The sequence below is a fragment of the Bufo bufo genome, chromosome 3, assembly GCF_905171765.1.
Source record: "Bufo bufo chromosome 3, aBufBuf1.1, whole genome shotgun sequence".
NCBI lineage: Eukaryota > Metazoa > Chordata > Amphibia > Anura > Bufonidae > Bufo > Bufo bufo.
Window position 1 is genome coordinate 174,228,589 of NC_053391.1, and position 288,358 is coordinate 174,516,946.

Here is a 288,358-nt window from a genome sequence, read left to right on the forward strand (position 1 = left end):
CTTGGTACCCGAATTTCACCCTGAGTTGGATGGAGTCTTCAAAGCCCTACAGAACCCAGCGTCCCAACTCCGTGCTGTGTGCATAGTGGCATCTAGGATCCATGAAAAAAATCATTAAAGAAAATTACATATGACATAAAAAAAAGACATAGAAAATGATGCCACCAAACAGCGGTCTAAGGAATGTAATACTGCACTGTATACTGTTAACCATTGAATGTCCAGGTGAAGAGCAGCAGGCTCTCCCAGGGATAATCGGTGAGTGATTGCTGGCCAGGAGGGGGAAGGGAGGCAGCTCCTGCAGGCCGTGCATTGTGGTGTCCAATCCCAGACCTGTGCCAGCACAACAGGAAAGAGCTGATCGCTCCCGCAAGTTCCTGCTGCTCTGAGTCACCTCTCCGGTGATCGCTGGGAGGGGACACAATGAGGAAATTGTCATCGGTGGGGACCTGGGGAAGGTGAGCGAGCACCGATCTCTGCAACAGGTGGACGCCGGCTGGAGAGTGATCCCGGATCTGGAGATCTGGCCTGAGACTGATACTGGAGGAGGAGGAGAAGGAGGAGGAGGAGGACATGTGTTACCTGCTCACCATGTTTGATCCTGAGGAGGGAGGGGAATGGCCATTGTGCTGGGAGCACTAGCAGGGCCCGCTCCAGGCATTACTACCATATACTTCTCTGCTGGAGGGCTGACTCTGATATGTAGCTGAGGACACCCTGCAGGAGCTGCCACTTGTGAGGACTACAGAACATGGAGAACCTGGAGAGCAGAGCTGGGCATGAGAGGTTCCTGCCCGATGACATGAGAGCTCACCCTGGCATGGTGGACCATGGGCAGACCATGATGATGGAGAGGAAACTGGTGGAAGGTTACAGGCTTGTGGATGTGTTTCTTACTGGAGGAGCTCCTTGGGGATTTACCTTGAAAGGTGGTAAAGAACATGGAGAACTTCTTATCATTACTAAGGTAAGGGAACTTTTGTGGTAACTTTATGTAGAGTTATGGCGTGGAGAAGAAGTTTTACAGTCTGCATCCTGTAGTCTGCTGTGTCGTTCTATACTATAAAAGTACCGAAACATAATGGGTCCGTCAAATGGACCATAAGGCTAGGTCTACACGACGACGTGTCACGCGACACACAGGGCACAACTACAGTGCAACATGTGTCGCGCGGCATTTTGTCGCACGACAATTTTTATAATGACAGTCTATGGTGTCGCACTGCGACATGCTGCGACGCGACAGTCGCAGAAAAATCCATCTTGAATGGGGTTTTTGCGACACCATAGAGTATCATTATAAAAATTGTCTCGCGACAAATGTCGTTGTGTAGACCTAGCCTAATAGTCCATCACATTGTAGTAGATCCTGGAAGGGCTCATTCACGTGACAGTATTTTCGGTCCATGTCCATTTTTGCGGGGCCGCAGAGCGGACATACAGATGCAGGCAGCACACGGTGGGCTGTATGTATCTTTTGCGTGAATTGGAGTGAATGGGTGCGCATCCAACCCGCAAAAAATGCGGATCGGATGCAGACACAAAATACGCTTGTGTTCATGAGCTCTAAGGCTTTCACTTCACAATATTTGCATATGTTGGAGGTGTATATCAGGAGAAGTTGCTGGAGTATACCTCCGAGGTATGTCGCTGTATAGCCGTGAAGTGTTGTCAAAACATCTGCTATTGGTCAGAACATCAATGAAGGTATTTTTTTGCGCTGTCCACTGTATTGCGGAGCGCGATCTGCTGCACTTTCCTAGACAGTAAAAAACGTATGTCAGCAAGTCTTTTGACCTCTGTCGGGTCAATAGAGGCCAGTTGCTAATTTGACATATTCACCAGGAGCTTTCCTGGTGTGTAGGCCAAACATGGCCTAAGATTGAAGCATGACAATAGTGTGAATAGAGCCTTGTCCATCACACAGGAGGCCATGTATCTATGAAATGTTAAACGTATGATCGCCCTGTTTATTACTGAACAGCGCGATACCAAACTTCAGAAAGTTACATAGATGTTACATAGATGTTACTTGTATATCAGGTAGACCTGAGGTAGTCACCTCTCATCCTAGCGATTTCATACCACATGATGGATTCCTCAAGTGTTAAAGTGAAGGTGTTAGGCTGGGTCTACACTACGACATTTGTCGCGTGACAATTTTTATTGTCGTCATGTAGACCTAGCCTAATCATGCCGAGAGTCTCTGTGGCAGTGTCCTGCACCTTGTATATCCTCAGTAGTGTATAGCACATGGAGGACAGGGTTACACAGGACACATATGTATAACCACACATACACCAAGGAGAGCTGTTATGTCAGGCATACCACAGGCTCCTGAGTCCTGACCACCTCATATCTCCAGAAGAGTGGACTCAAGTACTGACAATTTGTTGCTTCCAAGTTTTAATGTGCTATAACTTTATATCCTCTATAATATGTAAGAATGCACCTCGACGAAATTGAAAATGTTGACTTTTTTAGCTGTAAGTTCTTGATATGTTGTGAGTGTGGCGGCAGTTGCGCTTTGTGCATTAGGGCACATGCACACGACCATTGCGTTCCGCATTTTACAGAATGTCTGGACCATAGTAAAACAGTCCTATCCTTGTCTGTAATGCGGGCAAGAATAGGACTTGTTCTATGTGTTTGAGGATGCCACGGAACGGACATACTGATGTGGACAGCACACGGTGTGCTCTCCCCGTAGAACTGAATTGGTCCGCTTCCAACCCGCAAAAAATGCGAATTGGATGCAGTCAAAAAATACGTTAGTGTGCATGAGCCCTTAACCAGAATATAGACAAGTTTTGACAGGAGAACATCTAGTGCAGATGAGAACGATGACAGCGCGGCTTCCTGTGTGATACACCGCACATCTGAGACACACCTGGCCCATATCTGTACCGTATTTGTATAGAGTGGTATACATACTGTATATTACATGTAGCTGGGGCTGACTTGCTGTTGTGCGATTATTTTACAGCTGTGATTTGGCGGTAAAAACACAGAAAAGTGGCAAGAGAGTCACTGGAGTGAGACTGGGGCTACATGGTCATCTTGGCCATGGGGGGAGATTTATGAAAATGGGTGTAAAGGTAAGCTGGCCATAGCAACCAATCAGATTCCACTTTTCATTTTTGACAGCTCCTTTGGAAAATGAAAGATGGAATCTGATTGGTTGCTATGGGCAACTAAGCCAGTTTTCCTTTAAACCAGTTTTGATAAATCTCTCCCAAGAACGCTGTGTAGAAGCGGAGCCGTAGAAATGAATGTGGTCGCAACATGACTCTCAAGCTACTGTGACCCCAGAATCTCAAAAGCATTCAACCCTGCTTGATTTTTTTCATGGTTGTAGCAAGTTGCGAGCTTCCCCATTTTATTTCTGTGGCTGCACTGCCATACAGCGATCCTGGGTCCCACAATGGGTGTCAGACCTACGATCACTGTGCAGCCCCACCTGTGACTTCCAACCGGCGACACGAAAGCCATCAAGTCTAGATTTTTTGTTAGATCACAGTTGCATCGCATGATGATACCATTGACATTCATTAGATCCAATGTCGTACAACTTTCATGTCACCATGTAGCCACAGCAAATATTTGTGCCACTTGCTGTTGTTCGGCAGGGGAACAGCCTGCCGTATGCGTACTAACGCTAGCCAATGTGTGCCGCCGGACGACTATTTCAGAGCTGTGATTGGCCTGTAAAGACACAGAAATGTCGCAGAGAAGTCACAGGCAAGTTCCATGTGGCACGCGACTTTCATTGTGGTCTGTTATGGCAAAGTCATGTGCTACTTGAGACAGAAAATCTAACGGCGTTGGATTTCTTGTCATCGTTGTGTCGTAGTCGCACGGTGACACCACAAACAACCATTAGACACAACGTTGTGTGAGTTTCGTGTTGTGAAGCCCCAGCCTGAAAGCCTGTTTTCTCTTAAATAGTTTAATGATGTCTTCCAGTGTCTGATCTGAGGTATTCCCAGACATAATTGTCACTTTCCACCGTTTCCCATCTTTGTCGCTATCTTCCCAGGCTTGTAGAGTCAGAGAGGACTCTCTTCAGGTTTATATTACTTCAAAAGCTTAGTGTAGTCTAACAAGTGACATGTATGACAGGAAATAATTAGAGGGGTGGATAAAACTATCCAGGTGTAATGATACGTTAGTGAGGCCGCCAGCCCTACACCCTTCCTCAGCTCAGTGTCCATGAACAGACATTGCGTGTTGGTATTATTTTCTTTTTAGGAGGTTCTGTGGCTGATAGGAACTATTGCTGTCTCTTCTGTCAGAGGACATGCCTTCTATAGCCCTAGCTGTCAAGGGCCTGTTATGATAGTGGTTATGTCATGGTCACTGCTGCACATCCATTTGTCTGACAGGGTAGACTTCTGATGAGTCACACACCACCTAAGCTCATCTTATACAACATGGACATCAGACAGCTATTCCCCATCCCCCAACTCCACCATAAAGATGCCTCTGGTGCCGCATGTCTCAAGACAACAATAGGATTCAGTGGGCTGAAATCTGTCCATTCAGGGCTGGACTGGCCATAGATCCTACAGTGAAATTTCCTGGTTGGCCGATGCCCAGAAGACCACCTGAGCCCTCCTCATGGCCACTTTCCAGGTACATAACATTCTGATGCCCTCAGCATTAAATAATGCCAGTCTGAGCATCAGGTACTTATACACGTGGTTGGCATTCAGGTACCCTGCTGCATTCAACTGTATTACTGTCCTCACTATGGTGATAGGGCAGTATTATATGGTGATAGGGCAGTATTATACTATGGTATTTTGTGCGGCACTACGATATTGCTGGTCCCACCTACTTCTGTTGTCCAGCTTTATGTCGATTTGGACTCGCCTACAACATTGGGCCACTTTTAGTTTTTTTTCCAAGGCCACTTTAAGTTCTCAGTCCGCCCCTGTGTCCAATACCTGAATTTGGCCCTAATTATCCCTAACAATGGCCTGCATCTTACCGTAGGCATACGATTGGCAACGGGATCCCTTTGACCCAGGTTCAGATACTTTGTTTTACAAAAAATTATTCTCGGGAATGATAAGTCATCGATATCTGATAGGTGGGCGTTCAGGGTATTGATAGACTATTCAAAGAATAGGCCTTCAAAATCAGATTGTTAGGGTCTGACTCCCAGCACCCCTGGCGATCAACTGTTTGAAGGGGCTGCGCATCTGCTGCATCCTGTTCATTGTTTACATTGGACTGTCTACAGGCACATTGTCTACTTTGTAGCAGTAGTGCTGGATATTGCAGCTTTGTCCCACTCCAGTGAACAGGACGAAGCTGTAATACCCTGTACTCTGGTAGATGGGCTGAGGTAAACAACGAACAGACCGCTGAGCTTGCCCAAGGGCCATGGCCTTATTGAACAGCTGATAGATGGTTGTGCCAAGGGTCAGATCACCACCAATGTGATATTGAAGGCCTATCCTGAGCCTGGAAAACCCCATGAACATAATCTTGTAAAACAACTGTCATTGTAAATTTGTGACATAGTGGTCATCTTCTGCTACATCATGGCATGCAGCACTGACAATATAGCTTTTTATTTTTTTCCCAGTTTTTAGGGTCCATTCACACGTCCGTAGAATGGGTCCACGTCCGTAGAATGGGTCCGCACCCGTTCCGCAAATTACGGAACGGGTGCGGACCCATTCATTCTCTATGGGGCAGGAATGGATGCGGACAGCACATGTCCTATTCTTGTCCGTTCTATGGGGGTGCCGGCCGGGTGTATTGCGGATCCGCAATACACTACGGACGTGTGAATGGACCCTTAGGCCCCTTTCACACGGGCGAGTATTCCACGCGGATGCGATGCGTGAGGTGAACGCATTGCACCCGCACTGAATACCGACCCATTCATTTCTATGGGGCTGTGCACATGAGCGGTGATTTTCACGCATCACTTGTGCGTTGCGTGAAAATCGCAGCATGCTCTATATTCTGCGTTTTTCACGCAACGCAGGCCCCATAGAAGTGAATGGGGTTGCGTGAAAATCGCAAGCGTCCGCAAGAAGGTGTGGATGCAGTGCGATTTTCACGCACGGTTGCTAGGAGACGATCGGGATGGAGACCCGATCATTATAATTTTCCCTTATAACATGGTTATAAGGGAAAATAATAGCATTCTAAATACAGAATGCATAGTAAAACAGCGCTGGAGGGGATAAAAAAAATAATAATAATAATTTAACTCACCTTTAGTCCACTTGATCGCGTAGCCCGTCATCTCCTTCTGTCTCCTTTGTTGAATAGGACCTGTGGTGAGCATTAATTACAGGAACAGATCCTTTGATGACGTCACTCCTGTCATCACATGGTACGTCACATGATCTTTTACCATGGTGATGGATCATGTGATGACCGGAGTGACGTCATCAAAGGTCCTGTTCCTGTAATTAATGCTCACCACAGGTCCTGTTCAGCAAAGGAGACAGACGAGAAGCCGGGCTACGCGATCAAGTGGACTAAGGTGAGTTAAATTATTTTTAATTTTTTTTTAACCCCTCCAGCGCTGTTTTACTATGCATTTTGTATATTTAGAATGCTATTATTTTCCCTTATAACCATGTTATAAGGGAAAATAATACAATCTACAGAACACCGATCCCAAGCCCGAACTTCTGTGAAGAAGTTCGGGTTTGGGTACCAAACATGCGCGATTTTTCTCATGCGAGTGCAAAACGCATTACAATGTTTTGCACTCGCGCGGAAAAATCACGGGTGTTCCCGCAACGCACCCGCACATTTTCCCGCAACGCCCGTGTGAACCCAGCCTAAAGGTAGTGATTTGTAAAGTGGCAGGACTATGTTCTCATCACGAGCATCTAAGCCCCTTTTGATGCACCCCGTAATATTATTGGGCTTGGCAGCAGCTGCCTGACACTGGTTGCTACAGTAAAGTTTGCTGTCCACAAAAATTCCTAAGGTCCTTTCTATGTCTTTTTGACAGCATCTGCAACAGAGGCCACAAACGAAGCCTCCAACGCAGATGTGAACAAGTGTGGGCCTACGTTAATGTATTTGAAATACTGTGACTTTTGTACTCCTCCTGGGGTAAAAATACTCCTTAAAAATGGTAAGAGGAGTATTTTTACTCTTCTGGAAAAAAGATAGTGTGACCTCTGATTGGGAGTCTTATGTTTATGGCGAGCCCACACATACTTTGGCCTACAGCTATTCCTTCTGACCTCCTTCCCAATAAACATGCTTGTTTATCTCAGTAGGGTTTGTTCCAGTGATTTGCATTATGGGAAGTGTCGTTTTTGTAGTAGGCTCTGTGTTTTATTCTAATCCGATCACATTATAGGAACTCGGCTATTAGCGGATTGTTCCAATACAATACCATATCTCCTATCCACAGGATAGGGGATAAATGTCTAATAGTTTGGGGGGGTTCTGACTACTGAGACAACGTGCCAATTACTAGAATGGGGGCCTGTGTTCCCCTTTTGAATTGAGTGACAGACACACAAGTGTGCTCCTGCTCTATTCACCTGTATGGGACTGGCAGAGATAGCGGACTACAACACTCGGCTATCTCTGGCACACCCATAGGAGTTGAATGGAGCAGCAGCGAGCATGTGTGTCCACTGCTTCATTCAAATGGGGAAAAGCAGGCCCCCATTCTAGTGATCGGCAGGTGGCCCCAGTGGTCAAACCCCCCCAACAGTCAGATAAATTGTTGTAATGGGAGAACCCATTTAAGAATATGTCTGTCTACAAGTTTGTTGACTGTTTCCGTTAGCAACCTGCAAGCTTGTGTAAATCTATATATAAACTATTTTTGTAGCAGCTTTAATACTTTTTCCCTGCATTTTGTGTGAAGAAGCATGTTTTCATTAGTTTGATCCCACAGAGTTTTGCCATTTTTAGCATTTTTGGCGAGCTCTGTCTGCAGTGAAAACCTCAAACTAGTGTATTTTAGAGTTGTGCCCATATTACTGGGTCATGCGTATATTGCTAACTAAACTTTGTGGGTCTGCGGTTTACATGTAGAAATAGGGAAGGCATGTTTATTTTACAACCACGAGACAAGCCGATAAAGCAATGCGACGGTCTATTCACTGTGCTTAGGTATGTGAGGGTTTGTCTTTGGCTCCTCAGCCTTGAATTCTGAAAAGGATCCTTTCACGTACGTTGTTGTCAATGCTGCCGTAACGGAGAATCTGTGGAAAACTACCAGGCACTTTGCTTTATTGTTCTTGTGTTGTTGCTGGGAAACTCTAGGATAAAGTACTGGAGCGCGCCTGACGTGAATCCTAATTGTGCTAGTAAGATCACTGATTCTCTCATTGAAACTTTTATGTTTCATTTATGGTAACCTATAGCATGTACATTTCATCACTTCAATCAATATCCTATATTAGCATGTGATATTCTGCATAATCAATTTATGAAATGAATAATGGATAATAAAGTAAGCAATAATGCTGATCAGAATGCATCCAGGACAACAAGGGCAGTGGGCACCTTGCAGATGACACTAAGGCCTTGCGCCAGTTTTCCACCAGCATGTTCAGTCCAGGAAACATGGTCTATGTGATGGCTTTGTTCCCCAGACCGAACACTGCTCTTCTGGCTGGACCTCTTAAAAGAAGACGATGCTGAGAGTTCCTGCCTGGCTGAGGCTCTACTGTACTGACCAAAAACCATGAGTACAGAAGAGTCCTGGTCAAACAGGAACTCACAGCATCATAAATCATTATGATGCTGTGAGTGCAGGTAGAGGAGCCTTGTTTGGTCCGGGAAATGTAGCCATCACATGGAGAGTGCTTCTCGGGCTGAACGCACATGTGTGAAATTGGCCTTGTTCACATTTTAGTGGATTTTGTACATGTGCTGCCCATGTTCTCTGTGGACAGTACAGACATCCATTGAATTCCAGTGGTTTATTGAGACGTCTGTTTTTTTTGTTGTAGACAGAAGGATGCACTTCTTTGGTCAATTTACTGGACCTAACATGGGCACTAAAATCGGTATGTCCACAAAAAACCATGGACAGCACACTGATGCCATATCTGCTTGGTCTGTTTTTCACGGGCCACTACTAGGAAATGCATAGGAAATGCTCTTTTTGGCTTAGAAGTTCACGTGAAAAATGGACAACACCCTGCTTATCACCGTTTTTATAGTATAAGTAAAGCCTCATGCAGACGTCCGTGGAACACGGTCCGTGAGATACCGGACTGGCATTGCAGGAGCGCACGGCGTCATAGCAACCAATGACGCCGTGCGCTCCTGCAATACCAGTCTGGTATCTCACGGACCGTGTTCCATGGACGTCTGCATGAGGCTTAACAGGGGAGAACATAGATAATCTCTCCTATCACATCTAGAACACACTGCCTATCACTGCTCTTAGTATAAGGACAGGAGAAGTGAGAACTGATTATCTGTCACCAATAGAGCATTCTGCTTCTCACTGTTTATAGTATAAGGACAGGAGAGAACACAGGAGAGGTGGGGACTGATTATCTATCATCAGTAGCACACCCTGCTTATCACTGTTTATAGTATAAGGACAGGAGAGGACATAGGAGAAGTGAGAACTGATTATCTGTCCCCTCTAGAACCCCCTGCTTATCACTGTTTATAGTATAAGGACAGGAGAGGACATAGGAGAAGTTAGAACTGATTATCTGTCCCCTCTAGAACCCCCTGCTTATCACTGTTTATAGTATAAGGACAGGAGAGGACATAGGAGAAGTGAGAACTGATTATCTGTCCCCTCTAGAACCCCCTGCTTATCACTGTTTATAGTATAAGGACAGGAGAGGACATAGGAGAAGTGAGAACTGATTATCTGTCCCCTCTAGAACCCCCTGCTTATCACTGTTTATAGTATAAGGACAGGAGAGGACATAGGAGAAGTGAGAACTGATTATCTGTCCCCTCTAGAACCCCCTGCTTATCACTGTTTATAGTATAAGGACAGGAGAGGACATAGGAGAAGTGAGAACTGATTATCTGTCCCCTCTAGAACCCCCTGCTTATCACTGTTTATAGTATAAGGACAGGAGAGAACACAGGAGAGGTAAGAACTGATTTTCAGCACTAGAACACTCTACTTAAGGGCTCATGCACACGGCCGTTGCCCGGCCGTATTGCGGCCCGCATGCAGCGGGTCTGCAATACACGGGCACTGGCCGAGTGCACCCCGCATCACGGATGCAAATCCATTCACTTGAGAAAAATGTTGCTTGCAGTGGTTTTTGTCTGGCTGACTTATGGCCAAAGGGGTCCGGCAGGCAGCAGTGTCCAGCAATGACTGATCTGGAGAACTCCAGAAGACTGTTCTCTGGCGAAACAGCCTTCCAGAGAACTCTGCCGCAAATGTGAAACTAGCCTGTATTAGACCAGCAGATGAGACTGTCAATTGTCGGGAAGGAAGGGGTCCTTTCCGACAATCGCCTGCTCGTCAGTGGAGGAGGCCACTGTTATTACATGCAGCAATCTCCTCCACAGTATTTGGAGGAGCGATCGGTAATGCCATCGCTTGTCCCCATACAGAATCATTATTCGCCAGCAGTAGACCATGATTAGACGGCACAATCTATCACCGGCGAACGATTATTTTGTAGTCCGCTTAAAAATTGCGATTGCCTGTTCTTTGGGTAATCGGCGGTACTTTTACACAGCATGATCATGGCCAACGTGTGTTCCTATGAACCTAGCATTCATATCTGCAGGTCTTCGTCAGGGAGCTGGAAAGGTTGCCTTTCCCCTTCAGATGACATGAGCACTTAGCTGAGCGGGCCTGTGTATATTTTATGTTTGCCCTTTGTGGAGGGTTTTGTGTGTCAGGCTGCAGATAAAGCACACACTTGTGTTTGAACGTTCAGATACTCGATACTTTCTTCAGCCGAGTCCTCAAAGCTTTTCTTTATACATAAGATATATTTACTTGTTTTTCTTTAAGAAATGTGAGATTTAGTACAGGAATGTTAAATAGCTGCTTCAATTTCCCATGGGCTCTGCTGTACCAGTAGGCACTGGGTTTGGGATCTTTAGTATTCCATTTTTTTCCCTGAAGGTTAAAAGGTTTTCTCTGCACGTACAACACGTTGTTGGAGTCTGTTCCTCGGTGAATTTATTTACACAGCTTAGATGACAACCTCTGCTAACAATGGACTGTTTCATGCCTATTAAAAGGGATGTCTCACCAAGACAGTTCCTTTAAAAATATGTTCTGTATTGTGAGTACTATTTTTGATCTGTTTATAAAATATTATAGAAATTAAGTGTTACAAAAAATAAAAAATTTGTCGGCCCAGTGATTGGCTATTTGCTGTGGATTTGGGTGCAGCCACACTGTTTAGGGTAGGCTCTCGCACAGTTTTTTTTAGAGGAGGTTTTGAGGCAGCTTTTCCTTACAGGTTTTTCAGCCAGAGACAGAAATGGGTCCAACAAGAATCTTTCGTCCTATAAGACCCACTTTTTTCCCCCCAAGAGTGGAGGAAAAGTGTCAGTGCAGCTTATAGAACGAATACTAATGGAAGCGCTCATTAGTACAGTAGGACCAGGGAGTGGTGAATACATCACTTCTTGTGCTGGCTCTCTACTCACTGATCCTTGGTCTTCATCTGCCGTAACAGCACGCTGTGACCTGTGCACAGTGCGAGGACGTAGGCACGCTCTGTGACCTCACGGTGTGTGACGTTGGGTCACGGCACAGCAGGAAGAGCGTTGCATCTTAGGAGCGGCGGTGGCGGCAGCAGTGTCTGGACCAGGAGAGGTGAGTTGATTTATTTTTTATTTGTCTGATCTGAGGTTTTATTAACATTGAGGGTCTGAGCTGAGGTCTGATTAATATTGGGGGGCTGATCTAAGGTCTGATGAATAATTTTTTTTTTCTTAAGTGTGTCTTATAGGGCAAAATACGGTCTGTACTTCCTTTATATTTCTGATTCCTCCCAAAACTAGTGATGGCTTTGGCTGAAAAACCTGAAGGAAAATCTGACTCAAAACCTCCTCCAGAACACTCAGTGTGAACCTACTCTAAGTCAGTCTGCATTAACTGCAGTGCAGCTATTAACAATGCAAACCAACTTAATAGTTTGATCTTCATTAGTTCAAATAGAGCACACTGTGCCTGTACAGCCACGCGGTGCAGTCGCGTCACAGCCGTGTCATGACCGCGTTATGTGGTCGTGGCCTCCTTCTCCATGAAACCTTCAATCATAACTCCTGAACCTGCTGTTTGGCCAAACATTTCACCTGAATGTGCTACAACAAAGCCACTTCTGGTGATCCAAGCGGTCATATGGAAAGGGTTTAGGTAAAGTGGTTGTTCTAGTGAGACAACGCTTTTAGGTAGCACAACATTGGAAAACAACCTTGTCAGAGTCCAGTTGCTGTGGATTGCCACTGTGTTTGATTGAGGCATTACCTGGAATTTCCTAATAAAATCCTCGCAAATTAAATAATACCAGCCAAACCAAGGAAACCCATCTGTACATAGCAGTTTAAGGGTTCTTTCCACTCATCAGTATAGAGCAGGGTACTTGTTGGCTGAATAAAATGCCTAAGACTCATCTAAGTTCAGAGTGTGCCCATCATAGGTGCACATGGTCAAGATGGGCACCTTGGCATCATAAAGATGTCTTTCAGTCAAATAAGACATTGGGGGTCATTTACTAAAGACTGGTGCTTCCCATATGGGTCTTAGTCCCTACAAATAAACAGATTTCCAGCACGAAGGAAATACAATCTTGCACACGGTGCAGTGAAAAAGGTCCCTCCATGTCCCTGGTCAGACCGACATGTTTCGAGCCAGCCGCCGCTTAGTCATGATCTGTATGGGTCTGGACACACATATGGGATCCCACCTCCAATCAGGGGGAAGAAGGGGAAGAGGGAAGGGGGGGGGGTGGGAAACGGTGTGCAGGTGACCGGAGGCGGGGTCGCAGATGGAAATCAAGCCCGGGCAGCAGCCTGCTCTCAACATAGTCAAATATACAAAGTGAAAAAACCCAACATAAATGAATGCAAAAAAAGATTTTTTAAATTATAAGTTTTTTCATATATAATAGTTGTTCCAGGGTGTCATGCAGAAGATATCTGCACGTTCATATAGATGACGGTCATAAATGAGACCTAAACATAAGAGAAAAATAAATAAAAACGCGCAATCTGCATGAGACCCTAGATAGTACCAGTTATAAAAACGCAGCAAGGGGAATAACATACACTGCTCAAAAAAATAAAGGGAACACAAAAATAACACATCCTAGATCTGAGTTAATTAAATATTCTTCTGAAATACTTTGTTCTTTACATAGTTGAATGTGCTGACAACAAAATCACACAAAAATAAAAAAATGGAAATCAAATTTTTCAACCCATGGAGGTCTGGATTTGGAGTCACACTCAAAATTAAAGTGGAAAACCACACTACAGGCTGATCCAACTTTGATGTAATGTCCTTAAAACAAGTCAAAATGAGGCTCAGTAGTGTGTGTGGCCTCCACGTGCCTGTATGACCTCCCTACAACGCCTGTGCATGCTCCTGATGAGGTGGCGGACAGTCTCCTGAGGGATCTCCTCCCAGACCTGGACTAAAGCATCTGCCTATCCTGGACAGTCTGTTGGTGGATAGAGCGAGACATGATGTCCCAGATGTGCTCAATTGGATTCAGGTCTAGGGAACGGTCGAGCCAGTCCATAGCATCAATGCCTTCGTCTTGCAGGAACTGCTGACACACTCCAGCCACATGAGGTCTAGCATTGTCTTGCATTAGGAGGAACCCAGGGCCAACCGCACCAGCATATGGTCTCACAAGGGGTCTGAGGATCTCATCTCGGTACCTAATGGCAGTGAGGCTACCTCTGGCGAGCACATGGAGGGCTGTGCGGCCCTCCAAAGAAATGCCACCCCACACCATTACTGACCCAATGCCAAACCGGTCATGCTGGAGGATGTTGCAGGCAGCAGAACGTCTGTCACATGTGCTCAGTGTGAACCTGCTTTCATCTGTGAAGAGCACAGGGTGCCAGTGGCGAATTTGCCAATCTTGGTGTTCTCTGGCAAATGCCAAACGTCCTGCACGGTGTTGGGCTGTAAGCACAACCCCCACCTGTGGATGTCGGGCCCTCATATCACCCTCATGGAGTCTGTTTCTGACCGTTTGAGCAGACACATGCACATTTGTGGCCTGCTGGAGGTCATTTTGCAGGGCTCTGGCAGTGCTCCTCCTGTTCCTCCTTGCACAAAGGCGGAGGTAGCGGTCCTGCTGCTGGGTTGTTGCCCTCCTACGGCCGCCTCCACGTCTCCTGATGTACTGGCCTGTCTCCTGGTAGCGCCTCCATGCTCTGGACACTACGCTGACAGACACAGCAAACCTTCTTGCCACAGCTCGCATTGATGTGCCATCCTGGATAAGCTGCACTACCTGAGCCACTTATGTGGGTTGTAGACTCCGTCTCATGCTACCACTAGAGTGAAAGCACCGCCAGCATTCAAAAGTGACTAAAACATCAGCCAGGAAGCATAGGAACTGAGAAGTGGTCTGTGGTCATCACCTGCAGAACCACTCCTTTATTGGGGGTGTCTTGCTAATTGACTATAATTTCCACCTGTTGTCTATCCCATTTGCACAACAGCATGTGAAATTGATTGTCACTCAGTGTTGCTTCCTAAGTGGACAGTTTGATTTCACAGAAGTGTGATTGACTTGGAGTTACATTGTGTTGTTTAAGTGTTCCCTTTATTTTTTTGAGCAGTGTACATAACATTATCCATTGTTTAGTAGAAAAAACCCCTTTGTATACAAATCGGCAAGATGTTAAAAGAGAAAAGTTGTCTTCTTTCTTTCTTTCTTTCTTTCTTTCTTTCTTTCTTTCTTTCTTTCTTTCTTTCTTTCTTTCTTTCTTTCTTTCTTTCTTTCTTTCTTTCTTTCTTTCTTTCCTTCTTTCTTTCTTTCTTTCTTTCTTTCTTTCTTTCTTTCTTTCTTTTTCTTTCTTTCATTCTTTTTCTCTTTCTCTTTCTCTCTCTTTTATATATGGCATATAGGAAATGTAAATAAACAATTAAATCAGAATAAGCCTAGTAAAAATGCATTAACTCTTCTTTTTTTTAAATTTTTTTTATTGAGCCCATTGGGACTTCTGGTATTCAAACGAAAAATCCAATAGGCCTCTCTCAGGAGTATTTTCTTTTTTATATTGCCTCCTCTGATGGGTATAGCAACCTTCTCAAAGGCAAATGCGTTCAGATAGTCAGTCTTAGGGCTCTTTCACACTTGCGTTCTTGTCTTCCGGCATAGAGTTCCGTCGTCGGGGCTCTATGCCGGAAGAATCCTGATCAGTTTTATCCTAATGCATTCTGAATAGAGAGAAATCCGTTCAGGATGCATCAGGATGTCTTCAGTTCCGGAACGGAACGTTTTTTGGCCGGAGAAAATACCGCAGCATGCTGCGCTTTTTGCTCCGGCCAAAAATCCAGAAGACTTGCCGCAAGGCCGGATCCGGAATTAATGCCCATTGAAAGGCATTGATCCGGATCCGGCCTTAAGCTAAACGTCGTTTCGGCGCATTGCCGGATCCGACGTTTAGCTTTTTCAGAGTGGTTACCATGGCTGCCGGGACGCTAAAGTCCTGGCAGCCATGGTAAAGTGTAGCGGGGGAGCAGCATACTTACCGTCCGTGCGGCTCCCGGGGCGCTCCAGAGTGACGTCAGGGCGCCCCAAGCGCATGGATCACGTGATCACATGGATCACGTCATCCATGCGCATGGGGCGCTCTGATGTCATTCTGGAGCGCCCCGGGAGCCGCACAGACTGTAAGTATACTGCTCCCCCGCTCCCCGCTCCTACTATGGCAACCAGGACTTTATAGCGTCCTGGCTGCCATAGTAACACTGAACGCATTTTGAAGACGGCTCCGTCTTCAAATGCTTTCAGTACACTTGCGATTTTCCGGATCCGGCGTGTAATTCCGGCAAGTGGAGTACACGCCGGATCCGGACAATGCAAGTGTGAAAGAGGCCTCAGGCTACTTTCACACTGGCGTTTCTGGGTCCGCTTGTGAGATCTGTTTCTAGGCTCTCACAAGTGGCCCAAAACGGATCAGTTTAGCCCCAATGCATTCTGAATGGATGCGGCTCCGTTGCGCCTCCATTCCGCTCTGGAGGCGGACACCAAAACGCTGCTAACAGTGTTTTGATGTCCGCCTGACGATGCGGAGCCAAACAGATCCGTCCTGACTTACAATGTAAGTCAATGGGGACGGATCCGTTTTCACTGGCACAATATGGTGCAATTGAAAACGGATCCGCCTCCCATTGACTTACAGTGTAAGTCAAAATGGATCCGTTTGCATGATCATGAACAAAAAAAAGATTTTTTTTTTAATTTTTAATTTATTTTTTGTTCATGGTAATGTAAACGGATCCGTTCTGAACGGATACAAGCGTTTGCATTATAGGTGCGGATCGTCTGTGCAGATACCAGACGGATCCGCACCTAACGCAGGTGTAAAAGTAGCCTTACGGTCATGGCACTGCCTGCGTCCTCCGAATCTTCTCCTTGCTCACAGTTAGATTGCCGTAATCTCGCGATGCAAGAGCTCGCGCATTCGCAATGCCGGTATAGTGTTCCTTCCCTGTGCTGGCATCAGCCTCAGGGAAGGAACTGCGCATCGCGAGATTACGGCGATCTAACTGTGAGCCAGGAGGAGATTGGGAGGACATAGGCGGTGCTGGGTTCCTTCACAGGGGGGCGTGGCTGGGCTCCAAGAAAGTTAGTACAGCCATTTGGGCACCTTACAAGACTCATTTACATATCTATAAAATCATTTTTTTAAACACCATGAAAGCACACAGCCCTATAGGACAGGTATATTGCGGACATGCTAGCGGCGATCTAGCCGTGCATGTCCGCAGCTCTATAAGCTAAAATGAGGTGACAGAATCCCTTTAATATAGTTCTGAATTGCAAACTTCTCAGTATGTAGAGAATTTTCAAAAGATATAGGGCCAGATTTATCATTACTCTGACAGCTCACTCCACTTTCACATATGGCTAAAGTCAGATTTATGATCGGCCCTTTAAGACTGTGATAAATGTGGTTTGACGATAGCAGTTTATCCGTCAGCAAGCGGCTTTAAAAAAAGTTGCAAGTTCTTTTAAAAAGTCGCATAAGATAAACCTGGTCCACACTGGAGTGATTTTGTGAATTTTTTTGCGACTTTTTAAATAGTCCCAATAGTAAATCTGTCTAGAGATTCATTTACTTAAGAAAACACGCCCACTTTCAGAAAACTGGCGAGCGTAGTGCAGAGCCAATAAAAGGCGCACATTTTTGCGCAGTTTAAGCAATTGCGCAAAGATTTACGACTTTTTCACTCCATTATTCTAACTTGAGCTAATGATAAATCTGGCCCATTGTTTTAGTAACAAATCTACAGGTCCGACATGGGTGACTTCCACATCTAAAAAAAAACCCACTAGCCAGGTGCTACTTGTAGGTGGCCGTGCACTGTTAAAAAACGAAGGAGACAATATATCGCCCAGTGTCTGGGATCTTCTGGGCACTATACGACTGCCTTTCTTGAGGATATCAAACAGAATATGGTCCTCATAAAGTATGGGAAGACATTTTTGGATTGTCCGTTTGATCTCCGCAAATTGACGACTGTAGGTGAGAACTAATATGGGTGCATCATTTGCAAAAAGGGAACTCTGGTCCCGTTTGTCATTTGAACCTACAGTTACGTCCGCGGTTTGTAAATTGGACACATGATAACTCCCAGGGATCAATTTGATGATGTTTGTTTTTTTGACGGAAAAGTAAATCTACCCTGCTTTTGTTTTTAGCGATATTAAATGCTCGGTTAAGCATCCAGTGAGAAAATCCTGTCAAATAGGCAATCCCAAAAAAGTAAGCATTCAGATTCGAACGCAGCATCAAGTGCTGCTATTGCGTCTTGCTCGAATAAATTCTCCGAAAGGGAATCGCCTTAATGGTGTGCATAGGATGATGACTGGAGGCTTGCAGGATTTCCTGACATTGGTTTACGGAATGTAGTAGTTTGAATAACCAAATTATGCACCCCCGTAAGTGTAAGGTCCAAAAAGGAAATGGTGTTTTTGTCAAAATGACAGGTAAAACAAATATTGTAAGGATTGTCATTGACGTACCCAACGAGGTCTAGTATGGCAGACACACCACCGCTCCAAATAAGGAGCAGTCATCGATGTATCTTCCATACCAGACCACGTCAGGCACGAATGGATTGTTGCAAGAGAAAATATAGCGCTCCTCACAATATGCCATCGCCAGGTTGGCTAGGGAAGGGGGAGTACTTAGCCCCCATGGACACACCTTTGATCTGTAAATGTGTTGTCAAATAAGAAATAATTATGTGTCATGAGGAAATGAGTTACCTCCGACACACAATCCACAAATTCGGTAGTATAATTTGTGTGTCCATGGAGGTAGTACTCCAAAGCCCATATTGCCACCCGGTGTGGAATAGAGGGATAGAGCGCAATGACATCCAGCGCAATCCAAGTAAAATCTGAATTCCATTTTTTATAGAAAAAAAACTCAATACAACCATATTACCGCAGCCCCCAGGGTGCAGCGACTGTTCTCAGCCCCGGCCTCTCTGTGCAGCAGCCCCCAGGGTGCAGCGACTGTTCTCAGCCCCGGCCTGTCTGTGCAGCAGCCCCCAGGGTGCAGCGACTGTTCTCAGCCCCGGCCTCTCTGTGCAGCAGCCCCCAGGGTGCAGCGACTGTTCTCAGCCCCGGCCTCTCTGTGCAGCAGCCCCCAGGGTGCAGCGACTGTTCTCAGCCCGGCCTGTCTGTGCAGCAGCCCCCAGGGTGCAGCGACTGTTCTCAGCCCGGCCTCTCTGTGCAGCAGCCCCCAGGGTGCAGCAACTGTTCTCAGCCCCGGCCTCTCTGTGCAGCAGCCCCCAGAGTGCAGCAACTGTTCTCAGCCCCGGCCTCTCTGTGCAGCAGCCCCCAGAGTGCAGCGACTGTTCTCAGCCCCGGCCTGTCTGTGCATCAGCCCCCAGAGCGCAGTGACTGTTCTCAGCCCCGGCCTCTCTGCAGGAGCCCCCAGAGTGCAGCGACTGTTATCCAGTGCCGGTCTCCTGGCTCTGGGTGTTTACAGCCACTAGATGCCATTTCTTTGTGACCTAAAGGACTTATACCCCCGTGACTAGGGTTGTCACAATCCCAAAATTTTGATTCAATGTCGGTCCCATAAAAAAGTAATGCAATACTCGATACCACGCAAAAGAAAAATTAAATGCCCAAAAAAAGTGTGCATTCCGCAATTTATGGAACGTGCGGCCCATAATAGAACAGTTCTATCCAATTTTTTTTTAGGGGAGAAGGAGACAAAAAAATAGAGAATCGTGTGTTTTTTTTTAAAAAATTCTGTTACGACGTTCACCACATAAGAGATATTTTTCAGTAGTTTAATAGTTTGGACTTTTTCGGACGCGGCGATACCTCATTTTTTTTATTGTTTATATATTTTTTTATGTAAATTGGGAAAGCGGGTGATTTAAAATTTGAATGTTTTGGTGTTTTTTTTTAGAGGCATTCAGCACTGTGGCGTGTGTCTGCCCCTATGACGTCACTAAAATACAGCGGTAATTAAGAAATGGCGATATCGCTGTTTCTTAATACCGCGGTATATCGTTAATACCGGTTTATTGCCCAACCCTAGCTGTGCCTGGTATTGCATCTTCACTTGAATGGGACTGAGCTGCAACTAGGCCACGCGATTGATGTACAGTGACTGCACTGGCCTAGAGAGAGGTCTAAGCGTTCACGGATTACCGCAACCTTTTCGAACAGCTGATCGGCGGGGGTTGGACTCTGCTGATCTGATATTGATGACTTATGTTGATTAGTCATCAATATAAAATTCCTGGATAACCCCTTTAAGTCAGGTTATGTGATGACCTAAAAGTAATCTCTGAAATTCCATATTAGTGTGACATAATTGGACTCTTTTAAAGGGCGTCTGTCACCAGATTTGTACCTATGAAAATGGCTGACCTGGTGCATGTGCGCTTGGCAGCTGAAGGCATCTGTGTTGGTCCCATGTTCATATGTGCCGAATTTCTGAGAAAAGTGATGTTTTAATACATGCAAATGAGTCTCTCGGAGCAACTGGAGTGTTACCGTTACTTCTAGAGGCTCTGTTCTCTCTGCAACTGCCGTGCCCCCTGAACTTTGCTTGACAGGGCCAAGCATTGAAAACATTGTCAAGTGAAGGAGGGCATGGCATTGGCAGAGGGGGCTAAGATTCTAGAAATTCTTGCTCCTAGAGGCTCATTTGCATATATTAAAGGGGTTGTCTACTTTTTTATATTGATGACCTATCTTCCTGATAGGTCATCAGTATCATATCGACGAGGGTCCGACACCTGGCACCCCCGATGATCAGTAAGGTGTAAGGTGTCAGACCCCTCTGATCAGATATTGATGACCTATCCTGAGGATAGGTAATATAAAACCCATGCACAAACCCATTTGTAAACTTTTCTAAATGTGTATGGAAGTTAATTAATTACACAATATTAATACCATTATATTTTTCCTAAACTGGAGTTGGTACATTTCTTCCGACCCCACCCATAACCAGCACCTCCCCCGATCAGCTGTTCGAAGAGAAGGCAGTGCTTGTATCAGCGCTGCCTTCTCTTCATTGTTTACCTACTCACCGTCGCACTGCAGCTTTCAGTGGGACTGCTCTGTAGTATTCAGTTGAATAGGAAGGACCTGTCCCATTGAAGTGAATGGGATGGGGTTATTGGAATTACACTGCTAACCGCTGCAGTTGCAACGGCGAGCCGGTAAACAGTGAAGAGAAGGCAGTGCTGCCTTCTCTTCAAATAGCTGATAGGCAGCCTTGCTGGGAGTTGGACTCCCACCGATCTGATATTGATCAGGAAGAAAAAAAAAGTGGTGAACCTCTTTAAATCATCATTTTTTTCTCAGCAATGTGGGCACATATGAACACGGGACCAACACAGATGCCTTCAGCTGCCAAGCGCATGAACAGGTCAGCCAGTTTCATAGGTAAAAACCTGCTGACAGATGACTTTTAAGTAGATACTTTTAGCATGATGTCCCCGTCAAAGATAACCTATTATTACTTCACACAGAGTGACCTTTGGCAGGCAACACAAAGTAGGCTCAGTTTTCTTCAGAATTCTTCTTTTTACTTTTTTTTATGGCATTACATGGAAAGTCTCTGACTTACTATTGAACCCCGCTGGGATCATTTATTTTTTTTAAATTTTTTTGACCAAGTGCTTCCATTTTTAATTTTAATTATTGTAAAGTTTTTTATTGATTTATATACAAATTTTCATTTTACTTCATAAACAATTGATTTACAGACTGGAATAATTGAACTGTAATATACACAAATTAAGGGTGCATTCACGAATACAAATACGTATAACTTCCGTGTTGCATCCCATTTTATGCGGAATGACGAAAATCTTTTTTGCCGGGCTGTGGAATCGACATACAGATGCCAACAGCACACAGTGTGCTATTTACATGTTTTCGGCCCCATTTAAACGATTAGGTCCGCATATCCGCAAAGAATGCGGATCTGATGCGAACCGGAAATACAGTTGTGTGAATGGGGCCTAAGGATAAAATAGTTTGTTTGAAATGCATAGGCCCTTGTCTGCTGTACTGTGGTATATGTTTTAACAAGATGAAATAAAGGAATATTTTTCATTGATTAATGCCAAGGTTTTTCCCTTTTCTTTGTGTGTGGGGTTGTTTCACCTTTCTGTTCTCAAATTATTACGGGTGATCAAACATGGACAAGAGTCCATGCAATGGAAGCACAAAGGGTCACCAACTCCAAAGAAATTTCTTGTGCAGCAGTCAGCTGGAAAGATCATGGCAGCAGTTTTTTTGGGGATATAGAAGGTGTTTTATTACAGAAATGTATGCCACACAAGACCAGACAATGGAGGCATATCGCTAGGATATGCCCCCATTGTCTGATAGGTGCGGGTCCCAGCGGTGGGCTACAACGAGAACGAAGCGGGGATCCCTGTGGCTGGAGGACCCCAGATTTCTCGGAGTCTGTCCACCACCAAGCACTGCTCCCATAGAAGTGAATGGGAGCGCACAGTGCATGCGCGGCCCATGCTTCCATTCATTTCTATAGAGCAGATGGCAATTTTCGGCGGCCCCATAGAAATGAATGGAGAGCAGCTGCGCATGCGCAGTGCGCCCTCCGTTCATTTTCCGGCTCCGTTCTCATTGTAGGTGCGGGTCCCACCGCTGGGACCCACACCTATCGGACAATGGGGGCATATCCTAGCGATATGCCCCCATTGTCTGAGAAGGGAAAACCCCTTTAACCATCCATGGTACAGTCCAGACCTAGCTCCCAGTGATTACTTTCTCTTTCTGAACCCGAAAAAATTTCTGCGTGGGCAACGATTTCCTGATGATAAAGTGCAATAAAGAGGTGGTAACAGGGTTCCTGCGGCAATAAGAAGTCTCCTATTCTGTGGGCATCTGATCACTGGAGACAAAGTGGAATAAGTCTGTTGAAGTCAAGCGGGATTACCGTACATTGGAAAGTTGGAAGTTCAGTTTTCTCCGAAAATGTTCTTTTCATATTCAAGTAGATATCTTATTGAACACCCCTCATATACATTACATGGTTGGCTGATACATATCTAATGTGTAGAGCCAGCTTTAGTCGAGCAGCTACCTAATTTGTGAAATGTTCCTGTCCCACTGCCAAGTAGCCACTGTAGTGCCCAGGCAACAAAAATTAGGACGGTAACTTGTAGATCTCTCCGTTTTCTGACCAGTGAACATACACAATGGTTTAGCCTTAGTATCAAGTATATGTAGCAGGTTATAGAGTAATGTTGGTGGTATGTGGTAACGAGAGGAACTATTATGTAAGCTATGGGATTTTCCTGTGCTTTGTATAGTGGTTGTGTATTCAGATGGACAATTGACTCCAGTATTTTTAGCACAGTATATTGTCCTAATGAGTAAGCTTGGTACCCATTCTCTCTGTTGTGAGCCCATGAACCGTTTGTATGTCAACATTTTACTGCCTTTCTCTATTGAATGAGACTCTTCTGGTTTCACAGCACTCATGAGAGGTGGAGGAGAGTCGGAGCACAATGTCTCCCAGATTACTACTTCTCCTCTTCCCAACACTCCATTCAGCAGACGTCAACCTTGCAGACAGACGGGGTGATGTCCACCGCTGCAGCCAATGACTGGCCTCAGTGGTGACATGTACCCAAGCAGTACATGACCCAGAAGTGGCATCTGGCAGTAACCTGCGGCACTTCAGCTGTTGTGAAACACAACTCCCAGCATGCTCCATTCACTTCTTGTGGGGTTCCAAGGACAGCCAAGCAAGTGTGCATGTTGGGAGGATAAATGAGGCCTAGTTTTTCTTTCTCTTTGGACCTTGCTCGACAGTGTCCATCCCACAGTGGGTGCTCAGTATGGTTTGCTCCTTCAGAGGAAATGATTGGTCACTGAATGGTTCCGCTCAATAATAGCTGATCATGAGAGATCCCAGCAGTAGGATCTCCATGATTAACTGTATTCTAGGGAAACCTCCTAAACTGGCCATACACATTAGTCTTTTGTCGACCTAACCCGTTGAGAACCGCGGGTTCTGCTGACACATCGACACTCATATATATGGGAAGCTCCCGACTCTGATGATTGGGGAGACAAAGATTAAGGGAAATTTATATTTTCGCTTAATCCATTTGTTCTCCCAGGAGATAAGCCTCCGCCTGAAGTGTCTGACAGCGACTCTCTCCCCTCTCCACATAGAATACACTTAAATGTTTGGCCGAGTAGAACGTGAATGTGTATGGGGAGGCTGGGAGAGCTGTCGGTCAGATGATCGTTCGGCTAACAGCTATTGAATGTGTATAGGAAGGCTTTACACAAAATGGTTGTTTAAAGGGGTTATCCCATCTTAGACAATGGGGGCATATCTCTAGGATATGCCCCCATTGTCTGATAGGTGCGGGTCCCACCTCTGGGACCCGCACCTACAAGGAGAACGGAGCCGAGGAGAGTTGTGGCTGGAGGACCCCAAGTTTCCCGGGGTCCGTCCACCACCAGGCACAGCTCCCCGCCTCCCCCACTGAAGTGAATGGGAGCGCACCGCGCATGCACGGCCACCACTCCCATTCATTTCTATGGGTCCGACGGAAATAGCCGAGCCAGCGCTCAGCTATTTTCGGCGGCTCCATAGAAATGAAAGGAGGGAGGCTGCGCATGCGCAGTGCGCCCTCCTCAACTTTCTCCGCTCCGTTCTCCTTGTAGGTGCGGGTCCCACCTCTGGAGCCTATTGATGACCTATCCTCAAGATTGGTCATCAATATCAGATCTGCAGGAGGGCTAGTGCAGGCACCCCCGCCAATCAGCTGCGAGGTGGATTCACATCTGCGTTGTGAACTCTAGCACGCTGTTCCGGTCATTGTATCCCGCATTCATGTCGGCTTTCGGCCAGACAAAAATGACTACATGCAGCATTTTTTTGTCCGGCTGAAATCCGGCTTATATGTTGGAAAGCGGACGGATCCCATTATAGTGAATGGGAATTCGGCGGTGCACAGTGGTATCCGGCTACACCAGAAGCCGTGAACTCCAGCAGTCTCTTCCTCCACTGGCCTAACTAAGTGCTCTTTTACTTGTCCATTGAGCTTCCGGTTTTTCTGATCTGTCAGAAGAACAGAAAAATGAAAAAACTAAATGGATCCACTTTATTTTGAGCATCAGTTTGCATCAGTTGTTGTCCGTTCCATCAGTTTGTTATTTTTGAAGGGAGAAAAAAAATCTTGTTTTACTTTTTCTCCTGTAAAAAATAGCTAAAACTTGACGGAACTGATGGAAACTGATGCTCAAAAATAACCCATTTAAATAAATGGGGACTAAAACGGATCAGATTTTTATATTTTTCTGTTCTGATGGATCAGAAGAACTGAAAGCTCAAGGCAGATGTGAACTCAGCCTAAGTTCTAAGAAAAGGAGCTAGTTGCTACTTACAGATGGATCTGCAAGGGGAAGTTGGGTTTTCCTGACTAATTTCTCAAGGGAGAACATTTTTAGATATAGAAAGCAATGAATGGGAAAAGATTTGACTCCATAGAGCAACAGATTGCAGTGCTAGTGAAAAGACAGGATGTACTTGGCTGAAAGTGATAAATGATGCCATTGTTTTCTTCTGTTTTGATTATTGTGATTAAGAGCATTCCTAGTTTAATTCCTCTTAAAGGTAAAACACATCCATTATGCCGGACTGTAACCATGTAGGATTCTGGCCGAGAAAATGTCATATTTCACTAGGGACCAGTTTATGGGACAGGGCTTAGCTTATTTTGGCAGGATTCAGAGGAGAGTCACGCTCTGTTGGTGCCTAGGCCTTGATTTCAGAATGCACCTGTCACAAACTCACCTGTCTGGGCTCCAGTGGCGCTATCACCAGCTTCAGCGCAGCCGTGCTGGGAGAGGTGCACTGCTAAGCCACGCCCCCTTGTGACAAGACAACCTCCTTAGCAATAGGATGCAATGCTGTTTTTTCCCCTGCAGTGGGCGTGTGCTGGAGGAGATTAGCAGTGGGCTGATTGCTCAGCTGCTCTATTCCTATGTGCTAGTGTCTCTGACTAATGGAGCGCCAAGTCATGGACCTATCCGGTTCTGATCCTGGAAGTCGCTGCTCTGTTTATACCCCTTTCTGGGCATTCACCAGTGCTGACTCACTGGCTCTGTTCCTGGTTCCTGTGCTTATTGGATTGCTTGTAACTTTGACCCTGAATTGTCTTCTGACCACTCTCTGTGTCTCGCTTGGTACTGCATAGCCTGTCTGGTTCTAACCCATTTATATACAACCCTGTTTTAGTGTAGTTTTGTCTCTTGGTGTATGTCTGTCTCTGCACCTAAGTAGTGCAGGGGCTGTCGGCTAGTTGCGGTCTTGCTACCTAGGGCTTGTACTGCAAGTAGGTAGGGAAAACGGACTGGTTTGTAGGTCAGGGCTCACTGTCCGTGTCTGTCCCTATCTACAAGTGTTACAGCACCCCACCACCCTCAGCCCCTAAAGGTTTAGCATGATAGTTGATGGATGAACAAGAATTAGTTTCACTTGGGCCAATTCCTTTAGAGACAGATGCTATATCGCTAGGATATGCCATCAATTTCAGATAGGTGCAGGTCTCAACTATGGGGCCCCAAAGTGAATACCATCAGTGTCCCAGATGGGCAAACCCCTTTAACTATCCCCTGATGTACCTTTCCCCATCAACCCCTTATGTTCCTTTTTATGCAATGCAGCTCTGATTGGTAACAACTGACAAAACATATTTTTTTATTTATACATTGTGTCCCTTCAATGATGCCCTAAGCAGCCACCAATACTGCCTACCCCTTATCCTAATTCTAGACCTCGCAGTGGGTAAAAGGTTTATCAGAGCTGATTAACTCTTTATTTTCTTTTTCAGAATTAAAGGAGACATTGATCTTGATAGAAATTTTTGTCAAATTTATGATATTAAAATAAATAACGCTTTTGCCTCCCACTGGAGTGAGGTTGCACCATGTTTTTGTGACATTTTAAAAAGTCTATCTAACCAAGGTCAATTTCCCAACCACTTTTCAACAGTTGCGAGACAGCATAATACCACCAAGGTCCCACAAATTTTTGTAAAAAAAAAAAAAAAGCATGCTTCAAAACTTGTCACTTTTGTACCCCACATAACCTGTATGCATGGCTGTCAGCGTCTGATTAGGCTAAAAACTCCAAATAATTGTGAATTTTTGTTCATATTGATAGGGAAATCAAATAATAAACAAAGAAATCACCAAAACTTTTTAATTTAAGCTTGAATTAAAAAATACCCCTCAAATTCTGATATGGAACACAACACATTCATGAGTGGAGGCTATCCTGACCCACATGTGTTGGTGGTGACATCGGTGACCTACTGTTTCCAGTGATTTGCATGGGCAGCCTAGATTCAATTTCAGATCAAATTCTTTGTGTTACGCCACTTTCACACTAGCGTTTTTTGCTGGATCCGAAAATACAACCATCTGCATTCGTTATGAACGGATCCGGTTGTATTATCTGTAATATACCCAAGATGGATCCGTCATGAACTCCATTGAAAGTCAATGGGGGACAGATGCGTTTTCTATTGTGTCACACTGTGTCAGAGAAAACTGATCCGTCCCCATTGACTGCGGTTTGCTCTCCGGTATGAGAACGGAATAGAATGTATTTTGGAGCACTCCGTTCTGTTCAGTTACGTTTTGTCCATTGACAATGAATGGGGACAAAATGGAAGCGTTTATTTCCGGTTTTTAGACCCTATGACAGCTCTCAATACCGGAAAATATTACCGCTAGTCTGAAAGTAGCCTAAGAGCAGCTCTGTAACTGGGAGTGATAGGGAGTGGAAGAAATGTTTGTGTTGGAGTTTTCGAGGTGCTGGATCACTTGGAAATACCATGTAAGCCTCTTTGGACGCCACTATTTTGGTCAGAGGTTCAGCTACTGTTAGGAATACGTATATTGTTGGAAACTGCAGATATTTTGGCTTCTCCTATCAAGAATTTGCCAGACCTAGCCTGATGATCTACAGAATAAACGTATTCCATATGCTTTTCACATCTGGATAACTGGCCAAAGACGTGAGAGTAAAGTTGGCAGAAATGTCTGATTAAGATTATTTTTCCAAATTGTTAATCATTCATTGATTATCTTTTGTGCAAATGACTCTCCAAAAATCTGTCCACATTTGGAACACTAAACCTAGAACTGAGTGATAAACATGATATATACAGTAGTCGTCCTCACAGTCCTATGAGCCTGAAACTTTTTTTTTTTTACTACTGCAGGCTGGGCAAAGGGAGGAGGATCCTGCTGCAGCCAGTTATCTTACAGCCAGACACAAGACAGGGAGGAGGAGGGAGAACATCTGATCTCCTGGGACACAAAGAGAACATTTCTTTATATATTCTGTAATATCAGAGGAGACAAGGAGAGAAAGAATATAATTTTTTTTTTGTACATTTTCTATTTTTAGCGTTTTTTTTAATGGACTCCCTTTAAAGAGGACCTGTCACCACAAAATGCAGTGCAATCTGCAGGCAGCCTGTTACAGAGCAGGAGGAGCTGAGCAGTTGTTATAAAATTTTGTGTCAAATAATTAACCAAAACTTGTAATTTCTGTGTTTAAATCTCAGATCTGTCTGAACTCAGTTGTCCATGTAGGCATATTAGGCATTCCCTGTGTATGGTGTATACAGAGATGGCTGCCAGTTACTGATGGCATGTCATCTGTTAAATAAAAACAAATAATAATGCACTAACACAATAGATGCAGGCATTATATATGGACTAAGCCCTCATTCTGATATAATAAAATCTGATACTCTTAGCCAACATATTTTGATCAAAACACCTATGTGCCCACCTATGGTGGTCTCAGTCAGGCCAGTCCTACTCTAAACGTACCTATGCCGTTGGGCATCTATATTCAGGAGAGCAGACCCTGCACATATAGTGTGCTGCTCCTAGTCACCTCCATGTGCATCCAGCAACCGATGAAAGGAGGAGCAAGCACAGCTATATGTACCACTTAATCAAGGTGGTCTGATTTTTGCTTAGTTTGTAGCATACACTTGAGGGAGTGGCACCTTCAAGTGTAAATGCGCTCCTATTATGTGGGGAGTAGCATTCTTGTGCACTTTTGCCCTTCCTATCAAACAGGCCACCTTGATTAAGTGGTGTACATATAGCTGTGCTTGCTCCTCCTCTCATCGGTTGCTGGATGCACATGGAGGTGACTAGGAGCAGCACACTATATGTGCAGGGTCTGCTCTCCTGAGCATAGATGCTCAACGGCATGGGTAGGTTTAGAGTAGGACCTGCCTGACTGAGACCACCGTGGCGCGGGTAGGTGGGCACAGATGTGTTTTGATCAAAATATATTGGCTAAGAGTCTCAGATTTTATTATATCAGAGTGAGGGCTTAGTCCATATATAATGCTTGCATCTAGTATGTTGGTGCATTATTATTTGTTTTCTGTGATTTTATTATTTTTTTCCCCCATAAATGTAGCCATGGACATCCGCATATTTATTTATCATATCGTGCAGGATGTTTATCTTTTTTCTGTGATTTTTGCTCATGTCATCTGTTACCACATAATAATGCTTTAATCTGTTCCCAGTGCCACGTAGTTGACATACAACGCATCCCAAACATACCTTTTTGTTAATATTTATTGCCTCCCAACACGACTTTTGACTCATATGAAAGTTAGTAGAAAAGAGCCCTATGGGCAGTCGCCATCGCCAACAGAGCCCAGCCAGTCCCACTGAAATTGAGCCCTACTTCTCCCCTCTGCGCCTTTTTTCCACCTCTTGACATGATCAATCCGGTGCTTGAAATCTTGCTGCGCAGGTGCACAGCTATGCTCTGTTCTCGCCTGTGCCGACTGTGCCCTCCTGCGGGTTAATCTACCCAGAAGGGCACAGAGGTGAACAGAGCATAGGTGTGCGCCTGCGATGTTGGAAGCAGAGGGAGATGTAGAAAAAGTGCAGAGGGCAGTGGGTGGGCTCTGACGGCATTTGGAAGAATATGTCTCATACATTGCACAATGCTTTCATACTTTCTCATAGCCTCATCCAAGCATCATTATTCTCACTTGAGCCCTAATTTGTTTACCTGCTGTCGGTGCAGGAGAAGGGGAAGTAGCTGAGTAAACTCGACTACACCTTTGAGTAACTTCTTCACTTTCTTGTTTATCTAACTATTGACTTTCTTAATCCGGGGATGACACAGATGTTTGAGCTCACCTGCCCTGTGTATCATTACAGACATGAATCATGTCTGTGTTTGGTGCTCTGTGTCATTTATTTCAGACAAAGATATGATGTTTTGTTATTATATATGTTATTTATGTGATTTTTGTCCATACAGCGCCACTCCTACCCATGAGGCGTGTCTGGTACTGCAGCTCAGCCTCTTTCCACATTTTAATATTTGTGTTTATAGATGGTCACAGATGTTTTCACTTTATAAATGAAGTGATAGAAATATCGTAGCAGAAAAATCCTTGGAATAAGTTATTCAGCCGACAGCTATCTCAACCCCGCTGGCAGTGGAGTATCTTCATCGAATATAAAAAGATTGGGCATGTTGAAATCTAACTGCCTGATCCTTCTTTCTACCAGCCTCGGCCTTTGGAGGAAAGTCAGGGCGCCCTCATACATTAGATGGTCGGCCAAGTCTCACCGAAGGCAGGTTTGGCCAATATAATCTAATGTGTATGCCCACATTTTATTAAAGACCATGGACACCTTTGGGGGCATTCGATAAATTATTGCATGCTACGCATTTTGGGCTAAAAATAATTTTTCAACTGATTTTTATTAGAAATTTGCCTAAAAAAAAAGCTTAATAAGGGGACAGGAAACAGCTATACTGGAGCCCTGCCGGCCTTCTACCTCTGGGCACTTTAAATAGCACAAATAGATAAAAATGGCTGGCTCACAGTAGAATCAATACATTTAATCACCATTCATAAATACACATAATTAATAAAATACGTAAAAAGATAAAAACCGTATCGAATACAATCACAGTCCCTTCAGTAATTTTTACATGCTGAGCTCACACATGTAGTAATTGATAATGACGGAGAGCTTATTATTTGCTCTATCAGAGATATTTAATATGTGCCAAAGTCTGTTTGCGCTTCCACGCTCCTCGTCCTCCTTACAGCGTACCGGTACACGCTGAGATCTCTCAAATGTTTTAGGGGTTCGCTGCAGGTAACGCGCTAAAAGGCCTCATGCACACAAACGTATTTTGTTTCCGTGTCCGTTTCGTTTTTTTTGCCGATAGGATGCGGACTCATTCATTTCAATAGGTCCGCAAAAAATGCGGACAGCGCACTGTGTGCTGTCCGCATCTGTATGTCCGTTCTGTGTCCCCGCAAAAAAAAAATAGAAAATGTCCTATTCTTGTCCGTTTTGCAGACAAGGATAGGCATTGTTACAATGGATCCGCAAAAAAACGGATGCCATACGGACGTCATCCGTTTTTTTGCGGATCCGCAATTTGTGGACCGCAAAACATATACGGTCGTGTGCATGTAGCCTAAGTGACCAATGTAGCGCTACAGACTGTATCCAGTATTGCGCAATAATATGCCAATGTCCTCCTATATTGCGGACTTAGATATGGCTCAAGTGCTTCAGATAATGGTTGGGCATCTCTTACCAGTCTGTCGATCTTCCTGCACTTGTTAGAATACGCCGTCTTCACGCATGCACTCTTGGATCTTACCAACGTCGGACTTTTGGAAATGTCAGATTTGCTAGCACTGCATTCACAGGGTATTCAAAGTGTTTTTTTTTTTTTTTTTTTTGTATATTCAGTCAATGTCACCGTCCGCACCAGACACGTTTCGGAATCTCTATTCCTTCCTCAGTGGAAAGATAGTCATCAATTGAATGTATTGATGCTACTGCAAGCCAGCCATATTTATCTATCTCTTTATTAAAATTTGTCAAGTATTTTTCTCCTTTACATCTTTCACTTTCAGTGCATCTGCAGACTGTTGCTTTCTGCTTCTCAGTGAATCGGTCAGAGAGCTGCTCTGTCGGCTTGATCTTTAGCCCTTCTCTGTGCTTTCCTAACAGCTCATAAATGCTCATTATTGCTAAATTCTTACCAGTTTGATAAAACTTTAGCTATAACAAGTGTGTATGAACTGTCAGGAGTTCAGAGATCGAGCTGCCACAGCAAGCTCTCTGACTGAACCACTGAGGAGAGGGAACAACCGTCTGCAGATACACTGAAAGCGAAAGCTGTAGAAGAAAAACCGTTGGAAATGTTTAAATTGTTGAAAAAAAAATTATTTTTAGCTCAAAATGAGAAGAATGCAAGAGGTCCATGTAGTCCTTAAAAATTTCCTGTTGCTTTGTATCTACAACTCATATGGAAGCTTATGTGTATCCATGGTAACAGACTACGAGCAAACTCTGTGTAGTCTGGTTGTGAAAGAAATACCGTCTAACCTACCAAATGTACGGTATGTTATTTCCGATGCTCCTACTTTGCTTCCTACTATTCCCTTATCTAATTCTTTCTTCTGTTTCTCCAGGAACACTCCTGACATGTGTAAAGGCTCATGTAAGACAAGTAGATAATTGTTACGATTCAAACACTAGCGATTCATGGTGGATGATAATTGTGTAATGCGAATGTATGTAGTGACTGAACGATATTACTAAAGACACTCGTTCAATGCTTGTAAAATTGTTAATGTGAGCAAGTAAATTTGCCACCTTTTACCGATAGGCAGGATGACTAGACCTGTCTGAACAGAGTCAAAGATCATTGTTTAAGCGAGTATTCAATCAAATATGAATGAATTTGTACACGATCCTCCCTCCATCCCAACCTCTAGGACATATGACTCTTTGGACAGTGATGTTAAATATATAATGATCTTGCCCAACACTTCACCATCATCTAATTTCCCAATAATAATTCAGACAGGTTAAGAGAGTGCTTAAAGGGGTTGTGCAGCGATTTATATTGATGACATTCCTGTTCATTACACTGCCCGCCGTCTCAGAAGTGCAGTGTAATGACGAGTACTACTCGCTCCATTCACTTGAATGGAGCAAGTACTTGTAATTACACTGTGCCGACGCTCCACAGGAGACCATGTCATGTGTAAAGACCACATGGAACACCGCCTCCTTGTCAACAGCTGATCGGGGGGGTTGCAGGTATCGGACCCCACCAATCAAATATTGATGACTTCTTTAAGGTGGTATAACCTGAAAATTCTTGGCAAAGGCATAAAGAGGCTGTGAACAGAACACTCACAGGGCCAGATTTATCATTAGCTCAGGTCAGAATAATGGAGTGAAAAAGTCCCAAAAAAAGTCCCAAACGCTAAAACTGTGCACAAATTTGCGACTTTTTTCTGCTCTGCACTATGCTCGCCAGTTTTCTGAAAGTGGGCGTGTTTTCTTATGTAAATGAATCTCTAGACAGATTTACTATTGGGACTATTTAAAAAGTCACAAAAAAGTGTGCAATTTCACTCCAGTGAGGACCATGCTTATCTTATGAGACTTTTTAATAGAACATGCGACTTTTTCATAAAAACGTGCAACTTTTTCGTAAAGATGTGCGACTTTTGTAAAGCTGCTTACTGACGGATAAACTGCTACCGTCAAACCACATTTATTACAGTCTTAAAGGGCCGATCATAAATCTGACTTGGCTAAAACTGACTTTAGCCATATGTTAAAGTGGACTGAGCTGTCAGGGTCATGATAAATCTGGCCCATAGTGTTTGGGAACTATTGCCAGTTTCATGTAGGTAGATCAGCGGAGGAGGGCTGCTGCTTACTCCAGTTGTCTTACAGTCATAGATTGAGTCTCAGCTTTGTGAAAAAGGGAGAGTGGATGGCACGGGGTAAGGGCCATTGAGAAAGACCTCCCAGTCACTTTTAACCAGTCCTTAATCAGGAATGAAGGTTGTATCATAGGCATCTCGCAGAATAGAGCGGTTTGTATCGTAAATTGTCATACATCTTAGCTAGTTTTAGGTATGTATTATCCGGTAAAGTTACTCCTATGGGAAATGGCTATGATTCATCACTTTTCATGGTTACTCTTGTACAGAGCTGTATGTCTAGTCTCTCATGTCTATGTAAATGAACCGGTCTCGATCATGTCTGGATAGACAGGCATTGGCGAGCATGCCGGGCCTTTTACTGTTTTTTTTTTTTTCTACCACATTCCTATGACAAAGCAGATGAGCCGGCGTGTCACGCTGTGCAGATGGCTTGGTCACATTGTCTACCATCACAATTAAATAGTCTGTCAGAAGCACAGGCCTCACAAACCTACAGAGTATTTTGGTAGCAGATGGCAATTAAGAACACTTCTATTCTCCCTCTCGTTTGGACTCAACACTACAATAATTATCATCATGTGCTACCAACATCTGAGTAAGTAACAACCTTAAAAATTGTAGAGTAGTTGTTGCGACCTGTTTGTATATATTATTTTTAGTAAGATATATCATTCTGTAGAGGGGCTATACATGCCTGACTTCTTGTTACAACTGCTTTGCATGGTAGACCTTCATTTAAAGGGACACCGTCACCTGGATTTCACTTACTGAGCTAATAACATCACCACATCTGTCTCCACGATTTACATTAAAATATACTAGTTTTACTGCCCTGTGTCTTTTATTTGGTCTATAAAATCGGTTTTATTAATATGCAAAGTACCTCAATAAGGAGCCCAAGGAGACGTCCCTCCGGCATTTGGAGCCCAGCCGCTCCCATCACTTCGGAGCCCAGCACTGCCCCACTGCTAATTTATTCACTGCTCATCGCCGACGTAATGTTTGTGCAGCGCCCGTAAACCCATGGGGCGCTGACATGTGTATCCAGGGCGCATGCGTGGGATTACGGGTGCTGCACAAACATTACGTCGGCAGTGAATAAATTAGGAGCATCATGCTTTGGGGATGGGACTGGGAAACTAGTGAGAGTTGAGGGAAAGATGGATGGTGCTAAATACAGGGCAAAACCTGTACCATTCTGTGCATGATTTGAGGCTAGGACGTAGGTTCACCTTCCAGCAGGACAATGACCCCAAACACACCGATAGAGCCACACTTGAGTGGTTTAAGGGGAAACATGTAAATGTGTTGGAATGGCCTAGTCAAAGCCCAGATCTCAATAAAATAGAAAATCTGTGGTCAGACTTAAAGATTGCTGTTCACAAGTGCAAACCATCCAACTTGAAGGAGCTGGAGCAGTTTTGCAAGGAGGAATGGGCAAAAATCCCAGATGTAAGATGTGGCACGCTCATAGAGACTTATCCGAAGCGACTTGGAGCTGTGATTGCCGCAAAAGCTGGCTCTACAAAGTATTGACTTTAGGGGGGTGAATAGTTATGCACATTGACTTTTTCAGGTATTTTGTCCTATTTGTTGTTTGCGTTACAATAAAAAAAAATAAAAAAGTTGTGGGCATGTTCTGTAAACTAAATGATGCAAATCCTCAAACAATCCATGTTCATTCCAGGTTGTGAGGCACCAAAATACAAAAAAAGTCAAGGGGGTGAATCCTTTGGCAAGGCACTGTATGTATCTGTCTGGACCATATGGTGCCCTCAGCTTATCATTGGCCTTCAGTTCACCTTTGCAAATGACTAACGTCTGATAACCTAGCAAGCTTCTACACTCATCTCTTATTTTAGGGTGTCATATTCTAATTACAACCCAGTCCCGAATTTTATTTACCTGGTAAGTTGCCTTCAGGGTGACTAATTGTTCTAAAAGTCATCAGTTGCCCCACTCGTTGGATGACTTTCTTCTTATGCTAATGCGGAGTTGGTTGGAAGTAGTGGTCTACTGTATAGAGGACAAGAGATCACTTAGGGTTTTAGGTTAGGTATGTTATGTAACCAGATTCTTTATGGGGGTTTTTACCCTTACTTTTGGCAGGTATGTTAAAGAAAAAGTGACTCTGAATGTATGCCTAAAATATAGGTGTGAAGCTGTGTAAGCTTTGTTTTCGTGTTGCTGATATGTTTGTGTTTTGAGCTCTTATGTGATATTTCTGTATATTTCGGTGATTCTGTATTACCATAATCTTTCATTAAAGATGGAATCTCATTGGTTGCTATGGGCAATTAAGCCAGTTTTCCATGGACGGACTGGGAACTTAAATTGGCCCTGTAAAGAACAATAAAATAAGTAGCCCCATATTGTAGGCGAGTCCACCTTGACAGAAGGCGGGGCCAACACAAGTAGGCGGGGCTAGAAATAACATATTGTGGCACAACATACCACCACAGCAGGGTCAAATACTACAGTGCATCACAAAATATCTCCCCAGTATCTGCCCCTCTGTGGTGACGCATTCTGTCCTCCAACTCCTGTGGCCTCTGGATGGCACCTGTGGCCACCGGCCAGATATACAAGTACTTGATGGAGCATTAAGCGTCGAGGGCCCTTTATATGGGTCGACAATATGCCAGATTATTGCTAGCGAGCATTCATAGGAATGCTTCATAGGAACACTCTATAGCGACTGTGGTGGTGGAAAGGTGCCGCAGATTACCCGATGAACAAATGAAACGCAGGTAATTGAATCATTCGTGCGGTCACCTAAATCATTGTTTGCCATCATCAGATTGTGCCGTCTTAGGGTCCATTCACACATCCGTATGTGTTTTGCGGATCCGCCAAACATGCACACCAGCAATGTGCGTTCCGCATTTTGCAGACTGCACATCGCCGGCACTATAATAGAAAATGCCTAATCTTGTCCGCAAATGCGGAGAAGAATAGGATATGTTCTATTTTTTTGGGAGCTGCGGACCGGAAGATCGGCAGCGTGCTCCGGAAATGCGGATGCGGAAAGCACATAGTGTGCTCTCTGCATCCATTCCGTCCCCATAGAGAATGAATGGACCCATTATTACGCATGTGTGAATGGAGCCTAAGGGTCCTTTTACACGTCAGTATTTTGTAATCCGCATCCCTTCCGCAAATTTGTGGAACGGGATCTGGACCCATTCATTTCAATGGCCCCGCAAAAAATGGAAATCTGGAAAAGAACAATACTGATGTGTGAATGGACCCTAATGATGCTCTACTGCTGGCAAACAACAAGTCTGCATGGGGACGTGAGATGGCATTAGCGATCACTCCATGTAAATGCAGCCGCCTCCTCCACTGATGAGCAGGCCGTTGTTGGGAAGGAACGGTTCCTGGCAATCTCCTGCTGAATTGTCCCATCTAAAGGGACCTTTGATTAACTCTGGGAGCGTCATATCATTACATATCTGGCTAGTGACCATAAGAAGTGACCAGGCACCCCCCTGGGCATTGGCCCACTGGGAAGTTTCACTGTAGGGTCTATGGCCAGTCCACCACTGCAATTTTCCTTTACACCAGCGTTGATACATCTTCACCATTATGCCTCATTCATTACATTCGTCTGAAATTAAAACTTTGTTGCCCATAGCAACCAACCAGAGCTCAGCTTTCATTTCTTAAACTGCTCTGGGAAAATGATAGCTGGGCCCTGCCGGTTGCTATGGGCAACAGAGGCAAATTTACTCTGGACAGTTTTGGTAAATCTGACCAAATGTCTTCACTTGAATTCAATGATACTTAGGCGTCTTGCACACGGCCGTTGTTCGGCCAGTCCATGCATTGGGGACCGAAATTTGCTGCGACGGATCAGTGATCAGTCCACACTGCAAAAAAAAAAATAGAACACGGACTGAAACCCCACGGAAGCGCTCTGTAGTGCTTCCGTGCCTCTGTTCCGCACCGCAGCTCCAGATTGCTTCACTTGAATGGGTCCGCATCCGTGATGCGGGGATCACATGACCCGTGCCCTCATATTATGGACCCGCTGTTTGCGGGCCGCAATACGGGCCATGGCTGGGCAACGGCTGTGTGCATGAGGCCTTATTGATATGTTGCTTCATTCTGGAGAAAAGTACTGTTAATCCATATGCAGATGAGCAGTTAAGTGCACTGAGGGCGGGCCCAAGTCACTTAGTGCACCCCTTCTACTCCCGCTTCCTCTGCCAGTCCCTCCCTTTCCTTGATTGAAAGAGCTAAGTTAGTCATAATGCCTAGCCCTGTCAATTAAGTTGGTCAATATCGGGTAAACGGGAATATGACACCCAGCTGATGAGTTCATTGCAGAGCATGCGCCGCACTGGAAGCAAACTCTACTCCATATACGCCATCTAGTGGTCATGCCTAGTCACTGCAGCTCACTCCCCTTTTACTGTGCCTGGCTCCGGTGCCCTGTGTGGTCTGCAATCAGATGATTGTTGGAGGTGTGGGTAGTTGGACCCCCTCTGATCTGTTATTGATGACCTATTCTAGTGATAGGCCATCAGTACTGCAGTACAAGAAAACCCCTTTTAAAGAGGGCCTACCACCAGAGATTATCACATTAGTTTTGTAGATCATAAAAATGAGCAATTCTGTTTACATACCAAGAATTATGACTGTTTCTTGCATAGTATGGGGACACCTGGTGTGTAGCAATATGGGCGTTCACCTAAATAGCTCAATGGTGGCGGACATTCATGCATAGCCCCTCTTCCCACAGCCAGTTTAGAAATAGGTTTCTGTCCTGCTTGTCAGTAATGCCTCTAGTATAGCTGAGAAGACTTTGGGCCAGATTTATCATGACTCTGACAGCTCACTCCACTTTCACATATGGCTAAAGTCAGTTTTGCCAAGTCAGATTTATGATCAACCCTTTAAGACTGTAATAAATGTGGTTTGACGGTAGCAGTTTATCCGTCAGTAAGCAGCTTTACAAAAGTCGCACGTCTTTATGAAAAAGTCGCATGTTCTATTAAAAAGTCTCATAAAATAAGCATGGTCCTCACTGGAGTGAAATTGCACACTTTTTTGCGACTTTTTAAATAGTCGCAATAGTAAATCTGTCTAGAGATTAATTTACATAAGAAAACACGCCCACTTTCAGAAAACTGGCGAGCATAGTGCAGAGCAGAAAAAAGTCGCACATTTTTGCGCAGTTTTAGTGATTGCGGAAAAATTTGCAACTTTTTCACTCCATTATTCTGACTTGAGCTAATGATAAATCTGGCCCTTTGTCTTAATGTGTACTGGGAAAAAAAAAACTATAATTGTCTGCTGCCAGAGGGGGAAGGAGACTGATTCTGTCTAGATCCCACTCCCAGCATCACAGAAGGGAAACACGTGTTCTAACTGGCCTAGTAAAATCAATGAATTTACTGCCTTTTATCAGCACTTTTAAACTTGGCATGAGCATTCTAACTGTTGTTGCCCATGCGTGAGTTTGTATAGCGCCACCCTTTGAGGGGTAAAGGTTCTGCACTCTGATTGTGTTCCTATTACAGTACAGGGAGGCAGGCAGGTCTTAGATGGACTCTGTGGGACTATACGCGCTAATATAAAATAAAGAAAGGCTATTAATAAAGGCGCACTAGTCCCACATGTTTACTTTAGTGAATAGCGTGCGGCCTCCTCTACATTCTTAAGCAGGCTCACGCTAGAAAACGGCTTCATTAACAATTTAAAACATGTAATCCTGTCGGTGATTTTAAACCAGTTTTACAAGTCAGTAAAATGAAAACGTGTGTAGAATTAAATAAGCGATGTGAGCGTGGAGGGGCCATAAAGCATTGCATGGCGGAGGGCAGCGTCAGTCTGCAGGGGGCTCGTGGAGACCTAGCAGGGGCCATCTGGTTTAGATAGCGGCTTGATTAAATGCACAGAGTCTGGTTTAACTGCTCAGCTGCTATGGCAATAGTGAAGAGATAAAAATGTAATACAGTATAAGACGCTGAAATCGGTTAAGCTGCGTGGCTCCTAGTCATCTGCTATGCAGTAGGTCCTGTATTTATCATGTATTGGCTTTGGTAACACTGTTTAACTAGATATGCTAGACACGTGTGATCCGCATACATTCTGTATGATATCAGCATAGTAAAAGCATAGCTGTGTGGTATGTCCATGTGCATTTCTGCTTCATGCGCGTGCTTACTGTTGACCTGGTGTTTACTATATTGTTCTTAAAGGCACACCACCATCAAATTTTAAAGAGGACCTTTCATGGGTCAAGACATTATCAAATAAGTATGGGGTTGTGTAGGGTCACTTACTAGTTTACCTGTGCAGCGCTCCGTTCCCCCCCCCTTTTACTTTTCCCACCTGGTATGTAAATTAATATCATCGGTACAGGGAGGAGGAGACGGCCCCGGTGAAGGTTCGTTTTTTGTTTTTTTTTTCTCCCTGGCTGTGACGCTCTCCGCTGGAGAAGGCCAGGGCGGGGGTCCCTGGTGTCGGCCCACACGGATTAGTTACCGATGACTAGTGTTGAGTGAACTTGTGTACAAGGTTCGGGTTATCTAAGAATTCCATTATGAATTCCGTTACCACGGACCATAAGTTATGGTTTGTGGTAGCGGAATCCATAACTGAATTCTTAGATAACCCGAACCTTGTACGCTGAACTTGAAAACACAAGCTCGCTCATCCCTACCGATGACCTATCCAGATGACTTATCCAGAGGATAAGTAATAAGTTAAAAAATCTCAGAAAACTCCTTTAAAACCAGCGGCACAATAATGTAACCTTTCTATTAAAAATCCTCAGAATTGTTTTATGTGTACGGCCAAAGATTGATATATTTTTACCAGTTGTTGGAGTCTTCGCCATATTCCATGCTCAAAAAAACCTATGAACATTCCCTAAATTGATCCCAATAGACATACGATTGATGCCAAGTAAAAACAGGACTGGGGCAGATTTCTGATCATTAGCTGAAAGTGAAACTGTCTTTGTTGCCAGTAGCAACCAATCACAGCATAGCTTTCATTTTTCACGAGCCCAAAAGCAGTGAAAGCTTTTTTTGTGATTGGTTGCTACGGACAACAAAATGCAGTTTTCCCTTTTGACTGTTTGTTAGATCTACCTCAATGTGTGTGAAACCACGCATCTTGGAAAAAAAATTCCAGTTGTTTCCGGACGCCGACTATAAGCTTATACATTTTTCATACTGCCGTTTCCTGGTCAAGTTGTCAAATCTAGAAAAAAATAATCTTTTTATATTAGGTAAAGCCTATAGGCATGCACAAAGCCTGTACCACTGCCATCTGTTCATCGTACAGATGGTAGCGTGCATGATAATGCTATAAACATGGCTGCTCGCCAGTGATGTATGTTTAGGTTGTCTCTCTTTCCGAGAATGCGTATTTATTTGCCAAAATGGGTTTATTCAGTTTGGGAAAATGACGTCTTGGAATCCTGTTTTAATTTTAAGCATATCTCGCAAAGTTCACCAGGAGTTGAGCATGTTCCTTATGTCATCCTGTGGCCTCCTCCATTACCCAACTTATCAATTAGGCTCTTACCTCTATGGGTGGTGTCTAAAGTAGTGGAGCTGAGCACCAATTGTTTGCTGGTGCAGATTGTTATTGGACGCATAGGGGGTCATTTATTAAACTGGTGTAAAGTAGAACTGGCTTAGTTGCCCATAGCAACCAATCAGATTCCACCTTTCATTTTGGACAGCTCCTTTGGAAAACGAAAAGTGGAGTCTGGTTGTTATGGGCAACTAAGCCAGTTCCATTTTACACCAATTTGACAATTGACCCCCATAGTTTTAGGCAAACCACGCAGTCATTAACAATTAGCTACCACTTAATTCATTTGCAGATGGCAGGAACCTCAGTCTTTTGGATGCATTTCCCCCATGCGGTAGCGGCTATGCAATACACCACCCTATAATTGATGATCACAGATTGTTTTAAAGGGGTTGTTCCATAAAAAATATTCTACCCCTTTGGCGCTGCTCACTCACATCGTCAAAGGGGTTAATAGTGCGGAGGATTGAATTGCCCATGCGCAGGATCGGGACTGGGGAGAGTTCTAGCCGCCGCCCAGCGAAGTGAATAATGATGAGCTGGGCGGGGCTTAAGAACGGCAGTTGGGAGCGGCTAGCTGGGCGCATTTTCACTTGAAACGCCGCCCCTTGGGCAGATTGGTGACTGGACAAGCAGGTTATAAAACTTTATATTTCGCTCTTTATAAGGTGGACAGGGGGGATACTTAGATGCTTTTAAAAGACTCTATAAGACCTGTAATGTCATATATCTAACTATATATGCTGATTTGGCCTGTCAGTGTCCCTTTAATGTACACGACCATATGGCTTTTTCAGTGTTTTGCAGTCCGTTTTTTGTTTCCGTTGTGTTTCCGTTTATCCGTTACATTTTTCCGTATGCCATATACAGTATACAGTAATTATATATATATTGGGCTGGGCATAACATTTTCAATAGATGATTCCGCAAAAAACGGCCCGTAAGGCCTCATGCACACGACCGTTGTTCGGGTCCGCATCCGAGCCGCAGTTTTTGCGGCTCGGATGCGGACCCATTCACTTCAATGGGGCCGCCGCAAAAGATGCAGACAGCACTGCTGTTCGCATCCGTTGCACCGTTCCGTGGCCCCGCAAAAAAATATAGCATGTCCTATTCTTGTCCGTTTTGCGGTCAAGAATAGGCATTTCTACAATGGACCTTCCGTTCTGCAAATTGCAGAAGGCACACGGGCGGCTTCTGTTTTTTACGGACCGCAAAAATCGGAACGGTCGTGTGCATGAGGCCTAAACGGAAGAAAAACTTTTGTGTGCATGAGGCCATAGGGTGAGTTCACATATTGTGGTCAGAATGTGAACACCTGCCTACTTGAACATCAAACGGACTTCCTAGTTCTACAGCAGCTTGTCCGTCCCTGTGTGTCATGCAATACCTTCATCTACAACCGGTGGTTCGCGATATTTGAAAGCAGCTGATTAATATATTAGGGCATTGGTGCAGAATGTGGTAACGTGTGTGGTATACAGTATTTATTGCCTGAAAACTGAATTACTGTACACCTGTCTCTTGTAGATTGAGGGCCGACTGTAATACGGATGCTTTACAGGAACGTATTACACTTTATTCACTTTTTGTTTCTTAGATCTTATGGCATTCATGGACCACATTGTATGAAACAATCCACTCTGTGTGGTCCCCATAATGGATTTTAATTGAAGTGTAATCAATCCCCTTGTGTTAGTTTTGAAAAAGTTCACTTTGAAAAAGCTAACCTTTCCAAGCTTGGTGTAGTGCCAAGTGATATAGCAGTATTTTACAGTGGATTGGCAGATGTGGTGGACGGTGGACAGTCGAGACATGGCTGCGATGACCTTGCAATCCCCAGCTGGTTTCTATTAGATCTCTAAACATTGATTGGCAATCACTTGCTTGTTACTAAATGTCATCTATTGTTTCAGATGACTTCTCATGTGAGAGAAGTATATCTGACCTGTATGACCTGGGTCTAGCTTTTGTTAGCAGTTTCTTCTCTGCAGGCTCCAATTCTCAGTTGTCTCTGAGCTGGTAAGTGGACACCAGCTGTAATGATGTCTGTCCATAGAATACACATGGAGACAGCAGATTGTGCTCCCTAAAGGTGACCATACACATTAGATAGAAGTTGGTGGATGGTTGAAGAGCAGTTGAACAAACAAACTTCTGAGTTGGTGGATAGTTGAAGAGCAGTTGAACAAACAAACTTCTGATGAACGTTCATTTCACATACACGATCATCCAAATTTTAGTCCATATTGGCCGTTACGGTTATACAAACTGCCCATACATATCCAATGAAACCGGGCAATGGATGAAAGATCATTTTGCCAATGTTCGGCTAAAATAATCCTTGATAAATTTCAACTGAAGAACATTTGTTTTGGTTGACCTCAACCATTGTGATCAACTTTAGACTAATGTGGATGTTAGTTTAGGAAAAGGGGAGGAAGAAGAGAGCTGATACCTGGAGAACAAGACATTATATTCACTTGTACTATTCATTTATGAACGTTGTATGGAAGGACGAGGGCCATTGTATGGGTGTTTTTTTTAGGTTTACCCGCCATTTAACAATGTATAACAGAGTGCATACAAAACCGGTAAGCCAAACAATATGGATCTGTGTCCTATTTTCATACAGTTGTACGCGGTCGAATTGTTAAGATGTCCTTTCTGAAAATGAAAGCAGGAACCCATTACAGACATTCTCTCCACTTTTACTTTGCATTGGTATAGATAAATATTCCTGTATGTGCTAATCTGCCCGCCTCAGTTATTTTGCCATAAAGTGAGGCTGAACTCACTCGCATCCGTCATATTTGTGGCAGAAAGTTTTACAACCGTCCCATTGCTCCGAAAGAGATTTGCAGAAAACCACGTTGTTGCGGCCAAAAGATCCCCATTTAAATGAATGGAACAGATTTTCAGTAGCAGCAATTCCAACAAATCTGTCGCATGTGAATTAACCCTAAGGGCAAATGGCGATCTGCACTGCACAGGTCTGGGTCCGTGATCTGCAAGATTCAGTCCACACCGCAAAAAGATAGGACATGTTCTATTTTTTTGCAGTGCGGAGGCAGAGACCGAAATCCCACGGAAGAGCTCCGTAGTGCTTCCGTCTGCTTCTGCTCCGTGACTCCTCTCCACACCACTCCGTCTTGCGGATTGCGGGCCTATTCAAGTGAATGGGTCCGCATCCGTGATACGGAGCGCACATGGCCGGTGCCCGTATATTGCGGAACCCGCTGTTTGCATGCCAATACGTTAGTGTGCATGTTGCTCTGCTCCCTGTGTAGCCCTTACTGAACCTCGGTATAGCAGCGTAGGTGATGTAGTGCAGTGCACTTAATTAAAGTTTCAAGTGACATGGCTGCTAAGCAACCGGTCATTTATTAGGTTTGTTGCATACACAACCCTTATTAAAATCTCATTATAACAAGGCTTGGAAGCGACTGCTGCAAAATAATAAACACATGATGCAATCTGATAGTTTACATGGAATGTATGCCCTTGTGAAGTGAATAAGGCTTCGTTCACATCAGCGTTCAGTCTTTCCGTTCTCCTGCTTCGTTTAGGAGCAGGAGAACAGAAAGGACGGAGAAGGCACATAACTGACGCCAAACTGAGCTCTTAGTACCCCATAGACTATAATGGGGTCCGTTAGGTTTCCGCTCAGAAGATGATTTTGAAGCGGAGACAAAAGTCCTGCATGCACAACTTTTGTCTCCGCTTCAAAATCATCTTCTGAGCGGAAACATAAAGGACCCCATTATAGTCTATGGGGTCCTAAACGGAGCAGGAGAACGGAAAGGCTGAGCGGTGATGTGAACGAAGCCTAAACCATATGTGCTTCTTATATTCTTCCTAAAACATCTCTGAAAAGTAAGGTAAAAGGGTCCTAAAAATGTATGTCAACGTAAAGGGCAACTCTGCTCAAAAAGGTTCTGTATTTCCATCTCAAATATTGGTGGCATGTCACCAACGTCAGATAGGTGTGGGTCCCTTTTATTTATTTTATGCACTTATATAGCGCTGACATATTCCACTTTACAGACATTAGCATCAAGCTGTCCCCAATGGGGCTCCCAATCTGAGCTCCTTATCAGTATGTCATGGTGGAAACCCCCACAAACATGGGGAGAACATACAAACTCCATGCAGATGTTGTCCTTGGTCAGATTCAAATCAGTATTGCTAGTGTCAGACTGCAGGGGCACACCCCCAGTTGGTAACACCCAGGTGAACATTTATTGCAGACTACCGGCAATTAATTTATAAACTTATTAAATGAAAGAGAAATGTTACAAAATAAAGTTAAGAGTAGATGTTCCAGACGTGGTTACTAGACATGTGGCAGTAGATTATGATTTATCACCTTTAGGCCTCCTGCACACAACCTTATCCGTTTTGGGTTCTGGAAGTCACTGATCTGCAAAATATGGATGTGGTCCATGTGCATCCCGCAAATTTAATGGGAAAAAGCCTATTCTTGATTGCAAAACGGACAAGAATATGACAGGTCCTATCATTTGTGGCTGGCCGCACAGATCCAGATGACATCCATTTGATGTCCTTTTTTGAGGACCCAGAGAAATGAATGGTTCCGTTTGTGATCCTCAAAAAATGCAGATCCGATTAGGGTTGTTGCTGGTATTGAAATTTCGATACCCAATCGATACTTTTGTCCCGGATTTCCATTTTTTCGATACTGGGCTGCGCTGCTGCGCAGTCTAGTATCGCTGAATGTGAGTGCGCTCATGTTCCCTCAGCAGCACAGGGGAGAAGGAAGCAGTCTCTCCCTCTCCCCTGTGCTGCTGCTGCCACCAATGGGGAGAGAAGGGCAGAGGAGGGGAGGGCGCACTGCGGTACCAATGATAGGACGACCTTTTTTATGGGTTCCTCACTTAGTTAAGTTACCAGGCTACATAGAGCGGCGCCCAGGGATCTCCCTGCACCTACTATTATTCCTACGTTTGCCCGCTGTGCCCCAGTTACAGTCTCCTGCTCCGTATGCTAATTACTACTATCGGAGCGATGGGGAGGAGACATCAGCTTCTCTCCTGGGCGTTCCGAGTCGGATGTCTCCTGCCCATTGCTCCGATAGTAGTAATTAGCATACGGAGCAGGAGACTGTATGCCCTAAACATGAAGCCTGCTCAGAGTAGTTGTCACTTCTCCAACACAACCTGCTAACCTTAACCCTTCAGTAATTTATACTATGATATATAAGGCTCCATTAGTCAGACTCTGGTATACGTCAGTATATTGCAAAAACCAGTGTGGAATAGCGTAGTAGACTGCGCTGTTCCACCCTGCAGCCTACTGTGAAGACAATGATCCGGAGGCCGTACCAGCCTGTGGGTGGCGGATGTTTCTTTATGGCATCTGTCATTAGCTTCCATTAGGGTACCTGGACACGTTGCCGAATACACACAATTTTTCTTTGCGAATTGCCATGCGAAAAAAAACTGTAGCCTAGTACAGTACCAGCAAAGTGTATGAGATTACATGTACACATTGTGGATGTCTTCTGTGCGGAAATTGACCTGCTGTTCGGATTTAGAAATCTGCAGCGTGTCGGTTATATCTGTGGTTTTAGCTGCGGATTTCACGTTTTTCTTATGAAGGATGAGATCTGCGGCAAAACCGCATCAAATACACACAAAAAACTGCTGTTAGAAATTGCGGATTTTGGTGCGGTTTGGGCGCAGTTACCTTTTAAACTGATGCCTCAGAGATCTTCTGTGACCGTTTAACCCCTTCCACCATAAGCAGTACAGCTGGAGTCTCTGCCGCTTATGGTGGAAGGGGTTAAATTCTGCAAAATAATTCAGTGGCAAGGGAAGGTAGTGAATGGCTACAGTGCGGACGTAGGCCTATGCAGTGGGATGTGAACCCAGCCTTACGGGCGTTTATTCTACTACGTATCAGGTAGAATAGATGCCGGTAGAAAAACAGTATACAGCCAACTTGTAAGGACATATTTTAGAAATATTCAGAGTATGTAAAGTATTTTAGGGAGTATGGCTTTACCTTGATCCACAGAACCCTAGTTTACTGGGAATGCGAGCACATTAACTTTGTGGTCTCTTTCCAGGGATTGGGTACGTAATTAAATAGCTCAGTATGGGGCTGTTGATCCTGTAACCTCATGTGTCATGGGGGATTTTTCTACCAGCGGCTGAGGAATGGAATTCTAGGGCTTTGCAATTTGCTCAGTGGAGCAGAACACGGCGAATACGATATGTTAGTCACTGCAGACTTTTCTCATTAACGTAGAGTGGACAAATGGTAAGAAAGACACATTAAGAAACTCAGTTTACTTGTTGTCCCACTATAGATATCTACATCTATAGATAGATAGTGATAGATGGATATTACATAGATATAAGGCCTCATGCACACGACCGTTGTTTTGGTCCGTATCCGAGCCACAGTTTTTGCGGCTCGGATGCAGACCCATTCACTTCAATGGGGCCGCAAAAGATGCGGACAGCACTCAGTGTGCCGTCCGCATCCGTTGCTCCATTCCAATGTCTGCAAAAAAAAAATGTAACCCGTCCTATTCTTGTCCGTTTTGCGGACAAGAATAGGCAGTTATATCAATGGCTGTCTGTGCCGTTCCCCAAATGGCGGATCGCACACGGACGCCATCCGTGTTTTGCGGATCTGCAATTTGCGGACCGCAAAACACACAACGGTCGTGTGCATGAGGCCTTAGATAGATAGATATTAGATAGATAGAGATAGATAGATGATAGATGCTCCGATGCTGACCACCTATTTGAGGAAGCCTTGGTGCTCACCAGAGCTGCGATGAGCGCCTTGGCCTCCTTGCGGCTTACCAGGCACAGTGCCAGCCGTTTGATAGTGGCTGTTCTTGGTATTGCAGCTCAGCGCCATTCATAGAATGTGACCGAGCTGCGCCTAGCCGCAATGTGTCCAATGAACTCAAACTCATGGAGCACTTAGGCTAGATCGGTTGATAGGCCATCAATATGACAATTACAGAGAAACCCTATAAGTACATCTGTTGTATTTTATTGTATGATCAGATGCCGGCACCATCAACAGAGGGTCTCTGGAAGACCAGTACATGAATTCAAAAGCCTAATTTTATGCCACATATGAAATGTCCACTCCTGAAATGACTTGAAACTAGTTGTGATGTCACAGCTGATTACTTGACAGGAACACTCTCATAATATCATTGTAGTTTACCTAATCATGATGTCACAGCAGCTTACCTAATGACTCATGTTTGGGATGTCACAGCAGATTATCTGTTTGGAACCTATTTGTGATGTCACAGTAACTTACCAAAGACTCATGTTTGTGAAGTCACAGGAGATGATCTAAATCTGCTTAGTGGCTTACCCGATGGACACACTTGTGATGTCACAGCAGTTAAGCTGAATGACTCGTATTTGTGATGTCACCCAGATTATTTATCTGAAACCTACTTGTGATGTCACAGTGCCTTACCTGACTGAAATCCACTTGTGATATCACAGTACATTCCCTGATGCAAACAAATTTGTGATATGCGGTACAGTACTTCTGTGGGACTGGGAGAAATAGCAGAGTACAGTGATTGGCTATTTCTGGGAGGTCCTGTATAGACGAATGGAGCGGCACAGTGTACATTTCCAACCTCCTTTCATTTTGGGGGGACCCGGAGTTGTAATAGTTCTTGTGATCAGTGGGGATCCCAGCGGTAGGTCCCCCATTGATCGAATAGTTATGTGCTGTGGATAACTTGAAATTACCAGACTACCCCTTCAAATGAGGTCTACCATAACATGTATATTAATGTCTTTTTAGGCTATTACAACACATGTAGGTTTTTATTTATGCATTTTTTTTAAGCAAAACCAGAGAAGTAACTGTCCATTATTCTGGCTCCATTTATGATCCACACCTACTTTTGGCTTTCATTCAAATGTGCTTGATGGAAGACAAGTCCTGAGACACCACACAGACTGCTCACAAGCAACAAGCGGCCTCTCCGTTGTCCTGCTGAAAAACGGAGAGATAAACCAAGTCTATCCACTCAAGGATTCTGTTCCTATTAGTTTGGGACAAGTGGCGATAACTGGCAGGTCGATGAACAGGAGGCATTGCATAATCATCCCACAGTACTTGATCTGATGTTTGAGTATTCATGTGGCTAAAAAAAACTTTGCTTTCAATCTGGCTTTTATGCCCCTCCCACTTGTCACAGATTGGAGCTAGGTGCTTGAAAATTTGATCAGTTTTTGCAGATCTTTGTGACACCTTCTACTTCCTCAATTTGCATAATTTTAAGGCTTGTCCTTTTTGGTGTTGCATTTTTAATGTTGGGACTGTATTTCCGCAGTGTGTGGAGTGGATGGAATTTGCTACTTTAATAAGGCAGAGGATGCCTGTTAAAGAAAACCCACAAGGTATCCTCCACTTGTGGACGTACCCTTACAGAGGCCACCAGCTACACAAGTAGCCCAGGAATCCTAGTTGTTTTTTACATTTTACCTGCGCCAAAATAAAGAGAGGTGGGACCTATTCCAGCTTGTAGGTTACTACTCCTAGAACATTTCCATTAACCCTCAGTACAGTTTTTACAAATCTGTTTCCCATTGTTTTTTAACCTGCATTTTTTGGACCTTTTGTTAATAGCACGTTTTAGCAAATATACTGGGGCTTGATCCTATCTTCCTTGGGGCTGACAGGATGGTCTACATATATATATATACAAATTCCGGATATCTTGATTGCACATTTTTATGTGCTGTATCATCTTACAAACATGTGTTAACCATTGAACCTTCATGCGTTTACATTTTTCATGTGACATTACTTATGTTCAGTGGTAACTTTGCTCATTGCATGGCTTATAGGGATAAGCGAATCGTTCCAAGGGGTACCTTGGAACCGAAGCAGAGTTCGGAAAAAGTTTTTTTTAACGTACAAATTAATTTATGAAGTTATTACCCGAAGTCTCGCGAGACTTCGCGAAGCAATAACTTTGGCTCATCTAAGCCAATACATTCTAATACTGTATGCAGCTCCTGCTCTGTACAGGATTGGAACAAAGTTTTATGCGAATCAACTTCGAAGTCGATGCGCTCATCCCTAATGGCTTACTCTTGGTTACGCTGAGGTTCTTGTTATATCAGGGTTCAAGGACCTCTGGTGTTTTCTCATCCCCAATGTCTTTACCTTCCTCTGCCACAGCTTTTTTTAAATTTACTAAAGTATGTTTATACGACAGACATTTTTTTTATCCGTTCAGTTACGTTTTGTCCCCATTGACAATGAATGGGGACAAAACGGAAGCATTTTTTTCCGGTATTGAGACCCTATGACAGATCTCAATACTGGAAAATATTATTGCTAGTGTGAAAGTAGCCTAAGTGGTATCAATGTTTTTACCTGTGGTCTGGAATCCGTGCCTCCTGGTACAGATGGCGCATTTTTCTCAGCGTGTGTGAGAAAAAGCGCGCTCAGAAAAAAGGCCAGGAGGGGAAGGTGACTGAGATTGACAGCCTGAAGGAGCTGCAGTATGTTCAGCGAAGGGGAGCGGACGCTGTTGATGCAGGCAGAGGGGATTCTGAGCGCTTGAGGTGGAAGTGTCAGATCACTGATAGTATGATGATGATATTGGTGGAAGGGAAGAATTAGGGTCAATTCACACATGCGCAAAATGGGTCCGCATCCATTCCGCAATTTTGCGGAACAGGTGCGGACCCACTCATTTTTAATGGGGCCAGGATGTGCCGTCCGCACCTGCGGATCCGCACCTGCGGATCCGCACTTCTGTTTCGCAAAAAAATAGGACATGTCCTATTCTTGTCCTCAATTGCGGACAAGAAAAGGCATTTGCTATGAGAGTGTCGGCGATGTGCGGTCCGCAAAATGCGGAACGCACATTGCCGATGTCCGTGTTTTTGCGGATCTGCAATTTGCAGATCCACAAAACACATACGGACATGTGGGGTCATTTATCAAACTAGTGTAAAGTAGAACTGGATTTCCAAAAGAGCTGTCAAAAATCCCACACCCTGCCCCCCACTACTCCCATATAGTAATTTGCCCCACACAGTAGTTTCCCCTACATTGCCCCATATAGTAATTAGCCCCCCACATAGTAATCCCTCCCATGATAATTTGCCCCCACACAGTATCCCACCATAATATTTTTACCCCACATGTCCTCATGTGTCCCCCAAAGTTGGCACATAAAAATAAAAAAAATTAAAATAAAAGCTCAATACTCACCTATGTCCAGGCGCTTGCTCGCAGAGGAAGGCACGCACACTTCACTGTGCTGCTGCGTCCCGGCACAGGCGCGTGCTATGATGTCATCGCGCACGTCTGCGCCGGGATTTCACTACCGCATAGGCCTCAGGCCTACCAGGCCTGAAGCCTATGGCGGTGATCTGCGGCGGGGTAGGCAGGAAACTATGTGCTTCCGTGCCCCGCCGCAGTATGTGGGCATCAGCGCTCCAGAAATGAGCACTTCCATCTGTATTGATGGAAGCGCTCATTGCTTCTGGGCCTGGCACCCCCGTGAGAGACGGCACCCGGGGCGGACCGCCTCCCCCTGGGCACGTCACTGCTGGTGTAAAACTTTGTGTATGGCCTCATGCACACGACAGTGTTTTTTTTTCTGTCAGTGATTTGGCTTCAGTGGTCCGTGTCTGATTTTGCTTCAGTTGTGTTTCCTTGTGCCTTCCTTTTTTTTTGTCTGACAGGGGGGGAAAAAGGAAGGTTAATGAAAAGTGTAATTTTCTTGTAGAAAAAAACGGACGCGGACACGGATGACATACCAGTTGTGCATCCGTTTTTTTTGACTGACCCATTAACTTGAATGGGTCCGTCCTCCGTTTTCCACTGACAAGAATAGGACAGGTTATATTTTTTTGACGGACTGGAATCACGGACGCGGAGAAAAAACGGAGGACTATCAGTTTTTTTTCGTTTCCTATGAGGCACATTTTCTTGGTTCCCTGCATTGTGTTGTACCTGTGTCATTCCTTCTGAATATTTCTGAATACATTAACAACTGGGTGTTACCCTTCCCTTTGTCAGATGGATTTTTCCTCATACCATTTGGCACTGATTGGACATTGTCAGTCCGTGTAATGTTACATTTCCCACAATACGACCTTATGGAGGGTACAATGTGTAATAAAATATAGGTACTTATAAAAGAAAGTGAAAACACAATAAAAACAAAGTAAAAAATACATAAAAAAGCAACCACAGACCACAACGCAGCTTCTGGCTCTGCCCCCAGCAACCATAACTCATACATCCCATGTATGAAAGTGACCGTCGCAGAAAGGGGATTTAATTTAAAAAAAATAGTTCCAAGTTGTGCTGTTAACAAATAAAAAAATTTGAAAACAGACTTTTTTTTTTCCTATACTGACACTGAGATTGGGGAGAGAGCAGGAAAGCTACTGAGCATGTCAGGCCACCACTCAATGTAGGAGAAAGTGGTCCATAATTTTGGCTACAGAAGAAACCGCAGGAGGCTCTACCAGAGAGGAAAAACCTTTTAATTTATTATTTTTGTTCTTTTTAGGCTTGCGCTGTTTTGTCTGGATTTTTTTATACATTTTTAGAATCCTATATAAATTCCATCTCTACATGTTTATGGATGCGAAAACATTTTTTTAGTCCTAGCCTGATGATTTATTGCATCCATTGTTTTTATTTGGAGCAGGGAGCAGACCAGTGACATGTCCTCCTCATCCCCCACATGTGGTCTATACATCATTGGGTCTGTAGAACTGCATAGTTTGCCTTTTTGACAGTGTTAAAATAAACAGGATGACAGATCTTAACATTCCACAGCGAGAACAACCCTTGTATCCATCCCAGAAGAAATGATCCAGTCCTGATTGCAATCATGTTGGCATTGTGGAACCAATCTGAGCAGTGGACTGCAGCGTTGCGGAATATCTTACGGTGTCCACCTACAGAGTGTGATTGCTCTACTTGTTTGATGTTTGGGTTCACCTTTGATGAACTTAGACAGAAATGTTGAGCCTTTTACCACAGGGTGATGATCTATCGAATGGTCATTTCTACCCGATCTTTGCCCATTGTAAACATGCCCGGCGAACAGCTGGCAAATGATAAAATGCTCACATGTTGTTGATCTGAGGACATAATGGTATATGTGCCGCATCAATAATGGATACTGTAAGAGATGAAGCGGAAAATTAAAGGAGTATTCCGGTTATAATAAGTAGTCCTCTATTATTATTATTATTTATTTATTATTATTAAAGCGCCATTCATTCCATAGCGCTGTACATGTGATAAGGGGTATACATACATAATACAGACAATTGCACTAAGCATGAACAAGGCGAGTTACAAACTGGTGCAGAAGGAGAGAGGGCCCTGCCCGTGAGGCTTACAATCTACATGGTATGGGAGAAGGACACAGTAGGAGAGGGTGAAGCTGGTCATGGCGGTATAGAGGCAGCAGGGTCACTGGTCGTAGGCTTGTCTGAAGAGGTTGGTTTTCAGGTTTCTTTTGAAGGATTCCACTGTAGGGGAGAGTCTGATATGTTGGGGTAGCGAGTTCCAGAGTGTGGGGGATGCACGGGAGAAATCTTGGAGGCGATTGTGGGAAGAGGTGATAAGAGGAGAGGAGAGAAGGAGGTCTTGTGAGGATCGGAGATTGCGTGTGGGGGTGTATCGAGAAAGTAGCTCAGAGATGTAGGGGGGGGGACAGGTTATGGACGGCCTTGTATGTATTTGTTAGTACTTTGAAGTGAATTCGCTGGGCAATGGGGTGCCAGTGAAGGGATTGGCAGAGGGGAGAGGCAGAGGAGTAAAAGGGTGAGAGGTGGATTAGTCGGGCAGCAGAGTTGAGGATAGATTGGAGGGGAGCGAGAGTGCTAGATGGAAGGCCACAGAGGAGGATGTTGCAGTAGTCTAGGCGGGAGATGATGAGGATAATGGATTACTTTCAGATAGGTGAGGGTCCTACTGAGTACCGCACTTGGCTATCTCCAGTGCTACCATAGATATGAATGGTGTGGCGGCGTGCATTTTCAACCAGCCACTCCTTCATGGGGCTCCACAGGGTGCGGGCTTATTCGCCACCTGAGCTGTTTTACACCTGCTCCATCCATATACACCTACTTATCCTGTAACCAGTTTACCGGCTTTTGGCGCCTCACTACACCGTTGTCTGGTTCTTGTGATCTGTGGGGGTCCCAGAGTTAGGGCCCTCACCGATCTGATAGTTATGCCCTATCCTTGTTATAACCGGAATACCGAATCATTTGTACCCCACACAGTAATTGCAACATGAAAATGAAAGTAAAAAGTGGCAATTGACTTGTTATAATGTCACTTACTGTTTGACTGGGACTGAGCTGCATTTTGCAGAACGCACTGGGCCAGCCCTATATAGAACGGAACTGCGTGTGCTGTCCGCATCTATTGTGGCCCCATTGTAAAGAGGATGCGGAACGGATGCAGACCCAAAAATACGGTTGTCTGAATGCACCCTTAAATTAAAATGTATATATTATAATCTATTACTTTATCCCAATTGCTGCCTTTGGGGAGCTTTATGAGTAAACCAGACAACCGCTTTTAAATAGCCATTCCCCAATATCCTTTGCTGATATTTCTCCCTATATAAGCAGATGCTCATGGATTTATATGAACTACAGGGGCATTCTGGTTATGTAAAGTTATCGCCTATTCTGTGAATAGGGGATAACTATTAGATCAGTTAGGGTCCAACCGCCGGGACCCCCACCAATCACTAGAATGGGGACCCCATACCCCATGGAGGCCCCCAGAAATAAATGCATTGGCGAGTCGGGCATGTACATGGCTTCATTCATTTTTATGGAAGTTCCGTTGATAGCCAAGTAGAGTGCTCGGTGACATTTCCTAATTTCTCTCGAAGTAGCCATGGCATACAACAAAAACGAAAACCTTGTGGGACCCGCACCTATATCTGGAATGGATCCCCGCACGGTGGTGGCTGGAGGACTCTGGTCCGGCCACCACCAAGTGCTCTCCCCATAAAAGTGAATGGGAGCGCACCGCGCATGACCGGCCACCGTTCCTTTTCACTTCCGTGGGCCAGATGGAAATAGCCAAGCCAGTGCTTAACTATTTTCAGTGGCTCCATAGAAAATGAATGGAGGGCGAATGCACAGTACACCCTCCAACACTATAGGTAGCACCCGCACCTATCAGACAATAGGGGTATATCCTAGCGATATGCAACCATTGCCTGTGATGAGACAACCTCTTAAAGGCTACAGTTAAAGTCAGTTAAAACAGCAAAAAGGATTGTTTTTAATGGCCATTTTTTATACTGATGCCTTTCCGAGAAACTGACATTAAAGACAGTCCCCTTCAATTGTATAGGGGCTGTTGGCCTATAAAAACGGACAAAATAGAACATGTTCTATTTTTTGACGGCCATTAAAAAAACGGCCGTGTAACTAACCCCATAGACTACCATTGTTCTTAAAACAGACATGTGACGGCTGTTAAAAAAAATAAAAAATCGCCGTTACACATCTGTTTTTCCTCGCTGTGTGAATGTAGTCTAAAGGGACACTAACATCAGAAAGCAATATATACATTTTTCTTTACCTCGGCCCTTCAGAAAGCCGGGTAAAGGGAGTCCAGGGTGAAATCCCCCGTACAGAGACACTACTTCTTCGTAGTGACTCTGTATAGTGCACGTAGGTGTAATGCGTTCCAGCAGTAAAACCCTGCTTCATTCCGTTCTTGCACGTGACATGCATGACATTCTCGACTGTATTGGTAATGGGTTTATAGCTCTAACATTTTGCGCATTCTTTCCTATAAATGACATTCTCCATGAGAAGTGCACAGCAGGCTTAGATTTAGGCCTCTTGCACACGACCGTATGTATTTTGCGGTCCGCAAAAAATACGGATGACGTCCGTGTGCATTCCATATTTTGCGGAACGGAACAGCGGGCCCCTAATAGAACAGTGCTATACTTGTCCGTAATGCGGACAATAATAGGACATGTTCTAATTTTTTGCAGAAAGGAAATACAGAAACGGAATGCACACGTTTTTTTTGTGGACCCCTTGAAATCAATGGTTCCGTATACGGTCTGCAAAAAAAAAAAAACGGAACGGAAACGGAATGAAAATACGTTTGTGTGCAAGAGGCCTTACAGTATTGGTCCTGTTTTTAGTAAACCTGTACAATCCTCACAACCATTTAAAGGGGTTGTCCAGGCATAGCAACTCAGGCAACCCCTGTAAATGTTTGGCTGCCTGCAGCAGTGAAGTACTATGCACACAGGTCACTGCTGCAGCCAATTACTGGTCTCAGCAGAGACGTCCTGTGCACGGCTGAGGCCAGCGATTGGTTGTGCATGGAGCATCACCGCTGCAGTCAAGAAAATGTCAGAAGTGGGAGGATCGGAGTGCAGCGCTGGAAGACTCAGTAGAGAAAACAAGCGAGTATTCATTCACTTTTTATTTTAGGCCATTTACGTAGGCCCTTTAAATGCTGCTATAGAAACAGAACCATGAAAATGAACCCTCCAGGATGGTATCAGTCTCCGAATACAACTAGTTGAAAACCTGTAAAAAATCAAATGGCGTCCAGAGGATAAAGAGGTTGTCCCGGATAAAAAAAAACATGTCCGCTTTCCTTCAAAAACACCACCACAGGTTCCACAGGTTGTGTCTGGTGTTGTTGCTCCGCTCTATTAAAGCGAATAGGGCTAAACTGCAATACCACACACAAGCTGTGGACCAGTGTGGCACTGTTTTTTTTTTTTTTAGAAGAAAGCAGCCATGTTTTTCTAATCCTGGATAACTCATTTAAGCTTGTCCTGAAGGCTTTGGCTGTGTTAGCAGCTTGTAACGCTGTCTTGAGACTCTTGGGGTATTTATCAAACTGGTGTAAAGTAGAACTGGCTTAGTTGCCCATAGCAACCAATCAGAGTCCACCTTTCATTTTCCAAAGGAGCTGTCAAAAATGAAAGGTGGAATCTGATTGGTTGCTATGGGCAACTAAGCCAGTTCTACTTTACACCAGTTTGATAAATGACCCCATCTGTGTGTGAATATACAACATACCCCACAAAAAAGCTGCCTATACCTTGACACAATTTCATTTTGGTTTTAAAGTGATATTGTTTGCCCATCCACCCATCCACGCAGTTACTCAATCTATGAAGAAGTTACGCTGACCCACCTGTGACCTATATAGGTGGGACTACAGTGTCCCGACATGCCAAAAAGTTTTGTCAGAGCAAGTATGAATGATTGGATTCCTGGAAGCAACTACTGGTATGTGATTAAGAAAATACCCAGTATAAGGCTACTTTCACACTAGCGGCAAGGAACTCCACTACATGTCGTAGTTTTATTCTGGCCGCCTCTCGGCATGTTTGCGGTGCTGCCGCTGGAACTCCGGCCCACCCCTATTATAGTCAAAGGAGCGGTAGTCCGGGGGCACGTGCGCACTTGCCTGAACAGCCTGCTGGAGTTCCTTGCCGCTAGTGTGAAGTCTAGTTATAAGCTGACAAACTCATCATCCACATACATTAGCAATGATTTACGAGCAAGTGCTCTTATTAGCCTGCTGTGTGCACTCATGCCAGACGACGCATTTCAGTCACTGGAACTGTGAACTGGAAGAGCCGAGCAGATGTTGTGGCTCAGCCTTTCACATTTATTGTATTTTTTTGATCCAGAAATATTGGTTGACGTAGGCTTTCTTGGAAAGAGTATGAAATATGTTTTCTAGTAAGGGACCTTTACAGTTTATGGAATTATTTTATGTAAAAAGTATAATAGCTTTGTGAATATATTGCTTTACTTATAGGACGATACTCAGTGCTAGATATCAGGATGCATTTTTCAGGTGTTTTTACTGGTGTTTTTTTTAAAACAAAAATACAGTGCGGATAGATGTGGAATGTGGGCTGAAAGTTAAAGGAGTTCTGCAGTTCGTTTAAACTGATGATCTATCCTCTGGATAGATCATCAGCGTCTGATCGGTGGGGGTCCCGAGTGTCGTCTAAGCTCTGTTAACTTGAATGGAGCTTAGCCCCGCCCAGGCCAGTTGATACTAGTCGTGATGTCACTGGGCCTGCAGTAAACAGTGAGAAGGCTGCTGCGCTCCTGCAGCGCCACTGCCTTCTCAAACAGCTGATCGGTGGGGGTCCTGGGTGTCAAACCCCCGCCGATCAGATGCTGATGATCTATCCAGAGGATAGATCATCAGTTTAAACAAACTGCAGAACCCCTTTTAAATGTAAAATGCTCCAGAAACAACAGCATGGTCTGAGTATGGAGGTTTCCCTTCCCCCCTCTATAGGAATTAAGCTTAGGCCTCATGCACACGACTCTTGTTGTGGTCCGCATCCAAGCCGCAGTTTTTGCGGCTCGGGTGCGGAACCCATTCACTTCAATGGGGCCGCAAAAGATGCGGACAGCACTCTGTGTGCTGTCCGCATCCGTTGCTCCGTTCCGTGGCCCCACAAAAAAAATATAGCATGTCCTATTCTTGTCCGTTTTGCGGACAAGAATAGGCATTTCTAAAATGGGCTTCTGTTTTTTGCAGATCCGCGGTTTGCGGACCGCAAAAAATGGAACGGTCGTGTGCATGAGGCCTTAAGGGGTGGATCCTGCATGTGTGCTTGGCATCTGTGTTGGTCCCATGTTCATATGTCCTTGCATTGCTGAGAAAAATGTTTTAATATATGCAAATGAGCCTTTAGGAACAATGGGGGCATTGCCGTTACACCTAGAGGCTCAGCTCTCTCTGCAAGTGCCGCACCCTCTGCACTTTGACAGGGACAGGCAGTGAAAAACGTTATCACACCTGGCCCTGTCAATCAAAGTGGTGAGGGTGCAGCAGTTGCAGAGAGAGCTGAGCCTCTAGGTGTAACGGCAACGCCCCCATTGCTTATTTGCATATATTAAAACATAATTATTCTCAGCAATGCGGGCAAATTTTGAACATGGGACCAACACAGGTGCCTACAGCTGCCAAGTGCACATGCAACAGGTCAGCCAGTTTCAGAGGTCTGGAGACCAGCTGTGCATAGTGCCACCTTCTGGAAATGACTTTCCTTTGAGTAGGGGCTATCAGCTTGGCTATTTTTCCTTGTCATGTTCTAAGGGTTGTTAAAAAAGTCGGACATTGACTTATAGGGAGCCACTTCCAGAAGGTGGCGCTAGAGAGACGGTTATCTTTCTCTGGGAGATACCTATTCGTGTAATTATGGTACTTAAAAATACATTTGTAAATAAATGCAATGAAAACTGCACAAAATTCATGAGGTTTTTTCCAAGCCAAAAAGTGACGTCCAGAGCTGTAATCACAATTCTCATTCCATTCACCTTCATAATTTCTGCAGCGTTTGCCCTGATGATTTCTGTTTGTGGATGTGTAGCCATTATACCAGGCATTAGACAGAGTGTGTGATGGTACAAAGGTATGGGCAGTTCTGGGTTGATATTATTGTTGTGCTGTCAGTTTATACCTGGCACTGTACAGTGTGGAGTCATAATGGTATGGGCAATTCTGGGTTGAGACTATTGCTGTGTTGTCAGTTTGTCTCCATTTCTTTGTGGGCACAACTTTTTAAAATGGCTGCAACGTGACATTATTGTGCAGGTACCATGTCTACTGCTGGCAGTACTTTATTTCTAGGCGTAACATCATTTAATAGCTCTGGGCACTCACAACTTTCTTTTTTTGGAGTTGTGTCCAGGATAATAAGAGGCTGGATTGAAGAAAAATTTACCTCCATGGTACCTGAAGGGGAGGAGCCAGTTACCCATCATTTTTGCTCCCAAAAAACAGCTGGCCACCGGGTGGGTCTGATGTTGACGACCTATCCTAAACACAGGTCATTAATATCTCCAGATGTAGAGGTCTCGTTTTAAAGCTTAAATTGTCAGCTTTCAAACAAGACTCCTATCTCTAGCTGCTACCCAGCCTGAAATATGAAGAGTTCAAACAGCCCTCTCCCCTTCAACTGGCTGTGATCTCAACCAGCCTGGAGGAAGAGGGGGAAGGCAGTGGGGTAGTTGACAGGTTGCAGGATGTTGAGAAAAAATATAAAAAAAATATATAAATTTGGCAACATCATAATTGCACTGACCCTTAGAATGAAGTTATCACATTATTTATACCACACAGTGAATACCAATACAAATCCCAAAAAATAATGTTTAAATTGCAGTTTTTTTTTATCCCCCCCAAAATAAAATTGATTTAATATTTACACTATATGTATGTATATGGTTCCTGAAAAAAAACTACAACTTGTCTCACAAAATGTAAGGTCTCGTGTATCTAAATTGAAGAAAAAATTGAAAAAAGGTTTTGACATCTGTAACACAGAAGGGAAAAATTGTATTAGTTGTTACCACCTTCGTGACTTCCGGATGTCAGCACTTTAAGGCTACGTCTACACGACGACATTTGTCGCGCGACAGATAAAGCACAACTACACTGCAACATTTGTAGCACCAATGTTGCGCGACAATTTTTATAATGGCGGTCTATAGTGTCGCACTGCAACATGCAACATGCTGCGACTGCGACGAAACAGTCGCAGAAAAATCCATCTCAAATGGATTTTCTGCGACCGTTACGTCGCAGTCGCAGTATGTTGCATGTTGCAGTGCGACACCATAGACCGCCATTATAAAAATTGTCGCGAGACATTAGTGCAACATCGTCGTGTAGACGTAGCCCTAAAGGTGGAGCCCGCTCCAAAGACGAGCGGTCAGCAAAGCCTCCGCTAGACATTTAACCCCTTAGATGCTTTCCTCAGGAGGGCTGTGGTAGCTGCTCTGTGTCCCAAAAACTTAGAGGTTGTCTAATCTCAATCGTGAGATGGGACTAAGGACTCTCCCTAGCTGGTCAGTCTTACTGAAACACCCAAGCAGGCCGAGGCTCCAGTGTTTCAGTAATGCCAGTTTCACACTAGCACTAAAATGAATCGGCAGAGGAACAGCCGGCCAGAGTTCATCATGTCCGGCATAGCTGGATACTGCCTTGCCCCGCCGGAGCCTATTGACTATAATGGGACTCGGAGCTCACGCATAAAATTTAAAAATAAATTAAGAAGTGCTGATGTTCACTTATGTTTGGGCGTGTGGTTTAAGATTTGATTTACTTTCAAATAGTTCAGTCAACTAATGTAGACAGGCAACGCAACATCCATATATCTTATTGCGGTCTATTCACATCAATGCGATTTATCGCTGTTGGTGCACATTGATATGTTAAGATTGTGCTGGAGTTTGTATGTTCTCCCCGTGTTTGCCTGGGTTTCCTCCGGGTTCTCCGGTTTCCTCCCACACTCCAAAGACATACTGATAGGGACCTTAGATTGTGAGCCCCATTGAGGACAGTTGGATCATAATGTCTGTAAAGCGCTGCGGAATATAGTAGCGCCATATAAGTGCATAAAATAAATTAATTGTGCTGTTGGTCACAATCTGCTTTTCAGATAAATGAAATAATCCAATTTTGCAGATTATAGTATATGGCCGTTGATGTTCACGTTCATATTTAACAATGTTGTGTGTTACTCACGACCTCCTGCAGCTTATGAGCCGACTTTCGCTCCGGTCCTCTCAGCGCAAGTGTCCGCTGTATCGCTCACAGCCTCCTACGGATTACTCACCGCTTTGGTTCTTCTCTCAGCGCGAGTCTCCGCTGTATCTCTCTCGGCTGTGTCTTTCCCAGTGCATGCGCTCTGAGGTTCCCGGGACGCCGACTTCAATTTGGTAATGATGTTCGTGTTCGCCTTGTTTACAATATGTTCTCATACACACTGCCCCTTCACAGCCGCTCCCAGACGCGTTTCGGTACACGTGTGTACCTTCCTCAGTGGTATAAAATTCCAAATAAGAAAAAATTACAAAACGGGGACCATTTTAAACCAGCTCATGTAATATATAAAACATGGACCAGATTTTTCCCATCATCAGGACCTACATATATGGCAGCTGCATTGCATGAACCTTGATTAAGTTCACGCGAATGACTCATAATTTACACAGTGCGTTTTTAGGTCTCTGATCAAATAGAATATAATGAAATTTGACACAGCATCTTTCTTGTGGGGTGAGATTTGATAATTGGCAAGATAATACAACCTTGCCTGATATTTAATAGCTTATATGACTTATATGGCACTCCTTACAAATTGGGCAATATCAAATAATGATTTATATACTTTTAACCTTCACATCATAGATCCCTCAGGTTTTGTGTATCACTACCCTTTACACATAGCCTCATAGACATTAATTTCTTGAATCTGTTTTTGTATCATATATTTAAGTTTTATGTGGCACCTTTCACATGGTGCGTTTTTATTATTGGATAGCTTCCTATATCTCAATCTGCCAATTAACAAAAATGAAAATAAAAAAATGTTCTATATGTTACCTTCACCCTCACTTCATACTCCAATGGAGGATCCATATAGAACATTTTATTTACCAGTATTTATTTATTTTTTCCCATTTTTTTTATTTTCATTTTTTTTAATTGGCAGATTGAGATATAGGAAGCTATCCAATAATAAAAACGCACCATGTGAAAGAAAACTTCGGCTACTTTCACACTAACGTTTTTCTTTTCCGGCATAGAGTTCCGTCCTAGGGGCTCTATACCGGAAAAGAACTGATCAGTTTTATCCTAATGCATTCTGAATGGAGAGCAATCCGTTCAGGATGCATCAGGATGTCTTCAGTTCAGTATTTTTGACTTTTCAGGACGGAGATAATACCGTAGCATGCTGCGGTTTTATCTCAGGCCAAAAAAACTGAACACTTGCCTGAATGCTGATCCAGCATTTTTTTTCCATATGTATTAGTGCCGGGTCCGGCATTCAAATTGCTGCATTAACGGATCCAGTATTCCGGTCTGCGCATGCGCAGACCTTTTAAAAATGTGAAAAAAATAAATACCGGATTCGTTTTGCCGGATGACACCAGAAAAACGGATCTGGTATTGCAATGCATTTTTCCGACTGATCAGGCATTTTTCAGACTGATAATTAGGATCCTGATCAGTCTGAAAAAAGGCCTGATCAGTCAGAAAAAATTACATGCGTTTGCATACAGTTTGCCTGATCAGGCAGGCAGTTCAGGCAACGGACATATGATACAAAAACACATTCAATAAATTAATGTCTATGAGGCTATGTGTAAAGGGTAGTGATACACAAAACCTGAGGGATCTATAATGTGAAGGTTAAAAGTATATAATTTATTATTTGATATTGCCCAATTTGTAAGGAGTGCCATATAAGTTATATAAGCTATTAAATATCAGGCAAGGTTGTATTATCTTGCCAATTATCAAATCTCACACAGCACAAGAAAGATGCTGTATCAAATTTCATTATATTCTATTTTATCAGAGACCTAAAAACGCACTTTGTAAATTATTAGTCATTCGCGTGAACTTAATCAAGGTTCATGCAATGCAGTTGCCGTATATGTACAGTGGATATAAAAAGTCTACACACCCCTGTTAAAATGTCAGGTTTCTGTTCTGTAAAAAAAAAAGAGACAAACATGAGTCATTTCAGAACATTTTCCACCAGGGTTATCCGACTTAAAAAAATATGTGTTAGGGCTGCTTTATACATCATTAAAGATACATTTCTAATGTACTCACTTTATTGATTTTGCGCTTTATTGATTTTGCGCTGTTTCCACACTGCTGATTTGGGTCATGTGACCCCCGACGTCATCAACCCTTCTCTGGTGCTGACGTCTCGTTTGCAAGCTTCTCCCTGCTTGAGGGAGTGGCCCAGCTCTGTAAACGAGACGTCAGAGCCTTTGGTGCCCGCCCCCTCTCTGCCTGTATCTGGCTGCCGCGATCTCATTAGCATATCAATAGAGCAGCAGGGCTGTCATTACTGTGCAAAACAGAAGCTCCTGTGTTGCACTGAAAGAGTGTACAGGAGAGCTCTGATAAGGAAAGGGTTACTCAGGCGCTGCCAGTCGCTGTATTGCTATGATCCAGGAGCAGGAATAAAGGACAAGCAGCTCAGCCAATAAAAGGGAGAAGGCAATTCAGGACAGCCAATCAGATGAAAGACCCGCCCTCCCTGCTGTTTACACTGGAGAGTAAAGACATGTGCTTCTGCCAGGGCTCTTAGGTTTCCCGGGGAGAGGAAGGTGGGGGACACTGCATTGTGTGTATGGAGGGGTGGGGGACACTGCATTGTGTGTATGGAGGGGTGGGGGACACTGCATTGTGTGTATGGAGGGGTGGGGGACACTGCATTGTGTGTATGGAGGGGTGGGGGACACTGCATTGTGTGTATGGAGGGGTGGGGGACACTGCATTGTGTGTATGGACGGGTGGGGGACACTGCATTGTGTGTATGGACGGGTGGGGGACACTGCATTGTGTGTATGGACGGGTGGGGGACACTGCATTGTGTATATTGTGTGTATGGAGGGGTGGGGGACACTGCATTGTGTATGGGGGGAGGGGGGACAGTGACTACATAGTATATAGTCAACATAGATATGGCTGTAATATAGCTTAGATAGATATGTGTCATATATGACCCCTATATCTATCTAAGCTATATTAGATACATACACAGAGCTGCCTCAGAGCTTAGATACACAGAGCTGCCATAGAGCTTAGATACACAGAGCTGCCATAGAGCTTAGATACACAGAGCTGCCATAGAGCTTAGATACACAGAGCTGCCATATAGATTAGATACATAGAGCTTAGATACACAGAGCTGCCATAGAGCTTAGATACACAGAGCTGCCATAGAGCTTAGATACACAGAGCTGCCATAGAGCTTAGATACAGAGCTGCCATAGAGCTTAGATACAGAGCTGCCATAGAGCTTAGATACAGAGCTGCCATAGAGCTTAGATACACAGAGCTGCCATAGAGCTTAGATACACAGAGCTGCCATAGAGCTTAGATACACAGAGCTGCCATATAGCTTAGATACAGAGCTGCCATATAGATTAGATACATAGAGCTTAGATACACATAGCTGCCATAGAGCTTAGATACACAGAGCTGCCATAGAGCTTAGATACACAGAGCTGCCATAGAGCTTAGATACACAGAGCTGCCATAGAGCTTAGATACACAGAGCTGCCATAGAGCTTAGATACACAGAGCTGCCATAGAGCTTAGATACATAGAGCCTGTGTTTCTGCAATGTGACAGGATGATCTATCTGTGTGAGCTAGGAGATGATCATGTGACTGGTTTATGCAAAGTTAGGATGTGCATCAGAGGGATCTCATTGTTAAAAGGTATCAGTCAGGAGAAGGGTACAAAAGAATTTCCAAGGCATTAGATATACCATGGAACACAGTGACGACAGTCATCATAAGTGGAGAAAATAGGGCACAACAGTGACATTACCAAGAACTGGACGTCCCTCCAAAATTGATGAAAAGACGAGAAGAAAACTGGTCTGGAAGGCTACCAAGAGGCCTACAGCAACATTAAAGGAGCTGCAGGAATATCTGGCAAGTACTGGCTGTGTGGTACGTGTGACAACAATCTCCCGTATCCTTCATATGTCTGGACTATGGGGTAGAGTGGCAAGACGAAAGCCTTTTCTTACGAAGAAAAACATCCAAGCCAGGCTACATTTTTCAAAAACACATCTGAAGTCTCCCAAAACTATGTGGGAAAAGGTGTTCTGGTCTGATGAAACTAAGGTTGAACAAAAGATATGTTTGGCCCAAAAACAACACTGCACATCACCAAAAGAACACCATACCCACAGTGAAGCATGATGGTGGCAGCATCATGCTTTGGGGCTGTTTTTCTTCAGCTGGACCTGGGGCCTTAGTTAAGGTAGAGGGAATTATGAACAGTTCCAAATAGCAGTCAATATTGGCACAAAACCTTCAGGCGTCTGCTAGAAATCTGAACATGAAGAGGAACTTCATCTTTCAGCATGACAACGACCCAAAGCATACATCCAAATCAACAAAGGAATGGCTTCACCAGAAAAGGTGAAAGTTTTGAAATGGCCCAGCCAGAGCCCAGACCTGAATCGGATTGAAAATCTGTGGGGGTGATCTGAAGAGGGCTGTGCACAGGAGATGCCCTCATCTGACAGATTTGGAGTGTTTTTGCAAAGAAGAGTGGGCAAATCTTGCCAAGTCAAAATGTGCCATGCTGATAAACTCATACCCAAAAAGACTGAGTGCTGTAATAAAAAAAGGTGCTTCAACAAAGTATTAGTTTAAGGGTGTGCACACTTATGCAAACGTATTTTATTTTTATATTTTTTCTTCCCTCTACCTAAATGATTTCTGTTTGTTTATCAATTGAGTGGTACAGTTTATAGGTCAGATTAAAGGTGGAAAAAGTTCTGAAATGATTTATCTTTGTCTAAAAAAAATTTACATCACAGAAACCTGACATTTTAACAGGGGTGTGTAGACTTTTTATATCCACTGTAGGTCCTGATGATGAGAAAAATCTGGTCCATGTTTTATACACTGCTCAAAAAAATAAAGGGAACACAAAAATAACACATCCTAGATCTGAATTAATTAAATATTTTTCTGAAATACTTTGTTCTTTACATAGTTAAATGTGCTGACAACAAAATCACACAAAAATAAAAAAATGGAAATCAAATTTTTCAACCCATGGAGGTCTGGATTTGGAATCACACTCAAAATTAAAGTGGAAAAACACACTACAGGCTTATCCAACTTTGATGTAATGTCCTTAAAACAAGTCAAAATGAGGCTCAGGAGTGTGTGTGGCCTCCACGTGCCTGTATGGCCTCCCTACAACGCCTGTGCATGCTCCTGATGAGGTGGCGGACGGTCTCCTGAGGGATCTCCTCCCAGACCTGGACTAAAGCATCTGCCAACTCCTGGACAGTCTGTGGTGCAACGTGACGTTGGTGGATAGAGCGAAACATGATGTCCCAGATGTGCTCAATTGGATTCAGGTCTGGGGAACGGGCGGGCCAGTCCATAGCATCAATGCCTTCGTCTTGCAGGAACTGCTGACACACTCCAGCCACATGAGGTCTAGCATTGTCTTGCATTAGGAGGAACCCAGGGCCAACCGCACCAGCATATGGTCTCACAAGGGGTCTGAGGATCTCCTCTCGGTACCTAATGGCAGTCAGGCTATCTCTGGCGAGCACATGGAGGGCTGTGCGGCCCTCCAAAGAAATGCCACCCCACACCATTACTGACCCAATGCCAAACCGGTCATGCTGGAGGATGTTGCAGGCAGCAGAACGTTCTCCACGGCGTCTCCAGACTCTGTCACGGCTGTCACATGTGCTCAGTGTGAACCTGCTTTCATCTGTGAAGAGCTCAGGGCGCCAGTGGCGAATTTGCCAACTTGGTGTTCTCTGGCAAATGCCAAACGTCCTGCACGGTGTTGGGCTGTAAGCACAACCCCCACCTGTGGACGTCGGGTCCTCATATCACCCTCATGGAGTCTGTTTCTGACCGTTTGAGCAGACACATGCACATTTGTGGCCTGCTGGAGGTCATTTTGCAGGGCTCTGGCAGTGCTCCTCCTGTTCCTCCTTGCACAAAGGCGGAGGTAGCGGTCCTGCTGCTGGGTTGTTGCCCTCCTACGGCCTCCTCCACGTCTCCTGATGTACTGGCCTTTCTCCTGGTAGCGCCTCCATGCTCTGGACACTACGCTGACAGACACAGCAAACCTTCTTGCCACAGCTTGCATTGATGTGCCATCCTGGATAAGCTGCACTACCTGAGCCACTTGTGTAGGTTGTAGACTCCGTCTCATGCTACCACTAGAGTGAAAGCACCGCCAGCATTCAAAAGTGACCAAAACATCAGCCAGGAAGCATAGGAACTGAGAGGTGGTCTGTGGTTACCACCTGCAGAACCACTCCTTTATTGGGGGTGTCTTGCTAATTGCCTATAATTTCCACCTGTTGTCTATCCCATTTGCACAACAGCATGTGAAATTGATTGTCACTCAATGTTGCTTCCTAAGTGGACAGTTTGATTTCACAGAAGTGTGATTGACTTGGAGTTACATTGTGTTGTTTAAGTGTTCCCTTTATTCTTTGAGTTGGTTTAAAATGGTCCCCGTTTTGTAATTTTTTCTTATTTGGAATTTTATACCACTGAGGAAGGTACACACGTGCCGAAACGCCTCTGGTAGCGGGTGTGACGGGGCAGTGTGTATGAGAACATATTGTAAACAAGGAGAACAAAAACATCATTACCAAATTGAAGTCGGTGTCCGGGAACCTCAGAGCGCATGCACTGGGAAAGACACAGCCGAGAGAGATACAGCGGAGACTCGCGATGAGAGAAGAACCAAAGGGGTGAGTAATCCGTAGGAGGCTGTGAGCGATACAGCGGACACTTGCGCTGAGAGGACCGGAGCGAAAGTCGGCTGATAAGCTGCAGGAGGTCGTGAGTAACACACAACATTGTTAAATATGAATGTGAACATCAACGGCCATATACTATAATCTGCAAAATTGGATTATTTCAATTATCTGAAAAGAAGATTGTGACCAACAGCACAATCTTAACATATGAATGTGCACCAACAGCGATAAATCGCATTGACGTGAATAGACCACAATAAAGTGGTCATCCGCACTTCTTGATTTATTTAAAAAATTTTATGTGTGAGCTCCGCATTATAAAGGTACCAGTTGTATTAATTTATTGCTAATACAGTTCTATTAATTTATTGTGAATATATTTTAAATGGGGATTTATGAATTATTGGTATATTGTGTGATTAAATGTTTTTAATTATATGGATGAGTAAAAATACTTGCAGAATATTGTGAGCCAGCCATTTTGTTGACATTTGGAAATTTTTGAGAACTGGGGGGTGGCCAGTGGGCCAGGCTCCAATAAGACGGTGATCATCTTCAATATATACATATTATTATGGGACTCGGCGGGGATCCAACCTGCCAAATCTTGGCAGTAATGTCTGAAACAGGCCAGATTATAGTCAATGGGGCTTGGCTTTGCTCCGGCCCCTTCCAGCTATGTCGGATGCGATGAACGCTCCTCTGCTGGAACATGTTGCCGGATCATTTTAAAGCTAGTGTACAACTAGCCCTTACTCCCATAGTAGTGAATGGGAGCTGTGCCAAGAGCATTGCAGAACAAGCTACTCCTGTAGCTTCTGTTCACCTGAGTGAGAGTTACAGAAACAGCTGAGTTTTCTGTAAGAACGGCCACCTAGGGAAAAGGCAAGATGCTACAACCCCTTTAAGAAGGAAGACGATACACAAACAGCCTTAAAGGTGTGTTCCAAACTAGAAAACGCATAGTTTATGCACGGCATAGGTGCAACATGTTACATTTATTTTACTCAGGTGTTTCCGTACCTTGCGTAGACTTGTATGAAGCTGCGGTGCACATGATAGACCACTTCTCCATACACCATCCCACCTCCTTGTAGTCAGACCCCCACTGATCTAACATTCATTACCTATCCTGTAGGTTAGATGGCAATGGCTGCATGCCCCTTCAAAAGAAAGACTTTGCTACACATGAAGGTTCAGGGATGCAGTTATGTTTTTGCCTACAGCATTTATTAATATATGGCAATAAGCGAGCAGAACACATGCTTTGTAGATGGCGCAAGCTTCCTTGTTGATGGGAGTTGCCTTGATTTGCGCAATTCTGTTTACATTGTATATAAAACAGGCTGCCATCTAAATAATAGAGAAACCCAGGCCAGAAAATAGTCTTACATTATTTGTAGACTTTTCTAAGAAAATGACCAATAGTTAACTTCTGATTAATGTTTGGAAAGACTAGGCGGCTGCCCTAAACCCCCATTATGCAGCAAATTTTATAGTTAATAAGTCACTGGCCTACAGGAGCGATTTCTGCTGATACACATGTGGGTCAGGGCTGCTGCTGACAAGCTTTCTCATGTTGATTTGTAATCACGAGTTCAGAATGGAATTCGCCTTGGCCGCTAGAACATAATACAACTCGTTCTTATATGAAATGCCTGATTTTATTTTACATTGTTAGCCAGAGGCAGTTTTTGCAACAATTGCAGTTGCACAATGTTAAGTTGGTTTCGATGACTTACATAGATCATTACCTGATTGTTTTGTAAGTGATGCCCTTGAGTTATTTGAAGACATTTAGCATTTTTTAATTTTTTCTTTTTTAAACCATTTCCTGGTTAATGACAAATAGTGAATCTGATAGTATTGAATGAATAATGAGTAGCAATTAATCATATAATAGTGAAGTCTTTTCAATTGTAAAGACTTGCGTACATTGCAACTTCTGTAAGTGAGCGCAGTCACTATACTTTAGATAGCTGATGGTTATTCCTGTAGGCGCTTGGCCGGTATGCATGTGTTCTCAATAGGTGGTCGTGGTGGTGTTGGTGGGGGGGGGGGTTGGAAGCTGGCCTTACTCATTCAGTAGCTGTCTGTTGTTTGGCCGACAGCTATCTCTTCTGTCTCCCTCACGGCATCCCCATATACATACATACACGTTTGGCTCGGCTGAACCTGTCTGTGTATGCTATGGAGAGGGCATAGAAAGCTTTTTTTCCCCGGAGAACAAATGGTAGGCTGGGTTCACATATGCTCTTTGAACTCAGGAAGTCTGTTCCGGCAGAGGAACCCACTTCTGGAGTTCATTGTATCCGGCATAGCTGGATACCACTGTGCACTGCCGGATCCCCATTTACTGTAAAGGAATCCGGCCGCTTTCTTGCATACATGCTAGCTTTTGGCTGGACAAAAAATGCTGCATGTAGTAATTTTTGTCCAAATGAAAGCCAGCATGCGGTGACGTAACTAGAAATGACTGGTCCCCATAGCTAATTTTTGATTCCCCCCTTCCTCCAAAAATTTTGTCGCAACCTCCTCCTCCTGTGACTAGTCAAGAACACCGTCTCAGACTAGGCCCGGCAGCCGCTCCGTCTGTTTCCTACACATATATACTGTATGTCATGTCACTGTATATACTGACAATGGGGGCCCTGACAATAAAATCTTTTAGTCTTCCTCCTGGGTGGGCCCCTTCTGAGGTCGGGTCCCATAGAAGCCGCCTCCCCTACTTCCCCTATAGCTATGCTCCTGCCGGCATATATGCAGAGATGAGCAGCAGTCGGGCCAGGAAATGCGGACATGCATACCTCCTGGGTTGAACACCCTAGTTTGAAACTGATGGGTGTCGCTTTCTAAACGAACAAAGAGGGACACATCGTGCGTCGCAGCAATTTTTTTTAGCACTGTGCCACGACTCTAACTCCACCCAAAACATAACTATGCACCTAATCCCAACCAGTCCTCTTAATGCCCCCACATAGTAATTATTCCCCCTTCATGCCACCGAACAGTATTTATGCCCACATTGTGCCCCCTCACAGAATTATGCCCAGCTGTGCCCCCAGTAATATGCCCTGTTACATGTGCACCCTGTAATATGCCCTGTTATGTGCCCCCAGTAATATGCCCTGTTATGTGCCCCCAGTAATATGCCCTGTTATGTGCCCCCAGTAATATGCCCTGTTATGTGCCCCCAGTAATATGCCCTGTTATGTGCCCCCAGTAATATGCCCTGTTATGTGCCCCCAGTAATATGCCCTGTTATGTGCCCCCCAGTAATATGCCCTGTTATGTGCCCCCAGTAATATGCCCTGTTATATGTGCCCCCTGTAATATGCCCTGTTATATATGCCTCCAGTAATATGCCCTGTTATATGTGCACCCAATAATATGCCCTGTTATATGTGCCCCCAGTAATATGCCCTGTTATATGTGCCCCCAGTAATATGCCCTGTTATATGTGCCCCCAGTAATATGCCCTGTTATATGTGCCCCTCACATAAAGTAAAAAAAAAAAATACCAGATACTTACCTTGTTCCTAGCAGCAGCAGGACATCGGCTGCTCTGGTCTGTGGAGGAGGCGGAGCCAAGGCTGACTGTCGGCCGGCCCTGCCCACCGCACAGACAAGAGGTGTTGAGAAACGGCAGGGGGGAGAAATGATGAAGCAGGGAGCCGATGCCAACTCTGTTTCATCGTAATACAGGCAACTGCCAGAAAACGGGACATACCTCCCCTGTACCGGGACTGTCCCATCTGATCCGGGACGGTTGGGAGGTAAGCTTTACCTTCTGTGATAATATGGATGAATCTTCTGAACATCATAGCTTATAAACATTTCCGTCACACTGGTTCAGATCTTCTGTGTTAGAAATTTTGATTGCACCAATGTAGGGTCTACAATTTGCCGGCCCTGATAAAAGAAATTCCTCATGACCATGTGACCACGGTGTAGTAAAGTATTCACCCCACTTGACTTTTTTTGTATTTTGGTGCCTCACAACCCGGAATTAACATGGATTGTTTGAGGATTTGCATAATTTAATTTACAGAACATGCCCACAACTATGAAGATTTTTTATTATTATTTTTTATTGTAAAGCAAACAAAAAAATACCAGAAAAAGTCAATGTGCATAACTATTCACCCCCCTAAAGTCAATACTTTGTAGAGCCCCCTTTTGCGGCAATCACAGCTCCAAGTCGCTTTGGATAAGTCTCTATGAGCTTGCCACATCTTACCATTGGGATTTTTGCCCATTCCTCCTTGCAAAACTGCTCCAGCTCCTTCAAGTTGGATGGGTTGAGCTTGTGAACAGCAATCTTTAAGTCTGACCACAGATTTTTTATTGGATTGAGATCTGGGCTTTGACTAGGCCATTCCAACACATTTACATGTTTCCTCTTAAACCACTCAAGTGTAGCTCTAGCAGTGTGTTTGGGGTCATTGTCCTGCTGGAAGGTGAACCTCTGTCATAGCCACACAGAGTGGTACAGGTTTTGCTCAAGAATATCCCTGTATTTAGCACCATCCATCTTTGCCCTAACTCTGACCAGTTTCCCAGTCCCGGCTGCTGAAAAACATCCCCACAGCAAGATGCTGCCACCACCATGTTTCACTGTGGGGATGGTGTTCTTTGGGTGATGTGATGTGTTGGTTTTAGAGGAGGACAATAAGAAAAAAAATATTTTTCATTACACCTCAGGTCAGACCACCAATTAGACCCCCAATGTTAATCAGACCTCAGCTGACAGACCCAATCATATCCACAATGTTAATAAGACCCCAATAAAACCTCAGCTCAGACCCCAATGTAAATGACCCCCAATCAGACCTCAGATAAGAGCCCCCATATCAGCCCTTATGCCTCTCGTCAGCCCCTCATTGTCAGCCATTATGCCTCCATCACCCCCATTGCCTCAGATCAGCCCCCAGCAGCCTCATGTTTTATAAAAATAAAAAAACATTTACCTCTTCCTGCTCCTGGACGCCGCCGCTCCTCTCTGCCCGCGATCTTCTTCCTCCTGATGTCGGCTGTGCTGTAAACTGGCACGCGCAGCGTGAGGTCACAGTGCGCCCTCACGCTTTGCGCAGCCACTGCACAGCCGACAGCTGAGGAACAGGAAACGTTGAGTACAGAGCCTTCACCGCTTCCTGGTCTTCCAGTACTAACGAGCGCTTCCATAATGGAAGCACTCATTAGTATTCGCCCCATATGACGCATGTGGTATTAGAAGCAGAGCTTGTTAAGAGCTCATTTGAATTCCTTTATGCTCTCCCCCACCCCAGTGCCATCAGCTCTCCCCCACCCCAGTGCCATCAGCTCTCCCCCACCCCAGTGCCATCAGCTCCGTTCCCCCTTGCCTTCAGCTCTCCCCCACCCCGGTGCCATCGTCTCTCCCCCACCCCGGTGCCATAGTCTCTCCCCCACCCCGGTGCCATAGTCTCTCCCCCACCCCGGTGCCATAGTCTCTCCCCCACCCCGGTGCCATAGTCTCTCCCCCACCCCGGTGCCATAGTCTCTCCCCCACCCCGGTGCCATAGTCTCTCCCCCACCCCGGTGCCATAGTCTCTCCCCCACCCCGGTGCCATAGTCTCTCCCCCACCCCGGTGCCATAGTCTCTCCCCCACCCCGGTGCCATAGTCTCTCCCCCACCCCGGTGCCATAGTCTCTCCCCCACCCCGGTGCCATAGTCTCTCCCCCACCCCGGTGCCATAGTCTCTCCCCCACCCCGGTGCCATAGTCTCTCCCCCACCCCGGTGCCATAGTCTCTCCCCCACCCCGGTGCCATAGTCTCTCCCCCACCCCGGTGCCATAGTCTCTCCCCCACCCCGGTGCCATAGTCTCTCCCCCACCCCGGTGCCATAGTCTCTCCCCCACCCCGGTGCCATAGTCTCTCCCCCACCCCGGTGCCATAGTCTCTCCCCCACCCCGGTGCCATAGTCTCTCCCCCACCCCGGTGCCATAGTCTCTCCCCCACCCCGGTGCCATCGTCTCTCCCCCACCCAAGGCCGGGCCACACTTCAGTTAAACCACGGACACACGGTCTGTGAAAGCCCAGCCTGCCCTCCTCCTGACACCCGGAGTGCACAGCGTCATTGGTTGCTTTGACACTGTGCACTCCGGGCGCCCGGCCTTAGTCGCACCCCCACCACCTGGGTTTCACCAACTTACATTGACGTGCTGTCAAGTGTCCGGAGGCCCCCTGCTGAAAGGTGAGTATTCCGAGTGCATTGCGGGCCAGCAGGAGACCACGGAGCAGGAGTAATAGCAAGCGCTTCACTTCTGCTACGTTGTCACGTGACACAAATAAATCCTCGATGCAAAAAATTAGCATCGAGGATTTTTTTGCGTCGAATTACGTGATTTAATAGAGTACTCGTTGCAGCCCTAGTCCCATGTTCATATGTGCCCGCATTGCTGAGAAAAATTATATTTTAATATATGCAAATGAGTCTCTAGGAGCAACGGGGGCTCGTTACACCTAGAGGCTCCACATTCTCTACAACAGTAATTGACCTGGCCAGGCAGTGTAAACATCACCGCCTGGCCCTGTCAATCAAAGTGGAGAGGGCGCAGCAGTTGCACAAAGAGCAGAGCCTCTAGGTGTAACGGTAACTCCCCCATTGGTCCTAAAGGCTGATTTGCATACAGTATATTAAAATTTCATTTTTTTTCAGCAGTGCGGGCACATATGAACATAGGACTAACACAAATGCCTTCAGCTGCCAAGCACACATATAACAGGTCAGCCAGTGTCATAGGTACAAATCTGCTGATAGATTACTTTTTAGGGTCAGTTCACACCAACGCTATTGATTTCCACTGTTCTTCTGTGTAATAGGAGCAGAACAACAAAAATTACAGAAGTGCCAAACTGACCCGAACAGAGCCAAACAGATCCCATTGACTGTAACTGCGTCCGTTTGGTTTCCATTCAGAGGTCCACTTCTTTAGCGGACAGAAAGGTCCTGCTGCCCACAGGACTTATCTCTCTGCTGTTTTTGATGAATCCCCCAACGTAGATGATGACTTTACTATACAAAAAATCGACTGGATAATCAGATGCTGCATGCAAAATGTGCTCAAAACTGTCATTAGTCCTTCTACATGTCACGTCAAAGAAGCAGAACCTTTCCAGCACAAGCTGTTGACCAATGTGTATGTAAGATGACTATATGGCACTTACTAATGTAGCCAAAGTGGAGAGGGCGCGGCAGAGCCTCTAGGTGTAATGGTAACGCCCCCGTTGCTCCTAGAGGCTCATTTGCATATATTAGAACATCACTTTTCTCAGCTACTATGAACATGGGACCAACACAGATGCCTTTAGCTGCCAAGTGCACATGCAATAGGTCAGCCAGTTTCACAGGTACTAATCTGCTGACAGATGCCTTTTAAAGGGTTAGTCCATGTTCTAATGTTAAGGACTGTGGCTAGGATATGGCATCACCATGGTCAAGAATAGGACATGTTCTAGATTATTTGCAGGGCCGCATAGAGGTCTGTCCATAAGAGTGCATTCACACAACTGTATATATTTTGCTATCTGCAAAGTGCGGATCCGCAAAAAATTCGGATGGTGTCGGTGTTGCATCCCTTTATACCTTTATTTTATTTAGTTTTTTTTATATAGATAGTGACATGGAAAATTAAAAGTTATGTCTCCAAAACTTATTTAAAAATAAGTTTAATATAAAAACATGCTTTGTACAATAGGTCCACTGAGTTTTTTTTTTTTTTTTTTTAAACTTGATGAGTTAAATAACCAGATTTTTTTATTAGTATTTTTTTCGTTCATGTGTGGCCTATGTGACGGTACTGACCTGTATGTAACATCCATATAACGTGGGTCCATTCATTCTTTGTTGCAGGTTGAAGAAGGGAGCAAAGCTGCGGAGACATTAATGGCGGGAGATGAAATGGTGAATATAAATGATATACCGCTCTCCGGTTACCGCCAGGAAGCAATCTGTCTGGTGAAAGGATCTCACAAAACATTGAAGATGGTTGTAAAAAGGTACGAACCTCTCAGCGGTATTATAGGAACTGGTTTTCTTATTTACTGTGAAACCGCCGAAATAACTCTAGAAGAAGAAAAACAATTCATATTGTGTGTGGTCCGGACCTTATGAAGCCCTGCCCCTGAGGAGTAATCGTCTACGTGCCCATGTCTAAGCTCACCACTCTAAGAGCAGTTACTTATATTACAAGGTATAGGCCACAGATAACCCCTTAGTAGTGGAGAAATCCTTTAAAGGGGTGTGTCAATTTGTAAAAAAAAACACCTGCAAGTAATCTAATTCTTATGCAACGTACATCTGTAAGTCACATCATAACAGGTACGAACCTCTCAGCGGTATTATAGGAACAGGTTTTCTTATTTACTGTGAAACCGCCGAAATAACTCTAGAAGAAGAAAAACAATTCATATTGTGTGTGGTCCGGACCTTATGAAGCCCTGCCCCTGAGGAGTAATCGTCTACGTGCCCATGTCTAAGCTCACCACTCTAAGAGCAGTTACTTATATTACAAGGTATAGGCCACAGATAACCCCTTAGTAGTGGAGAAATCCTTTAAAGGGGTGTGTCAATTTGTAAAAAAAAACACCTGCAAGTAATCTAATTCTTATGCAACGTACATCTGTAAGTCACATCATAACTTACCCCCCTCCATGCAGGATACGTCCCCATCTGTGGGCTATGCGTTTCTAAGCCTCTCTGTCCATGGGGCACAGAATGACAGTGACGTGATTCACCCACATTACCACTTTCTGTGTTGTCCCCCGGGGTTCTTCTGCGCGTGCGCTGAACAGTAAATGAACTGGATCCATCTAGAAAGCGGTGATGGGGGGTGAATGACATCACCGCTACAATCTTGCACCCTATGTATGCAGTAGCCAATGAGGGCTGATATTTACATGGCCCACAGATGGGGACCCCGGGGGCCTTCTCCTGTGTAGTGGAGATAAGTTATGATGTGACATACAGATGTACGTCACACAAGAAATAGATAAGGAGCTATTTCTTCAACCCCATTAAACAAATGCCATCATTTTCAACCCAAATGGTGCCCTCTTTCACCTCCAAAATTGTGCATTTTGTTCATGGTTTTGTACCTTAAAGGGGATTCCCACTTTCTGGCTGCTGCTGACCAGTGTGTATGTACGATGGCTCTTACTAATCTAGCCTCTGTGCCATTTGCTATATTTCAGAAAGTATGTCACCTCCTGCACTCGGATGTAGCCGTTTTTGCGGTCCGCAAAACACAGCTGCCGGTCGCTTGCTTTCAGCATTTTGTGGATCGCTACGTCCTGCCCTCTGTTAGAGCTACCTATTCTTCTCCGCAAAAGGGACAAGAATAGGATATGTTCTATGTTTTTTGCAGGGGCATGGACTTGCGGATGTGGACAGCACATTGTGTGCGGTCCGCATCTTTTGTGGCCCCATTAAAATGAATGGGTCCGCCACTGACCCGCCAAAAATGCAGTTCGGATGCAGAGCAAAATCACGGTCGTGTGTATGTTAAATCTTCTGTGCTGTCTGCGAAGAGGTCTGTCCATAAGGGTGGATTCACACAACCGTATGTATTTTGCTGTCTGCAAAATGCAGATCCACAAAAAATACGGAGCACGTCGGTGTTGCATCCGTTTTTTGTGAAACCATTGTAACAATGCCCATACTTGTCCACAAAACAGACAAGAATAGGACATTTTCTATCTTTTTTTGCCGCACTGCGGAATGGCCATACGGATGTGGACATCACATGGTGTGTTGTTCCCATTTTTTGCAGTCCTATTGAAATGCGGATCGGATGCGGACCAAAAATATGGTCGTGTGAATTGAGCCTAAGATGGCTGCTGATGAAGGGTCATGTGACGAAATGGAAACCGTATGGACCCTGTTATAGTCAGTGGGATCTGTTTGGCTCTGTTCAGATCAGTTATGTGCCAAATTTGGCACTTCTGTCATTTTTGTTGTTCTGCTCCTGTTCGCAGAAGAACAGTGGAAATCGATAGCAGTAGTGTGAACTGACCCTTAACGTGTTCTTGATTCTGTATATCACTGAGCCAAGACAGCTATGCCAGATCTGTCTTCAGGCTGATACCAGTAAACCCCAACAGATCCCATTGATGGTACTAGGCTCCGTTTCAGCTCCAGTATTTTTGATGGCGCTGCAGGCTGCGCTCTAATCACATCAGCAATAACGGAAAGGATGACCATGCTTACAGAACAAAAAGGGGGAGGGGTTAGCACATCCCAATGCGCAGGTGCAAGTCGCTAGTGTGGCTGCAAATATACATTTGACAAACACATAGGGCAACAGCACTCTACAAACCAAAAGTATATTACATTGTAAATGCTATGCTAATAACTTAGAGATGCTTAGCAAATACATTTTGTACAAAATCATTTGAGCCCGTCTGCCGCACGCCAAGGCGATCTCTAATAAGATGGGTCCTAACACTAAAGCTCACCTGTTGGGTGCCATAACAGCGACCATGAATTCAGGAAGTGCAGGTCCCACATGCATGCTGGGCCCCCTTTGATTTATAACTGTGTGGAGCCAAAATGGCCTTGAATCCAGGGACTACAAATACCAGTATGCATGCTGAGCAGACTATATACTCATGCTAATTAAAATCAGCCTGTGAGGCAGAAGAGGCTAAGGGAGTGCACGACCCTGTCTACAGGAGTCAGCCACCACTCCCATATATAATACTACAAACCAAAAAGGGGGAGGGCTCAGCACATCCCAATACGTAGGTGCACATCGCTAGTGTGGCTGCAAATATACATTTGACAAACACATGGGGCAACAGCACTCTATAAACCAAAAGTAGGAGTACAAAAGTATATTACTTAGTAAATGCTATGCTAATAACATGCTTACAGAACAAGTTTTGTTAAAATTTTCATTCTAGGGGCTGACTGTAAATTTGAGTGACATCTTGTGTTTAGGTTTAGATACTTTTCCATCAAGTGCATTAGATAATGGTTGTCCGCAAGTCATTATCTCCCTTGACCACTGCTTCCGGATATAACTATTGTGTCCGGATGGTGAAATTTTTTTAAAAAGAAGAAAAAGTAAACAAATTATACTCTCCTCACCGATCCCCCGCCATTCTTATTATGATGCTTCAGGGGTCCCTGTCCATTTCCTAGTTCCCGCTGACACACAGGAAATAATCACGCTGCCAATCACTGGCTGAGCCAGGTCACCGCTATGGCCAGTGATTGGCTGAGCAGTCATTTCCTGTGAATCGGGAGGGACCAGGAAGCATACGGATTGGTGAGGTAAATATTACTACTTTTAATTATTTTTATTTTTTTTACGGCATTCTGGCCGTTTTTTTCCTGCCAGAAAACTCCTTTAACTATGTAAGTTCATAAACCCTGTGATGTCATCCCATGATTAATGTAAAAAATGTCAACACCTCTGACCCTATATGTTTTAGTAACTAATTGCATTCCTCATGATATAACAATTCTGCACCATCTTTTCTCAGAACGGTGTTGTACCATTAGGCCGCTTTCAGACGAATGAGTGTCACGCTTCAGACTCGCAGCACAGCACACGTCCTGAACTTCCAGCAATGCCGGGCTCTCATAGCTGTCGGGCGGTAATAATTCAATTAAGAATTATTAATTATGGTCATAAAAATAATTAACCATGGAAAAAATAAGATGTATAAAATTTGTCATAAATTCTTAAAATCATGACCTGGTGAATTATGGACAACCTAATCCCCTAGCATTATATTGATTTATGATGCTATGTAACCCTTACAGTACTGGAATGTATTGCATTCCACTGACATAATCCTGTCAGTGTTATCAGTGTTATCCAATACATTCCAGACCTCTAAGGGTTACATAGCATCATAAATTAATATAATGTTATCCGACCCCGGCAGTGCTGGGAGGTCAGGACGGGTGCTGCGCTGAGTCCAGAGCTTGACACTCGCTCGTCTGAAAGCGGCCTTACTCCTAGAGATTTATGAATAAATTAAGGTTTAGGTGTTACCATTTAGGGGTGCAGTCACCAGTGCACTTTGCAGTCATCAGTGCTCTTTTGTTAATTTATTCACAAATTTGTAGGAGTAACAACAGAGGAACAGCTCAATACAGTTATGAGTAAAGAAGCTTCAGAACATGTATCTCTCAACCTTTCTATGATGGTTTTAGTCATTCTTTGCATGAAAAAACACACCTTTCCTTAGTTTTTGGGTACCCAACCCCACCCCAGTGTACGGTTATGCCTATACTAGTACTCTGTTCTAATTCTGCATATTCCGCCATAACTTGTGCTTTTTCATTATGAGCAGAGGTCGCACTAAGTTTTTTGCAGAAGAGAAAAAATATTCCTCTGATCATTTTTGATGAGTATTTTTACCCGAGGAGAAGTACGACAGTTGCAGTAATTTAAATACATAGGCCTACACTTGTTCAAATCTGCGTTTGGAGCCTCTGCTGCAGATTCTGTCGAAAGACCAGACAAAAAAGCCTTATGTGCAGCACTTTTATGTCCGGTAAAAAGACAGGACCCCGAACAGAAACTGAACGGATTCCATCATAGTCAGTGGAGTCTGTTCAGCTTCTTCCCTGTGGGGTGACAGGAGGAGGAGGGAGCAGGGTCACCAGTGGCGTGACAGGAGGAGGGGGGGAGCAGGGTCACTAGTGGGGTGACAGGAGGAGGAGGGAGCAGGGTCACCAGTGGCGTGACAGGAGGAGGGGGGGGAGCAGGGTCACCAGTGGCGTGACAGGAGGAGGGGGGGAGCAGGGTCACTAGTGGGGTGACAGGAGGAGGTGGGTGCAGGGTCACTAGTGGGGTGACAGGAAGAGGGGGGGAGCAGGGTCACTAGTGGGGGTGACAGGAGGAGGAGGGAGCAGGGTCACCAGTGGCGTGACAGGAGGAGGGGGGGAGCAGGGTCACTAGTGGGGTGACAGGAGGAGGTGGGAGCAGGGTCACTAGTGGGGTGACAGGAGGAGGTGGGAGCAGGGTCACTAGTGGGGTGACAGGAAGAGGGGGGGAGCAGGGTCACTAGTGGGGGTGACAGGAGGAGGGAGAGCAGGGTCACCAGTGGCGTGACAGGAGGAGGGGGGGAGCAGGGTCACTAGTGGGGGTGACAGGAGGAGGGGGAAGCAGGGTCACCAGTGGCGTGACAGGAGGAGGGGGGGAGCAGGGTCACTAGTGGGGTGACAGGAGGAAGGGGAGCAGGGTCACCAGTGGCGTGACAGGAGGAGGGGGGGAGCAGGGTCACTAGTGGGGTGACAGGAGGAGGTGGGAGCAGGGTCACTAGTGGGGTGACAGGAAGAGGGGGGGAGCAGGGTCACTAGTGGGGGTGACAGGAGGAGGGGGAAGCAGTGTCACCAGTGGCGTGACAGGAGGAGGAGGGAGCAGGGTCACTAGTGGGATGACAGGAGGAGGGAGCAGGGTCACTAGTGGGGTGAAAGGGGGATGTGGGTGCAGGGTCACCAGTGGCATGACAGGAGGAGGGGGGGAGCAGGGTCACTAGTGGGGTGACAGGAGGAGGTGGGAGCAGGGTCACTAGTGGGGGGGGGGGGGATCCGATTAGATTTTGTGTCTCCCCCTTCTTGTATTTCTGTAGGTCATGTCCTCATAATAACTATTCTGCACACCTAGAGAATGTGGGGGAAAAGGTGTATTGGTGCACCTTAGACTTTTTTCAGGAAGTAAAAATGGCCTGAACAGGCATCTGTGACGCTTGTACAGGCGTTATTGCGACCTCTGATTATGTCTTTAGTATTGTGTTTTTTTTTTTTTTTTTTTTACTAATAATGAAGTATCATAACTCTTAAGTAAGGCCAGCCCTAGATTCCGAGTACTTGCACATATGTATGTAATGTGAAGCGATGCCCAGACTCGCAGGTTTCCTGTGAGAAATAATAGAATTCTTTTTCGGGAAGCCTGAGCGTAGCTTCCTTCTGATAAGATAACCGCACAGAGAAAAACAGGAATTCTTTCTAATACTTGTCAGGTCTGTGGTCTGGAATATCTCTCCATTGTATTGCTATTATTATTACCACCACCATGATTCATCCCTGGTGCATCAGAGGCCCACAGGATGCTTCTGTAGGCCCATCGTCTGGACATATAAATGTAGAGTCCAGGACATCTACCCTGTCATGTCGTGGGGGTATTTACATTTATTTTCGCTTTCCACTTGGAAATCTCAAAATGATCCTTCCGTATGTATTGCTCCAGTCATGTCCACAACAAAATCCACAATGAATCGGTGGCAGAAGGCGCATTTGTTACGTGAAAATTTTGTTGGCGGTTTTCTGCCAGAGATTTCATCTTCTGCATTGCAAGGGAGAAGTCTGCAGCTTGAATTAAAATCCACACCATGGATCAATTTATGCAGATTTTTTATTTTATTTTTGCAATATGAGGATAAGATTTTTTTTAAATCGCATCCACTTTGCTGCTATTGTAAATTGCTGCGGACTTGCCGCATGCGCGTTGGAGAATCCGCAGCGTATCTGTCCCATGTGGATGTACCTTAAAGGTGTTGTACCACAAACCAGTATCTGGATCTCAATACTTTTGTAGTTACATGTAATTAAACATTTAGGGGGAGATTTATCAAACTGGTGTAAAGTAGAACTGGCTTAGTTGCCCATAGCAACCAATCAGATTCCACCTTTCATTTTTCTCGGAAATGAAAGGTGGAATCTGATCTGGTGCATTTCTGCAGAATGTACAGCTCCTTTTAGCCCTGTTTTGAAGCAAAAGAGAAAATAAAAAGGATAATCCATTGGGCCTAGCAGAATGTTCTGGTGGGTTAAGAGGGTTGTCCAGAATTTTGATGTTGATAGTCTGTTCCCAGGATAGGCCATCAATATCATAAAGGCAGGGTTCAGACACCCCACACCCCTGCTGATCAGCTGTTACCAGGGCTGGGAGGTCGGGTAGCCGCCCGCCTAGGGTGCCATGTCGCTACCCATGAGGGTGTGCATTCATGGCCGCATCAGCAGCCGTTCAATCTACTGGCACTGTGGGGAGCGTTAGATACTGGCACTGGGGGTAGCATTATATACTGGCACTGGGGGGAGCATTATATACTGGCACTGGTGGGAGCGTTATATACTGGCACTGGGGGGAGCGTTATATACTGGCACTGGGCGGAGCAATTTGCCTGCTCTGCCTTGGGCGGCCAAATACCACCTTCCAGCCCTCAGGATTAGAGATGAGCGAACTTCTGTTTTAAGTTCGGCGTCTAAAGTTCGGCTTCCGGTTAGCGGAGGATCCCGATATGGATTCCGAATTCCGTTGTGGTCCGTGGTAGCGGAATCAATAATGGTCATTATTGATTCCGCTACCACGGACCACAACGGAATTCGGAATCCATATCGGGATCCTCCGCTAACCGGAAGCCGAACTTTAGACGCCGAACTTAAAACAGAAGTTCGCTCATCTCTACTCAGGATAGACCATCAATATCAAAATCCTGGCCAACCCCTTTAAGATGCAACAACATACACCAACATGTTGGCACCGAGTAAGCCAACCAATAGTTGGTGTAACTTTAGAGACGGGCTAGTCGTGCACCAAATTTATCATATAGCGTGAGTCAGTGTGATACATTTGGCACATCATTAGGGTTAATAAATCTGACCCCCTGAGTCACCCTTTCCATACCTGAAATAAATGTGATATTGCCTATTCATGGCTTCTTCGTTATCTTTCTATCAGGACCTGTTGTATGGCTGCATTCCATCACCTGCCTGCTAACGGGGGCCAAAAGCCCAAGTCAGTTCTTCAGTGGGAGCCTGACACCAAGGCATAGGACTGTGGATGTCTGCATTCCTGCGCCCGCCGCCTCCTGATAACCTTGGCACAGCAGAGCTGCCAGCTCCGCACCTTTATCCTCCTGCTTATTTTCACTATGTCTTGGCGGATTAGACTCTTTCCAGACGTTCCACTCCCAGAACATGTGCACACAAAGCATGATGGATCATGGAATACTTGTGTGTACGTTCTAGTTACATGCCTGCGTTATCTCCTCCATACATTTCTGGGCGTTACTTGATAGTATGCGTTATAAAAGACCCCCTTCTCTTAAGAGGACCTGTCCTAACATGTCTGTTTTAGTAACTACTTGCATTCTCCATGAAATAACACTTCTGGAGTATCTTTGGTGTTCCATTCCTCTATTATTCCCACCAGAGGTTTTTGAAGCTAGCAATTCATTCATAAACTTCTAGTGGGAATAATTCAGGAATATCACTATATATAGATTCATAATGATAGATGCTCTGGGATTGTTATAACGGAGAATGCAAAGAATGAATAAGAGTCATGTCAGGAGAGGCGACTGATGCTTCCCAAGATATCCGGTATATAGCCGCCATGTTCCTCTGTGTCAGGCACTGAAGCCGAATTGGTTGTCGCATCGGTTTGGCCTCATGCACACGAGTAAACGAAAAATATCATATGGCACTTGATCTGGGAGCGGTATCAGGATGGGCACCAAGTTTCCGCCCGAGAACAGATCTACTAGGTTATTCGCCGGTCCTGCCGAGATGTGGACGTTGTATTCAGCAGTAATTATAGGGAAGCAGACACCATGTTATAGAGCAGGAGGCACCGAGCGGATTATAATGAGACATCTATGGCTACTTTCACACTGGCGTTTTGGCTTTCTGTCTGTGAGATCCGTCATGGGCTCTCACAAGCGGCCCAAAACGGATCAGTTTTTCCCTAATGCATTCTGAATGGATGCGGATCCGCTCAGAACGCATCAGTTTGCCTCCGTTCAGTCTCCATTCCGCTCTGGAGGCGGACACCAAAACGCTGCTTGCAGTGTCGAAATGCGCTGTGTGAACATAACCCAGTAAGATCTCGGAGGAGTATGAGATAATCCAAGAAAGTAGGCACCTATGGTATATTACAATCTCCTATATACACAGGGGGGCGGCGTTTTCCCCTTGAGCTGCCCCAGGCTGGCGTAGGTTGCAGCCATTATGTCCACCCCTTTCCAGGTGTATCTGCCAGGACTAGTGTTGAGCGAAGTTCTGTTTTTGAGTTCGGACTACAAGGTTCGGGATATCTAAGAATTCCGTTATGGATTCTGCTACCTCGGACCATTACCCGAACCTTGTACGTCGAACTTGAAAACACTAACCAGGACCAGAGTCTCGGCGCCGCCATGGCCTCTGAAACGCCCCCATCCTGCCCAGCTGTATGAAACTTTTCGACACCAGCCATGTTACTTAATATTGTCGCGCAGCACGTCAAAAAGTGGAGTTACGGCTATTTTTTAAATCTAAAATACTGGTAGTTTCAAGTCCCTTGGATAATGGCTCATCCTGCACCTCTGTTATCTCCGAAAGGATGACATCCGGCCTGGAAGATTTGACCAGCATCGGCCTCTATGTGCTGAATACGGACTATACGGCAACACCTTGGTGTATGGCGCCAATTATGTGTGAGGGATCACTAATAGACTGACCCTTTCATTAGGAATTGGCACGTTGGTAACCATTCACAGGATGTCGTGATTTTCTTACAGTGCTGCAAATCCTACTTTCATTGCCTTACCTTTCCTACACGTTTGTTGTACTCCCCCTTGTGGCGTGACAGGCTTATTGCGTGTGTTCAGTATATTCTGACAGCATTCAGATAAAGCACTAATTCTGCATTTATTTTATTTTTTTTGTCGCTTGTATACGGGAGAGTGCAGCGTAAATTAATGGAGGCTGTTGAATTTGTCGGTAAGCGTCCAACACAACGGTAGGTCAATTCTAATACCTCACAGAATTCTGCGACTGAAAATCAGTTCCATTCATTTGAATGGGGCAACAAGCACATGGATTTCTGCCAGCTCCATCAAGGTGAATGGAACTGATTTTCATTGGCAGAATTTTCTTCCACGTGTGAAGGGACCCTTAACCCTGCAGCAAAGGGGAGAGGATTTTTCTTGGCACGCTTTACTACACTCCTAATGGACTGCCCAAGCATTCATTGGGGCACATTAATTAAGCTTGTCTCTTTTCAGACGTACAACTAGACAGGCGTATTCGCTTAATCTTTCGGTCTTTCCCGAGTTTTTATATAAAGTCCCACAGCACTTCATGAATTAGACGAGGCGTATTGGCACTAGTCTGACCTCTGGTGGTTCTTTATCGGTATGACAGGTTCATATGCACTAAAGCTTATATTAGACGTACAGATAAGGCCTCACGAACGATACAGATTAGGTCCGGATGCGTTCAGCAAAACGAACACCATTTCGCAAACAAGTTCAGTCAGTTTTGTCTGCGATTGCGTTCAGTTGTTCAGGTTTTTTTTTCCGCGAGTAGAATGGGCATTGAGGCGTTTTTCACGCGCGTGATGATAAACTGAATGTTTACAAACAACGTCTCTTAGCAACCATCAGTGAAAAAACGCATTGCATACGCACTTGCTTGTGGATGCAATGCGTTTTTCACTAAAGTCCCATTCACTTCTATGGGGCCAGGGCTGTGTGAAAAAGGCAGAATATAGAACATGCTGCGATTTTCACGCAACGCAGAAGTGATGCGTGAAAAACAACGCTCATGTACACAGCCCCATTGAAATGAATGGGTCCGGATTCAGTACGGGGGCGCAATGCGTTCGCATCACGCATTGCACCCGCGTGGAAAACTCGCTCGTCTGAAAGGGGCCATACTAGTCCAGATCATCGCTAACAAACATTCATATGAACTCTCGTTAGCGATGATCTGGCAGTGTAATACTGCCATCCTCTGCAAATGCTTGTTCATCAGGTAATTGGAATCTTTCAACAGGTTTCAAAATCATCATTTGACGGCTGCAGATTGTGCTGTGTAATCGCGCTCTGCTGCCGGCAGATAATGATTCTGTATAGGGATGAGCGATGGCATTAGTGATCACTCCTTCCCATACAGTGGAGGAGACTGCTGTATGTAACAGCAGTGGTCTCCTCCGCTGATGAACAGGCGATTGCCGGGAAGGAACGCTTCCCTCCTGACAATCACCTTGATGATCTACTCATCTTATATGAGCTTTAGACTGGTCTGATTAGTATGCGCTTGAAAATGTTGCTGAAGATAGGCGCACGTCTCCATGAAAGTATGACTTTTTAGGCAAAATGTGGCGCAGATGAAGAAAAGTACGCCAGCCCTGGAGTGGAGTAGGAATTAGACTGTTTTTGAGACTAAATCAGGCACAAAAAAAAAAGTTTAGCCTAAATAAATAGGTTGGAAAGGAGGCGCAAAAGTTACAAAACTTCTGAAATAGTCCAAAAAATTGCGAATTGTGAACGAGGCGCAAATTCCTCCAGAACGGCGCATTTTCACTAGTAAATGCGAATAAAAAAAATACAAGAGTCTTAAACAGCATTTTTATTATACCTAAGAACAGGCGCAGACACTATAGTAAATGTGCCCCACTGTCTGTATAAGGGCTCATGCCCATGAGAGTACTTGCTCAGTGCCGTGTGCACTCCGTATTACGGATGCGGAGCCATTGACTTTAAGGGGTCCGCATCCACCAGATACAACTGAACATGGGGCTTCACCTATCTTTTCTGATCCGTGCCTCTGCACCGCAAAAAAGATAGAACACGTTCAGTCTTTAGCCTTATGTTGCGGATCGTGGACCCATTCAAGTCAAGGGATCTGTGTCCGCAAGCTGAGTGCACATGGCCAGTGCCCGTGCATTGCGGACTGCAATTTGTGGTCCGCAGCACGGGCACTGAGCAAGTACGCTCGTGGGCATGAGCCCTATTCAAGTAGTCGGTGAACGACTGATGAACGGTGATCAGGATGAAAGATGGCCGATTATTGATAGCACGTCCCTTACTCTTGTCCACAAAACGGACAAGAATAGGACATGTTGTGTCTGTTTTGCGGGGCTGCGGAACGGACATACGGATGAGGACAGCGGTGCACTGTCCGCATATTTTGCTGCCCCATTGAAAGGAATGGATACACATCTGATCTGCAAAAAAAAAATTTATTGGATGCAGGACAAAAATACGATTGTGTGAATGGGGCCTAAGGGTACAATTACACGTGCAGGTTTTGATGATATTTGTTGAGGTTTTTTGATGCAGTTTTTGAAGCCAAAAACAAGTTTGAATCACAAAAAGAGAAAAAGTATCAGAGGGGCTGCACACGGTGCAGAGTTGTGTACAGAAAATCCACATGTACCAAAAACTGCACCAAAACCACACAAAAAAGTGCATAAATCTGCCCTATTTATCTTGTTTTTACGGTTTTATGTTTTGGTGCCGATTTGATGCATTTTTGCCGCAGGTCTCACCCTTCAGAGAACATGCTACGATTTTGTGAAAAAAATGATGCTCATGTACACAGACCCATTGAAATGAATGGGTCTGGATTAAGTCCGGATGCTATGCGTTCACGTCACGCATCGCACCAGGATGGAAAACTCGCTTGTGTGAAGGAGCACTTAGACCACTTTCACACGAGCGAGTTTTCTGCGCGGGTCCAATGCGTGTAGTGAACCCATAGCACCCACACTGAATCCTGACCCATTCTTTTCAATGGGGCTGTGCACATGAGCGTTGTTTTTCACGCAGCCCTGGCCCCATAGAAGTGAATGGGGCTTCAGTAAAAAATGCATTGTATCCGGAAGCAAGTGCGGGTGCGATGCGTTTTTCACGGATGGTTGTTAAGAGATGATGTTTGTAAACCTTCAGTTTTTTATCACGCGTGTGAAAAACGCCTCAATGCGCATTGCACTCGCGCGGAAAAAACTGAACGGAATCGCATACAAAACTGACTGAACCTGCCTGCAAAATGGTGCGAGCTTCACTGAACGCATCCGGAGCCAATCCGTCACGCTCGTGTCAAAGAGGCCTTAGGCCCCTTGCAGACGAGTGTGTTCGGATGCGTTGCGAATGCGTTCAGTGAAAAATGTGCGATTTTGTCAGGCAAAGTCATTAAGTTTTGTCTGGGATCGCGTTTAGTTGTTCATTTTTTCCCGCGCGGGTGCAATGCGTTTTAAAGTGTTTTTCACGCTCGTGATAAAAAACGGAAGGTTTACAAACAACATCTCTTAGCAACCATCAGTGAAAAACGCTTCGCATCCGCACTTGCTTGATTTTCACTTCTACGGGGCCAGCGTTGCGTTAAAATTGCAGGATATAAAACGCTAAAGTGATGCCTGAAAACCAACGCACATGTACACAGCCCCATTGAAATGAATGGGTCCGGATTCCGTGCGGGCGCAATGCATTCACATCACGCATTGCACCCGCGCAGAATACTTGCTCGTGTGAAAGGGGCCTTGGGGTCCTTACACATGTGAATTTTGCCTGACGTTTTTTTTACAAAAAAAAAACCACGAAAATGACTCATGTGCATTCCGCATCCGTATGTCAGCAAGTCCGTTCCGCCAAAAAATAGAACATGTCCTATTCTTGTCTGTTTTGTGGACAAGGACAGACATTGTTAACAATGGATCCGCAAAAAACGGATATACAATGGACGTCATCTGTTTTTAATTTTTTTTTAATTTTGCGAATACGTGTTTTGTGGACCTCCCAAAATACATACAGTCACGTGCATGAGCCCTAAAGAGGACGTAAACTTTGGTCAGAAAATCTGTTGGTGTAATACAGACCAGTCATTGGTCAGATGGCCGATTACACGCCAACTATTGGCCTGATAGGACAGAAATTGGTCAGGTGATCTGTCCAGAATTTTGGAACTATGGCGCATCTTTGGCCGCCTCCTTTTCCATTCCGCTTTGCCACTTTCCTCTAAATCCCCCCCCCCCCCCCCCTTTGTTAGGGAGAACATGTAGAAACTCTAGAGGCGCCAATTTGCGTCACTTTTTGGCGCAGATACATTAGTAAATCTGGGCCGCAGGGTCTTTCTAATTTTATAAAGCAAAAGCAACAAAAAAAAAAAACCTGTTTGGAAAAGAATGTATTTTGGCGTTTCCAGCCTCCTCTCAGGTACAGTCGCGCTGCGAGTTAGATCCAGTAAGCTTAGTGGCCCGGATTAGCCGGGAGGAGGGGGCTGCTGCCAGTTCACGAGCCAGCGGGGGGTGTGCTTTGTCAGCCTTCGCTTTCAGCAGCTTCATTAAGGCAAACAATGACGGGTGACTTTTTGGGAGTGACAGTTGTCTCAGGGCCACAAATGAAGCCACATTGCTATGCACTAAAGTAGTTTCAGTGCTCTTAAAATGCATTGTTCATGTGAGAAACTCACAGGTCCTTGTCCCCTGCCCCCCCTCTCTGGAGTAGGTAATGGAATGCTCCATTGTCAAGGTAGGACCAAAGCTGAGGAGTTTCATAACAAGTCCCATGTGAGCAGCAGCGTGTGTGCGTCCGTCCGCGGGGCTGCTACAGTAAGTATAGATGTCTTCTCTGCGCTACAGTCCTACCAGCTCTCGCTTCCTTAGTCCTTACAGACACACGTTTTGCACTGGTGTTTTCTTGTTTTTTCCCCCAGTACAAAAATCGCCTAAATCAGGGATGCTCAACCTGCGGCCCTCCAGCTGTTGCAAAACTACAACTCCCAGCATGCCCTAATAGCTGTAGGCTCTCTGGGCATGCTGGGGGTTGTAGTTTTGCAACAGCCGGAGGGCCGCAGGTTGGGCATCCCTGGCCTAAATATAACTTTTTTTAGGGCACTTGCATTTCTTAAGACTGTTTTATTGTGGCTTTTTTAGAGGTTTTATTTTCGAAATGTCTGAGTGACCTGCTTCATTTTCTGGCTTTTTTCCCCCCCTATCATGAAAGAGATCTAAAAACTCCTGAAAAAAAAAAATCCAGAATGCAGTACTTATATATGCTTACAAACCATTATTGGAGCTTTCCATTTCTTATAACCATGGACAGCACACGTATCCATTGATTTTAATGTGTTTGTTGATCAGTAATTTTTTCCTGACCGTGCATCAGTGAACAAAATCACAGAGAAGTGCACTACTTTGGCCTATGATGCCAACCATACATGCCCATTGAAGTCTGTGGATCTGTGAAACACCACTTATACCTGTAAGTGTGGCAGCGCAAGCGCAGTTGCTGCTCCGGTAGAGCCTCTGCCCTTGCACTGCTATTCCGATCAGTGTTGCAGGCGCAAGATTGTCAGGGCCGTCCCTGTCAGTCAAGAGGCAGGCGGAACGCCTTGGCTTCGGTGACCCCTCATTGCGTGTGTAGAAGGCTGCTTGATCAGAGGAATCGATCCGCTCATCTCTGGTCTCTGCGTTTCTTAAGGCTTTTTTAGAGGCATTATTTTCTGTCCGCTTGAATTTTTAATATTTTTTTCATTGTGAAAGAGATGTAAAAATGCCTGGAAAAAAAACCCATCAAGATGTACAGCTGTGTTTTTGAAAAGAATATAGTGCCTGTATGTGCTTACCAACCAGCCACAGTTCTTATCACGCTCTGACTCCTTCATAAATGGGCAGTAATAACAAATTTACTGTAGTAAAATGGTGAGGTCGGGCTCTTTCTGACATTATGTAAGTCAGGGATGCCCAACCTGCGGCCCTCCATCTCTTTCAAAACTACAACTCCCAGCATTCCTGGACAGCCTACAGCTATCAGGGCATGTTGGGAGTTGTAGTTTTACAACGGCTGGAGGGCCGCAGGTTGGGCCTCCTGATGTAAGTAATTTAGGCTACCTAGACAGAACTTAAACCATACAGTTGGAATACAGTTTCTGAAATCCCTGACATATGCAATTCACTATACACTTATAATAATAACTGGAATACACTGTTCTACACTTAGGGTACTTTCACACTAGCGTTTTTCTTTTCCGGTATTGAGTTCTGTCATAGGAGCTCAATACCGGAAAAGAACTGATCAGTTTTATCCTAATGCATTCTGAATTGCGGATAAGAATAGGCATATTCTATTAGTGCCGGCGATGTGCGGTCCGCAAAATGCGGAACGCACATTGCCAGTTTCCGTGTTTTGCAGATTCGTGGATCCGTTACGGACGTGTGAATGGAGCCTTATCCTAATGCTGTCACGGCCAGGCCCATGACCGTGACTTCTTACCGCATGCAGTTGCCGGCGGTTTTGCATGGGTCTTCAACCACGGGTGAGGGCCCCTTGTCTGTGGCCTCACTTGTGGTTGCCGCGGGCAACCAGTGTTGGGGTTTAGCAGCAGAGTAGCCTGAGCGTTGCTAGGCAGCTTGCTGCCCTGGCATGCGGTCACACCTAGCAACCTTTTTGTTAGGTGTGTGCACTGTGTTGTAGGTTATTGTGTGCACTTTCCTTTATGTATGTGTGTTTCCCTTCTGTGGTGCTGGAAGGGTTAACTCCCTTCCCAGTGTGTGTGATGTCACTGGGTGGGTCTGACTGTTGGGTGTGGCCTCTTAGGCCTATATAGCCTTGGTGTTTGGCAGGGCTCAGTAGGTTGCTTCAGCATGCTTGCTGATAGCAACCTCCTGTGTATACCAACTGCCTGTGAGAGCCACCCTTGTGGTTCATAAACCATATGTCACATTTTAGTTTTGTTAAGTTTATGTGTGATGTCTATTTGATGTTTTCCTGTTCTATCTTGTGTTAGTGCAGCTTATGGATCTGGATTCCTGTTTGCACAGGGATCCAGTCAGCAGGGCTGTGGCAGGTAGGTGGAACTCGGATAGTTCACCTGCCATATCCGTAAGTTTGTTTGTGTTCCCCTTTTTCCTGCAGCTTGGCCAGTGAGACCCCTGTTCCTCCGTGTACAGTAGGAACAGGCCGTCTTACCTTGACTCCTAGTCCAGGGACCGGTCGGAGGGTGAGTTAGGGATCCGAGGTTCCGGAGCATGGGTCCTCCTACCTTAAAGGTCGGCCCATGCAGCTAGGAGTTAGGGTCAGGTTAGGGACGCTTTAGGAGGTGACCTGCTCCCTAATCCTGTTGTCCTGGCCGAGCAGCCAAAACATCAACTGGCATCGCACGGCTGAGGATTTCCCCCATCCTCAGCCGTGACAGTATGAACCACAAAGGCTCCTCACATGGTCTTCCCTCGAAAGAGGGGGCAGCATGTACCGCCATCTACGGATGGGGTGCCTGCGCGTTCTCCGGAGGGAGAGCGTTATAGGGGTAGCACCGGTTACGGCGCGGTGAGTGGCTTTCCCCGCCATTTCTTTCTCACCGTGTCCGTGTTGGTGTCTCCTTATTTGTCATTCCCCTCCCCCCCTCCCATTGTTTTTTGTGCCTCACCAACCTTCCCCTTTTGTTGTTGGGAGGGGCTTTGAGGGGTGGGAGTATGCATTCCCTCGAAAGAGGGTGAAGCATGTACCGCCGTCTGCGGAAGGGGTACATGCGCGCTCTTCGGAGGGAGAGCGTTCTGGGGGTTTCGCCTCTGAGGGCGCGGTGAGTGGCTTTCCCCGCCATCATCGTTGCCTCGTTTGGCGTTCCCCCTGATTTTAGTTACACGTGGTGTGTGTTTGGTATGCGGTATGCATACCTTCGGAAGAGGGTGCAGCATGCAGTGCCATCTTCTTGTGGCCTGCATGCGCGTTCTCCGGAGGGAGAGCGTCCCGGGGGGATCACCGTTAACGGCACGGTAGGTGGCTTTTCCCCGCCACCTTTCCTTCCGTGTCCGTATTGGTGATCCCTCGTCCCTCTCCATGTTCCCATCTCTGGTCGTTTGCTGGCAGCTCTCCGTAAGTGGTCCAGCTGCCTGCTGGTTAGGAGGGTCTGCTGGCAACGACTAGAGTGGGGACGTTAGTGGAGAGTCCCCTCGTCCACTCTCTGTGGTTCCATTCCCTTGTCGCTGGTGCGGGCTGCAGGCCTCGTCGGACTGGCTAGTGTGAGCTGGGAGAGGATGCAGCTGACAGTGACCCCCCTGGGAACCATGTCCTGAGAGTGGACGTCTCCTTCTCCCATCCCCTTGTGTGAGTCCCTCACCAGTTTCCTTTTTTGGTGGGGGGGCTTTGAGGGGTGGGAGTGTCACGGCCAGGCCCATGACCGTGACTTCTTACCGCATGCAGTTGCCGGCGGTTTTGCATGGGTCTTCAACCACGGGTGAGGGCCCATTGTCTGTGGCCTCACTTGTGGTTGCCGCGGGCAACCAGTGTTGGGGTTTAGCAGCAGAGTAGCCTGAGCGTTGCTAGGCAGCTTGCTGCCCTGGCATGCGGTCACACCTAGCAACCTTTTTGTTAGGTGTGTGCACTGTGTTGTAGGTTATTGTGTGCACTTTCCTTTATGTATGTGTGTTTCCCTTCTGTGGTGCTGGAAGGGTTAACTCCCTTCCCAGTGTGTGTGATGTCACTGGGTGGGTCTGACTGTTGGGTGTGGCCTCTTAGGCCTATATAGCCTTGGTGTTTGGCAGGGCTCAGTAGGTTGCTTCAGCATGCTTGCTGATAGCAACCTCCTGTGTATACCAACTGCCTGTGAGAGCCACCCTTGTGGTTCATAAACCATATGTCACATTTTAGTTTTGTTAAGTTTATGTGTGATGTCTATTTGATGTTTTCCTGTTCTATCTTGTGTTAGTGCAGCTTATGGATCTGGATTCCTGTTTGCACAGGGATCCAGTCAGCAGGGCTGTGGCAGGTAGGTGGAACTCGGATAGTTCACCTGCCATATCCGTAAGTTTGTTTGTGTTCCCCTTTTTCCTGCAGCTTGGCCAGTGAGACCCCTGTTCCTCCGTGTACAGTAGGAACAGGCCGTCTTACCTTGACTCCTAGTCCAGGGACCGGTCGGAGGGTGAGTTAGGGATCCGAGGTTCCGGAGCATGGGTCCTCCTACCTTAAAGGTCGGCCCATGCAGCTAGGAGTTAGGGTCAGGTTAGGGACGCTTTAGGAGGTGACCTGCTCCCTAATCCTGTTGTCCTGGCCGAGCAGCCAAAACATCAACTGGCATCGCACGGCTGAGGATTTCCCCCATCCTCAGCCGTGACAAATGCATTCTGACTGGAGAGCATTCCGTTCAGGATGCATCAGTTCAGTCCCTTTTACGTTTTTTGGACGGAGAAAATACTGCAGCATGCTGCAGTTTTATTTTCGGCCAAAAATACTGAACACTTGCCGGATCCCGCATTAATTTACATTGAAGTGTATTAGTGCCGGATCCGTCATAAAGTGTTCCGGCAAAACGGATCTGGCTTTTCGGTCTGTGCATGTGCAGACCTTTAAAAAAAATTGCAAAAAAAATATTATACCGGATCCGTTTTTCCGGATGACACCAGAGAGACAGATCCGGTATTGGAATGTATTTGTCAGACTGATCTGCATCTGGATCCGTCTGACAAATGCCATCAGACAAAAGCCACCAGGATTGCCAGTTCCGGCGACGGAACTGCCTGCCGGGATCCTCTGCCGCAAGTGTGAAAGTACCCTAACAAAGCTAGAACCGGCCCTGTACCTCACATGGATCCAGAGGTCTCCACATTCACTTCTCCAATTAGTCTGCTAGATTATCTAAAGCCTGGCAGCTCAGGGGGCATGTACTTTTTCTGGTGCTGCTCTCTCCCTGTAACTGCCACAGCATCTAACAGAACATATGGCTGATGGCAGTTGAAGATCTAAACTTGGCACATTCGACCAATTTCGTAAGGAAAAGAACAAACAGCAGGTGGCGCTATACAGATACATTTGATTAAATAACTCACTGGCTATACTAAATTTTTAATTACATGTAATTAGAAAAATATTCAGATCGAAGTACTGGTTTGAAATTTGTAGAATGTGTTTTGTGACACAACCCCTTTAAGGCCTCGTACACATTAGCATATTGTCAATCGCAGGTTTCTGTGGGAACAGCCAACAATCTAAAGTGTATGAGGAGATCCTGACTCTGACAGATGATGTTGAGGGAGAGAATGATTGAGCGATTTGCAATGATCTTTTTGTTCTCCCAAGAGATAAGTCATCACCAGAGGCATCTGGCAGTGGCCTTCTCCTCTGTCCTCACATGGCCGTTCGTCCAACAGCTATTGAAGGTGCATGGCCACCTATAGACTCTTTTTCCCCTAAGCTGCCCTTATTTGGACCATATATCATTTCATGTTGTTAGGGTATACGTTTATCCCCTATTCTGTTTAACTGTCCTATACTGAGTGGCCACATAAAACACGTACTGCACAGTATGGGGGAAATTTATCATGGGGTTACTGTTTGAAGTTTTTCAGGAGTCTGTGATGGAGTATTCCCCACCAAATTTATCAAATGTCGCATGGTGTTTGTTAAATCTGGTGCATCTTGTCTAGAAAAGCTTCTCCAGTTTTCCTACTCCACCCTCCTAATGAATGAAACTCATTAACATAGCTAACCACACTTATTTTCCCCACCTATGGTTTTTTTTCTCTTCAAAACTGGAGTGGAAGTGACCTCAAAAAGTCACAAAGTCCCTAGTATGTGGCTTTTTGAAGCCAAAGTTCTGGAGTGCAGGGCGTGATACATTTCCCCTATGTGTTTTGTTGGGACATATAGATGACGTACATTATGCCAGTGCCCATTCTTAGCTGCTGACTTTACCATTATAGAGGCTGGAAAATGTCCATTAAGTAGCCGATTGTATCACATTTCTAGAAAGCTGCTGATTCTAATGAAAAGTTGCTTCTGTAGTGTTATCACTCTGGAGACAAAGCAGGACTTAAATCTATTGTCCACCAAATACCCAATCCCGAACGTCGCCATGGGAACTCTGAAAACACACCATGATCATGCAGATCGAAGCTCTACAACAATGCTTACTAGGAACTGATTTCTCGATTATTATTATTTTTTTTTTCCCCTCCCCACACCCCACAGAAGCTTAAACTTGTCACCAACTACCTCAATATCGAACTGTTTGCAAGGACACGTAACTGCTGATCACCTGATTAAAACGCTGTTTTTCTTTAGTTGATCTGAGGCTCCGTTCCAGCATTATGATTCTTTTTATTAAAATACAAATTAGGCCTTTGGTGTAGTGAGGGTGTCACTGTTGCTCTTTGTGCACCCAAGCTCCACTCGTTTCTGTGGCAAGCCCCTCCCTGGCTGCTTTGATTATTTTCATCAGATGAACCACATCTATGTGTCTAAGCAAACAGTTGGATATGGAGGTCGCTGTTGACAGATTCCTTTTAACGCCCCTTTATCTGGGCTGACTGAGAAGGCAACTATCAGGAACAAAACTTTTGTTCCCAATAATTGCCTGCTCATCATCAGAGGTAAGAGCTTCATTGCCATGCAGCAGTCACCTCCACTATAGAAATCGATGTTTACATAGAACAATCTGGTGCCCAGAAAAATAGGTGATGTCACGGCTTATCTACCCCCTCCTAACCTCTGCATAGGTCACAGAGCATGCCTAGAAAACTCTCCCATAGAAGTCAATGAGGTCCCCTCCTGACCATTGTGTCTATGGCCCTCAAAAAACAGGAAGTCTTGATGAATATTAGGCCTAGTGGCCAGTGTGAAAGTTGCATGATTTTAGGATTATTTTTTAACTATAGCTAGGGATATGGAAAATAAATAAAAATTCAAAATATATATATATGCTTAACCTTTTCATGATCAGGCCTGAAAAGCCCTTAATAACCAGACACGTGATGGTTTATCAATTCTAACTTTTTTATTTTTGGACTGACAAAATAATTTGAGACATTTTTATGCATTTTTTAAAATAAATTTTCTTTTTTAGGTTTAATTTGGGGAAAACAAAAAAAAAAAAATGTAAGTAGTTTTTTTCAAAATAGAGCTTTTTAATTTTTAAATATACAAAGTGACCCCAAAATAAATTATTTAAATGGATTCCCTATATTATTTTGGTCATTGTGATGTTTGATTTGTATATTTTTGCGTACACGAGACGGCTATGGCGATATAGTTTCTGTTGGCTTGGACTTTTTTTTTTTTTTTTTTTACATTTTTCCTTTTATTTGTATTTTAGATGATATTTTTTATATATATTTTGGCACATAATTTGGCCCCCAAGAGGTTATAAAAACACCTTTGGGGGATACTGAAACTTTTTTATTTTTGCAATTTTCCACTGTAACGTGGGCATCCAAAGCAACCCAAGTTACAGGGGAAAACAGCCCCCTGTGGGAGCATTGCTCTTTACTGAGACCTTGTAGCTCGGCTATGCCTAAGACACGTGATAGCCGGGTCTAATAGTCAGTAACACAGCCGCTTCCTCTGTTCACTGCATGGCGCTCATTGAGCCCTATAGAAGAGGGGAGAAGCGGTAACAAACTGCTTCTGTCTGCCCTTTTGGGTCTTCCTAACTGTCACGGACACTGCTGGAATGCAGGAGCTTTAATATGGCGCCATTCATGCATGACACTGCGGATTAAAGTCGTGCAGCCAACATTTAAATATGTGCTAACCGCATACGCCATAGACAGCACATAAATATCCGTATAGAAGTTGTGAAAGGGTTAACATAAAAACGTGATGTTGGCAATAGGTTATTTCCTAAGGACACATTCCCTTTAAGCTTAGTAGTGTATTAGTTTTGCCCAGAGTGCTCCTTTGAGTTGACCAACATGTGACAACCACTGTGTCCCCAGTAAGTCACAGTTATACATTGTCCCTTAGCAGTGACCTGCTGCTAAAAGCAGTGCCATCTATAATGCCCTCATGAACAGTGGCAGCCATAGTGCTTCATTTAGTATCAGCAACAGTGCCTCTACCACCACCACTCTACCACCATCCCAAAGCCAAACTATCAACTGTAACCACTCTGTCACTACATTCTGACGCCAATCACCCAAAACTGACTCTGGCACTCCTGCTAGCAATCAATTTTTTTAAAGATCGATAAGACCTTAACTATATTTACATGTATGGCACTAACCTACAATATTTCTTCTAATTACATACATTGGATTTACTAATCCTGTAGATGGAAACTTTTATTGGCTGTCTAGACCTGCACTAGATTTATCACAGTGGCTCAGACTGGATGATAAGTCCGGTGTATGGCTCGACAGTTTTGTCTAAATCTATACTACTGGTTGGTGTAAGGTCCCTTTAGGCTAGGTCTACACAATGACATTTGTCGCACGAGATTTTGTTGCACTAATGTTGCTCGACAATGTTTATAATGGTAGTCTATGGTGTCGTACTGCAACATGCGACTGCGACGCGACAGTCGCAGAAAAATCCATCTCGAATAGATTTTTTGCGACTGTCGCTTCGCAGTCGCAGCATGTCGCATGTTACATTGCAACACCATAGACTATCATTATAAAAAAATGTCTTTCGACAAATGTCGTCGTGTAGACCTAGCCTTACACTGGCCAATGCAGCAGGCGATTGTCAGGAAGGAAGCGTTCCTTCCCGGCAAGCACCTGGTCGTCATTGAATTGGTCTCCTCCACAGTATGGGGAGGAGCAATCATTAATGCCATAGCAAATCATCCCACTCATTGTTTTCTGGCAGCAGAGGATGTTTACACAGCACAATCTGCTGCCGGCAAACCACTGTGTCAACCAAACAGATTTGGCTTGGGGCTACTCCTAAGGGCATTATCCTGGTAGTCCCTGGTCTTCCGACTTTTTTAAAGCTTATACAGGGATCTGGACTCTGCTGCAGGGAACCACCAGGTCACTTCCTCCTGGAATAGTCTTTTATTTTATTTTTTTGACCCCTGGGGGTCAAGAGACATTGGTGTGAATCAGGCAACACTGTCAGTAATGGACCTGTTGACTTCAGGGCAAGCAGAGTACTTGTTATCCGATAAACAGTGCAAGGTTAGAGCCAGCAGCTTAGGGTCAGAATGGATATCGTGCAGAGGTCATTTCAGGCAGTAAAGGGTCAAATCCAGGAAACAGGCTGAATTCGGCAGACGAACCTAGAAACAGCACACCTTTGCAAGACACTAGCGAACTAGAACCTATTGCTCAGGCACTTTACCACAGCGAAAGGTGTCTTAAATACTGGCAAAGATTAGGGTGCCCTTTAAGAGCTTGAGCGAGAACACACGCACCCCACGGGCAGCAAGAGGCCTTTCCGGCATGGCAGGAAGCAGCCTTCAAGAAGAGCCAGCCAGTTACTCCAGCGGCTGGACTCTTCAGGAAGAAGGGGTAAAGCGACGGGCCTGAGCCGCCGGCACACAAGAGTGGGGGAGCTAGTGAGCAGAGCGGAGGCCGTGACTGTCAGGGAGACGGAGCGGTGATGGGCACAGGCTGCCACCATAATAACCACAATTTACACCAGGATCTCAGTGCACTGACATTAATATGGTACATGTGGGCCATTGAATACTCGCTGTCGGCACATACTGGAAATTGTAGTTTTGCAGCAGCTGACGAGCCACAGGTTGGAGATTAGTCCCTTTAATGCAATAATTGACACAGCCTCTAAGCCATCTGCTGGCGTTTAGATCATATTATGAAAAGCTCTCAAATATTTAAGGCTGTGTTGTCCTTGGCAGGATTCAAGAACCTCTTAGTTTCTCTCGTTTTCGGCAGGAATGTTCTCTACTTTACATTCCTCAGTCTTTGATTGTACAGTTATCAATTCGTTCTCTTTCTACTTGGCTGCCAGTGTGTAACCGACAATATCATTAAATTAAAGGAGGCCAGAAAGGGCCGGATTAGCACTTAGTCCTGGGGAGAATTTACACAAGATAAAGTCCCTGTAGAGCACATCATCTGACCAGGTACAATAGCATTTTTTGAATAGTTTCTTGAGAGGAGTAGATTCTTGAAACGCGTTGTGATCATATATTTTCTACGCTTGATTTGCTTTATGTTGTAAAACGGAGAGGTGGCTATATATTTCCGTAAGTCACCTTGTCTCTGGTTAGCTAGGACTGTACATGATAACGGCCCCAGGGCTAGGTATGGGCAGAGGGGCATTATCTGTTTTTACTTTTATTTTCCCCAGCTTCATAGTATGGGGTTGTCAACATTTGTAAAATCTAGTATATTTGTAATATAAGGCATTCAGAAAGGATTCGGACCGCTGCTTTTTTTCCACATTTACATGACAGCCACGCTCTTTAGTGAATAATATCCTTTTTTCATCCATCTACACCAGGGCTGTGGAGTCTTAATACAAAGGAGGTCATTTATAAAGATCAGCGCTTTAGATGCCGTTTCTTAATAACCCCTACACCTGGCGGTGGATCCGCTGAAGTTATGAAGAGGCGCCGGTCTCTACATAACTTTGACGAATCCAGCGCCAGTCTAAGGCTACATGCACACGACCGTATGTGTTTTGCGGTCCGCAAATTGGCATCGATTTTTTTTTGGCGGATCCATTGTAACAATGCCTAAAACACAAGAATAGGACATGTTCTATTTTTTTAAGGGGCTACGGAATGGACATACTGATGCAGACAGCACCCGGTGCACGGTACACATTTTTTGCGGACCCATTGAAATGAATGGGTCCGCCTCCTATCCGGAAAAAAAATGGAACGGAAGCGGAAACAAACAACGTTCGTGTGCATGTAACCTAAATGTAAGACAGCTTCCTAGCTGGCTTACATTTAGACCATTTTCTACGCCTAAGGCCTCATGCACACGACCATTGTGTGTTTTGCGGTCCGCAAAACACGGTTGGCATCCGTACGCGTTCCGCAATTTGTGGAGCCTCACGGACAGCCATTAATATAACTGCCTAGTCTTGTCCACATAACGTGGACAAGAATAGGACAGGTTATATTTTTTTTGCGGGACCTCAGAACGGAGCAACGGATGTGGACAGCACACGGAGTGCTGTCCGCATCTTTTGCGGCCCCATTGAAGTGAATGGGTCCGCAACCGAGCCGCCAAAACTGCGGCTCGGATGCAGAACAAAACAACGGCCGTGTGCATGAGGCCTAAAACAGGTGTAAAAGGAGGGTGAATGAGACGTTAGGTAGAGTAGGTAGATCTCCAGCATGTCTTCATTTAAAACCAAGTCTTACGTATTAAACACACATTAAAGCCATGATGCGCACACCAGAACCATACCGCAAAACAGACAAGTACAGGACATGTTCTATTCTATTTTTTATTTTTTTTTGCGGTATGCACAGCGCACAAGGTGCCGTCCTTATTTTTTACGTCTCTATTCAGATGAATGGGTCTGCATCCGATTCGCAAAATGGATCAGAAACAAATATGCGGTTGTGCACAGGCCCAGAGAGCCCCAGAATTATAGTAATAAAATTGTCTGACCTGAGACATGTGCGGCGGTCAGCTGAACGTTTCTGTGTTGGTCCCATCTTCATATGTGATCACGTTGCCGAGATAGTTGATGTTTGATTATATGCAAATGAGCTGTTGCACCCAGAGGCGCCATTTTCTCTGCTATGTATGTGTCCCTCTATAAAAACCCAGCTCTGCCATCTTCTGGGTGAATTGTGATATCATTGGCGCTGTACAGTACAGCTCCACCGACAAGCCTCTGAACTGTACTAAGCCTGTGCCATATACTAAAACGCATGGTGCAGGCGGGAAACTTTAGGAGAAGTCTGGCGTGATGTCAAAGTGGCGAGGGTGCGCCATTCGCAGAGTAAGAGGACCCTCTGGGTGCAATGGCAGCACCTTAGTTGCACCTAGAGGCTCATTTGCTTATATATTAAAACATCAAATATCTCGGCAATGTGGGCATATATCAAGATGGGACCAGCACAGTAATGTTCAGCTGACCAGTCCACATCCCAGGTCAGCCACTTTTATTACTACATCAACTGATACACCAATTATTTGCTGATGAAAGAACATCCTTTGCCAGTGTCATTGAATATGTATGGCCAGTATGGACTAAAATGGGTATGGCATTGACATATTGATTTCTTGTTGAAGAATTGTTCAACCATGAACCTTCTTTCTAATGTGTGGTCTCTACTTGGTGTATGGACATGGGTTGTCCTCTATGTCCTATTCGTTTATATCAATCAGTTCAGAAAATCAATTCAGGGGCAGAGAAGGAGCTTTACATTAAAAACAGGGTCTGTTCTTCAAAAAAGGAAACTTGAGATACCTATGTGTGAACCTTGTCAAGTCACCACAGGAGATGTTATATCCTAAAATATAAAAGCTGTTGTCGAATATCAACCCAAGAAGTGCCGGGGTACACAGCACCAGTTCTTTCTATTTATAGTTAAAATATATAAAGCTACAATTTTTAAAAAAAAAATAATGTGTAATTATACATTTTCTTCAGAGTGCTTTGAAGTACTTTGCTGCTCAGTCACTTCTCCCTACGAGCCACCAGGTGGCAGGATTTCATTGGGGAACAGTCGAGAAATCTGAGTTTGGACCTTTCCCACTACCCCCGAGGCACATGAAGAGGAAGCAGTTTTGAAGGGCTGCTTCACAACAGTCCGACCACAACTCCCAGTAATTAGTGGAGGACCTCAGGACAATAGTTCTTTTGTGGGTTTTTTTCTTTGTGACACGTGAAGCGCCTTCATTTTTCTTCAGCAGTAGATTTAGTCACTGGTTTTTAAAATGTGTGTGAAAGGTGTTACTCTCGTTATCTGGCAGCTTACGATTCTCCAGGCATAGAACCACAATTACCAGCATGCTTTATTAGTCCTAGGCGTGGAATAAGATGCAAATACTTATTTCATAATCCTGATATGAATGTACCATGTATCTACCAGATACTGATGCAGATCTTCCAGGCATTACAACATCTGAGTCACATGGAGACTTATGGCACAGGCACGTGTATTTGCGGTTCTACTCTTAGTATCGAACATGCAGTTTTCCTACAGAACCTTCAATCTGCTGACCGGAGGGTATTCTGCGATTTGAACCCACATCAGTGACACATTGATGGCCTATCCTTAGGAAACCTCCTCAACACCTTTTAACGTTTGTCTCTTTTTTTATGCCTTAACACGAAACCACTAATGTTCTACCAAGGCTCAAGTCATAAATGGTAGGGTTATGTTGTATTTGGTGACAACAATTGCATTGTATAAACTAATTGTTTCTATTAAAAAGAGTTTTTTTGGGAATTGTTAAAGGGGTTGGCCACTTTCTGGTTACCGTTGACCAATGCGTATGTAACATGATTATATAGCACTTACTAATATAGCCTTTGTTGGAATTCTGTGCCATTTTCTGTATTTCATAAGCCATGTCCCCTTGTTTTCCAAGTCTTTTGTTCTGTCTGCACATAAGTCTTGTCCATAAAATGGCTGCTGATGGAGGGTCATGTGACCAGGCAGATCACCTCCATGTGATGTCTCCTCCATCTAAATACACTGCCATCTGCATGTACTGTTGGGAGTTTAGTGCAGGTGTAGTGTGTTTGAATGGAGCAGACATCACATGGAAATGATTTTCCTGGTCAAATGACCCTCCATCAGCAGCCATCTTGTGGACAGAACTAAAGATGTGATAAACAAGGGAGCATACCTTATGAAATATAGAAAATGGCACAGAATTTCAACAAAGGCTATATTAGTAAGTGCTTTCTAATCATCTTACCTACATATTGGTAACAAATAGCCTGAAAGTGACCAACCCCTTTAATTTACTTAGGCCCCCTAGTGCGTAAGAACTGATGAAAAACTTCTGCTAAGCGCCTTTCCAGTCCTGAACCCTGGCTCTGTTCAGCCATCTTCTGATCCCTGTTTTGTTTAGTTCCAGAAGAAGTATGGACATGGTCACCTGCCTGCTGCAGCCATTGACTGGCCTTAGTGGTGGCGTGTCCCTGCCGGTCATGTGCTGCTTGGGGACATGTCAGTGCTGAAACCAGTTGTTGGCTTCAATGGGCAGGTAACCATGTCCATATCCCAGCTGGAAACAAATAAGCTGGGGACCAGAATGTGACCCAACAGGAGCCAGAGCAGCAGGAACGGAGTGGGGGAGAGCATGTAATTATGACTCTTTTATTCGGTAATACATGCTACCCGCCATAAGTAAATAGGTAATTTTACTGCTGGTTTGTGGGAGCACAGTGTCGCAATGCAACACTGTATTAAGATACAAATTACATAACTGGACTTGGCACCACAATACACCTCTTACTCTAGTTTGGATGATGTATCGAGCTACCAGAGGACAGCTGTGTTCCCTCACCCCCCCAATCCTTAAACATGCCCACTTTTAAAACCACAAGATCCACCAAGAAAAATGTAAGGTGTAAGAACAGCTCCAGGGATCCTTTTGCACAAGCGGATAATCCGCTCCAAAATTAGCGCCCATTGACAATATAGCAAGTCAATAATCACACATTTAGTACATCGATGGAGAAATCTGTACATCGATGGAGAAATCTGTGTATTGTTTACAGAGGGACACTGGCGCCTGATTGCATACTAATACACTTAGTGCTTCTGGCGCCGAGCATGTGTATATATACCTATATTATACACTGGCATGTACAAATGTGAATGGCGACTCTTGGTGTCTTGACGTCACATATTGATTCTGGTGTGTGGGGTCTACACAGTGATATCGTCCATTTGATGATGCACATTCATAGATAACCATACCTGTGGTTGTCTGTGTTTTCCTTTATGACAAATTGTTGTGGGCAACTTTCCACCCACACCACTGATTATCCATAGGTGTGGTTGGCTTGTTGCTCCTTATACTGGTCATCTATACGTGGTTTTTTGTTTTGTGTACCTAGAGCAGGCTCCGAAGCAGGGATCCACCAGGAGTATAGGGTCTATTCAGGTTTCACAAGGAGGTTCCAGCACACGGGATCGTCCTTATCAGGGCGGCTATTCCGTTTTTAGGCAGGGCTACCTAGCCCAGGGCCAGGAATAGGGACAGACCAGATTCCAGTTTCTGTCCACTCCGTCCATCTCTGACCCGTATTGTTGGACGATCACAGTATTATCTTCCATGTCATCAAGGATATATTCTTTTTGTTCTTTTCTATGTATGTCTGTGGGAGTTTTGTTATTTTATGTTTAAATTAGATTAAAGGCTACGTTTTAAACAGGTTGTTCCCTGTGATTATATTGTTTACAGAGAACAATCTTTAGTGTGATCATTCATCCTCATGCATTTTGAATAGTGTTGGCAACAGATGCCCTTTTTACATGGGGAGATGTGCTGCCAGTAAATGGTGATTTTTATGCCTGCATAAAAGATGCGATCAACATCAAAGGAGTGTTTGCTCATCTGTCCGCTGATCTTTGGACTTACATGGGGAAATGATCAAGATTCACACAGCCAATCATCAACCCATGTCAGAGGGCCGTAAAGGGAGTCTGTCAGCAGTTTTATTGATGCAAAACTGCTGACAGACATTGGTAGGGGCAAGGGACAGGAGGTAATACATACCTCTCTCCCTGCTTTTAATCAATGTAGCGCTAAAAAAAATGCTACAGGTCCCACTACAGTAAGTACATTGGGAACAGTCCCACAGGTTACAGTGCTTCAGGCTCATTTTAAGCTCCTCCCCCCACTCCTCTGCTGTGAGTGACGGCTATAGTGCTCTCCTGGTTGGACACTACTACACTTCTCCTTAGCAGAGGGGAGGGGGCCATGGAGAAGCTCTTACACTTACATGCATCGTCTTATTTTTTCAGTCTAAAATAACGGATCTCGGACAGAAATAGCTGAAACGGATGCCAAATGTCCATAACTGAGAATGGCAGATGCTTAAAATACAGGATCCGTTTTTTCTTTATTTTTATGTTCTTCTGATGGATCAGAAGAACGGAAAACTAAACAGTGATGTGAAGCCAGGCTTATTATGCTGTTATCTGTGAACCCGTGATCATGGTGCAAGTGGTGCCATGAAGCCCCAGCCTAATGTGTTCAGCAAAGTGGAAACTAACCCAGTAGAAAACATCTGGTATATTGAGCAGGTATGGAGCTGAAAGAATCACTTACAGAAGTGAGTTCTGTGCACGATTATATCAACTCAGGACTAGGCTGTTACCAGAACAAATTATATTTCAGTGGTTTGGTTCTACATCTCAAACTGGTTTGTCCCCTTTATTGCTTGGCTGCTCAGGAAGAGGCACGTAATGGTGAATATTATAACAAAGAACATGCCATCAGATAAAGATCTTCTTGTGGCCAGGAGTTTTCTCATGAACATCTTGAGAAGTTCCATGAGGTACAGTATGGATATCTAGTGTAGTGTTTCTTCTATGTGACTGTGGTTCATGTGCTCATAGTGGTACCCCATAGACCTCTGTGCCCCCCCTCCTTCTGTGTTCCTCATTTGTCATAATGCATTTTAGATTTATCTTATGTCCTTTTTGATAAATCTAAATAGTGATGTGTACATTATGCCTATTGCCATCTGTAGTTCCAGTTTTCTGTACAATATGCAGTAGTATATCCTTTTGGTATTCCATTGAATGATGGTTCTTGTGTTTCCAAGTAGGTACTTCTAAAATTTGATTATTTCAGTGGATGTCAAACTCTTTGTTAGAGACCTAATACAGATTTAGATAATACAATGTCACCTAAACAGTAAAACTGGTTGCTTAAAGTCATTGCATCATCAGGCCATGGGACTAAAATCATCCTTTAGTACAGTAAATACATTAAAAAGGTTTATGAGATTGAAGAAACATGGCTGCTTTTTTTTTTAAACGGCACAACTAGGCTCTCATATATTACAACCCTGTCCCATTTTAGTGAATGGACTTCAACTTCAATATCAAACACAGCCCATGTGGTGCTGTGTTTAAAAATGAAGGTAGCACCCATGTTTTTCAATGTCATAGAACCCCTCCATCCCACACTGATCACCCAAACAATGTTCGTTCAGGCAGGTGGCCTCAGAAGGTGTGTGTGTGTGTGTGTGGTGGTGGTGGGGGGGGGTCATTTCTGAGGACTATTTCTTAGGCTGTGATTGGGCTACAGCCACAATTGTCTTGTTTTAAAGCTGATAATCTAAGCTTTAAAACAAGGCGACCCTTAGAAATAGGTCCCATATACCTGCAGCTTTCACTACTGACCCATTTTCTTAAAGCTGTATCTCTTGCTCTTCTTTAAAAGCGTAGTCAACTTTCGAAAACAAGACCAGGATACACAGCCTGAGATATGAAGAGTTAAAGTAGCCCGCGCTTTTCAGCTGGCGAGTGCTGACAGGCTGCTGGACGTGAGACACAGATTTTATCTCTGTATAACTGTACATGATTCCAGGGGAGGCTAAGATGGAATTCTGTGCATGTTATCTATCCCCCTCTCCCGTATCGATCATTAAGCATACTTGCTCCCTGATTGTCACATATGCAGCAATTCTTTATTTTTTTCTCTAAGAAAGGAGTGAGAAGATGAGCACTTGTTTATGTAATCACCCCTTTGCACCTAAATAGGTTATTTATTGACACCAAGACCTTGGAGTTTAACAGTGTCCAGATAACGGCATCAAATAAGTCGCACCACACATTTGTACCCCCCACACCTACAAACATCAATAAAGTTTCCATTTTACCCTATATCCAATCTTTAGCATAAATCGTGTGGAGCGCTTCTCTTTCAATAGATGCTGCAGTAATAGCAACAATTACTAGAGACACACTAGCATTAAAATCTTCTGGCAGACGAACAGCCTGCTGGACTTCATCGTATCTGAAAGGGCTGGAGCGCCTCCAGGCCCCATTGACTATAATAGGATCCAGCGGAGATCTAGCCTGTTTCCGACTTTAGTACCGGGATTTGGCCAGACAAAAACTGGTACAAGCGGTTTCTTTTGTCCGGCCGAATCCTGGAAACGGAAACAAGCCTGATCCCCACAGGATTCCATTTAGTCAGTGGGCTCTGGTGGGGAAAAGCAGTATCTCGCTATCCTGCATATAATTTGTGTGACTATTTTTATGTTATCCACTTGTGTGTATGTTTTTAATCTATATATATATATATATATATATATATATATATATATATATATATATATGATATAGAAGGATGTATGTATGTTCCGCAATCACTCAAAAAGCAACCATCGATTTCAACGAAACTTGGTATACACATTCCTTTCTACCTGGAAAGAAATCTTGTGGGGGGTCTCGGCTCTCTAGGACGTATCGTTCCTGAGATATTCCCAAAAAATGACCTGCATTATCCAATACAAGCCCGCAAGTCTTTCTCTTCATATCCCAACTGACATACACACGGTCACATGTCTCTTATCAGCCAATAGAAGCTAGCAGGCCCTTAGTCTCCACATACACACAGTTTTACTCCAGGTTTCCATAACAACCCAGCCATTTTTCTTCACTGCTGTAGGTCAGCTTTAGGCTAGGGCTACACGACATGTGTCACACGACAATAAGACACATAGGGCACAACTATACTGCTACATGTGTTGCGCGACATTGATGTCGCACTAATGTTGTGCGACAATTTTTATAATGATAGTCTATGGTGTTGCACTGCGACATGTCACATGCTGCGACGCGACAGTCCCAGAAAAATCCATCTTGGATGGATTTTTTGCAACTGCCGTGTTGCAGTGCGACACCATAGCCTATCATTATAAAAATTGTTGAGACCAAATGTCGACACATGTCATTGTGTAGCCATAGCATTAAAGGGGCGGGCACTGTGGAGGTTACTGTTAAGGGGGCAGGCCGCTGTGGTGATCACTGTTATAGGGGCGGACACTGTAGAGGTCACTGTTAAGGGGGCAGGGGCCACTATTAAAGGGGCAACTGCTGTGGAGGTCACTGTTAAGGCAGCGGGATACTGTGGAGGTCACTGTTAAGGGGGCAGGCCCCTGAGGAGGTCACTGTCAAGGGAGTGGGGTGCTGTGAAACTCACTGTTAAAGGGGCGGGCTGCTGTGAAGGTCAAAGTTAAGGGGATGGGATTCTGTGGAGGTCCCATTTTAAAGTGGCGGGGCACTGGGGGGGGGGGGGGGATCAGTGTAAGGCTCCATTCACACGTCCGCAAAATGTGTCCGCATCCGTTCCGCAATTTTGCGGAACGGGTGCGTACCCATTCATTCTCTATGGGGACGGAATGGATGCGGACAGCACACAGTGTGCTGTCTGCAGCCGCAATTGCGGAGCGCGGCCCCGATTTTGGGTCCGCAGCTCCACAACAAGATAGAGCATGTCCTATTCTTGTCCGCAGCTTGCGGACAAGAATAGGCATTTCTATGGGGGTGACGGGCTGGTGTGTTGCAGACCCGCAATTTGTGGGTCCGCAACACACCACGGACGTGTGAATGTAGCCTTAAGGGGAGGGGGACTGTGGAGTTCACTGTTATGGGGGATACTGTTGATATCTTTTAACGTCACACAGAAACATTAAATGAAATAGATGAAGTATACCCGTGCGAAGCCGGATCCTTCTGCTAGTTGGCTATATGTAGATCTATATGTAATGGATTATACCATAATAATTATCTTTATTTATGTAGTGCCAACATATTCTGCAGCGCTTTACAACCAAAACCTCTGTATTGCTAGTTTTATTACAGTAATAAAATGTCTATGTATTTAATTTATATCGATAATTTTTTATTTAATACATTTTCTTCTTGCATTTTTTTTGTTAGGAAAAATGACATTGCTTATAGGCCTCATTCTTGGCACTCGACAAAATTTATTGAAAACCCAATGGAGACTTTGACTGCACAGCTTGCAAACTCAAATTTGAACCCTACGTGGGGCAATGCATATCATTCCAGGTAACTGTTCTTTAATGATATATAGTACGTGTATTATTTTAAATGCAATATTGTCATAAAATAGTTATTGATTAACAAAAACAGCCATTTAACATGGAGACCTTTCAGGAGTTCAAATCATCCATGTAAATATCATAAGGATTCATGTATGCATGAACAGTGAAAAATATGTTTGCATGTATATGTGCACATTGTGATTTGGATCCACACCGTTTCTCCTTGACAGCTTATAAGGCTGACAAAAATCATATCCGAAAATGAACTTCAGTTTTGCCTGTCAGATCCACATTCAGCCTACTACTGGCTGCCAGGCTGCACAACAGCAAGGGCAGGAGCTGCCTGGCAATTAGCAGTAATCAATACATGAATCCCACGGCCAGACCACAACATGTACAGGCACCCTTTAAATCTCTGTTTAGTGGCGCCCCATCCTATGGGCCTGTAAAGCTAACCAGACAGACAGGAACATCAGACAGTTTTATGGGGGTGTCCCAGTGTGCAATGGCAGATGCCAAGGCAAGGAAGCTTAGGACTGTTGGATTTCGACATGCCAACCCTTTATTTTTGTGCAAATTAGCTGCCTCTAGAGGAGTCTGGCAGAGTCTTAGGCTACTTTCACACTAGCGTTTTAGTTTTCCAGTATTGAGATCCATCATAGGATCTCAATACCGGAAAAAAGAGCTTCGGTTTCGTCCCCATTCATTGTCAAAACTGAACTCAACAGAACGAATGCTCCAAAATGCATTTCATTCTGTTTAGTTTCATTCCCATACTGGAGAGAAAACCACAAAATGTTGTAGTTTGCTTTCCGTCCTGGGATGCGGAGCAAAACGGATCCGGCATGACCCGTGCAAGTCAATGGGGACAGATCCATTTTCTCTGCCACAATAGAAAACTGATCCGTCCTCCATTGACTTTCAGTGGAGTTCATGACTGATCCGTCTTGGCTATGTTAAATATAATACAACTTGGCTATGTTAAATATAATACAACTTGATACGTTCATAACTGATGCAGATGGTTATATTATCAGTAACTGCCGGATCCAGAAAAAACACTAGTCTGGAAGTAGCCTTACTCCCTTCTCCTCATTTAGAACTAATGCATGGTTAGTGGAGCCGAGCTTGTTGTGTAGGAAAGGGTTGGGGACAATTAGGTGTTTCTATCTAAAGTATAGGGCTAGCTTTACTTCAAGAAGTCATTTTTTAACATAGAAGTGACATTAAAAAAAACTTTCAATTCATAAATACAATATATATTGGTCACTGTATTTTGAACAAACTTTGCAAATATCAATGGTACAGGTGAATATAAGAAACTTTGTAATATATTTTGTCAGTTTCTCTCTTTCCCAGTCCTAAACTAGCATTCTCTGCTGAATCTGTCTTGAGAGATAAGATGGGCTTGCCCACTCACTGACGGATCAGATTTGATGCTGTCCATACCAGTTTATGGAGAGGGAAGGGGTGAGAAAGAGGAAGAATGTCCGGAGACACACAAAGACATGCTGCCCATAGAAGCCTATGTAGAAGGGAGGGGTGAGGAGGAGTGAGCTGCCAGAAGGAGAAAAAAAAACATCTTTCTCTGATAAGATACCATATATTAAAAATGTTCCTACAATCATTTATACTATTTATTTCTTCAAAGTTTGTTGAAAGTTCAGTCACCACTTAAATATACACCAAAGGTCATTTTACACATTTCTTATGGTGAAGTGTTAGGCTGGGGTCACCTCACGTTTTTCTCATCCGTTTAATGTAGAGAAAAAAACGTATACGCTAAACGGATGCATTAGACTGCCATACAGTGGCATCCGTTCACCATAGAGTTCCATTGAAGTAAGTTTTACCCGACTCTGCAGGATACAAGAACGTGGTGTACAGCGTTTTTGTATCCTTTTTTTTCTAACATATACGTTAAACGGAGGCATAAAAGGTGATGTGAACCAACCCTTATGGAGTCATGTCAAGTACAATGGCACAACTCTGTAACCTTTATAATTTTTACATCTGATAACTCTGCTACTGGAAATGTTGACTGCCCATCCATAGGAGGCAATAAGATTAAATTGGCTATATTATGTAAAATGTAACGAAATGACATATTTTTATTATGAACTACGATTCTACCCCTATAAATGTTTATTAGTCGCTATAGCCTCCTGCCTTATCATAAATTCATTTACCTCCCATTCATTTGTTAACGATCACATTTAGCCTTCAGAAGCTGCCAGTAGGTTAGGTTTGATAAGGTCTAACTAGCTACTTATTAAAGGTTTTATCACAGAAATATTACATTTCTCCGTTAGATCATGCAAAACATGAATCATTTTCAATTGCAATAATTTAAAATAATGCTTCTGTATTTAATGGCACAGATTTACTAATGATTAGAGTGTAAACTTAGGGCAGTGCGAGTGCCGATGGATGCTAACACTTCTATCAGCGCTCGTTTGCATTGGCCGGATTACACAGGCTGGCGTAAGCAGTCATCCCTCCCTTATTCAGTTTTATTGATTACACAGGGAGATGTGCTTCCAATAATCGGGCATCTTTCATCCAGCTTGTTCCTGATAATTAAACTTAGTCGTGGTCTAACAGGTCCCTTAGATAGTAGTGCCAGTGGTTGAGGCTCTATGATAAATTTGATGAATCTTTAGATTCTTTTGTCTAAGTTTACACCATCTATTGGTTGGCTTAATTTGCACCAAAATGTTGTGCCAATTTGCACCCCTTTTTCAAAAAATTCCACACCCTTCTCCCACTAAACCACGCATCTTATTTGAGCAAGGCGTAAAAGTGTCTAAAATACATAATACATGTGATGTCTTTACGCCGTTTTTTTTATGTTGGTAGCACCACATGCCCAGTAGCTCAGTCCCACTACCCAGATCCTCTTGTACACAAACAGAGATGATTTCTGCTATTGTGAAGGCCAACCAATAAGAATCAGTGCACTAGGTGTGACTTCTGACAGGTACTGGATACATTAATTGGATGAAGAAATTAAAGTACACCACAAAGGTCTATAAAAGTTATGTAAAAGCAGTACCTTGATACAGGAGCATTTTTAAAACTGGTTCAGATTGAAAAATTGTGCTGTTTTTCAAGATAGAATAAAGGAATATAATATTTAAACACAGGAATAATGAACATAGCCCAGGACATTAGCTATCCCCACCATTTTGATATGGGACGCCCACAACTCATATCCTTATATTGAACTTGGTTCAAATCCATTAGTTGATCAGTCACAAGTCACTCTCATCTCTGCCCTTTAAAATTGAGTCTGTGGCTAACTTTGCATGTACTGGTAGTAGTTTAACAGACCTTAGCAGTGCCTCTGAATATTTGGCAGCTCATTCTTTGGGGATCCAAAAAGATTGCGGTTCCAGAAAATGGGGGGAAATGGAGGCTACAAGGCTTCTGCAGTTAGAAGGATTTTCATGGATTTTAGTATTGTTGGACGATGTGTTTATTCATAAGGGCTATTAGTAGATACTTAATTTATCTGTTTTTGTTTTCTCTTATAGCTCATCATCTCATGACTTAACAAACTCTTGGGACCAAACCAACTTGCATAGGACCTCTGGACATTTTAGTTCAGTGGGTAGTATGGACAGTATTGACCAGACCTACCATTTTGGCAGACTATCTTCTGCCAAGTCTAATAACAGCATAGATAACATAGGTAATCACAGTAAGAGGGATTCGGCATATGGCTCTTTCTCTACCAGCTTTATCACCCCAGAGCATGCACTGCCCAAAAGTGGATCTGTTTCAACAGAAAATATATTGTATAAAATTAATGAGTGGGACAGTACAATACAAGGACATGGGAAGAGTGGTCAATATCTACATGAAACCAAGGGAGCAGAAGATAAACACGTATACCCTTCTTCCTCTACATTTTCTGAGACTAACAAGTCTCAAAGAGTAGATGATAATGGAGATGCAAAACATTCTGGTCGATCAAGTTTTGGACCAGTTTGGCATGTTCCCGATAAGAAAAAAAACTCATCTTCACCTCCTCCGCCACCACCTCCACTTCGCAGTGATAGTTATGCCGTTGCTAAAACCCATGAGAAACCTCCTCATGCACACTCAGAATTACCAGGCACACAGCACTTTAATGTTGCAAGCAAGTCTCATTCAAGGCTTGAATGGAATTCAGATCCTCCTGACTATCCGCAAAGATATTTTAGAGGACCTGATAGGAACATATCAGATGTGAGGCGAATTAGTAATTCTTCTTATCAATCAGAAATCAATTTGGATCAGATAGTGTCCTATCAAGAAAAATATCAAAACATTGCACCTCATTCCAATAGATTACAGCTCTCTCAGTCCACCATGGATATAAGGTTTGCACAACCAACTTACAATTACCATCACCAGCGTCAGTACAGTGATGAAAGCACTTTTTTTCCAAATTCAAAAGCTCCAGCCTCCATCAAAGCACAACCTCAACAAGTGACCTTTCATTCTGGATCTCATGAGTTGATGGCAGACCCAACTCATGTTTACAGTACTCATCAGTCAAGAATCCCTAGTTCTTCTGAAGTCAATATTGGGTTAAAGGTAAAAGGAGACAATACTGGACATAGTCGCGTTAGCAATACAGGTATCAAACTACCACCTCAGGGAAGCATCACACATCAGTATAGAGAAGACTATGGTAAAGTAGATGCCTCTGATAGAAAATCCACCTCTCAAGAAAGTACTGCCCTTAAGACCAATTACTGCCTACCTCAGCAGAACAATCCGCCTTCACCAGAAAACTGTGAGAAATATAGTCCTAAAACAACAGGGAAAAAGGACAGTCATGTAAGTAGTAATGAAAGGATGAAACCGAGAAAATGCAGTGATTACTATGAAGGACAATATGATAATAGCCATAATGTTGCACAACATGACCTAACAAATAGGGCCATCTCAAACAGTAAGTACAGATCACATCAGAAAGATTATTCTTGGAGTGAAGAAGAAGACAGCAAGATCACACCTCAGGTTACACCTATGTTACATTCTTTGGCTCAGGAAGGAAGAAATCGATCAGTAAGCTCTCCTGACACAGAAGCAAGCAAACAATCACGAAGAAGTGACCGCTTTGCAACAACTTTGAGAAATGAAATTCAACAGAGACGGGCCCGTTTGCAGAAGAGCAAAAGTACAGCAACCCTGACTGAATCAAATGATGGAGAAATTTTCGAAAACTGGAACCAGGATTCTCTTGAAAGCATAAATCCTCCGTCCAATGGTTCTTCTTCAAACACATACAAGAACCATTTGAAGGAGGCCCAGGCCAGAGTTTTAAGGGCTACTTCCTTCAAACGCCGAGATTTAGAACCCAGTCTTGCAGATCCTTCACTCTCTCCAGAACGAAGAAACCAAGGTTATATAATTTCCAAGCCTATGTTACCTCCTGATGGTTCGTCTTACCAATTTGACAATATTCAACCAAAGCAGAGTACAGCAGTGAGCAACACTCAAAACATATCTCGTATTGGTGGTCGAAAAAGGTTTACGACACAACAAAAACTTAAATCCTACTCTGAACCTGAGAAGATAAATGAAGTTGGGATTTATGAGGATCATCCTCCGCTTCAAAACCAAGATGCCACACAAGGAACTGCTGGTTCATTTGCAGATCGATGGAAATTTTTTGAAGAGACGAGCAAAAGTACGCAACCTCCATCTTCTCCAAAACCACCACCTTTTTATGTGTCAGGAGAAAATCTCCATGTCAAGTATGATATGTATATTGTCAAGGATTATGAAAAATTACCCGTTGAATCATGGAATGAAAAGAGGTCTCGGGCTGCATCTCTAGGATTTGAACATCTATCTGAAATGGATAGAAATCATAAAGATGAATATTATGGGGTTAGTTCAAAATCAACTGATGATATTGCACCACAAGCTTCAAGGTTGGGCACTTTTGCAGAATACCAAGCATCTTGGAAAGAGCAAAAGAAACCTCTAGAAAGAAAAAATTCTGGCAGATGCCATTCAGCTGATAACATTCTAGATGCGGATTTTGATCAGTCTCAGAAATCGCAATACATGCATGAGAGGTCAAGATCATCTCCTACAGCAGACTTCTACACACAGGTAAATGTGTTCCTCCTACATGTGAACTTGTACTGATTGTGCTTGGTCTTTCACTTTCACATATTTGCATCCAAAGCAAAGCTACCAAATGCTGTATATAAGGCTACATGTCTGTTTTAGATAATAATAATTGTGTTCCTCATAATATAACAATTCTGTAGTGTTGTACTGTTACTCTATTATTTTTACTAGAAATATATAAATAAATTGACAACAGGGTGTTACCAGTTGTGGTGTGCCCAACCCACTCATTTAGACCAACAATATTTCCTCCGAGTGATGTCTGCGTTTAGAACAGACAGCAACTGGAGTGAAAACTGACCCCTTAAGGTGAATGAGTCAATTTATTGGTTCGTGCTGAGAAAATCCCATCATATACTATCCTTCCCAGGAGACGCCGCCCATGTGTGGTCCGCTTAACAACACATCAGTGTTTACCATCTGGAAGACATGTTTCCTGTCTGTCTGAATGTACCCGTACACTGGCCAGTCGATGCTGACAGTATCAGACTTGGTGGGAAGACACGTCTTTGATGAGAGGAGTGTCAATACCCTATTGTCAGTTTATTCATAAAATCTAAGAGGTGTTACAGAGGAACAGCTCAGCATAGAGTTATGACAAAAGATGAGAGAAGAATGGTAATATATGTAATATGTTTTACATGATGTCAATTTCCACCTACCTAATCATAGTACATCTCTGGGTGCAGTTTCTCCTTCTGTAGACCACCAGAACGGACATAGGGAGTCTTAGAGCAGTGCTCCATGGGAAAAAGGATAGCAAGAAAGCTGTCTCTGTACTGTCACCTAGTGGAGGTAGCTACCCTTTAGTCATTGTCAGACCCTTTAAAGGTGTATTCCGGTTTTGCAACTTTAAGCATCAATTACCTGGAAACAACACTTACTTGATAGTTTATCTGTAATGCTCCGTTTTCCTCCACTCCATCATAGTCACATGACATTTCAATTCCCTACCCCTATGACATCACCTCAGCATCTGAGGTGTAGCCTCTCAGGGCTGTGTTCTGCTCATTCTCCTTGACCCTGCCCTTTAGGCCCCATTCACACTTCCGCAATTCCGGCTCCGCGTTTTTGTTCCCGAAAAAAATAGAACATGTCCTATTCTTGTCCGCAATTGCGGACAAGAATAGGCATATTCTATTAGTGCCGGCGAAGTGCGGTCCACAAAATGCGGAACACACATTGCTGTGTCCGTGTTTTGCGGATCCGTGGATCCACAAAACAAGTTACGGACGTGTGAATGGACCCTTAGACGTGATATCAGCAATGTTGCTGACTATTAGGGCGGGGTTTATCGAGCCAGACTTCAAGCAGGCTCCATACAGGCAAAAGGCTCATACAAACGAATGTATTTTTTGTCTGTTCAGTTTTTTTGCCGAACAATCGGAAATGACTCTGTGTGCATTCCGTATGTCCATTCTGCCAAAAAATAAAACTTGTCCTATTATGTTCCGCATTATAAACAAGGATAAGACTGTTGTATTATGGGCCGGTTGTTCTGTTCTGTTCTGCAAAATGCGGAATGCACACAGCTGGTATCAGTGTTTTGCGGTCACAACGGTCATGTGCATCAGTCCAAACTGTGTGCCCCCACCCCCCTTATTTTTAATTATGCTGTTTACCAATCGCCATAAGTAATATGTTCATTATATTGTATGTGTCTGTGAAGGTTCTCATTTATCCAGGTCATGGTGTAAAGAATAAATCAAGGCAACTGGACTTACTGTAGATTTCTTGAAAATGTTTCACTCGTTCTTCCAACGAGCTTTCTCAATTTCTTATATTGTATAGGCTATTATGATTACAGTCATAGCAAATACTGTTTTGTGATAGTTAATAAAAAAAAAACCTGTACTGTATTATAAGGCATAAAAATCCCATCTGTACAGCAGAGCTTTTCTATAGAGTTGTGGGTAAGGCAGCTGTGTACTGTACAGAAGGTCTGGGATTAAAGTTGTGGTAGAGCTGTGTTTTTACTTTCCAGCTTTTTTATGGTAAAATGTTCTGCAAAAGTTAGTTACTAAATAAATAAGAAGGGAGAACCATTAAAGTTTATATAACATACTTAGTATGAAATATCACAAAACTGTATTCGGTATTTCTGTAATCACAATATTCTGTAAAATATAGTAAATAAATTATTTATGGTGATTGGTAAATGGCATAGTTTTTCCCCCCTCGTTTCAGTAATAAACTATTTATTTAGTGCTATGCCTAAATATCTGTGAAAGAAATAGCTAAACTATTATAAACAGTAATAAACTATTTATTTAGTGCTATGCCTAAATATGCCTGTGAAACAAAATAGCTTTTAAAGCAGAGAAAATTCAGCGCTTCCAACAGAGCAGGTCTGTAGTGTAATGGTAACTCTTCTGCCTGCCATGCAAAAGATCTGGAGTTCAAATCCTGATGAAGACCTGTTAAATACGTTATTACTAAAAGTCTATGTGCTGGAAGAAGGTCCCTGCCCCAACCAATATCGAGCACAGCTTCATTAGTATCCACTGCAATGTTCCCGTTTGGAGGGGAAGAAGAGGCAGAGACCTGATGCTACGGACACTTCCCATGAGTTTTGCACTGGGATGTAAACGCAGGGTGCGGATTACAGATCGAAGTTATGCTGGTGGAGTCAAATGCATTCTGAACTTCATCATCTGATTTATATAATGCTGGTGTTCATTTTTTGTGTAACTGGAAAACCCCTTTAACAGGGCTTGTAACATGACTTAGGATATTAGTTCCCGTTTCCTTTAGGACAAGGTGTGGAATCAGCCACTACTTTATAGATATTCCAATGTAGATTGATAATGAGGTGATGCACAATTTGACAGTACTTGGGACACCTAGCAGTAAGATAATTGACAGTCCATACAGTTCATGAGAATTAAAACCACAACTTATGTACAAAGGCAACACCTAAACCACAATTACCCACATCTATTAGGTTGTTTAGTCCTAGAGGGCACACCCCTGAGCCACAGAAACTGAGCTCCCAAGGAACCCTTGTCAAAGATCGATTCATGGTTTTATTTCTTGTGAGGGTTTTTTTTGGTCTTTATTTTTCTGTTCGTGAATTGACATTGAAAATCAATATGACATTTCTGTAAGCATGAGTAACATTGAGTATTACAGGGGACCTGTCAGCAGTTTCATGCCGCTAAACAAAGGGCACCATGAAATACCAACAGGTTCCTTTATTACAAAGAATGGTGGGGGAGATTCATCAACACTGGTGTAAAGGCAAACTGGCTTAGTTGCCCATCTCAACCAATCAGATTCAGCCTTTCATTTTTCACATTGCCAGATTAGGACCACAATAAAACATACAGGGGTTTTTACCTTCTGAGACATTTATGGTATATTGAGAGTAAATGCCCAAAATGTCTGATGTCCCCACAGATCAGTAGAATTGAATAAAATGGGTTATCTCCCTTCAGCAAGTAGCATTTATTATGTAGAAGAAGTTAATACAAGCCACTTACTAATGTATTGTGATTATTCATATTGCTTCCTTTGCTAACTGGAATTATTTGTTCATCACATTCTACATTGCTCGTTTCCATGGTTACAACCACCCAGCAATCCAGCAGCGGTGGTCGTGCTTGCACACGATAGGAAAAAGCACCAGCCTATGTGAGCTCCGATGATCCCGATCAAAAGAGAGGCCAGCATTTTTTCCTATAGTGTGCAAGTACGACCACCACTGATGGATTGCAGAGTGGTCGTAACCATTGAAACGCTTAATGTATAATGTGATGAACAAATAAATCCAGCCAGCAAAGGAATTAATATGGATGATAACAATACATTAGAAACTTCTTCTACACAATAAATGCTGTTTGCTGAGATGAGACAACCCCTTTAAGGATGGTGTGAGCTCAGCTCAGTGAAAACCTCAGTTGGTCCAGGTCACACGTCCAAAATACAAAAGCAAAATGTGGCCCTATTATACTTGTGTGAACATGGTGGTAGATGAAAAATGTTTTGTCTGGATAGTTCTGTTTAGTCTCATATAGCACTGATATGCCAGCCTCCCAGTGCCCCACATAACAGTACCACCTTACCGGTGCCATCAATAAAATGCAGCTGTCAGCAGACAGCCATTTCTTTTTGAAGGTACAGAACATGGGCAAAGTATGTTTGTGTCCTGATGGGTGGGGGCCACAAGTTGTGAATCCTTAATCTAGAGAAAGGAACAAACCTGTTTGAGGTAGGTAAGGCAAACAATACCTGCTGGGGCTCATTCACACAACCGCGCCGTGTTTTGCGGTCTGCAAATTGCGGATCCACAAACCACAGATGCCACCTTTGTGTGTTCCTCAATTTACGGAACGGGCAGCCCACTATAGAAATGCCTATTCTTGTCCGTAAAACGGTCAAGAATAGGACCTGTTCTATCCTTTTTGCGGGGCCACGGAATGGAGCAACGGATGTGGATAGCACATGGTATGCTGTCCGCATCTTTTGTGGCCCCATTGAAATGAATGGGTCGCACCCATACGGTCGCGTGAATGAGCCCTTACCCATATTACAGCAGTCTACTTTGGGTAACTAGTTTCAGAATTTCTTTCTGTGGTGATAGTGAAGCCCCCTTTGTAGGTGCTGATGAAATCTCTGTTCGAGATGTTGAGAATGCAACTACTTTATGTTCGAGCATAAAACAAACAAACAAAAAAATTGAATTAGAAAACCTTTGAAATGTTGCACGGTTAAAGGGAACCTGCCAGCACGTTTTACCCTTCTAATCAGTTCCCACCAGGATGTAGTACTGATTATAGCTATCAGTAGCCTCAGTAGCCCTGCCTAGTAGTCTGTGCAGCGTTTTTTGTCTGGTTGGATCTTCACCAAATCCCATTCTAATCAATAAGGTCGTCGGACATTGCGGTAACATCTGGCAATGCCAGATCCAGAGAGCTCCAGCAGGTTCTTCTCTAATAAAACAGCCTTCCAGAGCTAATAACCTGGATGTGAGAAAAGCCTTGATATGATTTTTTTTTATTTTTTTTACCTCAGGGTCACTTTACAGGACTTGTCCCCTCCCTTACTATTGATGACCTATCCTCAGGATATGCCATCAATATCTGATCGGTGCGAGTCTGATGTCCCCTCACTGCTTACGATTAGGAGCTTCAGAGAACCTCAGGTGCTGGAACTACACAGCTTCTTCCATTATGTAGAGGACAGAGCTGGACACTGCACTGCTGCTGTTTCAGGCTCTGACCATTACACAGTTGATGGAGCTGTGTATTTCCGATGCCGGAGCTGCTTTAAAGCAGCTGATCATGATGATTGTCGGACCCCCTCCGATCAGATACTGATGGCGTATCCTGAGGATAGGCCATCAATAGTATAGTAGTGGACAACACTGTTAAAGGGGTTTCCAAGTTATTTTTGTTGATGACCTCAGGATAGGTCATCAATATCAGTTTGGCGGGGGGGTCCGACACCTGGCACCCCTGCCAATCATCTGGTTAAAGAAAAGGTGCGCGCCTTGTCAGCACACCCGTCTCTTCAATGTTTACCTGTTCACCGTCACAACCGCAGAGGTGAGCTGGTGTAATTACACCTAAGCCGTCCCATTCACTTCTATGAAAGAGCTCTGTAGTATATACTTGTATAGGAAGAAGCTGTCCCGTGGAAGTGAATCGTACGGCTTAGGTGTAGTTACACCTACTCACCACTGCGGTTATGATTGCGAGCAGGTAAACATTGAAGAGAAGGCAGCATTGGCATGGCGGGCACCTTCTCTTCAACCAGCTGATTGGCAGGGGTGCCAGGTGTCGGACCCCCCGCCAATCTGATATTGATGACCTATCAATAAACTACCGCTTCTGCCTTCTCCTGTGCCGACAGGAGAGCGCTGTACGAGCACAAGGTTGAGGGAGCAGGAAGCGGAAGAGCCGCTTCCTCCGTTAGTCCCGACGGTCATGTGACCGCCGGGGGTGTGTGGAGCAGGAGCAGAGCTGCAGGGTCTAAGAAGACCCTGATCATCTCTGCCTGTGTGTAATGCCCCCACAGGGGGCTGTTTTCCACTGTAACTGGGGCTCCTGTGGATGCCCCAGTTACAGTGGAAACAGTGAATAAAAAAGTAAAAAAAAAAAAAAGTCAGTGTCCTCCAGAGGTCTTTTAATGACCTCCTGGGGGACAAATTATGTGCCAAAAAGAAATTAAAATATAAGTAAAAAAATATATTCAAAAAATTTAATAAAAAAAAAAAATGCAGTTAAAACTGAAACCGCCACCATAGTCGCCCCATTCTCTCAAACCTATACATGTTATATATGAAAAAAAAAGAAAAGAAAAAAAGTCCTAAGTGTCAAGTAAAATAAATTGCGAAAAAATTTTTTGGTAGTCAAACGAATAAAAAAGCTAAACCACCACGTGCACCAAATCACAAAAAGTTGCCTGGACATTCAGGCCTTTTTTGGTCCTGGTCATGAAAGGGTTAATATCTCACCTCTGTCCGCAGTTAGGCCTCATGCACACTACAGTATTTTTTCACGGTCCGCAAAACGGGGTTCCGTTGTTCCGTGATCCGTGTCCTTTTTTTTTTTTTCCCATGTGTCTTCCTTGATTTTTGGAGGATCACCAGACAAGAAAAGTGAAAAAAAAATCTAAGTCAAGTTTGCCTTTAAAATGATAGGAAAAAAAGGACACGGATCACGGACGCGGATGACAATCTTGTGTGCCTCAGTGTTTTTTCACGGACCCATTGACTTGAATGGGTCCGCGAACCGTTGTCCGTCAAAAAAATAGGACAGGTCCTATGTTTTTGACAGGTCCTATGTTTTTGACGGACTGGAAACACTGATCACGGACGCGGATGACAAACGGTGTATTTTCCGAGTTTTCCACGGACCCATTGAAAGTCAATGGGTCCGCACAAAATCACGGAAAACGGAACAACAGACACGGATGCGCACAACGGTCGTGTGCATGAGGCCTTACTCTAGTACCAGACAGAATGATGCAGCATGCTGCGCTGTTGTGTCCAATAAAATGCTGGCCTCCCTGACTGAAATCTGACTGGCCCCATCATATTCCGAGGGATTCGTTAGGCACTGCTTTTTTCTGTCTTTTGACAAAAATGGCACTAACATTATTTTTATTGTCCTGCTTCTAAAATGGAACAGAACAACAGCCATTAAAGGGGTTGTTACCCCATCAGCAAATGGCAGTTATCATGTAGACAAAGTTAATACAAGGCGCACTTACTAATGTATTGTGATTGTCCATATTGCTTCCTTTGCTGGTTGGATTCATTTTCCCATCACGTTATACACTGCTCGTTTCCATGGTTACAACCTTCAGTGCAGATACGAGGTGGCCAGGACTGAACCTGCTGCACATTTGTGCCTATACGTGCACCCATGGTCCCTGTTCTTTTTTTTGGCGGAATGGACTTGCGGACCTACGGATACGCAATGCACACTGAATAATTTCCGTTTTTTTTGTTTTGCGGCCCCATTGAAATGAATGGTTCCACATACGGGCTGCAAATAAAAACGGAATGTACATAGACAAAAAATCCGTTCCTAAGGATACATGCACACAAACGTTGTTTGTTTCCGTTCCGTTTTTTTTTGCGGATAGGATGCGGACCCATTCATTTCAATGGGTCCGCAAAAAACGCGGACAGCACACCGTGTGCTGTCCGCATCAGTATGTCCGTTCCGTTGCCCCGCAAAAAAAATAGTGCATGTCCTATTTTTTTTCTAGTTTCCAGACAAGGATAGGCATTATTACAATGGATCCGCAAAAAAAAAAAATAATAATTATGCCATACAGAATGTCGTCCGTTTTTTTTTTTGCGGATCCGCAATTTGCGTACCTCAAAACACATACGGTCGTGTGCATGTAGCCTAATACTGAGAAGGATGCGGTGGATACCCTCCCTCCTCTGTAGGGCTTCTCCTTTTGTGCAATACTTTTAGAAACAAGTGACTGCAAGTGCCTGAAGGTCTCTTGGCGCTACGTCTTGTGCTGTTTACACGTTCCTTGAAGATAAGCGCACAATGAATAATGGCACAGCAGATCTGTTCAGGGAGAGTCATGTGGTTCACTGCTACGCTCCCAGCCAGCATGATAAGGCGGCATACTATTGGCTTCATGCGCTCCCGAGCAGACCAAACCCACAGACACAGGCTTCCATAATAACACATCTTCTCTCTCCTGAAACTTGATGACTGGGTGTCTGACTGCGCTTTGAAATCCTTTCTGCAGGGAGCCGTCGTAGAGTCAACGAAGCAGGCGGCCACCGAGAGGGAGAATGCTGAGAGAGAGGACTGCAGCAGAGAGGACTCGTCCGTAAGGTAAGGTGCCTGCTGCTGCCAGCCATGCCACTCATCTGCAAACCTGTGCCTTCCCCCAGTATTATAGGGAATTGATGTGTCAGGACTGGGCTTTGTTGCGCGTCTCGCAATCTCCACATTAGCGCTGCATTAGAGGATAGCTATTTCTGACATTTCCTACGATTCCTGTGTATTTCCCATAGGGCACACTTTGTATATTTCCAGCAGGAGGCATGAGACGTGATAGCCTCTCGCCCGTCTGTGTGCCTGCTGATAGGTATATTATGGCAGGGTATTATATCCCATATACTGAATCGTACAGTGAATTCCTTTCGGAGAACATCCTGTGTGTCTCGCACAATCGGCCCTTGTTCTGAACAGAACCCCCATTTCTGCAGCATGTATGGATGTATTCTGCGTGCCTCCATTTCATTTCTAGATCAGTGTAGGAGGCATAAATGACTGCCCAAAATAAGCATGCCCGGGGTTGTCTGATGCGCGGAATCCTCCCAGAGAAAGACGCTGCCACCTCTGCCCTGAATGGAAATGGCATGAATTTATTAGGGTGGAATGCGGTCTTCTGCGTCAAAGGAATGGGTTAGTACATAGCAGTGTGTGTGTTGTCAGCCCTGAGGATGTAGAGTGTCTGTATGTATATACTTATATAGCGCTGACATATGCTGTAGAGGTTTAGACATTGTCATTGCTGGTTGTCTCCAGTCGAGCTCACAATCTAAGGCCTCCTGCACACGAATGTGTGCGCACCGTGGCCGTGCTGCGGGCCGCAATGCACGATCACCGACCGCGGGGCAGCCGCAGCGGATCACGGACCCATTCACTTTAATGGGTCCGCGATCCGTCCGTTCAGCAAAAAGATAGGACATGGTCTATCTTTTTGCGGAAGGGAAGTACGGGACGAAACCCCACGGAAGCACTCCGTAGTGCTTCCGTGGGTTTCTGTTCCGCACCATTCCGCATCTCCGGATTTGCGGACCCATTGAAGTGAATGGGTCCGCATCCGTGATGCGGAGTGCCCACAGAACGGCGCGATACGGCAACAGGCAGCACACGTTTGTGTGCAGGAGGCCTAAGTCCCCTATCAGTATGTCTTTGGAGTGTGGGAGGAAACGCACGCAAACACGGGAGAACATACAAACCCCATGCGCAGGTTGTCCTCTGATTCGTACCCCAGCGCTGCAAGATACGAGTGCTAACCACTGAGACACCATGCTGCCACCACAACAAGGACATGACACCACTTCTGACATTTATTCCACCTCCGTATTCCCCATGAGATAACGATACTTCAGTATTTTTACCTATAACTACAGTCCTCTGTTATTCCTCCTGGAAATGTATTATTAAAGCTTTGTAAAACTTTTGGTTTGTCATAGTGACACATGAACGATTTTGCTCGTTGGGGGTCTGGGTGCTGAGACCTCCACCGATACCTAGAATAAGAAGAGAGAAGTGCTCGCAGGGTGCACTCTCTGCAGAAGACAGAAGCAAGACAGGCTCATAGAGTTTCTCTCCTGCTGCAGCGAGGAGAGAGTGCCATAGGCAAGTGCTTTTCTTTGCTTGTTCTAGTGATCGTTTGGGGTCTTAGCAGTCAGACCACCACCGATCGAAACTTTTGAAATGTCTCTATGACACATCAAAGGTTTTCTGAAAACCCTTTAAATTAGGTGACACCCCCCCCTTGTCAAAGGGATCTGACATGATCAGCACTGATTGGAAAGCAGTAGACTATGTAGGGTATTGTCTTTTAGGAGGAATAGCACAGGGCAAAATTTAAAGGAAAGATCTTATTTTATGAGAAATACAAGGATTTAGGCTAAGGCTACACAACACCTTTGACTGTGGCGCACGTTACACGGCGAGAGATTACAGATCGCTACGTGCATGGCAGCAAATGGAAGTGCGACCCTCACGTTACTGTGACCCCCTTCATTTTCATTAGATGCGCCGCCTTGTGATCTGTGGACGTATGATGTGTATGGCTGCCAAAGCAGCAATGTAAGAGCCAGGACTACAGAGATGACGGATTACAAGAAATGTGTAGAAATGGGATGTATACATATATACTCACATATACCCCTCAGGAGAGCCTTGTGTTGGACTATGAAGTAAATCCCAACACGGGGCTGTCAGGTGCCAGATCAGCAGGACCTCTGGAGCGTTCGATGCCGGATTGGTAGGATTTAGCTTGTATTGGGCAATGTGCTGTTCACCTTGTGTGATCATTCATGACCCTTCCGAGCTATGGAGGCTTCACATTCCTGATGCTGCCCTCCAGATGACTTCAGCAAAATATTCTGTCAATGTACAGTAGTGCAGATGTATTCTGCCGAGCGTACGGAAACTGGGATCGGATGCAGTCCTGCGAGATCATTGCTGCGCGTGAAAGAAGCAATTTCTATGGTAATGTCTTTTCTGTATATCGCATTGATGAGAGGCATAAGCTATACCGGCTGTACCTAGTGTATGTGGTGTGGGAAGGAGGATGCAGGTAGAAAAATCTGATTTTGATGGTTGAACGGAAGAGGGAAACTAAGTCATACAATGACTTGCACCCTGTGTATGAATTCTGCATATGTACTGCAATGCTAAAATCCCATTGTACTTTTCTGGGGCCCCCGCAGTATCCGGTCTAGTGACCCTAGTGTGCGTCTATTGGCAGAAGTGGCAAAAGCATTTCTTTTACAATCTGCGTTCAGTCGTTCACACCATGACCTTTGGGACTCGTGCACGCGGATGTTGATCTGCCGTTCCGTGCATTGGGGACCACAATTTGCAACGCACGGGCAACATCTGTGTGGATTCCACAGATGAATCCAGACCCATTCAACTTGAATGGGTCCGTGATCCGTCTGCACCACAAAAAAAGTAGTGCGTGGCATGCACTACTTCTTTGTGGTGCGGAGGCACAGAGAGAAAGTGCTTCCGTGGGGATCCGCACCGGACCTTCCGGATTGTGGACCCATTCGAGTGAATGGGTCCACATCCATGATGTGGGGTGCACACAGGCGGTGCCCGCGTATTGCGGACCCGCTGTTTGCCGGGTGCATGAGGCCTTACACTGTGACAAAATTATCAGCCCAAAAAGTCCAAAATGGCTGTAAAAAGGTTTAAGTGTTGGCTCCAGTACAACCACGTTTCCCCTATCCACAGTATACTGGATAAGTGTCTAATCGGCACTTGGGCCCCACATGAGAACAGGGGCCCGTTCACGGCCGACTGCTGCTCCATTCAGCTCTATGGAACTGTGGGAGATGGCCAAGTACAAGCGCTGAGCTATTTCCCGCAGCCCCATAGAACTGAATGCAGAGGCAGCACTCATGTGTGACCGCTGATCCATTAAAAAGGGGGGAGCATGGGCCCCTCATTCTCATGATCAACAGGGACCCAGTGGTCAGACCCCTTCCAATAAGACACTTATCCGCAATGATGTGTATTGGGGATAAGTTTTGGTAATGGGACAATCCTACTTGGAATCAGGCAAGCAAATCTAATGAAAAAAATGCCAAAGATTAAATTTTTTCTATGAAAACTAAAGCTTATGTCCAATTATAACGACCTTTAAATATGCTAGAATACTTGGGGCCCTTTTACACAGGCTGATAATTGGCCGAAGAGCATTCATAAGAGCGCTCATTCCCAATCATCACCTCGTAACGTTCCTCGATCGGCGCAGGCGTACTGAGTGAAGGACGCGCATTTGCCAGCTCCTTCCTCAGTGCGCCTGCGCGGATTACGTCACACTACACCCGGAAGAGAAGACTGCCGGCATCAGGAATAATCAGCAGTCTTCTCTTCCGGGTGTAGTGTGACATAATCGGCGCAGGCGCACTGAGGAAGGAGCTGGCAAGCGCGCGTCCTTCACTCAGGACGCCTGCGCCGATCGAGGAACGTTACGGCGCGGGAATTCAGCAGCAGACGGGGCCAGCGGGAGGAGGAGAGCGCTTGCTGGCCCTGTCTATCAAGAGTAGATGAGGCGTGTCTAGAAGCGGCAGATGCGGCGGCTACCATCAAGTACACGCCCAACTTGCTGGTAGTGAAGAAATTTGCATATGATAAAAGTATGATTTTTACAAGAAATAAGCCACAGACAAAGGTAGGACATGTACGATTGCACTCAGCTGACATTTGCAAATAGCTAATGTCGGCTACTGAAAATTGCACAATAGGGGGTGACCGAAGCCCTTTAAGACCGGTTTTAATAAATGACCCCCCAAATGTTTAGCTACAGGTGTTCCATTGACCGAACACCACTGCTCTCAATGGCTTTAATGGTGCACAGCAAGTTACTGGGACCAATGTGAGCAGCCTGCATGACCTCAATGTGCTACCATGGCCTGCAGCCTCTCTGGACGTGTCTTCCATTGAGCACATCTGGGACATCATTGGTCGGCAATTACAAGGGAGCTGCCAGCAGCAGATCTTAATGATTTGCGATCTCACATGAATTTAATGTGGCAGAACATTCCTCGGACATTAATATGTGTGGAGCTTCTACTCGATACTGAATAAATCAAGATGTTTTGAATATTTTGTTTCCATTTTTTATCATTTGCATATCATTAACATGCCTGTCAATCCATTAATTTCCATAATTTCTTTGTGTTCCAATTTCAATGTTCTATATACACGACAGCTTATTCTGATATGTCATCTTAAAGGGTAGGTCCGCTTTAAAGGGATTGTTCCATCAGGACAATCTCCATACATGTTCTCTCTTACAGCATATGGATGTCATACTGAGGATTCCCTGCCCGGGACCTCTTTATGAACCAGAAGGGATTGCTGCTAACAATCAGTGGCTTCTCTCTCGTAAACCCAACCAGCCATGAGTTATATTGCATCCATTGAAATCCTTGTGGGGAAAACCACCACGTCAACACCCAAAAACCATAGACAGATAGACCAAAGTGCTCAGTAAAAAACGTGCAGGCATGAAACGGCTTGAGTGACTCTGGATTGCAGGCTATCCTTACAAAATGCTGCCTCTGTAGTAAAAGCCTCAGGGGAGTTGATGCATAGTTTCGGTCCCAGAGAGACCACTGCGATGTATGAAATTAGCCCAGGAATATCATTAGTGCCTATGTTACAAGCCATTGTGTGTAGGAGTGAATCACGTCCAGTGTCCTCTGCAGTGACGTGAGGGCTGAAATAAGAGGGGTCGTGTTTGGATTGGCAGAGCAGCAACCATCTTAGACCATGAACCTATGGCATGATGTGCCAGAGGCGGCACTCAGAGCCCTCTCTGTGGGCACCCACACCCTGGAAAAAGTCTATGGTGAACCAATATGCCTTAGACTTTTGCTGCCATTCATCAGCGCAGGGCGCGCTATGAACAGCACAGGCAGCGCACTGAATGTAGGCGGGCTACTATAGCTATATGATAAAGTACATGGAAGACGTACTATATTGGTATTCAGGTTACATTGCCGTGTTGGCACTTTGCGATAAATAAGTGGGTTTTGGGTTGCAGCTTGGGCACTCGTTCTCTAAAAGGTTCACTATCACTGTCTTAGAATATGTGTGTTTTTTATACCCAGGCCACATGTTTTCTTTTAGCATACCAATGTGCACGGTCAGATTTTTTTTTGCTATTTTAACTTTTAGTGTTTTAATTAAACCTAGGGGTTTGCAATTCTTTCAGCAGACAGAGCTATGTCAATGCCTGACAACTCCGAGTGTTCATCAGCATAAGATTAATCCAGTAAGACATATAAGTATAGTCTTTAGAAATGCAATGTGTCAAGTAAATTCAAGGGAATGATGATTTTTTTTACATTTATTCTTATGGTTAAGTACAGTTCTACTAGTTGTATAATAATGTATGACAGGATTCAGTCCCTTTCTTGAAAATATTTGGTGTAGTGGGGAAATCGAGTCAAACTGATCTCCTTATATGTGAGAAGAGCTTACAGTTGCAAGAAAAAGTATGTGAACCCTTTGGAATGATATGGATTTCTGCACAAATTGGTCATAAAATGTGATCTGATCTTCATCTAAGTCACAACAATAGACAATCACAGTCTGCTTAAACTAATTACACACAAAGAATTAAGTGTTACCATGTTTTATTAAACACACCATGTAAACATTCACAGTGCAGGTGGAAAAAGTATGTGAACCCTTGGATTTTATAACTGGTGGAACCTCCTTTAGCAGCAATAACTTCAACCAAATGTTCCTGAAGTTGCAGATCAGATGTGCACAACGGTCAGGAGTAATTCTTGACCATTCCTCTTTACAGAACTGTTTCAGTTCAGCAATATTCTTGGGATGTCTGGTGTGAATCCCTTTCTTGAGGTCATGCCGCAGCATCTCAATCGGGTTGAGGTCAGGACTCTGACTGGGCCACTCCAGAAGGCGTATTTTCTTCTGTTTAAGCCATTCTGTTGTTGATTTACTTCTATGCTTTAGGTCGTTGTACTGTTGCAACACCCATCTTCTGTTGAGCTTCAGCTGGTGGACAGATGGCCTTAAGTTCTCCTGCAAAATGTCTTGATAAACTTCAATTTTTCCTTCGATGATAGCAATCCGTCCAGGCCCTGACGCAGCAAAGCAGCCCCAAACAATGATGCCCCCACCACCATACTTCACAGTTGGGATGAGGTTTTGATGTTGCTGTGCTGCGCCTCTTTTTCTCCACACATAGTGTTGTGTGTTTCTTCCAAACAACTCAACTTTGGTTTCATCTGTCCACAGAATATTTAGCCAGTACTGCTGTGGAACATCCAGGTGCTCTTGTGCAAACTGTAAACATAAACGTGCAGCAATGTTTTTTTTGGACAGCAGTGGCTTCCTCCATGGTATCCTCCCATGAAATCCATTCTTGTTTAGTGTTTTACGTATCGTAGATTCGCTAACAGGGATGTGAGCATATGCCAGAGACTTTTGTAAGTCTTTAGCTGACACTCTAGGATTCTTCTTCACCTCATTGAGCAGTCTGCGCTGTGATCTTGCAGTCATCTTTACAGGACGGCCACTCTTAGGGAGAGTAGCAGCAGTGCTGAACTGTCTCCATTTATAGACAATTTGTCTTACCGTGGACTGATGAACAGCAAGGCTTCTGGAGATACTTTTATAACCCTTTCCAGCTTTATGCAAGTCAACAATTCTTAGGCTACGTCTACACGACGACATTTGTCGCACTGCAACATGCAACATACTGCGACGCAACAGTCGCAGAAAATCCATTCGAGATGTTTTTTTCTGCGACTGTTGCGTAGCAGTCGCAGCATGTTGCATGTTGCAGTGCGACACCATAGACTACCATTATAAAAATTGTCCCGCGACATTAGTGCAACAAAATGTTGCGCTACAAATGTTGCAGTGTAGTTGTGCCCTATTGTCACGCGACAAATGTCGTCGTGTAGACGTAGCCTTAATCATAGGTCTTCTGAGAGCTCTTTTGTGTGAGGCATCATTCACATCAGGCAATGCTTCTTGTGAAAAGCAAACCCAGAACTGGTGTGTGTTTTTTATAGGGCAGGGCAGCTGTAACCAAAACCTCCAATCTCATGTCATTGATTGGACTCCAGTTGGCTGACACCTCACTTCAATTAGCTCTTGGAGATGTCATTAGTCTAGGGGTTCACATACTTATTCCACCCGCACTGTGAACGTTTACATGGTATGTTCAATAAAAACATGGTAACATTTAATTATTTGTGTGTTATTAGTTTAAGCAGACTGTGATGGTCTATTGTTGTGACTGAGATGAAGATCAGATCACATTTTATGACCAATTTGTGCAGAAATCCATATCATTCCAAAGGGTGCACATACTTTTTTGTGCAACTGTATAGTGGAAATCTGTTCCAGGAAAAAAGAGCTCTGCTAAATTTCCCCCCACCCCTCCATCCCCACAATTGGCCTGACCTGTAAAGGAAAGCTTACTTACCTGCTTCCAGGCGTCGGCTCCCCTCTCCTTCTCCTCCAGGCCTATGATGCTTCACTGGGCTCCCTTGATCTCAACATCCGGTTTGACATCACCGCAGCCAATCATTGACCGCGCCGGAGACTCGATCCTCTTCCATTATGCTACCATTTGTAGTCACAGTGATTTTCTGTGGCAATGTCATACCAGATGTTGACATGAAAGGAGCCCAGTAGAGCATCGTAGGCTTGAAGAAGCGGGAAGCCGGGGATGGGAAGCAGGTAAGTAATCTTTCCTTTAGAGATCTGGTCATTCTTTCACAACCCCTTTGATTTACTAAAGTTAAGTTGGCCATATAAATTAGATAATTGTCGTGGGACCCTCAAATATGTATGGGGACATCACATCTCTTCCCTGAGAGCAGATGTTGGGGAGATAAGAATTTAGTGATTGGATTTCAATTGTCTGATCCGTTCTCCTAAGGGAGATAAGGATTGATTTTCTCCCCTCTCCCCATTCAGGATACATGTCATTTTGGGCAGAGGTAGCTGGTGGCCAATGTGTGTGTGGCTGGGCTTAAGTCACCCATATACCTGTAGAGTAGACTATAAACACATACCCATTGCCCAGAAAAAGCTGAGCGGAGCCAACAGCACATGAGCTGGCACAGAGCCTTCCTACCACTGCTGCCACTTCATTCTAGTGATCAGTAGGGGTCACAGCAGTTGGATCCCTAGCAATCATAGCAAAGTGCCATGTATGAGAGAATACCTTTTTTAAAAGTGACCACCAGTATGCCAGAACTTCTTGTTGTCCATTTTGCAAATATAGCCGCCATAACAAACCAGAGAAATGTCAATATAAGTAAGTGAAAAAATAAGTGAATTCACGCGTTACCGATGTCTTTCATGTTGGAAAAAAAAGATGTCAATATGAAAAAGAGCTTATTCTCGTGTCAGTGATTCATGGACGTGTGCTGTCCATGTTCTCCATGGACAGTACATGTATGCATTGATTTTAATGGGTTTGAGCCTCGTTGCAGACCAGACATGACCAATGAAGTCTATGGGTCAGTAAAAAACACTGACAGATCGTGGGTGACAACCTTCCTCTGGCAGTGGTTTTCACTGGCCATTGGTAGGAGGTGCTCTGGAAACCCCCTTATTAGCCTAGCAATGCATGTGGAGATCAAAAAATGGACACATGGACCAATCATTGACCAGTCACAGTCATTGTTGTGGATGGAATACTGACAGTCTTGTCATGGACATCATCACGGACCCAGGCATGTGAACAAGGCCTAACTTTTCCTATGTGCTAATGATTGCCGTAATTTAAATTAACTGGGGACATACATGTCTTGAGCAGCACACAGCTCATCCTAGCATATGAGCGAGTATGAACAGTGCCCATTTTAATTTCCAACAGTCATCAGCCCGTGGGAAAACCATGCATGTGCAGGTTATTAAAGAAATGTATCGGTGCACTTAGAGCATCATTTTTTTTTTCTTCAAAGAATTCCTTTAATACTGTTCCCATTATGATTCTATTCCCATTTTTCACTGGGCAAGGGTCATGTGAAGTTTTATATTGGTGATGTAGCATCCATCATGTGGACTTATCACCCTATCTCTAAAATGTCCCTACAAGCATTTATGTGATATTTGTATTCTCTAGCCATGTGCATTTTAGGAGTCTTTAATGGCTACGGTCAGCTGAGGGCAACTGTTTATCATTGCATTTTGAAAAATCATTTTTTCCCAAAATTAGGCTTTGGCCTCATGCACACGGCCGTTGTTTTGGTCCGCATCCGAGCCGCAGAGAAGCTCCGTTTTGTGGACAAGAATAGGCAGTTATATCAATGGCTGTCCGTGCCGTTCCGCAAATTGCGGAACGAACACGGACGCCATCCGTGTTTTGCGGATCCACGATTTGCGGACAGCCAAACACACAATGGTCGTGTGCATGAGGCCTTAATTACATATTTTAAACTTTTTTTTTTTTTTCCTTTACAGCTTTCACTTTCAGTACAGTATATCTGCAGACAGTCTGCGAATCTGTCATAGAGCTTCACTGTTTTGTTGCTCTGTAGCCCTTATCTGTACTTTCCAAACAGCTCATAAACATTCATTATAACTAGATTATTATCAGTTTGATAGGAACTCGGCTATAATGAGTGTTTATAAGCTGTCAAGAGCTCAGAGATAAGGGCCATCAGAGCAGCTCCCTGATGGATTCACTGTAAAGCAGAATGCAGTAGTCTGGAAATATGTTGAAACTGAAAGCTGTGGAAGAAAAACGTAATATTTTTAGTTAAAGATCAAATTTTTTTTTTAGCCCAAACATAGTAAAATGCAATAATAAAAAATTGGCCCCAAAGGTATCCATGGTCTTTAATAAGTTTTGATCTCTGTTGTCGAATAAACGTGTCTAGTCTTTACTCTTACAGTATGTGATGGGATTTTTACTCATTGATATAAATTAGACAATCCTTTTCTTACCTGCACAGGTCGATCGGCTGCAGAGTAACGGGGAAAAGTTTTAGCAGTGAGGGAAGCTACGCTGAAATGAACATAGGTGTGCTGATGGTTTGGGAATAATAAAATGTCAGGCAAAATGTTCTTGTCTCCACAGCTTTCTGGAAATGGTCTTGAGATGGTTTTTGTGAGCTGTGACCTGGATTTGTAGATGCATTTAACGATCTCTGAAACTTGTTTAACCTGTTGGTAAATTGTGGAAGGATGCCAGGAAATACACAACCTCTACACGTACCCAAGCAGTCACTTTTGTGTTGGTGGTTCTTTTTATTTTACATTTTATTCACTTTATTTGACAATCCAAATTGCCTTCAGCTTGACAGATCTTGTATGAAATATTTAATGCCTGTTCAAGCTGTCCGTACATGTTCACATACTCCTATGGCTGGAGAAGCACCTCTAGGTTCAAAAGCTTTGCGTGAGTAAACCAGAAGATCACAAAAGTGCGGGTAAAATTAATTTTTGGGATATCCAGCAAATCGGTCAGAAGCTCCCAATAAGACAATAGGAAATATAGTGTACGGTATCTTAGATACTCTTCAGAATTACGGTTGTGCCAACTTTTCCATTTCTTCTCTCCAGGAGCTTAAAATGCCTGTATCTGTACAGGCCCCAGGTGAGCTATAGGTCAGCACCTGCACAGAAACGAGCACTGGTGGTATCAAGTGGATAAAATGGACATGTGCAGAAGTCATATGGTCACTGCCAGTTACAGTGTACGGACAAGGAGGACAGTAATTCATAATTTGTCTATTTTATGCACTTTTGTGCAATTTAACTCGTACCTGGGACACCCATCTGTAGACAGCACAGTTTTGGGATTCTTGCCCCTCATTAGTAAAGTGCAGGGTACTGATTAGTTGGGTAAGATGCCTTCAGCAGAAGTAGGAGGGAGGGCTGTTTCTCATTGAAGTGTTATAGCAGGTTTACACGGCCCAGTTTTCGGGACGATTATCGGGAATGAACATTACTGTAAACTCTCGTTCCCAATAATTGGCCCTTGTAAATGTGCTGCCAATTATCCAAATGAACGAGCAAAACGCTTATTCATCAGGTGAAATGATCTTTCGTGCAGGACATTAAATCATTGTTTCTGGGTAGTGGATCGGGCTATTCTAACAGCAGTAGCCAAGGCTCATCCCCATACAGTGGAGGTGATTGCTGCACTTTTAGCAAGGGTTAATACACGGTGGTCTAGCTCTGCTGACTAGTAGCATTCGCTTCCATGGTAGGAGAGCTGCAGTAACCAGCTCCATCCACTACACAATGGACAGAGCTACGTAGGTCTAACGCTTGTTTCCGGCACTGGAGCTACTCAGGAACAGCTGATTGGCAACAAGTACGGGGTATCAAACCTCCAAATCAAATATTGATGGCCTTTCCTGAGGATAGGCCATCAATTAAATATCCAGGAACACCCCTTTTAAGTGCTGATTAATGGCATCCACTAACATCAGACACAATATGTGGTCCCTCCTGTTTTCAGAGGTCTAGTCAACAACTTACCAAGATGCATATGAGTGTAATATATCTCTGTTGTTGGTTATACCTCTTGTCCCGGAGCCTTTATTGCAAAGCTCTATTGTATTGTTTACAGTTGGAGCTACAGAGCAAGGCATCCAAACGAAATATGGAAGCCGAGACCACATGGGAGTCTTGCTCTGGGGATCCAATTATCTTCAACAAGGTCCAATCAATTGAGGCTCCCTCAGTGACTACAAGAGCATGGAACACATAATTGGCAGTCTCTCGTCTTCTTGGTTTTATGAGCAGTTCACACCATGGATGTGATTGGTAATGTAACTGGGAGGTACCCTTTAACAATTGTGTACTTGGCTACAGGATAAATGCTTATCCATCTGAGAAGACCCTTGCACCAGGAAGGTGGGATGTAGTGCAGCTCGACCTTCTTGTGGTTTGAGATCTTAGACAAAACAACATCTGGTTGCAGATTATTTGTGAACACTGTGAATGCCGAGACGTGAACATACTTTTAAGTCTAATGACTCAGTTTTTTATTATTCTTTTTTGTTGGTTAGGGAGGTGTATAATATATAACATGTGTAATTTATGCTGACATTGTCCATTCCTTCCAGGTTTTAAAAAAATGACTGTCTGAAACCAAAAAAAGAAAAAAATTAACGTTACAAAAATCTAATTTAGTGAATATTCTTTCAGGCTTGAAGTAACTGTCCACTCATGAAATCAAAAGTGATATGTAAGGTAGTACCTATACGAGAAGCATACCAGTTATTTGTAGTCCTCAGCACTTTCTTTTTGGCAGCCTTTTGGTAGAGCTGTGACTACTGTTTCTACAGTGCATTCAGGGACTCTTAGGTAGTCTGAGACACACCCCCTGCCTCATCACTGGTCCAGACTGCTGCTCTCCCTCTTCAGATTGGCTGCTGTGTATCATAGGCACACCAGGAAGTCCTTTCATGGTTTTCTAAAGCGAGGGGAATGAGCCTCAATAAGTTGCTTTCAAAAGAAAAATGGATAATACAAGTTAATTGATCAAGTAACTAAAACATGAACATGGTCATAGCCAGTATATATACTGGAAATTGACTACTGTATCTAAAAAATATATTTCTTGCATATATTCTAGTATAGTAGCATACTTGAATTGCTGATGATGGATATCAAGAAAATACTGGTTCCCCGGTCATTTATCACTTTTCGCAGGCCCCATTATCAAAATGCCTACAGTACATTTTCTGTAATTTGTGGCATGGCCACACGGATGCTGCTTAATAGAAATGAATGGGTCCCCATGCGATCCTTAATAAATGGGGATCAGACGCCGACAAAAAATATGTTCATGTGAACGAGGCTGTAAATTAATTTTCATGCAGTCCTGCTCCATCTACATGTTGTAAGCAATCTAAAGTGCGGTACCATTACTTCAACAATAACTTCATACTGTTAGGGTACTTTCACACTAGTGTTTTTCTTTTCCGGTATTGAGTTCTGTCCTAAGGGCTCAATACCGGAAAAAAACTGATCAGTTTTATGCTAATGCATTCTGAATGGAGAGCAATCCGTTCAGGATGCATCAGTTCAGTCCCTCTTACGTTTTTTGGCCAGAGAAAATATCGCAGCATGCTTTAGTTTTCTCTCCGGCCAAAAATCCTGAACACTTTAACACATTAAATGTTCCGGCAAAACATGCGCAGACCTTTAAAAATGCAAAAAAATAAAATAAAATACCGGATCCGTTTTTCTGGATGACATCGGAGAGACGGATCCGGTATTTCAATGCATTTGTCAGACGGATCTGCATCCGGATCCGTCTGACAAATGCTATCCGTTTGCGTCCGGATTGCCGGATCCGGCAGGCAGTTCCTGCGACTGAACTGCCTGCCGAAATCCGCTGGCGCAAGTGTGAAAGTAACCTTAAAGGCCTTTTCCAACAATATGAAGTTATAGCATGTCACTAGGAAATGCTCTAATCTAAATATCAACCACTGGGCCAACCACCGATCCCTGGAATGAGTGACTCATTTATGCCCATTCTCTGCCCATCTGACCAGACCCTGGCACATTCTCATTCAAGTGTATGGGGCTGAGTTGCAGTATATGGATTTAAAGTTGGAAAAATAAATTGGTCGTGTGGAGACGGGAAAGATGACGAATATCTGGTAAAATGTGGCCAAACTGTATTCTCCTACAGTAAGCATGTAATCATGTTGTGAATCGCGCTGTAAATGATGGCGCTGAATGTGGTTTTATGAAATTTCACTGGACTGCACTGCAGTCATTATAGTGGAAATTGATTACAAATGGAACAGAATGAAATAAGGTACTTAAAACTGCAAGCTAAAAATCAACTTTGAGAGTTTCTGAAATTCATTAGCTTTCTCTCCAAAAAATCCTTAAAAGATTATCCCGTGAAAGTATTACTATGCAATGAATAGAGCATTTTAAATGAGATATTGCAATATACATGAAAGAATTTTATTTATTTTTTTAATGTACATTACATGTTGCTCTCTGGTAGCGCCCCCTGCTGTTTATCCTTCTGGTCCACCTGCATTCATTGGTGGACTGACATGCTCAGCAGCCTCCCTGCTCCCTTCCCCTCAGTGCGGTCACCTAAATCGTTTGCCGGGAGCAGATCGTGGTGTCTAAACATCATCTGCTGCAGGCCAACAATGATTCTGTATGGGAACGAGTGATTAGTGATGAGCAGCATAGGCAATATTCGTTTTCGCAAATTTTTGGCCTAATATTCGCCATAAATTCGCAAATTTTTGAATTCTTGATCTCCAGTCATAATTTTCTTGCTTTGCGAAAATCGGCAATGTAATTTGCGCGCAGTAAAGGCGTGGGTCACTTTTGCTACATTTTTCAAGCTGCTAGAAGTTTCCTGAGGCTGGAGAAAATGCACAGTACAGTAATTCCTATCACACTACCTAACACCCTATCATCTACACTATATCACAATCTAACCTGCACTGACTATCTACCACTAACTATCTGTATTATATATATAACCTATCTAACTATCTGTATTAGATATATGAGCTAACTAACTATCTAATGTAATTGGATAAGGAATCGGATCCAGATGAAAGCACAGAGCACAGCAATGTCACTGCTGTCTCTCTCAGAACTGCAAAAAACTGTGGAAAATGGCTGCTGGGGAGGTTCTTATATAGTAAGGGGTAGGCAACTTTCCTATTGGTTGCTAGGGATGTTGCTAAGCTCTGACAAAGATATTGCAGCCTTCTCATTGGCCCACAAGCAAGAAGCAGTGAAGGTACAGATGAAAAAAAATCTAGAATATTCGCAATTACGAATATATAGCACTATATTCTACATCTTAGCGAATTCTTAAAGTGCCGATATTCACTACGAGTGATGGCATTAGTGATCGCTCCTCCTCATACTGTGGAGGAGATCGCTGCATATAAATACAGCAGTCTTCTTCTCCAAATGATGGCCGGGAAGGAATAGTCTTCTCAGTTGAGCAGTGTCCTGTGGACAGGATGTCAATTTCTATACTCATTCCAAGGAGACTGACATCGAGTCTCCCATAGGAATGAAACAGGAAGATGACTTCCTGTCCACTCACAGGATGCTGTGTCAGGTGGAGAGTCAGAGTGTTGGTCACATGACACAGCTGAGGATCAGAAGGGAGGGGATAGCTAAAGCCACCGATAAAAAGTTTTCTTTCACTACAGTTTACAATGCATGCCAGAGAATAAAAATTATGATGGAGGTGCTTCTCTAAGGGCAAAAGGTATATTATGTTGAACTATTAAATGATATAAAAGTAGAGCACACGTCAGGTCATCACTTTTTTAAATGTAATTCTGCTTTAGGTTAGAAATAAAACCTGCTCCTTTGGTATTTACAGGGAAGGTGTCCGTATCTAATGCCTGAAAATATGGTTTAACTGCTTGGAGGCAGCAGTAGAGGAACATTATATATCTAACTCAAGAAGGAAAGGATTGATCCGGGTCATACACAGAGGTCTCAGGGCCCCATAGGCCCCCTGTCCTACCAGGTTTCCCAGTCTGCATTAATCAAACACTCCCCAGATCTCTGATGAATTTCTAGTGATTTTCGGGTACACTAAAGTTAAAGTGGTAATCCAACCCATATAATGACCCCCCCACCGCCAAATGCCCGGGCACCTCATATAGGTTATACCTCCACCAGCATCCGCATCACTCCTAATCCCCGCACGGCCACCGTCTCCCCATCGTGTAGAATAAATGGGGGGAGGGCGGGAGCCGCAGCCAATATCGTCACCCACGATGCTAGGAAGGCTCGTCCCCGTCGCGGCCTGCTATTGGCTGACCCGCCCATGCTGCCCCCATGGAGATCAGCTGCATCACCCACGGGGATGTTACGTGGTGGCACTTCAGATGAATGATTGACCTAATAATTCAAGGATGGCTCCAATCCACCAGAATAATGAACCCCTCATATAGACCGTCTGTCCATTCTGGTTCACAGAAGTTATTCCTGGGCGGAAAACCCTCCTCTATGATGTCCATAGAGGAACCTCTTTAAAGGGAACTGGTCACCTCTCCTGACATGTCTGTTTTATCAACTACTTACATTCCCCATGCGAAAACTATTCAGTAGCATCTAATTTTATGACTGTTGAGTTGTTCCTCTGTTATGCCTACTAGAAGATTAAGAATGAATTGCCAGCTGTCTGCATTAAAGGTCCATCTGGGTATTAACAGTTTGAAATCTGACACTGTGCAGGGAACCACCATCAACTGGTAACACCCATCTGGACCTTTCTTGCAGATTCCTGGCAACTTACTTATAAATGAGGAATGGTACAGCATAATGTTTTAGAATAGATGCTGCAGAATTATTATTACATGGGAATGCAAGCAGTTACTATGACAGGTATGTCAGGAGAGGTGACAGGTCCTCCTAAGGGTCTATCATGTCTTTTTGCTGTGCAGTTGCCTGTAGTCTATTGTCCTCTGTAAGCAGCCATGTCAAGCGGGGGAGATGATCGGAGATAGTATGTGTGATATGGGTAGCTTTGTAGCAGCCGCACTTCTAATAGTTGCAGATTTTGGCTTTCCTGCTCTGTAACCCATCCTTCTGTTACTGTTCTGAGGAGATCCCAGGGAATGTAAGTTTCCTGTGCAGAATCCGATCAGTCGCATGGCAGCTCATGTGGGCGGTCGGCGTTACAGTGTACTGATGAAGTGGCACAGTGTGCAGCTAAAACCTTCTGTCAACAGGGTTAAAGTTGACGGCGCTTGCAGGGAGCGACAGTGAGGAGGCAGCTGTTCTAGAGACCCATGGGTAGTCTTCTAGTAAATGAGATGCAGAGGCCGCCGCTCATTCCCCAGAAACCCTGGGCAGATATGGTCCTAAATTCAGAAGAAGACAGATAAGTAAGTGTATGTGTTACATAGCCTCTATAATGTGACTAAACCGCACAGGTAACTGGTGCCAAGGGCTTGACTCGAAGGTATTTAGCGGTGCCAGGAAGGTGGATGTTGTAATTCGTTCAGTGTCTTTTGTTGCTGCAAATCTTGTTTAAACATAAACCCAACTCGCCCAGCCCTATCCAGAAGGCAACAGTAGCCGCTCTCAAATATCACGACGTGGAGGGATTTGGAAGTGTCTTTTCAAAGAATCCCTGCATTTCCTTCTCCAGGACCACAGCAGACGGTAGGAATGAATGCTGCCTCGTGATCTTTTTTTCCTTCTAGGAGGACCTGGTGCAGGGTGTTTATGTTCTGGGCTGTCCGTGCATGCTTCGTGTGCCTTGTCGTTTGCACGTCAGGTCTTATTAGATATGATCTGCTCAGGGAATTCGCCAAGCTGACCATTGGCATTAGATTTACACTGGATCAACTTGCGATAAAATCTTTAGGGCTCATTCAGATGAAGAATGTTCCCGTCCAGGAGCTCTCTGAGTTTAGAAGCCAGATTTAACACTGACCCTTTAGGCCCCTTGCAGAAGAGCGAGTATTCCGCGCGGGTGCAACGCGTGACACGAACGCATTGCGCCCGCACTGAATCCGGACACGTTCATTTCAATGGGTCTGTGTACATGAGCGTTGGTCTTCACGCATCACTTGTGCGTTGCGTGAAAATCGCAGCATGTTCTATATTCTGCAATTTTCACGCAACGCTGGCCCCGTAGAAGTGAATGGGGCTGCGTGAAAATCGCATCCGAAAGCAAGTGCGGATACGATGCGTTTTTCACTGATTGTTGCTAAGAGATGTTGTTTGTAAACCTTCAGTTTATCACACGCGTGCAAAACGCATTAAATCGCATTGCACCCGTATGAAAAAACAGAACGAGATCGCAGACAAAACTAAATGAAAATGCTTGCGAAATCACGCATTTTTCACTGAACGCATCCGCTCCGGACTTATTCCGATCACGCTCGTCTGCAAGGGGCCTTAAGGTTAATGGGTCGGTTCACATGGTTGATTTTCCACACAAACTGTCTGTGCCAAGGTAATCGCAGCATGTTCCATCCAGTTGCAATTATCCCACAAGTCAACAGCACACGGACACCATACCTGTGCGTGTTTAATGCCGGGACGCGACTGTCTGAATGAACTCTTATGGGACCAGCAGACCTTTGACCATGAGTTGGGAGTAAGAAAAATCCAACAGAATAGATTAAGGGTACTTTTACACTCGCCGGAACTGCCTGCCAACTGATGGCATTCGTAAGACTGATTAGGATCTCGATCCGTCTTACAAATGCATTGAAATGCCGGATTCGTCTTTCCGGTGTCATCTGGAAAAACGGATCCAGCATTTATTTTTTTCACATTTTTTTCGGTCCGACCGGAAGGACGGATCCGCCGTTCCGGTATTTTGAATGCCGAATCCGGCACTAATACATTCCTATAGAAAAAAAATCCGGATCCGGCATTCAGGCAAGTGTTCAGTTTTTTGGGCCGGAGATAAAACCGTAGCATGCTGCGGTTTTCTCTTTTACCTGATCAGTCAAAATGACTGAACTGAAGACGTCCTGATGCATCCTGAACGGATTGCTCTCCATTCAGAATGCTTGGGGATAAAACTGATCAGTTCTTTTCCGGTATAGAGCCCCTAAGGCCTCTTTCACACTTGCGTTGTTGGGATCCGGCATGCACTTCCGTTGCCGGAGGTGTCTGCCGGATCCGTAACAACGCAAGTGTACTGAAAGCATTTGAAGACGGAACCGTCTTCCAAATGCGTTCAGTGTTACTATGGCACCCAGGACGCTATTAAAGTCCTGGTTGCCATAGTAGGAGCGGGGAGCGGGGGAGCGGTATACTTACAGTCCGTGCGGCTCCCCGGGCGCTCCAGAATGACGTCAGAGCGCCCCATGCGCATGGATGACGTGATCCATGTGATCACGTGATCCATGCGCTTGGGGCGCCCTGACGTCACTCTGGAGCGCCCGGGGAGCCGCACGGACGGTAAGTATGCTGCTCCCCTGCTCCCCGCTACACTTACCATGGCTGTCAGGACTTTAGCGTCCCGGTAGCCATGGTAACTATTCAGAAAAAGCTAAACGTCGGGTCCGGCAATGCGCCGAAACGACGTTTAGCTTAAGGCCGGATCCGGATCAATGCCTTTCAATGGGCATTGATCCCGGATCCGGCCTTGCGGCAAGTGTTCAGGATTTTTGGCCGGAGCAAAAAGCGCAGCATGCTGCGGTATTTTCTCCGGCCAAAAAACGTTCCGTACCGGAACTGAAGACATCCTGATGCATCCTGAACGGATTACTCTCCATTCAGAATGCATTAGGATAATCCTGATCAGTATTCTTCCGGCATAGAGTCCCGACGACGGAACTCTATGCCGGAAGACAATAACGCAAGTGTGAAAGAGCTATAAGACGGAACTCAGTGCCGGAAAAGAAAACCACTAGTGTGAAAGTAGCCTTACCTGTCCGATCATTTTGCTTCTTACAAAAATAACTAGTGCCAGACTTTTCCCCCTTCTCTATCGAAGTACCATACATCTTCCATATTGCTCGGGTCTGTGACCGCTCTTATCTCTAGATCCTGATATTTTTACTTGAAATCTAAATATATGGACTTTCACCAATTGGCTCGGTGTAAAGTGCTAGTTCCGGCAGAGGAGGTTGCAGGGAGCAGCTGAACAGTGGGCGTTCTGGATGTCCTACCCTTCCACTAATCAGATAATGATGATCTGTGATGAGGATAGGTCATCAGGAGCCTAGAAGACCCCTTTAACAATGCTCCTTTTTACTGTTCATGTGTTGTGTGATCTGTCTGTACTTACTAGCTGGCAAAAAGGTCTGGCCTGGAGAAATCGACGATGAAACTGCAGTGCAGTTTTGCTCAAAAATGCAACATTCTGCCTGGCAACAGGGAGGTGCCCGTATCTGACCGAGACATACATATTTAGAGGTTGCTAAGCAACCAGCTCGTAACTGCAAGTCATAAAGCAAGATCAAAATCTGCAATGAGTTTTGTGGTGTTTTTTGAGTAATCTGTTCAGTAACCATATAAACTAGACATGCATGTTTTAGATCTGGGCATACAGAATACATTACACATACACACACAGTCATATATGCAACTTTATTTTATATGTTTACACAAACACCGACCTGTCCAATAAATATATGTGTATATGTGGTCATCTAGAACAGAAAAAAAGGCTCCAACCTCGGGGTGAATAGTGATGGAGGAGATGTGCTTCCCTGGTAGAGATGTGCTGAGGACAGGAACAGCACATGATGTAGTGATGATCTGATCTCCACTGCTGCCACCTCAGATCCAGATTGGTATTAATACTGTCAGGCTGAGGTAAAGAGTATGAAACAAAGCCTGGGGATCTCAGAAGGCCTGCTACCCAAAGGGTAGTGTAAGAAGCAGTGATATTCTGACAACGCGTTTCAGCTTCAGACAGAAGGTTTCGTCAGGCCAATAGCACTGCTCAGCCTGATGAAGGCGTCTCTTCAATGCTGAAACTCCTTGCCAGAATAAAAATTACTGCTTTCTACACCCTCCTTCAGGGTTATGAGCCCTGTTCATCTCTAGCAGCATTTTTGAGAACCCCAGCCTTTGATCTTTACTCCTAAAAAGGATTGGACTTCCGATAATTTGACTTTGGGGCAGGGGCGTAGTTAAAGGCTCATGGGCCCAGGTTCAAGAGTTCAGCTTGGGCCCCCTTCCCTCGGTGCTTTGTCGCCAGGGGCAGGAAGCACATTGCCTTCGTGTTTGAGGCAAAAAATGATACCCTCCCCCACCCCCATGCCAAATTCTTGACCTAACCCCTTCCCTCCAGCCAGAGGTGTAACTTGAAGAATCTAGGGTCAGTGCAAAATCAATAACAGAGCACTTCTAGTATACACTTTATATAATATCAGTGTCTTCTAATGTGGCACAAGGGTCTTTGAGCCCCTCAGGCTCCTGGGCCCGATAGGGTCTGCTACCTCTGCACCCCCTATAGCTAAACACCTGCTTTGGGGGATTCCAATACTAGAATTTTGCTTTAAAAAGATAGTGGGCCTCATTTCTGAAAGCTGCCTAAAAGAGACCTGTATTTGTTGCCCATAGAAACCAATCTGAGATCAGCTTTCATTTATTAAATTGCTCTGGAAAAATAAAAGGGAGCACTGTGATTGGTTAAATTTTTTTCCTTAAAGAGAATGTGTCAGTCATCACTTTTTCTGCCAGTTAAAACCAGATAGTGACATACATCTCCTTTTTCTAATCTAATCCTTTTTCTTTTTTTATTATAGATCTTTTTATTCTATTTTTTTAACATGATTATGGGGGTGGCGATTTTGCCTGAGATGCTGTTAACAACATGTACAGATCTGCTTGACAGCAGCCATCATGGTCCATAGATGCAGTAGAATGAAGGGGGCTCATTGACTTCTGTGGGAGGGTTTTCTAGGAATGCTCTGTGACCTCAGAACGGGGTCGAAAGGCTGTGATATCACCGATTATGAATGATGGATCCTGTGTTATCTCTATATAGGTGGTCTCTGTCATTGTGATCCTGCATGTAATGATAAGGAGACAACTGCTGACAAGTGATCTGTACAGACCAAGAAGTGGCACCTATTAGTCTAAATGGCCAGTGTGAAAACTGCAGGATTTTAAAAATATCATCATCAAAAGTTCTTATGTGTTTAATTATGTTTTACATGAAAACTTTTAAGAATAGGTGCTTTTTTGGTGGCATATTCCCTTTAAGACCATTTTGAAAAATCTGTCCACATTGTCAGCACTGATTGGTTATTGTGTCCAACAAAAACCATTTAATGTTGGACAAGTTTTGATAAATGAGACCCATAACTTACATTTGTGGTCTGGAATGTGAAACAATATCATGGACCTTGTCTTCTTGGTTAAATCTAGTCCCCACCTTAATAGTCCTCTCCCTCACTGCTACTTTATTGTGTAGCCCTTTCTGTGAGAAGTTTCCTTATTAACTGTGATGTTGCACACGGTACGGTCCTTCTTCTACTGTGGACTGTCGGTTTTATTATGCTGTCTGCAGTAGACACATTTCATTGTGCAATATTTCCAGGTCATAATCCTTTTAAGTGCCGGTTCTTTTCTTCAGAATACCTCGGTAATCTGCTGTGACTCACTACTACAATATTTTTCAAGTGTGTTTTCCATGAGACGCATGCATTATATTGGCACATTCCAAATGCACATAATGGGTTAAAGCGTAGCTATCGTATTTTTTTTCCTCTTGAATGATGGAAATTTGTAGTTCCCTTTCTGTGATTGCAAAGACTCTCTGTAAATGTTCAGAAACCTCAGGACCCCAAACAACCTGTCTAATCTTAAACAATAAATCCAATACAAGCGGGAAGAGGGGTATGCTGCTGCAGTTTCTATGTTAGTGTCTGTGAGGCTGCATGGAGAAAGGTATCAGAAGCAGTAAATCATATGATTGGTACAGCACCAATATCAGATTATGGAACAAAAAAAACACTAGGTCTGTCTTTTGGCTGGTTGGTGCCTTCCTTTGCCGCCCTCTTGTAGTTCACATAGCCCACATATAACTGTGCTATAAAATGCCAAAATACCAGTGCCAGATATGTGCCTAAATAAAATAATCAATAAAATGCAATCAATAAAATAGGGAATGTAAAGTTGTCTTGCCAAAGATGCAAGCACCAAGTGTGGGATCAAAGGTATATGCCCAAGGTACCCAAGCCTCCCCTTTCAGTAGTGACTAGTGGTGCCACCTATGTAAGAGCCCAGCCCTGTAAACAGCATTTTCAAAATGCACATTTGAGGGATAGAAAAAAGCCCAAAACACTGATTAGACACAATATCAGACTGCACTACTTTTAGCCTCTTGATAACAACCCACTGTCTTCTGTTTGTCGCTGTTTTAGAGGGAGCAGAAAGCCTCTGTGAGCACTCCTGATCTACAAATAAACTAGAGCATCCTTCTGCTTGACAGCCAGGCTTGGAGGTAGCTCCAATCCCAACCCTTTGATTGCCACCTTCTGTGACCGCAGCATGATCAAAAGGAGTTTTCTCCTCTGATTGGGTCACAGTCATCTCATAGTAGGATGGGTAAGCCCTCTACAGTCGGGATGGCCAACCTGAGGCTCTCCAGCTGTTGCAAAACTACAACTCTCAGAATGTCCAGACTACCTACAGCTATCTGCCTACAGCAGGGCATGATTGGAGTTGTAGTTTTACAACACCTGGAGAGCTGCAGGTTGGCCATGCCTGGCTACAGTCATCTCTGGGGACCTAGAAAGGAATCATGTTGTTAGGACACACTAGAGTTGCCCTAACTGCGGCCTGGGTCATAGACATATAAAACATTATGTATTAGCGTACAGGAGTAGGCTAATACAGTCCTGATCAAAAGTTTAAGACCACTTGAAAAATGGCAAAAAATCATATTTAGCATGGCTGGATCTTAACAAGGTTCCAAGTAGAGCTTCAACATGCAACAAGAAGAAATGGGAGTGAGACAAAACATTTTTTGAGCATTCAAGTTCTGAGTTCATGTTTGGAAGTTGGATTTCTGTTTTGGGGGGGGTTTAGTTTTTTTTGGAGGTGTGGTCCTAAACTTTTGATCAGCTTTGAAGACGTTTTTTGTTTTTGAAGCCCTTCAGTCTCAGATGCCGTCTGATGGTTATGGGGCTGCAGTCAGCACCAGTAAGGGCCTTAATTTGGGTCGAGGATCGTCCAGTGTCTTGACGGACAGCCAATTGGATCCTCCGGCTCAGTGCTGAATTTTTTGGGTCTTCCACTTGACTTTTTTTGTTCCATAACCCTCAGGATCATTTAAGAAATTTCAAATGACTGTCTTACTGCGTCCCACCTCAGCAGCGATGGCGCGCTGTGAGAGACCCTGCTTATGCAGTTCAACAACCCGACCACATTCAAAAAGGGAGAGTTTTTTTGCCTTTGCCATCACAACGTGTGACTACCTGACAGAAAATGACAATGAATCCACATCTTTGCACAGATTTGGCCTTTTAAAGACATGTGGTCCTAAAATTTGGATCAGCTGAAAAACAGCCTGTTTCTGTTTAATTGTTATTTTCAATTAATTGAATGCTCAAAAAATGTTTTGTCTCACTCTCATTTCTTCTTGTTGCATGTTGAAGCTCTACTTGGAACCTTGTTAAGATCCAACAATGTAAAATATGATTTTTTGCCATTTTTCAAGTTGTCTTAAACTTTTGATCAGGACTGTACATTATAAGCATAAAATCATTTTCTAACACCGTAATTTCTTAATATGGATTATGCAAAAATGTAATAAAAATGTTAAAAAAAAAACTCTCAAAAATAATAGTAAAAATGCAATAATTTTTAATAAAATACATATTGTGCGCATAAAAGCAAAAATCTATACTTATTAGGTATCCACACAGCCGAAATAACCTGAACAACTCATTTAACTGGTTATTCAGTTTGAAAAATGTGCAGTATAAACAATAGAATATTATTGTATTGTATATTTGCAATGCAAAAAATATATACCGTATATTAATTTCAAAGTACCCTCAAACAGCACAAAAAATGCAAGTTATATGTTAAACTGTATAAGGAGCCATTGTGATTTTGGAGCAATAGGGCAGGCCTTTCGAGTTCTGAAGCAATTGAGAACTATACAGCATATTTACCAGTGTAGTATGGGGGAAGCCTTGTCGGCATAATTCCTGTGACAGTATAGTTACCCAAATTTTAGAGATCCCATTGATACCATGTATGTTTTCTATTTTTTGAAAGATGAGACTAATATGTGTTCCTTAAAGGGGTTATCCCATGACTAATGTAAAAAATTATAATCAGAGATCATATAGAACATGTCAATCTCTTTCTAACAAAGCTAGAACCAGCCCTGTACCTCACATGGATTCAGAGATCTCCACATTCATTGCTCTGATAGATTTATATCAAGCTGACGGCTCAAGGGGAGTGTCTTTTCTGCTGCAGCTAAGGGGCCGTGTCTCAGCTCTGCCTATCACAGCTCAGGAGGCGTGTCCATGCTCTCCCTATCACAGCTCAGGAGGCAGTTGAAGGATGAAACTGAGCATGTGCGGCCTTCTCAGTGAGCAGGACAAAGACATAAGTTATAACTAAACAGCAGGTGGCGCTATACAGATACAGTTTATTGAATAACTCAGTGGCTATACTAAGTTTTTCATTACATGTAATTACAGAAGAATTCGGATCCAGGTGCTGGTTTGAAAACCCTTTTAAATGCAAAATGTGTTGCTCTTTTCAATATGTTGACACATTAATTCCACCATATACTATGCATAATGGTCACCTGCTTTGGGAAGAGCACCCTTCCCCCCCCCCCCCCATGAAATTTCTGGTAATCACCTCAAAGAGGTTTCACTTGTGTGTTACAGTAATTATTATTATTTTTTATATTCAAGCGCCATTGATTCCAGGGTGCTATACACATGAGAACCAGTAGGGACAGACTAGAGCAGAGGGAGAGAGGGGCCGGCTCTCGAGGACTCGCACTCTTCGTAGTTGTGTCACAGTGCAAACAGTTACAGCAGCTCGCTAGAATCACGTCATAAGTAAATGAAAATGTCGCTGGATTGTAGTCGCTACTGTATGTCGGGTTTGAAGGTTAACCTGAAATTTCTTCTTTTGTGTATGATTAGTGTAATAACGCAAGAAAAATTTAAATTATATGACAGGAAGCAGCAGCATTCTCATGTGACCACTTCTTGGATGGTGTGAAGTGGAAAAGAAATTCTAGGGCATTATTAGTAGTGAAAACAGCAGCTATGACTCTTCCCAGAAAACCTAATGAGAAGCAGGTTTTTGGAACGTGCCGTTACAAATGATCTCTGTGAAGAAACACTGGAAGTAATGTAACAGAACAGTTGTGAACATGGAGGACTGAGGTAAATAGCTGATGGTTATCTATAGCAGAGCAGCTCCTCAGATACGGATCTAATATCTCAGCTCATCTGAAGAACAAATAATAAAGCACTGATTCTTCATAGCAAAAAATTCCCCTGCGAAGTTCTACTTGTAGGCCTCATCAAGTACACGACCATTTCCTCGTATGGATGCGATCTGTGTACATGCTGCGTTTTGTTGCGGACCCGTTGATTTTGATGGGTCCACGCCCACGGTCCAAACTTTGCAGACTAGTATAGGACATGTTCTATGGCTTGTGGAACGGATACATGGATGAAGAAAGGCAGTATCACTAGTCAGTGGGACCTGTGAAGAGAGAGATTCTTCTCCTCCCACCTCTTGGTTCTGCCTGGCGGGCTGTCAGCCCTGCACTTCCGGCCCCATCTGTCAACATCTGCATGGATGAGGTCACACGACACAGAGATGCAGTTGATTACTGAACCCATGCCTGTGTTTATGAAGCTCTTTTGTATCGCTAGCGCTAATGTAAGTGAATCGCACTCAGTGCCGCGACATAAGTAACAACTGATGAGCTACAAAATTGCCTTACTTCTCCGAATGCATTGTAATAATGGAGTAACTTTTTGGATTTTCCATGTTTGGTTTGTTGAGTGAATAATTTGGTGCGGATGGGTTTATACTGAATAATCTCACGTATAATCTGTATATGTTGTACACTATAATGCTATTTGTATGTGTTTTTATATTCCTGGAGAATCTCTATATATAATTAGTTTACCAAGGGGGTTAATTTACTACATCTTACCTTCATTTATGGCCTTTTTCCCCTCACTGAGTGATGCGTAGTGTTTCTGAAAGTTTGTACTTTTCATGTACTGCCATGACTGAGAACATGTAATGTGTTTGAAACGCGTAAGTGGAGTCATTAAGCCACCATGCTAACATTCCTGGGATTTTTAATCTTGAAGAAATAAAATTGACAATTGCCTATTTTCAGAGTTCAAGCAGTTCAGGGTTGGAGTAGGGTTGGGCGATATATACCGATATTAACGATATACCACGGTATTAAGAAACGGCAATATGGCGATATCGCAGTTTCTTAATTGCCACTGTATTTTTTGTGACGTCATAGGGGCAGTCACACTTGAGTGCTGACTGCCTCTAAAACATCCAGGGCACATTACAGCCGACACAGTGGAGAAGGAGAGAGTCCCTCCCTCCCCACTGTGATGCGGCTGCCGCCAATAAGAGGTGAAGAGAGGAGTAGGGGATGTGGCCACTGCGCCACCAAAGAGCAGTGAAGAGAGGAGTAGGGGAGGGACTGTGGCCGCTGCTTCACCAATGAATTTAATTAACCTCCTAATACAAATATAGACTGGTCTCAATAACAGGAAGCAGTGATCCCGTGAACCGCGGCAATTAACCCCTCAGATGTGGCACCTGAGGGGTTAATTGGCACGGTTCGGCCATATCTCTATCATTGAGGCCGGTTATGTGATACGGCCGACACCCGCAGTCTGTATTTGTATTAAGAGGTTAATTAAATTAATTGGTGGTGCAGTGTGCACCCCCAACCTCCCAGTATTAGAATCATTAGTGGCCACAGGCGCCACCCCCCCCCCCCCCCCCCCATTGTTATATTCATTGGTGGCCACAGGGTCCCCTCCTCCTCATTGGTGGTGCAGTGGCAGTTCCGATCAGAGCCCCAGCAGTGTAATCGCTGTGCTCCGATCGGTTACTATGGCAGCCAGGTTGCTACTGAAGCCCTGGCTACCATGGTAAGCTCCCTGCTGCTGTGTGCACAAAGCACACGGCAGCAGGGAAAGTGTAAAGTCCTATTCACCCTAATAGATTTCTATTGGAGAGAATGAATGGAGCAGCAGGGCTCGTGCCCGACTGGCCACTCCATCAGATTGGGGGGAACATTGATCCTGGTCTTGGTGGGGCAACTAAGAAATATTACTGTATGGGGGCATCAAGGAGACAGAGTGCATGTTTTGAGTGTTTTTTATTCTAAATGGGCATTTATCACGATATATATCGTTGACGTGATAAATTTCTTAATATTGTTAGAGAGAGCTGTGCATTGGATGAGAGATGGCCCTACAAGTCGGTGAGCTGGGGTTGTCCATTTTCACTGTCAATAGCTGTTGGCTGAATGCTCAGCAGTAGTTTGATATTTATGAGGGTCTTAAAGGGTTTCTACCATCAGAATTACTGTTATGTAGCTGACTGACATTAGCGATGTGCTAATGTCAGCACTACATACAGTAAGTGTGTTTTTTACATTTGTCCCTGCAGCCGTTACGCAAAAATACATAAAAATTTTAAATATGCTAATGAGCCTCTAGGTGCTATGTTGGCGTAGATTCAGCACCTAGAGGCTCGGTCTACTCACCCTTTATCCCACCCAGGTCCTCCGTTCTGCCCGCCCTGCTCCTCTTGAGTGACGTCCGAACGCCTGCGCCGTTCACTTCTGTATTCGGCGCAGTGAGTGAAGGCCGTGCTCCTGGTGCCGGCTTCCTCACTGTGACGTAGTGGGCGCAGGCGCAGTGAGGAGGCCGGCACCAGGAGTGCAGCCTTCACTCACTGCGCCTGCGCCGAATACAGAAGTGAACGGCGCAGGCGCGGGATTTCCTCAACGATGCATGGAACTCGGACGTCACTCAAGAGTAGCGGGGCAGGTAGAACGGAGGACCTGGGTGGGATAAAGGGTGAGTAGACCGAGCCTCTAGGTGATGAATCTACACCCACATAGCACCTAGAGGCTCATTAGCGTATTTTAGCGTAACGGCTACAGGGACAAATGTAAAAAACACACTGTTATGTAGTGCTGACATTAGCACATCACTAATGTCAGTCAGCTACATAACAGTAATTCTGATGGTAGAAACCCTTTAAAGGGGTTGTGCAGCAGCTTAATATTAATGACCTATCCTCAGGATAGGTCATCAATACCAGATCGGTGGGGGTCCAACTCCCGGCCCTCCCATTGGTCAGTTGTTTGAAGCTCTGCTTCCTCTTCAGAATTACAGATGCTCTGCTTCTTCTTACCTGTCATTGTCTCCTTTGCGGTGGTGACCTAGTGTTATTAAAACTGCACCGTCCCATTCAAGTTAAGTTACTTCCATTATAAGAATTCATCAGTCAGAGATTATGTGAATCTGCAGGGTTTTATTTTTCTGAAGTGGAAATTAACTTGCTTTCCCCCGTACACCAGCACTGGTGTTTGGCACCACATGCAGTATCATCATCCCAATAAAATTTTATGAAAGCATCAAGAATATTGAGTCTTACCCTGCGTAAAAACTGACAAAATCAACATTTTCTTATTTGCCAGTGGTTGCTGACTGCACACAGGGTTGATTTACAATAGCCTTGCATATTCCTGGTAAATGCTGAGAAGCAAAGCAGAAGATGTATTTTTAGATGTACTCCATGACTTTGGCCTAGAATCCAGCTCTTTTGCCCTCTGTACTCAACTCCTCACCTGAATGGATCAATTAAGGAAGTTTTCCATGCTGTAATATTTAGAAGCATATGAAGGAATACAATAAAGGGTTAAAGAGAACGGATGAGACTATGCTACCCAAGTATCTTGAATTCTACTGGAATTGGTAGCTCGTCCTCCTGGCCCAAACTTGCCAGTTGGTCAATCATTTTATACCAGGCAAAAGACATGTTCCGGTTCAGCCCGATTTTGTTTCTGTAGTTGCCGATCTGACACATAAGTTCAAACAGGTTTTACTGACTTCAGCTTGGCTGCATGTACAGTATTATGAATTATTGTCTTTGGACGTAGCAGTAAAATATTGTAATCTGGGGTCAAGGGCAAGGTTTTATATATGGGAATGGCCACTTATCTGTAGATCATCATACACTGCTCAAAAAAATAAAGGGAACACTTAAACAACACAATGTAACTCCAAGTCAATCACACTTCTGTGAAATCAAACTGTCCACTTAGGAAGCAACACTGAGTGACAATCAATTTCACATGCTGTTGTGAAAATGGGATAGACAACAGGTGGAAATTATAGGCAATTAGCAAGACACCCCCAATAAAGAAGTGGTTCTGCAGGTGGTGATCACAGACCACTTCTCAGTTCCTATGCTTCCTGGCTGATGTTTTAGTTACTTTTGAATGCTGGCGGTGCTTTCACTCTAGTGGTAGCATGAGACAGAGTCTACAACCCACACAAGTGGCTCAGGTAGTGCAGCTTATCCAGGATGGCACATCAATGCGAGCTGTGGCAAGAAGGTTTGCTGTGTCTGTCAGCGTAGTGTCCAGAGCATGGAGGCGCTACCAGGAGACAGGCCAGTACATCAGGAGACGTGGAGGAGGCCGTAAGAGGGCAACAACCCAGCAGCAGGACCGCTACCTCCGCCTTTGTGCAAGGAGGAACAGGAGCAGCACTGCCAGAGCCCTGCAAAATGACCTCCAGCAGGCCACAAATGTGCATGTGTCTGCTCAAACGGACAGAAACAGACTCCATGAGGGTGATATGAGGGCCCGACGTCCACAGGTGGGGGTTGTGCTTACAGCCCAACACCGTGCAGGACGTTTGGCATTTGCCAGAGAACACCAAGATTGGCAAATTCGCCACTGGCGCCCTGTGCTCTTCACAGATGAAAGCAGGTTCACACTGAGCACATGTGACAGACATGATAGAGTCTGGAGACGCCGTGGAGAACGTTCTGCTGCCTGCAACATCCTCTAGCATGACCGGTTTGGCATTGGGTCAGTAATGGTGTGGAGTGGCATTTCTTTGGAGGGCCGCACAGCCCTCCATGTGCTCGCCAGAGGTAGCCTGACTGCCATTAGGTACCGAGATGAGATCCTCAGACCCCTTGTGAGACCATATGCTGGTGCGGTTGACCCTGGGTTCCTCCTAATGCAAGACAATGCTAGACCTCATGTGGCTGAAGTGTGTCAGCAGTTCCTGCAAGACGAAGGCATTGATGCTATGGACTGGCCCGCCCGTTCCCCAGACCTGAATCCAATTGAGCACATCTGGGACATCATGTCTCGCTCTATCCACCAACGTCACGTTGCACCACAGACTGTCCAGGAGTTGGCAGATGCTTTAGTCCAGGTCTGGGAGGAGATCCCTCAGGAGACCGTCCGCCACCTCATCAGGAGCATGCACAGGCATTGTAGGGAGGTCATACAGGCAAGTGGAGGCCACACACACTACTGAGCCTCATTTTGACTTGTTTTAAGGACATTACATCAAAGTTGGATCAGCCTGTAGTGTGTTTTTCCACTTTAATTTTGAGTGTGACTCCAAATCCAGACCTCCATGGGTTGAAAAATTTGATTTCCATTTAAAAATTTTGTGTGATTTTGTTGTCAGCACATTCAACTATGTAAAGAACAAAGTATTTCAAAAGAATATTTAATTAATTCAGATCTAGGATGTGTTATTTTTGTGTTCCCTTTATTTTTTTGAGCAGTGTATAATAAAGTGGAACGTGGTACATAGTCACATAGAAGAACACCCACAATACTGCACATAAACTATATTATGGGGGAGATTTATCTTCCCTCTACACCATGGCGTTAAAAAGTAGTTTTTACGACTTATTAAATGCCATTGTGACTTCTTGAGTGACTTCTCGCAACTAAAATTTTTATGCTGCCCTCGCCAGCTTCTGAAAAGGGGGAGGGTGTGGGTGAGACCATAGGCCCTGTTATATACGGAAACTGGTATAAATAATGACTGAAATGGCCACCAGCCACCAGCTAGAATAGATTTTGGTCTGGTGTATGGACTGCGCCTCATCATAAATGAAATGCCTGCTGCGGCAGCGCTGGGCCTATCAAGTACATGCCGGTCTTGATAAATCAGAAAAGCCTCCATCCCAGATGTGAACACAGCCCAACGCAACAAATTTAAAGTGTAACTGTCATGTTTCATCAAAAAAATAAATTTTAGCATATGTTACTGCTGCTGCAGCAGCATTATGCATAAATCAATCTTTAGTTTCTTCACATACCACTGTTTTTCTTGAGCTTTTCCCTTAGTTACGGCTGCTTTGAACCCTTCTCAAGATGGCTCCTCTGCCAGTTCTCTGAGGCCAAAACTGCCTTCCCTCACTTCATATACACACTTGATGTAGCCAGCAGCTTCCTGACAGCCAATCAGATTGGATTACTGAGAGACACGCCTCCTCACTCATTAAAGGGAATGGAGAAGGGGAGAGAACTAATCTAAACTCAATAGTAATAGGTTCTGTAGTCAGGAGTATCTGCAAAGCCGCACTATTCTCACCAGACCATCACATACTGTATCTGGCCCGATGGGGTGTTAACAAGTTCCTTGATTTTTTTTGGAGTATTTTCCATATTGTCCTGTATACAGGAGATTGTAAAGGATGCACAAAGTATACCAGTCCTAGCCTTCTGATCTGGTACAAAGTGTGCACAATGTTTGCACGACTTACATTCCTAAAAACCTGGCTAGTTTGGGTTACAAGATGATTTTTATAATTTTTTTTGTATGCCTTACAGGATATATATCCTGATACAGTGGGGGAAATAATTATTTGACCCCTCACTGATTTTGTAAGTTTGTCCAATGACAAAGAAATGAAAAGTCTCAGAACAGTATCATTTCAATGGTAGGTTTATTGTAACAGTGGCAGATAGCACATCAAAAGGAAAATCGAAAAAATAACTTTAAATAAAAGATAGCAACTGATTTGCATTTCATTGAGTGAAATAAGTATTTGAACCCCTACCAACCATTAAGAGTTCTGGCTCCCACAGAGTGGTTAGACACTTCTACTCAATTAGTCACCCTCATTAAGGACACCTGTCTTAACTAGTCACCTGTATAAAAGACACCTGTCCACAGAATCAATCAATCAAGCAGACTCCAAACTCTCCAACATGGGAAAGACCAAAGAGCTGTCCAAGGATGTCAGAGACAAAATTGTAGACCTGCACAAGGCTGGAATGGGCTACAAAACCATTAGCAAGAAGCTGGGAGAGAAGGTGACAACTGTTGGTGCGATTGTTCGAAAATGGAAGGAGCACAAAATGACCATCAATCGACCTCGCTCTGGGGCTCCACGCAAGATCTCACCTCGTGGGGTGTCAATGGTTCTGAGAAAGGTGAAAAAGCATCCTAGAACTACACGGGAGGAGTTAGTTAATGACCTCAAATTAGCAGGGACCACAGTCACCAAGAAAACCATTGGAAACACATTACACCGCAATGGATTAAAATCCTGCAGGGCTCGCAAGGTCCCCCTGCTCAGGAAGGCACATGTGCAGGCCCGTCTGAAGTTTGCCAATGAACACCTGAATGATTCAGAGAGTGACTGGGAGAAGGTGCTGTGGTCTGATGAGACCAAAATAGAGCTCTTTGGCATTAACTCAACTCGCTGTGTTTGGAGGAAGAAAAATGCTGCCTATGACCCCCAAAACACCGTCCCCACCGTCAAGCATGGGGGTGGAAACATTTTGCTTTGGGGGTGTTTTTCTGCTAAGGGCACAGGACAACTTATTCGCATAAACGGGAAAATGGACGGAGCCATGTATCGAGAAATCCTGAGCGACAACCTCCTTCCCTCTGCCAGGAAACTGAAAATGGGTCGTGGATGGGTGTTCCAGCACGACAATGACCCAAAACATACAGCAAAGGCAACAAAGGAGTGGCTCAAGAAGAAGCACATTAAGGTCATGGAGTGGCCTAGTCAGTCTCCGGACCTTAATCCAATCGAAAACCTATGGAGGGAGCTCAAGCTCAGAGTTGCACAGAGACAGCCTCGAAACCTTAGGGATTTAGAGATGATCTGCAAAGAGGAGTGGACCAACATTCCTCCTAAAATGTGTGCAAACTTGGTCATCAATTACAAGAAACGTTTGACCTCTGTGCTTGCAAACAAGGGTTTTTCCACCAAGTATTAAGTCTTTTTTTGTTAGAGGGTTCAAATACTTATTTCACTCAATGAAATGCAAATCAGTTGCTATCTTTTATTTAAAGTTATTTTTTCGATTTTCCTTTTGATGTGCTATCTGCCACTGTTACAATAAACCTACCATTGAAATGATACTGTTCTGAGACTTTTCATTTCTTTGTCATTGGACAAACTTACAAAATCAGTGAGGGGTCAAATAATTATTTCCCCCACTGTATGTATTTTAGTTCCTCATTGTTAATGTATGCAATATTTTCCTCCGTGTTGCAGACTATATGCTGGGTCATGTACAGCACATATCTGGGTAGACAAATCCTGAGCTTTTCGTTATTTACTCCTTGAACTGAATATTTAATTCTATCTCACATGCTTCGCATGAGAACCCGTACATAAACTGATTTGTCATGGCATGGTGCTTTTCTGTGTTACCGTTGAGGCCCTCCTTCCTTCCCTTGTTCCTCGTATCCATAACTATTCTTTGACTCTGTTTGGGGCTCAAGCATGCTGTATTCACTGCACATAGGGGCACATTCACTTGGCTGTGTCCCATGAGATTTAGAACATGATCATTTCATTCCTAGCTGCTACAATCGCCAGTATTTTGAATACCTTTTTTTATTTTTCTGACGTATGCTATCATAGTACCGTCACACATGAGATTTTGAGTATTTGGATAAGTCCAATACTGTCTCTCCCATAGTACATTTATCATGAATTTGTACTGGAAGAGTTCATCTACCCCTTGGATGGCCTACACCAGTGATGGTGAACCTTTTAGAGACCAAGTGCCCAAACTGCAACCAAATACCCACTTATTTATCGCAAAGTGCCAACACGGCAATTTAACCTGAATACCAATATAGTATATCTTCCATGTACTTTATCATATAGCTATAATAGCTTAATAGCCTACATTCAGTGCGCTGCCTGTGCTGTTCATAGTGCGTCCTGTGCTGATGAATGGCAGGAAAAGTCTAAAGCATATTGGTACACCATAGACTTTTTCCTGGGTGCGGGTGCCCACATAGAGGGCTCTGAGTGCCACCTCTGGCACCCGTGCCATAGGTTCGCCATCACTGGCCTACACTAATAGGTAAAGGGCATTGATTTAAGGAGTTCTCCAGGATTTAAAGGAGTTGGACCATCGGGGACATAGATTAAAAATTGTTATAAGGATATGCCATCAGTGATAGGTGTGGGTCCCCTGACTTGAAGGAGATCGCTTGTGTGGCGTGCACTCCATCCATCACTATGGGAATTCCGAAAATGGCAAAGCCTGTGCACTTTACTGTTTTTGGAAGTCCCATAGCAGTGAATGAAGAGTGCACAGCACAAATAAGGCCACCTTTCCATTCACCGCTTTCGGACTAACAGAAATAGCCGAGCCGTGTGAGCTACTGCCCTCTGTTCACTTCGGGGCTTCTGCTCTGGATGTAGGTGCGGATCCCAGCAATATGCTATCAATGTCCCACATATAGATACTAATCCATTAAAATATAATTAGTCTACCAAGGGTATACAGAGGATTACCTTCATTTATAAGCTTTTCCCCCTCCCAGAGTCACTGACTGGTAGTCCTTTTTCCATGCACCGCTATGACTGAGAACATAGGTCATCAAACCCACACCCATCAGCTGTTCAGTAGTAGCTCCAGCGCCAAATTTACCCAGCTCCGTGTAGTGTATAAAACTGCTAACAATGAAGTGAATTGAAGCAGTGCCAGCTCTGCCCACTAGTCAGTGGAAGGAGCTGTGTAGTTTTATTACTGGAGCTACTACTGAACAGCAGACCAACATGTGTGTGGGGTCCTGGACCCCCACAATCTGCTATTGATGACCTATCCTAGGGATAAATCATCCACTGTTAAATCCCGGAGGACCTCTTTAATACTGAAAAGCTCTGTGATGTAAAGTGCCGTCTTTGTCACAAGTCAGTTTGTAAAATATCTGATCAACTAGATCTGCCCCAGTCAAATTGCCTGCCTCTGGAAGTGACCTCATCGCAGTAACTGTGCTGATGGGGCTTCATAAAACAGGTTTCTGTGGTCGAGAAGCTGCACTGAAGCCTATTATGACCATGCCAAACACGCCACCACAGAAGTAGAGCAGTGGAAATTTGTTATTCTGCATGATGAATCACCTGGCAGTCTGATACACGAATCTGGGTTTGGCGGATGCCCAGAACAGCCTACCTACTGGGAGGCATAGTGCCTACTGGAAAATTTGGCAGAGAAGGGATAATTGCAAGGAGCTGCTTTTCAGGGTTTTGGCTTGGCCCCTTATTTCCATTCATGGGTCATGTTAACACTACAAGATACAAAGGCATGTTAGTCAATTGTATGCTTCCAGCTTTGTGGTAGCCCTTAGGACAAGGCCAAATGCAGTCTGCATGACTGTGCTCCTCTGCACAAAGTGATAACCCTAAACACTTGGGGCCAGATTTATCATTAGCTCAGGTCAGAATAATGGAGTGAAAAAGTCCCATAAAAAGTCCCAAACGCTAAAACTGCGCACAAATTTGCGACTTTTTTCTGCTCTGCACTATGCTCGCCAGTTTTCTGAAAGTGGGCGTGTTTTCTTATGTAAATGAATCTCTAGACAGATTTACTATTGGGACTATTTAAAAAGTCGCAAAAAAGTTGCAGTTTCACTCCAGTGAGGACCATGCTTATCTTATGAGACTTTTTAATAGAACATGCGACTTTTTCATAAAAACGTGCGACTTTTTCGTAAAGATGTGCGACTTTTGTAAAGCTGCTTACTGACTGATAAACTGCTACCGTCAAACCACATTTATTACAGTCTTAAAGGGCCAATCATAAATCTGACTTTAGCCATATGTTAAAGTGGAGTGAGCTGTCAGAGTCATGATAAATCTGGCCCTTGGTGTGTAAGAGCTTGAGTGACTTCTCGGCTTGTAAACCTCCTGCACAGATGGAGTCACATGCGCTGCCTTAGACAATGACTGACCTCAAAGGTGAGCAGCAAGTGAACCAGCAGTGAAACACCACTTTGAGACAGGTCACTGCTGAGGCCAGTCATTGGCTGCAACGGTGCACGTGAACCCTTTTGTGAAGGAAGTTTTCATGCAGTGAAGAAATCCCGAGACCCATTTAACCTGAACCAAGCGGTGAGGAGCAAGGAAGTATAGATCTTTTGACAGGTCTCACTGGGCGTAGGAGTGTACAACCCCTTTAAGGTGGTATTATTGACCACCAGCATCATAAGCTTTTATGGGATTTACATTAAAACAGTTGAACTAGGAATGCCAGTGTTAATGATTTTATTGTACAATGGCGTTTAAAAAAAAAAAAGCCCAGCAGCTCAGCTAAAATTGAGATGAACGTGGGCTGACTGCAGTGCACATTTTCAGCTGTTGTCATAGAAATGTCTCCGTTGATTTACAAGAGTGGATTGTTCATTGGCAATTATAATTCAGATTCAAACTCATCACTGTCACTGCAGTGATCGTTAAAATCTGATTTGTTATGTTCAGGAGCCTACTGTATCCTCTACATTCATTATGTTTTACTTGAGGTGCAACTGCTAGCAACCCTTTTAAATATTCACAATCGATTATAATAAATTTGCACACTATGCCGCAAATGTACATCATGGTGGTGTTGCAGGCAAAGGAGTGCCTTCAACATCTACAGCTGGTCTCTCATTGCAGTGGCCAGAATCAGAGATGGCCTCTTAGATAGCTTGGTCAATATCAACCACAGCATCTAAGAAGTTTGATAGAGGGAGAAGCAAATTTTTTTTAAACAAAGATACTTCCAAAATGATATAGAGAAGAAATGCTCAGTGATTGTGTATGTACAATTGTATAGGCTCAATGTTGATCCAAGTTTGGTCTAGAAGGACCACATAGGAGACAGGTACTGCGGTCATTATCCACACCCTAAAATGTGGCTGTTTTACAATCTCATGAAATGGACCTTATGCTAGTATTATAAATTTCAAAAAGAAAGTTTCAATTTGCTTTTGCTGAGTTGCTAAAAAGCCATTTTGGCTAGAATAACTTTCATTAGTATGGTCATTTATTTGAAAAATAACAGTACATGCCTTGGTCTAAAGGGAAACCATACATTTCATGATGATGTGTGCTGAGCCTATTGCAGAGGCATTAGCTTTCTGGCTCTTTAGTGTTTCATCATGCACATTTTTATAATTTATTTGAAAGCGCCATTAATTCCATGTACATCTACGAGGAGGTGTAGACACTTTATATAAAAACACAAGTACAATAGGCATGAACTTATTAACAGACTGGTACAGAGAGGGGGCAGAGTTTACAGTCTACAAGACACATAAATATAAACTCCAGTCAAGAATGAAAAATCAGCTATGTCTGTCAATAGTTTTGGCACATCCTCAGTTTGCCTGTCCACCCAAAAAAAAAATATATCTATGAGAGCAAGGAACATGCCATGGATTCTAGCTGTAGTGTGCACCAGTTTCCTGGCGCATATATTGTAAAAAGGGTTGTCCCAGCTCACAGTTTCCACGACGAGATGGGACTAAGCGCCCGCCCCAGGTAGCCAGGCTTACTGAAACAGCCAAGCAGGGAAGCCTTCTTCTATTTCCGTAACTCCTATTGTAGTGAATCGGAGCTACGCAAATAGCGTAGCAGAACGTAGCATCGACGCTTAGTCCCATCTCACAGTGGAAGCGGTGATATGGGACAACCCTTTTAAATGTGTTTATGCCACCGATGGCACTCTTTGATACATTCCCCCATGTGTTCCTCTTGTTGTATTAGATAGTAGCAGTTTATGGCTGTCATCTCCAAGAGAAACCTTACGATTACAATAACTCCCTGGATCAATGACCCATCTCCGTTATCTAGTAACCCTAAACTTTTATTTTGTTACCCTCAAGAAATGCATCAAGGTGAATGCACCATACATTGTGTAACCAATACTTTTCTTTGAGCTGACCCCTTGCTGTTCTGTTGCTGTAGTGTAGTATATATTATGTGAATAGTTTCTAATAATGTACTTTATCCACTTTCAGCTTCTTGTCTCTGCATACGGTGTCTCCTGCTTCAGAACAACTCTGTGATCTTTCTGAGCCTTTGAGGTACTTAACGTTCCTTTTTCATTCAGTGCTCCTCCTGCTGTTCTATGTGCTTTGCTATTTTATGCTTAATATCGTCTATTTTTGTATTTTTTTATTTGTGAAATATAGTGGCTTTATTATTATTATATATATATTTTTTTATAAATTCATTATTTCAGTACTAACTGAAGCTTTGACAAAATTTTAGGCTGATGGTGTTTACAGGGAAAGATATATCTTTGCAGACCGTGTTTAATTTCTGATGTGCAGTTTTCATTGCAGTGTCAATGCGTGGTAATCGACGTTTAAAGGGAACCTGTCACAATGAAATGCAGTGCAATCTGCATGCAGCATGTTATAGACCAGGGAAAGCTGAGCAGATTGATATATAGTTTTATGGGAAAAGATTCAGCATAAAACTTGTAATATGTTCATTTAAACCTCTGCTCTTTTTATGCATCAGAGTCATGTGGGCGGTCCTACTCAGTGATTGACAGCCTTCCTTGTATGCTCAGTCATGCACAGTTGGCTGTCAATCAGTGAGTGACACTGCCCACATGACTCCTAAGCCTAAAAAGAGCAGAGGTTTATATGTATAAATTACAGGTTTTACTGACTCTTTTCAAAAACCTATATATCAATCTGCTCAGCTCCTCCTGCTCTATAAAAGGCTGCCTGGCCACAGGTTCCCTTTAAAACAGACCTTTTGTCAGGGCTAAACAAATCCCAGGATCCAGCAGCCAATAAGGAACCTAGTAGCATTAAAGAAAGGAGGCGATTAAGTGCTGGAAATATTTAGTATTTTTTGCACATTTTCAGATGATTAGGGTTCCTTTAAGTCCCGTGTCACCTAGATTTGATTTTGCGGCTTACTTTTTAACTTCTTTTATTTAATTTTATTTTACTCACTTATATAGCACTGACATATTCCATAACACTTTACAGATATTATATTCACTAGCTCAAAACAAAATCTTAGATCTGTGTTTTGGGGAATCATTCACTTACATCAATTTATTTCAATAAATGGTCAGTTCACCAGTATTTATCAAGTTAGATTTAGGAATTATGTTACATACTTTATTCACCATGATCACAGTTATAACGTTCTTCTTGTTTTATTTTAGGATTGTGGAGTTTGAAGATAAAGGTTACCAAGCATCAGTGGATGAGAGTATCGCATATGAGAGCAATAGGAAAGTACCCAATGAATCGCCTGAAGTACCAGATACACTAAGTGTACCCCAACAAAGCAGGGCAAGGTCTGGAACACTCCCTAGTGACTACAGATTTGTGAATGAAAATGTAAGGTTAAAGAGCAAAGATACTCGCTACTCAGCTGTCCCTATTTCAGAATCTCAACCTGACACTAGGTATTCCTCACAGTTGGGAGAAGAATACAGAAAGGAAGACCCAGTACCAGTGAATAAAAAGCGTGGACCAGCTCCTCAAAGACCACCACCACCAAAACTAGACAAGTACTGGCGTCAGAACGGTTCCACGTCATCTCTAGCTACATCTACAGAATCTTTACTGACACCATCTCATGGAACAAGTACATCTTATTCCCCAGGCAGTGTAGATGTTGTGAAACTTCAGGCATCACCTGCCCACAGTCCCGGGACGCCTTCAGATAAACATTTAAATGTCCTTTTGCACAACCGAAGAATTTCTGGGTCATCGGAGAATGTCAGCCAGCACCTAGACAAGAAGCAAAACAGTAGTGAGACTGAGGTTTCCCCCAAATCCTGTTATCTTCAAAAACCTGGGATGGAGCGATCACGATCACCATCTCCTCAATTTGCTCCTCAGAAGCTTACCGATAAGCCACCCCTTCTAGTTCAAGATGAAAGCTTGGCCAGGTAATGTCTTGCCAAAAAGGCAGCTAAATATAAAACAAAATAGTTTGTCTTGTTAATATAAATAGTGATTTTTATTTGTTTTATATGTCCTAATCTAATATGTGATATTCTGTTGTAGTCTTCCTTTCTTTTCCAGTTCCTTACATGCTGGTTGTGAAAGAACCTGTAAATTTGGGAACATCTATTTCTAAATGTTTTTCTTTTTTTTTAATGGATATGAAGACAATTGGTGCAAAAATGCATTAATTAGGACAGATAGAATACTTGATGTTCTAAACTTTTTCAAAATAGTCATAAAATATAATGGAATTAGGTTGCAATGGTGTCCAACAGACCTTACTGACTATAACGCAGTCCAGCAGGATTCCATAATAGTTTCCATTATTTTACTGAAAAAATAGCACAAATTATTTTCCTGATTTTATTTTTTCCTGAATCTTTAATAAAGACTCCTAACAGAGCCTCCATCCCAGATGTGAACACAGCCCAATGCAACAAATTTAAATAAAAGATATATATGAGCAGCTTTACTTTGTACTCTTTGAAACCACCCAGTGCAAACCTAATAAATTAAGCATTGTTACCTAAGTAAGGGATCAATGTAGACTAAGTCCCCCACAAAATATTTAAAGAAAGTCTATGAGTAGTTTTAACCATGTAAAACTGATGACAGAACTAGATAGGGGCTAGGTGGAGCAGGCCAAACATACATTCTGTGGAGCTTTTATCATCAGGAGTAGTGTGAATGTAAATGTTTACTCTGCCAGGTTCTGCTCCAGCAAGTACTTTGGAGACGGAGCTTCAATTGGATGGGCTCTCTACTTTGACCTTCTTCACAGACCATCCCCTCTGCTCTGAATGGCAGCTATAGCATCCAACTAGGAGACCACTACAGCTGTCACTCAGGGCAGAAGGGAGTGGCTGTGAAGCAGGTCAGTGCAGAGAGCACTACACAGTGACGCACCTCCTCCAGAGCACTTGCAGGAGCAGATCCTGGCAGATTGAAATTCATATTCACTTTATTTCTGATAAAAATCTCCACAAAATATATTTTTCCTGCTCTCCCAGCCCTACCTAGTAATGTCAACCATATTACTTTGTCAAAACTTCTAACTCTGTTGTGAGTTAGCCTACGCTGAACCGTTATTTAAGTAACTCTGCTTGATATATTATGTGTGGTTTAAAGACTACAAAGTAAAGCTGCTCTCCATCACAGATTCTGGGGAAAAAAACTAGAAAAAAGTACTCTATTTTTCCAGTAAGTTGAAGGAAACCATCAAAATCAGGGGCAGATTGGCCATAGGCCCTACAGGGAAATTTACCGGTGGGCCGACGCACAGGGGGCTGCCTAAGCCCTCCTCATAGCCGACAGCCAGGTATGTAAGGATCTGATGCTCTCAGTATTAATTAATGTAGGCGCATCAGGCACTTATGCACCTGCCCAGCGGCCCTCATGAATTCAACTGTATTGCCAATGATACAGTTTCATACGGTGGCGTGGGCAGCAGTATTTTGTGCTGAACTCTGGTGTTTGGTTCTGCTGGGGCGGTATTTTGTTCTGCACTATGGTATTGCTGGCCCCACCTACTTCTGTTGGCTCTGCCTACATTTGTTGGCCCTTAGTAGTAGTGTTGCCCCGCTTTCTGTCAATTTGGACCCACCTACAACATGGGGCCAGTTTTTTTTTCCTAAGTCCACTTTAAGTTCTCAGTCTTCTCCTGATCAAAACTGCTTACAGCCTCCCTTTAATGCATATATCCAATGATGATCATGGCCATTGCCTAAGCAACCAGACAGCCCACTCTGGCAGTTGTGATCATCATTGGAGGTCCAATTACATGGACATGATAGATGAGCCAGAGTGGTGAGCGGCTCCTGCTTTGGTGAACTTGAGCCCTCCATGAATCACATGGACCACCGTTCATCTTAATGCCCGCTAAAGTAATACTATGGTCGAACATGGCTTCTCCTGGCAAATTCAGCACAGCTGTTTGTTGTGGCACTTGAGATTCTGAAAGGGGTTTTCTTTTATAAGACAAGTCCTTTAACCCCATAACAGTTTTGCTTGAGCTCTGCACTGGCAGCAGGGGGAGGGGGACGCCTGTGCACAACATTTTAATGCACCACTTGTTAAAGGAATTGTCTCATTCAACAATTGACATTTATCATATAGATAAAGTTAATACAAGGCACTTACTAATGTATAGTTATTATCCATATTGCCTCCTTTGCTGACTTGATTTATTTTTCCATCACATTATACATTGCTCCTATCCAGGGGTTACGACCACCCTGGAGTCCAGCAGCGGTGGCCGTGCTTGCACGCTATAGGAAAAAGTGCTGGCCTCTCTGGTGGCTGGGAGTGCACATAGGCTAGCGCCATTTCCTATAGTGTGCAAGCACGACCACCACTGCTGGATTGCAGGGTGGTCGTAAGCATGGAAACGAGCAGTGAATAATGTGATGGAAAAATGGATCAAGCTAAGGATGTAGTATGTACAATCATAATAAATGCCATTTGCTGAAGTGAGACATCCCCTTTAAGTGTTGTGGAGTGCTTTATTGAATTAAACACATCATTTCTTGACAATTATGTAATTGTGTTCACTTTCTATAAATAGGAATTTAGCAGTCGGAACCTGCGCTGATTCAGAAACGTTGCAGATTATTGGGTGGGTATGTAGAGGAGGGGGTATTCACAGTGTTAGGTGGGTGTGTAAGGGAAAAGATATTCACAGTGATCTTTGGTGCGGTTACCTTATTTTGGAGTGTCCGTCTTTCTGGATCCGGTGGGTAGGTTTCCCAGGTGCCTTCAGGTTCAACCTCTAGCGTAGGTGATGCTCCGGCCGGTAGCAGATCACTCACGCGAGGGAACCCCAGTTGAAGTCCGGGAACTTGGCGTGTGACGTCACCGCACTGAGTATGGAAGCCTTCAGGGGACAAATTCAATCCGACGCGTTTCTGAGCCTAAACGGGCTCCTTCGTTTCTGAATCAGCGCAGGTTCCGATTCTGATTTGTGTCCAAATCAGACCTTGTTAATACTTTCACATTACGGTCGCTGCAGCAGACCGTGGCAGTGAACCTGCAGCGATTCTCTGCCTGATACGTAGTTTTGAGTGTATCTGGGAGCGCGGGTGGACTTGTATACTTTCTACAGGAATTTAGCAGTCGCTTTAATAGTTTAAGGCCAAGATTTGGCTGATGGTGGCTACAAAACAATTAGTTTCACAGAACCGAAGCTTCTTTGAGACAGGATATACTTTCTTCTCCATTATATATCAGTGTGAAAGGTTAGATCATTTACATTCCCAAAGCATCCACGTGAAATGTACAGAGTCTCAGGAAGCCTCATGTTACAAACCACTGGAAAAATATAGTTAGGAAAAAAGTGATTGTTTTTCCATCTGCGGGTATTAGCCAATAGGTTTTTATGCTCTTGCTGGCATCCAGCATGTTTTTTTCTTTTTTCTTTTTCCAACTTACATTAAAAAAACGAAATAAAGGAGAAAGTGCTTATCCTTTGAAAGGTCATTTAAAGCTCACATGGTGCTGGTCTTCTGAGTGCACATGACTGGTCCCTGATGTCCTGCTCATCACAGTCCATCCCAAGCACAATTGTGGCCATTTATACAACTTTTCAATGTGAATAGCTTCAGGCAGATTTCTGGCTTAGAATAGGTTCCAGCAACGACTAGCTACATTGGGTACATAGGATTAAGGGCATCTGTCAGCAGTTTTGTACCTATGAGGCTGGCTGACCTGGTGCATGTGCACTTGGCAGCTAAAGGCATCTGTGTTGGTCCCATGATTATATGTGTCCTCATTGCTGAGAAAAATTATGCTTTAATATATGCAAAAGAGCCTCTAGGAGCAACGGGGGTGTAACCGTTACCGCTAGAGGCGCAGCTCTCTCTGCAGAGAGAGCAGAGCCTCTACGAGTAATGAATTCTCTTCTGTACTGATGAGGGACAAAAACTTCAAGACATCTGTCTGAGGAGGATATTTGACTTGGCCATCTTCTCTTGTCATGTTCCAAGACTTGTTAAAAGGTTGGACATTGACTTATAGGGAGTCACTTCCAAAAGGTGGCGCTAGCAAGACAGTTCTTTTTCTCTGGGAGATACCTCTTTGCATTCTGAAATTTTGAGAAAGCTATGCCAGTTTTGATGTCCCGAAAATCCCGTTACTAGTAGAAATCAAAGAGTCCTGGCACTCGCGTATCTTCAATTCATACCATTTATTCAGGTAAATGTACAGATGTAGCTGTCGGCGAGCTTAAATTTGACTCTGATAACCAAGATAACACTGTGCCATGTGTTATCTCATGACAAAGGCCATTGAAAAGATAGTTATCTATTTCTTGCCATTCTTTACTTAATGCGTTAGCTATCACGTTTAGCTCAGCTTCATCTGTATATATATTGTTACGTTAGGACGCGTTTCAGCCGTCCTGAGCCTTTGTCAACCAGAGCACCGTGACCTTAAAGGGGGTTCTCCAGGCTTTTAATATTGATGACCTATCCTCTGTATAGGTTAATATCAAATCGGCGGGGGTCCGACCCCCGCCGATCATCTGTATGAAGAGAAGGGACGCGCCGTACTCGTGTGCAGTCTCCTGTCTCTCTTCCTGCTTGCCATAGACAAAGCAGCAGCACGCACGGCGTGTGCTTTCTCTTCATACATCTGATCGGCAGGGGTGCAGGGTGTCGGACCCCCTCAAATCTGATATTGATGACCTATTCTGAGGATAGGACATCAATATAAAAAACCTGGAAAAACCCTTTAATTGATATTATTTATATGTATACCTGTTCATTGTTTAAAATAAAAATGTATATGACCCCTTTGAAACATGGGTGGTAGTGGGAGGCACAAAGGCTCATTGAGTATACTGCTTTTGGAGGACAGAAGAGTGTAGTAGACTATGCTCTTGTCCTACCAAAAGAGTACTGAAAGGTAAATTCTTCAGGCTCTGTTTGGTCCATTTAGGGCTGTGCTTGTCGTAGAGTAAAAATGTGATGTGAACAGGTCCTATTATGTTCAACTTGATCTGTATCACAAAGTTTCCAGTGACCAGTATCAGTCTAAACTGGTATGTGTCAATTACTCTATCTCATCTGACAGGCAATGCATTTGACCTGCTTAAAGGGTGTGATCTAAACCTAGAACAAAGGGTGTACTTTTAGTTTTTTACATATTTTACTTTGTAATCTGTCTTCAAGGTCATTAAAGAGGTTGTCATATAGGCATAGATATCTTATTAGGGCCTCGAACACAGTCTCCCACTAGGCAATCTCCTCCTATCAGCCAGAGCCGAGAATCACTGAATATCAGCAGCGTCCACTCAGGCCCATACCATGGCTGGTGTGTTGGAAAAGTTTGGTTGCAGCTTCAGATGGTTGGTGAGAATCAACCTCCTGCAATAAATATCACTATGGTGTCCCTGCCAGTTTTTGTTAATCTGAACTGTATTACCCTTTAGGCCGGGTTCACATCATCGTTTTGTTTTCCGTTCTTCTGATCCATCAGAAGAACTGAAAAATAAATTAAAAAACAGATCCTTAATTTTGAGCATCCGGCAAAAAGGTATGCAAAATGAGCGAACGTATGCAAAATAAAGAATCCATTTTTCATTTTTTTTCTGTTCTTCTGACGGATAAGAAGAACGGAAAACAAAACGATGATGGCCTTATTTGTAACCCAATGGAAAAAATATTTATCACCTATCCAATGAATAGGAGAGAAATGTCATTAGGGGAAATCCTTGTCAGAGGGTTTGGAGCCTCTGAACCTGCATGTCCTCTGCAACCAGGTTCCAGGGAGTCCAGGACTCCTCTCCAGCAGCTCCAGGCACATGCGCTTTGTTTCATTGAAGCTGAGGGCAGTACTCCTTGTTTCACAGTACATGCTCAGTGAAGCGTCGCAACGTCTGGTTTTATTATAGGCAGATTTTGGAAAGCTAAACCCCGGCTGCATAAGGACTTTTTGGTGGTTTAATGGCCTAAAGTTATATATATATATATATATATATATTATTATTATTTTTTTTATTGAGGCAGTATTATTTTCCCCTTGTTGCTAAAGTCAAATGTTTCCGTTTATCCTTCCTCTGACCCTCAGCATGTTCTTAAACTATCAATTTTAGTGGGTGTATTTTTGTACAAAAATTAAAAGAAATCTTTATTTTCATGTTGCTTGAGGTTTCAGTTATCCAGCCATATAATTTTATAGAACACAAAATCATAGCATTCAGTTTGTAGAACATCTAAACTATATTTTAGCAAAGCTTGTGGACACATCCTCCACACTGCTTGTTTTGTTTTCTTGTTTGCTTTTAGCCCTTTTTTTAATACACAAGTTTGAACCGTAACGGTTATGAAAATCATGTAAAACGCTATATATATTTTCTTTTCTTTAGAATTGAAAGAGTGATAGACAACACCACAATTAAGATGGTTCCCATTAAAATTGTCCATTCAGAAAGCCATGCAGAGAAAGAAAGCAGGAACAACTTGCTGAGTGCCATTGAGCCACCAGCCTTACCCACCGGTCTTACCAAAGACCAAATCAAAACCCTCAGCACATCTGAACAGTCTTATTCCCGCTTTTGTGCTTATACAAGACTTGACCATGATCCGGAAGACCAGCCCAGTGAAACCAACAGTCAGTCAGTCCAGGAATTTGTAGAGAACGCAAGTCCTGACCCATCTCTAACAGCTGGTAACTCCAAGGGCAAAGATTTGATCTACGCTGATCTGAAGTCTGAGGAGCTGATGAGAGAAATTGTAGGAAAAGATAAGTCTCTTGCAGACATTTTGGATCCTAATGCCAAAATGATGACTACAATGGACCTTATGGAAGGAATATTTAGAAAGGATGAACACCTTCTTGAAGAAGCTCAGCAACGTAGGAAGTTGAATCCAAAGGTTCCATCTCCAAGGCCTTCAGACGAAAAGTATGTTTAATCACATTGGTTATTACATAATGAAATGTACATTTTATGGCCTTGGCAGCAGAGCAACCCCAACTTTACAGCAGTCTGTATTTGGAGGTTCAGCAGCATACTGCCAGAAAATAACAGAGATGTATGTGAGGCTGATGTGGTAGGTTTGGAGCACTACTGATAATGGAGTCTGCAACCTTGCTAGGCTATATGCCAAGTTTTGATACATGCCACCTTTTTTTGTATCCGCATATGAAAAAAGATTTTTGACATGCTTATATCCGTACAAAGAAACCACTGAAGTTAAAGGGAACCTGTCACCGGGATTTTGTGTACAGAGCTGAGGACATGGGTTGCTAGATGGCCGCTAGCACATCCGCAATACCCAGTCCCCATAGCTCTGTGTGCTTTTATTGTGTAAAAAAACGATTTGATACATATGCAAATTAACCTCAGATGAGCCCTGTCCTTGACCCATCTCACGTACAGGACTCATCTCAGGTTAATTTGCATATGTATCAAATCGTTTTTTTTACACAATAAAAGCACACAGAGCTATGGGGACTGGGTATTGCGGATTTGCTAGCGGCCATCTAGCAACCCATGTCCTCAGCTCTATACACAAAATCCCGGTGACAGGTTCCCTTTAACTTCAGTGGTTTCTTTGTACGGATATAAATATAAGTGCTTTATCACATGAAATATAGTACTACGTAGTCGCCCCCCGGTGGATGATACCACTCATTGTTGGGAAGCTAGAAAAAATGTCTTTCAGAACCTCTTTGATGCCACATGTCTATCACTGCTCAGATCAGAAGGCATTGTGTTGTATTCATTGTAGATGGATAGATGCGATACATAAAATAGAATAGATAAGGCTACTTTCACACTAGCGTTCGGGTGTCCGCTCGTGCGCTCCGTTTGAAGGGGCTCACGAGCGGCCCCGAACGCATCCGTCTGGCCCTAATGCATTCTCAGTGGAGGCGGATCCACTGAGAATGCATCCGCCTGCCAGCGTTCAGCCTCCGCTCCGCTCAGTGAGTGGACACCTGAACGCTGCTTGCAGCATTCGGGTGTCCGCCTGGCCGTGCGGAGGCGAGCGGATCCGTCCAGACTTATAATGGAAGTCAATGGGGACGGATCCGCTTGAAGATGACACCATATGGCTCAATCTTCAAGCGGATCCGTTCCCCATTGACTTTCAATGTAAAGTCTGAACGGATCCGCTCAGGCTACTTTCACACTTAGAAAATTTTCTAAGTTATAATGCAGACGGATCCGTTCTGAACGGATGCAAACGTCTGCATTATCGGAGCGGATCCGTCTGATGAAACATCAGACGGATCCGCTCCGAACGCTAGTGTGAAAGTAGCCTTAAGTAGATCTATAAAAGATAGATAAGATAGAAAGATAAAATAGAAAGATAGTTAAGATAGTTAGGTAGGTTAGATGTATACGATAGATGGAAAGATAGCTTTAGGCCTCATGCACACGAACGTTTTTTTTCACAGTCCGCAAAAACAGGGTCCGTAGGTCCGTGATCCGTGACCGTTTTTTCGTCCGTGGGTCTTCCTTGATTTTTGGCGGATCCACGGACATGAAAAAAAAAGTCATTTTGGTGTCCGCCTGGCCGTGCGGAGCCAAACGGATCCGTCCTGAATTACAATGCAAGTCAATGGGGACGGATCCGTTTGACGTTGACACAATATGGTGCCATTTCAAACGGATCCGTCCCCATTGACTTTCAATGTAAAGTCCGGAGTCCCTTTTATACCATCAGATCGGAGTTTTCTCCAATCCGATGGTATATTTTAACTTGAAGCGTCCCCATCACCATGGGAACGCCTCTATGTTAGAATATACTGTCGGATATGAGTTAGATCGTGAAACCTCATTTCCGACAGTATATTCTAACACAGAGGCGTTCCCATGGTGATGGGGACGCTTCTAGTTAGAATATACTACAAACTGTGTACATGACTGCCCCCTGCTGCCTAGCAGCATCCGATCTCTTACAGGGGGCCGTGAGCAGCACAATTAACCCCTCAGGTGCCGCACCTGAAGGGGTTAATTGTACTATCATATCCCCCTGTAAGAGATCAGGGCTGCCAGGCAGCAGGGGGCAGACCCCCCCCCCCCCTCCCCAGTTTGAATATCATTGGTGGCCAGTGCGGCCCCCCCCCCTTCCTCCCTCCATTGTAATAAATCGTTGGTGGCACAGTGTGCGCCCCCCCCCCCCTTCCTCCCTCTATTGTAATAATTCGTTGGTGGCACAGTGTGCCCCCCCCCGCCCCCCCTTCCTCCCTCTATTGTAATAAATCGTTGGTGGCAATTATTGGCCCCCCTCCCTCTATAGCATTAACAACATTGGTGGCCAGTGTGCGGCCTCCCATCTTGCGCCGCCCCCCCCCCCCCGATCATTGGTGGCAGCGGGTTACTAGCAATAGTACAAGATTCATACTTACCTGGGAGCTGTGATGTTCGTGTTCGGCCGGGAGCTCCTCCTACTAGTAAGTGACAGTTCATTTAGCAATGCGCCGCACAGACCTGTCACTTACCAGTAGGTGGAGCTCCCGGCCGGACACGAACATCGCAGCAGCAGCCTGGAGCAGGTAAGTATGAATCTTCTACTATTGTACTATTGCTAAGTAACCATGGCAACCAGGACTGTAGTAGCGTCCCGGTTGCCATGGTTACCGATCGGAGCCCCAGCGATTAAACTGGGACTCCGATCGGAACTCCGCTGCCACCAATGATGGGGGGGGAGATGGGAGGCCGCACACTGGCCACCAATGTTGTTAATGCTATAGAGGGAGGGGGGGCCGATGGGGGGCGCACACTGTGCCACCAACGAATTATTACAATAGCGGGAGGGAGGGGGGGGGGGCGCACACTGTGCCACCAACGATTTATTACAATAGAGGGAGGGGGGGGGGCCGCACTGGCCACCAATGATATTCAAACTGGGGAGGGGGGGGGGGGAGGGTCTGCCCCCTGCTGCCTGGCAGCCCTGATCTCTTACAGGGGGCCGTGATCAGCACAATTAACCCCTTCAGGTGCCGCACCTGAAGGGGTTAATTGTGCTGATCACGGCCCCCTGTAAGAGATCGGGTGCTGCCAGGCAGCAGGGGGCAGTCTTGTACACAGTTTGTAGTGTATTCTAACTAGAAGCGTCCCCATCACCATGGGAACGCTTCTGTGTTAGAATATACTGTCGGTTCGGAGTTTTCACGAAGTGAAAACTCAGCTTTGAAAAAGCTTTTATGCAGATGGATCTTCGGATCCGTCTGTATAAAAACTAACCTACGGCCACGGATCACGGACACGGATGCCAATCTTGTGTGCATCCCTGTTCTTTCACGGACCCATTGACTTGAATGGGTCCGTGAACCGTTGGCCGTGAAAAAAATAGGACAGGTCATATTTTTTTCACGGCCAGGAAACACGGCTCACGGATGCGGCTGCCAAACGGTGCATTTTCCGTTTTTTCCACGGAACCATTGAAAGTCAATGGGTCCGCGAAAAAAAACGGAAAACGGCACAACGGCCACGGATGCACACAACGGTCGTGTGCATGAGGCCTTATATGGATAGATGACGTAGTTTGTAATCTCAGTAAAAACATGAATTTTATTTTCCACAGAAAAGAAGATCCCAATAAAGCAGCCGCCACCGCCGCCGCCATCTCTCTGACCACCAGCTCCACATACTACAGCACGTCTGCACCGAAAGCCGAGCTCCTTATTAAAATGAAAGATATGCAGGAACATCAGCACAACGAGGAGAGCTCTGAGGACGAGCTGGACCACAATCTATATGAGAAGAAGGTAGTTAAATGGGCATGACATTGCATTTGGAAATCTGCAGGTTGGAGACTATAGACCTCACATGAGGGGGCGTCACTTGTCATATATTGAGTATTTAGGCTACTTTCACATCTGTGTTTTTGCTGGATCCGGCAGGGTTCAGCAAAAACACTTCCGTCATGATAATACAACCATCTGCATCCTTTACGAACTGATCCGGTTGTATTATCTCTAAAACACCCAAGATGGATCCGTCATGAACACCATTGTTTTCTTTTATGTCCGAGAAAAAGGGATCCAGCACCATTGACTTACAGTGGGCTTCATGCCGAATCCGTCTTGCTCTTCATCCCATCACGCACTCAAAAACGCTGCTTGCATAGTTTTTCTGTCCGCTTTGGGAACGCAACCAAATGGAACGGAATGCATTTTGGAGCACTCCGTTCCGTTCAGTTCAGTTTTGTCCCCATTGACAATGAATTGGGACAAAACTAAAGCGTTTTCCTCTAGTATTGAGATCCTAAAAAATGTTTGCACAAGTCAGGTGATCACACGGCATTGTACCGTGGTGAAGGGAAGTGACAGCGGTGTTCATTTGGACAATTTCCATCTTCCGACTCTTAACCAGGAGAACGTGGTGTTTTCTTCTAGAATCACAAAGGCCGGGGAACTCATTTTATGAGACAAGCTAATTAACTGATGAGGAATTCTCCATGCCCCAGCTATAGTACATTGTCCTCTCCGGGCCGAGCACAGGCCAGGCCAGCTCATCCCTGAAAAGACTTACTATACTGTGGTCTCTGAGCTAAATAAAACCTGCCATTGTAAAGCATCACTGCCGCCATTCTTTTCCAAGGGCAATGAAAGAAAACCCGTTCCTACCCAGAATGAATCTATAGAAGGATGCTTAGGGATGTCTCCATTAAACCTTTCATAACCCTGCACTGCCAGGGATCTCTCTGTTAACCCCTTACTACCCTAGACACCAGGGATTTATGCATTAAACCCCATTTACACACAAGTGCACCAGAGAGGTCTCTAATTGCCCTTTCACTGCCTTTAACCACCAGGGCTAGTTTTAACCCCTTTCTTACACTCTTTACTGGCAGTGACAATACATTTAATGGTTTGTCCAGGGGAAAATTATTTTTATAACATCTCCGTATGGTAAAAATAAAGAAAGAAAAGGTAAACTCGCCGGACAGAGGGACATATGACCACTGCAGCCAGTCTTGTAGCCAGTGATTGGCTGCAGCGCTCACATGTCCCTTTGCCAGTACGTCACCACTACAGCAGGAGGTAGAAAATGGCAGAGACTCTGGGCCTCCCTGAAACGGGAGTGGCAGAGGATGGCGGAGTATGTTTTTCTTTTGATTTCTTTTCACCATGCTGAAACATTTTAATAGTATATTTTTCCCATGGGCAACCACTTTAACTCTTTCATCACTCTAGACCAGGGATGCTCAACCTGCAGCCCTGCAGCTGTTGCAAGACTACAACTCCCAGCATGCCAGGACAGCCTACAGCTAACATCCTACAGCAGGGCATGGTGGGAGTTGTAGTTTTGCAACAGCTGGAGAGCCGCAGGTTTAGCATCCCTGCTCTAAACCATAAGGGAAGTTACCATTAACCCCTTTATTGCCTTAGATGTAATCAACAGCTGAATTACCGGAGTGTTTACCCCCTTCCTTACCAGGCGTATATAGTCGTGCAGCAGTAAGCTAGAGGTTAAGCACGAAATGCTTCATCACTGTATACTGGTGTATGACGATTGATTGCATGTATTATATAGATCCATATGGTGGCATTTGGATATTAGAGGTATTTTGTGGACTGCATATAGTGGTGGGGATGCCATTCTGTGGTTGATATTTGCACTCTGAATGATGAGTGCACCAAATGACAGCACCTTGTGGGAGTCTGACATTCAGATATAAATATTCAAGGTCCATTTACACAGGCTGACTGAGCAGGCAGTGGTTTTTTTCATGATAATTCCCTTCTCATCAGAGCTGCATTTATAAGTACGAGCGATATCTGCTGCGATCACTTGTCCCAATGTACATTTATTGTTTCCTTTGAAACAATGATTTTGGTGTCCACATCAACATTGCTTTTGCATTTGCTCATTCATCAGGAGATTGGCTCTACCTTTTTTTTTTTTATCAGATCCTTTTTATTAACATCGCCAATTACCGTAATAATACAATCTTACAGCATAGTATAGCAATGACATGTTTTCCTAATAACACATACAAACTTGGTCCGAACTCAGACCCTTAGCATATATCATGATACAACTTTTAGCATCGCCACTTTGTTTTGCACCTCCCCATACCTAAAGCTATGGATATTAGGGGATTTGCGTATTGCCGCTGCCAAAGGTTCTATCGCCACTGAAAATAGGGGCGACAATGGGCACCCCTGGCGTGTGCCCCTCCTCAAATGGAATTTCGCAGACACACCTCCATTCGCCCTAATACTCGCTTTGGGGTTAGAATATAACACTGTCACCCATGAAATGAACGTGCCCCCAAATCCCATATGCTCTAAAGCAGGGCTGTGGAGTCAGAGTCGAGGAGTCGGAGGCAATTTTGGGTACCTGGAGTCGGCAAAAAATGAACCAACTCCGACTCCTACTAGATTCAAATTGGAATAAAAAATAAAAAAAGCAAGTTTAAATGTCCCAATTCACAAAAAGTTATAATTACCGTATTTTTTGCCCTATAAGACGCACCTGCCCATAAGACGCACCTAGGTTTTTGAGGAGGGAAATAAGAAAAAAAATATTTTGAACCAAAAGGTGTGCTTTTGGTGGGTTTTGAACTAATGGTGGTCTGTGGATGACACTATTATGGGGGATCTGTGGATGGCACTGTTATGGGGCATCTGTGGATGGCACTGTTATGGGGGCATCTGTGGGTGGCACTGTTATGGGGGCATCTGTGGGTGGCACTGTTATGGGGGCATCTGTGGGTGGCACTGTTATGGGGGCATCTGTGGGTGGCACTGTTATGGGGGCATCTGTGGGTGGCACTGTTATGGGGGCATCTGTGGGTGGCACTGTTATGGGGGCATCTGTGGGTGGCACTGTTATGGGGGCATCTGTGGGTGGCACTGTTATGAGGGCATCTGTGGGTGGCACTGTTATGAGGGCATCTGTGGGTGGCACTGTTATGGGGGCATCTGTGGGTGGGACTGTTATGGGGGCATCTGTGGCACTGTTATGGGGGCATCTGTGGGTGGCACTGTTATGGGGGCATCTGTGGGTGGCACTGTTATGGGGGCATCTGTGGGTGGCACTGTTATGGGGGCATCTGTGGGTGGCACTGTTATGGGGGCATCTGTGGGTGGCACTGTTATGGGGGCATCTGTGGGTGGCACTGTTATGGGGGATCATTGTGGGGGCATCTGTGGATGACACATATATAGCATCTTATCTTATGTGTCATCCACAGATCCCCCCCATAACAGTGTCCCTGTGTAGTAAATGGGGGCCGGCATCTGTTTCTGTAATGGCAGCAGGGCTCGATGCCTGCTTCATTCATAAAGTGGGCGGAGCAGGAGCGTAACGTAGTGAGCTACGCTACGAGCGCCCACCCGGCCTCCTGACTGCCAAGAAGTTAGTAGTAAGTAGTACAGCGCTAGATTTAAGATGATTGGAATACTTTAACAATACCCACAAGTTAGATATGATTACCGTATACTACAGTGAGCGGGGCCCGGTGTAGTAGAATACAGTGACTGCACCGGGCCCCGCTGCCATTACAGAAAGAGATGCCGGCCCCCAGCCCCTCCTCCCTCTCAGCCTATTCACCGGACGGTCGCAGCATTCGCCCCATAAGACGCACTGCTATTTTTCCCCCACTTTTGCGAAAAATACGGTACTTCTCTACTGTAAGAATAAAGGCCAATGCATGCAGTGCGTCACGTTACTGCAAATGAACACGTTAAGTGACCATGAAGAAGCATGCTTTTCATATGCTTCACTATATGGCACGCAACGCACAGTTAAGGAGCGGCAATACTTATACCTTCCATTGTGTTGTGTTCCGCTGTTACAGGGAACGCAACGCCCATGGTTAACCTAGCCTCTCACTGATAACTGATTAAGTAAATATGTTTTTTGCAGGACTAGAGACACTTGTATAAGTGAAGGGAATGGATAGTCAATAGTTCAAGACTGAAGCTGTAAACCATTTGAAAAACTGCTGTCATTCAGCTAAGGCTATAAAAACTTGTAAACTCAGATTGTTAGCTTAAACTTTAAACATGACTATGGGATTCTACTAGGGAAATCATGTTTTACAATAAATGCCCCTTCCTGGATCCTCCCACTGCCCTATCTTCAGCAGAAGATCAGCATACAAAGGAGAAGGCAGCAGCTTCCTAGCCAGTAGTTCTGTGGTAATGACATGTATGTTGCCTTTCTTTCCTTCAAGGAATGTATAAAATACATTCCTATATTAAATACAGAGGAGTCGGAAGTACCAAAAACTGAGGCGTCAGAGTCGGACCATTTATCTACCGACTCCACAGCCCTGCTCTAATTTACGCCACAGGAACTGCCACTCTATACTGTCGAAGGCCTTGGCCGAGTCCAAAGAAAATATAGCCCTGTCCCCCACATTATCAGTGGGTATTTGTAGACTAGTAAAGACTCTTCTTATATTAATTGCAGTCGATTTTTGGGGCATAAAACCAGTCTGGTCTGGGTGTATAATGGATAATATAACTTTAGAGAGACGATTGGCCAAGACCTTCGCCAGCATCTTAACATCTGTTGATAATAATAAAATCGGTCTATAGGAGTCGGGCAGCGAATGGTCCTTATCTGGATTGGGAATGACCACTATCAACGCCTCCTGCATGGAGGACGGTAGCTCACCCACTTCTAAAGAGTGGTTTAATACTTTCAACACCTCAGGGAGCAATGTGTCCGCGAAAGCCTTGTATAGCTCCACAGGGAGACCGTCAAATCCCGGCGCTTTATCGTTGGCCATGGAACCCATTGCTACCCTTAAAGGGATTCTGTCACCTCGTATAACACAAATTCAGATTTTAAACCAGTCATGCTCCACAGCTTACCTTGAATCGGCTGTGCTGTTTTTTATTGTAATCCGTCCAGCAGTTTTGCAGAAAAACTACTTTTATAAAACCCTGAAGGTGCCCAGAGGGGCGTTATGTTCCCCTTTGTGTGCCCAGTAACGCCCCTCTTACAGTGCCCAAAACGCCTTCCTCCAGAATCCCTAACCGCCCACAGCGTCTCATCCCTCTCCTCCCCCTCCCTGACAGCCGAACGAAGTCTAGCGCGAGCATCAGACGTCACTGGGCTCGGCGCATGCCCAGTGACGACGATGAAGCTCCTGCCCTCAGTCGGTACTGCGTCTGCGCGAGACTTCGCTCGGCCGTCAGGGAGGGGGAGGAGAAGGATGAGACGCTGTGGGCGTTTTGGGCACTGTAAGAGGGGCGTTACTGGGCACACAAAGGGGAACATAACGCCCCTCTGGGCACCTTCAGGGTTTTATAAAAGTCGTTTTTCTGCAAAACTGCTGGACGGATTACAATAAAAAACAGCACAGCCGATTCAAGGTGAGCTGTGGAGCATGACTGGTTTAAAATCTGAATTTGTGTTATACGAGGTGACAGAATCCCTTTAATTCCTCCAATTCAATCGGGGCATCCAGTAACGACCTATCCTCCTGCGACAACCGAGGAAGATCCAAACCCTGCAGAAACCCGTCAATATCAGAGTCAGTACATGCTGTCTTAGATGAGTATAGGGAAGAGTAAAAGTCTCCTAATATATTTAGAATACTCCCAGTATCCCTTCTCAAGACTCCACTAGAGTCAACCAGACCTGTAATAAACGGAGAACCCTGCTGCGCTTTGGCTATTATTGAGAGCATATGTCCCACTTTCTCTCCTTCCCAAAAAATTGTTGTTTATAGAAGAGACGCTTCCTCTCGGCCACCTGCAGGAGATGACACCTCAAATCCTCCTGCTTGGTTTTCAACTGATTGCTCGTCTCCGTAGAAGGTGCATTTACAAAGGCTTCCTCTGCCAGCCTCATATCTGCATGTGCTTGTATATCTTTTTCTTTAGAACGAGATTTAATCTTACTAATGGTCTTAATCAGAGTTCCTCTAAGAAAGGCTTTCATAGCCTCCCATACTGTATGTATAGAGGCCGAACCTTCATTATATTGAAAATATTCCCTCAGGGATTGTGCTATATCAGTAGTGTCCCCTATCAGTGTCAACCAAAAAGCGTTTATACGCCAGTACTTCATCCCCGGCCTGGCTTCCCCAGAAATATCAATTTGTACACTAAATATAGAATGGTCTGATAAAGACCTGGCTAAATACTCCTATTTCCGGACAAGCGGGTACATGTGGGTATTCGCCAGACCCATATCTATTCTCGACAGGGAGCTATAGGTCGATGAGAAACACGAGTACTGTTTGTCTCCAGGGTGTGCCTCTCTCCACACGTCTGTCAGCCCTACTTCCTTTATTAGCCTTCCAAAGGGAGTTTCGTTATTAATTCCATCTCTTACTGCTACATGGCATCTGTCTAAAGTTTTGCTTAATGCATTGTTGAAATCTCCAACTATCAGCACTGGAATTTCTGGATAGTCTGCCAAAAATTCCAGCAACAATCTCAGAGGTACCGAAGAGTAAGGAGGAGGTATGTAGATTGTCGCTAGTACCATTCTCACTCCTTCAAAATACAATGAACTCCTATAAATCTACCTTCTGAATCTACACATTCTTTCAGACACTCAAATTTCACATTTCTATTGACCAAAATACTAACCCCCCTAGAATATGAGGAGAAGACTGAATGCACAGAGTACCCCATCCATGCCTTATTCATTAAATGTATTCTTTGCTTGGTCATGTGCATCTCCTGTAAATAGCAGATCGCAGGTTGAAATCGTGACAAATATTGAAAGATACCCTGTCGTTTGGTGGCATCCGCCATTCCCCTCACATTCCAACTAAGTATCCTTATGGCTGTCCCCATCATATTTTATTCGGTTATATAACTGTCTAAGCAGATGCCTTATTACCCACATCCAGTAAAGGAGGAGCCGTCCATAAACAGAACCCGCACCCTCTCCTGCTGGAATATAGCGTTGTACATTTACCTGTTGCAGATCACCAACACCACATAACCCCCTCCCCCCACCCACTTGTATATGAGACAAGATATCTTCTGAAACCTAGGGCCAATCGAAAAAACCTGGCCCAACAGTGTCCACAACAATGTACAGTCCCGTACACCCTGGCCCTTAGGACTGCGATATTACCGGGGAGCTTCAGTCTAATGCACGCTCAACCCAGTGTACGTCTCCAGCAACAGGCCTGAGACAACTGAACTTAATCAACAGCTGTATATATATGATATGCAGACCGTTCCACTTAAACATCACAGACTGCCTGGTAGTGGGTATATACTTCAAGTGTCCACGTTCTGGCTCCTCAGTCGACGTTCATTCTGGTCCAACCACTTCAGTGCCGCATCTGGGTCTTCAAAAAATACTGCAGCACCATAAGCCACCACTCTCAGCTTGGCTACGAACATCATAGAATACTGGACTTGTAGGTCACGGAGTCTCCTCTTTATATCCACAAAGCGGGCTCTCTTTTTCTGTACCTCCGATGAATAATCGGGAAAGATAGAGATCTGTACCCCATTGATCTTCAGGTCAGGATGGGTTCTAGAGGCTCTAAGTATAGTGTCTCTGTCCCTATAGTGTAGGATCTTAGCAAGTATTGGACGAGGTGGACGACCGGGTGGTAGTAGTCGGGTTGGAGCACGGTGTGCTCGTTCAACTGCATATAGCTCAGAGAGGCCCTTGTCTTGGAATTTCTCAGCAATCCACTTTTCTATGAATTCTGTGGGATGCTGACCCTCTGTTTTCTCCGGCACCCCCACTAGCCGAATATTGTTTTGACGTGAGCGATTTTCAAGATCGTCGGTTTTGGCATACAGCGCCGCTATATCTTTAACTGTTGTTTTACCGGTATCATGTAGCGTTTTGGCGCCATTTTCTAGATCGGACACCCTCCGTTCCACCTCTGTAGTTCTGTCCGTCACTTTGTGTAAGTCATGGCGAATTATCGCTATGTCCTCGTTCAGGCTCCCAATATGTATATTCATGGTATTAAGCGTGGCGTTGCAGCTTGCGATCGCTGCCATTATATCTTTTAATGTTGGCTCTGCTGCCTCAATCACATGACTGCACTTCACAGAGCTTTTACTTTGATGGCCAGACACAGCATTATGTGGGGACAGAGGTTGCTGTTCCTCCTCAGAGTAGCCCTCCGGTGTTATGATCTCCTCTTCTGCGGCCAAATTACACCCCTCCGTATCACCCCATGTGCCCCTCAGGGACTTCTGAGGCTTGTGGGCAAATCTTTCCAGCCACGCTGCTGCTCCCTGGCTTACCGCGGTCAGCATGTCAGCCGCGTCTGCTTCCCCGGCGCCATCTTGGATCCGCTCCTCTCGCTCCGATCTGAGCGGTGTTTTGCCTCTTTTCCCCGACATGTTGGACCCCGCGGTAGGTAAATCTCTGTCCCAGAAGCTTTTAGGAAGGTCTGTGTTGCTTGTGCCGCTTGTTAGAAACGGCCGTTGAGCAATTAATGACAGGATCGTGACCAGAGCACTGGAGACCCGCGTCTTACTCCATGCGCCATCAGGCCCCGCCCCCCTTGGCTCTACCTTTACATGGGCCGATTATCGTGAACGAGTTTTCGTTTGAACATTCATTCCAAATAAGAGACCTTTAGATTTGCACTGAGTCTAGATAGTTAGACAACTAGACAGACAGATTAGATATTCATGAGATTAAAGACTAAGGCCACTCTCACACAGTCAGTATTTGTACGCCATAACCAGGAGTGGGTCCAAAACAGAGAAGAGGCACAGATCTGTATCTCTGTAGGTTCCATTCTTGGTTTAGGGCTTACAAATACTGATGCAAAATACTAAGGGCTCATGCACACGACCGTATGCCCTCTGAGACATACAGTCCGTGAGCGGGCCATATGTCCCGGAGCGGCATACATCGTGCGCACGGGAACGCACAGCATCATAGGTTACTATGATGCTGTGTGCATCGGGCTGCCCGCGGTACTATTGTCCCGCATATGGTCGTGTGCATGAGCCCTAACGATGTGAAATTAGCCTAAGGGTGGCCAGAGGCCTTAGGTAGCTGTTTTCTGAGACCTCCATACACGTAAATGCTCGGCCAAGTGTGCATGTGCCCTAAGTAGTGAGAGAAAAGAAAAGCCGCAGCAAGATTCTGAAATTGAGCTGCCCGATCCTTATCTCCCCTGATATCTGCCATCGGAAGGCACCTGTACACATAAGGTGGTCAGTCAGTCTTGCCAAAATTGGTGGGTTTGGCCAGCTGTCAGTTGTGGAACAGTGAGTTGTATTTTAAATATTCCATTTAAAATTCCTTTTTTCTGTCCCATATAGAAATACAGATTTACAGTTTTAGGGCACATCTGCATAGGTTTATCTGTATGAGATTTTCCTACAGTCATCTTGTGTTGTTGAATATTAATGTACTTTATATTCTCCAGATGACGACATTCTTGAACCTGTTTTTTTTCTCTCTCTGCTGACCACAGCAAGAACTCATCGACAGCATCAGCAAGAAGCTGCAAGTTCTACGTGAAGCTCGAGAAACTCTCTTAGAGGACATCCAGTGTAACAATGCTTTAGGGGAGGAAGTTGAGATCATAGTGAAAGAAGTCTGCAAACCGAATGAGTTTGACAAGTTTCGAATGTTCATTGGTGATCTGGAAAAAATTGTGAATCTACTGTTGTCACTATCTGGAAGGTTAGCTCGGGTGGAAAATGCCCTTAACAACTTGGATGAGAAGGCCTCCTCAGAAGAAAGGGTATGTACAATTGTAATAATAAGAGCTGTCAAGTGAGCTCCAGCCCATGGTGACCATATGAAGTGTTTCTGTAGAATATCCAGTTTTGGTTACGCTTCTTGCTGGCAGGTTCACAAAGTCTCTAATGATACCAATCTGTAACTTTGGCAATAATATGAACATGTCTCTCAACAAATGTAAATTTCTGTTATAGCCCATATTTTATAGAGAAATCCACATGGGGTCAAGTAAGAACCTTTTGATAATATTGAGATTGCCCATAATCTACCACATAGATGTGATTCTGAGTTCTGTAGCTGATGGATAATGACATGGAGGACTTCAAGGCCCAAAGTCTAATCTCCAAATACATTTCTAAATTCTTATTTCCTGTGCTAATCGTCACTTTTCTCTATCTTTTCAGCGGACGTTAGTTGAGAAGAGGAAGTTGCTGACCAGACAGCATGAAGATGCAAAGGAACTTAAAGAGAACTTGGACCGTCGTGAGCGGACCGTCTTTGACATTTTGGCTAATTACCTTAATGAAGAAAATCTTGCAGACTATGAGCACTTTGTGAAGATGAAATCAGCACTCATCCTCGAGCAGCGGGAACTGGAAGACAAAATCAAACTGGGAGAAGAACAGTTGAAATGCCTCACTGATAGCCTCCCTCCAGATCGTACCAAGTAGAGAATGGCAGCGCCAAAGCTGGACTTGTGGCCGGCCGTCCTTGCACGTTTTTTTTTTAATCTCCACACGTCAAAATCTTTCCGGTGGATGTAACACAAGATGAAACTCTTCTCACTAGCAATAATGTTTTTTGTTTTTTTTTGTTTGATTGAAATTCTATATATTTAATTTTTTTTATTTTATGATGGACTCAATATTTTAGATCCATAGGTGTTTCTGTTAGATATGCAAATGTAAATTTACAATTTGAGATCCTCCGTATAGTGAACTCTGTTCCATCATACTGCATGTAGCCATGGTCTCTGCTGTTTTATGTATAACATACAGTATAGGAAATCTCTGCAAAGAATCTGATCTCATTGAAAGGTGTTCTATAGAACGGTTACTGATAGAATTGTTAGGGCAATATTTTTTTCTGTTTCTCATTTTTCTTATCTGATCTCATCTCACCGCAGTTATGCAAAGGTTTTATTTATCAGCCTGAAAATCTGCTGTCGTCTCATTTTCTCCTGGAGAAAGATAATAAACGATGAAAAACAAATGACGTCTCAGTAAATGCTATGGTATAGTGCAGTGGTGGCGAACCTATGGCACGGGTGCCAGAGGCGGCACTCGGAGCCCTCTCTGTGGGCACCTGCACCCTGAAAAAGTCTATGGTGTACGAATATGCCTTAGAATTTTACTGCCATTCATCAGCGCAGGGTGCACTATGAACAGCAGGCAGTGCACTGAATGTAGGCAGGCTGTTATAGCTAAATGATAAAGTACATGGAAGATGCACTATATTGGACTGTAGTATTCAGGGTAAATTGCTGTCTTGGCACTTTGTGATTAAATAAGTGGGTTTTCGGTTGCCGTTTGGGCACTCTATCTCTAAAAGGTTCACCATCACTGGTATAGTGGATTATACGTAGCCAAAAACAATGGGGCAAATTTACTAATAAGCACCAAATGTGACTTAGACACTTTTTTGTGCCTCGTTTGACAAGGCAGGCATGGCTTAGTGGGTAAGTATGTGGCTTATTGGAAAAAGAGCGTGGCTTGAGATGTGACACTGTGCACAGCCAACCAGTACGTATAACCAGTGTAAAGTTAGACAAAAGTGTTCAACAATGTACCAAATTTATCATACAACGTGAGCCACTGTGGTTAAGCTGGCGCATTTTCAGACGGTCTAGTCTAAATTTACATTGTATAGATACTAGGATTAGTGAATCTGTCCCAGTGTTTCCAAAGTGACACCACTATGCTCATGTCGAAGGTTATACCGCTCTCATTCCTTTTACCTATTAACCTCTTAGTGATCACCCATACGCCTTCTTATGGCTTATCACTAAGGGATCAGGGACAGGTCTCTCATGCTGCAGAGAGTGGGGCTCGGCAGAAGCGCCAGTCGGGGTCGTTTAACCTCTTAGATGCCATTTGTAATAGCGACCGCAGTAACTAAGCTGATACAGAGGTAGTGGTCTCCCTCTGTCTCTCTTTTTTTTTTGTGTGCAAAAGTACGGTAGTAAAATGTGAAAAAACTATAAATATATTTAGTACATTTTAGTGTAATTGTAACGGCCCAGAGAATGTTATTCATGCCAAAAAATAAACACCGCAAAATTTATAATTAAAAAACTTACTTAAATAGTAGGTTATGTGTACCCCAAAATGGTGCCATTAACTGCAACTTGTCCTGCCAAAAACAAGCCCTCATATGGCTAAATTGACAGAAAAATAAAAAAAGTTAAAACTTTTGAAAGGCAATAATGAAATGAAAAAAAATCGCTTGGTGATTGAGGCTCAAAACTAGGGATGAGCGAATTGACTTCAGATGAAACATCCGAAGTCGATTTGCATAAAACTTCGGTCTAATACTGTACGAAGCGAGCGCTTCGTACAGTATTGGAATGTATTGGCTCAGGTGAGCCGAAGTTATTACTTTGCGAAGTCTCGCATGACTTTGCGTAATAACTTCATAGATTAATTTTTACTGTAAAAAAACAATTTCCCAAACTTGGGAAAGGTTCCACTGCATTCCAAAACTGTATGGAGCGCTTGCTCCATACAGTACTGGACCGAAGTTTTATGCGAATGTTCGATTCGCTTATCCCTACTGATCACTAATGGGTTAAGCAGCTTTCACATTTTCCAGTTTTCTTTAGTAGTCGATATTGTTAGGGCCACATGCTATCTGCTTTCCATTGTTTTCAATAGGAGACAGCGCAGCAGTTCGTGGGCCAGTGATTTAAAGCCGCAATCATGTCCCTTCTTGGCACGGAGTGCGGACAGCCGCTTGAAGCCGCTGCTGCTGTCTGCTTGCTTACTTAGCTCCATTTAATGGGTCCACGGCATACAAAGTGAACAACTGCAGCAGGAACTGCAGTTGTCGAAAATCTGCTGTGTGAATGGACCCGCACTGTAGCAGACAGACGTTTTATACGTGTACATTTTATGATGCGGCAAATTTATCAAAATTATCTGCATTTTTTTTTGTCTTTGTTGAACTGAGAAACCAATGAGAGCTCAGCTTTTATTTGAGTGCTCTGGTAATATAAAGCTGTGCTTTGATTGGTTACTATGGGAAATAAAGACAGTTTGCGTTTATATAGCTTTGATTATTGTGTCGCTGTGGCATCATGGGCCTTCTGCATTTTTTTTTTATCACTTGTAAGATTTTTCCATGCAGTACTATCTTTTATATTTAATTTTCAGTAGGAAATAGTTTTAGGAACATAAAAAAGTATACCTGTTATATTGTACATCCATACACACAAACGTGGTAGGGGTCCAATAGTGGTGCAGTAGTGAGTGGGCCAATGCTGTCTGGCGTTTAGTCACCTAGTCTGTGTCCTGGAAAGTGCATACTAAATTATGGTTTCTACCAAGGATATCCTATAATAGATCATTTGTGGCTACTACCTGGGTATGAAGTACTTGAAGAGGGTTCTTTACGGTAAGAGCAGTGAGACTAAGGAACTCTCTGTCTGAGGAGGTGCTGATGGTGAGTTCACTAAAAGAGTTCAAGAGGGGCCTGGATGTATTTCTGGAGTGTAATAATATTACAGGTTATAGCTACTAGAGATCGGTCATTGATCCAGGGAGTTATTCTGATTGCCTGATTGGAGTCGGGAAGGGATTTTTTCCCTTAAAGTGAGGAAAATTGGCTTCTACCTCACAGGGGTTTTTGCCTTCCTCTGGATCAATTTGCAGGATAACGGGCCGAACTGGATGGACAGATGTCTTTTTTTTCAGCCTTACAAACTATGTTACTAAGACTAAATGAAGAAGAGTTGTCCAGCCTTTCTTTGAGAAGTTCCAAATGCACTTTATTGAATATCAAATTAAAAAAGCATCCAGGTACAGGTTGCGTTGGTCTACGCGTTTCAGGCAGCAAAACAGTTTCAGCCCTTACTCATTTATCCTCATTGCTCCCAGTCCGGGTGAGGAAGCGGTCCGTGTCCTTATGGTTGGAGTTTCCAGACAGGTGAGAGCTGCTCTAATTACCTTTGAATAGATTATGTTACTAAGACTGTACTAGATGATAAATAGCTAAGGCTACTTTCACACCTGCGTTTAGGTGCGGATCCGTCTGCTGTCTGCACAGACGGATCCGCACCTATAATGCAAACGCTTAGATCCGTTCAGAACGGATCCGTTTGCATTACCATGAACAAAAAATAAATAAAAATATATATATATTTTTTTTTTTTGTTCATGATAATGCAAACGGATCCGTTTTGACTTTACATTGAAAGTCAATGGGGGACGGATCCGTTTGAAAATTGAGCCATATTGTGTCAACTTCAAACGTATCCGTCCCCATTGCAAGCTGCGTTCAGGGGTCCGCCTGCTGAGCAGAGAACAAACGGTGCCAGACTGATGCATTCTGAGCGGATCTGCATCCACTCAGAATGCATTAGGGCTGGACGAATCCATTCGGGGCCGCTTGTGAGAGCCTTCAAACGGAACTCACAAGCGGAGACCCGAACGCAAGTGTGAAATTAGCCTAAGAGGTCCCACTCAGGGATTGACAGCTTTCCCTTTGTGACTGTGATTAGCTGTCAATCACTGATACAGCCTCTCATTGGACGCCTACAGAGAAAGAGCAGGGATTTCAATCCATAAAACACAAGTTTTACGGAATCTTTTCACATAAAACAATGGGTGACCGTGCACAGTGCAGTCCACATGTGCAGTACCATTAATTGCCAATCTGCACCTGTACTTTCCATAGCTTTGAATGGCAAGTACAGGTTCAACCTGGCAATTAGCGGGTATCTGCATGTCCAGCCAGGACCATGTGCAGGCACCTTATATATCAATCTGCTCAGCTCCTCCTGAAATAGTGCAAAACCATAAAAAGCAGGACCTCCAAGCATTACACAGATATAAGCTTTAGCTATTAGGTCTCAAAAGGTAATAAAGTGATTTCCATGCAGTAGTAGTTTTGGTTGTTACAGCATACATACTATGGTGCTTGACTGTGAAATCTTTAACATTTTCTATATTTCTACCTAAATTTGACATTAAAGCTACATTACATTTTCACAAGTTCTAAAAGTAGATAAAGATAACCAAATCAAACAAATGAGTCAAAAATATTAGACTTAGTCAGTTTTTTTTTGAGGAAAATGATCCAATATCACACCGCCGGTATCCGTATTTCGTGGATCTGTGGACCGCACATATTTCAGGAGCTTTTCCATTGTGCTATACTTTATTATTTCATAATTTATCACTTTATCAATTTATTGTTTTACGCCGGTCTATGATATCCCATGCACCTCTCCATAAATTAGGCGTATATCTCTGGCAATCCGTATGCCTAAACTGAAATCTACGCCAGCCCCTAGCTGGCATAGATTTCAGTCTTCTTTTAAATCAGAAAACTGTCCCCACTCCTTCCTATCTTCACCACACCCATTTTGGCAAAGTGGCGAGGTTGTTGGAGAAACGCCACTTGCGACAAAATTTGTTGCAAGTGGTGGTAAAGAAGTCATGGCCTAAAGGAGCCGAGTGAAGTCTCAGTGCCTAGGGCAGCATGAATTGTAAATACGGCCCTGCTCCCTAGAGAGTGGCACCAATTTAATCCAGATCAGAAAAATATCTAGCAATAAGCTCATCCATGTTATAATGACACCTTGTGCCCCCCACTCCACATGTGATCTATACTAAAGGAAATTATTTTTTTACATTTGCACTATTGAATACCTGGTATGCCACCATGAGGTTCATGCTAATGTGTTTGTCTTACCCTTACAACAGGTCAAAGTCCATCTCCATTCAATAATTGACTCCATTATTTCATCATTTGTAAATGTATAAAATTATCTTTTACAAAGAATGTTTTTTTTTTTTATCTAGACCAGCGTGAGGTGGCGTGATCAGTAAAGTTTCCTGTAATTGTTGGTTAGGTGCAGCTGGGGAGGCAATATCCACAGAAGTGATATTTATTTGCACATCCTTTCCAGGGTTGAGCCAATATTTGGTTTAGTAACAGATTTGATTTGTTTTAAACTTCTTTAATGCAGGATAACAGGTTGAACTAAATGGACAGATGTCTTTTTTCAGCCTTATAAACTATGTTACTATGTTAAAGTCTAGTAGACAAATGAAAGGTAAATTGAACAATATTTTCAGATTTCCACCCAGGCACCACCTTTGTCTGTCTGGTGAGGCCCCAGTACAAAAGTCTAAGACGCCTTGGGCTAGATCAATAGTGAATGAAACCTTAACCTCTTAAGGACACATGACGTACCGGTACGTCATGATGTCCTGGTACTTAAGGACACATGACGTACCGGTACGTCATGTGTTGTTCCGATCACTGCCGCCCGGCCGGCGGTGATCGGAACAAGGTGCCTGCTCAAATCATTGAGCAGGCACCTAGGCTAAATGCGCGGGGGGGTCCCGTGACCCCCCATGTCGGCGATCGCAACAAACCGCAGGTCAATTCAGACCTGCGGTTTGATGCGCTTTTTGCAGTTTCTGATCCGCGGGGATCAGAAACTTTATAATGCCCAAAATATATATGTTTCACCCCCCCCCCTACCTGCACCCCTGAATGATTTTATGGCGGCGGGAGGTGCAGGGGGAGGGTTGCGGGCGGTGCGGCAGGATCCCCCGCCCGCCTCCCCTTGAATAATCGTTGGTGGTTAGTGGGTATACCAGGGTGCCAGCACATTGCTGACACCCTGGTATAAACGGCTGACATCAGTGATGCGATGTCAGCCATTTAACCCTTTCCATACCGCGGTCCGTACGGGCCTTTGCAGCCCCCCGATGGAAGAGGGAGAGAGCTCCCAGACAGCCCCCCAACAGCCCCGTCCTTACCCTTCCCCGTCTGCGCAGTTGTGGCCACAACTGAGCAGACGGGGAAGGTTCCCATGGCAACAGGACGCCTTCTCAGGCATCCTGCTGTCCATGGTGCTGAACAGATCTGTGCTAAAGGCATAGATCTGTTCAGACAAAGTGTAAGTAAAATACAGTACAAAACACTATACACTGCGTGCAGAATTATTAGGCAAATGAGTATTTTGACCACATCATCCTCTTTATGCATGTTGTCTTACTCCAAGCTGTATAGGCTCAAAAGCCTACTACCAATTAAGCATATTAGGTGATGTGCATCTCTGTAATGAGAAGGGGTGTGGTCTAATGACATCAACACCCTATATTAGGTGTGCATAATTATTAGGCAACTTCCTTTCCTTTGGCAAAATGGGTCAAAAGAAGGACTTAAGAGGGTCAGAAAAGTCAAAAATAGTGAGATGTCTTGCAGAGGGATGCAGCACTCTTAAAATTGCAAAGCTTCTGAAGCGTGATCATCGAACAATCAAGCGTTTCATTCAAAATAGTCAACAGGGTCGCAAGAAGCGTGTGGAAAAACCAAGGCGCAAAATAACTGCCCATGAACTGAGAAAAGTCAAGCGTGCAGCTGCCAAGATGCCACTTGCCACCAGTTTGGCCATATTTCAGAGCTGCAACATCACTGGAGTGCCCAAAAGCACAAGGTGTGCAATACTCAGAGACATGGCCAAGGTAAGAAAGGCTGAAAGACGACCACCACTGAACAAGACACACAAGCTGAAACGTCAAGACTGGGCCAAGAAATATCTCAAGACTGATTTTTCTAAGGTTTTATGGACTGATGAAATGAGAGTGAGTCTTGATGGGCCAGATGGATGGGCCCGTGGCTGGATTGGTAAAGGGCAGAGAGCTCCAGTCCGACTCAGACGCCAGCAAGGTGGAGGTGGAGTACTGGTTTGGGCTGGTATCATCAAAGATGAGCTTGTGGGGCCTTTTCGGGTTGAGGATGGAGTCAAGCTCAACTCCCAGTCCTACTGCCAGTTTCTGGAAGACACCTTCTTCAAGCAGTGGTACAGGAAGAAGTCTGCATCCTTCAAGAAAAACATGATTTTCATGCAGGACAATGCTCCATCACACGCGTCCAAGTACTCCACAGCGTGGCTGGCAAGAAAGAGTATAAAAGAAGAAAATCTAATGACATGGCCTCCTTGTTCACCTGATCTGAACCCCATTGAGAACCTGTGGTCCATCATCAAATGTGAGATTTACAAGGAGGGAAAACAGTACACCTCTCTGAACAGTGTCTGGGAGGCTGTGGTTGCTGCTGCACGCAATGTTGATGGTGAACAGATCAAAACACTGACAGAATCCATGGATGGCAGGCTTTTGAGTGTCCTTGTAAAGAAAGGTGGCTATATTGGTCACTGATTTGTTCTTGTTTTGTTTTTGAATGTCAGAAATGTATATTTGTGAATGTTGAGATGTTATATTGGTTTCACTGGTAAAAATAAATAATTGAAATGGGTATATATTTGTTTTTTGTTAAGTTGCGTAATAATTATGCACAGTAATAGTCACCTGCACACACAGATATCCCCCTAAAATAGCTAAAACTAAAAACAAACTAAAAACTACTTCCAAAAATATTCAGCTTTGATATTAATAAGTTTTTTGGGTTCATTGAGAACATGGTTGTTGTTCAATAATAAAATTAATCCTCAAAAATACAACTTGCCTAATAATTCTGCACTCCCTGTATAGTGTACTGTACTGTATTATACAGACATCAGACCCACTGGATCTTCAAGAACCAAGTGGGTCTGGGTAAAAAAAAATGTGAAAAAGAAGTAAAAATCAAAAAACACATTTATCACTGATTAAATATGAAAAAAATAAAATTCCCTACACATGTTTGGTATCGCCGCATCCATAACAACCTGATCTATAAAACGGTCATGTTACTTTACCCGAACGGCGAACGCCATAAAAATAAAAAATAAAAAACTATGTTGAAATTTAAATTTTGCCCACCTTACTTCCCAAAAAAAGGTAATAAAAGTGATCAAAAAAGTTGCATGTACGCCAAAATTGTAACAATCAAATTGTCATCTCATCCCCCAAAAATCATACCCTACCCAAGATAATCGCCCCAAAACTGAAAAAACTATGGAAACACTAAAACATGATTTTTTTTTTTGTTTCAAAAATGAAATCATTGTGTAAAACTAACATAAATTAAAAAAAAGTATACATATTAGGTATCACCGCGTCCGTATCGACCGGCTCTATAAAAATATCACATGATCTAACCCCTCAGGTGACCACCGTAAAAAAATAAAAATAAAAACGGTGTAAAAAAAACATTTTTTGTCATCTTACGTCACAAAAAGTGTAATAGCAAGTGTAATATCAAAAAGTCATATGCACCCCAAAATAGTGCCAATCAAACCATCATCTCATCCCGCAAAAAATGAGACCCTACTTAAGATAATCGCCCAAAAACTAAAAAAACTATGGCTCTTAGACTATGGAGACACTAAAACATTTTTTTTGTTTTCAAAATGAAATCATTGTGTAAAACTTACATAAATAAAAAAAAAATCATACATATTGGGTATCGCTGCGTCCGTGACAACCTGCTCTATAAAATTACCACATGATCTAACCTGTCAGATGAATGTTGTAAATAACAAAAAAAAACTGTGCCAAAAAGCTATTTTTTGTTACCTTGCCTCACAAAAAGTGTAATATAGAGCAACCAAAAATCATATGTACCCTAAACTAGTACCAACAAAACTGCCACCCTATCCTGTAGTTTCTAAAATGGGGTCACTTTTTTGGAGTTTCTACTCTAGGGGTGCATCAGGGGGGCTTCAAATGGGACATTGTGTCAAAAAAACCAGTCCAGCAAAATCTGCCTTCCAAAAACCGTATAGCATTCCTTTCCTTCTGCGCCCTGCCGTGTGCCCGTACAGCAGTTTACGACCACATATGGGGTGTTTCTGTAAACTACAGAATCAGGGCCATAAATAATGAGTTTTGTTTGGCTGTTAACCCTTGCTTTGTAACTGGAAAAAAAATATTAAAATGGAAAATCTGCCAAAAAAGTGAAATTTTGAAATTGTATCTCTATTTTCCATTAAATCTTGTGCAACACCTAAAGGGTTAACAAAGTTTGTAAAATCAGTTTTAAATACCTTGAAGGGGTGTAGTTTCTTAGATGGGGTCACTTTTATGGAGTTTCTACTCTAGGGGTGCATCAGGGGGGCTTCAAAGGGGACATTGTGTCAAAAAAAATAGTCCAGCAAAATCTGCCTTCCAAAAACCGTATGGCATTCCTTTCCTTCTGCGCCCTGCCGTGTGCCCGTACAGCAGTTTACGACCACATATGGGGTGTTTCTGTAAACTACAGAATCAGGGCCATAAATAAAGAGTTTTGTTTGGCTGTTAACCCTTGCTTTGTAACTGGAAAAAAAAATATTAAAATGGAAAATCTGCCAAAAAAGTGAAATTTTGAAATTGTATCTCTATTTTCCATTAAATCTTGTGCAACACCTAAAGGATTAACAAAGTTTGTAAAATCAGTTTTGAATACCTTGAGGGGTGTAGTTTCTTAGATGGGGTCACTTTTATGTAGTTTCTACTCTAGGGGTGCATCAGGGCGGCTTCAAATGGGACATGGTGTAAATAAACCAGTCCAGCAAAATCTGTCTTCCAAAAACCAAACGGCGCACCTTTCTCTCTACGCCCCGCTGTGTGGCCGTACAGTAGTTTACGGCCACATATGGGGTGTTTCTGTAAACGGGCAATAAAGATACAGTCTTGTTTGGCTGTTAACCCTTGCTTTGTTAGTGGAAAAAATGGGTTAAAATTGAAAATTAGTCAAAAAAAATGAAATTCTCAGATTTCAACCCCATTTGCCAATAATTCTTGTGCAACACTTAAAGGGTTAACGAAGTTTGTAAAATCAGTTTTGAATACCTTGAGGGGTGTAGTTTATAGAATAGGGTCATTTTTGGGTGGTTTCTATTATGTAAGCCTTGCAAAGTGACTTCAGACCCGTAGTGGTCCCTAAAAATTGGATTTCTGAAAAATTTCAAGATTTGCTTCTAAACTTCTAAGCCTTTTAACATCCCCAAAAAATAAAATATCATTCCCAAAATAATTCAAACATGAAGTAGACATATGGGGAATGTAAAGTCATCACAATTTTTTGGGGTATTACTATGTATTACAGAAGTAGAGAAACTGAAATTTTGAAATTTGAAATTTTTTCCAAATTTTTGGTAAATTAGGTATTTTTTTATGCAAAAAAATATAAAAAAATTTACTTCATTTTTCAAGTGTCATGAAGTACAATATGTGACGAAAAAACAATCTCAGAACTGCCTGGATAAGTCAAAGCGTTTTAAAGTTATCACCACTTAAAGTGACTCTGCTCAGATTTGCAATAAATGGCCTGGTCCTTAAGGTGAAATAAGGCTGTGTCCCTATGTGGTTAAGCCACAAATGTGGAACTTTAAAAGCCAAGAACTTCAGTAGAGCTGCTTCTCTGTGAAATAAATTCTGATTTCCCACACTGACTTCTTGACATATTGTCGGTGAAATATTGGAAATGGGACTGGATCCCAGCAGATGGAAGAGAAATTGACCGAAAGTATAGTTCACCCTCCCTTTGCTGGGATCCATTACAACGTTTGGCTAAAAAAATATATATCACTTGGGAATATGGACCTCAGATAGATGTAACCATGAGAATAATTTATGTTTTGGTCGGTTTTAGTTTGCCAAAGATATAAATCATGTGGACAATAAAACAGTATCTATCATATAAAATAGGGTCTGTAAACCACAAGAAAATTCCATTTAACCCGAACCTGATGGTGCAATATACATATCCCTGTCCACAATAGTATTTATGGTTGTATGAGATTACTGTTCTATGATACTGTTTAAAAAAAAAAAGCTTCTCCCAACACATACAGGTGATTTTCAATAAATTTAAATAAAAATTTGAGTATTGTGAAAAAGTTCAATATTGTAGACGCAAGGTGTCACACTCTATACAGCTAATCAACACCTGCAAAGGTTTCCTGATCCTTTAAATGGTCCCTCAGTCTGATTCAGTAGGCTACACAATCATGGGGAAGACTTCTGGCTTGACAGTTGTCCAGAAGACAGTCATTGACACCCTCCACAAGGAGGGTCAGCCACAAAAAGTAATTGCTAAAGAAGCTGGCTGTTCCCAGAGTGCTGTATCCAAGCATATGAATGGAAAGTTGACTGGAAGGAAACAGTGTGGTAGATAAAGGTGCACACAAAACTACTGTAGAATAACTACAGCCTTGATAGGATTGTCAAGAAAAGGTCATTCAAGAATTTGGGAGAGGACTGTGGCTAGAGTCAAGAGCAACCGCACACAGACGTATAGTAACATAGTACATAAGGCCGAAAAAAGACATTTGTCCATCCAGTTTGGCCTGTCATCCTGCAAGTTGATCCAGAGTAAGGCAAAAAAAAGGCCAATTTTCCCCACTTTAGGGAAATAAAAAATTCCTTCCCGACTCCAATCAGGCAATCAGAATAACTCCCTGGATCAATGACCCCTCTCTATTAGCTATAGCCTGTAATATTATTACACTCCAGAAATACATCCAAGTCCCTCTTGAATTTCTTTATTGTACTCACCATCACCACCTCCTCAGGCAGAGAGTTCCATAGTCTCAATGCTCTTACCGTAAAGAATCCTCTTCTATGTTTGTGTGCAAACTTTCTTTCCTCCAGACGCAGAGGATGTCCCCTCGTCACAGTCACAATCCTGGGGATAAATAGATGATAGGATAGATCCCTGTTCTGACCCCTGATATATTTATACATAGTAATTAGATCTCCCCTCAGTCATCTTTTTTCTAAAGTGAATAACCCTAATTTTGATAATCTTTCAGGGTACTGTAGTTGCCCCATTCCAGTTATTACTTTAGTTGCCCTCCTCTGGACCCTCTCCAGCTCTGTTATGTCTGCCTTGTTCACGGGAGCCCAGAACTGTACACGGTACTCCATGTGTAGTCTGACTAGCGATTTGTAACGTGGTAGGACTATGTTCTTATCACGGGCATCTATGCCCCTTTTGATGCAACCCATTATCTTATTGGCCTTGGCAGCAGCTGCCTGACACTGGTTTTGGCAGCATAGTTTGCTGTTTATTAAAATTCCTAGATCCTTTTCCATGTCAGTGTTACCGAGTGTTTTACCATTTAGTATGTACGAGTGACTTGCATTATTCCTTCCCATGTGCATAACTTTACATTTGTCAGTGTTATTCCTCATCTGCCACTTATCTGCCCAAGCCTCCAATCTATCCAGATCCATCTGTAGTAGTATACTGTCCTCTTCAGTGTTAATTACTTTACACAGTTTAGTGTCATCTGCGGAAATTGATATTTTAATGTGCAAGCCTTCTACAAGACCATTAATAAATATATTGAAGAGAATAGGGCCCAATACTGACCCCTGAGGTACTCCACTAGTGACAGTGACCCAATCTGAGTGTGTACCGTTAATAACAACCCTCTGTTTTCAATCATGGAGCCAGTTACTTACCCACATACAGACATTTTCTCCCAGTCCGAGCATTCTCATTTTATATACAGTCGTGGCCAAAAGTTTTGAGAATGACACAAATATTAGTTTTCACAAAGTTTGCTGCTAAACTGCTTTTAGATCTTTGTTTCAGTTGTTTGTGTGATGTAGTGAAATATAATTACACGCACTTCATACGTTTCAAAGGCTTTTATCGACAATTACATGACATTTATGCAAAGAGTCAGTATTTGCAGTGTTGGCCCTTCTTTTTCAGGACCTCTGCAATTTGACTGGGCATGCTCTCAATCAACTTCTGGGCCAATTCCTGACTGATAGCAACCCATTCTTTCATAATCACTTCTTGGAGTTTGTCAGAATTAGTAGGATTTTGTTTGTTCACCCGCCTCTTGAGGATTGACCACAAGTTCTCAATGGGATTAAGATCTGGGGAGTTTCCAGGCCATGGACCCAAAATGTCAACGTTTTGGTCCCCGAGCCACTTAGTTATCACTTTTGCCTTATGGCACGGTGCTCCATCGTGCTGGAAAATGCATTGTTCTTCACCAAACTGTTGTTGGATTGTTGGAAGAAGTTGCTGTTGGAGGGTGTTTTGGTACCATTCTTTATTCATGGCTGTGTTTTTGGGCAAAATTGTGAGTGAGCCCACTCCCTTGGATGAGAAGCAACCCCACACCTGAATGGTCTCAGGATGCTTTACTGTTGGTATGACACAGGACTGATGGTAGCGCTCACCTTTTCTTCTCCGGACAAGCCTTTTTCCAGATGCCCCAAACAATCGGAAAGAGGCTTCATCAGAGAATATGACTTTGCCCTAGTCCTCAGCAGTCTATTCACCATACTTTCTGCAGAAGATCAATCTGTCCCTGATGTTTTTTTTGCAGAGAAGTGGCTTCTTTGCTGGCCTTCTTGACACCAGGCCATCTTCCAAAAGTCTTCGCCTCACTGTGCGTGCAGATGCGCTCACACCTGCCTGCTGCCATTCCTGAGCAAGCTCTGCACTGGTGGCACTCCGATCCCGCAGCTGAATCCTCTTTAGGAGATGATCCTGGCGCTTGCTGGACTTTCTTGGACGCTCTGAAGCCTTCCTAACAAGAATTTAACCTCTTTCCTTGAAGTTCTTGATGATCCTATAAATTGTTGATTGAGGTGCAATCTTAGTAGCCACAATATCCTTGCCTGTGAAGCCATTTTTATGCAACGCAATGATGTCTGCACGCGTTTCTTTGCAGGTCACCATGGTTAACAATGGAAGAACAATGATTTCAAGCATCACCCTCCTTTTAACATGTCAAGTCTGCCATTTTAACCCAATCAGCCTGACATAATGATCTCCAGCCTTGTGCTCGTCAACATTCTCACCTGAGTTAACAAGACGATTACTGAAATGATCTCAGCAGGTCCTTTAATGACAGCAATGAAATGCAGTGAAAAGTTTTTTTTGGGATTAAGTTAATTTTCATGGCAAAGAAGGACTATGCAATTCATCTGATCACTCTTCATAACATTCTGGAGTATATGCAAATTGCTATTATAAAAACTTAAGCATCAACTTTTCCAATTTCCAATATTTAATTCTCAAAACTTTTGGCCACGACTGTACTAACCTTTTATGTGGTACAGTGTCAAATGCTTTGGAGAAGTCCAGATATAACATCCATTGATTCACCACTGTCAAGTCTAGAACTTACCTCCTCATATAAACTGATTAAATTAGTTTGGCATGACCAATCCCTCATGAAGCCATGCTGAATATTGGCACCACATTTGCCATGCGCCAGGACATGGGCTACAACTGTCGCGTTCCTTGTGTCAAGCCACTCATGACCTAGAGATAATGTCGGAAGCATCTTACCTGTGCTAAAGAGAAAAGGACTGGATTGTTTCTCAGTGCTCCAAAGTCCTGTTTTCAGATGAAAGATGAAAACTGATGACCTGGATAAGTCATCGTTATCTGATTCGGAGGGGGAGGTCTGACACCCACGATCCCCGCCGATCAGCTGTTTGAAAAGGAATTAGCATTTGCAGTAGCTTGGTATCACAGCTCAGACCCTGTGACTGATGAATGTGAGGTCACATGGCCTAGGCTAAGCTGTGAGAAGGTTGCAGCACTAATGTGAGTTCTGGTGCCTTCTCAAACAGGTGATCGTCAACGCCCTGGGTTTCAGACTCCCACTGATCACTATAAAAGTGTTGGAAACCCTTGATTTATTTTTCTTATTTTATACATTATAGATAAAATTCTTCTAAACCTTTAGTTAGATGCTAGCATGTAGACCAGTGGTGCCCAACCATTTTTCGTCTGAGGGCCGCACTAGACTTGGTATAAATTTCGCGGGACGGAACCAGGTAGCTTTGCCAGAAAGAAATGCAAACGCTGTGAGGGGTAGAGATGTCGCGAACATAAAATTTTCCATTCTCGAACGGGCGAACCGCCATAGACTTCAATAGACAGGTGAATTTTAAAACCCACAGGGACTCTTTCTGGCCACAATAGTGATGGAAAAGTTGTTTCAAGGAGACTAACACCTGGACTGTGGCATGCCGGAGGGGGATCCATGGCAAAACTCCCATGGAAAATTACGTAGTTGACGCAGAGTGTGGTAAGTTGAATTCGCAATGCGATTAATATAACCTGCATTAATCGCATTGCGAATTCAACTTAGATCTGAGTTCCTAATGGTTGTATTGCTAGAATTGACGAATATAACGAATATAGCACTATATTCTCAATCTTCGTTATATTCTAGCAATACAACCATTAGGAACCCAGCTCTAAGTTGAATTCGCAATGCGATTAATATAACCTGTATTAATCACATTGCGATTACAACTTAGATCTGAGTTCCTAATGGTTGTATTGCTAGAATTAACAAATATAGCACTATATTCTCAATCTTCGTTATATTCTAGCAATACAACCATTAGGAACCCAGCTCTAAGTTGAATTCGCAATGCGATTAATATAACCTGTATTAATGGCATTGCGATTACAACTTAGTCAAATTTGTGACACTGCAGCTTCAGAATGAATCTAAGATGGATGCTGTCCTTGCTTTTTGATAGGAGGTGGGAGGGTCTGGGAGGGAGGGTATGCTGATTGGCTGGAATGTGTCTGCTGACTGTGAAGTACAGGGTCAAAGTTTGCTCAATGATGATGTATAGGGGGCGGACCGAACATCGCATATGTTCGCCCACCGCGGCGAACGCGAACAGGCTATGTTCGCCGGCGAATAGCTGACTCTCTAGTGAGGGGGCACGTGTGAGCATTACTACTGTGAAGAGGGCACATATCTGGCATAACTACTGTGAGGGGGCACATATCTGGGCATAACTACTGTGAGGAGGGCACATATCAGGGTATAACTACTGTGAGGAGGGCACATATCAGGGTATAACTACTGTGAGCTGTGAGGAGGGTACATATCAGGGCATAACTACTGTGAGGGGTCATGAGTGAGCATTACTACTGTGAAGAGGGCACATATCTGGCATAACTACTGTGAGGGGGTACATATCTGGGCATAACTACGGTGAGGGGGCACATATCAGGGCATAACTACTGTGAGGAGGACACATATCAGGGCATAACTACTGTGAGGAGGGCACATATCAGGGCATAACTACTGTGAAGAGTGCACATATCAGGGCATAACTACTGTGAAGAGGGCACATATCTGGGCATAACTACTGTGAGGGGGCACATATCAGGGCATAACTACTGTGAGGGGGCATGTGTGAGCATTACATCTGTGAAGAGGGCACATATCTTGGCATAACTACTGTGAGGGGGCACATATCAGGGCATAACTACTGTGAGGAGGGCACATATCAGGGCATAACTACTGTGAGGAGGGCACATATCAGGGCATAACTACTGTGAAGAGTGCACATATCAGGGCATAACTACTGTGAAGAGGGCACATATCTGGGCATAACTACTGTGAGGGGGCACATATCAGGGCATAACTACTGTGAGGAGGGCACATATCAGGGCATAGCTACTGTGAAGAGGGCACATATCTGAGCATAACTACTGTGAGGGGGCACATATCTGGGCATAACTACTGTGAGGGGGCATGTGTGAGCATTACATCTGTGAAGAGGGCACATATCTTGGCATTATTACTGTGAGGGGGCACATATCTGGGCATAACTATTGTGAGGGGGCATGTGTGAGCATTAAGTCTGTGAAGAGGGCACATATCTTGGCATTATTACTGTGAGGGGGCATATGATGTATACATGTGTGTAATGTATGTAGTGCACTATGTGATGATCACACACTGCACTACATACATTACACACATGTATACATCACATACTGCGCTGTCACCTTCTTCTGCAGGTCTACCTTGATGTCTGGTCTTTAGGCTTCAGTCAGATCCTCCACCGCCATGATTGCGCCGTGTGCCCGACACCACCAGGAGCTGGCCCCTCCTCCTTTCATCTCCCGCCGGCTTCTCCTATAGCAGGGCACTCTATTGCTCCAGTGCCCGCCCAATCTTAACAATCAGGGGCGTAGCTAGAAATAACTGGGCCCCATAGCAAAAAAAATTATGGCCCCCCCCCCCCCCCCCGGATCTCCTACCCCCACATACCTATCGGACCTCCCACCCCTTCCAGAGCTCCCACCCAAACACCCCTCCAGGACCTCCCACCCCAACATCCCCCTAAGTGTCGTCCACAGATTCCCCCCCTTCAGTGTCGTCCACAGATCCCCCCCTTCAGTGTCCTCCACAGATCCCCCTTCAGTGTCGTCCACAGATCCCCCCTTCAGTGTCCTCCACAGATCCCCCTTCAGTGTCGTCCACAGATCCCCCCTTCAGTGTCCTCCACAGATCCCCCCCCCCTTCAGTGTCCTCCACAGATCCCCCCCCTTCAGTGTCCTCCACAGATCCCCCCCTTCAGTGTCCTCCACAGATCCCCCCCTTCAGTGTCCTCCACAGATCCCCCCCTTCAGTGTCCTCCACAGATCCCCCCCTTCAGTGTCGTCCACAGATCCCCCCCTTCAGTGTCGTCCACAGATCCCCCCTTTAGTGTCGTCCACAGATACCCCCATTCAGTGTCCTCCACAGATCCTCCCCTTCAGTGTCGTCCACAGATCCCCCCCTTCAGTGTCCTCCACAGATATCCCCCCCACCCAGAGCCGCTTCTTAGCTAATTTATTCACTGCACTTGCCTCTGTGAAATTGAAGAGAAGCACCGTAATCTCACACAGGCGCACTGGCAGAGGCCAGGAAGACGGTGCATGCGCACTTCGATGCCTCTGCCAGTGCACCCGTGCTAGATTACGGCCCTTCTCTTCAATTTCACAGAGGCAAGTGCAGTGAATAAATTAGCTAGGAGGCGGGGCTGGCGGGGAGATTGCAGGCACAGGCAGCATCGCTTTGCTGCCTGTGCCGTTCGCAGCGCGCCCTGCGCTGATAAAGTCCGGTCACTACACGCGCCGCATTTGGCCCGCGGGCCATAGGTTGGGCATCACTGATGTAGACTATGTTCACAAAAAAAGATTATGATCAACAGAAATAGAAAACCTATGATGAACCCTTTATAAATGATTAACATAGCAATAATTCAGAAACTAACAATAACGTAATGTCTTGAGTTCATTATGTAATTGTAGAGGTTTTATTGCTCGTGTTACCTCTTCCAGGTCATTTACCTCCATAAGTAAGCCCTGTGACTCATGGATGACCTTATAGGGTGACTATGGTATATGTTATCACATCTTATGACTTATTGCATGATGTACTGGTCATCAATTTTTTCTTTCACCTAAATGCATTAATTAAATCTCAAGATGACTTCCTGAGAGCCGACCTTTTCAGAAAGTATGTAAGACCACCCCTACAAATGAAAATCTTCCTCATCCCATTTTTTTTTTTAAATTGTGTATTCACGGTAAAGCGTGGTTTCTGTTAGCCAGGTCGGCTACAAAGAGCATATATTACTGCAAAGGGCCCAATACATCTTTGCACTATGCACACAGCCTATTGATTTCAATAGGAGATATGCAAAGAGGTGTCTCTCAAGAAATAGAAACATCTCACTAGTGTCACATATTGGAAGAGGACCCCTATGAATCAATAGCCTACTTTACAACAAGCCTTGGGATTTGACAAGTGAATACAGTCAAGCCAGATATCCATCCATAGACAGCTTTTTGGGGGTGTTTCCCCATTATCAGTATGGAGTAGGATTCTGGCTGGCTCAGTGTGATGCCTTGGAAGCGGCTTAGGCAGGGTGCTGAATCACCTTAAAGAGACCAATCCTGTATGGAGACTTACTGGAAGTACTCCAGAGTATGGAGCCTTAATCAATATGCAAAGAGAAAGAGAACCATGTCGCCAGCGACACCTTTTGGAAGTTGCCTATGAATTAATATGGAACTTTCCAACAAGCCTTGGGATATGCCAAGACAGATATCCATCTAGCTTGTTATATAACGATATAATGGGAGATGTGTAATGCTTAATTTCTCCTGTAGTGGTGTTACAGGTGAATTTAACGCTTGTTGTTAGGTTTTCCTAAAAGTAGTCAAGCACAATGTTACAATGGCATTGCATTTGTAGCCTTTGTACCGTGGATGCTGGCTCTGGCTTCTTGTTGGTTGAATTATGCCATAGTGTTTCATGGCGGTTCATGTTGCCACTGTTCCATGCGTCCTGTCCTCGGTTACTTCTGGTGTGAATTTGCTCTAGTGTGCTTGTATTTCTCCTCAGTCCTGTATGGCTGTATGTGTGTGTATCTGCTTGTCTATTGAGTTTGTAGAGCGGGCTATATATTCCATGAGTTCTGTGTCAGTCTGGTATATTTGAGTTTATTGAGTTCTGTGACCTGCCCTGGATGTGCAACATGCACTGCTTTACTCTGTGTAGATTCCTGTGGTAGAACGTTGTCTGACATTACTTTTAGTGTCGGGAACTATGTCTTAGCGACAGTGTGAGCATCTGATGCTTCCTTCCTCCAAGACGTTTTGACCACTGTTGACAAGTATCTGTTATGTCTGTACAAGTTCCTGTAGTCCGTATGTCTGGTTCTTGAAGTCTGTCTGTCTAGGTTCCTGATGTCTTTCAGTTCATCTCCCTGCTTTTCTGAATTCCATCTGCCTGGGTTCTTGTAGTCCATCCACCTGGGTTCCTGAAGTCTGTCTGTCTGTCTGGGTTCCTGAAGCCTGTCGGTCTGCTGTTGTCCTGTTCTTTCCGTCTGCCAGTGCTTCTTGTTCTGCTTCATGCCTGTATTCTGTGTTTGCCTTTGAATTGCATGTATTCTGCCATTATGGCCTCTGCCCGGTTCTGTCTTTGTGCATTGCATTGGAAGTTTCTCTGGTGCTTTGCACTGATGTCTCTAACATCCATTGGTCAGCTGCCAACTACATCTGGACTATTCCAAAAGGTAGTAGCCTGGTGGCTTCAGATCCCTGTATAGCGGTAAGGGTAAATACCAGGGACAGCCACGATAAATACCTCAGGTCTAGTCCAAAGCCAAACCAGTGGTTCCATAACCATTTTTTGTATCACCGGACAACTTGTTCAGTAAGGACGCTATTCCCCAAGTTCCTGATAGAGGCTAAGATTCAAACATGCTATGCTTTAGTCATGGCGAGTTGCTGAAACCCACTATGGCGGAGATGTAAATTGATGCAATCTCTTTTATGCTGGGTGTATTTCCCTATGTATGTGTGTACTGGCACTGAAGTTATCTTCTTTATGGACGTTGGTGTTTATATTTCATACCCTGTCCAGTACCCTAATTACCTAGAGTTCATTATATATTTGGGAGATGTTTTGAGCATATTCTCACACTTGGTTGTATGACAATAACAATGAGCTGTATTTTCCTATTAACCCTATATGTGATGCATACCTGCTATTGTTTTCTTTTATGCTCTGTAGCAACCATTGTCTTACAACAGACTTGTACTGTGATGGACCTAGGACTTACTAGGGGAAACCAGCTGAGATGTTGTGACTACTGGAGCAGATACAGCCTTTTGATTATTTATGTATCTTTCTGTACCTATGGCTACATAGTACTTATGCAAGTAATTAATACGTTAAGCACTTTGCTTTTAATATGTTGTTGCCCCTATATGCTTTGACTAATAACACATAGCACGTTGAGTAACTTTTCCTACAGTCATATCGTGTACATATGTTTATGCTAGCCATAAGCACACTTTAAAATAAGAGAACTTTGGAATGTTTAGTCAGCCTGTAGTTTGCTTATGTGCTTGTTTGTACAGTGGTTATTGATCTAAATAACTGGGATTATTAATATTACCAAATTGTGTGATGTGTATTGTTGACTTGTTCCTCTGTCACGGGTGCATTTCATTTAGTGACACCTCCGCCCCCTAGCTTTAGGTTGGTCCATGTGATAGCTTACCCGTCATAAGACCAGGGCTTTTGTCAGATGGGTATCCTGCATGTCTAGGGGAAGAAGAAGTTTAGCTGCCAGGGTGAATGTAGGGCAATTCCTATAGAGTTATTCATTGTTTTCTAGTATGTGTACTTCTTGTTTTATCTCTTGGTATAACCTATCTAACATGAAGGGTTATTGTGGTTCCAATATGATTCCACTCAGTGATTTACTGAGGTAGCACTGTTTTCCAGACTATGGAAACTACAGAATGTATCTGTATACAGCTAGCTGCCAGCTCAATGCTAACTAACCCTAGTTTATAGCTGTACTAGAATATTGGGAATATTATAGAAAATACATTTTTGTTAACCTTATTTTAAGAAGGTTCACCTTGCCCTTTGATTCTTCCCAATTCCCAGCAGACAAGCACTGGACTTCGTAGCTCCTGGCTATTGGTAGCTTCCCTTGACAGTAAGTTTTTCATTAGCTTGTTAACCTGTATGCCCAGCCTAACAATGATAAGTCATTGTTTCATTCTACAGTTTCCACTTCAGGTCTCTGCAGTGTCTTGACAAATTATCAAATTTTTTATTAACATTTTGGATAAAACACAATTCTTACAGGTTTTATGAACTATATACACTTTTTTAACCCCTTGAGGAGACAGCCACCTTATGGACAGAGCCAAATTTTGCAAATCTTAAGGGGTTATCCCATGACTAATGCAAAAAATACATTACAGATCTCCCCATTCATTGCTCTGCTAGATTTATATCAAGCTGACAGCTCAAGGGGAGTGTATTTTCTGCTTCAGATAAAGGGGGCGTGTCCATGCTCTCCCTATCACAGCTCAGGAGGCAGTTGCAGGATGAAACTGAGCATGTGCGGCCTTCTCAGTGAGCAGGTCAAAGAAATAAGAAAGAGAACAAACATCAGGTGGTGCTATACAGATACACTTAATTGAATAACTCAGTGTCTATGCTACATTTTTAATTACATGCAATTACTAAAGTATTCAGATCCAGGTACTGTAAAATATTTTTCGTGGGACAACCCCTTTAAAGTACTAATAACTTTGGAATGCCTTTACTTATTCAACTGATTTTGAGACAGTTTATTTTTTTTTTTTTTTAAAGGGATTCTGTCATGAGATTTTACCCCTATAACCTAAACATATGCTCATTTCCGGAGTAATAAGAATAATCCTAAACTGGCTTTATTAAACTTCACTGTGGCTCTATTTGCCAAAAAAACAGGTTTTTATAACCTGTTAATCACTCACTTAAGGTGCCCAAGGGGAGGTCCGTTAATACAGGGTGCCCGGCCGCACCCCTTGCCGTCCGGTGCCCAGCGCCGCCTTCTACAGCTCAGCGCTGCTTCCGCAATCCTACCCGTCCCTCTGACAGATCCCGCACCTGCACACTAGGCTCAGCCTGATGCGCCGCGGACTCCTGGCAGCGGCTTCGTTGAGCGAAGTGCACATGCACATCAGGCCGGCGCATGCGCACTTTGCTCAACAAAGCTGCTTGACAGGTTATAAAAACCTGTTTTTTGGGCAAATAGAGCCACAGTGAAGTTTAATAAGGCCAGCTTAGGATTATTCTTATTACTCAGGACATGAGCATATGTTTAGGTTATAGGTGTAAGATCTCATCCCAGAATCCTAGTGTCTTTTTATTAAAGTTTAACAAAAAGCATACAAACTCAAAAACACAAATGCAATAGCACTCTGCAACCAGCACTCTGCCCTGCCTCTATGCTGGATGTTGAATGAGGCATTGGTGTACATTTTGTCCAAAGCGTAATAAGCCACTCACCACGTCAAGGTCGCCTCCATGAGTGGTCCCTAACACTAGTTCCTACCTGTTATGGGCCATGACAGCCACACAAAGTCCAGGGAGCGCAGGTACAGCATGCACGCCAAGCACACTCTGCTTTTAACCCCGTCCGGTGCCATTACAGCTTTCATCGGATCCAGGGATGCAAGTACCAACATGCATGCTGAGCCCACTATATACTTCTCCTGGAGCCAAATGGCTACTGGTTGGTGCTATATAAGCAGACTCAGTTTTATACTGATTTTAAAACCAGCCTCCAGGGCAGACTAACTGGTCAGGTGTGCTTGGCTGCTTGGAGATCGCCACGCCTCCAATATATACTACAAAGAAAAAAATGTGGGGGATTCAGTCAGCACAACCCTGTATGCAGGTGCACATTGCTATGGCGAAATACAGATACAAACGCAAAAACACAAATGCAATCGCACTCTGCAACCAGCACTCTGTCCTGCCTCTATGCTGGATGTTGAATGAGGCATTGGTGTACATTTTGGCCAAAGCATACAAACACTCCATTTGCAAGCAAACTACCAATAAGTCCAGTACATTAATTCTCATGGGATTGATCATAGCAGCTTCCTTTAGCCCTTGCTTAGGTCAGAAGTGAATAGTAATTTAATAGTATGAATAGCACCCAATATATTATGGCATGGAATAATAGAGAGTACTGCATACACACACACATTCAAACAATACCCTCATCGGCCGGATACAAAACACTACCCCTTCCTAGGGTATCAGCGTTTGGGCTTCAATCCAAGGATCCCATATCTTCATGAACCGGTTGGGGGTTCCTCGATGCTCATATACAAACTTATACAGCTCAAGATCGGCATTAACTAGTTGTATCCATTGTTACACAGTAGGACTCTTAGGGGGTTTCCAATTTAGGAGGATGGTCTTCCTGGCATAGAATAAGAGTATTCTATATAATTTCCTACCGAATTTGGTGGGAACAACCTCATTAGCTATCCCCAGCAAACTCGTCAGCGCAGTACAGACATTGGGAAAACCCAATTTATCATTAATGTAAGCGTGGACTTCTTCCCAGAAGCTATAAATGACCGGGCATTGCCAAATCATATGTATTAGGCAGCCCTTCTCATATCCACATCGCGTACACTGAGGATCTGATCATTTACCCATTTTGAATAATCTCTCAGGGGTATAGTATATCCTATGAAGCCACTTAGCTTGAATCAATTGGTCTCTAGCGCTTACCACTGTGGATCTCCATGTATGGCTAAATTCTTTAATATGTACATCTTCTAAATTTTCAACATCTCTTCTCCACTTGACAAATGAGTTATCAAGGGGAGAATCCTGTAATGTCATTAGCGACGCATAGAGAGCCGACACCGGTTTGACCAAAGGAACCCTCCTGACCACTGCTTCTACAGGTCCACACTCCAGTTTTAATGGTTCTCTACCAAACTGGGCATGACAGGCATGTCTAAGCTGAAAGTATCTGTACAAACCATGTTGGGGCAGATTAAATTCCTGCTTCAGACTGTTAAAGGATCAAAAAAGACCCCTATCATACAGTTAGGTGAGATAGCGCACCCCTTTTTGGGGCCGAAATTCAAATTCCGTTAATGAGAACAATTCCGGTAACCCTCTATTTCTCGACAATGGCAAATATGGTGACCAAGTAACACTATTCTCACCGGAATTACGCATCCGACTCCATTTAACCCAAATGTTCATTGTCGCAGCCATCGATTGGGTATAGTATTCTGCAGAACCAGCCCCTTTCCTATATGCCAAATTCGTGAGCACCTCATAGGACCCCATCAACTAATGCCTCCAACACTACCGCCGGATTACCCTAGTCAGCCCATACCCACCACGCCACATAACTCAGCTGCACAGATACATAATACATGTACAGATTGGGCAAAGCAAGGCCCCCCTGCAGGTACAGTAAGATGCCTAAAGGGTGCGTCTCGCTATTCTGGGAGGAGATTTGTTCCACAGAAAAGGAGTGATTGCTCTATCTACGGTGGTATAGTGTTTCCTGGGAAGCAGTATTGGGGCAACCCTATATAGGTATTGAAATTTTGGGAGAAGAATAATTTTTATAATATTGATACGCCCAATGAGATTTAAAGATAAGTTTTCCCATGCTTCTAATTTTTGGGTAATGTATTGCATTGTAGGAACAACATTAAGGCAGTGGCGTCGCCAGGGGAGGGCCAGAGGGGGCCACGGCCCCCCCTACATCATGCTGTGCCCCCCCAACTGAAATGCCCCCCCCCCTAAGTGAGCCGCCGCCGCCGGGCACAGGGAGATGAGCGCTTCCATTGCGCTCATCTCCATTGTAACCTACCTGTGCCAGCGGAGGTGCAGGGGAGGGAGAGGCGTGTCTCTTCCCCTTCCTCTGATAAGCTGCAGGCACTAGGCCGGCAGCCTATCAGAGGCCGGCGCAGGCGGAGCGATGACGTCATCGCGCCGCCTGAGCCTTACAGCGCGGGACACAGGAAGAGTCTCCATCGCATCGCTGACACTGAGGTAAATATAAGTGTTTTTTTTGTTTGTTTTTTTACAATAGTGTTACTGGCACATTGTGGGGGCTTATTACAATGGGGGGGGCTTAATACTGGCACATGATGGGGGGGGACTTAAAACTGGCACATGATGATGGGGGGGGACTACTTAATACTGGCACATGATGATGGGGGGGACTTAATACTGGCACATGATGATGGGGGGGACTTAATACTGGCACATGATGAGGGGGGACTTAATACTGGCACATGATGATGGGGGAACTTAATACTGGCACATGATGATGGGGGGACTTAATACTGGCACATGATGATGGGGGGACTTAATACTGGCACATGATGATGGGGGGGACTTAATACTGGCACATGATGATGGGGGGGACTTAATACTGGCACATGATGAGGGGGGGACTTAAAACTGGCACATGATGATGGGGGGGGACTACTTAATACTGGCACATGATGATGGGGGGGACTTAATACTGGCACATGATGATGGGGGGGACTTAATACTGGCACATGATGAGGGGGGACTTAATACTGGCACATGATGATGGGGGAACTTAATACTGGCACATGATGATGGGGGGACTTAATACTGGCACATGATGATGGGGGGACTTAATACTGGCACATGATGATGGGGGGGACTTAATACTGGCACATGATGATGGGGGGGACTTAATACTGGCACATGATGAGGGGGGGACTTAATACTGGCACATGATGATGGGGGAACTTAATACTGGCACATGATGATGGGGGGACTTAATACTGGCACATGATGATGGGGGGACTTAATACTGGCACATGATGATGGGGGGACTTAATACTGGCACATGATGATGGGGGGACTTAATACTGGCATATGATGGGGGGGGACTTAATACTGGCACATGATGGGGGGGCTTAATACTGGAACATGGGGGGGCTTAATACTGGCACGTAATGGGGGGCTTATTACTGGCACTTAATGGGGGGGCTTATTACTAGCACATAATGGGGGGGCTTATTACTGGCACGTGATGGGGGGGCTTATTACTGGCACGTGATGGGGGGCTTATTACTGGCACATTGGGGGGCTTATTACCGGCACGTAATGGGGGCTCTTGTTACTGGCAGTGGCACGTTATTGAGGGCACTTATTACTGGCACATTATTGGTGGGCACTATAGGGGCATCTACTGAGGCCACAAAGAAACCCGTTTTATATGGGGGGCTCTGTACAGTAGCATTTTATACTGGGACACATTATGGTGGGTACTATGGAGAAGGGGAGACAGGAGTACTATGGAGTCATCTACGGGGGGCACTAAGAAGGGGTATTTTATACTTGCAAATTATGGGGGACACTGAGGGCATCTACTGGGGCACGATATATAGGGCATTTTATACTGGTACATTATGGGGGGCACTAGCAGGGAGGGGGAAGAGGAGCACTCTGGGCGCATTTACTGGGGGCACTATATAGGGGTATTTTATACTGGTACATTATGGGGGGCACTAGCAGGGAGGGGGAGAGGAGCACTATGGAGACATTTACTGGGGCACTATATAGGGGTATTTTATACTGGCACATTATGGGGGACATTAGCTCAACTGGGGGCATAAGGGGTTATGTTTTGCACATTATAAGGAGAATTATTTCTACTGGGGGGCATTATGGTGGGCTTTATTACCAGGGGAGGGCTGGCAGCCTTAGTCCTGGGGGGCAAATCCAGTCAAGTGGCCCATTTTAGCCCCGCCCATTATTAAAAGCCCCTCCTACATTTAATAGGCCACTCCCAACACACACTGTACAGCTGACATTCTATAGTTCAGGCCTGTCTACACATCATACGAAGAGGGGAGGACCTGTCCCGGCTGCACTGCCTGCTTATATAACAAGCTACAGCCAGGAAGCTCCTCCGCTCTCCTCCCTCCCCTGATCCTGCTTAAGGCTTGTGGTTCCCCCCACCATCTGCCACCTGCCCGTGGCCTCCTGCCCCCTTTCGTCATCCTCACCCAGCTCTGAATCATCCTTCTGCAAATGGCAGGGGGAGGAGCCGGAGCATCTCCTCTCCTACATAGCACCACATACCTCTTACATCTAATGTCACCTTTGTTGTAGACGTTCTTTTTCCTCATCTTCTCCATTCAGACCAGACCGCCATGATGATTTTTCAGCCATCTCCCGTCTCTGCAGAGATTAACAAACAGACATTAGTTTCCTGCCACCCCCAATACTATACTGCAGAAACAGTACCCCTGGGAATACTACTACCACACAGATAGTGCCCCCAATACTGTACCCGCTATGCCCCCAATACTATACTGCAGAAACAGTACCCCTGGGAATACTACTACCACACAGATAGTGCCCCCAATACTGTGCCCGCTATGCCCCCAATACTATACTGCAGAAACAGTCCCCCTGGGAATACTACTACCACACAGATAGTGCCCCCTTAAACAATTATTGGCACACAGTGCTCTAAAAAATAACTGCGCCCAGACACTAATAGTATAAAGATAATGTCCCCCAAAAATAATAGTGCTAAGCTGATACTGTGCTAGGGTGTCCCCAAAGTAACAGTGCCCCCCAAAATCCCACCAATAGAAATAATTCTCTGCCAGAGCTCACTTAGTAGTAATAATGCCCCTATAGTGCCCTAGTAATCATGTTCCTCATAGCCCCCCAGTAGTAGTAAAGCTCCCCATAATACCATAGTACTAATTTTCCCTATAATATGACAGTACATGAAATACCCCCGCTTAGTGCCCGCAGTTGAGCTAATGTCCCCATAATGTATGCCAGTATAAAATACCCCTATATAGTGCCCCAGTAAATGCACTCATACTGCTCCTCTCCCCCTTCCCCATAGTGTCCCCCATAATATGCCAGTAAAAAAATGCCCCTTAGTACCCCCAGCAGATGCCCCTATAGTGCTCCTCTCCCCCACAATGTGCCAGTAAAAAAATTCCCCTTTTTAGTGCCACCATATGCCCCAATAGTGCTCCACTCCCCCATAGTGCCCCCAAATAATGCCCCATAGTGCCGCTCTCCCTTATAGTGCCTGCCATAATGTGCCAGTAAAAAATGCCCCCTTAGTGCTACCAAATGCCATAGTGCCCCCCATAATGTTCCAATACAAAAGGCCCCTTTAGAGCCCCCACTTCCCCATAGTGCCCCCAAATAATGCCCCTATAGTAACCCCAGATGCCCCATAGTGCTGCTCTCCCCCATGGTGCCCCCATAATGTGCCAGCAAGAAATGCCCCCATAGTGCCAGCTCCCCCCCCATAGTACAAGCCCCCCATAGTGGCAGCCCCCCCATAGTGCCACTTCGCCCATAGTGCCAGCCCCCTTATAGTGCCAGCTCCCCCATAGTGCCAGCCCCCCCCGTAGTGCCAGCTCCCCCCGTAGTGCCAGCTCCCCCCATAGTGCCAGCTCCTACCCCATAGTGCCAGGCTGCCAGCCCCCTTATAGTGTCAGCCCCCCCATAGTGCCAGCCCCCCCATATACTAGTGCCAGCTCCCCCTATAGTGCCCCCCCCCCATAGTGCTAGCTCCCCCAAAGTGCAAGATTCCCCCCCATAGTGCCAGATCCCCCCCATAGTGCCAGATCCCCCCCATAGTGCCAGCCCCCCCATAGTGCCAGCTCCTCCCCCATAGTGCCAGCCCCCCCATAGTGCCAGCCCCCCATAGTGCCAGCTCCCCCATAGTTCCAGCTCCCCCATAGTTCCAGCCATCCTTATAGTGCCAGCTCCCCCTATAGTGCCCCCCCCCATAGTGCTAGCTCCCCCAAAGTGCCAGATCCCCCCCCATAGTGTCAGATCCCCCCCATAGTGCCAGCCCCCCTTATAGTGCCAGATCCCCCCCATAGTGCAAGATCCCCCCCCATAGTGCCAGATCCCCCCCCCCCATAGTGCCAGCCCCCCGCAAAGAAGAAAAAAACAACAACACTAATACTTACCTCCATCAGCAGCGATGCAGCCTCTTCTGGCCTGTGTCTCTGCTGTGTGCTGCCCGACTCAGGTGTCGCAATGATAATGACGTCATTTCTCTGCCTGAGCCGGCCTCTGATAGGCTGCAGGCATTAGTGCCTGCGACCTATCAGAAGAACAGGGGAGGGACACGCCTCTCCCTCCCCTGCCCCACAGCACACAGCACGGCCGCAATGACATCCAGGGCCGCGCTGCCTGTGGTGATGATCGGCGGTGCGGCCCTGAAGAATAAAAAAAAAAAATAATAATTTTTTTTAAGACGCGCGGCCCAGTGGCCGTTTATTTCGGGCGGCCTGGAGGGCAATTGCCTCCCTGCCCCCCGGCCCAGCCCGCCCCTGTTTATTACTCCCCCATGGTATGACCCCCTAGTAGCAGCACCAGCCTCTCCCTGCTCTGCTATCCCTCTGCCCCTTCTCCAAATCCTTATTATGAAATCTTTCTCATTAGGATAAAGCACAACATCAGCTCCGCCGAGCCCCCGGCCAAACTGTTGATGTGGCGTCCGAGATCCCCAAGGGCCAAGCCAAGTAACTGTAAGTGTTCATGTGAAATATGTTTATTTTATATATGTACACTCCTGTGAGAGGCGGGGAGGGAGATCTGTGGATGACACTGTTATGGAGGGGGAAATGGGGATGACACTGGCATGGGGTGGATCTGTGGATGACACATATAGCATAAGATGCTATATACGGTATTTGGCATCCACAGATCCCCCCCCCCCCCCCCCCATAGCAGTGTCATCCACAGATCCCCCTCTCTATAAAAGTGTCATCCACAGACAGCTGGACTTTTCTTCCCTGTTGCGGTTTTAGGTATTGGGTAAAGTATTGCAGCATTTCTAAGCGTACTTGTGTAAATGTATCGTTGTTATAGCTGCCCCCCCCCCCTACTTTTGTCCTGGCCCCCAGTGTGCCCCCCCAAAATTTATAAGCTAGAGATGCCACTGCATTAAGGTCATAGAACTTTGCCACCTCTCTGTGGATAACTATCCCCAAATATGTCAATTGCTCCACAATTTGAAGCTTAGTGTTCAATGAAATGTAAATTGGATCGAACCAATCAATTAAGCAAAGACTTAATTTGGCCCAATTCACGCGAAGACCAGAGAAGCTACCAAAACAATCCACTACATTTAAAAGGGTATCTAAGGACTTCCCTGGATCAGCTAGGTATACCAACATGTCATCAGCATATAACGAAAGCTTTTCTGTTATTACGGCTATTTCCCAGCCTTCTATACCTGAGTTAGAGGAAATGAGTATCGATAAAGGTTCCATTATTAATGCAAATAATGAGGGGGAGAGAGGGCAGCCCTGTCTAGTACCCCTACCTAAGGATAAGGAATCCGATGTATACCCATTTACCCTGACACTCGCCGTTGGGGATCTATATAGCATCTGTATCCATCGCAGAAATTTCGCAGGGAAACCCATTCGATCCAACACCGCCCACATAAAGTCCCATTCTACTGAATCAAAAGCTTTTTCATTGTCCAAGGAGGCAATAACCCTCATACCTCTATTATCATGATTGACCTGAAGATTAGTGAACGCCTTAAGTTAATATCGGTAGTCTTCCCTGGCATGAAACCCGATTGATCTACCCCAACCAAGGAAAGAATTACCTCCCTCAATCTCAATGCCAGTACCTTCGCAAAGATTTTGACATCAAGATTCAGAAGCGAGATAGGCCAATAGGAGCTACACTGATCACATGGTTTCTCCTGCTTATGAATTACTACAATTGTTGCCTACAATTGTTGCGAAAAAGATGGAGGTAGTGAATCTTGTTCCAACGAGGTTGTGAATCTTGTGAATCTTGATCTCAACATTTCCCCATTCTAGTAACAAGGTCCTTAGAGAAACGCTTATACCATTCAGCTGGAAATCCATCTCGGCCCAGGTTTTTTTTTGGTTGCTAAAGAGTTGATGGCTACTTTAATTTCAGAATCCGATATGTCTGCCGCCAGGACTCCCCTGTCGTCACTATCAAGTGAGGTAATGTTAATACCTGCCAGGAACTTGGCAATCTCTCCTGGAGAGCATGAGGTTTTGGAAGAGTATAAGTTTGCATAGTAGGAGGCAAACTGACGGCAGACATCTCTAGGCTCCCTCAACAACACACCCTGATCATTCAGCACTCCTGCCACTACCGTTTGCTGGGTCTCAGATCGAGCTAGATATGCCAAAGCTCTACCACACTTATCACCATCTGAAAAAATGGTTTGTCTCTGATTCAAGAGTTTCTTCTGAGTGTACTCAGTCAAATGTAGATTGAACCTACGTTGTGCATCCAGCCACATATTTTGCTTCTCACTACACGGATCTAGTAGAAGCAACCTCTCACTATCTGCTAGTTCCATCTCCAGTTTCGACCGCTTAATATTCAATTCGTTTCTGTGAGTTGCTATTGCAGCAATCAATGCCCCCCTCATTACTGACTTGAAAGCATCCCATTCCACCAGAGGATTAGTAGATCCTTTCATTTTCTATCCAGTAGTTTCCCATAACATCTAGGCTATCACTCACCACCGGCAAGACCTCTAGCCACATGGGGTTTAATCGCCATTGCTTATCGGCTGAAGCCAACGGCTGAGACAGTATCAGAAGGAGGGGGGCATGATCCGAAACACCTCTCGGCAGATAATCACTAGACCTGATATAAAGAGATAGGTCTCTGCTAACAAAGGCCAAATCTATATGTGACAATGAGCCAGTGGAAGCTGAGTAACACGAGAATTGTGTATCTGTAGGATGAAAGTAACGCCACGTCTCTATGAGACCATGGGCATCAGCCCAACGCAAAAGCGCATTATTGTGATAGGCCTGGGGAGTCAATCTGTCTCGTACTGGATCTAAAGTGGCATTATAGTCACCCATAATAATGCAGGGCGTTGCTGGAAACATTGCTATCTTAGCTATAATCAAGTCTAGGATTTCTCTGCGGAATGGCGGAGGGATATAGAGACCAACAATCAAATATTGCAACCCTCTGACACTGGCATGTAAAATCACATTTCTACCATGAGGATCTGAGTGCACTGAAAGTATCTGAAACGGGAGACTCTTAGAAACTAAAACAGAAACTCCTCGAGCATGATTTGAGTATACTGCATGATACGTGGGCCCCACCTAAGGACGTCGCAAAGCGAGCATTTTCTGACCTTGAAGGTGCGTTTCTTGCAATAACACTATATCTGGGTTATACTTCTTTAGATAATTAAAAACTAAAGACCTTTTTATCTTATTATTAAGACCCCTAACATTCCAGGAAACTAGCTTAATTAACGCCATTTTACCTGCCAGTAAAGAGATACCCAATATCTCGGTCCGATGAAGGTACAATCACACACACACACACATACCATATCAAAGATAATTCCCATACAAAAGCCCTTCCCCAACCACCTCGCCCAGTCCATCCTAACCCACCCTGCCCAACCCTTCCTAACATGGTTGGGCCTGAATCCCTTTAATTTACAAATTAATAGACAGAACCAAAGATTAGGGATTATAACAGGAATAACAGTAATACAGTGAAATCTAACACTCCCACCCCCTGCATAACATTCCTGTCAGTAATGCAATCTAACATTTAGGCAATTATTAGCTCTTTTAGTTGTCATCACTAGAATTCAGTCCGTCAGCGATGGGGCCTTGCATTTAGATTCCTGTCGATCCAATCTGTTGCTTCTTCAGGAGTATTAAAAAATGGACAGTTTCTCCATCCTGTACCCGCAAACGGAAAGGGTAAATCATTGCATATTTCACATTCTTCTCTCTCAGCTGTGCTCGGACCTTAGTAAATTGCTTCCTTTTCTTTTGACCCTCCGCAGTAAAGTCCGGGTAAAATGACAAGCGGACATTTTCATAGGTGATGTTATCCTTCTGTCTGGCAGCCAGCAAAATAGCGTCTCTATCTCTGTAATTCAGGATTCTCATAATGAAAGGTCTTGCCGTAATCCCAGCGATAGAGGCCTAGTCGGGACCCGATGTGCCCTCTCTACAACAAATCAATTGGAGAGAGTAGTAGGATGCAGCACCTCTTTTATAAGTTGTTCCGCGAATATTTCTGGGGTAGACCCCTCCGCTCGCTCTGGCAGGCCAAGGATACGAATATTATTACGTCTGCTACGATTTTCAGCGTCTTCCGCTCTAGCTTGTAGCATCTGGACCTGTTGTAACAGCTGCCTGGTGTCATTTCCAACCACTCTAGACGCATCTTCCATGTCGCTCACTCTTTGCTCCACTGCAGCCGTTCTCCCGCGTATTTTGTCAAAGTCGTGTCGTAAACAGCTAAGATCAGACTGGAGATTATCTATTTTTGATGTGACAGCAGCTTGATAAGCTGCTATAGCTTTCATAATTTGAGAATCCTCAGCAGAGGCAACAGGGATATGAGACCCCTCACTTTCTTGCTCGGTCTGGCTCATGGCATCCATGTATTGTTTAACAGTTGATGGAGCCACAGAAGAGGTTTTGCGGCCCATAGAAACAGTCCACAGACACTTGAATAGCCGGCTTAAGTGTGTCACACCCGCAGTATAGCAGATAACTGTTCTACTTGATCCAGAAAGTCCTAAATATCAGCCAGTCAGACTGCTATTGATTCTTGTACTATACAGGGGGATAGGTGTGTCAGCCCCACCACTAAACAACACTACAGGCTTCAAGAGGGCCCCCCAGCAGCCACTATAACATCCAGAGGGAAGACCTCCTAGTCAGCAGACCACAGTAAGTTTCACACTAGCGATCTTAGTAGGGGAGAGACGTTCTCACACTCTGTCCCTCAGCCACACTCTGTCCCCAGGCCAGGGGAAAGTTCTTCAGCGCACCACCTCCACATTCAAGATGGCGCCCGTCACTCGGCTCCCTTCCCGCTCCAGCCGCAGATCGCGTGTGACCAGCAGTCACCGGTAGCAGCCTTCGGTAGTGCCACTGGAGAGATACCGCTCCTGCAGAGCGTTTTCAGCGCTCCGCTACAGCCTGTCACACCGCCGTTCCTCTCTCCCTTCTCTCAGCTCCGTCTTGCTCCCTCTCCTGCGCCGTCAGCGTCTTCAGGATTTCACAGTATCCGCGGCGCTTAGGTCGATGAGGTACGTCCCTAATGTTCAGGGGACCTGTTGGTTCTAGTGGGGGCTCAAATAACCCCGATTTTGCTGGGTGTTAGCAGGGTTTTAGACGGGATTCTAACTGAGCACTGCTCTTCTGCTTCCTCATGCCATGCAGGTCAGGCCACACCCCCAGACAGTTTATTTTGTGACACATTGTCCTTTATGTTAGTGGTAAATTTGAGTCAATATGTTTTATGTTTATTTGTTTTAAAAAATGCAAAATGTACAGAACATTTCGGAAAATTCCACCATTTTTAAATTTGAATTTCTCTGCTTTTAAAGGGATTCTGTCAGCATATTTGTACCTATAAAACTGGTTGACCTGTTGCATGTGCGCTTAACTGCTGAAGGCATGTGTTGGTCCCATGTTCATATGTGTCCGCATTGCTGAGAAGAATTGTGTTTTAATATATGCAAATGTGCCTTTAGGAGCAATGGGGGCATTGCCGTTACACCTAGAGGCATAACTCTTTCTCTACAACTGCCGTGCTCCCTGTACATCAGCATTACTGTCTAGCCTTCTCAATCAAAATGGAGAGGGCAGATAGTTGCAGAGAGAGATGAGATTCTAGGAGCATAGAGGCTCATTTGCATCTATTAAAACTTCTGTTTTCTTAGCAATGCGAGCACATATGCAGATGAGCTAAACTTGATGGTTAACATGTTAAGTAAAGAATGGCAAAATAAATATTAACTGGCTTTTCAGTGGATTTCGATGGCTTTTGTCACGAGATAATCGAGATAACACTGTGACGTGTTATGAGAGTCAATTTTAGCTCGGCTACATCTGTAGGTACAAATCTGCTGACCGATGTTCTTTAAGATAGTGGTACCTCATAAAATTTGTTATTAATTAACATTTACCATATGTCTATTTTATGTTGCCAAAGAAAAAAAGACAATGCAACAGCACTCTGCAAACACAAATAAAGTACAATAACGCCATAATTATAGAAATGATTCTGTTGCTAATGCTATACTTATTTTGCAAATTTGAGATTCTTGGCAAATACATTTTGTACAAAATTATTTGGGCCTGTCTGCCAAACATCAAGGCGATCTCTATAAGACGGGAACCTAACACTAAATACTATCTGTTATGTGCCTTAATGGCCACCATAAAATTCAGAGAGTGCAGGTACCAACAGGGGCGGACTGAGAACCCTCAGGGCCCCCGGGCAAAATAAATCAAGGGCCCCCCTTACAGGCCCCACCCATGTTCTGCTGCAAGCCCCACCCTTCTCCCGCCTCCATGCCCCGCCTCCAGCCACACCCTACACAATCTTTAATAAGATTTCAAAGTTAAAGCGACACAAAAGGCACCCAGACCACTTCAGCTCATTGAAGTGGTCTGGGTACAGTGTCCCTTTTGCAAATCGAGCTGCAATGTTCTAGAGAAACTGCATTGTTTACGTTCCAGCAATAAGTCAGCCTCTAGTCGCTGGCAGCCACCTGAGGGCTTCCTGGAGTAAAACAGACCTTTGGTCCGGTATCTGACGCTGGAAGTCCTCACACCCTGCATGATGACCTCCAGGGACAGATTTTTCCCCATAGGAAAGCATTGATTCAATGTCAGTCACTTCGGTGCGCAATCCCATCCTGCGGCACGTGATCCCACGAGACCCGTGACCTACAGCGGCAGGTCTCGCGGGATCACGCGCTGCAGGACGGGATTGCGCACCGAAGTGACTGAACTCATTCCCGCGCAGCCCACAAGTAGCGGAACAATTACAAGAGGGGTGGGGAATAGCCAAATTAAAAAATATTTTGAACCAAAAGGTATTATGGGGGCTCTGTGGATGGCACTGTTATGGGGGCTCTGTGGATGGCACTGTTATGGGGGCTCTGTGGGTGGCACTGTTGTGGGGGCTCTGTGGGGGGCTCTGTGGGTGGCACTGTTGTGGGGGCTCTGTGGGTGGCACTGTTGTGGGGGCTCTGTGGGTGGCACTGTTGTGGGGGCTCTGTGGGTTGCACTGTTGTGGGGGCTCTGTGGGTGGCACTGTTGTGGGGGGGATCTGTGGGTGACACATATATAGCACCTTATGCTATATATGTGTCATCCACAGATCCCCCCCATAACAGTGTCCCTGTGAGTGAATGATCCCCAATACAGGGTCTGGGGGCCGGCATCTGGTGTTGTAATGGCAGCGGGGCCCAGTGCAGTCACTGTATTCTATTACACCGGGCCCCGCTAACTCTAATACTAATATTCATATGTGAACAACTTGAAATCCTCTGCGATCCTCTCCCTCTCTGTACTCACAAACTCAGTAGCAGGCCGGGCGGCAGCGCAACTCACTGACGTCACACGCCTGCTCCGCCTGCTTCATTCATAAAGTGGGAGGAGCAGGCGCGTGACGTCAGTGAGTTGCGCTGCCGCCCGGCCTGCTGCTGAGTTTGTGAGTACAGAGAGGGAGAGGATCGCAGAGGATTTCAAGTTGTTCACATATGAATATTAGTATTACAGTGAGCGGGGCCCGGTGTAATAGAATACAGTGACTGCACCGGGCCCCGCTGCCATTACCAGGCCAGAATAACATTCGGAATCGGGGTGCTGGGCACAGTGCTCCAGACTAAAAAAAATACCTAGTAGCCATTGGCTCCTGAACTGAAAAATTTAGGAGCCAAATTACATTTTTAGTCGCCAAATCAAAACTGAATCAAAATTTTGGTATCGTGACAACGCTAGGCCGATCAGATTGGAGTAGGGTTGTTTCGATACCAAAGTTTTGATTCGCTTTCGTCACCATAAAAAAGTATTGCGATACTCAATACCGTGCAAAAAAAAAACACCAAAAAAAGCCGCGTGCATTTCGCATTTTATGAAACGTTCGGCCCATAATAGAACAGTCCTATCCTATTTTTTGGGGTGACAAGGTGACTAAAAATGGCGAATGCTCACCGCATAGGAGATATTTTTTAATAATTTAATATTTTGGACTTTTCGGACGCAGTGCTATGTAATATGTTTATTTATTGTTTATATATTTTATATGTAATAAATATATAAACATTGGTTATAAGGGAAAATAATAGCATTCCTTAATGCAGAATGCGTAGTAGAAGGTCAATATAATAAACATTGTTGGCGCAGTGCGCCCCCCCTCCCTAGTATAATAAACATATAAACATTGGTGGCGCAGTGCGCCCCCCCCAACACCCCAGTATAATAAACATTGGTGGCGCAGTGCGTCCCCCCCCAACATAATAAACATTGGTGGCGCAGTGCGCCCCCCCTCCCTAGTATAATAAACATATAAACATTGGTGGCGCAGTGCGCCCACCCCCCTCCCTAGTATAATAAATATATAAACATTGGTGGGCAGTGCGCCCCCCCCTCCCTAGTATAATAAATATATAAACATTGGTGGGCAGTGCGCCCCCCCCCTCCCTAGTATAATAAACATATAAACATTGGTGGGCAGTGCGCCCCCCCCTCTCTAGTATAATAAATATATAAACATTGGTGGGCAGTGCGTCCCCCCCCCTCCCTAGTATAATAAATATATAAACATTGGTGGGCAGTGCGCCCCCCCCTCCCTAGTATAATAAATATATAAACATTGGTGGGCAGTGCGCCCCCCCTCCCTAGTATAATAAATATATAAACATTGGTGGGCAGTGCGCCCCCCCCCCCCCTCCCTAGTATAATAAATATATAAACATTGGTGGGCAGTGCGCCCCCCCCCTCCCTAGTATAATAAATATATAAACATTGGTGGGCAGTGCGCCCCCCCCTCCCTAGTATAATAAATATATAAACATTGGTGGGCAGTGCGCCCCCCCCCCTCCCTAGTATAATAAATATATAAACATTGGTGGGCAGTGCGCCCCCCCCTCCCTAGTATAATAAATATATAAACATTGGTGGGCAGTGCGCCCCCCCCCCCTCCCTAGTATAATAAATATATAAACATTGGTGGGCAGTGCGCCCCCCCCCCTCCCTAGTATAATAAATATATAAACATTGGTGGGCAGTGCCAATGAGGGTTAAAAAAATAAATAAAAATTAACTCACCTCCACCAATTGATCGCGTAGCAGCCGCCGGTCTTCTGTACTTTCTTAAGGACGCAGGACCTGTGGTGACATCACTGTGCTCATCACATGATCCATCACCATGGTAATGGACCATGTGATGGAGCTCAGTGACGTCACCACAGGTCCTGAAGAAAACAGGAGACCGGCAGCTACGCGATCAATTGGAGGAGGTGAGTTAATTTTTATTTATTTATTTTAACCCTCATTGGCACTTCCCACTGCGCCACCAATGTTAATTATACTGGGGGGGCGCACTCAATGTTTATTATACTGGGGGGACGCACTCAATGTTTATTATACTGGGGGGGAGGCGCCGCACTCAATGTTGATTATACTGGGGGGGGGGGGGCGGGACGCCGCACTCAATGTTTATTATACTGGGGGGGGGGGAGGCGCCGCACACAATGTTTATTATACTGGGGGGGGGCCGCACTCATAGTTTATTATACTGGGGGGGGGGGGGGGGGCGCGCCACCAATGAAGATAACTGAGCTGTTAATACAAATACAGGAGGCGGGTGCCGGAATCAAATAGCCGGCACCCGACCTCTATGACAGGGAGCTGCGATCAGCGGCAGTTAAACCTTTGTTAACCCATTCCGTATTCCACAAGAATTACAGGAAGGTGAAATTTTAAATGTCACTTTTTTGCAGATTTTCCATTTTAATAAATTTTTCCTGTAACACAACAAGGGTTAATACGAAAACAATCTTCAATATTTATTACCCTGATTTTACAGAAACACTTCAAATGTGGTTGTAAACTGCTGAATGGGCGCAGCAGATTTTGCTGGAATGGTTTTTGGGTGCTATGTCGCATTTGAAGAGACTTTGAGGTACCTCTACAGTGTAAACCCCTAAAAAGGGTGGGTGGGGGGGGGGCAAAATGTATCTTTGCTTGTGTTGGCAAAAATCATTGCAAAGTATATGACATGTCCTATTTTTTGCAGTGTGGAGTGAGCATTTTGACACCACTGGTGTTATGCAGAAATTAATGAGTAGGGGACTGTACAAAAAAGCAAGTTTTTCACAGATATGGCATTTCAGTACCCCAATATGCTATGCCCAGCTTATACCATCTAAGTCCCACAACACCCTTTAAATTGTTAGGCGGTTTCTACTGGGTACCGAAATGCCATAAATGTGGACGTAAACTGCTATTTGGGTACGCTGCAGGGTTCAAAAGGGAAAGACCGCCTTTTCGCTTTTGCAGCCCAAATTTTGATGGATTGATTAATGGGTACCATGTTGCTACTGAACAGCCTCTGGGGTAGCAGTGCAGCGATTTTCAGATTTTTCTCTCAATAAAGCTGTGTGAGGGTTTAATTTTTGCAGGATGAATTGGCATTATCATTGGGTTCTAATTAGGGTACAAACGACTTTTTGATCACTTTTTATCTCACTCTTTGGGAAGCAGGATAAGTAAAAAGCTTGGGTTCTGTTATCATGGTGTACACACTGTGTGGGGAAAAAATACACTCATTTTATGCTTTTTTTAAGTTTTACCACTAACTAATCGTGTTTTTGTGTCCCCTTTTTCTGAAAGTCTTTTTTTCTTGTGTCTTGTGTGGGGGCTCATATTTTGCAGGATGAGTTTTCTTTGGTACCATTTTGGTATACGTTGTACTGTTCGAAAGCTCAACTACGCTTTGTGTGAGTGGAGGTAACAAAAAAATGGCTGTTTTTATTTATTTATTATTTTTTTTACAGCGTTCACCAGATGGGGTAGATCATGTGATATTTTGATAAAGCCGTTTATGTCTATTTTTTATATGCATTGTAAATGGCCTGATTATGGGAAAAGGGGGCTTTTTTACTTGAAATTTTTGTTATTTTTATAAAACATTTTTCTTTACTTTTTATTATTTATGTTGTCCCATTAGGCAACTTCAACTTTTTAGGGTCTGACCATAGTATGAATACATTGTGTTTTGTAATGCATTGTGACTGTCAGTATTACATTGACAGTTGCCTATGAGACCCAACCTGGAGCTGGGCTTCATAGGCCTCTGTAGCTGGCAGCCCCCATGGCCATTGTAAGGCCATCTAAGGGGTGAATCATGCAAGTGCAATGGGGCTGGTCATGGAGGAGTTAAGTGTAATGACACTGGTTCACAGAACTGGACTTCACTTATAGTTGCATATAAGTTGCCTTTCCTAGGTACATATTAACAGTGTTCTAGCATAGAAATCCATGTCATTTTTTTATTACTATGACTAAGACTAGGATAGCTAACTTTTAAATGATTATATGATATCAAGATCATTGATTGATTTTATTATCCACACTGGATTTCTTTATATAAATCCTTTGGGAATATTCAAGCTTTAGCATGCTGTGGATCTGTTGTGTGGATTGGAATAATTTACCACATTTTCTGGTTTTTCCTCTTGATGCCTGTTCTCATACTAATATTGTCTCTTGGTACTCAGATACCCCCAAGACTTACAGTAGGGCTGAACTGCACAACAACCGGACTGTGTCATAAAGCTTATATGAAGCATGCATGGACACTAGCAGGCAAAAAGATACTGAAATAAACTCAGCAGTTGATGACAGGACCTGAAAAATGATAGCCATTTACGAGGGAGATGGGAGTTTGGCAATGGAGCAAGTACGGTATGACACAGGAATAAAGATATACCGAATCTGACCCTGATCTGAAATACAACCCAGCACATCCAAGATGAACCAAAAACCAACTCAGAAGACAAACTTTAATACTGACAACAATGGAAGACCACAGGTCCCAGGATACACTGATGCAACACAACAGACAAGAATAAAATACTGGATATGGAATGTAAACGACATAGCATATATTAAACCCAGCAACCAGAGAAGCAAAAGGCCTGGACAAATAAAGGCTAAGCAATCAACAACTCCACCCTAAATTAACCAGGCCAAGCTAGGCAATAACCAATCTCAGACTCCCCAACAATGCTAGTAAACAGTTGAACATGACACAACAGAAAAATCCCTGTTGCTCTGTCATCATAGCTAGTGAGCATTGTAACACTGGATTTATGAGCATAGCCTTAATCTTATTAAGAAACGTTTTGCTTGATGTAAGACTTGACCCTATTTAGTCAGTTGTAGGACCACCAGCCAGTTGTAGGACTTGATCACCAGGATTCCCTACCATGGTGCTCACTGTTGAAGTTTGAGTTCTCCAACAACATTTTTATTTTTATTTCAGTGGTTCTATACCCTGTGGTTACTTACTGTTATTGTTACTTACTGTTAAATATACGTGTTACATAAATTGAATTTGTATAATTCTTAAAGGGGTGCCGACCCAGCTATTTCTGGCAGTCCCATATCAGTGAATTGAGAGATTGCTCTGCTTGCGTGACTGCTCTCCGTCTCCTTCTGGGGCCCCGTTCTGGAGATAGGAGCACATCCCAGAGGTGCTCTTCATTCACCACAATGGCACTTCAGAAAATGGACGAGCTTGCTTATTTGAAGGTCACTTAGCAGTCAATGGAGAGGACACAGCGCATGCGCAACTCCTATAACATTACTCACCTAGTAAATCCATGCTGCTCCAGTGTCTGTACTCTGGTGGTCTTTGTTTATTTCCCTGAAGTGATGATGTGCCACACATCCATGTGACCTCTGGAGCCAATCACTGGCCTCAGTGATGAAACTAGTCTGTATAGCACGTGACTGCTGAGGCCATTGATTGGCCACAGTGGGGATGTGTAGCGTGACGTCACTCCAGACAATAAACGAAGACCAGTGGTGACCACTAGAGCATTCAGGGCTGCAGCAATTTAACAGGTAAATGTTTTCTTAATAACATTTTCTTTGTTTTAATTTGTTCCGCTGTCTGAGTATTTTATAGACGTAGCAAAGTCCATGTCTGAAGGATGTTTCTGCATACTCTATGATTACAACAGCAGTAATCACAAAATCCAAACACAAAAGCAGTAGGTAACAGTAACTTCCTGCCATTAAATGACTGAAATATACTATTGACATAAGTAACAAACGTGTACACTATTTCCAAAAGTACTCAGCATCCAGTCTTCACTAACACAGTCTAGAGCTACTCTTTCATGAGAAATAAAACATCCAGTCCCCATCGGTCAATGGTACAGTCAGAGTTAGGCACCTAATAGTCAGTGACTGACCCCTCGTGATCGGTGGAACATTCTCCACTGAGTACCTGGTGGTCACTCGTACTGTCAGAGGGCAATCTGGTGGGTTTGCCTGTACTGCCCAGTCAATGACATTGCCCTGTGCAGAATCATTGGTTCACATGACACTAAAGTCTATAAGGAGAATTAGGTTAAAAGACACAATATGTGCGCCAGCATATCCTGTACCTTAAGTCACAGTCCCAAGATCTCATCTTGACAACAGTGGTATGGGTAACCGCATGCAGAGGTAGCAGCTGCCTCCAGGTCTAGGTGTCACAGGTCCACTTAAGAACATGAAAAGACACCCGTGTTATTGATAACCCATGGTAGTGGGAGGTCCAGTGTGTATTAGGGGGTGACAGTCCAAAGTTTGCCTCTGGCTGAAGGAAAATCTGCGGACTATGGATGAGGATGCAGCTATGTCGATGAAATATTTTAGCTATGTCTATACATGTTTCTCACAGGACTACCTACGTATATGGATGTACCGTGACAGGTGCATATATGGATCATACCTAGCCATGCCCTCGGTCACAGGGGTTGTCCAGCTTTTGGACTTCTTACTAGTGGCGGCAGCTATGATTAAGAACATGGATTTTATTGTTTGAATAGCCTGAGTGTCTGTTCCGACCCCTGTGATGACAATAATAGCTTGTTTTTATATAAGTGCTGGAAGAAACTTTTTGTGTTTTTTGGGATATTCATGATTTCCTGTGACGACCTAGGATTTTCTTCCATGCACTGCCAAGTCCAGTTATCAAGTGGACTCTTTTGTTTGTTTTTTCTGGCAGCATGTTGTACCCGTTGAAAAACGTATACATACCTGTTCCTCAGCTCCCGCTCTCTGTGTCCCTGACTATGTTCAGCAGTCTTCCGGTCCCCATCCTCTAAACTTCTGGATGGATGGGGTCACATGCGCCACTGCAGCCATGTCTCAACATTAAAGGGAACCTGTGATCATAAAAATGGAATGTAATCTGCCGACAGCATGGTATAGAGCAGGAGGAGCTGAGCAGATTGATATATCGTTTTTTTGGCAAAATATTCAGTCAAACTTGTATTTCTGAATTTAAATTCCTTCTCATTTTGGGCTTCAAAGCCCAGAATGAGCAGGGATATAAATGAATGAAATAAAATTTATAGTGAATCTTTTCCCACAAAACTATATATCAATCTGCTCAGCTCCTCCTGCTCTATAACATGCTGCCGGCAGCTCAGAGACCATGGTCAACGTAACAGGTTCCCTTTAACATGTTCCCAAGCAACATATGTCTCAGCAGTGACGTGCCACTTGGGTCACAACATAGTTGAGGCTAGTCATTGGCTCATGGGGCGCATGTAACCCCTTCTTTCTGGAAATTTACAGGACGAGGACTAAAATACTGCTGAAGGGAGCCAGAGAGCTGGAATTGAGTATCAGGAAGCAGATGAGTACGTTTTTTTCAACAGGTTCAACACGCTGCTGCCTCCAGCTAAAAAAAATAGGTGGGCAACCCTGTTTGAAAGATATATTTTAACATGTCTGGTGCCTAGTTTAATAGTTTAATGGATCCTTGCATTTTAGACAGAAAATATACTCCTATTACCGTTATTTACACATTTCCATTTCCTGGGTGATTTCCTGAAATCAATCGTAAAAGTGACATAATTCTATCTTGCTAATTATTAAACTTTATTTCCTCTATGTTGACCTAGTTGGACATCGGCAAGGTGCGGTGTGAACGTCAGGTGTATATCCTGTACGTTTCACATTTCTGTCATTTGCTGTAGTTGAAGTACTCAAGATAACAAGTCAAGTGCATGTAACACATCGTAATGTAAGTGTATTCCTATTTACTTTATATGTAATTGGCAGATTTTTATAGTTTTTTGTTCCTTTCCATGAATATAAGAGAATATTTATAATTATAATGAGATTTCATTTTGAGAATACATTTTTACACTGTAATATTCATTCATACGAAATCCAGATGCACGATTCATTCTCTGTATTTTCCTATTTTATATGAGTAAGGCCTGTTTCACACTGTCGGCAGTTGTCCGGCACAGAACAGCCTGCCCGCAGCTCTCTGGATCCGCCATTGCTGGATGTTACCGGAATGCTCACCAGCCCCATTGACTATAATGGGGTCTAGTGGAGATTCGGCCAAATATGCAGGGTGGACAAGTACCTTTGTGTACACCTAACCAGATGACTATAATTTATGTTATTAGGTATGATATAGTATTCATATTTGTGTATTTTTAGTTCTGGTTATGGTATTTTGCCACAAATGTCAAATGTACAACATAAGGGAATGGAAATTTCGATATTACCAATAGTATTATGAAGTATATGGATTTTCAATCAAAATGGCGCACATGGCCCGGCTTGATATTCATGTTAGATTTCATTCAATAAACAGAATCCAAATGTGTCAATATAATGGCCTGAAGATAGTTTGCTGTTTTGTGTTCTGCAACCTTAACCCCTTCAGGACAGGGCCATTTTCCATTTTTTTTATTTTAGTTTTTTACCCCCAGCCTTACCAGAGCCATAATTTTTTTTATATTTTTCCATTCATATAGCCATTTGAGGGCTTGTTTTTTTTTGGACAAGTTCCACTTCCTAATGGCACCGTTTAATATTGCATACGATGTACTGGGAAGCTTTGAAAAATTTCAAATGGGGTTGAATTAGAATAAAAAAAAAAAACACAATTCTGCGACAGTTTTATGGGTTTTGTTTTTACAGTTTCCTATGTGGTAAAACTGGCCTTTTACCTTCATTCTCCAGGTCAGTATGATTTCAATGATACCGCATTTATATTGTTTTTCTTGCGTTTAATGATACTGAAAAAAAAAAAACTTTGGAAAAAACTATTTATTTCTTTGCACTGCCATATTCTGAACCCAATAACTTTTTATTTTTATGTCTACTGAGCTGTGTGATGGTTCATTTTTTGTGGGACAATCTATATTTTTTATTTGGATTGTTTATAACTTTTGATCACTTTTTATTCAATTTCTGGGATGAGGTGAAGTGACAAAATAGTACCGGCGTTTTCGCATGCAGTGATGCCTATAATGTTTATATTTTTTGTTTATTTTTTCATATTAATTTAGAATTTTTAGATTTTTTTAAAATAATTTTAAAGGCTTCTTTCTTTCTGGGTCTCGTCGGTACATTGTTGGTGTAACACACTGACTGTCAAGTCAGTGGAATACACCATGTATTGTACTGTATTGAGACAGGGTTCAGACCCTCAAATTTGTCCCATAGTAGCATAAAAATAAAAAGTAAAAAAAGGTAAAAAAAAAAAAATTCAAATACAAAAAAGGGCCTTTTTTTCTGCATCAAGCTATTTTCAATTAATAAAAAAAGTAGACATATTTGGTATCACCGCATCTGTAGCGACTGGCTCTAAAAATATCACATGATCTACCCTGTCCAGTGAACGCTGTTAAAAAATTTTTTTTAACCAAAAACCCATTTTTTGTTACCTCACTTCACAAAAAGAGTAATATCCAGTGATCAAAGAGGCCTATATATCCACAAATGGTACCAATGAAAACACCATTTCATCCCTCAAAAAACTAGACACAAGACGATCAGCAGAAAAATGAAAAATAGGTCTTTCAGAAAATGGTGACACAAAAACATGATTTTTATTGTGTAAAACTGAAAAAAATAGACATATTAGGTATCGCTACATCCATAACAACCTGCTCTATAAAAATATCTTTTTGATCTACTCAGGTGAACACTGTGAAAAAAAAAAATTTAAACAGTGCCAGAACAGTCATTTATTTAGTCACCTCACAAAAAGCATAATATCGAGCAATCAAAAAGTCATATGTACCCCAAAATAGTACCAATGAAAATGTCAACTCACCCAGCAAAAAATGAACACCTACACAAAACAATTGGCAGAAAAATGAAAAGAAATATGGCTCTCAAAATGGAAACACTAAAACATGATTTTTTTTCAAAAATGCATTTATTGTGTAAAGCTGAAAAAGTAGACATATTAGGTATCACTGTGTCCATAATGAACTGCTCTATAAAAAATATCACATGATCTACCCTGTCCGGTGAACACTAAAAAATAGAAACTGTGCCAAAACAGCCATTTATTGGTAACCTCGCCTCGCTCACAAAAAGTGTAATATAGAGTGATCAAAAAGTGATAAAAAAAGATCAATATAGAGTGATCAAAAAGTAACCCAAAATGGTACCAATAAAAATGACAACTAATCCTGCAAAAAACGAGCCCTCACACAAGACCATCAGCAGAAAGATTAAAATAATATGGAATTCAGAAAATGGCAAAGCAAAAATGTTTTTTTTTTTCAAAAATGCTTTGTGTAAAAGTGGTAAAATGTCAAAATATTGGTATCTCTGTAATTGTACTGACCAGCAGAACAAAGATAATGTGTCATTTTTCACACTGGACACCACAATGACAAAACCCAAAAAGCAATGGCAGAGTTGTTGACTTTTCTTTATCCTGCTTCCCAAAAAGCAAAATGATTCAAAAAGTGATTCAAAAGTTTGTATGTACCCCAAAATAGAACTAATGATAATGGCAACTCATCCCTCAAAAAAAATAAGACCTCTCACAGCTTCAGGCTACATGCACACGACCGTTGTGTGTTTTGCGGTCCGCAAATCGCAGATCCGCAAAACACGGATGGCGTCTGTGTGCGTTCCGCAATTTGCGGAATGGCATGGATAGCCTTTAATATAACTGCCTATTCTTGTCTGCAAAGCGCGGACAAGAATAGGACATGTTTTCTTTTTTTGGCGGGGCCACAGAACGGAGCAATGGATGCAGACAGCACACAGAGTGCTGTCCGCATCTTTTGGGGCCCCATTGAAGTGAATGGGTCCACCAAAACTGCGGCTCGGATGCGGACCAAAACAACGGCCGTCTGCATGTAGCCTCACTGAGAGAAAAATAACCTTATGGTTCTCAGAAAATGACTGTACTTGTACCCCAGAGGCTGTTCAATAGCAACACGCGCCCATAAACCAATCCATCAAACTCTGCGCTGTAGAAGCCTAAGCTGGTCTTTCCCCTCTGAAACCTGAAGCGCATCCAAACAGCAGTTTACATCCAGATTTATGGCATTTCAGCACCCAGTAGAATCCGCCTAACAATTTAAAGGACATGTGTCTCACATGGCGCACACTGGGCACAGTATATTGGGCACAGAACTACCATATTTGTGAAAAACTTGTATTTTTCACTTCCATGATCCATTAATTTATGCAAAATACCAGTGGGGTCAAAATGATCACCGCATGTCTTAATAAATACTTTGAGGGGTGTAGTTTCCGAAATAGGGTCATTTTTTTGGGGTTCCTTTTATTATTGCACCCCAGAGCCTCTACAGTTGTCAGCACAAGATGCCTAAATCACCACATTGGGCTTCAAAATGTGCATTGTGCCCTTTTACTCGTGGGTCCTCTCATACATTTAAACAAAAGGATAAGGCCACAAGTAGGGTGTTTATAAAACCAGGAAGCACGGTATAATAATAAAAGGGCTTGCCTTTTCACACTGGCACACACTGGGCACAACATATTGGGCATTGAAATGGCATATCTGTGGAAAAATTTCAATTTTCACTTTGCACCATCTGCTGTAAATCTATTTTTCCAGATGCCTGTGGGGTCAAAATGCTCACTACACCCATTGGTAAATAGTATGAGGGGTGTGGTTTCTAAAATGGTGTCAATTTTGGGGATTTTTTTTTTTATTTCACCTCAGAGCTTCTACAGTTGTCGGCCAGTGCTGTAAAAATCACCAAACTACGGTAGGTCTCAAATGCACATGGTGCTCTTTCTCTTCTGTACCATGTAGTGTGCCCAAACAGCAGTTTACGACCACATAAGGAGGTATTTCCATATTCAGGAGAAATGAGTAACATTGTGGAGTGATTTTTTCTTGTTATTCCTTGCGAAAATGAAAAATCTGGGGCTAAACCAACATTTTACTAGAATTATTTTTTTTTTTTCATTTTCACGGCCAAGGGTTTCTAATTTCTATGAAACGCCTGTTAGACCAAAGAGCTCACTAAACTCCTTGAAATATTCCTTATGGTGTGTAGTTCACAAAATCGGGTCACTTTTTAGGGGTACCTTAGAGTCTCTTCATATGTGACATGGCACCCAAAAACCATTCCAGTAAAATCTTCCCTCCAAACATCATATGTTACTCCTTTCCTTCAGAGCCCTGCGGTGTGCCCATACAGCAGTTTATGACCACATATAGGGTGTTGCCGTATTCAGGGAAACTGGGTAACAAATTGTGGGGTGCTTTTTCTGCTGTTACATTTTTCTAAAGTCAAATATACACTGCCTGTCCAAAAAAAAAGTTGCCACCTGGATTTAACTAAGCAAATAGTTATGAGCCTCCTATTGGATAATTACTGCATAGGCGATTATCTTTCAGCTGGCAATAAGTTATTTAACCCCAACTGGTGCAATGAGTTGCTTCTTATTTCTTAAACAACCATGTTGAAAGACACATATCGTGGTCGTGGAAAAGATGTTAGTCTGTTTGAGAAGGGTCAAATCAATGGCATGCATCAAGCAGAGAAAACATCTAAGGAGATTGCAGAAACTACTAAAATTGGGTTAAGAACTGTCCAACACATTATTAAAACTGGAAGGATAGTGGGGACCCATCACATTCTAGTAGGAAATGTGGCGGGAAAAAAATCCTGAATGATCGTGATCGGCGATCACTTAAACGTTTGGTGAAATCAAATCGAAGAAAAACAACAGTAGAACTCGGGGCTATATTTAATAGGGAAAGTAAGAGCACAATGCAAAGGGAACTCAAGGGATTTCGACTGAACAGCTGTGTAGCTGTAAGAAAACAACTAATCAGTGAAGCAAACCAGAAAAAAAGGCTTCAATTTGCTAGGGAGCATAAAGATTGGATTCTGGAGCAATGGAAGAAGGTCATGTGGTCTGATGAGTCAAGATTTACCCTGTTCCAGAGTGATGGGCGCATCAGGGTAAGAAGAGAGGCAGATGAAGTGATGCACCCATCATGCCTAGTGCCTACTGTACAAGCCTGTGGGGGCAATGCTATGATCTGGGGTTGCTGCAGTTGGTCAGGTCAGTATGTGTTCCAAGAATGAGGTCGGCTGACTACCTGAACATACTGAATGACCAGGTTATTCCATCAATGGATTTTTTCTTCCCTGATGGCATGGGCATATTCCCAGATGACAATTCCAGGATTCATCGGGCTCAAATTGTGAAAGAGTGGTTCAGGGAGCATGAGACATCATTTTCACACATGGATTGGCCACCACAAAGTCCAGACCTTAACCCCATTGAGAATCTTTGGGATGTGCTGGAGAAGGCTTTGCGCAGCAGTCAGACTTTACCATCATCAATGCAAGATCTTGGTGAAAAATGTATGCAACATTGGATGGAAATAAATCTTGTTACATTTCAGAAGCTTATCGAAACAATGCCACAGCGAATGTGTGCTGTAATCAAAGCTAAAGGCGGTCCAATGAAATATTAGCGTGTGTGACCTTTTTTTTTCCATCCAAATATTAAAAATAACCCTATATTAGTAAAACAGACATTCGAGAAATTGCAGACATTTGTTAATTATTGCTATTTTTATGTAATATTGTTTTATGTTGGAGCTGCCGACAGAATCCAGATTGTCACCATGACTTTCTATATACTGCTATATATCTGGATGGTAGCCATTTAGTGTTGAGCAAAGTGAAGCATTTGAAGTGGAATTTGGTCCGAAGTTTAGGATTAGGAAGATTCGGAAGATTTAAAAACGAATCCGAATTTCTTCGAGCTTTGTGGTAACGAATCAGGTTTTCCGAAAATGGCGGCTGCACATGTTAAAAGCAAAACTAAGTGTAGAGGAGACAATCCTGGAAACACAAGATCACCCATAATGCCTTGCAGCTATTCAATCTGCAGATAGCCATCCCCTGTGATGTAACAGCCATACAAAACCCTCATCCCATCTCCGCCATTGTCCTGTGAGCTGAGCATAGGGAGAGAAGCGGCAAGCGTTCATGCTCTAGGGACAGTGTTGCTGAAATGATTAATAGAAAAGTATTGGAGAAGGGAGTGTACAGTGAGAGTGCAGTGAGACTTATGCTGCATAAGTTTTATTTATTCCTAAATTTACTAAAATATGTAATTCAATACCAATAAGATGGAAGACTTTATTATTCCACTGCCAGCGTGCCAACCAATACCATCCAGTCTGCTCCCTTTCGGGGGGCCAGGTCTTAATGATGGCCATCCTCATCTTTTGCTGGCTTTACTTCTTCCAAATCATACTTCAAAGTCTCCATGTCCTAGAAAAGTCAGCAAGATGCAGAGAGAGGAGGAGCTGGATGTTCCTAAATGACATATTCTCATCGATATTAGATTATGGGGAAAAGGAGGAAAAGCAGATGGTAGAAGAAGGGCTCCCACCTGTTGGGCAGGAGAGCGTAGGAGTTGGAGAAGTGGATATGCCAGAGCTGAATAATATTTAATGTTTACTGTCAAATAGCCTGCAGGAGATTGCAGGCAAGAACAGCGATAATATGCATCTTGTGTCCCCACCTAACCAGCCAAACCCCATTCCAGCAACAATGCCTGTTTAAAGGTGCCAAGCGGTTATTAACAATGAAGAAGGACTATACAGTGCGGTCTTCATTATTAAATGAAAGGCAGCTACGGGCTAATTGGCTACTCAGTTCTTCATTGCAGCATGGCTTCAACACGCCCACTCCGTGTGGCCGTATCCTAAGGCCTCTTTCACACGGGCGTCACGTGTGAGGGCCGGATAGGAAACATAGAAACATAGAAACATAGAATGTGTCGGCAGATAAGAACCATTTGGCCCATCTAGTCTGCCCAATATATCTGAATACTATGGATAGCCCCTGGCCCTATCTTATATGAAGGATGGCCTTATGCCTATCCCATGCATGCTTAAACCCCTTCACTGTATTTGCAGCTACCACTTCTGCAGGAAGGCTATTCCATGCATCCACTACTCTCTCAGTAAAGTAATACTTCCTTATATTACTTTTAAACCTTTGCCCCTCTAATTTAAAACTGTGTCCTCTTGTGGTAGTTTTTCTTATTTTAAATATGCTCTCCTCCTTTACCGAGTTGATTCCCTTTATGTATTTAAAAGTTTCTATCATATCCCCTCTGTCTCTTCTTTCTTCCAAGCTATACATGTTAAGGTCTTTTAACCTTTCCTGGTAAGTTTTATCCTGCAATCCATGTACTAGTTTAGTAGCTCTTCTCTGAACTCTCTCTAGAGTATCTATATCCTTCTGGAGATATGGCCTCCAGTACTGCGCACAATACTCCAAGTGAGGTCTCACCAGTGTTCTGTACAGCGGCATAAGCACTTCACTCTTTCTACTGCTTATACCTCTCCCTATACATCCAAGCATTCTGCTGGCATTTCGTGCTGCCCTATTACATTGTCTTCCCACCTTTAAGTCTTCTGAAATAATTACTCCTAAATCCCTTTCCTAGGGACTGGTCAGGACTGTGTCAAATATTCTATATTCTGCCCTTGGGTTTTTACGCCCCAGGTGCATTATCTTGCACTTATCCACATTAAATTTCAGTTGCCAGAGTTCTGACCATTCTTCTAGTTTGGGGGTGCATCGCGGGAAAATGAGCAATTTTTCCGCGTGAGTGCAAAGCGTTTTAATGCGTTTTAAAAGCGAGTGAGAAAAATCTGCATGTTTGGTACCCGAACCCGGACGACTTCACAGAAATTAGGGATGGAGGGGTTAAAAAATAAATAATATAATTAAACTCATTGTGGTGATGGATCATGTGATGGACCATGTGATGTGCACAGTGACGTCACCAAAGGTCCTTTTCTCCCAGCTCATCAAAAAAGAAGAAAGAAGAGAAGCCGGGCAGCGAAAAAAGTGGATAAGGTGAGTTTAATAATTTTTTCTTTTTTTTAACCCCTCTATCCCTAATTTACTTAGCATTCTGTATTAAGAATGCTATTATTTTCCCTTATAACCATGTTATAAGGGAAAATAATAAAGATCGGGTCCCCATCCCGATCGTCTCCTAGCAACCATGCGAGAAAATCACACCGCATCCACACTTGCTTGCGGATGCTTGCGATTTTCACGCAGCCCCATTCACTTCTATGGGGCCTGCGTTGCGTGAAAAACGCACAATATAGAGCATGCTGCGATTTTCACGCAACGCACAAGTGATGCGTGAAAATCACCGCTGATGTGCACAGCCCCATAGAAATGAATGGGTCTGAATTCAGTGTGGGTGCAATGCGTTCACCTCACGCATTGCACCCGCGCGGAAAACTCGCCCGTGTGAAAGGGGCCTAAAGCAGATTGGCCTGGGCATACTTGATTTATAGCGATTCGTGACAAATTCATTTTTGACTAATTGAATTTCTTGGCGAACTTCGGCGAAGCTGTCGTATCAAATTTTTCAAGACTTCGCTCATCTCTATAGCTGTTCTTGTCATCAGTGAAATTCAAAGCCCCATTTAGGCTAGGCAATGCCAGGTAGGCCACTGGGGATTATAGTTGTAAAAGCTGCAGCCAGTTAACTGCATGTATGCAATGTGAGATACAGTACTTAAAGGGGTTATCTCACTTCAGCAAATGGCATTGATCATGTAGAGAAAGTTAATACAAGGCACTTACTAATGTATTGTCCATATTGCTTCCTTTGCTGGCTTGATAAATTTTTCCATTACATTATACGCTTCTCGTTTCCATGGTTACAACCACCCCGCAATCCATCAGTAGTGGGCGTGCTTGAACACTATAGGAAAAAGCCCCAGCCTATGTGCACTCCTGGGTTCCAGTGACCAGAGAGGCCAGCTGTGTAAGCGCGACCAGCACTGCTCGACTGCAGGGTAGTCGTAACCAGGGAAACAAGCAGTGCATAATATGAAGGAGGCGATATGGACCATCACAACACAGTGGTAAGTGGCTTGTATTAACTTTCTCTACATGGTAAGTGCCACTTGCTGAAGTGAGACAACCCCTTTAAACATGAAATGCAGTGAATTAATGCACAGTGCAAACACAGCAAGATAAGTACACGATTGTGCCACTTATCTGAAGCTGAACTATACAGTACAGGAATATTTACTCAATGATAAAAAAAGTTCATAAGAAAGGAGACTTTATCGTGCTCAACAATCTTTAGACAAGAAATGAAACAAACCCAGATGCATGGAAAATCCTATGCATTATTTCTTATTCACTTGTCATAATCTGTTTGGTATCAATGGAAAAAAAAGCCAACGTTTCATCTGTGATGAGGTCTTTCAAGGGTCCATTGTTGATCCTTTGTCCGTTTTTTGCCCTCCGTGTATCATCCGTGTACCATGTGCACTGCTAGAAGATTTCCAGAGCATCTCCTACCAATGATCCATGAAAACCACTGATACCATCTGTGTTCTATCTGTGGTTTTCATGGACCCATAGACTTCGATGTATGTGTTCTCTACTGAAAGTGCTGTAAATCTGTAGAATATTCTACCTCAGGACGTGGTCAGATCTAAAATGGGATTAGATGGATTCTTAAAAGTAAATGACTACTGAAAGCTGTAAGCACCTTTAGGCTAGGTTCACAGCATGGCAAAATCTGCTCTGCAGTGGTTTATCAGTATCATAATCAGTACGTGAAAACTGGTCATTTTTAGTTGTGGTTTTGTCATTTAGATTGAGAGTTTTTGCATGTGGTTTTCTGCCTCCCCACTGACCTCTATGGAAAACCACCAGCGTTATCACCAGTGTATAATGGGGAACTATATTGCAGGTTGTATAGTCTCCTGTATATTTTTTGTACATATATTTTATAAATATATGTATAAATACAAGAAACAGAACTGGATCGCACATCCTCAATACTATGCTTTTATCTAACTGCTTCTCAGCATAATAAACATTGCTTCTCAGCGTAATTTATCGTATACCTACCCCTATGCTGCATGCTAGACATGAGGCATTAGTATACAATTTGATCAAAAAGCATAGGCCCACTCACCGCGACAAGGTTGCCTCTTTGAATGGGACCCTATTCTAGATTTGGCGCAGCACTGCACGGCGACCATCATCTCCATGGTTACAAATGGTTGCCAGGTGCAGATCACAATTCACCGTTGCTGTAGGCGCATGCATAAATATAGTAACATAGAAATATATGGGGTCATTTATCAAACTGGTATAAAGTAGAACTGGCTTAGTTGCCCATAGCAACCAATCAGATTCCACCTTTCATTTTCCAAAATGAAAGGTGGAATCTGATTGGTTGCTATGGGCAACTATGCCAGTTGTACTTACACCAGTTTGATAAATGACCCCTATAGTTTGTAAGTGTGAAAAAAAGACATTTGTCCATCCAGTTCGGCCTGTTATCCTGCAAGTTGAGTCAGAGGAAGGCAAAAAAAAACTGTGAGGTAGAAGCCAATTTTTCTCATTTTAGGGGAAAAAAATTTCTTCCCAACTCCAATCAGGCAATCAGAATAACTCCCTGGATCAACGATCTCTAGTAGCTATAACATGTATTATTATTACCCTCCAGAAATACACCCCTCTTGAACTCTTTTAGTGAACTCACTAGGGCTGCAACAAGTACTCGATTAAATCAAGTAATTTGACACAAAAAAAATAAACGCGATGCAAACTTTTTGCATCGAGGATTCGTTTGTGTCACATGACCACGGAGCGGGAGTGAAGCGCTTGCTATTACTCCTGCTCCGTGGTCTCCCGCTAGCCCGCAATGCACTTGGAATACTCACCTTTCTAGCAGGGGGCCTCCGGACACTCCACAGCACGTCCATGGTCCCGCGCTGCTCTGACCTCCTGACGACTGCCGTGACCTGACGCCCAGAGGAGCACGGAACGATGGAGTGTCGGCGGCGCCCCTGCTGGAAACATAAATTGGTGACACAGAGGGGGTGGGGGCATGACTATGGCCTGGCCCCCGGAGTGTACAGCGTCATAGCAACCAATGAAGCTGTGCACTCCGGATGTCAGGAGGAGGGGCAGGAGGGCACGAGGGGAGCAGAGACTGACACAAGGGGGAGCAGAGACTATGACACAAGGGGGGAGAGATGATGGCACAAGGGGGAGAGCTGATGGCACTGGGGTGGGGGAAAGCTGAAGGCACTGGGGTGGGGAAGAGCTGATAGCTCTGTGGTGGGGGGAGAGCTGATGGCACTGGGGTGGGGGAGAGCTGATGGCACTGGGGTAGGGGAAAGCTGAAGGCACTGGGGTGGGGAAGAGCTGATAGCTCTGTGGTGGGGGAGAGCTGATGGCACTGGGGTGGGGGAGAGCTGATGGCACTGGGGTGGGGGAGAGCTGATGGCACTGGGGTGGGGGAAAGCTAATGGCACTGGGGGAGCGAATCTGATGGCACTGGGGTGGGGAAGAGTTGATGGCACTGGGTGGGGAGAGCTGAAGTCACTGGGGGAGTGAAGCTGATGATGCTAGGGTGGGGGAGAGCTGATGCACTGAGTGGGTAGAGCTGATGGCACTGGGGGAGTGGAGCTGATGGCACTGGTGTGGGGTAGAGCTGATGGCACTGGGGGAGTGGAGCTGAAGGCACTGGGGGGAACTGATGCACTTGGGCTGATCGCACAGGGGGAATGAAGGGTGTTGGGGACTGATGGCAGGGGGTCTGATGAGTTTTTATAAAGGAAAACAGTCTATTAATTCATTTTTTCTTATTAGAGTACTCGATGAATCGTAAAAATGATCGGTAGAATACTCAATTTCTAAAATAATTGTTTGCTCTAGCCCTAGAACTCACCATCACCACCTCCTCAGGCAGAGAGTTCCATAGTCTCACTGCTCTTATTGTAAAGAATCCTCTTCTATGTTTGTGTAGAAACCTTCCTCTAGACGCAGAAGATGTAAATGATGGCAAACCGCATACTTACTTTTTAAAATTGAGATTTTTAATAGTGGTGCTTCCTGCCTTCTTTCTGTGGCCAGAACCTCCCTGGCTGCTTTGCTACTGCCTAACCCTGTTAATAAAAGCAGTGTGGAAGGAACTGGCCACAGAAAGGACCTTGGGTACAACGAGAGCAATGATGTCACCTTTGTGGCACCAAACAAATAATTTGCACATTAAGAACATTATCATATCTCGAGAATGGTGCCTTGGATCCACAAAAGAAAAAAAAAAGAAAACCAGCAATGTATCTCTGCAGACAGTGGGATGAAGAGGTTGCTGGTGACAGATTCTGGCTAATTCACTGCCTGCAGCCACCAGTAGAGGGAGCTAAGGACCTCATTGCATACAAGTCATATTATTTTTTTGGGCTCCATAAAATCCTTATGCTGCGATTTATCAATATAAAGGGCTCTTACTCATTTTCGTTCAGTAGTTTCTTCAAAAAACTCATTTTCGTTCAGTAGTTTCTTCAAAAAATGGACTTTTATAATATGTAAATTACCTCTCTACCAGCAAGTAGGGCGGTTACTTGCTGGTAGCAGCCGCATCCTCCTTTCATAATGACGCCCCCTCCTCATGTTGATTGACAGGGCCAGCGAACGCGCTCGTCCTCTGGCTGGCCCTGTCTGCGTTCAAAATCTCGCGCCTGCGCCATACCGGTCTTCAGTCGGCGCAGGCGCACTGAGAGAAGGACGCTCGCTCTGCCGCTCCTTCCTCAGTGCGCCTGCGCTGGGTGTAGATGTGACGTCATCGGCGCAGGCGCATTGAGGAAGGAGCGGCCAAGCGAGCGTCCTCCTCTCAGTGCGCCTGCACCGACTGAAGACCGGTATGGCGCAGGCGCGAGATTTTGAACGCAGACAAGGCCAGCCAGAGGACGAGCGCGTTCGCTGGCCCTGTCAATCAACATGAGGAGGGGGCGTCATTATGAAAGGAGGATGCGGCTGCTACCAGCAAGTACCACCCTACTTGCTGGTAGAGAGGTAATTTACATATTATAAAAGTCCATTTTTTGAAGAAACTACTGAACGAAAATGAGTAAGAGCCCTATATATTGATAAATCGCAGCATAAGGATTTTAAGGAGCCAAAAAAATAATAATGACTTTAGGGGGGTGACAGAAGCCTAACTCAATAATATGACAGTATGCAATAAGCTACCATGCTCCATCTTTGGTGGCTGTAGAATCTATGCATTCTAAGCATTTCTATTACTTTGCATTTGTGAAACATTTACATGGTCACAGTGCACCAGGAATTGGTTAGTATTCACTAGAAATAATATTCACTAGGAAGAATATTAGGGCTCCGGGTACAGGGCCCTGTCACCAGAGCATGTATAACATACCACTGTCATACCGTGCTAATGTCTTTCCCCTTGAAGACGTCACCATAGACACAGTTGCTTGTAACATACATCTCTATGTAAAGCCACACCCGACAAACCGGTAGTAACCGTCGTATATTGTTACCTGCCCTAAGCAGGTGATCAGGTCACTCTGCTTCTATGGTAAATGTCACTTGCTAATCACTCAGCTATTCCTGTCAGTATGGAAGGTGCCTTATCAGGCGAGAGCAAAGTGTGTAAACTCTGCACAATAAAGTTTATTTTAACAGGACTTAGATCACACAACGTTCGTGTTTTGTGCTGTCATAGTAAAATTGCAATAAAATCACTGGGCTTTTCTGCAGTTCTGTAAAATTGTGGCATAAAATGGGATATGACTGCAACATGTGAACATGACCTTAAGTTGGTATCATACAAAACGGAAAGGGTTATATGTCTCCCCTCTTTTATATATATATATATATATATATATATAATAAAAAAAAAAACTGAATGTGTAATTCTAGCTTTAGTATTTTTCTCATTTATTTTTTATTTTCTCTTCTGTGGATGACTAAAGAAAACCCAGCTGGACCAAAAATGACATAAAAACTGCATGTGTCGGCTAGAATGCTGCAGCCAGTGGGTATAGTCTACAGGAAATTATGAAACATGGAAATTTTTAAAAACTGTGTAAAAAAATATGTTTTTATTGTCCATAGCAGCCAACCAATTACAGCCCAGTTTTCCTAGCTAAGGTGGACAGAGAAATAGGCAAAACAACAAACAGCAGGTGGCGCTATACAATTTATTGAACAGCTCACTGGCTATACTACATTTTTAATTACATACAATTACAAAAGTATTCAGATCCAGGTGCTGGTTTGAAAATTGCAGTATGTTTTTTGTGGAATAACCCCTTTATATTAAAACGGTGTAAAATAATAAGTCATGCTCAGGAGATGACTGCTCAGCCAATCACAATCACAAAAAATGACTAGAATGAGGGGCCCCCGGACATTATGGAGGGGGACGCATGGCCATACTGGTATTTGCCTGATGGCTGTTTGTCCTGTGGCATTGTCTGCCCGGTGATAACTAGTTATTGGGAGGCAATTTTGGCGGGAAAAGGGCTTCCCGCTTTTGTGGGATCACTGGGCAGAAGAATAATTCTGCCCAGTGAGCATCCTGCTATTGGTGGGATTTATAGCCTGTGTTAGCCCAGGGTTTAGGGTGAAGGTTAGCGGAGCCCTGGAGACGGCAGCTGATTGGTGTAGTAGAATGCTGAGGGGGCTATAAGTGTCCGTGCTCCGCAGGCTGGGCTTGTCTTTGACTTGAACCTACCTGTGGAGCCGGATCCTGTGTGCCCCTCCCGCCCGCCCTTATGTATGGTAAGTTTTTTGGGGCCGTGATTGATGTTGGGTGAAGTAATGATAGTCGTCCCGTGATGGGATGGACTCTGAGATTTAGATATATATATATATATTTATTATTGGAGTCTGAGTTTATGACTGGGCTCTTAAAAGTTGAAGTTTAAGTTGTATTTGGTATTTATTTAATAAATCAGTTCCGTTTACCTCCACTCTCTAGTCAGTGTATTTTTTATTGTAGATGGTATGCTTGTTTAATAATTTTGCAGGTTGGGCACAATATGCCATGTATTGCCATGAGTTAACAAACAATAATTACCCACCTTCCCGGCCCTAATGAGTAGGGGACTGGTGAGGTAAGTAATGATTATTTATAACCCTTCCTAAGCATTCCTTGGAAAACCCCTTCAATTAACTTGCCAGCCATCCTCTGCAGTCCAGTTCTGCTATTTTTAGGGCTCATGCCCGTATTGCGGCCTGCAAACAGCGGGTCCGCAATATGCGGGCACCGGCCGTGCGCACCCTGCATCACGGATGAGGACCCATTCACTTGAATGTCTCCGCAATCCAGAAGGTGGGTGCGGAAAGGAGGCACGGAACCCCACAGAAGCACTATGTTTCTGTCTGTGCCTCCGCACCACAAAAAAATAGAATATGTTCTATTTTTTTTGCGGTGCGGAAGGATCACGGACCCTTATAAGTTGAATCGGTCTGCATCCGGATGGTGCATTAAGAACCACAAATTACGGCCCCCAATGCACGGAACGGCGGAACAATGGCCGTGTGAATGAGCCCTTTCCTGTACACATATGCTGAAACTTTTAGACAATATTCCATATACGTGTTAAGAGGCAAACCTACTGTATGTTTTTTTTTTTTTATCATATTGAATAGCTATGTCTCTTTTTATGCAGTTTGACTATTTACTCAAATTTTATGTTTAAAAATGCAAATATTAATGTAATTATTGTAACAATATGATATGCTTATTAAGTCTCTTACAAGGTACATGAACAGTTATTGATCAGAATAGTGAATATGATTCCAAAAACATTTTTCCGGGAATATTAAGCTCATTTACAATATGGCAGTTTATATTTCTATAACAAAAATAATTTAGATTTTAGATTACGATTTACAAATCTCACTAGACTCTGCCCTAAGCCTCATACACAAGGTAGCCTGACAGTTTTTTGTACTGGTGACGGCATAGCTAATCTTGTTTACTATAGGGTGTATTGCTGACCGTATGCTGATGACTTGTTTCCAGTTCCCTGGCAACTACATTATGAACATCGACCTTCTTAACAGTAGAGTCTGTTGAAGACAATTCAGAGGACAGCATGTAGAGGTGGAGAGGAAAGCAAGACCAACACGAATAGGTTGATCTCCTTGACAGATAGCTTGGCTTGTTCTTTTAAACACTTGACCATGGCTCCTGAAATCTAACATTTATATCTATATTTTATTCTTCAGTGACCGGATATAGATGTCTGTGACAAGTAACTCTGGAGTGGACAGGCTGCTGAAGATCTCCAGGTCATGCCCTACCTGGTCCACACAGCAAATCTTCAACTTGCAGGATTTGCTATTTCGACTTTGGGCTGGATTTTGAGTTTCATTTCCACAGGACTTGTACAGTGGAGAGTGTGGCATGTAACTAACACCACCTACATAACTTCTGGCATTGCTTGGATTGGTATCTGGAGGACTTGCTTTTTCAGTCACGTTTTGGTGTCCCCAAACCTAGAAATCATGTACTGTCAACCTTTTAGTGTGACTGACTCCTTCGTACCACGAGAAATATTTGTGGCACAAGGACTCATGTTAGTGGCTATTATTCTTGGAGCAGCTGGGAAAGCGGTATGTGTCATTGGACTAAAAAATGTCCTTCAAAGTACAAGTGATATATCAGTAATTCCTCAATGGTTTACAGCAGGCGGGATCCTAATCCTACTTTCCAGCATTTCCGTTATGATTCCTGTGGCCTGGAACATGCACTCAGTAGTCAGTAATTTCAGCATAGTCTTTCCAAGTACATTTGTCATGCCGTCCAGTCCTGAGAAGCAGGAAGTTGGAGCCGCCATCTCTGTGGGGATTGTCTCTGCCATTTTACTTTTTACAAGTGGGATTTTTTTCCTTAGTTATAGGTTACCTAAGGATTTTAATAACAGAGTATTTCCTATAAATGATGAGGATTCGATATTCTCGGACAGTGTAAGCCTGGGCTCAGGATTCATGTTTAACTCCAGGAGCGTTCTATCATTGAAACATTATTTAAATGCAACACTAAAGTGTGATGGAATTAAAAATGATGCCTTTATCTGGGAGATAGATGACAAGCTATAAGTGCGTATACATTATATTGTACATGGTAGATCACTGTAGCATTTAAAACCTGTGCGAATGTCGCCCATGACAAAAAATGTGAGCGGCTTGATTTATTTTCCAGTCTTATTGGTTGCTATTAGCAACATTGACACCTTTTATGGACCAGTTACCCCATAGCAACCAATCAGGCAAATAAAATATTTTTCCAATAGTCCTTAAACATGATTAGTTGCTATGGACAGTGCTGACGTCTTTGATTTTTACAGTTTTTTATGAGACACTGGGAGATTTGTCAAAACTAGTGCAAAGGAAAAGTGGGGGAGTTGACCTTAGTAACCTATGAATTCACTGTTTTCATTTTCTGAAGGGTCTGAATTTGCTCTGCCTTATCTGATGATTCCCAGAAATGACCAAATCCAGAACACATCATCTATGTTGTTTGCCGACATGTATTTTCCCAGTCTTTGTATGTCTATATTTTTATATTATGTACTTATTATGTATTATGTATAGGACTGTAAATAAGCTCTTCATGACATTTCTTCCTCCCAGAAACTCATTGAATATAATATTACTGAAATTTTTGGCATTGACTGTATTATATAAGGGGATTATTGGATAATTTACACCAGTGGTCTCCAACCTTTTTTGAACCACGGACCGGTTTCACACAAGGCAATTTTCCCACTGACCAGGAGGCACTGGGGGCGCAATCGCAGGCATAATAAAACACGATGAAGTGCATATTACAGAGACAGTGGCCAACATTATCAATCTCTTATGTATGTCGCAGGGAAATGATGAAAATGGAGATTTGATCAAATCTCTAAGGGAGATGATCAATTCACGGAAGATGATGTTCCCTAAAGAAAGTAAGTGATTTCATCATCAAATCCCTTAACTGTTTTAGTGAAAAGTTTAATATTTTTGATAATATAATAATAATATGAAATAATATTGTAAGAAATAGGTACTTAAGCTGATATTTTTTATAAACAAAAAGGATATTTTTAGTGAAATTTTTAACATTTTTTGTGAATGCAATTAATAAATAATAATGTTCATTCATTTTTTATTAAAACACGTTGATATGTGGCATCTCGAGTTACAAAGTACGTTACTTTTTTTTTGCAGGCACATCTTTTTGTTTTACATTGTTTACAAGAACACTTCTTAAATCCTTGACCTCCAAATATGATCAAATCTCCATTTTCATAATTTCCCTTAGGGATTTGATCAAATCTCCATTTTCATCATTTCCCTTAGGGATTTGATAAAATCTCCATTTTCATCATTTCCCTGCGACATATATATAAAAATTAGTTTCTGTCTGTCTAGACGTCTGTCTGGACGTTCTTTATGCGCGACCAAACGACTGGACCAATCTTCACCAAATTTGGCACACAGGTACATCAGGCAGTCACTGTTAAAGGGGCAGTCACTGTTAAAGGGGCAGTCACTGTTAAAGGGGCAGTCACTGTGAAAGTCACTGTTAAAGGGGCAGTCACTGTGAAAGTCACTGTTAAAGGGGCGGTCACTGTGAAAGTCACTGTTAAACGGGCGGTCACCGTTAAAGGGGCTGCCACTGTGAAAGTCACTTTTAAAAGGGCAGCCACCGTGAAAGTAACTGTTAAAGGGGCGGCAATTGTGAAAGTTACTGGTAAAGAGGCGGTCACTGAAGTCACTGTTAAAAGGGCGGTCACTGTTAGAGGAGTGGCCACTGTGAAAGTCACTGTTAAACGGACGGTCATGGCACAGGCAGTCACGAATGCCATTGCGACCTCCTGCTCCGAGTCTTTGGTGGAGTGATAACATTGTCATGCTGCCTGTCATCTGGTGCAGGAGGTCGAGATGACATCACGACCATCCTGCACTGTAGCAGTGGCACTGTCTCATAGGCCTCAGGCCTAGTGGCCTTCAACCTACAAGGCTGAATGGCGGAACACGGATTATTCATGGCCCTGTACTGGTCCACGGCCCAATGGTTGGGGATCATTGCTTTACACTACATGCAATATTTATATTATACCACTGACTGTATATAAGTGGATTATTGGATACTTTACACTACATACAATATCTACATTATACCCTCTGAGGTTTAACTTTTCATTGTTTGATTTGATCATGATGTGTGATTCAGAGGTGTACTGTACCTGTACAGGGGCAGGGGTAGAGTCACACCCATCGTTTAGTTTTCATCTGCCACAGAAGAAGACACTAATGTTCAAAATGGCACATGGTCAGTGGAAGAACCTTTAACAGGCTTGGCACTAAGGCCTTGGAGCTTGAAGCTATGCCTCTGGAGTGACTGTTACAGTAATATGCACTATGAACCTTCTATGTAGCACTGTACAGAGCACTATTATTTTTTTTTATTTTACTCACTGACATATTCCGCAGCGCTTTACAGATGTTATCATCACTCACTGTCCCCAAAGGACCGCACAATCTAAATTCCCTATCAGTATGCCTCTGGAGTGTGGGAGTAAACCTATTATAACACGGGAAGAATATACAAACTCCATGCAGATGTTGTCCTTGGTCAGATTTTAACCTAGGACCCCAGCGCTGCAAGGCACCAGTGCTAAACACTGAGCCACCGTGCTGACCTATTAGCAGTTTATGTACCAGTAAACCTTACAATACACACCTAGCTCAGACTTGCCCACAGGGGAGCAGGATAATCTCCCAATAGGCCCCTGAGAAAGGATGGGCACCCAGTCGTCCATCTCCTGAATGAGTGGTGCTTGGCAATTACACTCACTACACTACATGCATACAGCTCTGCCAGCCCATGTGTCCATATAATAAACTGGGTAGATTATTTAACAAACTGCCCAGTTTATTATTATATACAGTAGATGTACTGGGTGGCTGAGATGGCTCCTAGGTGCAGAGACAGGCCGATGAGTATCCTTCCTCCCCGGGACCCATCTTATTTTTCTGCGGGGTTGTTACCAATCATCTTGCAGCGTCTTGCTGCGGCCTGAGACCTTCTGCTGAGTGAGTGCTTTTGCCAGGTCCACAGAGCTAAGGCTACTTTCACACTAGCGTTGTTTTAATCCGGCGTTCAATTCCGACACCGGAACTGCCCGCCGGATCCGGAAAAACGTGTGAAAACGGATTACATTTGAATCCTGATCAGGATTTTGATCACAATGAAAAAATGCATTGGAAAAAACGGATCCGCCATTTATGGACTTTAACTTTTTTTTCACATTTTTCGGGCTTAACATGCAAAAGCCGGATCCGTTTTGACTGAACACACAGTGCCAGATCCGGCGTTAATGCAAGTCAATGGGAAAAAGGCCTGATCAGGCAGAGGGCCATAGTTGAAGTCAAGAGCTCCAGGACAGAAACAGTCCAAGGCAAGGACTAGACAGCAGGCTACTACTGACAAATAATCTGTGTTGGTTCAGATTTAGGAATATTCAACTGGGTGGTGGGTAATGTTTGCATTTAGCTGTACAATGGGCCCCCGGCATGAAATTTACTGGTGGACACACTCCGACACTGAGACAAACATCATAGGGTAACGACATGTACAATTGTGAGAAATAATAAAGTACTAAAACCATTGTTTATCCACCAATTATGTAATTGTCTAATTTTACAATGGAGGAAATCCTGCTTGATTATACCAAACAAGTAACAGAAATTTTGTTGACGTCACTGCGCGTCTCCAGTGTGATCAAGTGGTGATGTCATCACGCTCACCGCAGTTCCTTTGGCGGGTTTTCTTCAATCAAGTTTGGATGGCCTCTTTGCGATCAAGTGGATGAGGTGGGTATATTTATATAGGAGATAAATGTGAGATGATGCGATCAGCATTGAATGCCGCATCTGAGGGGTTAAAAGAAGGGGGACCGTTCCCCATCATTGCACATGCTCCATATAATGGAAAGCGATTTGTGACAAAGTCATTAGTAACAAATCAAAATTTCTTGACGAAGTTCGGCGAAGCTGCTGAATCAAATTTTTCAAAACTTCGCTCATGTCTATTTATGATCTATCTTCAGGAGAGGCAATCAATATCAGATCTGCAGGGACCTGACATCCTGCACTCCTGCCGATCAGCTATTACCTTCTAGGTCCAGTGGCAGAGGTTGGCACCAGAACCTTCCATTGGGTAGTGGACAGAGCTGGGAACGACTTCTGCTCCTACAGATGTAAATGGGAGGAGTGCCGAAGCTACACAGCTCCGTCCACTACACAATGGAGGAAGCTGTGTAGTTCTGGTGCCAACCTCTGCCATCAGATTTGTAATAGCTGATCATTGTGTGTCGTACCCTTACCAATCCAATATTGATAAGAAACCTATATATAGCCCAAACTCAAAGTTCAGGACCCACACCGGAGCGGACTGGTGGTGGTCGTGTGCGGTGTACAAGCTTGGTTGGTCAGTATTTTCTATGTGTCTACTATATCTTGTTGCTTCTCTGCTCTAGTCAATTTTTGTGGTGTATACCATCACCCACATGGTCAAGTGTTTGTTTCATATATTTGGAGATGGATTTTGTTATTATGTACTATTGAACCATAGTAGTTTGGCTTAACCAACTTCTCCACTAGTGACCAACCACTATTAATGCACTTGCACTTTTTTCAATATACACCGACAGCCCACCATCGGTCCTCTTGGTTTTTAATATTTTAAATGTGTTGTGACTTGTGTTAATAGTTTTTTGTGGCTTGTGTCAATCATGTCTTTATGTGATTTTCAATAAAAATTATGCTATTTTGTGATTACCCTGGTTTTACATGTGTCTTTGTACTTTGAGTGACCCATCATCTTTTGTTGGTTCTCAATCTAATATTGATCCAATAGAGTAAAATGGAGCATCAGCATGTCTGCATGACCATCACTGCATTCACTTGGGTAGTCAAAGATCCCCCCTCTTGTGATCTGTGGGGGTCCGAGTGGTCATACTGCCGCTGATCAGATATTTATCACCTATAGAAGCTACTGTAAGTGATTAATGGTATAATGCGTTAGCTCCGCATCTGACAGTTAATTGAATCTGTTGGGTTACTTGCACACGACCTTATCCCCTCTGTGACATACAGTCCGTGAGCGAGCCATATGTCCCGGGCGGCATAGATCGTGCACACGGGAGCGCACAGCATTATAAATGACAATGATGCTGTGCACGTCGGGCCGCCTGAGTGCAGGACGTGTGCAAGAGGCCTAACATTGAACTTGCCTGTTTGTAGCATATTACAGAGCAGAAGGTTTTCTAGTTTGGGGGAAAGGATTCATGTATTTTATTCATTTAGACCCCTGTTCTTTCTATGCTTCCAAGTTGATGGTCTTACTGAGTGAGGGCCTTCCTGTTTGCACTCTCATCAAATATATACAAACCGGATTCCAAAAAAGTTGGGACACTAAACAAATTGTGAATAAAAACTGAATGCAATGATGTGGAGATGGCAAATGTCAATATTTTATTTGTAATAGAACGTAGATGACAGATCAAACGTTTAATCCAAGTAAATGTATCATTTTAAAGGAAAAATACGTTGATTCCAATTTTCACGGTGTCAACAAATCCCCAAAAAGTTGGGACAAGTAGCAATAAGAGGCTGGAAAAAGTAAATTTGAGCATAACGAAGAGCTGGAAGACCAATTAACACTAATTAGGTAAATTGGCAACATGATTGGGTATAAAAAGAGCTTTTCAGAGTGGCAGTGTCTCTCAGAAGCCAAGATGGGTAGAGGATCACCAATTCCCACAATGTTGCGCAGAAAGATAGTGGAGCAATATCAGAAAGGTGTTACCCAGCGAAAAATTGCAAAGACTTTGCATCTATCATCATCAACTGTGTATAACATCATCCGAAGATTCAGAGAATCTGGAACAATCTCTGTGCGTAAGGGTCAAGGCCGTAAAACCATACTGGATGTGTCACTACCAGAGCTTTGGGACGTTCTCACAGCTCTGTTTCTCCACCCCTGTGATGATGTCACTACTAGAGCTGGGAGGAGTTCTCACTACTCTGTTTACTTTTGGTTTCTTTCACCACAGCTGTCCTTCATGTGTTTGATTTTCCTCTCTTTATATCACCCCTCCTCCTATGATAGGATGTGGATTATAGTTCTCACTTCAGTTGTGGCTCTAGCTTTGGTTTGTTCACTTGTGGCTATCAGTCCACTGGACCTGTGTTCTGCTGCAGCTAGCACTCCGGATATTGCCAGCCTGTCCTTGGATCCGTCTTCTCTGCGGCTGCAACCCCGTCAGCTAAGTGTGCAGACATTGTTGTGTTCCTGTTTATTTTCTGACTGGATCTGAGGTGGCCACGGTTCCCTCCATATACTGAGTAGGGCACTGGTGGCCGTGCCCCTTCCACTATTGTAGGGGTCACAGTGGTCATTAGTCTTAGGCACGTGGGCATGCCTCTTTCCGCCATTTGGATCCGGGCATGTGCTTTAGCAGAATAGGGAGAGCGTTGAGGGTCGGACAGGGGTCACCCGTTATCCTCCCTAGTTCTGGGTCCAGTCAGTAGCTCTGTACTGTGTATTACTATTGTTGCCCACATACAGCCGTGACATTATAATCCACCAAAACCGTCCTTTTTTGACATGGATCCGCTTTCTGGCCTGGTTGACCGCATGCAGGGTCTTTCTTTGGAAGTAGCGGATCTCCGTCAATCTATGACTCAGCTTCAAGCATTGGGCCCTGCTCCGGCTCATGGAGTCTGTTGCGAGCCAAAGGTCTCACTTCCGGAGACGTTCTCCGGGGGCAGTGAGAATTTTGTTCGTTTCAGAGAGGCATGCAAACTCCATTTTTGCTTGTGTCCTCACTCTTCTGGTAATCAAGAGCAGAGGGTGAGGATTGTCATCTCCCTGCTCAGGGGTAATGCTCAGACTTGGGCTTTTTCGCTGCCATCAGGGGATCCCTCCCTTCGATCCGTGGAGGGATTTTTTGTGGCCCTGGGGCAGATTTATGATGACCCGGATCGTGTTGCTCTGGCCGAATCTAACCTACGTGTTTTATGCCAGAACAAACGGTCTGCGGAGCTTTATTGTTCTGAATTTCGGAGATGGGCAGCTGATTCGGGTTGGAATGATGCTGCACTCCGGAGTCAGTTCTGTCATGGTCTCTCGGAGAGATTAAAAGATGCGTTTGCTTTCCATGAGAGACCAACGTCCTTAGAGTCTGCCATGTCATTGGCGGTACGCCTTGACAGGCGTCTAAGAGAAAGAAACGAGACCTCTCTGTCCAGCCATTGTCAGTCTAGGGGAAGTGGTGCGGACTCATTCAGTGTGCAGGGGCCTCATCCTGTCTCGCTCCCCTCTGAGGAGGAGCCCATGCAGCTAGCTCGACTTGCCCCTGATAAAAGAGGATTTAGTCCTCAGAGTATGGTCTGTTTTTGTTGTGGGGGCATAGGTCATTTGGCAAATGTTTGTCCATCTAGGAGATTCTTGAACCGTACTAAGAGCGATTATAAGAGAAAAATCTCAAAAGGTAAATCATCAAGTTCTGCTTCATCTGCTACTTTGGGCAAAGTTGATGTAGGATTTGATGCTTTTCCTCTGACCTGCAGTTCCCGTTTTCTCCTGTCTGCCAGGGTGGCGCTAGAGAGCAAAGTCATTTCTTGTGAGATTTTTGTCGATAGTGGAGCGGCCGTCAATCTTATTGACACTCAATTTGTAGCCATGCATGGTTTTCAGGTTTGCACATTAGATAAAGATATACCTGTTTTTGCTATTGACTCTGCTCCACTCTCACAGAGATCTCTGAAAGGCATTGTTCACAATATCCGGCTAGCTGTAGGTGACACTCATGTGGAGGATATATCTTGTTTTGTCCTTAACGGATTGCCGTCTCCTCTAGTTTTGGGGTTACCCTGGCTCACTAGACATAACCCCACTATTGATTGGCAAGGAAGGCAAATAAATGAGTGGAGTGACTTTTGTAGAGAGAATTGTCTCACAGCGACTTTTGCAGAGGTGTCTACTAAAACGGTGCCATCATTTCTCTCTGATTTCTCGGACGTGTTTTCCGAGAGCGGTGTTCAGGAGCTACCTCCTCACCGGGAGTTTGACTGTCCCATTAACCTCATTCCCGGCGCCAAGCTGCCAAAAGCACGCCTCTACAATCTCTCACAACCGGAAAGAATCGCTATGCGAACTTACATCTCCGAGAGTCTCGAAAAGGGGCATATTCGTCCCTCAAAGTCACCTGTTGCCGCGGGTTTTTTTTTTGTTAAAAAGAAAGATGGCTCTCTGAGACCTTGCCTAGATTTTAGGGAGCTGAACCGTATCACGATTCGCGATCCCTATCCCCTTCCTCTGATCCCGGACCTCTTCAATCAAATTGTTGGGGCCAAGGTGTTTTCCAAATTGGATTTGAGAGGCGCGTACAACCTGGTCAGGGTCAGAGAGGGGGATGAATTCAAAACGGCCTTTAATACCCCTGACGGGCATTTCGAGAATCTCGTTATGCCTTTCGGCCTGATGAATGCTCCGGCCGTCTTTCAGCATTTTGTTAATAGTATTTTCTATCATTTAATGGGGAAATTTGTATTGGTGTATCTTGATGATATTTTGATTTTTTCCCCTGATGTTCAGACCCATCAGGATCATCTTTTTCAGGTTCTGCAGATTCTGCGGGAAAATAAATTGTACGCCAAGCTGGAGAAATGTCTTTTTATGGTATCAGAGATTCAATTTCTGGGTTTTCTCCTCTCTGCTTCTGGTTTTCGCATGGATCCCGAGAAGGTCCGTGCTGTACTTGAGTGGGAGCTTCCTGAGAATCAGAAGGCATTGATGCGCTTTCTGGGTTTTGCGAACTATTACAGAAAGTTCATTTTGAATTATTCCTCTGTTGTCAAACCCCTCACTGACATGACAAAAAAGGGGGCGGATTTTTCCTCTTGGTCGGAGGAGGCGCTTGCAGCCTTTTCTAAGATTAAAGAGAATTTTGCGTCTGCTCCCATCTTGGTGCATCCCGATGTTTCCTTACCTTTTATTGTTGAGGTGGATGCTTCCGAGGTGGGTGTGGGTGCGGTTTTGTCCCAGGGCCCTTCCCCTGCCAAGTGGCGACCCTGTGCCTTTTTCTCTAAAAAACTCTCCCCGGCAGAGAGAAACTATGATGTGGGCGATAGGGAGTTGTTGGCCATCAAGTTGGCTTTCGAGGAATGGCGCCATTGGTTGGAGGGGGCCAGGCACCCTATCACCGTTTTTACCGACCATAAGAATCTGGCATACTTGGAGTCGGCCAGGCGTATGAATCCGAGACAGGCCAGATGGTCTCTGTTCTTCTCCAGATTTAATTTTGTTGTTACATTCCGACCTGGGATAAAAAATGTGAAGGCTGATGCTCTCTCTCGCTGTTTTCCGGGAGGTGGAAACTCTGAGGACCCGGGTCCCATTTTGGCGGAGGGGGGTAGTTGTTTCTGCTCTATATTCTGATTTGGAGGCCGAGGTCCAGGCTGCCCAGACTGAGACACCTGCCCGTTGTCCTTCTGGGAAGTTGTTCGTGCCTCCTGAGCTACGTCACAAACTCTTTAAGGAGCATCATGATACGGTTCTTGCTGGTCACCCTGGGAGTAGAGCCACGGTGGATCTCATTGCTCGGAGATTTTGGTGGCCGGCTCTTCGTAAGTCGGTGGAGGGTTTTGTGGCTGCTTGTGAGATGTGCGCTCGCGCTAAGGTCCCTCGTTCACGGCCTTCAGGTTCCCTTCTCCCGTTACCCATTCCTTCCCGTCCTTGGACACACCTGTCCATGGACTTTATCACGGATCTTCCTCGTTCCTCGGGGAAGTCGGTGATCCTGGTGGTGGTGGACCGTTTTAGCAAGATGGCTCATTTCGTACCTTTCCCTGGTTTACCTAATGCTAAAACGTTGGCGCAAGCTTTTGTCGACCATATTGTTAAATTGCACGGCATTCCCTCTGATATTGTTTCCGATAGAGGCACGCAGTTTGTGTCCAGGTTCTGGAAGGCTTTCTGTTCTCGCCTGGGGGTTCGGCTGTCCTTCTCTTCTGCTTTTCATCCGCAGTCGAATGGTCAGACTGAGCGCCTCAATCAGAATCTGGAGACATATTTGCGCTGTTTTGTTTCAGAGAACCAGGAGGATTGGTGTTCATTTCTCCCTCTTGCCGAGTTTGCTCTGAACAACCGTCGTCAGGAATCTTCTGATAAGTCACCATTCTTTGGTGCATATGGGTTCCATCCACAGTTTGGGACATTCTCGGGAGGGGCTCTTTCTGGTTTACCGGAGGAGGAGAGATTTTCCTCGTCTTTGTCTACCATTTGGCAAAAGATTCAGGGTAATCTTAAAAAGATGAGTGAGAGGTATAAGCGTGTGGCTGATAAGAGACGTGTGCCTGGTCCGGACCTGAATGTGGGTGATCTGGTGTGGTTGTCTACTAGAAACATTAAGTTGAAGGTTCCCTCCTGGAAATTGGGTCCCAAGTTTATTGGGCCTTATAAAATCTTGTCAGTCATCAATCGTGTTGCCTTCCGTCTTGATCTTCCACGGGTTTGGAAGATACATAATGTATTTCACAGATCTCTCTTAAAACCATATGTCCAACCCACGGTACCCTCCTCTTTGCCTCCTCCTCCGATTTTGGTTGATGGCAATCTGGAGTTTGAGGTTTCCAGAATTGTGGACTCTCGCATGGTCCGCGGTTCTCTTCAGTACCTCGTTCATTGGAAGGGTTATGGTCCTGAGGAGAGGATGTGGGTTCCGGTGTCGGACATTAAAGCCACTCGCCTCATCAGGGCATTTCATAGGGCTCATCCTGAGAAGGTGGGTCCTGGGTGTCCGGAGTCCACCCGTAGAGGGGGGGGGTACTGTCACTACCAGAGCTTTGGGACGTTCTCACAGCTCTGTTTCTCCACCCCTGTGATGATGTCACTACTAGAGCTGGGAGGAGTTCTCACTACTCTGTTTACTTTTGGTTTCTTTCACCACAGCTGTCCTTCATGTGTTTGATTTTCCTCTCTTTATATCACCCCTCCTCCTATGATAGGATGTGGATTATAGTTCTCACTTCAGTTGTGGCTCTAGCTTTGGTTTGTTCACTTGTGGCTATCAGTCCACTGGACCTGTGTTCTGCTGCAGCTAGCACTCCGGATATTGCCAGCCTGTCCTTGGATCCGTCTTCTCTGCGGCTGCAACCCCGTCAGCTAAGTGTGCAGACATTGTTGTGTTCCTGTTTATTTTCTGACTGGATCTGAGGTGGCCACGGTTCCCTCCATATACTGAGTAGGGCACTGGTGGCCGTGCCCCTTCCACTATTGTAGGGGTCACAGTGGTCATTAGTCTTAGGCACGTGGGCATGCCTCTTTCCGCCATTTGGATCCGGGCATGTGCTTTAGCAGAATAGGGAGAGCGTTGAGGGTCGGACAGGGGTCACCCGTTATCCTCCCTAGTTCTGGGTCCAGTCAGTAGCTCTGTACTGTGTATTACTATTGTTGCCCACATACAGCCGTGACAGGATGCCTGTGATCTCCGGGCCCTTAAACGACACTGCACCACAAACAGGAATGCTACTGTAAAGGAAATCACAGAATGGGCTCAGGAATATTTCCAGAAACCATTGTCAGTGAACACAATCCACCGTGCCATCCGCCGTTGCCAGCTGACACTCTACAGTGCAAAGAAGAAGCCATTTCTAAGCAAGATCCACAAGCTCAGGCGTTTTCACTGGGCCAGGGATCATTTAAAATGGAGTGTGGCAAAATGGAAGACTGTTCTGTGGTCAGACGAGTTACGATTCAAAGTTCTTTTTGGAAATCTGGGACGCCATGTCATCCGGACCAAAGAGGACAAGGACAACCCAAGTTGTTATCAACGCTCAGTTCAGAAGCCTGCATCTATGATGGTATGGGGTTGCATGAGTGCGTGTGGCATGGGCAGCTTGCATGTCTGGAAAGGCACCATCAATGCAGAAAAATATATTCAGGTTCTAGAACAACATATGCTCCCATCCAGACGTCATCTCTTTCAGGGAAGACCCTGCATTTTTCAACAAGATAATGCCAGACCACATTCTGCATCAATCACAACATCATGGCTGCGTAGGAGAAGGATCCGGGTACTGAAATGGCCAGTCTGCAGTCCAGATCTTTCACCTATAGAGAACATTTGGTGCATCATAAAGAGGAAGGTGCAACAAAGAAGGCCCAAGACGATTGAACAGTTAGAGGCCTGTATTAGACAAGAATGGGAGAGCATTCCTATTTCTAAACTTGTCTCCTCGGTCCCCAGATGTCTGTTGAGTGTTGTAAGAAGAAGGGGAGATGCCACACAGTGGTGAAAATGGCCTTGTCCCAACTTTTTTGGGATTTGTTGACACCATGAAATTCTGATTCAACATATTTTTCCCTTAAAATGGTACATTTTCTCAGTTTAAACTTTTGTTCCGTGATTTATGTTCTATTCTGAATAAAATATTAGAAGTTGGCACCTCCACATCATTGCATTCAGTTTTTATTCACGATTTGTATAGTGTCCCAACTTTTTTGGAATCCAGTTTGTAGAAAGAACAGAGGTTTAGAGCAATACATTTCAAAGTGAGACTGTTACAAATTGTGCTGATTATAGAGACCCGTTACCTCTTGGACTGTATCACTGAACTGTTGTTCAGCTCTGAACCCGGACATATCCCCATCTTCACCCCTCCAGCCCCACTGATATTAGCATCAGAGCATTTTATGCTCCGATGCCCTCCTTTGCCCTGCGATAAATCACGCAGGGCAAAGGCTTTTTTTGCAGATCTGGTAACGTCCCATGGGGACTGCTAGGCGGAGGCTTCAGTGAGCCCGGTGACATCGCTGGCACCGGGCTAGGCTAGGGCAACAGAAACATCCGCCAGTTAGTGGCGGTGATGTCACCAGCAACACTGCTAGGCAGAAGCCTCCGCCTAGCAGTGTAAAAATATAAACAAACATGAAATTTATCAGGGGGGGGCAGGGGGGTGAAGATGGGGTTATACCTGAGTTCAGCTCTGAACCTGGACAACCCCTTTAAAAATGCAGGCGGAAAATAGAGAATATTTACTATGGATTTAGATTTACCGTTCACTGTAGCAAGCACCAGCAGCCTGGTAACATGAACATGCAGACCCTAGCATGAAAGAAAAGACATAAAGAAGCCTGTAATATAATCCAGGGAAGACTTCACTTGACAGATAGCATCAGTACCATGTTTCACACAATATCATATCACAAATGAGAAAGGAACTTTTCATTTACTGAAATGGGCAATTTTCCTCATGATACAACTGTTGAGGAAGGGTTGAGACATATGCATATATATATATATATACATGCAAACACGTGCATGCATGTATAATATATACGCATACATAAATGGGCGCATTATAGGATGATGTGCGCAGATGTGCCCAGCATCTGCGCACATATGCCCTTAATATTCCACAGGGGCTCATTGTGGCCCCTGTGGGGAATATGTGCCCCCTTATACATGTGCCCCCATATATATGTCCCCTTATAGTGAGTATCCCCTTATAAATCATATACCCCCCACATCCATAGGCCCCATTGATGTCCCCTGATTCACCTGAAACCAGAAGTATCAGTGTGAATGTGCCCCAAGCATTCACACCGATGCCATCTGGCTAATTGCATCAGAATGACTGGACAAGAGTCCGGTCATCCTGCCTGTTTCAAAGAACTCCGATTCAATAGAATCTGAGTCCTTTGTATTAATTATCTCCAGCGCCGATGGAGATAATTATGCATAATAGGAAGAGGGGAGAAACCTCCCCTCCTTTTATTATGTGCATTCCGGCAGCGCGATTACCATCGCGCTGCCCGGAATGCAAAGTACTACAGGCGGGAGATCAAGGCTTCTCCCGCCTTTCAGGAAGTGGCGCGGCCCCGATGCGCTCGTGCAGGGACGCGCGGGCTGGCGCAGTGACGTCATCTCACTTTGGACTTCTATAGTACATTGTACTGCTTAGGGTAGATTCACATCACCTTTTCATATTCCGTTCTTCAAATCTGTCAGAACAAAAAACAAACAAAAAAAAAAGATCCTTGATAATGCTCATTTTGCATCTGTTTTGGCCATTTCTATCTGAGATCTGTTATTTTAGATGAAAGAAAAAGTTCTTTGTGCAGGACTATTTCTTCCGTTTCATAATAAAGAATCTAGTGGAAATAGCTAAAAAGGATGCAAAATGAGCATAGCGTATGCTCAAAATAAGGGATGTTTTTTTTTTGCCTGATCAGAAGAACGGAAAACTAAACGGTGCTATGAATCTTCCCATATGCACTGCAGTGTATTATACTTTCAGCGCCACACAAACAGGAACCAGCAAAGAGAGGTTAAGGTTGGCTTATACTGCAGGCAGGCCTGAGGCCTTAATTAGGCACCTGGCTGCCATGCTAAGAAACCTACACCCCAATATCACTTGTGGGGGTCCTGATGCTTGACAAAGGGAGCTCCCTACCTCTCAACCACTTAGGTGTTGTGGTTGTTATTGGCCGCAGCATCTAATTGGTTAAACAGCCCAGATGAGAGTTTCTGACAGTCCTGCCCGTTAGAGCAGGACGCTGACTCTATGTGAGAGCACATTTCTGCTCTCTGCTGCATGAGAGACATAATGAATAGACAACTTCCATCTAAAAGGACTTTTACATGGGCTGAAGATCACGACAGTTATCAAGTGCCAGCATTCTAAATTGGCCTGTATAAATGTGCTTTGATCACCTGAAGAATAAGCAGATGCTCATTCATTGGGTAATTGCAGTTGTGGCACATACAATCATTGTTTGTCGCAGCACATCATGCGGTATAAACAAGGATGTGCTGCCAACAAACAAGGAAACTGTAAGGGAATGAGCAATAATGATCATTCAGACTCATTATGATACCTATGTCAGTATTGGGCCCTATTCTCTTCAATATATTTATTAATTATCTTGAAGAAGGCTTGCATAGTAAAGTATCAATTTTCGCAGATGACACTAAACTGTGTAAAGTAATTAACACTGAAGCAGACAGTATACTACTACAGAGGGATCTGGATAGATTGTAGGCTTGGGCAGATAAGTAGAGGATGAGGTTTAACACTGACAAATGTAAAGTTATGCACATGGGAAGGAATAATGCAAGTCACCCGTACATACTAAATGGTAAAACACTCAGTAACACTGACATGAAAAAGGATCTAGGAACTTTAAGATAAACAGCAAACTAAGCTGCAAGGCCAATAAGATAATGGGTTGCATTAGAGGTGGGACGAATCCAATTTTTTTCAAATCCGAATCCGAAAAGGTTCTCGAATATATCGAATCTTTCGAATCTCGAATCCTACGAATCCTGTACATAATTGTGTGAACGGTGTAAGAAACAAAGTCAGACCGCGTCAGTTTGTCTGAACCTCCACCTCCCAGTCACGGTTGCACCCTATATGACCGTAATCGTTACGCCCCTGCTCCTATCACTACAGAACATACAGGGTAATACAGCGCCACATACCTCTTACATCCAGTGACGTCTCCTTTGATGTAGATGTTCTCTTTCCTCATCTTCTCCTTTCAGACCTTCAGACCAGACCACCATTTTTCAGCCATTTTTCGTCTCTGCAGTTTAACCAAAAAAAAATCTTAGTTTACTACTTTTCCATCATCCTCCCATCTTCTGGACAAATCATCCTAACACCCCCAATACTGTACCGCTGTGCTCCCCAATACTATACTGCAGAAACAGATAATACCCCTGATAATACTAGTACCACACAGAGCCCCCCATATAAAATACCCCTTCTTTGCGGCCTCAGTAGATGCCCCCATAGTGCCCCCCAATAATGTGCCAATAAGAAGTGGCCCCACAGTGCCACCCAATAATGTGCCAGTAAGTGTACCCATAGATGCCCTCCTAATCATGTGCCAGTATCAAATGAATCTCTCCTCCCCCCATGTGCCAGTATCAAGTGCGGAGTGCCTCTCTCCTCCCCGCCATGTGCCACCATCATAGTGCCATCTCCCCCCCAATGTGCCAGTATCATAGTGCCATCTCCCCCAATGTGCCAGTATCATAGTGCCATTTCCCCCCATAATGTGCCAGTATTATAGTGCCACCTCCCCCCATAATGTGCCAGTATCATAGTGCCATCTCCCCCCATAATGTGCTAGTATCATAGTGCCATCTCCCCCCAATGTGCCAGTATCATAGTTCCATCTCCCCCATAATGTGCCAGTATTATAGTGCCACCTCCCCCCATAATGTGCCAGTATCATAGTGTCATCTCCTCCCATAATGTGCCAGTATTATTGTGCCACCTCCCCCCATAATGTGCCAGTATCATAGTGCCATCTCCCCCATAATGTGCCAGTATTATAGTGCCACCTCCCCCATAATGTGCCAGTATCATAGTGCCATCTCCCCCCATAATGTGCCAGTATCATAGTGCCATCTCCCCTCATAATGTGCCAGTATCATAGTGCCTCCCCCCCAATGTGCCAGTAGTATCAGTGCCATCTCCCCCCATAATGTGCCAGTGTCTTAGTGCCTCCCCCCCAATGTGCCAGTAGTATCATAGTGCCATCTCCCCCATAATGTGCCAGTATCATAGTGCCATCTCCCCCCATAATGTGCCAGTATCATAGTGCCTCCCCCCCAATGTGCCAGTAGTATCAGTGCCATCTCCCCCCCATAATGTGCCAGTGTCATAGTGCCTCCCCCCAATATGCCAGTAGTATCATAGTGCCATCTCCCCCCATAATGTGCCAGTATCATAGTGCCTCCCCCCCAATGTGCCAGTAGTATCAGTGCCATCTCCCCCCATAATGTGCCAGTGTCTTAGTGCCTCCCCCCCAATGTGCCAGTAGTATCATAGTGCCATCTCCCCCATAATGTGCCAGTATCATAGTGCCATCTCCCCCCATAATGTGCCAGTATCATAGTGCCTCCCCCCCAATGTGCCAGTAGTATCAGTGCCATCTCCCCCATAATGTGCCAGTGTCATAGTGCCTCCCCCAATGTGCCAGTAGTATCATAGTGCCATCTCCCCCCATAATGTGCCAGCATCATAGTGCCATCTCCCCCTCAATGTGCCAGTATCATAGTGCCATCTCCCCCCCAATGTGCCAGTATCATAGTGCCATCCCCCCAATGTGCCAGTATTATAGTGCCATCTCCCTCCATAATGTGCCAGTATCATAGTGCCATCTCCCCCCAATGTGCCAGTATTATAGTGCCATCTCCCCCCATAATGTGCCATTATCATAGTGCCATCTCCCCCCCCCCCAATGTGCCAGTATCATAGTGCCATCTCCCCACCAATGTGCCAGTATCATAGTGCCATCTCCCCCCATAATGTGCCAGTATCATAGTGCCATCTCCCCCCCAATGTGCCAGTATCATAGTGCCATCTCCCCACCAATGTGCCAGTATTATAGTGTCATCTCCCCCCATAATGTGCCAGTATCATAGTGCCATCTCCCCCCCAATGTGCCAGTATCATAGTGCCATCTCCCCCAATGTGCCAGTATCATAGTGCCATTTCCCCCCATAATGTGCCAGTATTATAGTGCCACCTCCCCCCATAATGTGCCAGTATCATAGTGCCATCTCCCCCCATAATGTGCCAGTATCATAGTGCCTCCCCCCCAATGTGCCAGTAGTATCAGTGCCATCTCCCCCATAATGTGCCAGTGTCATAGTGCCTCCCCCCAATGTGCCAGTAGTATCATAGTGCCATCTCCCCCCATAATGTGCCAGCATCATAGTGCCATCTCCCCCTCAATGTGCCAGTATCATAGTGCCATCTCCCCCCCAATGTGCCAGTATCATAGTGCCATCCCCCCAATGTGCCAGTATTATAGTGCCATCTCCCTCCATAATGTGCCAATATCATAGTGCCATCTCCCCCCAATGTGCCAGTATTATAGTGCCATCTCCCCCCATAATGTGCCATTATCATAGTGCCATCTCCCCCCCCAATGGGCCAGTATCATAGTGCCATCTCCCCACCAATGTGCCAGTATCATAGTGCCATCTCCCCCCATAATGTGCCAGTATCATAGTGCCATCTCCCCCCCAATGTGCCAGTATCATAGTGCCATTTCCCCACCAATGTGCCAGTATTATAGTGCCATCTCCCCCCCAATGTGCCAGTATCATAGTGCCATCTCCCCCAATGTGCCAGTATCATAGTGCCATTTCCCCCCATAATGTGCCAGTATTATAGTGCCACCTCCCCCCATAATGTGCCAGTATCATAGTGCCATCTCCCCCCATAATGTGCCAGTATCATAGTGCCATCTCCCCCAATGTGCCAGTATCATAGTTCCATCTCCCCCATAATGTGCCAGTATTATAGTGCCACCTCCCCCCATAATGTGCCAGTATCATAGTGCCATCTCCTCCCATAATGTGCCAGTATTATAGTGCCACCTCCCCCCATAATGTGCCAGTATCATAGTGCCATCTCCCCCATAATGTGCCAGTATTATAGTGCCACCAAAGCCAATAAGATAATGGGTTGCTTTAGAGGTGGGACGAATCCAATTTTTTTCAAATCCGAAAAGGTTCTCGAATATATCGAATCTTTCGAATCTCGAATCCTACGAATCCTGTACATAATTGTGTGAACGGTGTAAGAAACAAAGTCAGACCGTGTCAGTTTGTCTGAACCTCCACCTCCCAGTCACGGTTGCACCCTATATGACCGTAATCATTACGCCCCTGCTCCTATCACTACAGAACATACAGGGTAATACAGCGTATTATAGTGCCACCTCCCCCATAATGTGCCAGTATCATAGTGCCATCTCCCCCCATAATGTGCCAGTATCATAGTGCCATCTCCCCTCATAATGTGCCAGTATCATAGTGCCTCCCCCCCAATGTGCCAGTAGTATCAGTGCCATCTCCCCCCCATAATGTGCCAGTGTCATAGTGCCTCCCCCCAATATGCCAGTAGTATCATAGTGCCATCTCCCCCATAATGTGCCAGTATCATAGTGCCATCTCCCCCCATAATGTGCCAGTATCATAGTGCCTCCCCCCAATGTGCCAGTAGTATCAGTGCCATCTCCCCCATAATGTGCCAGTGTCATAGTGCCTCCCCCCAATGTGCCAGTAGTATCATAGTGCCATCTCCCCCCATAATGTGCCAGCATCATAGTGCCATCTCCCCCTCAATGTGCCAGTATCATAGTGCCATCTCCCCCCAATGTGCCAGTATCATAGTGCCATCCCCCCAATGTGCCAGTATTATAGTGCCATCTCCCTCCATAATGTGCCAGTATCATAGTGCCATCTCCCCCCAATGTGCCAGTATTATAGTGCCATCTCCCCCCATAATGTGCCATTATCATAGTGCCACCCCCCCCCAATGTGCCAGTATCATAGTGCCATCTCCCCACCAATGTGCCAGTATCATAGTGCCATCTCCCCCCATAATGTGCCAGTATCATAGTGCCATCTCCCCCCCAATGTGCCAGTATCATAGTGCCATCTCCCCACCAATGTGCCAGTATTATAGTGCCATCTCCCCCCATAATGTGCCAGTATCATAGTGCCATCTCCCCCCAATGTGCCAGTATCATAGTGCCATCTCCCCCAATGTGCCAGTATCATAGTGCCATTTCCCCCCATAATGTGCCAGTATTATAGTGCCACCTCCCCCCATAATGTGCCAGTATTATAGTGCCATCTCCCCCCATAATGTGCCAGTATCATAGTGCCATCTCCCCCAATGTGCCAGTATCATAGTTCCATCTCCCCCATAATGTGCCAGTATTATAGTGCCACCTCCCCCCATAATGTGCCAGTATCATAGTGCCATCTCCTCCCATAATGTGCCAGTATTATAGTGCCACCTCCCCCCATAATGTGCCAGTATCATAGTGCCATCTCCCCCATAATGTGCCAGTATTATAGTGCCACCTCCCCCCATAATGTGCCAGTATCATAGTGCCATCTCCCCTCATAATGTGCCAGTATCATAGTGCCTCCCCCCAATGTGCCAGTAGTATCAGTGCCATCTCCCCCCCCCATAATGTGCCAGTGTCATAGTGCCTCCCCCCCAATGTTCCAGTAGTATCATAGTGCCATCTCCCCCTATGATGTGCCAGTATCATAGTGCCATCTCCCCTCATAATGTGCCAGTATCATAGTGCCTCCCCCCCCAATGTGCCAGTAGTATCAGTGCCATCTCCCCCCATAATGTGCCAGTGTCATAGTGCCTCCCCCCCAATGTGCCAGTAGTATCATAGTGCCATCTCCCCCCATAATGTGCCAGTATCATAGTGCCTCCCCCCCCAATGTGCCAGTAGTATCAGTGCCATCTCCCCCCATAATGTGCCAGTGTCATAGTGCCTCCCCCCAATGTGCCAGTAGTATCATAGTGCCATCTCCCCCCATTATGTGCCAGTATCATAGTGCCACCCCCCCCAATGTGCCAGTAGTATCAGTGCCATCTCTCCCCATAATGTGCCAGTGTCATAGTGCCTCTCCCCAATGTGCCAGTAGTATCATAGTGCCATCTCCCCCCATAATGTGCCAGTATCATAGTGCCATCTCCCCTCATAATGTGCCAGTATCATAGTGCCTCCCCCTCCAATGTGCCAGTAGTATCAGTGCCATCTCCCCCCATAATGTGCCAGTGTCATAGTGCCTCCCCCCAATGTGCCAGTAGTATCGTAGTGCCATCTCCCCCCATAATGTGCCAGTATCATGTGCCACTTTTACTTACCTCCGCTGCGATGCAGGCCTCTTCTGTCCTGTGTCCCGCGCTGTACGGCTCAGGCCCGACGTCATCGCGCCGCCTGCACCGGCTTTTGATAGGCTGCGGGCCTTGTGCCGGCAACCTATCAGAGGAACAGGGAAAGGAAACGCCTCTCCCTCCCCTGTCGCAGCAGCGAAGCGCTCATCTTCTGCCGCCGCCACCACCAGTCTGGGCACCACCGGGATTCGTATCCGGTAAATTACGTCGGGATTCGAGTCCACGAATCCCACGAATCCAGCAAGATTCGAGGGACTTGTGGATTCGACGAATCCCCCGTCCCCTCTCTAGGTTGCATCAAAAGGGGCATAGATGCCCGTGATAAGAACATAGTCCTACCACGTTACAAATCGCTAGTCAGACCACACATGGAGTACTGTGTACAGTTCTGGGCTCCCGTGAACAAGGCAGACATAGAAGGCTGGAGAGGGTCCATAGAAGGGCAACTAAAGTAATAACTGGAATGGGGCAACTACAGTACCCTGAAAGATTATCAAAATTAGGGTTATTCACTTTAGAAAAAAGACGACTGAGGGGAGATCTAATTAATATGTATAAATATATCAGGGGTCAGTACAGAGATCTATCCCATCATCTATTTATCCCCAGGACTGTGACTGTGACAAGGGGACATCCTCTGCGTTTGGAGGAAAGAAGGTTTGTACACAAACATAGAAGAGGATTCTTTATGGTAAGAGCAGTGAGACTATGGAACTTTCTGCCTGAGGAGGTGGTTATGGTGAGTACAATAAAGGAATTCAAGAGGGGCCTGGACGTATTTCTGGAGCTTAATAATATTACAGGCTATAGCTACTAGAGAGGGGTCGTTGATCCAGGGAGTTATTCTGATTGCCTGATTGGAGTCGGGAAGGAATTTTTTATTCCCCTAAAGTGGGGAAAATTGGCTTCTAGCTCACAGTTTTTTTTTTGCCTTCCTCTGGATCAACTTGCAGGATGACAGGCCGAATTGGATGGACAAATGTCTTTTTTCGGCCTTATGTACTATGTTACTATGTTACATATAAACTGGGCCGGCCTTAAGGGTGGGTGCCCTGTGCGGTTTCACAGGGTGCATTTTACTTGGCTACACAAGAGGGTGTCTATAGCTTCTCACACGGATGGCTACTCTATATTTTGTTGCTTTAGAGGAAAGTGCTCAGATATGTATATCTCTTTATATATATATATAAAAATGAGTTTCTGTCTGTCTAGACGTGTGTCTGTCTGTCTGCCTGGACGTTCTTTATGCACGACCAAACGACTGGACCGATCTTCACCAAATTTGGTACATAGGTACATCAGGTGTCCGGGAAGGTTTTAGACCGGGTCTCAGCTCTCTAGGACTTACCGTTCCTGAGATATTCCCATGACCTGCATTAACCAATAGAAGCCAGCAAGCCTTTCACTTTGATCCGAATTGCCATTTACACGGTCACATGTCCCTTATTAGCCAATAGAAGCTCGCAGGTCCTACTCCAGGTTTACATAACAACTGATCACAGGTTTCAGCAGGTCGCAGGTCCTTAAAAAAGGTGACTGTCAAAAGGGTGGTCAATGTTAAAGGGGTGGGCACTGTGGAGGTCACTGTTAAAGTGGCGGTCAGTGTTAAAGGGACAGGCACTGTGGAGGTCATTGTTAAAGGGGCAGGTACTGTGCAGGTCACTGTTAAAGGGGCGGGCACTGTGGAGGTCTCTGTTAAAGGGGCGGGCACATGTCCCTTATTAGCCAATAGAAGCTCGCAGGTCCTACTCCAGGTTGCCATAACAACTGATCACAGGTTTTAGCAGTTCGCAGGTTCTTAAATATTCAGTCATATGACAACTACACTGCTACATGCATGGGGGGCAGGGGCCACTATTAAACGGACAGGCGCTGTGGAGTTCACTGTTAAAGGGGCGAGCACTGTGGAGGTCACTGTTGAAGGGGTAGGCACTGCGGAGGTCACTGTTAAAGGGGCGGGAACTGTGAAAGACACTGTTAAAGGGACAGGCACTGTGTTGTTCACTGTTAAAAGGGCGGGCACTGTGGAAGTCACTGTTAAAAAGGCGGGCACTGTGGAGGTCACTGTTAAAGGGGCAGGCACTGGGCAGGTCATTGTTAAACATGCGGTCACTGTGGCAGTTATTGTTAAAGGGGCGTGTACTGTAGAGGTCACTGTTATGGTAATTTAAAATTAAATAGATGAAATATACCGAAGCCGGGTCCTTCTGCTAGTAATATATATATACTGAACAAAAATATAAAATCAACACTTTCGGTTTTGCTTCCATTTTTCATGAGCTGAACTCAAAGATCTGAAACATTTTCTACATACACAAAAGACCCATTACTCTCAAATATTGTTCACAAATCTGTCTAAATCTGTGTTAGTGAGCACTTCTCCTTAGCCAAGATAATCCATCCCACCTCACAGGTGTGGCATATCAAGGTGCTGATTAGACAGCATGAATATTGCACAGGTGTGCCTTAGACTGCCCACTATAAAAGGCCACTCTAAAATGTGCACAGTTTTGCCCTACTGGGGGGAAGCTCAGAAAACCAGTAAATATCTGGTGTGGCCACCATTTGCATCACCCATTGCAACACATCTCTGTTGCATAGAGTTAATCAGGTTGTTGATTGTGGAATGTTGGTCCACTCCTCTTCAATAGCTGTGCGAAGTTGCAGAATATTGGCAGGTACTGGAACACGCTGTCGTGTATGTTCCGCGATCACTCAAAAATGCAACCATCGATTTCAACAAAACATTGTATACACATCCCTTGCTACCTGGAAAGAAATCTTGTGGGGGGTCACAGCTCTTTAGGACCTACCGTTCCTGAGATATTCCCAAAAAATTACCTGCATTAGCCAATACAAGCCTGCAAGTCTTTCTCTTCATATCCTAACTGCCATACACACGGTCACATGTCCCTTATCAGCCAATAGAAGCTTGCATGCCCTTAGTCTCGACATACACAAAGTTTTACTCCAGGTTTCCACAACAACCCAGCCATTTTTCTTCACTACTGTAGGTCAGCTTTAGGCCAGGGCTACACGACGACATGTGTCGCACGACAATAAGTCACATGACACACAGGGCACAACTATACTGCTACATGCGTCGTGTGACACTGATGTCGCGTGACAATTTTTATAATAGTTTATGTTGTTGCACTGCGACATATGACATGCTGCGACTGCAATGCGACAGTCGCAGAAAAATCCATCTTGGATGGATTTTTTGCAACTGTTGTGTCACAGTCTCAACATGTCGCAGTGCGACACCATAGCCTATCTGTGACGAATACCGTACCTCTCGTGCCCCGACTGACGCCGGACGTCAACCTTGTCAAGCTCACGAGAAATTGTATGGTCACTGGTTACCAAGGCGTGACGTTACACCCTCCTGGAGAAGCGGGTAAGGTCAGTCTTGGTACAGTTTTCACAGACTCCTCCTGTCCACAGGGGCACAGAGAGGCAACAAGCTGAGAGAGCCTTTTCACTGCCCCAGTGAAACAGCGCGTTCTCAGCCCGGAAAGACTGCCACCAGTTCCTTGCTTGATATAAGCCGGGTCCGGTAACAGGATTATATAAGGTAAGAAACCAAACCACGGTAGCGTATTGCTAGGCTGAAACATGGACGTGAGGATTCGTGATCTAGATACAAAACAGCACAAGATTAAGGCCTCATGCACACGACCGTTGTGTGCATCCGTGGCCGTTGTGCCGTTTTCCGTTTTTTTTTTTCGCGGACCCATTGACTTTCAATGGGTCCGTGGAAAAATCGGAAAATGCACCGTTTTGCAGCCGCATCCGTCATCCGTGTTTCCTGTCCGTCAAAAAAATATGACCTGTCCTATTTTTTTGACGGACAACGGTTCACGGACCCATTCAAGTCAATGGGTCCGTGAAAGAACACGGATGCACACAAGATTGGCATCCGCGTCCGTGATCCGTGGCCGTAGGTTACTTTCATACAGACGGATCCGAAGATCCGTCTGCATAAAAGCTTTTTCAGAGATGAGTTTTCACTTTGTGAAAACTCATTTCCGACAGTATATTCTAACACAGAGGCGTTCCCATAGTGATGGGGACGCTTCTAGTTAGAATATACTACGAACTGTGTACATGACTGCCCCCTGCTGCCTGGCAGCACCCGATCTCTTACAGGGGGCTGTGATCCGCACAATTAACCCCTCAGGTGCTGCACCTGAGGGGTTAATTGTGCATATCATAGCCCCCTATAAGAGATCAGGGGCTGCCAAGCAGCAGGGGGCAGACCCCCCTCCCTCCCCAGTTTTAATTTCATTGGTGGCCAGTGTGCGGCCCCCCCCCTCCCTCCCTCTATTGTATTATCACTGGTGACCAGTGTGCGGCCTCCCCGGCCCCCCCTCCCTCCCTCTATTGTATTATCATTGGTGGCCAGTGTGCGCCCCCCCCCCCACGGCCCCCCCTCTATTGTATTAATATCATTGGTGGCCAGTGTGCGGCCTCCCCTCTCCCCCCCCCCCCGATCATTGGTGGCAGCGGAGAGTTACGATCGGAGTCCCATTTTAATCGCTCTGGGGCTCCGATCAGTAACCATGGCAACCAGGACGCTACTGCACGCCTGGTTGCCATGGTTACTTAGCAATTTACAATATTAGAAGCATCATACTTACCTGCTGCGCTGTCTGTGACCGGCCGGGAGCTCCTCCTACTGGTAAGTGACAGATCATTAAGCAATGCGCCGCACAGACCTGTCACTTATCAGTAGGAGGAGCTCCCGGCTGGTCACAGACATCGCAGCAGGTAAGTATGATGCTTCTAATATTGTAATATCGGGCGGGGGGGGGGGGAGAGGGAAGGCCGCACACTGGCCACCAATGATATTACAATAGAGAGGGGGTGACGGAGGCCGCACACTGGCCACCAATGATATTACAATAAAGGGAGGGAGGGGGGGGGGGGGGCGACGGAGGCCGCACACTGGCCACCAATGATATTACAATAGAGGGAGGGGGGGCCGGGGGAGGCCGCACACTGGCCACCAATGATATTATAATAGAGGGAGGGGGGGCCGGGGGATGCCGCACACTGGCCACCAATGATATTACAATAGAGGGGGGGCCGGGGGGGCCGCACACTGGCCACCAATAATATTCAAACTGGGGAGGGAGGGGGGTCTGCCCCCTGCTGCCTGGCAACCCCTGATCTCTTACAGGGGGCTATGATACGCACAATTAACCCCTTCAGGTGCGGCACCTGAAGGGTTAATTGTGCTGTTCACAGCCCCCTGTAAAAGATCGGGTGCTGCCAGGCAGCAGGGGGCAGTCATGTACACAGTTCGTAGTATATTCTAACTAGAAGCGTCCCCATCACTATGGGAACGCCTCTGTGTTAGAATATACTGTCGGATCTGAGTTTCACGATGTTACTCAAATCCGATGGTATATTTTAACATAGAGGCGTTCCCATGGTGATTAGGACGCTTTAAGTTAAAATATACCATCGGATTGGAGAAAACTCAGATCCTATGGTATATTAACTCCTGACTTTACATTTAAAGTCAATGGGGGACGGATCCGTTTGAAATTGCACCATATTGTGTCAATGTCAAACGGATCCGTCCACATTGACTTGCATTGTAATTCAGGACGGATCCGTTTGGCTCCGCACGGCCAGGCGGACACCAAAACGACTTTTTTTATGTCCGTGGATCCTCCAAAAATCAAGGAAGACCCACGGACGAAAAAACGGTCACGAATCACGGACCAAGGGAACCCCATTTGCGGACCGTGAAAAAATACGGTCGTGTGCATGAGGCCTAAATTATATATTTAATCGCCATAAGGGCTCACTAGACAATACACTATACAAATACAGAATATATACAGTGGTCTGAGGTTACAAATACAGGTGGTATGGTACAAACAGGGTTAAGCAGAACAAAAAGTCAGTTTACCAGATGGATGAGTCCTTTTGGGTTGTGATGAGTTCTTAGCTGTATTCACATGGAGGGCAGTGATGTCAGCAGGTTTTAGGTCCCTCTAAACACATGGCACGATGTGACCCTCCTTCAGAGAAAGGACACGCCCGCATGCTGGCACATGCCTTTTAAACTGTAGCTGGCCCCTCCTCTTCCCGCCTCCCTGCTGATCCTGGCAGCTTAATGACCCACAAACCCTTTAGGGTTCATAGCTCCAGACCAGAAGGTCACAGGTAGATGGTTGTGGGACCAACAGACCCGCCTGGGTTTCGGCTACAAGTAGAGTCCAAGCATGGTACCGTTATTTAGTTTCTGTGGAGAGACATGTATATCTCCCTTCTGTGGCATCCCACCGCCGGACTATGACCATGGGCCTGTTTATCGTGGCCACAGGGACACAAATATGTGTGCCTGTGATGGCCGGGCGATTTCCTAATTCCTTATGAACTGCCGGCCTCGGAAAGTCTGATAATTTTCATTGAACTGCGGAATGGACTAGACCTCCTGCAGAAAGGATTTTCCTGTTCCATTAGCTGGGTTCCTGACTGGCTGAATGAATGGAAGTGTGAAAATTTGTAAGCATTGGTGGACTGCTAGAGGTCCTCTGCCATCTGCTGGCTTTGAAGCAGGGCCCCCCTGTGGAGCTCACTACCTCTGCTACCTTTCAGCTGATGGCTGGTGTGGGGACATGGCTGACAGTAAATATTAATCCATATTCCTCACACTATCATTATAAAAATTGTTAAGAGAAAATATTGCGCGACACATGTCATCGTGTAGCCCTAGCATTAAAGGGGCAGGCCGCTGTGGAGGTCACTGTTAAAGGGGTGGACACTGTGGAGGTCACTGATAAGGGGGCAGGGGCCACTATTAAAGGGGCAACTGCTATGGAGGTCACTGTTAAGGCAGCAGGGTACTGTGAGGTCACTGTTAAGTGGGCGGGCCCCTGAGGCAGTCACTGTCGAGGGAGTGGGGTGCTGTGAAACTCACTGTTAAAGGCAAGGGCTTCTGTGAAGGTCATAGTTAAAGGGATGGGTTGCTGTGGAGGTCCCATTTTAAAGTGGCGGGGCACTGTGGGGGTTAGTGTTAAGGGGTGGGGGACTGTGGAGTTCACTGTTAAAGGGGTGGGGTGCTGTAGAGGGCACTTTTATGGTGGAATTAAATGAAATAGATGAAATATACCCATGCAGAGCCGGGTCCTTCTGTGCAGGCGCACATGATTCGGGCCCATGTGCGCCTGCAAGGGAATCTTTAAGGGGGACATTATATATATATATATATATATACTGTCCTCCTTAAAGATACCCTTGCAGGCGCACATGGGCTCAAATCATGTGCGCCTGCTGGGAAGGGAAACTGCCCAGGCAACTGGACACCGGACTCCTGCCCTACACACACTTAACCAGCATCAAGAATCTTCCCTGCACGGACAGACAACAGCTTCCTAAACTCGGGATGGCTCAGTATTCTCCACCCCCTGCCTTGCCTAGTACCTCCTGCTTAACTCCTCTCCCTGCTGCCTCAGTTAACCCCCTTCTATGGACACTGTGCAAAGCCCTGCATTCCCTGAGCACTGCTGCCCTACCACCATCTCACTTTGCAATGAGCAGGACCGTGGTACGGTTACACGGATGCCAAATTATGCAGTGGGTCCGGATATGGGTATATAAGTCTATAGTTTTTGTTCGTGACGCCAATTGCAGCGTGCGCAGAGTACAGTCTCAGGGCCCTTTAAGGTGTTGCAACTCACGTACCAGGTGAGGAATGCCAGAGTGGGGTAATGTCTCTGTGTACTAGTAGGTATAGTGTCAACGGTGTCTCCTACCTTGGTACGGCTGGACTCCTGGATCCTGGCTCACTTGCAATAAATGAGTGTGTTGCTAGTAGGAGTAATTGAGGGTTTTGGTAGCAATAATTGAGATCCAGACTTGGGATATAATTCAACTTGTCTTTACTGGAGGCAGCATTAATCCATATGAGATACAGCAATAGTCTTGGGTCCCAGCAGGTATTGGCAATGTATGGCAGGGATCAATATCTCTTCTGCTTCTATCATGTGCCTGGAGAATATGGCAGGAATCTATATCTTGTGCTCTGGCTATCTTCTGCTATGTTGGGGACTGACTAGCTGAGGAGGAATTTGGCTTCTCCTGGTCTCTGGATGGTACTCACAGTTATGCTCACAGGGAATAGTTCGTCCTGGAGTTCTGGAGATGGCTGCTTGCTTGTCAACCAGCTGAGGCTGAAGGCTCAGGCTGGGAATGAAGATCTTTGGTCTCAACCGAGACACGATCCTGGGTTGGGATTCCTAGAACTGGGAGCTCCTACCAGCACAGCCTTCCCCTAGCCGTGGTGGCTGGCAGGGGTGGGCTGGGCCGGGGGGCCGCCCTAAAAAAACGGCCGCTGGGCCGTCTTTAACAAATATTTTTTTATTAATTTTTTTTTATTAATTTTTTTATTCCTCAGGGCCGCACCGCCGATCACCACAGGCGGCGCGGCCCTGGATGTAATTGCGGCGGGCAGCAGTGGCGGCGGGCAGTAGGAGATGAGAGCTTCCATTGTGGAAGCGCTCATCTCCATATTCATCTGTATCGCCGTCCTCAGGACAGCGATACAGATGGCTGTGCTGTGCTGTGGGGCAGGGGAGGGAGAGGCGTGTCCCTCCCCTGTTCTTCTGATAGGCCGCAGGCACTAATGCCTGCTGCCTATCAGAGGCCGGCTGAGGCAGCGAGATGACGTCATTATCATCGCGCCGCCTGAGCCGGGCAGCACACAGCAGGGACACAGCCCGGAAGAGGCCTGCATCACTGCTGATGGAGGTAAGTATTAGTGTTTTTTTTTTTTTTCTTTGCGGGGGGGAGCTGTCACTATGGCTATTGGGGGGAGCTGGCACTATGGGGGGACTGCCACAATAGGGGAGCTGGCACTATGGAGGGGAGAACTGGCACTATGGGGGAGCTGGCACTATGGGGAGGAGAACTGGCACTATGGGGGAGCTGGCACTATGGGGCATCTGGTGTCACTATAGGGCATTATTTGGGGGCACTATGGGGAAGTGGGGGCTCTAAAGGGGCCCTTTTTTATTGGCACATTACTGTATGGGGGGCACTATGGCATTTGGTGGCACTAAGGGGGCATTTTTTACTGGCACATTATGGGAGGCACTATAGGGGAGAGCGGCACTATGGGGCATTATTTGGGGGCACTATGGGGGAGTGGAGCACTATTGGGGCATATGGTGGCACAAAGAAGGGGCATTTTTTACTGGCACATTGTGGGGGAGAGGAGCACTATAGGGCCATCTGCTGGGGGCACTAAGAAGGGGCATTTTTTTACTGGCATATTATGGGGGACACTATGGGGAAGGGGGAGAGGAGCACTATGAGGGCATTTACTGGGGCACTATATAGGGGTATTTTATACTTGCATACATTATGGGGACATTAGCTTAACTGCGGGCTCTAAGCGGGGGTATGTCATGTACTGTCATATTATAGGGAGAACTATTACTACTAGGGGGTATTATGGGGAGCTTTACTACTACTGGGGGGGCTATGAGGAACATGATTACTAGTAAGGGCACTATAGGGGCATTATTACTACTAAGTGTGCTCTGGCAGAGAATTATTTTTATTGGTGGGATTTTGGGGAGCACTGTTACTTTAGGGGCACCCTGGCATAGTATCAGCTTAGCACAATTATTTTTGGGGGACATTATCTTTATACTATTAGTGTCTGGGTGCAGTTATTTTTTAGAGCACTGTGTGCCAATAATTGTTGAAGGGGGCACTATCTGTGTGGTAGTAGTATTTCCAGGGGGACTGTATCTGCAGTATAGTATTGGGGGCACAGCGGGCACAGTATTGGGGGCACTATCTGTGTGGTATTAGTATTTCCAGAGGGACTGTTTCTGCAGTATAGTATTGGGGGCACAGCGGGCACAGTATTGGGGGCACTATCTGTGTGGTATTAGTATTTCCAGGGGGACTGTTTCTGCAGTATAGTATTGGGGGTGGCAGGAACGGGTGTTCCGAAGATTAGAAGAAGATGGAAATGTGGGAAACTAATGTCTGTTTCTCAATCTCTGCAGAGACGGGAGATGGCAGAAAAATCATCATGGCGGTCTGGTCTGAATGGAGAAGATAAAGAAAGAGAACGTCTACAACAAAGGTGACATCACTGGATGTAAGAGGTATGTGTCGCTATGTAGGAGAGGAGATGCTCCGGCTCCTCCCCCTGCCATTTGCAGAAGGAGGATTCAGAGCTGGGTGGGGATGGCCAAGGGTGGCAGCAGGCCACGGGCGGGTCGAAGATGGTGGGGGTAACCACAGGTCTTAAGCAGGATCTGGGGAGGGAGGAGAGCGGAGGAGCTTCCTGGCTGTAGCCTGCTGTTTATTGTATAATGTGAAGCAGGCAGTGCGGTATAGTGTTTGTTGGGAGTGGCCTATTATATGTAGGAGGGGCTTTTAATAATGGGCGGGGCTAAAATGGGCCACTTGACTGGATTTGCCCCCCAGGACTAAGGCTGCCAGCCCTCCCCTGGTGGCTGGCACACTAACTCTAACTTCCTTCCCTCCCCATGAGGCAGGATGTGGGAACATTCCACACCTCCTCAAAGAGGGGGGAGCTAAACTGGAATGTACTATTCCAGTCTAGATATACTAAACTGAACTAAGGCCCTGCTAAACATTGCTGCCACCTGCTGGTGTACATGGAAATTACAGCAAATACATTCAAACAAGGCTTTCAATGCACATTTGTGAGGAATATTACATAAAATCACATTAGATGATAAGGCACATGTTATTAACAAATAGTAGCGGGGAAAAACAGTTTAGTAACATAACTCTGAGATGTTACACCTTCTTAACCCCTCACTGTCCCAATTCATTCTTCACCCCTTCTATGCACTGCATGTCCTCTTGTAGAAGTAATATTAGGGAATATTAGGTCCCCAAAATAAATTCTCCCCGACTCTCAACTAGATAACATTTTTGGGTTTAGGTATACACAATAACAGCACGCATTCACAGGTATCAAGAATAAGCACTTCTTAAATGTAGTAGATTATAGCTTCACGGACTACTGTTTTCACCGGAAAGATATAAAAACTTCCATATCTCAGATTTGTAAACAAATTAAAGATGGATTAGTTAACATGACACAGTTTAAAAGTGAAAAGAAGTGGGAATTAGAGATTGATAATGACACTAGCATTAACTGGGTGAGGGTATATAAAAACATAAAATGGGTAGCTACCTTTGCCAATTTTAGACTTATACAATTTAAAATAGTATACCGGCTGTACTATGCTCCACAACAAATTGCAAGGATGTATGGGAAAACTGAATCTTCGTGCCCAAAATGCCAATCCGGGCAGGCCGATTCTAAGCATTTGATTTGGAGCTGCCCAAAAATACAGCAGTACTGGCTAGAGATCTATGATCTATTGGCTAGCAAACTGGGTAACAGACCTGAAATAGGAATTGAGTTTGCGATATTGGGAACTCCGGGAGCTGATAATGCCAATAGATATGAGTTTATAGCCTGGCTGAAAGGCATGTTATTAGCCAGAGTTTTGATTGCAAGAAAATGGGGCTCTTTTGACCCCCCTACTATTGTACAATGGAAAAACTTGATGGATAAGGCCTCTTTCACACTTGCGTTGTCCGGATCCGGCGTGTACTCCACTTGCCGGAATTACACGCCGGATCCGGAAAAACGCAAGTGTACTGAAAGCATTTGAAGACGGAACCGTCTTCCAAATGCGTTCAGTGTTACTATGGCACCCAGGACGCTATTAAAGTCCTGGTTGCCATAGTAGGAGCGGGGAGCGGGGGAGCAGTATACTTACAGTCCGTGCGGCTCCCGGGGCGCTCCAGAATGACGTCAGAGCGCCCCATGCGCATGGATGACGTGATCCATGTGATCACATGATCCATGCGCTTGGGGCGCCCTGACGTCACTCTGGAGCGCCTGGGGAGCCGCACGGACGGTAAGTACACTGCTCCCCGCTCCCCACTACACTTTACCATGGCTGACAGGACTTTAGCGTCCCGGCAGCCATGGTAACCACTCTGAAAAAGCTAAATGTCGGCTCCGGCAATGCGCCGAAACGACGTATAGCTTAAGGCCGGATCCGGATCAATGCCTTTCAATGGGCATTAATTCCGGATCCGGCCTTGCGGCAAGTGTTCCGGATTTTTGGCCGGAGCAAAAAGCGCAGCATGCTGCGGTATTTTCTCCGGCCAAAAAACGTTCCGTTCCGGAACTGAAGACATCCTGATGCATCCTGAACGGATTTCTCTCCATTCAGAATGCATTAGGATAATCCTGATCAGGATTCTTCCGGCATAGAGCCCCGACGACGGAACTCTATGCCGGAAGACAAGAACGCAAGTGTGAAAGAGCCCTTAGACTAAGAGCTACGAAAAAAAATCACATGTTTATCTAAAAAACTGCTAGCACGATGGGAAAGGTCATGGGCAAACTGGACATAACTGGAGCACCCAGGCCGGCGTCGTTCCCACGCAACATATGATGTTTAACATTAACTTAGTTATATGATAATGTCGTAAAGCTCAGCGGGTTTCCCCGCCGACTCCGCTAGGCTCCGGAGGCAGCGAGGCCTTAAAACCAGAGGGGACTAGAGAGGGATGGGTATTCATTTAAAGTCTGTATTCTATTAAACGCAATGTATGGATAGATCTCCTTTTTTTGTTGTTGCTATTGACACTAAAAGATGATCTTTGTAAATGGAGAGATGTTTGTATATGACTGGAAATGTAAAAAAGCAAAAATAATGAATTTATATAAAAATAAAAATAAAGGATCCGGGTAACATTTTGCCAAGTCAACCACAGGTAATGACAACGGTGAGAAGGCATAAGAGAACTTTGCAAATTGTCACCAGTCCTGGACTTCTGATGTCTCTGCCCATGGTGGATTGGCCATAGACCTTACAGGGAAGTTTCCCAGTGTTCCTCATGGACGGCCAGTGGAAGTTTTTGGGGATGTATTTTATGATGTACTGTGGTATTTGACTCTGTTAGGGTGGTATAATTTTTTTTATTGATTATTACTGTTATTATCATGTATTGTATATTATTGTAATTTTGCACAGAATAAAGATGTCATTTAATAATAAAAAAAAGTAGGTGTGGTGAGCTATGTTAATGAGTTTCACTCCAGATTTATCATTGAGACTTAAAAAAAAAAATCACAAACAAATCGCAATCTATCATCTGTCTGGTATCTCTAACTAGACATATAATGTCTGATATTGATAACTCAGGTGGGATGCCACCAGAAGACACAAACCAACTGAACAGTGAGTAAAAGTTCTGATAAAGTGATCTCCATCATTACTATTAATACTCACTGGAATAAGGATAAACAAGTCTACTGATTGTGGTGTATCTGCAACTAACAATATAACCATCATTAACTATTAACACTGTCTTGGCAATTAAGACTAACCATTATGCTGTTAAAGGGATTCTGTCATGAGATTTGAGGCCTATAACCTAAACATATGGCCAGGTCCCTACTAATACCCTGAATCCGAAACAGACCTTATTAAATGTGCCTGTGGCTCTATTAGCATATAAAACAGGTTTTTATAACCTGTCATTCACGTACCTAATGTGTCCAAGGGGACGTCTCATCATGCAGGGTGCCCGGCTGCAGCCACCTATGTCTGGTGCCCAGCGCCGCCTTCCCAGTTGAAATCGCTGCCTTCCTCACCTCAGCCCGCCTCCGCAATCGTCCAGTCCCTCAGGTTATGCCTAGTGCGCACGCGCGGGATCTGGCAGAGGGACCGGACGATTGCGGAGGCGGGCTGAGGTGAGGAAGGCGGCGATTTCAACTGGGAAGGCGGCGCTGGGCACCAGACGGAGATGGCTGCAGCCGGGCACCCTGCATGATGAGACGTCCCCTTGGATACATTAGGTACGTGAATGACAGGTTATAAAAACCTGTTTTATATGCTAATAGAGCCACAGGCACATTTAATAAGGTCTGTTTCGGATTCAGGGTATTAGTAGGGACCTGGCCATATGTTTTGGTTATAGGCCTCAAATCTCATGACAGAATCCCTTTAATGGAATACTGTTAATGGAATACTAGTCTCCGTTTTGCTCTGTTGTGAGTAAAAGAACTTACCACCAGGAGAGACTATAGATACTTCCATTTGTAAATGATATTAACGTTCTAACAACTTATCATCTGAATCTTTCTATCTACAAGAGAAATAACCCCCTAAAGCGGGACTAACGCTATACAGCTAAATATATGTAATAGCTATTACTAACAACTACTTTGGTCATTACTAACAGCTACTCTGGTCAAAAACATCTCCAATACTGTATGGTCACATGGACAAGTACTATTAGTTATCAGTATCAGACATTATATTTCTGGTCTGTAGGGTTTTAAACCGTTTTACTATATTTTATCTAATTTTTGTATTTTAAGTATAATGTGATGTGAATAAACCTGTCTGAGTTAAACGTACATATACATACTCATTGATTGATATAGAACCAGATGATGAGTGCCCACTTATCTTAATTATACTTACCTTATTGAATGTGATTGGGTGAATCACTGCATTAGTGTGAGCACCAACCCATAGTAGTTTAGAGGGTGAGCCACTATTATTTGTCTCTTAGTATCTATCTATCTATCTATCTATCTATCTATCTATCTATCTATCTATCTATCTATCTATCCGTTTCCATATTTGTTTTATTTCATGTAATCCACTGCAGAAAGCATAGTTTCAACTTTAAAGAACGGATCCCTAATAAAGCAGTACTGAACCCCGAACAGAGCAGTGTGAGAAAATCGCCCAATGAATCAGCATAATGTAGACCACCAATAGCAGTCTCTGCTCTAACAGTGGATATACTGTATGTTGTCATAAGACTGCCACATCTGCTATTGGGGTGCAAAGAAACTCCATAGGGACAATAAGACATAAAAGAAAAATTTTATTATTTATTTTATATATATAAACGCTCAGTGTATTATTGAAAGCAGATATGTATACAAGGAATGTTAATTCTTTTGGTATTATTCTTATAAGAGGCATGAATTTGTGTCCTGGAAACATCAGTAAATAATCTGTGGTGGCATTAACCTCTGACTGACAGCTGGTACTTGTAGCCTGTGGTATGTACTACTTAGAAGAAAATAATACCATATCGTACCATGGATGTTGAAACCTAACACCACAAACACACTAGGGGATAAATATGTTATTTTTTTTAACATGTTTAACTGGTTAAGGACCAGTTCAATTTATTTTTAATTTTATTTTTTTGCATTATGGCTATGTGTTTTCTTTTTTTTACATTTTTGGGAGTAATACATATACCTTATGGCTCTTTTAGAATTTAAGCCTTTTAAAATGAAAAAAAAACAAACTGTAAAAATACGCATTTTTTTTCCATTCTGTATTTTTTTTCTACTGATGCTATATTATTTCCCTAATCTAGAATGTCTACTTGTGTTTGTCATTGTCTACCATAACTTTTGATATATTATGTGTCTAATTTTGGTGAATTGTTTCTTGGGGAACTGTTTTTAGATGGGGTTATTTATTTATTTTTTTTGCATATTTTTATTTAATAGTTGTTTTTTACTTTCTTCTATCTTTAATCTTTGCCAGAAAATACTATTTTTTTATTTATTACACTAAGGCCTCGTTCACACTTCAGTGTTTGGTCGGTGATTTCCAGCAGTGATTTGAGAGCCAAAACCAGGTGCGGCTCTAAACACAGAACAGGAGCAGATCTTTCCCTTCTACCTCATGTCTGTGGAGGCTCCACTTCTGATTTTGGCTCACAAATAACTGATGGAAATCACTGACCAAACGCTGAAGTGTGAACAAGGCCTAAAGGGGTAACAGTTGACGATCCCTGCAAATACCATAGTACATATGGTATGCCACCTTTGAGTTTGCCTGAAAACCACTTGTGATGTCACAACAGTTGCCTGATGGAAAAACGCTTGTGATATCACAGAAGTTTATTTGGCTGCAATGTTACAGCAACTTACTAGAGAGAAACACATTGGTGATGTCACAATAGGTTACTTGATTAAAAGAACATTATGATGCCATAGCTTTTTACCTGACTGAAACCCACTGGTGACATCACGAAAGCTTAGGTTGCAGAACTGCAATTGTGATCTCACAGCAGCTTACCTCACTAAAACCCAGTTGTGAACAGCAACTTAGCTGACAGGAACACAATTGTGTTGCCACAGCAGCCTACCTGACAGAAACCTACTTGCGAAGTCACAACAGCTTACCTCTGAGAAACACAGAAGGTGCTGTGAGGTCACTGCAGCTTACATGACTAAACCTTGTGATGTCACAATAGCTGACATAGCAGGAATAAACTTGTGATATATTAATAAACATATGACAGAGTCGTTCCAAGGTTGAACATACCACCAATTATGAAGTGCCATGAACATTTAATTCATTATGAAAAACAGTAAAAATGTTATGCGTGAGATTAGGTATTTAGTCCCTTAAAGTCAAAAGTCACAAAATATCCATTGATTCAAAATAATTTGAATTCCATTTCATGTGACATTATGTCACTATTATGGGTACATTCCGGCCCGTATGTATCTTTAACTGAGTAGAAAATTCTACTTACAGACATTTTAATTGAGAAAACATATGAGCAAAGGGCTTTCACAAAAGCTCTTATTGTTTCCAGCCCTCTTATTGTAAAGCATGAAACACATGCGGTAAATATGTGATCCGTTCTATCTGCCATTATATGATTTATATAACTGGGGACAAATAAAAGCTCTGGAATCATAGAAGATCTATAAAACAGACGACTGTTAAAACGCAATTCATGACAGAGAAACTGTAATCCTGAAATAGACTGCTTAAAGCCATTTTAATTCAGCTTCCTGTGTGACCTGAAATTGTGAGAAGATGAGGACACATCCACCAGATAATAGGAAGAATCCACCAACCCAGCCAGTGTACATTGCATTCCCAAACTCCCATCGGGGAATGTCTTTAGGGATATTTTGGTCCCAAAATTTGATCAATGTGTCATAAGCAAAGTAGGACACAGTGAAGAAAGTCAGTGTACCTGCCAGTGAAAAGAGGAGTCCTCCAAGTATGTTCAGCATCTTTTTGACATGTCCTTCTGTGCTGTCGAGACATTTCACACAGGTCAGTGCAGGTGTGGAGACCATAAATCCTAAAGCCCCAATCAAGACAGACAGACACACAAGAACCCGGCCCGTTTGGATTAGGACTGGAAGATGGCTTGGGGTCTGATATTCTTGACAAACACTAAACCCCACATCTTGAACAACGCATGTTTGCCACAAGCCAAGCAGGTAATATTCGTTGATGAGAATGCCTGAAGAAAAAGTCAACCACTGAGGAATGAATAAGACCACCAGGCAGCACACATAACCAGTGAGGGACAGGAGAAGGCCTGCAAGTTCGGTGAAGCAGAGTACTACCTCCATTTTAAGCTTACTCTTGATGTCCTTTCTTTATACTTTAGTTGGAGCTTTTTGCGAAAGACAGCTGTCTTACAAGAAACAAGCTTTCAAATACCAGTCGGTAGGCAGCTTGGAATAAATCAATGCATTTTAGTGTTCATCATGTGAGGGACTATTGTTCTTCTTATATCCCTTCTATTTATAGCTCAGCGCAATCGTAGTTTATGACAAAAAAAGACCAATGAAAATGTCTTGTATTCTGAAAAAGATCGCAGCACTAGATTAGATCTTCCCACTTGCTTTAAAAGAAAAAGGAACAATCAGAAACTTAAGATTGTTCTTGAAAATTATTCTTTAAAGCACTTGAAAATAGATTTCACTACAATAACCATTATGTACAGTCAGATTGCATGATTATCAGAATGAAAACTGTATGTTTTAGGCTAGTTTTACGCTAGTGTTCAGTGTTTTTTTATTCTGGCGGGCATTCCGGTAACATTCGGCAATGTTGGATCCAAAGAGCTAATTAACGTTGGTGTAAAACAAGCTTTAGAGTATAAAAAAAAGTAAAACAATGGTAAAGAAAAGTATATCTTATTTTACAAGGTTTTCAT

At 44.3% G+C, this 288,358-nt stretch overlaps 3 protein-coding genes across 5 annotated transcripts; 2 read left to right on the top strand and 1 right to left on the bottom strand.

The window, feature by feature from the left end:
- The first annotated feature begins 309 nt into the window (after positions 1–309).
- On the top strand, positions 310–188,032 carry SHROOM2 (shroom family member 2). 2 transcript variants are annotated; one of them, XM_040423762.1, is made up of 11 exons: positions 310–967; positions 76,265–76,410; positions 110,708–110,839; positions 114,372–116,952; positions 125,197–125,285; positions 164,462–164,527; positions 165,634–166,368; positions 172,788–173,324; positions 176,956–177,139; positions 186,766–187,038; positions 187,442–188,032. In XM_040423762.1, the coding sequence occupies exons 1-11, from the start codon at positions 752–754 to the stop codon at positions 187,706–187,708; spliced, it is 5,226 nt and encodes a 1,741-aa protein (XP_040279696.1). In that variant the 5' UTR covers positions 310–751; the 3' UTR covers positions 187,709–188,032. The 2 variants fall into 2 exon arrangements, with proteins under 2 accessions (XP_040279696.1, XP_040279697.1); XM_040423763.1 differs by lacking the exon at positions 164,462–164,527 and having other exon boundaries at positions 187,442–187,708.
- Positions 188,033–233,337: 45,305 nt separating this feature from the next.
- Positions 233,338–250,033, top strand: CLDN34 (claudin 34). Of its 2 annotated transcripts, none has more exons than XM_040421833.1 (2): positions 233,338–233,378; positions 248,729–250,033. In XM_040421833.1, the coding sequence occupies exon 2, from the start codon at positions 248,795–248,797 to the stop codon at positions 249,599–249,601; it is 807 nt and encodes a 268-aa protein (XP_040277767.1). In that variant the 5' UTR covers positions 233,338–233,378; positions 248,729–248,794; the 3' UTR covers positions 249,602–250,033. The 2 variants fall into 2 exon arrangements, with proteins under 2 accessions (XP_040277767.1, XP_040277766.1); XM_040421832.1 differs by lacking the exon at positions 233,338–233,378 and adding an exon at positions 248,572–248,634.
- Positions 250,034–287,168: 37,135 nt separating this feature from the next.
- LOC120993684 (putative claudin-24) lies at positions 287,169–287,768 on the bottom strand. The gene has a single exon (XM_040422161.1). The coding sequence runs from the start codon at positions 287,766–287,768 to the stop codon at positions 287,169–287,171; it is 600 nt and encodes a 199-aa protein (XP_040278095.1).
- Between the last annotated feature and the right edge of the window lie 590 nt (positions 287,769–288,358).

Excerpts from the sequence above, each read along its gene's own strand:
- SHROOM2 (XM_040423762.1), top strand. The coding sequence starts at position 752 with ATGGAGAACCTGGAGAGCAGAGCTGGGCATGAGAGGTTCCTGCCCGAT. Across the intron at positions 164,528-165,633 it reads GATCTTTCTGAGCCTTTGAG|GATTGTGGAGTTTGAAGATA; the intron begins GTACTTAACGTT and ends GTTTTATTTTAG. Across the intron at positions 177,140-186,765 it reads ACAATCTATATGAGAAGAAG|CAAGAACTCATCGACAGCAT; the intron begins GTAGTTAAATGG and ends TGCTGACCACAG.
- CLDN34 (XM_040421833.1), top strand. The coding sequence starts at position 248,795 with ATGCCCTACCTGGTCCACACAGCAAATCTTCAACTTGCAGGATTTGCT.
- LOC120993684 (XM_040422161.1), bottom strand. The coding sequence starts at position 287,768 with ATGGAGGTAGTACTCTGCTTCACCGAACTTGCAGGCCTTCTCCTGTCC.